Source organism: Sciurus vulgaris (genome assembly GCF_902686455.1).
Source record: "Sciurus vulgaris genome assembly, chromosome: 8".
Lineage (NCBI taxonomy): Eukaryota > Metazoa > Chordata > Mammalia > Rodentia > Sciuridae > Sciurus > Sciurus vulgaris.
Genome location: NC_136468.1, coordinates 2531604 through 2766313, shown reverse-complemented (window position 1 = coordinate 2766313; position 234710 = coordinate 2531604). Strand labels below are relative to the sequence as shown.

The window sequence follows — 234710 nt, the reverse complement described above, 5'->3', positions numbered from 1 at the left end:
TGCCAGCCTGCTCCTGACTCCCTCAGGCCTTTCTTCCTTTCTCCTCTCAAGACCTTCCATGCCCAAGCAGCCCCTGTCTCCTTCCCTCGTCCCCTTCCCTTCCCACCTTGTGGCTCCACCCCACCAGCATGAACAGTGCGGGGCCAGTGTGGCATTTGCCATCTTAAGAATCAGCAGTCCCCAAACATGGAGAAGCATGGTCGTCAGGTGCCTCTGGTTAGGGGATCACCATGTGCCCTGCCCTGCCCTCTGGAGACCCCCGCCCAGGTGGAGGCCACTGTGGGTCACCTCACTGAGCATACCAGGTATCAGGGGATGCTGAAGGGCCAGGGGGGCTGAAGAGGAGTGGACAAGTTATTTGTGCAGCGAGCGTTCCCTTCCAGCTCGCCTGGTTCTTTTCTTCTGTGGGTGCCTAGGAGATAGGAGCTCTGTCTGTCCTTTAAGCCATGCTGGCCCACTAAAGGTGACATGGAGGCGGTGAGAGGGAGAGGAAAGGACAGAGAAAAGAGGGAGGAGGGGAACTGTTCCAACAGCATCTTGCACTTGCCCTGTCCCAACTTAGCTACTCTTCCTAGAAGCCTGTGTCTTTCAGAGGAAAATAAGTAGTACTGGGGACCAAGCTTGGTGCTGGCTATGCGCATGCCACCAGTGTACTGCTCGCTGTGACAGAACATGCACAATACACAAGTGCAGCCTGAGAGCTGCTTCCTAGGTCCGAAGATGCATGTGAATGAGTGGCAGCACACCTGGGGCCGTGCCCCTCAGGGTCCCTTCCAGCCTGCCCTTCCAGTATTGCGCAGCCCCTTCTCCAGCAGCAAGCCTCTGGCTCCCGAGGTCCTTGCAGTGCTTGTTTGCTTGGTTTCCCTATCTCCTGGATCATCTGGTCACCTTTTTGAGACCCTGCAGCCCATCACTGCGGCCCCACTGGGCCATGTTCTCAGAGATCAGAGAAAGGCACCTAAGAAGTGACAGCGTTCTGTCCTATGTATTGGTAGCTTGCTGTGCACTGGATCTGTGCTTTATGTGGACATTCACCTTGAATGCACTCCAGATCCCCTCTCTAGAGATGGGAAACCAAGCTGAGGGAGTTTAGTATTCCATTCACACATACAGTTTGTATGTTGAGTGACCTAACTTTAAGTCAGGGCAGCAATGGGCACAGCTACAAGATTGCATCCCAGTTACTTTTCTGCTAGATATGACCCGTGAGAAGCAAGCAGAAATTGGTGGGTGGGACTTCTGGAAAACTCTTTACATAGGAAGTTTGATTTCCTGGGTTCTTTTTGCCTTTGCTTTCTTCTTCTGCATTCCTCCCTGGAATATAGATTTGATGACTAGAACTCCTGCAGGCATTCTGGACCCTGAAGCAGTCTTGAGAGCAAAAACACAGACTTAGCCTTAATGACTTTGTGCAACATCCACGCCAACCCTTAACTGTTGACTTGTCTTTCTCTTAACATAAGAGAAAAATTGCTTTCTGCTAGGCTGAAGCCACTGTTGGTTTTGATGCATTACTCGTAGCTGAAGGGGTTCCTAACTGAAAAGGCAGAGAGGTGCTTATGTCCCCCCATTAGAGACCACTTAGTCTACAATGCAGAACAGCAACCCTAGAAGCCCAGCCCTGACCCCGCTGATGGGAAGGAAGGGCCCACTCAGCAGCTGGCAGCCATTGCAGCTGAGGGGAGGAAGCCCAAGGGCCATGCTGAGGAGCCACTGGGCAGCCAGGAGAGGCTGGGGGAGAGGCCATGGAGCCCCCAAGTGTGAGGGGCAGGGGGTGCTGACTGAGGGCCACCAACAACTTGGGCCTTCAGCTGGGTCCTGTGAACTCTGTGGGTCTTTCACAGCCCCCAGCTTTTTAAGTACCTGCAGAGCCCGCTGTGCACCTGCCACAACCAGAGACCTAGAGGCCGTCACCCTCAGCAGCCACCTGTCCTGGAGGCCCCACCTCTGCCTTGGTGCCTCCTCTGGGTCCGGAATGGATCCCCTTCTCTGCAGCACTGGCCACCCAGCTCACACTGTGACTACTCAGCAGATTGCCGTTCTGCATCGTGGACTAAGTGCTGCCAAACGGAGCTTCTCTAAAACCAGCCGAGGGATGCAGTGAAGTGGCGTCACCACAAAGTTGCTGTCCAGTAGGTGGTATTGGTGGGCACAAGCCTGGGCCAGGACACGCTCCAGCCGAGGAATGCTGTTATGTAACGCGGAATGGGGCAGAACTTTCTGAGTATTACCAAACCAACCAACCAACCCTAAAGCAGGAGGGTCGGGGGAGGGAGGGAGGGAGAGACGCCTGTAACCATCCTGTAAGGCAGAATCAAAGGTGGAGCCCAGAGGAGCTGCAGTACTGTGAAACTCTCCTGGGTGGCACCATGAGGTGCATACCTGTCCTCCCACGTTGGTCCAAACCACAGGATGTCTGCACTGAGAGTGAACCCTAGCACAAAGCGTGCGCTCTGGGTAATGAGCGCTGGCCAGTGTAGGCTTGTGGTCGGGCAGAGGGCCACTCTGGTGGGAGGTGTCGATGGTGGGGCAGTGCACACGGGGACCTCCTTACACAGGATGCCTTTGCAATTCTGCTCAATATTGCTGTGAACCTAAAAATAAGTATATTCAAAACAAAATCAAATAACCTTATTGAAAACAGTATGGATTTGGATTGAAAGGCCAGTGAGCTGGCGATGGTGTGTTGAGCCTGGTCTGGTGTCATGGGCTGTGAATGCCCTCCTGGAGGGCGACCCGAGGCGGCCACGCCACGGCCACCGGCACTCACACCCTAGCTGGAGAGCCACGCTCCCACTCTGGGGACCTCAGCCCCACACGCACACGGGTTGCTCGTCTGAGAACGGCCGTGGCCGAGGTGGCAGCCATGCTCCCTGGACCAGAGGCTCCTGTGGTTGTGTGGTGCCCAGCACTTGGATGGTAGTCAAAAGCAAAGGGGGTTCTTTATGCACTGCTATGAAATCATCTCCAAAGCAGGTTTTCAAGTTAAACAATGACTGCAGACTGTGCACAGGGCCCCACGCGGCTTTCCGGGTAACGGAGTGTCCAGTCTCCTCTGGGCCGAGCCCGATGGCTGGGGATTCCTGCATGAGGAGTGAGGGAAGTGCGCTTTGTCTCTGGACTCAGCAGGCTCTAAAGGGCCTCAGGACTTCCCTGTGAGAGGACTGTCCTGGCTCTCCATGGGCCTGACCTCCAGGGTGGTGGGGCTGGAGGCTGAGGTCACTCCTTAGCTCCTCATCCTTCCGACATACCCGTGTTCTGCACCCGCACACTCTGGACAGCGAGGCCCAGCAGGCCTCAGGCTGTGAGCACATGGAGGGGCCTGGAGGGGAAGCATCCTGATCCCACAGGCAGAGGGCACAGAAGCTCTGCCCTCGGGACCTCCCAGGCCTCGCCCCGGGTGTCTCTCCATCCGGTTGGTCCTGACCTGTCCTTTATTAAAAAGATACAACACTATACTTTCTGTGAGTTGCCTATTGAATTGTCAAAACTGAGGGGGTCATGGGAACCCCAAGATTTGAACCAAGCTGGTCAGAAGTGCAGGCGATGGCAGTTGGCATCTAAGGAACAGCCACGTGGAGACCCTGCCTTGGACCTGCGGAGAGTGAGGCTGTCGGGATGGAATCGCCGGCTCTGTGGGTTTCAAAACAGGAACGAATGCAGGGAGATGAGTTGTGCTATAGCCATCGTGGCCCTTTTGGAGTATAGTTCCTATTTACAGACAAGTGCATAAAAAAGACAGGTGCTTTCAACTCTGGGAGAAGCGAATGGCTGTCCGTGGAAGCCGAGGTCTGCCCAGGAAGCTGGCTCCCCCTGGAAGGCGGCACACGCAGTTTCTCCTGCTGCCAGGTGCTCCCTGGGGACCTGCGGGCCTCAAGCCTCAGGAGCGTTTACTTCACCACAGAAAGGAGCCCCTCCCAGGTTGGAGGAGCGCCGCGGGGACTCGGCGTTGGGAAAGCCGACTCCACTTGCTGTCCTTCGGGTTGCAGGCCTTTTCTTCTCTTCGCATCCTCACTTCTCCTCTGGGCTGTTCTGTTACACTAAACAGAAAGTACAAGAAAACTCTTGGCAGCTCAGCAGGCAATCCAAGAGCTCTGAAGGCTGAGTAGCTGCCACTGCAGCCACCCATTTGGTGAGGGGAAGGAACTGCCGGGCCCTCTGGAGGGACAGTCATGCTGGTTGACTGAGTCAAGCCCACAGTTCTCAGTGGCTGCACCTGCAGAGTCTTCTGAGTCCATCACCTGCGACGAGCTGAGTTCAGCTCTCCAGGAGGCTGGCTTTGTCACCAAGTCTCACCCCAGGTGAGCAGACCTTCAGCTCTTACTGCTGTCCCCTGAGAGTCCCATTCCTACGCAATACTGTGTGGAGTCCCTTCCAGTGTTGTTTCCTGCTTCAGCCCAATGGGCAAGCCCCAGCTGGGAAGCCACAGGATGGTCAGGGACCTCCACCCAAGAACAGGTCCTGTCCAACATCCACTGGGGCCTCTGTCCCTGCTGCTGCTTCCTCTGCCTGAGACAGCATGTCACAGCTCTGAGGGACGGAGGAGAGACCAGGTCCTCCAAGACTTGTGCACAGGTACACCGAGTCAACCTGTGGCATTGGCAGGTGGCTCCCTTCTTCTGCTTCATATTGGACCTTCTACCTGGGCATCAGAGAAGCCTCATGTGGGCCAGGGCTGCCTAGAGTTTGGTCAGCCTCTGCTCCTTCCATTGCAGTCAGTAATGACTTTAGGATCCAGCTCAGGAGCCAGGCAGGGAACCAAGCTTTGGGAGCAATGCTGGCTTGTTCTTTCTTAATTCTTCTCCAGCCACCAGTCAGACAAGCTGAGTCCCACCCTTGAGAGTCTTGCCCAGCATCTCCACCCACTGTCAGGGCAGCAGTAAGGATGGAGGGAGCATGGCAGCAGGCTGGTCTGGGCGGGGAAGTCTGCTCTGACGCTGCTGCTTGGGCTGGTGTGTCCACCTGCTTTCTGTCAGGGTGCCATGTTGGGGCATGGCCTGGACCCTCTGAGACTCAGTTTCCCTCATCTGTAAAATAGCAGGTAATGGTTAGTGTTAGGTGCCATCCTGACTCACAGGCACAGCTGATAAAACATTATTTCTGGGTGTATCTAAGGGTGTTTCTAGAAGAGACTAGTATTTGAATCATGAGACGAAGGAAGATTCCCACCCACCAGTGTGGACAGGCATTGTCCAATCAGCCAGCTGTAAGTCCAGATACAGTGATGAGGTGAGGAAGGGGAATTCGCTCTCTCTCTGGATGTCCTGGAACTGGGACACACTTTTCCTGCCCTTGGACACCGGACACCAGGTTCTCAGACCTTTGACACCAGCCCGTGCACCAGTGGTCCCGTTTCTCAGGCCTTCAACCTCAGACTGAGAAGGACGCCATCAGCTTCCCTGGTCCTTCACTTACGGGTGGCTTGCTGTGGGACTTCCCAGCCTCTATGATCACACCAGCCAATTCCCCTCGTGAATCCCCTCACTTCCATCCCTATATCTAAACCCTCTCTCTCCCAGTGGCTCTGCTCCCTGAGAACCCTGGCTGATGCACAGGGGTGGAATGCTCTCTCTGTAAGCCTGCTGTGACAGTGTGGTCACAGTCCCTTGCCCAGGGTCAGCATGCCACAAACGCTGCTGAGGATTTAACGGTGGTGGCGATGTGATCAGTCAATGGACATCGTGATATTCGATGTTCGTTTTAGCAGAATGAGCAAGACTTGCTGGGAGCTTGCCTGGGGGTCTCGGGTCTACATTTGACTCAATGGTGAAGGCAAGTTGAGGAAAGAGTGCTGGTATTTGGAAGAACAGCACATTTCAGAAAAGCGGTTTGAAGCAGGAGGAGGGCAGAGGTCGAGGCAGGGCAGGGCCAGAGGCATGCTTTGGAGCTGGAGCTTCCCTTCAGCCCTTCGGTGAGAGCAGAGGTGGCAGCTCTCCATGGGACCCCAGCCTGGGCAACTCTGCAGTTCTCCATGTGCCTTTGAGTTGAATTTGGTTTTTTATAGGATCAAATGAAGTGCTGGCTTTCAAAAGAACATGGTGTGGGAGTAAGTCCGGTAGCAGAAGAGCTCACTGAGCTAGAACAGATGTTTTATTTACTTCATGTATTTTCCCCTTCCCAAATCCTAGGAAGGCAGCCAGGCCTGGGTGTCTCCTGAGAGGGCGGGACGCAGCCTGGGAACAATAGCCTGTGGCCTGGTGTGTTTGGGGCAACCCCGGGGAACTGAAGTAGATTATTCGGTGGGGTTGGGAGTGCTGGGGAAGCTGTGAGCCTTTGGGGACACGGAGAGGGGGCAGCTGAAAGATGGAGTCCCAGGGCAGTGAGGGGTCTGCAGTCTGGGTTCCCACCCCTGGAGGGTTTGGTTGCCAGGCTGGTGTGGGAGGGACCCCTGCAAGCCGAGCAGGGATTGGCACTTCCAGGAGCACGTCCATGGTGAAAGTCTAACAGGCAGAACCAAGTGAGTGGGGTCCTCACACTCCCACGTTAGTGGGTGGAAACGCACTATCTCCACACCTCGGAGAGAGGCCTGGTCATGCTGGATCACACTGGCAGGCGTGCTCACTGCTGCCCTATGCACACAGCATAGGAGCCTCTGCAGCCCTGGATTAAAGACCCAGCTCCTCAGCTGCGTCACCACAGGTGAGTCACTAACCCTCGACGCCCCTCCATTTCTACCCATGGGGCTGGTAAGGATGCTCACAGTTCCATATCCAAAACCACTTCATAGAAGAGACATCCACGCACAGACATGGGCCCGGCCCTCCACCCCCAAACACACTGCCCCTGGGCCCTCTCCCAGGGTGGGGCCCTTCCTGCTCTGTTGTCCCGCCGTCATAGGAAATGGGCTCCATGACAGCTCTCCTTCACTCAGCCCAGGGTGTCCACTACGAAGAATGCCTGAAGCAAGTTCATCTGGACTCAAGCTGGAGGCCACAGTTGACCTGGTGACCCGCTGGGTCTGAGCTCCCAGGGCTTCAGAGTCACCGCACGTCCAGGAGCTCACGGGTCAGGTGATAAGGGGGGTCCCTCCTGAGACCACTCCACCCAGGGCCTGCCTATTTGTGCTCTGAAGAGGGGCTCAGGAAGTCCTTTGCACCCTCCATAACGGGCAGCATGGGGAGCCATGAGAGCAATGGTCGCCCAAGCATCTCCAGCAAACTTTGACTAAGGCCCTTCCACACACTGGGCTCGCTCCTTCTGCTCAAGGTCACCACCCGACAGCCTGGAGGGCTGGTCTATGGCCACCTGCACAGCTCAACATGCTGCTGCTGCCCTACAGGTGTGCACCTGTTTCTGGGAATTGGTCACATGGGAGGAGGGTGGAATTTCCAAGACAAAGACTCTGGTGCCTCTGCTCCTTCCTGCAGCCACAGGCAGCAAGGGTGGCAGGAAGCCAGGGTGGACTCCACTACCCTGTGTCCCTGGCTGCTGCCCTGGAAACCAGGGAGACGGGGAGGCTCTGGGCCTCTGAGATTCTGAGGCCAGACGGACCTCAGTGCTAGGTGGCTTCTCCCTCCAGAATCTTGTATTAACATAGCATCTCACACAGGTAGCATAGAAAGCTTACCCTCCAGGCAAGAAAGAATGAATCAAAAAAGAAAAAGCCAATAACCGTGCCCTCTGAGGTTGAAAGGAGCATCTCATTTACTGGTGATGTATTTTCCTTTTGTTGAATTGTTTTGTCTCTTTTACTTAGACTGGAAAGCCCCTGGGTGGGGGTCACATGACCTGCTGCCCTGAGCAAAACCAACAATAATCGCTAGCCTTAAATAAACACACAGAAGTGTGAGCTCTGTGTGTCTAGAGATCCACAAACACCTGGAATGTGGGGAGAAAAATGACCCCCTTTTCCCAGGGGACCTCAGGCAGAGGGGGTACCTACCTGGGTCAGCTAAGAAGGGAGGGGGCGTGTCCTTGGCACCCACCCCTATACAATTCCGGCAGGGACCCCAGGAACAGCAGAACCCTGGGCAGTTAGCGTAGCTGGGCATGAAAGAAAGAGCCTCCCCTCCTGGCTAAGAAGAGGCAGGCAGTGGGCCTCCCTGGCCGCAGCTCTGGGTGAAGGAAGAGGCAGCCTTCCCTGGGGTGCCCTTGCCCTGTGCTGCCTGCTCTTCAGTGTACTCCCCCAAGGAAAATGTGCCATGTTTTGTGGGAGCCTGTCTAGGCCTATACAGGAGGGGCAGGACCAAGGAGGACAGGGGAGGCCAGAGTGGAGGCTGGGAGCTACCGGGGGAGGCAGCCCTCAGTTAGCACCTGTGCCTGCGGGGTGGCCCTGGGAGGGGCTGCTGCCTGGGATGAAAAGCGGGTGAGGGGCTGGGGCACGGGGCCTGGCCAGGGACTGGAAGCCCCGTCCTGGGGAAACAGTTACATGTGTGCGCCGAGTGATTCCAGGGAAGTCTAACCAGGGCTGGCAAGCAGGTCTGGGCTGGGGGCTGGAAGCTCTTTCCAGCCCTGAGCCCCAGAAGGCACCTGCACCGTGGAAGACAGTGGTCCAAATGGCTGCACTTGGGAGAGTGGCCTCAGGAGAGGGACTCAGGTAGCCACTGCACCCAGCCAGGAGGATGACACTCAACCTGCGTCCCCAGCCTCAGATCTGCGGAGCTCACTGGCCAAGCCTAACCAACAACCGGAGGGACAAAGTCCAGGCGTACGGCCCATTCCGTCCACTCCCAGGACGTAGAGAGGGTGAAGCGTCCCATGTGACAGCCCCTCTGCCTCTTTGTGTCACCTCCTGAGCTCCTTGCTTAGCGTTCCCTTGATGCACCATGTCTCCAAGCACAAGCTGCCCGTCATCCCAAAGCCCACCTGCCCAGGGCCTCCTGGTTCCTGGGGACTTGAGTCAAGCATCGCCTCCCCGGGAGGCCCTCAGGGACCATTTCCCAGCTGCAGGAGGGCCTGAGCCTGGCTGGGCAACCCAGGGCACACCTGCTGCCTCCTGCAGAACCAGGGCCGTGCTGGGGTGCCTGGGGCCAGGCTTGTCACCTCTGCCCTGGTCATATGCAGTGTCCAGGCAGGGGTGTGGTGGACGCCTAGCAAGGAGGTGCTGAGACACCATTCCTGACGCACCCTGAGCGCTCCCAGCGAAGGGCTGTAGCTGCAGGAGGACCACATTCAGCTCCAGCGCTCACTCAGCCGTCACGCCCTGAGCCTTGGGAAACGGAACTTGGCATGGAAGGTCTTCTTTGGTGTCCTGTTAGCTGATCTCAATTCACCCCACGGCGTGGTTTGCCATATTCTGCAGGCTCCTGGACTGTGCTACTCTGACCTTGGGAACTGCAGTTCTGACAAAGCAAATTAACCGGTAAGCAGCTCGAGCTATCATTAAACTTCCCCAGCAGCAGGGCAGTGATCGGATCAGACCTCAATTCTGATCTCGGTTGTAATAGGAGGTTAGAGCCATCTGTGCCTCATTGCCTGAGGCACTGTGAGGCGTGTTTAACGGTGCTCACACCAGGGAAATAATGTTCCAATGGATCATAAACAATATTGTATTTGCATTTTGCATGTTTTCTCTGAATCCCTGAAAATAATCGAAGCCACGTGCATTTGGTTCCTCCTCCCCCAAAACCCAGCCGGTGTGTGCCATCAGGGGCACACTGGCAAGAACAGGGCTCCTGCTGCAGGGCAGTGTCCATCCTGCCCAGCTGGGGACTGTTCTCGAGGCTCCAGTGAAGTCAGAGTCAGAAGCCACCTGGCCACACCTGGGTGGGAACAGGGTGGAGGTTGTGGACCAGTCACATCTCTTCCTGCTGCAGGGCCCACCAGCCGGCTGCTCTAAGGTGGAGTCTGACTTCGCAGGGGAGTGTGGGTGCAGGGATGTGCGTGCATGCACAATCTCGTGTGTTCTTGTACAGTGCTTTGGGGGATGTCGTGTGCCCTTGGCCTGGCAGGAGCCACAAGGGATGGTCAACTGTGGGCATCTCCACTGCATGTGCTATGAAAGAGGCAGGTGCATTTCTACTTCCTGTGTCCTGCCAACAGGTGCACTGTCTGCCACTGAGATGTCAGAAGAGGCACACAGCCCTGCGGCTTCTCCTGTGCAGGGACAATTGGTTCACAGTCCTCGCCCCCCAACTCCCGCTGGGTTTACCATCTCCACACAGCACTTACTTAGTCCCCAGGTGTCCTGAGTTTGGTGGGTTGGTCTACTTACCAAGAATATTTACCTCCATGAAGAGGAACCTGTTCCCTTACCTGCAGTCTCTGCTGCCTGCTGCTGGTTCTGTGGCTGCAGAGTGGCTGATGACCTCTGTGAGCAGCCAGCTTTGGCTTCTCAAGGCCTGGTGGCCTGGACAGCAGCAGCACCTGGAGGTTTAAAACGCACGATCCCAGGCCCCAGCTGATGCGGATTCTGCAGACAGGTCCCCAGGGGGGTCAGTGTGCACATTTCAGTCCGGGAAGCACTGCTCCTGCCTGACCTGAGTTTGCCACACAAGGAGCAAATCCCCTCCCCTCTCTGGACTTGGGTTTCCATGGGAGGAGAGGGCTCTGGTCCAATGTTCTCTGAGCTGCATCTCCATTCCCTAATAGTCCATGAACATCGAACAGGGCAAGTAGAGCCTGCAAATGTTTGCTCCCCCATAAATGCAGGAATCCACCCAGGCTGTACATAGACATATTGCATAGCATTCTGTAATGTTATTATTAATAGAATTTTAGAAATGGTAACTATCTCAAAGATCTTGCATTCTACACACCTGATTTTTACATATGAAATAAGGAGCCAAGGAAGTCAATACAGTTTGTTAAAGGTCTGAAGTCCTGGACAGATAAACGGACAGTGAACAGGCCCAAGATGGAGACAGAACTCTGGCCTGGATTACATAGCTGCCAGCTGAAGACACCACCCCTTATCTTCAGTAATGAGCCCAGGAAACCCGCCCAGGAAGCCACAGTAACCATCTCAGGAAACCAGTCCTTCAGCCATGGTGACCAGCCTATACAACCAATCACTCATACCTCAACCAGCCCAGGAAACCAACCTCTTCTCTACTATAATCAGTCCATGAAATTAACACTTCCTTGGTAATAACCATCCTGGGAAAGCAGCCTGCTATCTGTAAGACAGACTCATGTCAAGTCAGACCACTGTCTCTGACAACCAGTTCTAGGATCCAGACTAACACCCTGGACTCTGGGTCCAAACAGTTAGGACTGGTTAATAACTGCCAGCATCCCTACTCTGTGTCCTGATTCCAAATGAGGTTCACCTACGGGAGTCAAATGCGCTACCTCTCCACCCATAACATGCCTGCCTCCAGCCTCCCTGGCACCCTCCACCAGGACACACGGGGCTGGCCTACTCCTCTGCCTGTCCAGGAGGCTCTGCCCAGTGCTGTGGTGGTGACTCCCTTGCTGTAGCAGGCCCTGCATGAGCAGTGTGTGCTTGTGGGTTACTTGGTCTTCTGTCATGTCCATGCAGCCAAGCAGGGTGTAGGTGCCAGGCCTCCAGGCCCAGTCATGCTGTCCAGAAGCAAAGCATGGGTGGTGTTTCCCAAGTGAGCTGTGGCCGCCGTTTGCAAGTTAGGCCGCCTATGGTAGGCGAGGTGGCCTCTGAGGCTGTAGGGACTCACTGAGCATTCGGGACAGTTCCTTCGTGGTGTGTGTCTTCAGCTCCAGGCCTCTTACAGCGGAAGCCCTTGAGGGGCTTTCTCTGGAGTGGCCCTCCCCGGCTGTGGGGATCCCTCACTCACCCACTTCGGCACTCGGGGACCCGCCTTGCTTGTGTGCACAGACGTCACTTCCCACTCTCTCTGACCTGACAGCTCCTGTCCCCTCCCCAGCCTGCACAGTCTGCGTGCTCGCCCTGTTCCCTAGCCGAGGCTCTGACATCTACAGGGAGTGTTTTTGTCTCAGGTGTCTCCAGATGTGAGCAGGTGTCTTTGATCCTCAGGCTTAATTGATCAGGGAGGCTGAACCTTGTTGGAATATTTTTTCAGTTACATGTGCAATGGTAGTTAAAAACACAATTCATTTTATTGGGTCAGATTTATTTAGAAAGCTGGCACATCTTTTAATAGTAAAGTTTCACTTAAACTTACAATGTATTCCATTGGAAAAAAAAAAAAAAGATTTAAAAAAATAGTACTATTGATCATCCTAAACCCAAGCTCCCCCTAAAAACAAATAGTTTAGTAAATAAGTTCAGAGAAAAAGGTACCAAGACCCAATGCCTAATAAGATAGTCATTTTGTAAGACACAAACTATTTGTGAGAGAGAAAGGAGAGTGCCCGCCACGGAAGGACTTGCCTTTCTATTGCTAACACTCCACAGATCTGAAATGGGAAGCAAAGCACACAACTCTCATTTTTATGCTGACCAATTACTGTGATGGGTTGACAGATTTGGCTTATGGAAATGTTACAGGCCAGGCTACATGGGCAATGACTACACAGACTCCATTTTACCTGAGACTCCATGTTATGTAGGAAATGCTTCTCATGGGAACGGCCCACCTCTGTACCCATCACCAGTTACTTAGTGTGACATGTTTAGCAATACAAAATGACGATTCTTACATGAATGATGAAAACTTATTCTCTGTTGATTCCTATTTCTCCTAGACAATGCACCATGTGAACGGTGATGTCAACAGTGATTGTGTGGATGCTAGTAGCCATTCTTCAGTTTGTACCCAGGTAAGGGTCGTTTTGACCCACCTCCCCCTCTGCTGATGATTTCGGATCTCAGGATGTTAGTTTGTAATTTTGAATCATAGCAACAGACACTTATGATTGATGTGATTTTTGGTGTAAGAACCCCTGCAACCCTATGGTCGGAGCTGTTCTCCCAAGAGCCATTTTTGGGGCATTGTGTGAGACAGTCAGCCGGCCAACTAATAAAGACTCTGGATTCGGACTTCTCAGTGGTGATCGGTCTGTTCTTAAGTTGAGCCCCATAACCTTACTGCCCTCCCATAAATGCTCTTTTCTAGCTTAATCCCCTCCCCTGGGGACAGCTGAGAATGCACATGCCTCTCTGCTTGGGGCAGGAACTCCCCACCCAAGATACAGAGCCCTGACTTTGCCCCCAGACACTTGCCTGGTGCTCCCTGGGGCTGTGGCACCCCCTTCTTCCCATATCCACGAGGAAGCTCATGAACACATGTTTGCAAAACACTTTGTAAGCTTAAAAAATAACAGTAGTCTCTGGAGCGGGGGATTGGATTCCACACAGAAGTCTTTCCAAACCCAGAAGCTTGGGTTTCTCTTCCAGCCCACAGGTGGCCCTGTCAGGCAATTTCAAATGGAGAGCTCTTCCAAAATAGAGAGCTCACTTTGCATCGGCAACAGTGGACAAATCCCTGGGTCTCTTCTACCTTCAAACCACTGGTCCCCACCCACTGAACCCACTGGTCCTGCCTCTGAACGAGAAGTCTCTTTACAACAAACTGCACCCCAGATGTCAGGTTGACATCTGGATGGGCCTAGAAAGGGAAGCAGAGTCACCCAGAGGCAGGAGGGACAGAGAGAAGGATGGTGACCAGCAGACTTGCCCTGTTCAGGGGGGTGTTGCTATAACCATCCCCAGGCCCTTTACTTGCCTGAATGTCAGCGTCCCCTGAAAACAGTGCAATCCCACCCTCATGGGGCTGGCATTAGGAGGTGGAGCCATTCAGAAGGTGATCAGTCACAAAGGTCGGCCCCATTCAAGGGACCCCAGAGAGTGACCTCCCTGCCAAGTGAAGGCACAGTGAGAGCTTGTCTGAGCCAGGACAGGCCCTCGCGAGAACTTGAGCATGCCTGCACCCTGCTCTCAGACTTCTAGCCTCCAGAACTGTGAGAAGTAAAGCTTTTAATGTGTATTGGCCACTGGTCTCTGATGGTTTCTTATGGACGCCCAGACAGAAAATGCTGGCTTTCCTCTTCACCCCTTTCACTCTGTCCCTGCCCCCGACTCTACCCTGGCCACCCACATAAACTGAGCCGAGCCCCTTGATTGCAGGAGGGCTGGAGACCCTTGGAGGGACCTGGGCCTGGACCTGAGAATTCAGGCTTCAGATCTTAAAGTCACAGTTTTCTGACAGAGCAATACCTGTGCCTGGAGCCCGGGCGCACCACGGAAGCTGGGCTTTCCCCGTGGAGTCCCACGGCCAGCACAGCAGCTTGGCCTGCAGCTACTTTGTGTTTCCACATACTCGGGCCAGAGGTTAAGGGTGGTCTGCTGCCTGATTGCCGGAGTAACTTTTTCATAGTTCTGCTCTTCTGTCCAAGTAAATCAATAAACTAACAGGGTGTTTAGGGAAACAACTGCATTTTGTATCTGAGGGAGCTTCAGCAGACCACAGAGATGCAAAGTGTTCTAGAATTCCTCGGCCATGTTTTGCATCTGGGAATACAGACATACTCACTGACTTCAGAGCCTGAGTTCTCCTTGTTTGTTCACAGGGCCAAGGACTTGTTTCCAGGAGGTGGGAATGCTCCTCTTGCTGAACACAGCAGGCGGGACTCTTGACTTGTTCATTGGTCAGACGTGATCCTGAGTTGCAAAGCTGGCCATTTCCTTGGTCTCTCAGGCCCATGCTTTAGAGGTACCTCCCTGCTGTAGTGTCAGGGTGTCCAGCGTTGGGCTCCTCCAGAGCCCCATGGTGAGCCCACAGAACCCGTCCTCAGATGCCCAGCAGTATCTTTGCTGGACGTCCTGGGTCTCTGTGTGCAGCCCAAGTCAGCTGGTGACCGGAGCCTTACCGGAAGGTCTCCTTGGGCACTGACGACATAATCATTACAACTCGAGGCTGCAAGGTGACTGCCAGGCTTATGCTGATTCTTTGGGCCCCAAAGCTCATTTCAGTTTTGTTTCATTTTCTTTTTTAACACCCATTTGATGCACCGAGAGCTCCTAATGAGAACAGCAGCCTTAAATTAAATACATGATTAAGTTGAGAACTTGGGTGTCCAGACTGGCTTGTCTTTCTGAATTGCAAATCATGGGCAGTTTGCAGACGAGCTGTAACTTGCGCAGCATTGTTCTAAGGTCTAAATGGGTTTGCTGTGCTCCCAGGGATCAGCCTCATGCTCTCCCAGCAGGAAATTCATTGTGAAAAAAAATTATTCTGACTAGAGGAAAAGAGAAATGTCATCTGCCAGCAAGTACCGACGGGTACGTGTCCAAGAGTCGTGTCTCACCTAGAAAGCAACACGCACTGCGAGCCTCCTTTGGCCCTGTGCTCTTCCCCATCAGCCCATGCAAAATTTGCACGCGAGAATCAGAGAGAGCACAGGATGAATGAGATTTTGCGTTTCTACCTAGTTTGAAGTTATTCGAGTCGCTGTGTTGGAAAATAAAAATGTTATGAAAAATGTGTCGACTTATATTAAATGAATTTAAGGAACTGATATTTAAAAGAAAAATGAAGCACATGTTCTCACACTGAAAAATTTCCCTTGTAATGCCATTGAGTTCTGATTTTACATTGTTCATCATGTAGATTTGGATTCTGAAAATCTTGTTTTTCTGAAATAGAGTATGTGTACACCAGCGCCGGCTTCCTGTTTTCTCTTTGAATAAATGGAACAAAGAAAAGTGCACAGCACTCAGTGCACGACTTCCTTAACGAGTGCAAGGCACCGACTGCTCTCCGAAGGGCTGCAACGATGCTGCCATCCAAGGACCCTCTCTGTCATTTAGACCTCTGGGTGTCCCTCAGTGTCCTCGTCATCATGGAGATTGTTGCAATGTTTGGAAACAAGGTCGGAGAACCGGGTCCCGGGTCTGGCTTGCTTGCCAGCTCAATGGTCAGGCCAGCTTCAGCTCATGTTTGTAAATACGAAGTAGGCCTTCATCCTCAGACACTCCAGACCACGTTCCCAAACGGGTCCCTTCTTAGGAGCCGAGCCCACGCAGTGCTGACGATCGCCAGCAGGTGGCACCACCAAGGCTTCGTAGCCAGGAGGGAAACCCGAGGGGAGCCCGAGCCGCAGCGGTGTCATCCCGCCACCTGAGAGCAAATTACCTTCTCTCCTTGTTTTTGTCTGAGCACATCTGACAACCTGTCTTCTATTAACATGTTTGCGTTCTCAGAGACAATTCTGCACACCCCACGCTACTTCAACCCGAGGTATCAATCATGGATTAAGGATAAGATCCTATATAAAGAATATTTATGACTTAATTGTCTCAAAAACTTGGCATGGTAATAGAAGAATGCAAAGGTCAAAAAAATCCACTTTGTCTTTTTTATTTTTCAAGAAATCAAGAGGCAACAACACAAAGATTGATAGAAATACATTTTCCTTGTCTTCCACACATACCAAGTGGTAAAGATGTCAAGCTGACAGGGCTGTGGGATGTTTTCTATCTAAAGGTGAACATGCCTTAGTATGCTCACTAATAGAGATGCTAACTTATGGGTAAAAGGAATAACCAGAGAAATCAAAAAACAGGTAATTACAAAGGAGAGTGAACACTGGAAAAAAATGTTTAACCTCAGTAGTGATCAAATACAAATAAAAGCCGATACTGAGATGTCATGACTCACCAATCAAATGATCACGGACACCAAATGTATTAATAGCAAGTATGGTGTGAAAGGAGACTAACTGATCCAACCTTTCCAGAGGAGATTCAAGTCAGAAGTTCAGGAGGATTAAAAATATTTATAGCCTTGGGCCAGTTTGAGTCCGCTTGGAATAAAAAAAAATCTGAAATCAAGAGAAACATGGACAAATTTTCCATCCCAGCAGTACGTGTAAAAGAAAGACTCCAGGGTACATCCTAAATATTGCAACAGAAGAATTGAGCTATAAAATATTCATGTGATTGCATGCATTTAGTCAATGAAACAATGTCTCCATATACATTTGGAGATAATACTTGGAAGCATATAAACAGATTGTCTCTAAGTAGTAGGACTAAGGGTATTTTCCATGCTACTCTTTTGCTACTTTCTAGTTTCATATAATAAGCGTGATTGTTTCAGTAATAAGAAAACCCTAAGGGACTTCATTGAAGAAATGTGTTTAGTAAGAATATGTGAGTAATACTAAAGATATTAAGTTGTTAAAAGGAAGATACAAATTTTACATACAGCATGAACTCAAGGACATAAACAATATACACAACAAAGTGTCATATGAAAAATGGAAAGAGGTTATCACTTTTGGCTGTACTGTGGTGTGGTGTGAATATGTCCCTTCCAAAATTCAGACGTTGAGGCTTAGCACCCAAGGTGATGGGATAGTTAGCAATAGTTGGGTCTTGAATGTTCTGCACCTCCTGGGTGGGATCAAGGTCCCTCAAACCTGACCTCTGGCTTCCTCCGGCCCTCTGCCTGCCCTCTGGAGCACGTGGCAACATGGCGCCATCTTGGAAGTGGATGCCAAGCCTGCTGGGCCTTGATCTTGACCTCCAGCCTCCAGAACTCTGACTGATGAGCTTCTGCTCTTTATGCATTACCTGGTCTATTGTATTCTGTCATAGCAGCACAAGGGGACCAAGACAAAGGGTCATTTTATTCTTTTCTCCATTTCAAGTTTCCGTAATGAGATAGTGTTTCTTTCAGTGTTAGAAAATAATGATTTTTAAGTGAAAAAATGAACTGTAACTCATAATTAACACCATAATAAAAATTAACTTGAAATGGGATGTGGGGACTGGAGTTGTGGCTCAGTGGTACAGCACTTGCCTGGCATGCATGAGGCCCTGGGTTCAATACTCACCACTACATATAAATAAATAAAATTAAACAAAAAGATCCATTGAGAATTAAATATATACATATTTTTAAAAAATGTTATATAACATTCTTTAAAAAAAGAAATGGGGATCCAAGATGGCGGACTAGAGGGTGACTGCATCTCCAGCTGCCCCAGAACTCAGGATTCAAGAAGGGGAGACATTGAGAGACTCGGACTAAGATAGAACCACGGGGGCGATCCAAGATGGCAGACTAGAGGGTGACTGCATCTCCAGTCGCCCCAGAACTCAGGATTCAAGAAGGGGAGGCATTGAGAGACTCGGACTAAGATAGAACCACGGGGTGAATCTCCCCCACGCAGCGAAGCTAAGCTGGGTGGCAGGCCCGGATTCGAGTGACTTAGTAGAGTGGGACAGGGCAGATAGCGTCTCCCGCAGGCAGCTCGGTGCAGTCTGGCGGTGGGCTCCGCCCACAGGGACAGATCCTCCAGCCTCTCGGAACAGGCCCCCCAGTGAGAGCCCTTCTGCACAGAAGAAGCGCGGCCAGCTCCGGCCCGCCCCAGCCAGCTCCAGCCCACCCCACTGACAGCTACAGCCCGCCCACAGGTTGCTTCAGTGACCAGCATAGGGCGCCAGGGACTTCCCCAAGCAGCCCAGCCCCCCTCCAGCAGGAAACGCCTCTCTAGGCTAGCTTCTTGGGGCAAATCACCCAGTGAGAGCCTGTCTACACAGAGCCAGCCACAAGTCCCCAAGCCAGTGGAGACCTCCAACCTACAACCAGCCTCTGGAACCAGGGCTGTGCGACAAGAGACCTCTCCAGGTCTCTCTCCCTGGAACCGGTAGTGGGCTAGGGGCAGCATTCTTCGGAAGCACTGCATTATCAAATTAATCCAAGACTTCTGGCTACTGAAGGCTGGTAGGTGATACACTGGAAATCTACAGGGTCACTATAAGCCAATAGAGGAAATCTACAATATCACAGAGTCCCATTGACATCTGACCAATATGAGAAAACAAGGGAAGAAAATGTCCCAAACAAACCTAGATACTATATCAATAAATCCCAATGACAGCACAGCAGAAGAAATGTCCGAAAGGGAGTTCAGAATGTACATAATTAAAACAATCAGGGAAGCAAACGAGGAGATGAAAGAACAAATGCAGGCATTAAATGAACGCACTAATCAACAGTTAAAAGAGCAAATAACAGAAGCAAAAGAGCATTTCAATAAAGAGTTAGAGATACTGAAAAAAAAACCAAACGGTAATCCTTGAAATGAAGGAAACAATAAACCAAGTTAAAAACGCCATAGAAAGCATAAACAATAGGATAGATCACCTGGAAGACAGAACTTCAGATATTGAAGACAAAATATTTAATCTTGAAAACAAGGTTGACCAAACAGAGAAAATGGTAAGAAATCATGAACAGAATCCACAAGAATTATGGGATATCATGAAGAGGCCAAATTTAAGAATAATTGGGATTGAGGAAGGCTTAGAGAAACAAACCAAAGGAATGAACAATCTATTCAATGAAATAATATCAGAAAATTTCCCAAATCTGAAGAATGAAATGGAAAACCAAGTACAAGAGGCTTATAGGACTCCAAATATGCAAAATTACAACAGACCTACACCAAGGCACATTATTATGAAAATACCTAACATTCAAAATAAAGACAGAATTTTAAAGGCCGCGAGAGAAAAGAATCAGATTACATTCAGGGGAAAACCAATAAGAATATCAGCAGATTTTTCAGTCCAGACCCTAAAAGCTAGAAGGGCCTGGAACAACATTTACCAAGCCCTGAAAGAAAATGGATGCCAACCAAGAATTTTATACCCAGCAAAACTTACTTTCAGATTTGACGATGAGATAAAATCCTTCCACGATAAAGAAAAGCTAAAGGAATTTACTAAAAGAAAGCCGGCATTACAGAACATTCTCAGCAAAATATTCCATGAGGAAGAGATGAAAAACAATGATGTAAATCAGCAACGGGAGGAACTAGCCTAAAGGAATAGCCAAATAAAGGAGAAACCAAATCATGTCAAAAAACAAAAATGAGTCCAATGACTGGGAATACAAATCATATCACAATAATAACTGTGAATGTTAATGGCCTGAACTCATCAATCAAAAGACATAGACTGGCAGATTGGATTAAAAAGAAAAATCCAACAATATGCTGCCTGCAAGAGACCCATCTCATAGAAAGAGATACCCATAGACTGAAGGTGAAGGATGGGAAAAAACATACCATGCACACGGACACAGCAAAAAAGCTGGAGTATCCATCCTCATTTCAGATAATGTGGACTTTAAGCCAAAACTAGTCAGAAGGGATAAAGAAGGACATTACATACTGCTTAAGGGAAGCATAAATCAGCAAGACATAACAATCATAAATATCTATGCCCCGAACATTGACTCATCCATGTACGTCAAACAAATCCTTCTCAAATCCAGAAATCAAATAGACCACAACACAATAATACTAGGCGATTTTAACATGCCTCTCTCACCGCTGGATAGATCATCCAAACAAAAATTGAATAAAGAAACCATAGATCTCAATAACACAATCAACAATTTAGACTTAACCGACTTATATAGAATATACCATCCAACAAAGAACGAATACACTTTCTTCTCAGCAGCACATGGATCCTTCTCTAAAATAGACCATGTCTTATGCCACAAAGCTACTGTTAGCAAATACAAGAAGATAGAGATACTACCTTGTACTCTATCAGATCATAATGGACTGAAATTAGAAATAAATGACAGAATAAAAAACAGAAACTTCTCCAATACTTGGAGATTAAATAATACACTATTATACGATGAATGGATAACAGAAGACATCAGGAGGGAAATTAAAAAATTCTTAGAAGTAAATGAGAACAAAGACACATCATATCAAAATCTCTGGGACACTATGAAAGCAGTACTGAGAGGAAGATTTATTTCATGGGGCGCATTCAACAAAAGAAGTAGAAATCAACAAATAAACGACTTAACACTGCAGCTCAAAGCCCTAGAAAAAGAAGAGCAGACCAACACCAAAAGTAGTAGAAGACAGGAAATAGTTAAAATCAGAGCTGAAATCAACGAAATTGAAACAAAAGAAACAATCGGAAAAATTAACAAAATAAATAGTTGGTTCTTTGAAAAAATAAACAAAATTGATAAACCCTTAGCCATGCTAACAAAGAGAAAAAGGGAGAAAGCTCAAATTACTAAAATTCGGAATAACACAAGGAAATATCACAACAGACACGAGTGAAATACAAAACATAATTAGAAGCTATTTTGAAAACCTATGCTCCAACAAAACAGAAAACCTCGAAGACATCAACAAGTTTCTAGAGACATATGAATTGCCTAAACTGAACGAGGAAGATATACACAACTTAAATAAATCAATTTCAAGCAATGAAATAGAAGAGGTCATCAAAAGCCTACCAACAAAGAAAAGTCCGGGACCAGATGGGTTCTCAGCCGAGTTCTACAAAACCTTTAAAGAAGAGCTCATTCCAATACTTCTCAAAGTAGTCCATAAAATAGAAGAGGAGGGAACCCTCCCAAACTCATTCTATGAAGCCAATATCACCCTGATACCTAAACCAGACAGAGATACATCGAGGAAAGAAAATTTCAGACCAATATCCTTAATGAACATCGACGCAAAAATTCTCAACAAAATTTTAGCAAATCGCATACAAAAATATATTAAAAAGATAGTGCATCACGATCAAGTGGGTTTTATCCCAGGGATGCAAGGTTGGTTCAACATCCGGAAATCAATAAATGTCATTCACCATATCAACAGACTAAAAGTTAAGAATCACATGATTATTTCAATAGATGCAGAAAAAGCATTCGATAAAATACAGTATCCCTTCATGCTCAAAACACTAGAAAAAATTGGGGTAGTGGGATCATTCCTTAACATTGTGAAGACCATCTATGCTAAGCCCATGGCCAATATCATTCTAAATGGTGAAAAACTGAAAGCATTCCCCCTAAAAACTGGAACAAGGCAGGGATGCCCTCTTTCACCACTTCTATTCAACATTGTTCTTGAGACTCTAGCCAGAGCAATTAGACAAACCAAAGAAATTAAAGGGATACGAATTGGAAAAGAAGAACTCAAACTATCCCTGTTCGCTGATGACATGATTATATATTTAGAGGAACCTGGAAATTCCACCAGAAAACTCTTAGAACTCATAAGTGAATTCAGTAAAGTAGCAGGTTACAAGATCAATGTTCATAAATCCAATGCATTTTTATACATAAGTGATGAATCTTCAGAAAGAGAAATTAGGAAAACTACCCCATTCACAATAGCATCAAAAAAAATAAAATACTTGGGAATCAATCTCACAAAAGAGGTGAAAGACCTCTACAATGAGAACTACAGAACACTAAAGAAAGAAATTAAAGAAAACCTTAGAAGATGGAAAGATCTCCCATGTTCATGGATAGGTAGAATTAATATTGTCAAAATAGCCATACTACCAAAAGTGCTATATAGATTCAATGCAATTCCAATTAAAATCCCAATGATGTACCTTACAGAAATAGAGCAAGCAATTATGAAATTCATCTGGAAGACTAAGAAACCCAGAATAGCTAAAGCAATCCTCAGTAGAAAGAGCGAAGCAGGTGGTATTGCAATACCAGATCTTCAACTCTATTACAAAGCAATAGTAACAAAAACGGCATGGTATTGGTACCAAAATAGACAGGTAGATCAATGGTACAGAATAGAGGACACGGACACAAACCCAAATAAATACAATTTTCTCATACTAGACAAAGGGGCTAAAAATATGCAATGGAGAAAAGATAGCCTCTTCAACAAATGGTGCTGGGAAAACTGGAAAACCATATGCAACAGAATGAAATTAAACCCTTATCTCTCACCCTGCACAAAACTCAACTCACAATGGATCAAGGACCTCGGAATCAGACCAGAGACCCTGCATCTTATAGAAGAAAAAGTAGGCCCAAACCTTCACCTTGTTGGCTTAGGATCAGACTTCCTTAACAGGACTCCCATAGCCCAAGAAATAAAAGCAAGAATCAACAACTGGGATAGATTCAAACTAAAAAGCTTTCTCTCAGCAAAGGAAACAATCAGTAATGTGAAGAGAGAGCCTACAGAGTGGGAGAATATCTTTGCCAATCATACTTCAGATAGAGCACTAATATCCCGAATCTATAAAGAACTCAAAAAACTCTACACCAAGAATACAAATAATCCAATCAACAAATGGGCTAAGGAAATGAACAGACACTTCACAGAAGAAGATGTACAAGCAATCAACAGATATATGAAAAAATGTTCAACATCTCTAGTAACAAGAGAAATGCAAATCAAAACTACACTAAGATTTCATCTCACCCCAATTAGAATGGCGATTATCAAGAACATAAGCAACAATAGGTGTTGGCGAGGATGTGGGGAAAAAGGTACACTCATACATTGCTGGTGGGGTTGCAAACTAGTGCAGCCACTCTGGAAAGCAGTATGGAGATTCCTCAGAAAGCTTGGAATGGACCCACCATTTGACCCAGCTATCCCACTCCTTGGCCTATACCCAAAGGACTTAAAATCAGCATACTACAGAGATACAGCCACATCAATGTTCATAGCTGCTCAATTCACTATAGCCAGATTGTGGAACCAACCCAGATGCCCTTCAGTTGATGAATGGATAAAGAAACTGTGGCATATATATACAATGGAATATTACTCCGCCATGAGGAATGACAAAATTATGGCATTCGCAGGCAAATGGATGAAATTGGAGGGTATCATGCTAAGTGAGATAAGCCAATCTCAAAAAACTAAAGGACGAATGATCTCGCTGATAAGCGGATGAGGACATACGGGGGTGGGGGGTAGGAGGGGTTAGTGTTAGGGTTAGGGTTAGGTTTAGGGTTAGGGATAAGGAGGGTGGTAAGAATGAGGAAGAAAGGAATGTATAGAGGGAAAAGAGGGGTGGGAGGGGAGGGGGGAAGGGGAAAAAAATAACAAAATGAATCAAACAACATTGCCCTATGTAAATTTATGATTTTTAATTAAAATTAAAAAAAAAAGAAATGTAGAAAAAAACTAGATACCTATCTTTCACCCTATACAGAAGTCAAATCAAAGCAGACCAAAGACCTAGGATTTAGACTACGAACTGCAAATTCTAGAAGAAAATGTAGGGTCAGCACTCCAGCATACTGACACAGGAACCAACTTCCTTAACAAGACTTCTAAAGCTCAAGAAATAAAACCAAGAATCAATTCGTGGCATGACATCAAATTTAAAAGCTTCTGCATAGCAAAGGAAACAATTAAGATCAAGAAGAGATCCTACAGAATTGGAGACAATCCTTGCCACCTGCTCCTAAGATAGGCACTAATGTGCAAAATATTTAAAGAACTCAAAAAACCTAACACCAAAAAATAATAATTACCCAGTTAATAAATGGAAAAGGAACTAATAATTGAGTTGTTTCTCAAAATAAGAAATACAAATGGCCAAGAAATACATGAAAAGATGTTCAACATCTCTATTAGGGAAATGCAAATCAAAACCACATTGAGATTTCATGTTACTCCAGTCAGAATAGCAATTATCAAGAATACAAAAAATAATAAGCACTGGCAAGGATGTGAAGAAAAAGGTACTCATACATTGTACTGATGTGCAGTGCCACCACTCTGGAAAACATGGAGGTTCCTCAGAAAACTAGCAATGGAACCAGCATATGACCCAGCTATCCCACTGCTCAGTACTTACAAAAGACCTAAAATCAGCATAATAGGTGAAGCAGCCACATCAACGTTTACAGCAGCACAATTCTCAATTGCCATGCTGTGGTGCCAACACAGGTACCCTTCAACAGACGAATGGATAAAGAAAAATGTGGCCCATATACGCAATGGAGTATTACTCAGTCACAAAAAAGAATGAGATTACATCATTTGCTGGGGTATGAATGGATGGGAGACTATGATGTTAAGTGAAAGAAGCCAGACTCAGAAAGTCAAAGGTCACTTATAGCTAGTATAAAATAAAGAAAAGAGAGAGAAAAGAAAAGGGATGGGGAAATTCCATCAAAACAGAAGAGAGATCAGTGGAGTTGAGGAAGGAGATTGAGGGGGAGGGAGGAGGGGTGAAATAAGGGAAAAGCAGTGGAATGCATTCTGCATGTACTACGGAGAATCCCACCTTCATGTGCATCCACAAGACACTAAGTTTTAAAAAGCTCTAAGCAAATAGCAGACAGACTAGTAGACTAGAAGGAAGGGAAGTACTGGTGACTGATAGAGCTCATTAAATTCCTTGTTTTTGTAATTATGCAAGATGAATTCTATTGTCGTGTATAACTGAAAAGAACCAACAAAACAGTAAACAAAATAAAATACATTTGTCTCCAAAAAAAAAAAAAAAAAAAAAGAAATGGGATGTGGACTTAAATGTAAAACCTAAAATCACTGTACTTCTAAAAGAAAATGTTTGCAACCTTGGGTGAGGTAAGATTACTTAGCATGCCAAAACACAACATAAAAAAAATAGATAAATTGGACTTTATCCAAATTAAAATTTTGTGCTCTTCAAAAGACCCTTAAGAATATGAGAAGACAAGTCACCAGTTGGGAGAAAATCATTGCAAAACACATGAAGACTTGTATCCATCACATAAAAAGAATTCTCAGAACTCGAGAGTGAGGGAGCAACCCAGGTAAACTGTGGGGGAAAGACTTGAAGAGTTCTGTCACCAAAGAAAACAGGCAAAGAAACACATGGAAAGACACATCACCAGGGAAATGCAAATTAGAAGCACAATGATGTACTGCTACACATCTGTATGAATAGCTAACTGAAAACCACCCAGACTGACAACCCAAGTGCTGACCAGGCCTGGGAGCAAAGTGCCTCCCACGTACTGCTGTTGCAGAGGAGGCACGGAACAGGCACCTGGAGACCAGCCTGGCAGTTTCTTACAGTATGAAGCTCAGCATCTACGTCTGGAGATCAGAATAAGTTTCTCAATCAGACAGTGGTATAGCATCGTCAAATTTCTTGATCTTGTGGGTGATACTAGGGCTGTAGAGATGTTAACGTTTAGGCGATCTGGACAGAGGGTATATGGAAATCATTTATACTATTTTTCAGCTCTTTCATGAGTTTAAAATGATTTTAAGATACCAAGTTTAAAACAATGAGTTATACGTGCTGTTAGATTTGGCTGAAGTAGGCACTTTTTTTTTTTTTTTTTTTTATTTTATTGTAAACAAATGGGATACATGTTGCCTCTCTCTTTGTACATGGCGCAAAGGCATACCATTTGTGTAATCATAAATCCACATCAATAATGTTGTTTGATTCATTCTGTTATTTTTTCCCCTTCCCCCCACCCCTCCCATCCCTCTTTACCCTCTATACAGTATGAAGTAGGCACTTTTTTACTTTTCTTTGAGCTAGTGATTTTGGTTAGGGCTGGTTGCCAAATTTATCAATGTCTGTGAGCCCACTGTCGATGTGGTCCTAAGGTGTCTCTTCTTGGTGTGTTTCTTGGGACTGAGCCACCTCTGTACCACTGGAATGGCTCCTCCTTGGTCATTTCACAACAGCAAATAACGAGAGAAAACTTTTGTGCTGTGTTAATCACCTTTTTGTCACTATGACAAATACCTGAGAAAAGCAACTTAAAAGAAGAAAGAAATGTTTTAGCTCACAGTTTCAGAGCTCCGTTTCTCTGGGCCTGAGGTAGGACAGAACGTCAAGGTGGAACGGCACAGTACAGGAAAGCAGCTCAGCTCACAGCAGCTGGGAAGCAGGGAGAGAGAGGGAACAGCGACAAGATATAGTCCCCAAAAGTGTGCCCCAAGGACCTGCTCCTTCAGTCAGCTGCCAGTTCTCTCAGCTCCCAAGAACGCCTTCTAATGATCCATCTGTCGGTGAGGCCAGAGCGGCCTACTCCTCCACAGCCCACCTCTCAGCACCGCTGCACTGGGACCAAGCCCTTAGACTTGAACCTTTGGGGGACATTCCAGACCCAAATCACAATAGGTTTTAACCCAGTAACTATAAATCTAGGCCTTATAATAATCAGAAATCAAAACTGCCACCTTCTATTCTTCAACAATGACCCCGTTTCCTAGGTCTCCTCCATTCCCAAATACCTGGTCTTCCTGCTCATAAAGTGTCCGATCCATCAGCCAGTCCATTGTTCTCACCTACCCTTGTGGTCTCAGTTCCCTCCACGTCCAGCTTAGAACTCACGGTCCATCACTTCGCTCATCAATACACGAAGAGATTTGGCCATTCCACCCATGCTGGTTCTGGCAGGCCTTGGGAGCAGGGGCCAGGCAGGCACAGTCCTGACCTCTTGGAGGTTGGGGGGTCAGAGAGAGCTCTCCTGGTCATTTTCAGGTCTGCTAACACTTTAGCTTACACATTCCCAGCCCCACGCTGGCCTCCTGATCAGACCTCTGCTGTGAGACTGAGAAGCAGAATTTACTTAGCAACAGGTGACTTGAGCACCGTTGTTGAGAGCCACATGGTCCCTTGTTGGTCACGACATAAACGGAGCAGACACCCTCAGGAGGTTTGGGAATGAGAGGCGCAGGGAAAGGAACAGCGTGGGGTTGTGAAGGCAGGGCTATATCAGAGGCCATGCTGGGGGGTGGGGGCCCTGGGCAGGCAGAGTGGCCAAGACAGGGAATTACTTGTGCAGAAATCCTGAAGCAGAGAGGATTTGGAGATTTCAAGGAACTGATGTCCGCTGAGCCTCTTTACTCGACACTGGGGCACCCCCCGGACCCCTACACTGGCAGGCCCTGAACCCAAGGCTTCATCTTCTGGGTACTGCGAGACGGCAGGAGATTCCACTGGAGACTTAGTGGCGATTAGGGTCTCCGCTACCTGTCCTACTCAGCTTCAAAATTCAGCGAATGCCTTAAGGAGGAAGTAGCCAAGGTTTGAGGTGGCCAAGTCTGTCCACCCAGGTGGCTGCCAGGCTCTGTTGCTCCCTACTGAGGGGCAGCCCCTCTGACCTGAAGCAGCGTGCTCTGCAGAGCTCTGGGCTGTCAGCCCTCAGATCTGACCTGTGGTACTTCTTCAGGTCTTGAAGGCTTTTAAGGAGATTTCACAATCAAATTGTATGCATTTATTGAACAGGTATTATAAGAAGTGTTTTTAAAAAGTAATATAGGGATATCATGTTTGAGGAAAAAATGCAAAGTTACTTATACAATACTGTTAAATATACTAGTCTGGCCTGGCATGGTGGTGCACATCTATAATCCCAGCAGCTCGGGAGGCAGGAGGATCGAGAGTTCAAAGCCAGCCTCAGCAAAAGCGAGGCACTAAACAACTCAGTGAGACCCTGTCTCTAAATAAAATACAAAATAGGGCTGGAGATGTGGCTCAGTTGGTCAAGTGCCCCTGAGTTAAATCCCTGGTACACCCCTCAGATATGTAAGTACTGGCCTATTTAAAAATCAATAGCACTACAACTTCTCCTAGAAAATGGCCTCTGAACCCACATCTTTCTCCTTGCTTTCCAGTCAAATATCAAAAAAGTCGAGTTGCTACTTCCCACCTGCCTCTCAGCACACTGTACCCTGGTCAGACTGGTCACCACAGCCCTGCAGGGAACAGTGGGGGTTGGAGGATCATCTCTCACCCCGGCTGGGGATGTGGGTGCCCATTCAGAGTTCTGAGAGTTCTGGGGACCACCCTCAGAACGAGCCAAAGCTCTCAGGGGACCAAATCTGAGAGGGCCAACCAAACACTGCATGTCCAGCCCAAACCTGGGGCCCAGCCCAAGGCTCAGAATGAGGACCAGCTCAGTCCATGTGGGTTGCTTCAACACAACACTACAGAATGGGCAGCCTAAACAATGGGAATGTCTTTCTCCCAGCTTGGAGGCTGGTGTTTGAGGCGAAGGTGCTGGCATGGGTGGGTTCCCCTGATGGCTCCTGCCCTTTCTAAATGGAAAGGGTGGAGAGAGATCATCCTCAGGTCAGATGAAGGCAACAGAACCCACTCAAGAGGGCTCCAGGCTGAAGACTTACTTCCTTATTGAAGACCCACCTCCTAATCCCAAACCAGGGTGGGTGTGACTGCAACATGGGTGGGGCCCAGCCTGGAACAGGGCTCCAGCCAGGAGCCCAGGTGGAAGCGCAAGCAGCCACTAATGTTGGCTCTGGTATGTAGACATCTGAACAATGTGCGCTTCGGCCACAGGTGAAGACTCGCCCCCTCGGGTCAACGGTCATGCAGAGGCAGCACGCCAAGGCCCTGGGGCCAACTCCAGTGCTTTCACTCAGTGACGCCCACAGCCCTCCTCCTGCACATCCTCCCGTCCAGTGGCCCTTGGCACCACCCCTCCTGCCTTTTTTCCTACTGCTCTGATCTTTCCTCCACCTCCCCCTAAACTTCTGTGTGCTAGAGGCTTCATTTGCAGCTGTCTGCTTTTCCCCCACTGGACTCTCCAAGGTGACCACACTCAATGTCACCATGTCAACCACCATGTGAACCTGACCTTGAGAAATCCATGTCTCTTGCCGCATGAGGTTCTGCTGAACACCACCAGGCAGCCATATGCAATTGCTTACCAGACGTATGGACACAGCCATTGGGCAGTTCATGGGCCTGGGCCTTTCTGCTGCCCTGCACCCTGCTCCTGATGCCCCCACTCTCACCTTTCCTCCCTGGCCCTGCCTTTCACTCACCAGCACTGCCTACCTGCCTACCTGTTCTTCCTCCGCAGGGCCACGGCCCGCGCCCTTCCCTACTTTGACCTGGATGACCACGTGGATTTGGATCATCCAGGGGTCTTTGTTTCCGTAGCCAATCTTGGTTATCTTTAGGCAGGCAGTGGGGGTTCCTGAAAGAAGACGGAAGCTGAGAACCAGCCGTGGGGGAGGCTAGACAACTCAGGTGGGAAAGGAAAAGCGGTCAGCTCAAGACGCCAAGCCCTCCAAGAGAGGAGCTTGCAGGTTGGCCTCCGGGCCAGAGTAGGTGTGCTGCCCTGATGCAGATTCTCGAGGCTGAGAGGATTGCCCAGGAAGGAAAGTGGGTGAACCAGCAACTGCTCACGCAGGTTTCTTCCAGTCCCTGGTCCCAGGATTTCCAATCTTCCTCCCACCTACCCCAGGGGCTTCCAGGGTGGGGTTTTTTGGTTTTTGTTGTTTTGAACTCTACTGGGGCTAGAATCCAGGGACGATTTACCACTGAGCTACATTCCAAGCCCTTTTTATTCTTTGAGACAGGGACACACTAGTTTGCCCAAGCTGGCCTTGATCTTGCTGGCCTCCTGCCTCAGCCTCTGAGTCCCAGGCTGTGTCACTGCGTCTTGCCCAGGGCGAGTTTATAGCTTTATACACAGCGCATACTCTTCTGATCTCACTGAATTCATCTTCTGTTCTTTGTTTCAGCCATTAGGAGCTTCTTGCACTTTTATAGTAAGCCCTTTCCTGCCTCGATGACCCCAGAGCCTTCACGGGTAGCAGCTGAAGTGTGTACCAATCTCCATGGGACACTAAAAGCAAACAAAAAACCCGCTAGAAATGCAAAGCACTGGTAAAGCTGTTACTAGAATTCCACTCAGGAAGAAGGCAACAGCTAGAGAGATGCTTCATGCCACCCTCCCCACCCCGAGGGCTGCCAGAGGAAGGTCCCCAGGCTGCCTTCTAAGGAAGGGCTGGGCCCCCGAGCGTCCATTGTTTGAGGTGAGGGATGCACAATGGGGACACTCAAAACGACGGGGCAGGCTGAGCAAAGCTCCTTCACAGCTCTAGCCTGTAGAATCCATCCTTCCGGTACAGAAATCATTTTTGAGTCTTAAAAAAACATTCCATAGTAGCTGAGCCCTGGTGAGATGCTCCTGCCTGCACTCGCCTGCGGTGCTAAACTTGCCCAGGACCTAGTGTCTCTGGGGCAGCTCCCGCAGCAGCTGCCTTAGCCCTGCTTTGCGCATTTCCTGCACACCGTCCCACTCTGCCATCTATCTGCCTGTCTGCCTGGGAATCAGAAGTTGCTGGACGGCAGACAAAAGCTCTTTTCTGACTTTCTGTTTTATACCGGGCCAGGTGCTTGGCATCCAAGCAAGTACATGCAGGTGCACAGTCTTCGTGTTTTTGATGAGCAAAATTTGGACCTCGATTTATTTTTATCAATTTCCCCAAAGAAAAACTTTAATGCCTTATTTTGGGGTTGATTTTGATTCAAAGGGATATTTCATAGACCGTCAGTCTAGAAAATAAAGTCAACCCAGTCCAAAAACTTCTTAGGGACTGAGGGGTAGCTCAGTGGTGGAGTGATTTCCTAGCATGCACAGCCCTGGGTTCAATTTCCAGTTATACACCCCGCCCCCCAAACACACAAAAACACACATTCTTAGGTAGTTCTAATTCAATAAAGCATCTCAAATTACCTCTAAAAAATCAGTGCCCAGGTGATAAATCGACAGCATGATGACTTGTCTCTATCCTATTTATTCAAATCAAAAAAACATCTTTTAAGAGTGTTACTTACTGTGGGCTGGGGATACAGCTCAGTGGGTAGAGTGCTTGCCTTGCATGCACAAGGCCCTGGGTTCAACCCCCAGCACCACAAAAAAGAAAAAAAAAAAAAAGAGTGCTACTTACTTTTCAAATGCTCAAAATTTCAGATGAATAAAGCTGAGGCCTTTTAATATTTGTATTAATGAATGACTACAACTAAAACTGCACATAGAAAATAAGACACTGTGGCAGGAAGGAGTTCACAGAGTTAGGCTGCTTCGCCTCGACGTGGATGCAGAGCAGAAGTCCGACTTCTTTCTTCATCATGTAAGTTTTAGAGATGAACACGACACACCGAGTAGAAAGCACACTGAATTCCCTGCCAGTCGCCGTGGGCCCCCCTTCACACGCCCTCGCCGGCCTCTCTGCCAGCGGCTCGTGTTCCTTGCTCTGGCTTTGTGGGAAACTTTGCTCACTGTGGATGAGGCACTTGCCATCTTCTGTTGTCCTTGCTGGAAACTCTGCTCCTGGGCTTTTCCCCTTTCGGTGTGCAAGGCTCCAGTTCACTACCTTCACTTGGTGAGCAGATCATGCCCTACCTCCTCCTTTTCCCATTCTTCTGCTTGGCAGCTAGAAACGGTTCGTTTTATGCTTTTGTTTGCCTTGGGTCTGGTTTCGTTTGCTCCTGGTGATGACACTGCATGACCTGCACGACCGTTCTGGCTCCCACCTCGCTATGCACGCTATGCATGGGCAAAAGCTCTCGGCGGGGCGCTGGACTCGCAGTGAAGTGGCTGTCCAGGGCCTGTTGCTGTGCTGCTTCATCAACTTGCCAAGTCACTCTTTAAAGCCTGCTCCAATGTGCTTTGTGCTGATGTAGGACAGATGAGGCGGGACACCGAGGAATTTTCGGGAAGCAGGTTATTTAAGCTGTAACGGTCCAGAGGGACTAATGCCTGAAAATCTCTGGACCGGGGCTCTGGAAATTCTTTTAGATTTATACTCAGTGGGGTGATCACGTGACAGTGGGTGGCACATAACAGTTATTCTTTGTACCACATTCTTAGTCTAGACAGAGGTTTCACAAGTTTTACCAAAAAAAAGCAGATAGTATCATTTGCATAGCAACAAGCTTGATTGCAAACCTAGCTTTTACAAGAAAGGGGACGTTACAGACCACATTAAGCTCTGTGCAGAATTCCTGTGAAACCCTGCTGGCACTCTTTGTAAAATCTTTCTGACAGGAAGCTTCGTTATGGTGGGAGGGGTCACTGGAGAAGCTTCAAGTGTAAGGGTCTTTTTGCGGCTACTTGGCTGCCACCACCCACCTCCCCGGCAGCGCTCACTCGGTATTGCCCAAACAGCTTCCTACCGACTGATTGACGGGTGTGCCTTGCGGTCTCTGTTTTGATCTGCATGCCTCTTACGCACGCACGCACGGGGAGGTTAGTAGCTTTTCCCACAGTCAGGAGCCACTTGAGGCTCCCTGCCTGTGAGTTGTCCCCTCGGCTGCCCTTCCACTTCATCAGTAAGAGGTGTGCACATGTGGGTCCTGATCCTTTCTCAGTTGTCTGTGCTGCAAATATTTTTTCCTGGCTTGTGGCTTATCCTTCCATATTTCAAATGATGTCTTTAAATACAGAACCATTTCAAATTTTAATGAGATCAAACTTAGCAGTCTCTACCTTTGTGCTGTTATTTTATATCTTGTTTTCTAAAAAATTCTTCCTCACCCACTGAACTGATAAAATTCTCCGTCTTCATACTCTTCCCCCCCTCTTCTCCCTGCTCTCCTCCTCCTCCTCTTCCTTCTCCTTCACTTGGTGGTACTGGAGATTGAACCCAGAGGCCATCTACCACTGAGTCACACCCCAGTCCTTTTTATTTTCTTTTGAGTCAGGGTCTCACTAAGCTGCCTTAGCCTCCCGAATAGCTGGGATTACAGGTGTGTGCCACTGTGCGTGGAGACAGCCCTACTTATTAGTCAAATGTTTACCGAAACTTTAATATTTCTTCCTTCTCAGTTCCCAAGTAGGTCAATGAGAGATTTATTAGTGGCTTTCACAGTTTTTAATTTTGGTGCCCTCACTAAGCATCATGGTCTAAATGTCCCCTGACTTGTCCCAGCAGGAAATCACTTTCTGGTGTGGTTTTAGTTAAAAGAAGATACAGTTGTCCCCCAACCCACCTTACTCTAGATATTGCTTTCTGTGGATTCAACCTCCGTCTGATTTTTTTTTTTTTTTTTTTTTGCAGTGCAGGGGATTGAACACAGAGCCTGCTAGGCAAGCACTCTGCCATTGAGCTTCAGCCTCAGGCCCATTCTTGTGAAATTATGAAATGAAAAAATCCCAGAAGTAAACAACTCATGTTCTACATTGCACACCATTCTGAGCAGCGTGATGAGATCTCTTGGCCGCGAGTCATCCCTGCCCAGCACATCCACACGGTGTGCACTACCTGTTCTGTCATTCAGTAGCTCTCAGCTCTCAAGTTCACTGCAGCAGCCCTGCAGGGCCTGTTTTAAGTACTCCTTACTTTACTTAATAACAGCCCCACAGGGCAAATGCAGTAACAGGATACTGCTACCATTAGTTATTGTTGTTAATTTCTGTGCCTAATTTATAAATTCAGCTTCATCATATATACAGAAAAAAACAGTTTACACAAGACTTTTGTATTATCCACAGTTTCAGGCCTCCACTGGGTGTCTTGGATGAGGGTGCTACTCCATCCAATATGATGATCTGATATGATCACTTTTTTAAAAATAATCTTTTTTTTTTTTTTTTTTTTTTTTTTTTTTAAGAAGATAAGGTAAGTACGGTGGTATTACACCTGTAATCCCAATGGCTTTGGAGTCTGAGGCAGGAGACTGTAAGTTCAAGGCCAGCCTCAGATATTTAGTGAGACCCTCTCTCAAAATAAAAATAAAAAGGGCTAGGGACTTGACTGAGTAGTTAAGGGTTCTCTGGGTTCAAGCCCTGGTACCAAAAATAAATAAATAAATGCATAAATGGAGTAAAAAGAGATGATAGCAAGATCCTTGAACTGCTCCTAGAGTTCATTACTGGGAAAACAAAAATGAATACTCCGTGGATCCACCTCTGCATTACTCTGAAACGCTTTTCCTCCCACTGCTACTATTGCTTGCTGCCGCTTCTCTGAGGCTGAGTTGAATGCTGCTACTGGCAGAGGTCGCTTACGCTGCTCTTGCCGCATCCAGCAGTTTGTGGAATGTCTTACAAATGGCAGGTGGCAAGCGAGCCACCAATAGCTGGCAATGCCTGTTAGACAGGAGTGTTCCTTCTTTGTTCAGTGGGCAGGTTTTTATCTACTGCTCAGGAGCCCACAGTCCACCTTGCTTTCACTTCCTGCTGCTGAGATCCTATTCTTTGGGTTGCACACTGTGTTAACCTCCCGTCCACTGAGCAGGTCCTCTGGGGAAGGATGTGGGCATGGCCGCTGGCACCTTTCCAGTCCCTGTCTGTGAGGATGCTTCCCAGCTGGGGTGCATAGGGTTCTGAGGAGGGCCCTTACTGGGGTCCAGGACCATCCCCTGCAGGCCCCGAAGAGCAGCAGGTGGGGAGGTGAAGGTGGCAATGGTAAGATTCCACTGGTGCTCAGCTGCCTGGATCAGGACCATTTTCCAACTGTCCTTGAGGCTGGGGATGCAGCACCCCAGCAGTTCCCACTGGCCACAGGTTGGGGTACAGAGTGGCAGAGAGTACAGGCTCCACAGAAGGGTACTTTACCTTCCCCAGATGGACAGTGATGACCGTCCACCACACAAGAGCAAGTCCTGGCTCAGATCCTTCTAGGTTGTATGGCCTTGGCCAAGTCCTTGATGCTCAGAGACCCATGTCCTCATACTCTGCAAGTTGTCTTCCAATTTCAAATCTTATTATTCCAGAAGGAATGGGACAAAGGGTTTCTCCTTTTCTTAAAATCTTTGCCAGTTCATCTCACACCAGTCAGAATGGCAGCCATCAATAATACAAACAATAGTAAATGCTGGAGAGGATGTGAAGAAAAAGGAGCACTTCACACTGTTGGTGGGACTATAAATCAGTACAATCACTAGGGAAATCAGTGTGGACATTCCTCAAAAGACTAGCATGGAACTGCCATTGACCCAGCCATGCTGCTCCTCAATGTTCACCCTGGAGAATGAGAGTCATCTTACTACAGTTAATATGTGCATATCCATGTTTAAAGCAGCACAGTTCAAAGTAGTCAAATTATGGAACCAAACTAGGTGCGTGCCCATCAACAGATGGATAAAGAAAATGTGGTACATACACAATGGAGTTTTATTCAGCCATAAAGAAAAATGAAATTATGTGATTTTCAGGAAAATGGATGGAACTAGAGACCATTAAGTGAAATAAACCAACTTCAGAAAGTCAAAGGTCATTTAGTTTCTCTCACATGCAGAAGTGAGAGAGGAAGAAAGGAAAAGAAAGGGGCAGCGACTCTCAGGAAAACGAAAGGAAGGTCAGTAGAGGAAAGGGCCGACCGGGCTGGACGTGCTGGCGGAATCACACCGCTGGGTTGTGTGCACGCGCGGACGTGTGACAGCACCTCCCCCATCCATTTGAACAGCTACAATGCATCAGTGAAAAGGGGGTTTGTGGGGAGGAGCCTTTGCCAGGACGGTGATGCTTCCTGAAGTTTTGGAAGCTACAGAAGTGTGTGTGGTCCTGCCTGCAGACCTGGGATGTCCCTATGTGCCATAGGAAACTGCCCTCTCCCTGTACAGGCAAGGGAGGGAATGAAGTTCTAGACTTGTGTTGCATCTTCTTGGAGGTGACTTTACACCATAAAAAGCACTCAGGAGACACACAGGGCTGTCATGGAGGCAGAGGTTTCATGAGATTTGTCATTAGCCAAAATGACCAATTACAGTTTGACTTTTTAATTGCAGGGATCAATGACCAGTTTCTCTATGCAACGCACAGTCAACTCTGAGGAATGAAAATCATGGTTATCAGCGTGCCAGCTTTTGAACGTGACTTGCTCGTTTACTTAGTTTGGATCGTTGGCTTCTTCCAGTAAGAACCGGTCTAGTAACTTGATCTTGCAGATTCACCAATGATCCCGCTACTCTGCTATCAGAAAACACAACAGTTGGCTGGTGCTAGCTGGGACCCACTGAGGGGAGGAACACTTTTATGCCTCTGCTGTCCAGCCCCAGGCCAGGCATGCCTCTGAGTCCTTAGCCCCAGAATGAGAACCAAGGCGGTAAGTGCACACAAGCCAATCCCATAAGCGGCACAGTGGGGACTAAGGCACCAGTTAGGATCAGGCCACGCCAAGAGTTCAGACTCAGAGAGGCAGAACCATGGAAGCAAGTGTGTGACCTGGACAAAGAGCCAAGGACCAGTTTAGTTCGGGAAGTTATTTAGCATTGCCACATTCAGAAATGATGTTTAATTTGCCTTTATATGATTCCCAATGTTCCTGTTAATATCACCCAGCAATCCACAGCTCTCCACAAAGTGGGGGGGAGACGATGGCACTGTGGAAGCACTCGGCTGCACTGGCGTGGTGGTGGCGCCTGGGCCAGTCCTTGTCCTCACTTCCTCTGTGTGGCGATCTCCCCTACTTTCCTTTTGTAAGCTGCAAGAGAACAGTGAGGCTGAGGAGACAGTGCTGTCTGCGATGCCACTGGCACTGTCTCTGATCAATGCTCTGCGCGTGCACAACCAGAACAGATCTTACCAGATCCCCACCAGGAATGTCGTGCCTCAGTCATCCCCGGCTTCTCCCCCACGTTTATCCTTCAGCTTCTGTCACATGGCAGGGGCTCTTTGATGAGCAACACTGACGGTGCACTAGAAATGAGAGCCAAAAATGTGGTTTCTCTAATCAACTTATGAGTTATTGTCTGAGGCTTAACGCTTAGATGTGCAATTGAAATTCCAGAGAAAAACGAGACCCAAGACTTTGATTTGCATGATACTGCACAGTTTGTTAAATTCAGCAGGTGGTTCAGAAGTGTGTCTGATGTATCTCTGTGGACTCTGGTTTCCACTACAAAATACTTTATGCAATTGGCATCTTCAGATCAAAAATCACCCAGTTCACTTGGAGTATTTTAGTATTATTTAAAATAAGACTTTAGCATGACTTCATTTTAGTGACTTTATAATGAAAATATTCCTAAAGATGGGAGAAGAAAATAGGCCAGGGAAAAGAGCACCATAAAAAGAGAGTTCACCATGACTGAAAGCAGCAACTGAGAAGCCACTGAGAGGACAAAAGGACAAGTGGGAAGGTCCTGCTGCGTAGTGACACGTGGCTCAGGGGTGTCACAGCAACAGGCACCCCATGTGCACTGGAACACGTTATGAAGACTGCTGTGGGGGTACAGGTCACAGGGGAAAGGGAGAGAGACACCAGGCCACTCAGGCCACCTGCCCTTCAGAAAACCGGGTTGCAAACGTGCAGTTCCCAAGACCCGGTTAGGTAATATGATTGATAACTGTAATTTCCTAGAACAACTCGCAGAACTCAAGAAAGGCTCATACTGGGGTTGGGGACGTAGATCAGTGGTAGGGCACTTGCCAAGCCTGCATGAGGCCCTGGGTTCTGCCTCCTGTTCTGCAAAAAGAAAAAAGAAAAAAAAAAGATTTTCTTCTAAATTGACTACATCCCATTCAAATACTATCTAATTTCTATGATTTTAAAATTTATTCGTGAGTTACTATGAAGCACATTTCTTAATTTTCCAACAAATGGGGATTTATATCCTTGTTTATTTTTGACTTATAATTTCCTTATACTATGATTAAAGAGTATGGCCTTCATGATACATATCCTTTGAAATACATCCCACTAGCTTTATAAAGTGATAAGGGTACTTTTTCATGTGTTCCATATGTGCTTGAAAAGAATGTGCACTCACTAATTATTAAGTGACATTTCGATACACATCCAATAAATCATCCTTGCTACTAGCTCTGTTCAAGTCTTTAACAACTTATTTTTTGATTTAACCATTAAGACAGGTGTTTTAGTCAGCTTTTACTCTGCTGTGACCAAAAGACTTGGCAAGAACAATACATACTGAGGAGAAAAAGTTTATTTTGTGCTCACGGTTTCAAAGGTCTCTGTCCACTGATGGCCAACTTGACTCTTTGGGGTTCAGGATGAGGCAAAAAAACATGGCAGAAGTGTATGATGGAGGAAAGCAATGGGGACATGGTAGCAGGAAGCAGAGAGAGCTCATTCAACAAGGACAAAATATATACCCCAAAACCATGCCCCCAAGGATCTACCTCACCCAGTTAAGTCCCTATCAGAGGATTAATGCATTGATTGGGTTAAAGCTCTCGTAACCCAATCACTTCACCTCTAAACCTTCTTGCATTGTCTCCTACATGAGTTTTTGGGGGATGCCTTTTATCTGAACCATAGCAGTAGGTGATCAGAAGTCTCCCACTATACTGAAGGACTTGTCAGTCTCACTATGTGATTCTAACAATTTTTACATAATATATTTAATAGCTATTTATTTAGGTTTAAAAGTGTGGGGATTAGTCTATCTCCTGCTGAATCAAACCTTCAGCACTTCAGAGTATTTCTTTACACCAGCTGTGTTTGGGTCGATATTTACTTTGTGTTTGATTCTGTGGGAAGCGACTTCCAGAAGTTGGCAGGCAGGCAAGTTATCTGTGCCCCATGCAGTTTCTATCATTTTAATGTTGACTTTCTATTTAATCCTATTTCTACCTTTTTTTCCCCTTTTATTTTCCTCTTTCTTCCCTCTCTTCCTTCCTTTTTGATGGTACTAGAGATTGGACCCAGAGGTGCTCTACCACTGAGCTACATCCCAGTCCTGTTCATATTTTATTTTGAGGCAGGGTCTTGCCAACTTGCTCAGATGGCTTTGAATTTGCCAACTTCCCAGTTAGCTGAGATTCAGGTGAGTGCCACCATGCGTGGCTATTTCCCTCTTTTCTTGTATTGTTTTCCTTTGGATTTTTTCCCCCATTCTTGCTTTTCTTGTTCATTTTTTCCCATGCTAGTGGGAATAGTCTGAAAAGTGTTTGTTGTAATGCTCTTTTGTCTTGCTGTTTAACCTGACTGTGCATATGTAACAAAATAAAAGCTGAAGTTCTTTCCTTAAACCTCTTTCCACGGAAAACATGAGGACCTTAGAATAGTTACATCTGATCACAACTTCCTACCTTTAATTCTATGTTCATCAGTGTTTCAGACGTAACGATCTCATGAATAAAACAAAAATGAAACCCACAAGTTAGCTCTTACAGACTTTTTACAGAAATACTTAGATTTGCCCTCACATTGACTATTTTCTTGCCGTTTGTCATCTCAGATCTTCCACTGGGATGTTGTTTTCTCCTTTTGAAGTACTTCCTCTAGAGTCTTTTACTGCAGCCTTGTGGTTGTGAACACTGTTTTTGTTCATCAGAGTGAATCTTTATTTTGTCTTGATTGAAAGATGGTGTTTGGGGTGCATAATCTCCAGTGGGCAGTTCCTTTCTTGATGCTTTGAAGATGTTATTTTTCTGCTCTGGCTTCTATTTTTGCTACTGAAAAGTCTTTCATTAGTCCAATTGTCAGAACTTGGTAGGCAATCAGACTGTTCTATTTAAAAAATCTTAAATCACTTAAAATTTATTGAAGGATAAAAAAAATTACATACAATTAAATGCTCACAGCCTAGCTGTAGACACTGAGTCTCCTCTGTACTTTTTACTGCTGTATCAAGACAGCACTGCCCCTGTTCCTTCAAGTGAGCCCGCCTCACCCACCCAAGGCAGACAGGAGTTTGCCTTCTGACCCTGGAGACTGACGGTACCATTTTAGAATTACCTATAAATAGACTCGTGCTGCTTGGACCCTTTTGTTTGGCTGCTTCTTGGTCTCAGCCCAAAATCTTTGAGATTTATCTGTTTTGTTTAGCAATACTTTATTGTGTATTACTAATGATATTCCACTGTGTAAGTATGTTACAATTTGCTTATTCATATATTATTGAATTTAGTTCGTTCCCACTTTCAGGACGTTATGAGTAAAGATGTCATGACCATTTAAGAAAAATCTTTTGTGTGGATATTGTGAGAACAAGGCTGCAGCTACTTCTCCCCGGATTCTGCCCCTTTCCCACACCCCATGCTGCAATATAGACTGTTAACTTTCTTGTCAGTCGTTGGACCAATCGGGCGTTCACTATTTAAGGGTAATTCCCTGCTATCTGCTCTCTTTTTCTCTCACCCTCACTCACTCTCTCACTCTTCCTTTCTCTTCCTCTCACCTCAAGGGCAGACACTGTTCGTCGGCTTATTAAAGTCTCTTGTGTGAGTTCCCGTGTCCGGAGTGGTTTCTGGGTGCTTTCAGATGTTTTCATTTCTCTTGGAAAAATTGATAGATGTGGAATTGCTGAGTCATATGATAAGCATATTTTTACTTTACAAAAATGCAAACTATTTTCCACAATGCCCGTATTATTTTAAATTCCCACCAACCCAATGCATGAATTATAGTTGCTCCAAACCCTAATTAAGTCTGTAGACATATTGGAATCTAGATGTGACTTTAATTTGCATTATCACAATGATTAATGGCGTTTTTTTCATGTGCTTATTGGCTATAGAAATATTCTTTGTACCCAGGAGCCTGAGCTTGGTGCCAAAGCAGCATTGTCTCCTTGGCTGTGGGGCCTGCCCCCTGCCCCATGCTCCTTTCCCACCAAAGAGTCCCCTGTAGGTCCTATGGTCCTCTTATGATAGGCAAAGCAAAGTGACAGCTGATGTTTATCCATTGAGCCACATGAAATTGCCAATAACTGAAGGTATCTGACTTGAGAAAAATGGCAATTTCATGTGGTTCACTCAACACTTTTTTTTTTTTCCCTCTTTTTCTGGCCATTTTTTTCTGAACAGAAAACTAAAGTATCTGTCCCCAGAGTGGAGGGTGAACCACTACTGAGAGAGAACCCCCACCACTCTGTCATGGTTCCTATAAAATACCATGATACTTGGCAGATGTATAAGAAAGCTGAGGCTTGCTTTTGGACAGCAGAGGAAGTAGATCCTTCCAAGGACATTCAGCACTGTGAAGCCCTGAAGTCAGAGGAATGCTATTTTATGTTGCATGTTCTGGCTTTCTTTACAAGAAGTGATGGCACAGTAAATGAAAATTTGGTGGAGTGATTTAACTAATTACAGAAGTGGGCTGTTTCTATGGCTTCCAAGTTGCCATGGAAAACATACATTCTGAAATGTATAGTCTCCATATTGACACTTACATTAAAGACTCCAAAGAAAGGGAATTTCTCTTCACTGCCATTGAAATGATGCCTTGTGTGAAGAAGAAATAGATTGGGCCTTGTTTGGATTGGGGACAAAAAGCCCATCTACAGAGAATGTAATGTAGCCTTTGCCGCTGTGGAAGGAATCTTCTCTTTCGCATCACTATTCTGGTTCAAGAAGCAAGAACTGATGCCTGGTCTCACATTTTTCAATGCACTTATTAGTAGCGATGAGGGTTTACACTGTGACTTTGCCTGCCTGATGTGCAAACACCTGCTACACAAACCGTCAGAGCAGAGAGTAAAAGAAATAATTATCAATGTTGTCAGGATAGAACAGGAGTTCCTCACCAAGGCCTGACCTGTGAAGCTCATTGGGATGAATTGTTCTTTGATGAAGCAACACATTGGATTCGTGGCAGACAAGCTTATACTGAAGCTGGGCTTTAAGACAGTTTTTGGAGTAGAAAATCCATTTGACTTAACGAAGACTATTTTACTGGAAGGGAAGACTCATTTCTTTGAGAGTACGCGGGTATCAGAGGAGGCAGTGATGTAGAATCCAACAGAGAATTCTTTTACCTTGGATGCTGACTTCTAAATGAATAGATGGGCTCTTAAATGGCTGATTCTTGTTTTTCTTCCTTCTCATCCCCACCCCAAACCAAATGAAATGAATCAACCTATACCATGTCCACAACTTTCATTAATGACATCTAAAAACCATGGAGCTACCTCAGAATCAATCCTGTCTATTAATAACACCAGTGATGTCACCTAGAAAGAAAAGGCATTTGAAACGAGCTACTTGGATTCATAGGGAAGTTCTTGTCCTTGCTGGCTTTTGCAAGCAGGCTGTCCAGCTTCAGCATAGCACTAGCAATGGCAACCCAGTTTCCAGGAGAGGCGACTCTCAAGTAAGCCTGACCCAGCAGGATTAACATCAGTTACAACCACCAGGCAGTTGGAAGATGTCAGTCTCACTGCTACAAGGCAGACTTTAACGTTAACTAGTTTGTAAATAAAACTGGCACTTCACACACAAATGAACATTGTACTGTCAAGGGAAAAGCCTGGTTTGGTTTCTACACCAAACACAAGCTGTTGTATTTACCACTGATGGGAGCCAATTCAAAATTCACAAAGCAATTTAACTTGTGTTGACTAAGCAAGTAATTTCTAAGTTTTGTTTTCTTTAATGAATTGAAATATTCTTTAATCAATTTTAGGTCATTCCTGTGCATTCCTAGACACTAATCATCAGCTGGTGCCAGTAGAAGACAGTTTGTGCATTTTATTCTGTACCCCAGGTAGGGTGTCATGGCATCTCCTGCTCAGCTGAAGTATCATGTCTTTCAGGGTAAGGATTTCTAACTTAAGTCACTGGGCACTGAGGCATGACTTGGGTTACTGCTAGTGACCCAGTAACATGTGAGGGGCAGTACCATTGTTTCTCAAATTATACTTTCCTCAATTTCTAGTTGGTGTGAAAAGACTTAAAAGGTCTTTGTAGATGGGAGTTAAGATAGTATTATGACTTTTCAGAGCATCTTTAGACAAAGTGATTTGCCTCTGCTAATAACTAGAACTGAAATTGGCTCTCCTAAAAGTTGTGTTTATTCTAACTTTTTAAGTAGGTACTGTTGAAACTTGATTATTTATACTTCTCTTAAATTAAAAAAATATTTTTCACTTTATGTCCATTTAGGTTTTGCCTATTTGTACTTGGGGAAAAAAATTACCGAGTATTATCTTGAAGTTAGTAATGGTAAGACATTGATTCTACCATTTGCCTAAATATTAGCATCACCTGGTGAATTTCTCAACCAGTAGAAAATTAGTGCTGATCTGATCTATTAATATGGGTTCTATTCAAATGTTAATTTCAGGTAGAGGTATAAACTAATAGTTAACAGAGACAGTTTAGACCCATCTACCTTTGGGGAAAAAAAGTCAAGATGTTACACAGAAGACGGCACATGACTGACATCCATCTTTGGCCCTGTTTGTAAAATGATTGGGTTGTGTACGTTGGCTGTTTGACTATTCATCAGTTTCCTTCCTTTATAGTGCAGACTTTTTTCAATGCCTATAAGATAGGACTTTTGTATCTTTTAAATTATTGTTGCCTAAAGTTAATAAATTCAGGTTATATGGTCCTTTAAAGAAGAAATCTTCTTTGTAAGGTGCTGTTCAAATCTTTTGCCCATTTAGAAAGTTGGGTTGCTTGTGTTCTTAGGATTTAGCTTCACCTCTCTTTGTGACTTGCATTCTGGTCAGACTGTTCTACATTCAAGCCCTTGGTCTGATATTTTCTCCTCTCCTTGGCTTACTTTCTCTTTTTCCTAATGGTGACTTTCTCTGAGCAGTTTTTAATTTTCAGGAAGCCTAACTTTTCAAATTTTTCTTTTGTACTTTATTTTCTATTCCATCAAAGAAAACTTTGTCACCCCAACTGTTTTCTTTTAGAATTCTATGGCATTAGTCTTCATGTGTAGATGAATAATGTATTCTAGCTGATTCTCGTGCATGGGTGTGGCAAAGGCTGAGGTTCATTTTTCCATATGGATGTATAGTTGCCCCAGATCCTTTATAGAACAGACTTCCTCTCTCCATTGAGTTACATTACTGTCCTTGAGAATGACACATAATGTGTCTGTCTACTCCTGAAACCTGCACCTTTTGGCATTGATTTAAATGTCTGCTTGTCTCTACCACATATCTTTACTGGAATAGTGTTCCCCCCAACTTTGACCTTTTAAAAATTTGTTTGGTTATTATGGGTCTTTGCTTTTCTACACATTTCAGAATCTGCTTGTTAATTTTTCTAGAAAAGTGTATCGTTCATTGGTTGACTGACAGTTAATTGCAGAAGGCTGGCATCTGAACCCCACTCAGCTTGGCACCATCTTTTCATCTCTTTTGGCCAGTCAGTAATAGTTTTTTAAAACTGTTTTTTTTTTTTTAATTGGTTCTTATTAGTTATACATAACATCAGGATTCATTTTGACATAATTATAAAAGCATGGAATATAATATGCTTTAATTCAATCCCCAGTACTCCCCCCCCCTTCCTGTCCCTTCCCTGTACTCTGCTAATCTTTCTACTTACTTTTTTAAGTCGGTGTCTTGCAGATGCACATGATGGTGAGATTCACTGTGGTGTATCCATGCATGTGCACAGGAAAGTCAGGCCATCCCATGTTCTTCCTCTTCCTAACAGTGATTTTCTTTGTCCATTCTCTTCCCCTTTATCTAGTCCACTGATAATTCTTCTATTTTGATGGAATCACCCCCCCTTTCCCCTTTCTCTCTCTTTCTTGTCCCCCACCTTATTTTGAACTAGCTCCCACATATCAGAGAAAAATTAGATCTTTGTTTTCTGAGTTTGGCTTATTTTACTTTGCATGATAGTTTCCAGTTTCATCCATGTATCAGAAAATGCCATAATTCCACTCTTCTTTACGGCTGAGTAACACTTCATTGTGTATTTATACCACATTGTTGAAGGGCACCTAGGCTGGTTCCACAGTGTGACTGGTAATAGAGTTTATACATAATACATATTGTATTATGTTTAGCCTTAATTATTTTGTGTTTTTAGATGCTATCATATATTACATTTAAAAATTCCTTTTCGACGATCCCTAGGAGTTCTCTGTGAAGGTGCACAATCATGCCATATGTGGACACAAACTACTTTTTTCCCCTTTCCAAATCTTTTGTTTCTTCTTCTGCCTTATACAGCATTGAATAAAAGTGGTGATATCCCTACCTTGTTTCCATTTTCAAGTGAACAGTCTGTTTCCCATTAAGCATGATATTTACTGCAGGTTTTAAGTAGGTTAAGGAAGTCCCCCCCCCCCCCATTTCTGGATTTCTTTTTTATAAAAAATCATGAATGTGTGTTGAATTTTGATGGTGTTTTACATCCATTGAGATGGTCGTGAGGTTTTTCTCATTTATTGTTATGAGGAATTACATTAATCAATGATTGAACATTAAGACAAACTTGCATTCCACTTATAATCTATTATGTTCCACTTATAATCTATTATGGCTTTTATGTGCTGCACTGTTTCATCTGCTGCATTTTATGAAAGCTTTTGGTATATGTGTTGGTGAGAGATGCTGATCTACACTTTTATTCTATATAAGTCTTTTTCTGGTTTTGGCATTAGGGGAATTCTAGTATTGTTTTTTGGGAAGGATTTTCTCTCCCTCTGCAATCTCAGAAAAGTCTCATTACTTCCCTAAATGTTTGACAGGATTGGCCACAGAAACCTTGGTGTGGCATTTGCTCTCTTCTTGACAATGTGCAGTCATCCTTATCTCTATTCCTCTGCACATTTTTTTTTTTTCTCTACTGCTTAAAGATTTTCTTTTTATCTCTCCCTTATAGGAATTTTAATATACTTTCCTGTCATTTCCCTTGTTTGGAGATTTTTTTAGCTTCTTTAAATTATAGGTCTAGTTTTGATCAGATTAGAAGAAAAATAGGTCATTATCTACTTAGATTTTTTTTGTCTCCTTTTTCCAGAGTTCCAAAGGTTGTTTTTTTGTTGTCTTAGAGGTCACAAATGTTCTGTTCAATTTTAAAAACTCTCCTTTTTGCTTTCATGGGGAAAGTTTCCATTGCAGGCTCCTTTTTACACATTGTCTAATATGCTTTTAACTTTTCTTTTTTTTCCCATGCAAAGAATACTTCCTAACCCACTTTCTATCAATGCTCATGAATAATCATCTTTTCTGATGATCATACCAAAGTTAACATTTCAACTTTTCATTCTGAAGTAATCCCAGACCTGCAGAAGAGCTGCAAAAATAATGGCAGACTTGTCTGCCCTCGGCTGAATCCCTCTTGATGTGCACGTCTTACGTAAGTGTGGCATAACTCCCTAAACTAAGAACGTACCAGGAGCTGTTGTAGTACTATAGACTAAATAAGATTTTACTGGGAATTCTCATGTTTCCACTAATGTCTTTTTCTGTTCCAAGATCCACTTCAGGACACTGTATTTTGTTATGTGCACTTTGTCTCTTCCAGTCTGTGGGCATTACTTTGACTTTCATGACCTTGACAATTTTTTAAAGAGTACTGGCCAGGGATTTTGTAGAATGTCTCTCAATTTGGATTCATCTCATGTTTTCTTGTGATTTTACTGAAATTATGGATTGTGGTATATCCAAGGGGAAATGCCCTACTCACCGCATCCTCTGGGGGCCATGGATAAGCGTGTCAATCTGAAGAGTTGACCAAGGTCCTGTCTGCCAGGCTTCTTCACTCTGGTGACTAATTTCCTCTTTTTATACCCTATTTATGATAAATGATACTGAGGCTAGCCCATTATGCAAGGCAAAGAGAATTAAGCTCTCTTGAATGGAGGATTATCTTGGAAAGTTCCAGTGCAGTCTTGTGCTTCTTCTGGTTGTCATTACTCTTCTTCACTTTGGAACTTAGCCTCAGTCTTTCCTTGACCTTCAGGACTTTGACACTTGGAGATTCTATCAATCACTGTGTAGAACATGCCTCAGTTTTCAGTGTGTGCTGATTTCTCCAGGCATAGATTTAGGATGGCATCTTTGACAGGATCATCACAGAAGCCATGCTATTCTTTCCTTATCGTGTTCTGCTGGGTGGCACACAATTTTGATTTATCCCATTACTGAATGTTTACTTTGATCAAATTAGGTGGGATTTCCTAATTTTTTCCACTAGAAATTTTTATTTTCCATTATGTAATTAGTAAGTCTTCCTCTGCTCCAGGGGAAGAAAGGTTTTAAGAATTTCAACGTATTCTTTTATTCATTTGTATTGATTTCTGGTTTCCCATTTCATTCAGTGTATTTTAATTTTTTACTACATTTTGTTGGATGCTCATTTACTCTCTGATCTTGCTAGTGGAAGTCCATAAAGTTTCACTTGTGTCCTGACATAACTTGGTCACTTAAGTTCCTTCCTAATTTTTGTAAGGAACAAGACATTCCAGGCTCATTTTGTACTTCCCATGCCTTTATCTTGAAACCCAGAAATGAGTTCCTGTTGGAGAACGGTATTTAGAAGCCAAGGTTAGGGGCTACGTATGCTCACTGCTCATGGGTCGTTACTCTCCAGGACCTCTTGGTGGAGAGATGCAGGAAACACACACACATACTCACAGTTCTCACCACCACTCACACTGGGTGCTCCCCAAGGCAACTCAAGTACAAGATGGTGGGGGGGGCTCCTTGGCTTGAACTCTCCAGATCCATGGGCACCAGCAGTTTTCATGATGTCTCCTGGAGTTCATCTTTTAGATCCCACACTCAGTTAAGAGTGACCTCACTTCAGAGAACCTAAAAGTATGACTTCCTTCCAGGTGCTTAAGTATCATTCAGTGTTCTCTGGTGGAAGCAATCACCAGTCAGTGGTCATTTCTACCATAAGCAACCATGTTTATATCACAGTTGATCTTCCACCTTCATTGGGTTTTTAGGGCAAGTTAGAAAACCCATTTGTTCAGAGTTGCTAAACTTCCATTCACAATAATTTGTAAAGCTCTTCAAATACTGAGTGTCCATGCCTAATTTTTTCCATTGGTTATTCGATCAAAAAAAGTTTAGACTTTTGTCCTAGAGAAGCTCAGTTTCAGATAGTTTTTGAGTGAAATGGATGTCTTTCTTCAGGTACACCATGGCTATAAACCATGACATTGTTTTATCAGTATGATTTTTTTGAAGCATTCTTTTTAAGATCACCCCTGAATTCATTCTGAAAAATATCTTCTATGTTCCATCTTCCACAGCTTAAAAAACAATGAACAGGAACAAGGAGTTCAAGCAACTTAAATACAAAAGTGTCAGTGTGCTTCTTTAGGGAGACCAGGTTAGTCAATGAGGTTGCTTGCAAGCCTTATTTAATTCATTTTTGGAGGGCAGTGATTTCATGAGATTGAATTACAATGAAGATTTTTAAGAATCATTTTGTTTCTATTTTTAATTGAATATAACATATCAGTTATTAATCCAGAAATGTTTATTTCCCCCCACATTTTTATGAAAAATTTCAACCACACAAAAGCTTTAAGAGCTTCACAGTAAGCATTCTTTCATCCACCCTCACGCCCTCCCCAACGTCTTATTACACTTGCTTGATCGACCAGCAGGATTTTACCCCGGTCCTCACGGCCGGGCCACCTGGGCGGCTCCTGGGTTCCGCACCTCTCCGCGCACCTGCACCGGGAGGCGGGCGGTCTCGGCACCCTTCGGGGCACACACCTGCCAGGTCATCCGTGCTCCAGACCTCGGCCCTGCGCACGCCTGTCCTGCAGCTGCGAGTCGCGAGGAGCCGGCCAGCCTGTCCCCGCAGGCCGGATTCCACCACGTCCACCCCGCCCCGGTCACCCCGGTGCCCTGTTCTGTTCTGGCCACCCTCGTCGCCCTGTCCAGTTCACCGCAGTGCCCTGTCCCGGCTGCCCTCGTCGCCCTGCCTGTCCCGACCCCCCTCGTCGCCCTGCCCTGTCCCGACCCCCCTCGTCGCCCTGCCCTGTCCCGACCCCCCTCGTCGCCCTGCCCTGTCCCGACCCCCCTCGTCGCCCTGCCCTGTCCCGACCCCCCTCGTCGCCCTGCCCTGTCCCGACCCCCCTCGTCGCCCTGCCCTGTCCCGACCCCCCTCGTCGCCCTGCCCTGTCCCGACCCCCCTCGTCGCCCTGCCCTGTCCCGACCCCCCTCGTCGCCCTGCCCTGTCCCGACCCGCCTCGTCGCCCTGCCCTGTCCGACCCCCCTCGTCGCCCTGCCCTGTCCCGACCCCCCTCGTCGCCCTGCCCTGTCCGACCCCCCTCGTCGCCCTGCCCTGTCCCGACCCCCCTCGTCGCCCTGCCTGTCCCGACCCCCCTCGTCGCTCTGCCTGTCCCGGCCGCCCTCGTCGCTCTGTCCCGGTCACCCCGGCGCCCTGCCCCAGCCGCCCCAGCTTCCCATCCCCGGCCAACACCCATCTTGGCCGCCGCCAGTCCCCTTCTCTCGGCGCCGTCCGCTAGGACCATTCCTCGGCTTCTCCGCGGCCCAGAAACGCCCGGCAGGGAAGCGCCCGCCCCGCACACACCTACCGTCAGCGCCCACAGGTGAGTGGACTGCAGGGACAGCCGCCGGGCGCGCAGCGGGAAGCGCGACTGCGCGTGCACGACTACTACGTTCCCGCCCGCGCCAACCCACGCCCACTTTCGACGGCAAGCCGGCGTAAAGCGCCGCCGTTCCAACTGCTGCAAAGTGCCTTACGACAGCAACGGGGTCGGCCTACGGCCAGCGGCCGCCCGCGCCCCCACTTTAAGCTCTGGCCCGCGGGGCCGTGCGGGGGCTGCCGCTGCGCGCCCGCGCTCCTCGCGCACCGCCGGGCACTGGGGCGACCCCGGGCTCCCGCGCCTTGGGCGCCCGCCCGCGCGCCTTCTCCCGGGCGGCCCGCCCTTCCTCCCGGCGTGCTCCGCGGCGCGGCCATGTTGCCGTAGTGTTGTTTTCCTCCTGCGGAGGCGACGGGCCGCTGCGCACCGCGACGCGCCGGCCTCCCGTGCTGCGCTCGCCCGGCGCGGGCCCGCGGCCGCTCCCCTGCCGCCCCGGCCCGCAGTAGCCCCGTCGGCCGGCCCGGGGCGCGGCCGGAGCGGGCCCTCGAGCGCTATGGCGGCCGCCCTGGGCGCGGGCGGCGGAGCCGGCGCCGCAGGTACGTGGGCCGGGCGCGGCCTTTGTGTGGCCCGGCCGCCCGGGGCCGCCGTCGCGCCGAGGGGAGGCCGGGGCGAGCGCCGGGCTCGCGCGGGCTGGGCGGCCCAACGAGGTCGGGGCCGCGCGGGACGGCGTTCCTGGGCCGGGGAGGTGCGGGGCGGGCGCAGCCCCGGGTCCGCTCGGGCCGTGCTGGCCGTGCAGGTCGCGCCGGCCGCCGGGCCTGAGCCCCGAGCCCCGAGCCCCGGCCCGCGCGCGCCGTGCTGGCCCGGCTGGCCTGCTGGCCTCCGGGTCCGCTCGGGCCGGGCTGGCGGGCTCGCGCGCCCGACCTGCGCGCGCACTGGGGCCCCGCCGAGCCAGCGTGTGTAGACCGGCGGGGAGCCGAGCCGAGCGGAGGGAGGCAGGGCGGCCGCCGGCAGTGCAGTCCACGTAGGCCTCTGCTCAGGGCCTCCGCGGGCCGGGGCCGCGGCGCGCGGCCGGATAGGATGGTGGTTTGCCGTCGAGGCATCCCTGGAGGTCAGCTAGTGTTTAAGGTGGTCCTCCGTGTCACCTGGGAGCCGGACCAAGACCCCTGGTTACGAAGGCCTGAGGTGTGCGTGCACCTACACTGGCGTGCAGTGGGTTTCCTGGAGGCCGCAGGACGCAGTGTGTGCTCGGGCGTCCGAGGGTCTTGCTTTCCTTTTATCTGTCAGTGTGATTCACGTAAACTAGAGCTGTTGAGGTTCTCCATAGTGGTGAGGCCAGGAAGTGTGACAGCTGCCGTTCTAGAGGCGTAGTGTCGCAGATTTCCCTTCCATTTTGTCACAGGTGCCAGGTTCCTCTTTGCTTTGAGAACTCGGGCCATATCCACTGCCGGCATTTGCGTTCTGGACCCTTGGCCCCTGCTGCCTCACCTACCGGCAGGCATCTCCCCGCCCCTGAAGCCTGTAGCGGGAGCTACTCCCTCTGCAGGCACTACCTTGAGCTCGCTTTGCAAGGGCTGACTTATGGTCCTGTGGGCTTCTGGCTCCTGAGGGAGGCTTTCCTGGAAGCCATTGTCTGCAGTGTGACCACCTTCTGCCTAGGTACCTCCTTCCTCTTCATTCAGTAGCACCTTTGTTTTCTTCGGAGATTTGACTCAGTTTATAAAATTTCTATGGTGATCGTTTCTAATCTTCCCCCAGTAGCCTGTAAGACCCCTTGAGCACATGAATGTCCATTTTACCATACATTCCAAGTTCCTTGCACACAGCTTGTGTTCAGCAGATATTTAACGAATAAGATATCAACAAAATAAAATGTTTTCTTTGTGAAACAAAAAATCTAGAATTGTATCCAAGTTAATTTCGTATCATTTGCCTGTATGACTAAATCATGTTAAATTAGAAATGTTTGTTTTGTCTATTAGTAACTCCTTTATATCTACAGATGGATTGACACCTCATTTAGACATATTACCTAACACACTGGTTTTATATTTCAAAGTAATGTGTTGACATTGTGACTTAGTATATGTACATGAAAGAAAAAAAATTGTGGACAATACTAGTGGATACTGTGTGCCATGCACTCTTTTCTTTTTCATTATATTAAAGTTCTGGTTATGACTGAAATTAATTTCACAATCCACAAAATGTTCAAGATTGTCAGTTTGAAAGTCACTGGCCTCCTGTATTGTAAGTGATTAATGTTACTGAATAAATGGATCTTAATTATCCAGAGTATAGCCAGAAACTAATGGAATCTGGGTAGTCAAAATAGATGTCACTACATGAAGGAATATAGGAATGTTTGCTTAGACATTTACTGGAAAGAGGTCATTCTTGACTTTAGATACAGTTCTGAGTTGTCATTGCAGCCCAGTAATGAGGGTAAGGATGGGGTTGCTGGCCTTGCTAGGAAAGAAAATATTGACTGTTAAGTATTGGAGACTGAAAAGCCATGGCATTTGGGGGACATTTACTTTATGAACAAATAGCTTAACAATTTCAAGATTTTCTAGTGCTTCATTGTATTGTAAAATAAAATAACAAAAAATGAGTATGTAAATCTTACCCCCCCCCCAGTGTTTTTGTAATGACTTAGAGTTCATAAATAAATTAGTTTAGGAGTGAGTGCATTATTTCACTTAAAATTTACAACAGCATTTTTGGGCTTTAGATATTTCAGTTTTTATAAGTCAGGCAAAAATGGAAATCAGTGTTTGTAAATTTTGTTTCCTAAGTAAATCTTACAAAGGAAAACTTTTATTAGAATTTTTCAGACCTACACAATAGTAGAAAGAATAATGAACCTATGAATCCACCACACAGCTTTAACATTTACCAACATATAGTAGATGTTCCTTCATTTACTATGGATTATGTTCTGATGAACTCATTCTAAGGTGAATATATCTTGTCGAAAATGCATTTACTACACTTAGCCAACCAAATGTTGCTACTTAGCCTAACTTATCTTAAATGTGCTCAGAACAATTAATTAACTTATAACTGGGCAGAGAGAGAGAATATGAATAAACTGCGTATTTCTAGCTTGGTAAAAGACCAGAGTTTAAAGTATGGTTGCAATCAATGCACAGTTGTGAGGTCAAAAAATTGTAAGTTGAACAATTATAAATTGAATAAACAACAGATTAGAGTGCAGATGATAATACAGTTGTCTTAACTTATAGTAGAGAGGAAGCTAGTCCAGTGAGGTGCTGAGATTCTCTGTATGTGACAAGGTGGGGAAGTAAGCAGCACAGTGCAAAAGGTTTTTCCTTGAAATTGTTGAAATGAGTTTTAGTGTGCTTCATCAGAGAAAATTTGCTGGCTAGAAAGTGTGAAGCATGTTTATCTCTGATGTTGCTGGATGAATGAGATTGTTCCACAGCGATAAGAGTGTGTGTGAGCTTAATTCTTCCTTCAAGAAAATTGTTCACAATGAATTTCTTAGCTTGAGGGAACTTGGAGAGTGGAGTAAAGAATAGCCTTACTTCCATTTCAGCCAGGACTCCTTTTAGCATTTCTTGTAGAGCAGGTCATTAGTGACAGACTTCTTCAGGTTTTGTTTATCTGGAAGTAGAATTTTTTGAAGGATAGTTGTCAGAGAATTCTTGGTTGGCCTTTTTATCCTTTAGTACTTTAAATATTTCTTTTTGCTACCTTCTGGCCTCCATGCTTTCTGATGAGATACTGACTTTGATCTTCCTGAGGAACCCTTGTATTTGACTGATAATCGCTTTTCTCTTTATGCTTTCAAGATCCTCCTTGGCTTTGGTTTTTCACGGTTTGATTGTGATGTATGGATGGATCTCTGACTTTATCCTGCTTGGAGTTTGTTGAGCTTCTCTGACGTGTAGGTTCATATCTTTCATTAATTTAGCTGTTACTTTGGCTGCCTTTCTCCATTCCGTCTTCTCCTTTGGGCGTTCCTGTGATGCATGTGTTGCTGGTCTTGGGGATGACACCATTTTTTTTCACTTTTTCTTTCAGCTCCTTAGACTGTATTAATTCAGTATTTCACATGTCTCCGTTTGGGGACTGAAAGTTGGACACTTTGAATAGAATAAGGTAATTTTCAAAATTTTAGAATATCCCCCATCCTCTGGGTTTGTTATTTCTTTTGTGGGTTTCATTTGTCTGTTTTTTAAATACCTTTTAAAGACTACTTTTGTGGAGACTGTGATCACTGAAGTCCCCCTTTGGTTATCAGTGCTTACTATTAGCAAGTGATCTGACAGATTTCCTTAAATGCCTGGAGCTACAAGAATCTTTTTTAGAAACACCCTCCTTCCCTATTCATGGATTGACTCTAGCTGCTGTGCTTCTTTGCTTCTCATCCAGGCCACCTATTCACCTTCTACCTACTCGGCGTCCAAACAGTAGCCAGAGGTGCAAATCTTGGGTCCTCTCAGGTGTCCTCTCAGGTGTGTTCCAAGCGTGTGCCCAACCCTCGGCGTGTCTTTGGGAGCCCTGCAAACCCCATAGTCCCTTGTGTTTTTCCTCCTTGCCCTCCTGCTTCCCAGGCTCTTTGGTTGGTTTGTTGTTTGCCATGTCCACCATCTTCTACCCCAGGTAACTCTAGGTAGTGTAATGTTTTTAAATGCTTTTGACAGACACTGTGGGGATGGGGGCTGCTTTAGCCGTGAGAGAGTTCAGAGGGGTCAAAACAAAGACTGGCCTCTTAGGGAACCGGCCAGGTCCTTACTGCCCCTTTAGCATTGGTAAACTGCCTGCACCCCCTGCTGCTGCCTGTCATCTGAGGATGGGGTGCTGGGCAGATGAGGAGACATGCCATAGCCATCCCTTCCTATAGCTTGGCAGCTACCTCCCTCACTAACCCCTACTGGTTTTTGCAAGTTTTCCATGAGATCCCAAATTTCCAAAAAAGTCAATTCTCGAATTTTTGCAGCTTATAATGTTCCTTCAGTGAATGAATGGATTTACCATCTTAGGTCATGTTACGCTCTGATAAGAAATTTATAGCGAATATACAGTTTTCAGAAACGAAAATATCCAGTGTTTATATTACAGTTTGGAAGGAACCCCTTAACACCCTTTTCAGTGTGTATGTAGTCGTATGCATACCGGTCCAGTGTGGCCTTCCATACTGGGACAAGAATTGTGTTACTCTGCAGTTTCATCTGTTCACTGGAGAGGGAGTCCTGGGGATTTTCCTGAGCCAGGGTTGAGGGCTGTGTGCACCCACTTGCTGTTGAACCTTTTTCTTGTGAGTGTTTCGTTTTTTTCACTGTGGTAGACAGTTCTGCAGGAGACATCTGTAGATATGTCTTGGTGTGTCTGTAAATACTTATGGAGGTTAGATTCCTCTGGAATTGAATTACTGTATAGTAGTTACACATTTAAGATTTTGATAGCTGCTTTCAAGTTGTACTAAAAAATGTTACCACTTTATCCTCCCATCAGCAATGAAAATACTTCTTTTTCCTTGCCTTTCCTTAGACTCTTTTTATTTGGTTAATTTAGATGGAAAAATAGCCTCAATGTTATGATCTCCTGTCTTCTGGTAAAACTATGCATCTTTTCATATATTATTTTTACTTATTTTTTCCTGTGAAATGCTGAATTACATGCACTTGGTCTGTTTTTTAAAACACTGGTCTGTAAGTGTCTTACCCATTTAAAAAAAGTATTCATGTATTGTGTTAGGGTTACTGGCTTTTTTTCTTGCCCTGTGACCTTGTTTTAAACTTTACTGTGTGGAAGTTTTAAGATTTTGTACCTTATAAAATGTATCAGTTGTTTTTGTCAATTTTTTTTAATAGTCTTCTCCATGCCAAGAATTCCTCTATGGTTTTAACATTTTATGTTCCAGTGCTTTTTCTATGTTTAGCTTTTTTTGTGTGTGTGTAGTGCTGGGGATTGAACTCAGGGCCTTGTGCATGGGAGGCAGGCACTCTACCAACTGAGCTATTTCCCCAACCCTTATGTTTAAATCTGTGTGGAGTTTTATTTTGGGGTGGTGTGAATTTGGGCCTTCCATTATCTAACATGATTTATTGTATTCTTTTCTTTTCTGCTTTCATAACAATAGCTTTCCATATATAGTTCTTTAGAAGTATTGTTTTCTCTTGTCTGTGTATGTGTATTGGCATGCTTTTTCAGAAATTTTTTTGTTAACTGGCATTTTTTTTTAAAAGGAACTTCAGAATCAGAATTCTCTAAAGGATTCTACTGGAAGAGTTTTGGGTTTGTGTCGTATCTATTAATGTAATTTGGGAAAGATGGATATTTTTACAGTTGGATTTTTCCATCTAGCAACTAGAATGTCTTGTTCAGGCTCGTTTTTGCCATTTAGTCCAGATGTTCACTGAGCACTTACTAGTGCCAGGCACTGACCTAAGGCATAGGATGGATACATTAGTAAACAAACCAGGAAAAGATTCCTGCCCTTATGAGACTTAAATTAGTAAAATTTACCTTGTGTTGATTTTCACATTTCTTGTTCATTTCATTTCTAATATTTCATGGTATAGTCTTGGTAGATGGTATGGTTTTTAAAGTACTGTTACATACTCATATTTGTAGAAAAGCTTTCCCCCCACTTTTTGGTAACCGAATCGTATATGACTATCTTGTTGGCATCTTGAGATTTTTTTGGCTTGTTTGTTTTTGTGCAGTACTGGAGATTGAACCCAGTGTGATCTACCACTGAGCCTCACCGCCAGTCCTTTTTATTTATTTAATTTTTTGAGACAGACTCCCACTAAGTTGCCCAGGCTGTCCTTGAACTCGTGATCCTCTTGCCTAAACCTTCAGAGTGTGGAATTACAGATGTGTGGCACCATACTTGGCTGGCATCTTATTTAATGTTTAATCTTTTGAAATTTCTGCAAGCTCTTGGTTCTAACATTTGTATCTCATTTCCTTTTGTTTTACTTATCCTGTAATCAGTTATTGACAAGCGCTTCACTGGCGTGTTGAAGTGATGGGTAATTACACACATCCTGATCTTGGGGTGTATTTTCTGAGAGTAGTAAATGTTCTGTACAGCTTTTATCATTGAGTATGGCTTTTGCTGTAGGTTTCTGGTAGTTATTGTTTCTTCAGCTAAGAGTCTCTTTTCTTCATTGCCATTTTAATCAAATGCTTTCTTTGCTTCTATTGAGGTGATAATGTGTTCTCCTTTCTTTAATCCTTTCATGTAATGTGTTGATAGATTTCTAATATTGAACCAGTCATGTATTCTTGGGCTCAAAATCTTGATCAGTATGTCTTGTTCTTTTTAACAGATTGTATTTCTTTTTAGGGTTTGTCTGCTTGTAAGGGAGAGTGGTTTATAGTTTTCTGCCTTTGCACTCCTGGGAGTACCTTGTGCCTTCCTGATCTGGGTACCTTTCTTCTTTGCACTTGTGAGTGTGCATGTGCTGTCCTGATTTGTGTATGTTTCTTCCTTTGCACTTGTGAGTGTACCTGTGCCCTACTTGTTTGTATGTGTTTGCCTTCCTGGAATGAATTGTGAAGTTTCTTGGGATAATGTGAAATTTGTTTTCTTTTTAAATGTTGGAAGAACTCATGTCTGCAAATTTATTTTGGTCTGGTTCTTTTTTAAGTTTTTCCAATTTCTTTATCATTGTCTATCTGTTTAGCTTTTTTAAATCCTAAGGTTGATTTTGCTAATTTAAACTTTCCTAGAAAAAATTTTCTTTATACTTTTGAATTAATAAATAGAGTTAGTGCTCTACCTTCCTGAGAACAGGTATGTCGAAGGTAAATTTTTTGAGACTTGTGTTGGAACAGATTTTTAGCTTTCTACACTGGATTAGTTACTTGGGTGGGTTCAGAATTCTAGATTTGAGATCATTTTTCTTACATTTTCAGTGGTATTGTTGCATTGTTCTTAGATTTCCTGTTCTGTTTTTGAGAAGACTGGACACAATCTTATTCCTCATAGTGTTCATGTGACCTTTTTTCTCTCCTTGGGAGTGTTTATAACTCCTCCTTTTCTTTGACATTTCTTCTCTTAAATTTCACCAAATTAGTAATTGACATATATCAGTTTAGAAGGTTCCATGTTTTGAAAAGATGGTCTAGGTTCTCGGCAAAAGAAATACTGTCAGTTCCTCTGGAGTCTAGGAACATCCTGCTAGCTGAGCTCATCACTGTCTTCCTCCTGACTGCCCAGGGTGATAGGAGCTTCTGTGACCTCCACAGTGGGAGGCAGAGTCCTGTTTTATATCTGGAAGATTTGGAAGTCACTGCGATTGATTTCCAAACCCAGGAAAAGGAAATGCAGTTGAAAGCCAGGCAAACAAATGACTGGTGTGCACTATACTTCAAAAACAAAATAAAAGTTTATTGTAGGGAGAACCTGCCCTAGGCCCTGTATAAAATGAGATTTTTTTTTTTTTTTTAAAACAATGACTACATAGTCTAAAGCAATATGATGTAGGAGTTTTCTGAAAAATTTTCTTGCTTACTCAGAAGTTAATTGCTATACTGGAGGGCTAATAGGTTCAGTTTGAAAGTTACGAACATTACCCGACTTTCTGGTTCTTGTTTAAATGACATTGATCTGGATGTCTTTATCTATAAAACAAGACATTTTGACTATTAGCTATTCAGAACAGAAGCATATTATACATGAGAGTGCTGTTGAGGACAAGTAGGGAATACAAAGTTTCACCACCTTTTCTTTAGAGGACCAGATAGTAAATATTTTAAACTTTGCAGGGTACATGGTGTTCATTATATAACTTTGTGTTTGTAGTTTGAAAATAGCCATGGACAATATGTGAATGAGGTGGTTGTATTCCATTAATGCCTATTTACATAAATGGGAGTGGCTAAATTTGGACAAAAACATGTCACAGGCCATACTTCACTTATGAACTGAAGGTTGCCAACCCTTAGACAATTGAGGTAATTGCTAGAAGCCTGTTGCAGGCTAGCATGCTCTGACATTTCTGATCCAAGTCTGAGTTTCTGGCAAAGAAGGTGAAATAATGAGAATTGTAAGTAAAAAGTTTTGTTCACTGTAGGTATAAAGTACTGCATGTAAGAAGATTGTAGAAGCTCCAGCAGATGTTTTAGTCTTGCTGATGAGGAAAATGGACTCCTGTGTTAAAGCAGACTGTTTAATACAAGCTTTATACTTAGAAGGAGAGATTCTTCAGATAAGGAGACATTGACCACTTTTGTTTTGCTGAGTTATTCCTTCCTTGACTTTCATGAATGTGTTCTTTTCAAATTGTGGACTAAAGCAGAGCACATTTTCTTCCCTTGGTTCTGCTTAGCATAGCTGGTATAAAGTGTTGTGAATGATCTAAACTGAAACTTTAACAAAGATTTGTCTGTAATTTAAAGAATAGAAGAGAAATGACTGGCAAGAATGTAGAGTAAAATCAGACTTACAGGCCTCTTGTCTTAGTTTGCTTCTTGGGATTTTGAGTCATTATTTCACTGAGTTATAATGTCTTAGGTCTGAGTCTAGCAGTATCAGAATTTCTTTTTTTTTTTCTTCTTTTTGTCCTGAGGATTGAACCCAGGGGTGCTTAACCACTGAGCCACATCCCCAGCCCTTTTTATTTTTTATTTTGAGAACAGGCTCTTGCCAAGTTGCTGAGGCTGGCTTTGAACTTGGAATCTTCCTGCCTCAGTCTCCCAAGCCACTGGGATTATAAGTGTGCACCATTGCTCCCTGCAGAATTTCTTTCCTTTTTATAGGCTAAGCAATATTCCATTGTGTATAGGTAACACTTTTTATTTAACCTCTTTCTCTGTTGCTAGACTCTAGAGTTGCTGCCACCTTTGACCCTCTTAAGTACTCTACTAATATAGAAAGATCTAACCACGTGCGACAGAACTCCTTGAAGGAACACTAGTATGATAAAAAGTAAATATTTGGTCTTTGTTCCTGGTTCCTGGTGCAGATTTCTAAACCCTTGGAATTTACTTTCCCTTTAGTGCTAAAGCTTGGACTGGAGCGGAGACCTAGCTGACTTTAGGTTTGAGGCTAGTTGTCAGAAAAACCGTGTTTAAATGGTTAGAACTTCCACTGTCCCAGCAGGGGCGAGGGGCTGGAGGATATCATTGGTGGTGGTTTAATCAGTCATGCCTTCGTGACTTGGTCCCCACGAAACTGCTAAACCAGGGTACTCTAGGGGACTTGTGAGTTGGTGGACACATTCTGAGATAGTGCTGTACCTCACCAGTATCTCACTCATTCATCTTTTCTTTTTGGGGGGTTGGGAAGTGCTGGGCTTTAAACCCAGGGATGCTCTATCACTGAGCTACGTTACCAGACCTTTTTATTTTTTATTTTAAGATGATATCACCAAGGTGGTGAGACTGGTCTTGAACACTTGGAATTCTCCTACCTCAGCCTCCCCAGTAGCCGGGATGATAGGCATGCACCCTGCATCTGGCTTCATCTTTTGTAGTATTAACACACCGTTTAACTTGCTGTCTGTATGCTTTAGATGATCATTCGGCAACATGAACAGTTCCCTTTAGTTCTTACAATCCATTGTTAGGGCAGACCCCACAGGTTAATGGCTCAGCTCCACCAGACTGCCCCCACTGAAGATGCCAGCCACTGAGGAGGTGTCTGAACTACCCATGCTTTTACCCGTCAAATTCCAGAAGCCAGGAAAATGCTGTGTAGTACTTTACAAAGATTGTCTCTGTTATGGTTTGGATGTGAGGTGTCCCCTAAAAGCTCACGTGAGATAGTGCAAGAAGGGTTAGAGGAGAAATGATTTTTGTAAGAGTCCTAACCCAATCAGTGAATTAATCCCCTGAGAGGGATTAATTGAATGGTAACTGAAGTGGTAGGGTGTGGCTGGAGGAGGTGGAAATTGGGGTGTTGCTTGGGTATGAGTTTGTAGCTGGCAAGTGGAGACTCATTCTGCTTCCCGATTACCATGATGTGAGCTGCTTTCCTCTGCTGTGCTCTGCACCATGATATTCTGCCTCACCTCCAGTGCTGAGAAATGGAACTGGCCTTCAATGGATTAAGACCTCTGAAACTGTGAACCCTCAAACTTTTCATTGTAAAATTGTTTTGGTCAGATCCTTTTAGTCACAGTAGTGAAAAAACTGATTAAAACAAATTGGTACTGAGAAGTGGGGTCATTGCTGTGACAAACCTGACCATTAGGTCAGGTTCAGAAACTTTTGAGGTTTCAGAAACTTTTTGGCTTTTTGGAATTGGTAGGAGGGATTTTGAGTTGTTTGCAAGCTAGAAATGCTTGAATGCTAGAAATGGTTGTTGTAAATGGAGCTTAATGGCTGATTTCGGTGGGAGCTCAGAAGACTAGAATGCCAATAAAGATTGTGGACAGTGAAGACAGGGCTCAAGAAGGTTTAGAGGAAAAAGAGGACACCATCAGTAATTGGATTAGCGACCATTTGTGTTGTTCTGAATGAGAAGTTGTCTGCATTTTGTCTGTGTCCTGAGATTTTGAGACTGATTTAAAAGCAATGGACTTCTTAACAGGTGGAAGCAATTTCTAGGCAGGGTAGCATGTAGGCGGTGGCATGGATCTTGCTGGTGGCTTTTAGCCAAATTTGTGATAATCAGAATTTTCAAATCAAGATTTGAAAAACGTAGACTTGAAAGATCAGAGTAAAATTAGAGCTAAGGAAGTTGCAGTTGTTAAAGATATTTCGAAAGCATTTAGAAATGCTAAAGACTGCCCAGAGACAGTAAGAAAGATGGCTTGAGGGTATCACAGGAGCTGGCAAGACCACACCCATTTCAGGCTCAAGGGAATAAAAATGAAAATTCTCTTGAGAAGAGACCTGTGGGGCACCCTTCTTATAGAAGGGGGGCTAGGATGTTTTTCAACATGCCCAGGCACCCAGAAATTCAGAGGCTACTGTAGCCAGGGTCCCTGGGGGCTTGGCTACTGGTTAAGATGGTGGTAGACCTTAGTGTCAACCACATGGTGCTGGTTCTGCAGGAATGCAGGATGCTGGAGTCATGGAGGCTTGTACCAAGATTTCAGAGAAAGGCCTTGGAGGCCAGGCAAGGTGAAGCAGGGTCAGAGTCCCTGCAGGCACATCCTGGGAAGGCAAAGTGTGGCGATGTGAGGAGGAAGCCAAAGCTGCAGTGAAGACCCCTGAGATTAAGAAATGCCGAACTGTGTACATCGTCCTGGGAAAGCTGCAGGAATCAAGCAGAGAGAAGCCAACAGAAAGGCCACTTGGGCTGCAACCAAGGATTCCATAGGGGCAGAACTGCCCAAGCCCTTTGGAGAGGACGTCATAATGCCATGGGTCCCAGATGCCAGATGTGGAGCTACAAGACTCATTTGCCAGCTGGATTTTGGTCTTCCTTTGGGCTCATCCCTTTTTTTTAATGCCCCTATTTTTGTGAATGGAAATGTTTACTCTGTACCTTTATATATTGGATACTTGTAAATTGCTTTTAATTTTAGAGGATCTCACAATGCAAGATATCCTTGAGCCTCAGAGAAGACTACAGACTTGAACCTTGAGCGATCTCAGAACTGTTGAGACCATGGGGCCTCTTGGGAATTTTGCATTGTGAGGTGGTTGTGAGCTTTTGGGGGCCAGGGGCAGAATGTTATGGTTTGGATGTGAAGTGTCCCCCAAAACTCACATGTGAGAAAATGCAAGGATGTTCAGAGGAGAAATGACTGGATTGTGACAGTCCTAAGCCAATCAGTGAATTAATCCCCTGAAAGGGATTAACTGAGTGGTAACTGAAGTGGTAGGTGTGGCTGGAGGAGGTGGGTGTTGGGGCATGGCTTTGGATATATATTTGTATCTGGCGAGTGGAGAGCTTTCTCTCTTCTTCCTGATCATTATGTAAGCCATTTCCCTCTGCCACATTCTTCCACCATGACGTCCTGCCTCACCTTGAACCCTGAGGAGTGGAGCCTGCTGTGTATAGATTGAGACCTCTGAAACAGCAAGCCCCTGAGTTGTTCTGGTTAGTCCTTTCATCACAGCAGTGAGAGAGATGACTAAAACTCTAGTACACAGCACGTCATGAGGTCATGTTTGTTTTGTTTTTTATCTGTCATTGTGTGATGTTGCAGAAGATAGTAGAGTAAAAATTATGAGATGTTGACCCTCCAGTGAAATAAATTTGAGGTAGCAGGAAGTGCCCATTTGGGATTCTGGAGTCATGTTGAATAGTTGTGGCATCCAAGGGGACACCTCGAGAACATAGGCTGTTAAATGCCTGTGAGTTTTCATGTTTCTCCGGGTGGCTACTCTCCCTAATGCCTAGACCTGGGGACAGCAACCCACAGTCCTGGTGCACCTGCTGGTCCCAGGATGGGCAGTAGGGATCTTGTCCTTCAAGGCTTGACACTGTTCTTCGGTTCATATTTTGGTGCCTGTTGGACTGGTGCAGGGCCCTTGCACTTCAACTTTCCTCCACTGAAGCACTTTATCCTGCAGCTTTGGTCACTTTTCCTCTTCTTACTGGATTAAAGCATTTAAGAAAATCTGTCAGATCACTGGGTGACTAGGGAGATAACAGAGGCTTACGTGGTAATATTCAAGAAGGAATGTAACAGTATTTGCAAAAATGCTTTAGAGAAGTCACTAAAGAAGAGACATTAAGCCTTCATTAAGTAATAGCAGCAGTCCCTTGAAAGGGGAGGATCTATTTTCCAGAATTACCACATGGCAGTAAAATATCCAACTTTAGATTAAAAATTACTAACAGAGAAGCAGAGAAAGTAAAGTATGGCCTCTTCATGGGAGGAGGTGGGAAGAGAGAAACCACCCACAAGCCAGTCCTGACATTGAACTTGGCAGAGAGAGGCTTTGAAATACCTGTTTTAATCATGCTCAATTGCTTTAGGAAACCATGGGCAAAACAGCTAAACAAAATTTGGATGACATGTATGAAGAAACAGGGAATATTACTAAAAGGAAATAAATTGAACTTACGGAACCAAAAACTATAATAGCTGAAGTCAGTTTCCTGGAGGGGTTCAGCAACAGGTTTGAGCAAGCAGAAGAAAGAATGGGCAAACTCAGAGGTCCATTGAGGTTATCCATTTGATAGGCAAGAAAGAAAAATGAAGAGTTTGAAGGATCTGCGGGCCACCATTAAGTGTGCTTAAATACACATGGGAGGCCCAGAAGACGGAGAGTGAGTGGCAGTGGAATGACTGAGGAAATAATGGCTGAAAACTTCCCAAATTCAGTGAAAGATGTGAGCCTACTGACTCACATATACCAAAAGATCTTAGCTTAAAACAGGATGGATTTATTTACAGTTCAGGACGTCAGAATCTGTTGACAGTGTTGACTCCTCTTGGAGGCTCTAGGGGAAATCCTTTGTCTCTTCCAGCTATTGGCGGCTCCTGGCTTTGCTTGACTGGTAGGAGCATTACTGTCCTTGGTCTTACATGACTTTTACCCCTGTGTGTCTGTCTCTGAATCTTCTTTTTACAAGGGTGTTAGTCACTGGATTTAATGACCTCCTCTGTCAGTGTGATCTTGTCTCAACCTGAGTACATCTGTACACCTCATTCTAAATAGGATAGGTTCCATTCATGAGGTCGGGTACAGTTCAACAAGTTACAGTGGTCTTGTTGAATGCCTTCTGTTTTTGTTTTTCTGTGAATGTGTTATCTCATGTTCTGAATGGTAGTAGGTAGTGTAGCTGGACCTAAAAGTCATTCTGTGATTGCTTGGATGTGTTAGTCACTGCCCCTGGCCACCGTGGTTCTGAGGAGAAGTAATTGCTGTGAATTGCGGTCCCTTGTAAGTGGTGAGTCTTTTTTCTCTTGCTGCTTTTAAGACTTTCCCCTTGCCTTCCTCCTTAAACATTTCGACTTGGTGTATGTGCGCATGTGTATGTTTGTGTTTCTGTTAATTCTGTTAATTCTGTTTTGAGTTTATTTAGTTCTCGGGATATGTTCCTCCTTTATAACAGATGTTGGCTGTTTCAGCCATATTTTTTTATCCTAATTCCTGCATGTTTCTGTCCTCTCCTGGTACTCCCTTTTCAAGAATATTGGGGTGTCTACTGATGGCCCACATTTTTCTGGAGCTATGTTCAGTTGACTTCATTTTTTTCTCTTTGTTCTGCCAGTTTGAATCTGCTTGTGTTGCTCTAGGGGAATTGGTTTGCTTCTTGTTACTAATTTCTGTGTCCTTACTCATGTTCTTTATTTGATATGGGTTTGTGCTACTTGCCTTTAGTGTGGTTTCAGTTTTGTTCTTCCAGCATGTTTGTAATGGCTACTTAAGTGTCTTTTTCTGTTAAATCTGACATCTGACCCTGACAGGCAGATTATGTAGCCTGGTTTTGTTTTCCTGATGGATTACAGGTTGTACTTTTTTGTTTCTTTGATGTGCTGTAATTTTCACTTGGAAACTGGACATTTTAGATGATATTTTGGAGCACCTCTGGGTGCTGGTCTCCCTGCTCTTCCCCCTGGGGGTGTTACTGTTGCTTGCTGTTTGCTGTCTTTGTGAATTGACTGGCTGGGCTGTCGTGGGACACATATCCCACCCCTCTGCAGTGTGAAGCTTCTGTTGTGGCCCCTCAGCTGCCCAGGCCTTTGGTGTAGTCTTTCTTATCCTTTCTTTCCTTGACCACATTGTCCATAACGCCCTGGGGTATGAATTGATTTGCAGAGGGAGCCACTTGAGGCTCCTTTGAGTGGATAGTATCCAGGGCCAGCATTTGAGTTTTTGTTCTTCCTCTTGTATCTTTCCCCATTTTCCTGCAGCAGAGAGCATCTGCCCTTGGTCCCTCTGCCTTTAGTCATTCTTGATACTCTCCTCCTATCTCCTTCCCAGCAAAACCCTCATTGGTTTTGAGAGCATCTTTGGCGTGAAGTCAGTTCTTTGGAAAGTTAGAACTATGTTCTAACCCACCCCTCTTATCTTGGAAACTTCTGAGCCACAGCTCTTGGACTGTGGTGGGCAGTGGTGTGCTGGTCTCTTGTGACACCTCACTGTAGGGGCTGAGTACCTGGAGTTGGGGAAGCAGTCTCAGGTCTCCTCGGCTTGACTGGTGTGGAGTGTCCATTAACCTGAGTGAGGTCAGGAGCCATCTGGACCCAGTAATGTCTGTCCCACAAGTGGGACCTGGGTGGAAGAAGGGAGTCCCTTTCTCACTCACCTGGAACTGAACCTCAGCAGCAGGTAGATGGGGTCAGGATGAGTAGTGGCAGAGGTTCTATCCTCTGCTGGGAGCTGGACAGAGAGCCATGGGGTCTTGGTATTGAGTCAGCCTTGCTGACCCAGGAGAGGAGGGGTTGGGTCCTGGTCCAAAGACCATGAATTCTTGTGGCTGTTGTAATCAGATTTGAGTAAATTTTTGGAATAAGTATCTTCTTGTGTGTTGTATAACCTTCAGATCATTTCCAGAGACTTTCAGTGGCGTTAGAGAAACAAACAAAACGGGTCAGGTTCACAGAGCGGGGCCCATGGAGCGCCTCACACAGGCCTGCTGGAGTTGCTGGTTGTCATTTGTGTCTCATTCTTGGATGCTTTTTAAAGTTCCTGTTCTGTTTGGTAGTGTTGGGTATGAGTCGATAGATTACTTTGTAGGAACTTTAGTTGTTAATATTTAGCCACAGCTGGAAAATGCCAAGGTATCGTGGGTGTTTGCATCACACAGCTGCCTTTGGTGGCCTCTGCTGCTGCTGCTTTGCAAACCTCCTTGCTCGTGTTTGTGTCTAGGATAAAAGCTGTTCCTTCAGTTGAGTCTCCTACTAATAAAAACCATATCAGGTGCCTCTAATTTGTCTGTCCCGGCGTTTTAAAATACATTGTCAAACTTAATCTTCCAGCAAATTCATGAGATTGATGATAGCTCCATTTTATAGAAAAAGAAATGGAGTTCCCTGCAGGGCTTTTTTCTTGTTTTCTTTTTTTGGTACTGGTTGAACCCAGGAGCACTTAATGAATAAGCCACATCTCCAGCCTTTTTTTGTATTTTATTTAGAAATAGGGCCTCACTGAGTTGCTTACCTCCTTGCTTTTGCTGAGGCTGGCTTTGAACTCCTGATCGTTCTGCCTCAGCCTCTCAAGCTGCTGGTATTATAGGCATGTGCCACTGTGCCACTGCTCTTGATTGCTCTTTCTGCGCTGTCCATGTCAGTGGCCGCTTGTCACACATAGCTACCAAGCTATTGAAATGTAGCTTGTCTATATTGAAAGGCAAGGTGTACAATATGTGCAGAATATGGAAACAATGTAAAATATCCTATTTTCTGTATTAGTGATACAATATTTTACTTTTATTTTTATTTTTTAAATTTTTTATTTTTTGTACTGGGGATTGAACCCAGGGAGAGCTTTATCACTGAGCTACGTCGCCAGCCCATTTTACTATTATTTTTCTTTGAAGTATTTTTGTAGTTGTCAATGAATCTTTATTTTATTTACTCATGTGTAGTGCTGAGAATTAAACCCAGTGCCTCACACATGTTAGGCAAGCTCTCTACCACTGAGCTACAGCCCCAACCCATGATACGGTATTTTAGATATTATGATATGTAATATCAATTAAATAAAATATACCATTGAATTTTTACCTGTTTCTTTTTACCTTTTGAGGCCAGCATTGGGTACTAAACCCAGGAATGCTTTCCCTTTGGGCTATCTTCCCATCAACCCCACCTTTTTTTTTTTTTTTTTTTTTTAAGATGGGGGTCTCACCTTGTTGCTGCAGCTGGCCTCCAACTTTTGATCCTCTTGCCTCAGCCTTCCTAGTAACTAGAATTACAGGCATGTACCACTGCACCAAGCTGTATATTTCAAAATGTGTCTACTCAAAAACTTAAAGTTGTACATGTGACTTGCGGTTTCTCCTGTTTAGCCCTTTTTTGTATTATCTCTATATTCCTTAGAGTCTTTGCTTTCCATGATTGATTTGGAAAAGTGTGTTACAAAAGTAATATGCAGTGATAAATATAAACTCAGAACCCATTGCTTTTAAATAAAGAAAACATTTTATTAAAGTTATGGGGTATTTTATTTGTTTTAGAAAACTGTTCTATTATTTATTTTTCATGCCTAGTAGTGTTTTTTGGGGGGATGGGGTGGGGGGCGGTGCTGGGAATTGAACCCAAAGCCTTTTGCATGCTAGGCAAGTACTCTTACCAACCTAACTACATCCTTCACCCCCCAGTAGTGTTTAATAAATTGTCTTTGGGTAGCTTTGTGTTCTTAAAATTTTAAATATTAAAAATGCCTGAGGCATTTATGAGAGTTGTATAAGGAATTTCTTCATCTTGAAAGTTGTTTTAGTGGTTGTTTGTACTGTGTCTGTCTTGACTTAGTGAAACTGACTTGGTTGAACTCTTACAGATGATGATTTTGACCAGTTTGATAAGCCTGGTGCAGAGCGATCCTGGAGGAGAAGAGCTGCAGATGAGGACTGGGACAGGTATGTGTACACCCATGCTTCACCAGGGAATTTCTGCAAACTTATGATCCTGCCACTGGTCTACGTAGAGATTTTACTGAAAACTTATGCCAGCTCCCTCATGCCCTGATTTCTTCAGGACTAGGTCACCTGAGGGGCTCTTCTTCCAGGCCTACGCTGTACGCAAGGCTGTGTAGTGTGAGCTTTCCTTCTCTGCCCATGTTTTGACACAGCAGTGGCTTTGACTTCGTGGATGCGAGGAACTTGACTGGAGTGGTTGTGTACCAGAGTTCCTTTTGTGCACACTAAGCAGGGTTTGTCAGACTTTAACCATTTTGCCCTTCTAATATATGTTGATTTTGATTTTAATTTGCTTTCCCTGATTACCAGTGAAGGTGAGAATATCTGTTTAGGAGTGCACACATAGTATCAAACGGTCACAGTAATGCCCGTGTCATCCTGTGTGGTGGTCACCTCTGGTGATGAGTTCCAGTAGAGGTTAGAGGGGTGTGTGCTGCAGGGAATACACTGTGGGGCTTAACCAGTGGTTAGTGTCGGGGTTGAGAATGATGATGATTGTTTACAACTTTCTCACCATTTTAAATGCTGGGGGTGAGAAAATTTAAAATTTACCTTGGAGTTTGAATAGAAAGTTTATCAGTAAAGGAAATAGAACTCAATAAAGAACAAAAATGTACTGCAATGAAAAATGTACCTGATTCCTGTTTGGAAACAGTAGTGCACCACAAATTTTACAGAATAATCTGCAAACTTTGTTACACTTATAGTCTACAAGGTTGATTGTTCTTCATCATCTCTGTGTTTGGGTTTTTCAGAGAAACAATAGAATATATAGAAAGAGGTTTATAATGAAGAGTTGGATCATGCAATTTTGGATTCAGGAAAGCTGGAGATATAGTTCCATTCTATCCTGAAGATCTGAGAATCAGGAGCAATTGTGCCAGAGCACCAGGGGAGTCAGTAGTGTGCGTTTTAGTCCTAGCCCAAAGACTGGAGAACTAGGAACCCTGAGGGCCAAGGGCAGAAGAGGAGGGATATTTCAGCTCAAGGATGGGAATTAACTGAAAGGTAGCTCTTTTAATGTAGTCTGCTGATTCAAATGCTACTCGTTTCTGAAAACAGCCTTACAGACATTCACAGATATGTCTTGCTAGCTCTCTGGGCAGCACTCAGACCCGTCAAATTGACTCGTAGACCTGACCTTACACAGTTTATAGAAAAGAGGACTTAGAACGAGATCTTTCCTATTAAAAAAATGGCTTTATCAGGAAGTATTGAAGCTAGTTTTGCTTAAGAATATGATAATAAACTGAATAAAATATAAAGTGGGTCTTTTTGTAAAGTTAACTCATTGTTTGGATTTCCTCTTTGTTTTTTTTTTTTTTTTTATTTTTGTTTGCTTTTTTGGGATGGAAGAAGAGAATAAGAATATTTGTCCTTTCTTTATTGATTTAAAGATCCTTTGCTTTCCTGTCCATTACTAACAGGTGATAAATATTGTACCACTTTGCTTCTGAATGCCTCTGTGATTTTTTTAGTGTGTATTTCTTCAGAATGGAGACTTGCACTTACATGACCATTGGGGAATTTTTAAAGTGAGGAAATTTAAGAAACATGATTTTTTTTGCGGGGGGGGGGGGGGGTCCTGGGGATTGAACTCAGGGGCACTCAGCCACTGAGCCACATTCCCAGCCCCTATTTTATATTTTATTTAGAGGCAGGGTCTCATTGAGTTGCTTAGTGCCTCACTTTTGCTGAGACTGGTTCTTTGAATTTGCAATCCTCCCACCTCAGCCTCTGGTGCTGCTGGGATTACAGGCATGCACCACTGTACCTGGCTCTATTTTTAATCTACAGTGAATGCCCAGATTTTGTCAGTTGTACCTATAATATCCTTTATAGCCCCCCACCCCCCAAAAATGTAATAGTTTTGGTTCAAGGTTCAGTTAAGGATCACACATTGCATTTTTTCTGCTTTCCTTCTTAATGTGGAAGAATTCTGTAGCTTTTGACTTATATGACTGACATTTCCGAAGCAGTGCAGGCCTTTTATTTTGTAGAGTAACCACCCCCCACCCCCTAGCTTGGGTTTCTTGTAGTCCTTGTGGCTTAATTCAGGTTATGCCTTCTGGTCAGGAAGGCCACGGAGGTGCTGCTGTGCTTCTCAGCACTTCTTCAGAGGCACATGATGCTGGGGTAAGGCAGTTTCTGCCTTTTGTCCTTAAGAAATTCTTCCCTCAAGTATGTCCTTGTATGCATCTATAAAGGTTAAATTTCTATATTTTTATTTAGATATAATCTGCCCGAAATTGATTAAATTAATTGATTTTTATCTTAGAATTTCAAGCATATGTGAAAACAGAATAGTGCAGTGAACCCACTGTACCATTATCCAGCTTCACTTATGATCAATTCGTAATGTCTACACATTTTGCAGCCCCCTCAATCATAGATAAAACTTTACCTGGAGATATTTCAGAATATATCTCTGTTAAAAATAGATTTACAAATGTAGCCATAAGAGTTGTCTAAAAATGAAACTTTTCCTTTTCTTTTCTTCTTTTTTTTTTTGGTACCAGGGATTGAACCCAGGTGCGCTCAGCCACTGAGCCACATCCCCAGCCCTTTTTATTTTTTATTTTGAGACCGTGTCTTGCTAAGTTGCTTAGGGCCTCCCTAAATTACTGAGACTGGCTTTGAACTTTCAATCTCCTCCCTCAGTTTCCCAAGCCACTGGGATTATAGGTGTGCACCACCACACCTGGCCTATGATACTTCTTATTACTGTCTTTTTAGTGTTACCATTTCCCTGATTGTCTCATTTTTGATGTGTGTATGTATGTATGCACAATTTAAATATATATGTATGCATATTCTATACTCAGTGCGGGTGCATGTCTGTAGTGTTTCATAGCTTGAACTGAATCTAAATAAGCTTATCTTGTAATTGATTAGTCTTCACGTATAGGTTCTCCTGTATTAGTAGTCTGCTGTTATACACTGAAATATTCAAGACAAGTGACTTATGAACAGAAAGGTTTATTTTGGTTTATACTTTGGGAGGTTGCAGTCCATGATAACTTTGAAAATTACCCAATGGTCATGTAAGTGCAAGTCTACATTCTGGAGAAAGACACACTATAATAGGGCTTTGCAACAGGGCTTTGGGCCTCTGAGAAGGCAGCATGTCATGACAGGAGGGTATGACTTTGCAAAACTGTTCATTTTCCGAAGCAGAAAAACAAAGCAAGAGACCATGTCTCACAGTCCACATGTAAGTCACACCCCAGTGACGTAAGGACCTCCCCCAGCACCACCTGGGGGCAAAGCCATTAACACGTAGACCTTTGGGGGACACTTGTTTAGCTCATAGTGCACGCCTATCTTATTTTAGTTCCCTGCAATTTTTGTGGAAGAAACAAAGACATGTTTTCCCGAATTTCTGCCTTTGCTGATTGCTTCCCACCTGGTGTTTTTGGGTGTTCCTTTACTCCTTGTATTTCATGTGCATTTAGAGTTAGGTCTTGAGGTTTGTGCTGTTCACACTCCAGGTTGGGGAGAAGTCCTGCATGAACCCCTCTTAAGTGTGTTGAGTGCCTTCATGAAGTACCCTAAGGGATGTTATTGGTTTCTTGATCTCTCTTTTATGCTTTTGTCGTCCTTTGGGCTTGGTCCTGTTGTCTGCGGTATTACTTTCTCATTCGTCATGAGAACAAGTCCTGTGTTCCCTTTTCTGTATACTGCTTTCATTTGTAACCGACAGGTTTGTGTCAAGTATCTCCTTTGAAAGTTTTTTTTTTTTTTTTTTTTTTTAATCTAAAGAGTATAGGTAGTTATTAAAAATTGGGTTCTTATTTTCAAATGTTTTTCTTGTCAGTAAATCACAAATACTATCTAGTTTTTTGTTTGTACAATTACTTAAAATTGCTCTTATTGCCATCTTAATTAATGTACCCTGGGAAATGGAATTACCTCCATTTTCAGTTGCTTAAAGTGATGATGTAGAGAAACACTTGTCTTCAAAGACGTGCTTACGTGTTTTTGGTCATCTGGAATCAAGTTCTCAAACTAGGAGTTGTAAATATTGTTGACATTATGTTTTTCCCTGCCCCTGGGGGAAAATTGTCACACTGAAGTTAGAAAAATTATGTCTGATAGATGATTAGTGGTTGAAAATTGTCGGAAGGAACTGTGTGTTTCTCTCTCAAAGCAATCTTGTATTTGTCTTTCAAGGGCTGTTAAGTTCTTGTCCTGCAGCTATCTCTGCTGTGTGATCTTAGGTATTATTTAATGTCTTTCCCTTGTTTTCATCTATAAGGTTATTAGACTTACTGTAGGTAACTTAAACTAAGGTCGTTTTCAGTGCATGAGTTGACTGATTTGTCAGGGTGTTTGTACTTCTAAAGGGTGTTATATGGAAACATGCATTTCTGTTTTAACTTCACCTATGCATTCCTAGAGATCCTAGTATTTTGTGAAACAGCCCATCAAAAAATAAACATGCTTTTTGAGCAAAATAGTGCTGATACTAATCAAAACCTATAGACTTTTATAGCTAGAACCCTTATGAAAAGCGAATATTGGTGCACTTGACCACAGACATTTGCACTTAGAATCATCAGTCAAATGGTGCCTTTTCCTTCACTGTTGGTCTTTAAAGACATTGGCTTCTAAGAGATTGGCTTCTCCAAAATTGAAAACATCATCCTGTGGTAGCCATTTTCGCCAATCAAAATTATTTTTTAAATTCAGTGAGAAACTTCTCCAGCTTTTTGCTTTACTAACTAACATTCCTGCTCACACGTCCAGGAAAACACTGATTCCCGTAGTTACTGTTACTTAATTTTATAACCTCATCATTGATTTTAAAGTTGTAAGCTCTTTTTTTCAGCTTTGCCAGGTGAGTATCAAATGGTTTCTTGTGGTCTTGGTTTTTTTGTCTTTCTTTTCCTATTTCATCATAAGTTTGTAGAGGAAGGAAAAAGCTATTATTTCTTACAGTTTCTTTTTTCTACCGATCATACAACAGTCCCAAAGAGATTAAGATCTCCTAATGAGGTGCAGAGCTAAGGGGAAAGTGTAGTGGGTCGCCTCTTGTGTCAAAGCCTCTCCGTACCTACAAGAATGTTCAGTATAGCAGACTTCTCATGAAAGTCCCTGAGCCCTAAAGCCCTTTCTCAGTGGTCAGCATTCTTTCCAGTCTAGTAGGAATAATGCTTTGACATTCCTTTCTTCTCCCAGTGAACTTGAAGATGACTTACTTGGAGAAGATTTGCTGTCTGGCAAAAAGGTAAGAAATACCTGAAAGAAAACACTAGTCATTTAATGGTACTTTAATTACAGGAATATATCACTTATGCATAGGATGTATTACTAGAATGTTGGGAATGTATAAAAATTGTGTAAATTGAATCATTATTTTTGTTTATTTTGGTGCTGGGGGTAGAACTAAGGGTTTTCTCTCATGCTGAGCATGCATGTACTCTAAAAGTCAAGCAGTAAACCCTCTGAAGCAAATGTTTTGGTTTCTACTCTGTTCAGGGTACTCTGGCAGGTATTGGATTTAGGACAGTGGGAGCATAAATCTTGCCCTTACCTTACAGGAATGTAACATTCTCAGGTTAATATTTTACATAATGGTTCTGGAACTAACTTTTTGGGATTATTTGCAGGTAAGTTTAAAGATAAATGTACTCAGATGTGACAAACATTCACATAAATAAAAATTCTCATGTAAATTTTTGTAATCCTTTTTGATTAAGTAAAAATTTCAAAGTAATTATCTTTAATATTTGTATATCTATGTACAATAAACTACCAATCTATTTTAAACATAAAACATTCATGAGAAGTGTGAAGCAAGAGATGAAAGTAAAATTTAAAAATTTTATTCCTTAGTATTTTAAAATACTTGCTAATCTCATTTGATAAGACTATCAAGATCGTTTTTTGTTGTTTTTGTTTTTTTTGGGTACGGGGATTGAACTCATGGGCACTCGTCCACTGAGCCACATCCCCAGCCCTATTTTGTATTTTATTTAGAGACAGGGTCTCACTGAGTTGCTTAGCCCCTCTCTTTTGCTGAGACTGACTTTGAACTTGTGATCTTCTTGCCTCAATCTCCCGAGCTGCTGGGATTATAGGCATGTGCCACCATGCCCAGCTCAACATAGTTTTTTATACTTAGTTTTAAAGAGTTTTAAACTTTTGATGGATTCTTACTCTCAAAGGTTGTTTATTAAAGTTTGTTACACTTTTAGATAAAGATTCATCAGTAATAGGTAGTGTAAGCCAGTGTTTTAAGGCATGTGGTAGACTGACATCTTTTGTCCCTGTTATCACTGATTGGGGTGCCCTTTTGATTTTGTTTGTAATAGTATGAAAATCTTGTACTAGAAGTGCCAGTTCTATTTTCTTGTAACTTAGTGTGATGTATTATTTGCATTTTCTTTAATACATGAATTTGACACAGGACTTTTTCCAAACCAGTTTTTCTGTGTTCTGCTATTTATTGATCCCCATTTCAGAACATAATGCCTTGGGGAATACTCAGACCTTATCTAAACCTTAGTAACTTAAAACAAAAACTTTTCATGGAGAATCTCAGACATACAAAAGAACAGAGAACAGTGTCATTTGCTCTCGTGTGTCTTTCAGCCAGCTTCAGCAATTTCCAGTTAAAAGTAGTTTTGTTTTGTCTTTATCCACACAACAGTGCCTACCTCCTAAATTATTTTGAAGTAAACCTCAGGTATTACGGTGATTGTTTAAGATGTAAATCTTAATGTGCTTTGGGGATGTTTTTCTTTGGAAATGTCCACAGAAGGGAGCTTCTGACCTAAGGACACACATATTTCATGGCTGTGTCAAGTTGCTTTCTGGAAGTATTTGATGAGTCTCTGTTCCAGCAGTAGTGGATGAGCATTTCCCTCACTTCACTTAAGAACAGTCTTTGTTGATGTGATAGATGAAATGATTTTGTTGGTTTAAGTGGTATTTGATTTCAAGGGAATCTTTATTAGCAAGTTTGCTGCTACAGGCTGCGGCTGGCGCCCGCTGGGCTGATGTCCTGGCTGCTCCACCTCTGCTTTCCCCCAAGTAGCTCCAAGAAGTTCACAGAGATTACCTGTGTCTTGAGAGGCTCACAGGGTCCTCGTGGCCAGAAGCATACACGGAGTGTGCCACACATCACGCGGTCAGAGAAGCGACCTCTAGGGTCGCGTTTTACATATGTGGTTCAAGTGCAAGTTCAGGATGAAGCAGGCTGGAATGACCAAGTTTAGAACTTTTAAAACTTGGTAAGATTGGAATGGAAGGGGGCTGCCCGTTTATATTCCTTCTTTAGCTTCTCTGTTACGTGGCCTCATCTAGTGCATGAACAAGTGTTCTGGTACACCAAGGGGATCTCTGTGATAGGTACCAGTGATGGAGAATGTTGGGGAACCATTTTTCTCCCTGTTTTTGAACTCATAGTGCGCTTGTTCTTGGGAGCCTCAGAACCATTCTTTTTCTTCCCTGCTTGCTTCTCTCCCCATTGAGAAACAACCTGTCTGGAAAGACTGGGAGGACGGATTTCACTAGCTTCCTTGGCCACTTTTTCTTCCGCTCTGGGATCTGTTTGTCCTACTTTCCTGTAGTGCATCCGGAGGAGAGCCTTCCTGGGCTGCTATCCACTTTGCCTGAGAAAACCTTCTGCTCCATCTTATGGGGATGCATTGACAACCAGCTTTGGCCTGTGGGATTTAGTTTAGCTCTGAGAATTCCAGCTTTTCCAGTGAAGAGGATATTTTGTTCTTGTCTCCCATGTCTGTTACTTAGTAGGTTCAAAATTGAGAGAGAAAGGCTAAATCCTTAGGAAGAGAGATTGTGGTCAGGGCCTATTACACATATTCCTATTGTTTGCTTATTTGGTAAATGATTGGTTCACTAATTAAGGACTGGGAGTATAGCTCAGTGGTTGTCTTCTTGCCTAACATGCACAAGGCCCTGGGTTGATCCTCAGCAAAAAACAAACAAAACAACAACAACAAAAAAAAAACTTAGAAACTCAGGAAAGTAGCCTCTTGAGTAAAATTTGGGTTTTTTGAGGATATCGTGAGATTTTATTTAGGACTTGAGCTGTTGACCTGTATTTGCCAGCACAGCCCTGGCTTGCATCTGTTAATGGCAGCTCCTTCACTGTCAGACTGGCCCAGCTAACAGAAACTTCACTGTGAGTCTGTAAGCAGTGTGTTTTGTGGTCACAGAGCTCTGTCCGTTCTCCCTTCTGCAAATAAGCTGACTACGTGGCCTGTATTATTTTTATCTTAATGTAATGTCAATAATAAGTGGGGTCTCTTGGAACTAGAATTAATAGGATTTGTTGTTTTTGGCTATCAGAAATACTGTAATAATGAATATACTATCAACTTTGAGAGACCTATTTGTATATGGTGTTAAGAAAGAAAAACATTGTTTCGTCTTCAGTTGCAAAATTAAGTCAATTTTTCTACTTTCCCTTTTTAAATAAAAATTTGTATGTTTGACTGTCTTCTAGAGGAGTAGTAGTAATCTATATATTCCTTTTACACATGAGTAATTTTAATAAGGAAGGAAAGTGAAGTTGTCCCCCGTACCACCAGTCTAAGATGTTGGAGCATGTTAGCCCAACAAAGCTTAGAACTCTTGATGAAGTCACTGCTTTGCTTGCTGATAGGATGCAGCACAGTGCTGTCAAGAACTGAGGAATGGAGGTACCAACATATATTTTCATATGTGATCTGTATTGGAAAAGCTGAAGTTAACTGTTTCAGTTTAGAGATCCAGTTATCTTAAAAACTGCTTATTTCTGAAGTTGCACTTTTTATATTGCTTAAAAAGTTTTTAGATTTTGGATACTGTGTTAAATTTATTCATATCTTTTTTTTTTTTTTTTTTTTTTACTGGGAATTGAACCCGGGGCACTTTATCACTGAGCCATATCCCCAGCCCTTTTAATTTAATTTTTTATTTTGAGACAGAATCTCACTAAGTTGTATAGGATTTTCTAAGTTGCTGAGGTTTACCTTGAACTTGTGGTCCTCCTCCCTCAACCTCTGGAACCCTTGGGATTATAGGCATGCACCATCAACCCCCTGCTGTTCATCTAGTTATATCTTAAGGCTACCATTCTTTTTTGTGTATGTATGATAAGGAAAAATTCTTTAAAATACCCCACCCAGGGACATTTTACCCTTTTTCTTTTGTGTTAAAATAAATTTGATCATTATACTTGCTACTTTTATACTTACTTACCTGTGGCATCTAAAATTTAGTCTGGAAGGAGTAGCCAGTATAACGTGTATGGGATCTCTGGATTGTCCGTAGTGATATCAAACTGAAGGAACCTTTTGGATGGCAATGTTTTAATAACATAAAGTTAGAAATAATCTATTCGAAATAATCCATTCAATGTAATTTTGCTCTTTTGTAACAAGTCTTTATGAAAGTGACACACATTAATTAGATTTCTTATTTTAATTAGAATCAATCGGATTTGTCAGATGAAGAGCTAAATGATGATCTTTTACAGAGTGATAATGAAGATGAAGAAAATTTCAGGTATTCAGTATTAACTCATTAAAATTTCTTTATTTAACTAAATTGATAGGAACTGTTTGTGATTTACAGTTATAATGAAGTATAATTGAGTAATGTGGTATTGTATCCAACATATGATTGCACTCTGAATGGGATGTTAGCGTATTCTGATGTGGAAGCCGTGTCAGGTTCTGTAAGCAGATCAGCTGCTTGAAACCAGGGCAGCGCCTGCATCTGGTGGCCAGATGCAGCTTGTCCATGGACGGCAGTGCAGATGCTTGCTGCGTTCTCGAAAAAGCGCTCCATGGAAGAGAGCACTGGCACACCTCAGTGCAGGGGTGGAGTGTGGGGACGGCTGTCTGTGTTTCATTTGAGACAGTCTGTGTAATACATACCCCTGTTTTCTGAATTACCATTTTGGAAAGAGAAATTTAATATACTCTGGTAGGTAGAAACAGTTTTCAGTTAAATGAGGAAACATTGGGAAAATATAAATGCATGTCTTGGTTGTAAATGTAATAAATAAAATATGTGTCATATAGATTTATAACAGTTTTCTAACCTAAAGTGATAATATGGGCAAAAATACAGCTCAGAATAATTTTCTACCAGGCAGCTAAATTTTCTAATTCTATCTTTGACATCATTATTATATTTAATTTTTTAATTAGACTGGCCTTGAAATACATCTTTTGAATCTTAGTCAAAGTGGTTTATAGTCTGTGTGGTTATATTCAGTGTTTTGTTACGACTGGACACTAATAGTGTGAACATAGCTTTATTTGCATAATCTTGCAAATTTGAAACATCTTATTTGGCATTTAGCTAGTATGATTTAGTGAATGCAATACGATTTTGCCTTTTAGAACCCAGATTTTACTCAGATATATCTAATTTAAAACAATTGAAGATACTTATGATTGGCCTAAATTTTATTTGAATGATGAAATGTATCTTCATATAGATTTTTTCGGTACTGGTAATTGACTCAAGGGTGTCTTTACCACTGAGCTAACTTCTCCAGTCTTTTTGCTATTTTGACATAGGGTCTCACTAAGTTGCTGAGGGTCTTGCTAAGTTGTCAAATTTGTGATCCTCCTGCCTCAGCCTTCTGAACTGCTGGGATTATAGGTGTGTGCCACTGTGCCTGGCTTACCATACAGACTTTTAATATTAAGAGTTTTTTTAAACAGTAGTTTGTAATTTATATTATAGACTTTAAAAAGAACCGATTTGTTCTTAAAATTCCAACTGTGGTTTTCTGCTTGCAGAATAGTACTCTTATTTTTAGTTTGCACTCAGCAAACAAATTCTGTACGTTTCATTTAATGAAATGGAAAGTGTTGGGTTCAGTTGCCAGTCAGACCTGCTTCCTCATCTGATTGAGTGGGTTCTTCTGGTCCGATACACTACAGATGCAGAGTGGAGGCCCTATCTGCATTATGAGTCCTGGCATGGCTCAGGGTGGCTCCCAGGGCTTTGTTTTCACTAGCTGGCGGAATAAAAGTGCGTTTGTCAGGGACTGGAATAATTTTTCACCAGCCATAATCTAAATCTTAGAAACAGCTCGTTATGTAATGGTTTAGTTTTGAGATCCACTCTCACGGAGTGTCTTTCTTTGTACTTTTTCAGTTCTCAGGGTGTCACGATGAATTCTGAATACGACATCTAGCATGGTTACCTCATTTGAAACTGTCTGACAACAGGAATGACCAGTCTGGAGAACAGGAGTCTGAGTATGAAGAGCAAGGAGAGGATGAGATAGCTTACCACAAATCCGACGGACCAGACGTATACACTCAGGAGTACCCAGAGGAAGGGCAATATGAAGGCCATGATGCAGAGTTGACAGAAGACCAGATAGAGTATGGGGAAGAGCCAGAGGAAGAGCAGCTGTACAGTGATGAAGTGTTGGACATTGAAATCAATGAACCTTTAGATGAATTTACAGTGAGTCTTTCCTCCTTTATATGGCCAAAGATAACAGGCTTCCTGCGCATGGGTTTTTAGACTGATTTGAAATCTGTTTACCTCCCTTGGGAGGGAGGGAAATTAGACCTTATTATCACTGTCTGCCAGTTTTCTTTATCTGAGGCTATGACAAAGTTTGTGTTGACAGCTTGTTTGGCCAGAGGTAATGCTCCTTTGTCATTCTGGAAGGGCTGCAAAGAAATGGTGACCTTGAGGCTTGCACCCCGAGGAAGGGAGCAGCTTTGTGTAGTGGAGATGCACTGTCAGGCTGATGGAAGTGCGTAATGCAAGGCTTTCGTCCAGGCCTTAGCACGATCTGATAAAGTCCTTCTAAGGTGAAAGATTATTGACCTGCTAAAGAACGTCTTCAGGTTGCTGATATTCCAGTGATCGATGTCCTGTTCATCCATCCTTTTGTAACTGAGAACTGTCCTAAACCTAATAAAGAGATTGGATGTATTTAGGAAATGTCACACATAATTGTTATCTATGATCAGGAAGCAAAGATTGTGCTGATTTTTATTTCAGAAAGATGGTTTTTGTAGTTGGCATTTTTTGTTTGTTTTTTTTAAGTTGAACCGTAAGGAAAAAAAAGGTACTATGTAAGATTGCTTATCTGTCATAATGATTCATCATCAAAAAAGGGTTTGTGTGTGTGTGTGTGTGCTTTTTGGTTTTTTGTTTTGTTTGTTTTGTTTTTAAATGAGCACCTACGACACTTGCAGGAGGGACATTTTCTCAGGGTTGTGTGGAGCCTCAGGGCTTCCAGAGCTCCAGGGTCCTACTGAGGCAGAGTGAGAAACGGGCTTAGCCCTGCCTTAGTTCCGAAGAGCTGGGCTGAGACTAGAGCTGCTCTCTTAGCTACTTAGGTCTTCACTCAGAATGTGCTTACATTTGGTGAAGACATTCAAGAATTGTTGGATGTTAGATATTTATGTGTACATAAATGGTTTTGAAAAGGATTAATTATGTAGAACCTTGGAATATTTAGTTTCTGCTGAAGGTGTCTCAGTAGTTACATTTCATCCTTTGTGAATGCTTGTTCCTCAGTAGCTAGTTATGAAACGGTGTTTGTGGTTTAGTAAGGAGTCAGGTAAAGGCATCTTGGGGACTTGCTTTGATAGTCCTGTGTTTTGCTAATAAATTCCTACCAGGTGAAAAGGTGCCTTTTAGTATGTTCACTCACTTTCTTAAAGCTTCGGAATGCTTTTTAAAAATCAGTCTTTCAAAAATGTGACTAGTTACTTCCCACGACAGTATTATTTCCACTGCTCGTCAGTAACAAATCGTTGGCTAATCGTCTCTGTGGGTCTCTTTCCCCTGTACATGCAGTCGTGCAACCTGTCTTTACTTAGTTCTTCACTGGGACACAGATGGTGCTATACCATGGAAAACATGGAATCTGCTCCTGCCTGTGACAGTGGGATTTAGAAGGACAAATTGCAGCGTGGAAAGTGCTCTGCAGAGCCTGTGAGCACTGCTGCATGGGAGTGCGTCTCACTTGGCCTTCTTGTGGAGTGGTGCAGAGAATTTCTAGTCAGGAATTTCCTGTTCTCTGTTCTACCATCTAAAGCCCCATTGGTGATAAAGATCACTTTAGTCATCCAAAATGTTGGAGTACAGGTCATTGAAAAGAATAGAGAGGGGATTTAAAAGTACTCATGGGACCTTCTCACATTAAAATGAACTAATTATTTTCAGAATTAAATAAAACCTGAAAGTAAGAATTCACTTGGAAATTCTGAACATGTCCTAATGTCTTCACGGAGTTGTTCTATGCTTGAAGGATGAGGGAAGGTAGTTGGATGTGGTTTCACGAGCAGTGTCCACCCACTAATGTACCTGGTATGGCAGCTGTGGTCACCTTTCATTTTTCAGTTATTATAGTCGTTGTGTCTGCAGTGGCCCTGTGGGTGGAAAGGGTGGAAAGGGACGCAGGATTGATGTGGAACGCTGGGCTCTGCTCAGCTCAGGGCCTCTCACTTTTTGTCTAGGCTGTCATGGGTGCACAGATGCTTTCATTATTAGACTGAGGCTTCATGTGCCTCACTGGTAAGCAGTTTATTAGCTGGTTTATTTACCTGGTTTCTTGTCTTACTTAGAATTTGACAGCCTGTACTTTGAGGCCAGAATTAAACCCCACAAGCTGCTTCTGTACATCACGTGGAGTGCTTTTTCTGTGTGACTGTGGGATCAAAAGACCACAGATTTATAGTCGGAAGAGACACTGTCACTTGCGCAGCAGGGGAGGTCCAGAGACACTGGAAGAGTGGGAGGCCCACCTCTGGCATTATTGTACTCCAGAGAGTAAGATTCTTACATCTGTGGAGTTTTGCAGGTGCTGTTTTTGAGAGTAAATTGTGATTTCATTTTAAAACTTACAGTAGTGAGTACTATTGGTTAATAGTGGACACAATATTAGAAATTATTGTATCATGATTTTAAGTGAAATCAGTGTCTTTAGGACCTATAATATTAACATAGATTGAGGTTCATAAACACTGTTTGAGATAAATAGTTGGAGGTTGACAGTTTAGGGTAAAGGGTAGCAGATTTGTGTTCCCAGTGAGAATCCAGTGGTGTAGACTGGTGCCCCATTATTATTTGCTGAAATTCTGATGAGCATCTCTGACCTTATTTGCTGCCAGTGAGTCAAGGATGGTAGTAGTTGTCTCAATGGAATGCTTGCAGTTTCTCCAGCAAAATAGAATGCACTGTGTTCGGATCATCTTGAGAGGCAGTTGTGGGACGTGAGGTGTTTGCGCACTTAGCGACCGCCGTCTTCTTTGGGGTGTAGACAAGATTGTCACACCATGTGGTGAGTTGTTGGGGTCTGTAGTTGCTTGTTCTTCCATGATTGCTTGCTTGTTACCACCGCACTGCTCATTTTTAACAAGCATGCAGCAACACTGGGAGGATACCCACACAGAGGGGAACCTGATCTGCTTTCTGTGGTAGTGCTTTTGTCTCCAGAAGGAGGGTCCTTATATTCCATACAAAACCTGGAGTCATCCTCCCTGCTCAGGGGAGGCCTGATGGAGAAGCATCTGTGTTGCATGGGATCACCCATACTGCAGTCATTGTTGCTGTGCAGCGGGGAGAGCTGGGCAGGACTTCAGCCTCCTGCTGCCAGACTTCCTGAGAGAGGGCGCGTGCGCACACACCGTCTTAGGTTCCTTTTCCCTTACGGTCGATGGAGAGAGGTACTTTATGGAGACAGAAGCCACACATTGGCCACCAACCTTAGTGATGGGGTTAGCTCCACGGGCTTGTTCGCATTAACATGGAGAGGAATGCTTTGTGCTTTGTGCTCAGGCAGGAACTGCTGTAGTAAAATCTGCCAAAATAACTAAGCATGGGTCATAGAGATGAAAAGTGCTTAAACAAACAAAAACACCCAAAAGCTGTGTGAGAAAAACTTGTTTTCTCTTCAATGGCCGTCAGGATGAAGAACACTTGCAGGCTTGTGGTGGGCAACAAGGGCTGCAAGAGCAGGAAGACTGTGTTGCTGAAGATGAATTAGATGAGATTACTGATTCCCAGGTTGCTTCTGAGACCCAAGAGGTATTTGTTCAACTTTTAAAAAGAGTCAAAAAGTTTGCTGGTATTCCTCCCCTTTCCCCGCCCCAGATTTAAAATGAGCGTCTTTTCCGCATTAGTGAAAAGTTGAGACACCTCTTCTGAACTAAGTATAGTAAAAACCCAAGCTTTCTAGACTCAGGGAAGTGAGTACTGCTGTGCTGTGGTTTTGGGGTACTATCTGCCCTTCAAGTGTTAAGAGTGTATTTATTTGTTTCTTTATTAGGTCCTGGGGATTGAACCCAGGGGCACTTAACCACTGAGCTACATCCCCAATCCTTTTTTGGGACAGGGTTTTTACTAAATTGCTGAGGCTGGCCTTGAACTTGGGATCCTTCTGCTTCAGCCTCCCGAGTTCCTGGGATTACAGGCATATCTACTATGCCTGACTTGTTAAAGTATTTTAAATGTTTTTTGGGCTTATCTCTCAAAAAATGTGATATATATGTTAGTGCTTTGAAAGCAGTGCTATAATTATTTTTAATTAGTTAATTTGGACCATTCAAAAAATTCTGCAAGATTCCCTGTCTTTAGTTGCTGATTTGGCTATTGAAGAAACAAGAACAAAGAAGCTTGATCCCTGCCCTGAAGGACTTGCAGCCTAACATAGCTAGTCAATCCCTGTGATTGCCAATCTCCGTGATGTAAAAGCTGGAAAAGTGACACCTTCCAGGAGAGGCTCAGACATGGTGCAGTGTGAGGAGCTTACTCACCTAGGGCACCCCTGGGGTGATGGCTGGGTCCCAAGGTAGTGTACAAGAGGTGGTCCTTTGAAGTAGGTGTGGGGGATGTCATCACCTGAACTGAGAGCCGGGCAGGGTCTTGGGTGACTGCCATTCTTGGTCCAGACCTGACCCCTGTGTCCAAATAAGTAGGCCACAGAATCATTCCTTAGACCTGTTGCTTTTCTTAAAAATTTTCCTTATTAGTGTTTTTTCTCAATTTTTCTTAATGTCCCCCCGACCCCTCCACCACTTTTTTTTTCTTCTTCTTCTTTCCCTCTCTCTCTTAAGAGACATGAAAACTGATATTTACTGATTTAGGTCATTTGTTTGCCTAGGGTGTTAGACCAGGGATTTTGATGCTCAGTTCGTAAAACATTTTGTTCGCCCATTCTTTTTCAAGATGTGTGATACTGGGGTGCCACAGGAGCATTTCCTGGACATGCCCTTTCTCCCACCCAAAGCTAAACTTGAGTTTTCTTTTCGTGCTTTGTCTGTCCCACTGTTTGAAATAATTTTTAAACTTAGAGAAAAGATACAAGGAGAGCAAGGGGCTGGGGGGATGTTACTCAGTGGTAGAGCACTCACCTCACATGCATGAGGCCTTGAGCTCCATTCCCAGCCCTCAGATGAGAAAAATAAATAAAAGCATAGTCCAAGGAACTCTTACCCAGAGTCACCAATTGTGCAATAGTGTATCTGTTCCAAGGGACCGAGACACAACTAAAGGAGATGTTACAGGCCCCGGGAGACCCAAGATGTGGGGAGTGTGGTTCTCACTGACCTAGTGTGCTGCTCACATCAACCAGTCACACCCGTAAAGGGTAATTTAATCAAAAGACATCTGAGAAAGAAATCTAGTCAGGATGTAAGAGATGAGTGCCATCCAAAGAATGGATAATGTGAGAAAGTAATGAGAAAAAGGAATGGCACGTGAACTCTATGAAAATATATTCAGTAACATGAAAATTAAAGCAAACTTGAGGATTTAAAATCTGTTTTATTATTTAATTTGGGCAAAAATAAAAGTAAAAATAAAAGTTATTGGTCAGGTCTCATTCAGTTGGGGGGAGCATATTGGAACATTTTCAGGAGACAGTTTCCACGGGTGCTTCAGGTTTCTGCACATTCTGAGAGCAAATTCCTGCCTACTGTCTGTTGCACAGCCTCTTCAGGGCTCTTTGTGTAGCTGGGGCCTTGAAGACATGGTGCCTTCCTCTGGAGCAGGCTTGCTGCCAGACTGCCATGACAAGTCCAGTTTCCTGTGTCCCAAGGCTGGAGGATATGGAGAACAACAACCCCAGGGAGGAAGGAGGATCGTTGGGTGCCCTGGGAACTTTGGCTGTTTGCCAGCAATAGTGAGCTCTGAACTTTTACCATTTCCTTTCTATTTCCCTGACTGCCCAACTGACACATTTACTATGATTAAGTGTCTATAATTAAGGCTCTAATGATTAAGTCATTCACTAAACCCTATAAAAATCAGACCTCTCTTGTAACCAGTTGGCATTTTCTCTCCTGAAAATGTGCCATTCTGCTGTTTAATAAAGAAATCCTTGCTGATCCACTGAGGTCTGTCCCTGTTTCTGTCATTTTGTTTTCAACAGCCCCTCCCAGAGTATACCCCTTCTGCCAGGGTCCCTGCCTTCTTCATGTGGCCCAGTGGGAACAGGGCTTCAGGAAGCTGGCCCAAAATGCTGCTTCTGGCAGTTGTGAATAATCAAATTGTCCCAATCTCTGACCAAGAGTCCTAGTCTTCTTAGAGCTTCCAGTGACAGGCTGACTTAGCTTGCAAGGAAGAAGGAAGCCAGACCCTTCATTGTCCCTAGCAGCCTTAAAACACTTGTCCTTTGACTCAACAGTTTCACTTCAGTGAGTTTAACCAAAGGAATTTAAAAAGATGGAATCAGAAATATGTGAACCAGGTATTTGTAGTGCTGAAAATACTTGGAACCAATGTAAACTTTTATAAAGTGTTAAATAAATTCTGGTAACCTTGCAGTAGAATACAGTATACCACCTGATTCCTTAGCTCTCACATTAAAGATGCTCATGATAAACAAAGGAAAGAACAAGGTAATATGATTTCTTTCCTTCATCGTCATGATGCATAGCCAAGTACATGTGTCTAAATCTTTTAAAGTCTGGATGAAGATGAAAGTAGCAATAGTGATTGCTTCTAGATGGTGGGATTGCTCTAGATTTTCTAACTTAAAAAAATTGGCTACATACAATAAAACATATAAGTAGACAATATTTTTTTTTTTTCTGAAATGTGAAGAAATAAATACAACCTTAATTTGGAAAGCAAAGAACTAGAGGCTGCTTGTATTGGACTCCTGTGTTTTCTTGTTGTATGGAGCTTCCCAGGGTTGCTTTCTGGAGGTATTTTTAGAAGGAAAAGTAAAATCTCATCCAAATTAAATGTTTTGACTGGTTTTGGTGGTACATGCCTGTAATCCCAGTGGCTTGGGAGACTGAGGCAGCTTCAGCAATTTAGTGAAGGCCTAAGCAATTTAATAAGACCCTGTCTCAAAATAAATATAAAAAGGGCTGGGGATGTGGATCAGTGGTTAAATACCCCTGCGTTCAATCTCCAGTACAAAAACTAACCCCCCCCCCAAACGCAAATGTTTTATGTTTTTATACCATCTGCTAGAACATATATTATTTGCTTTTTTTCTCTTTTAAACTGTATGCCCCATAATTTAATCTAAATTATTTTTGAAGTCGTTGACGCAGGTTTTCCTTTCCTCGGTTGTTGGCTTGAGCTTCCCTTGCTTGGTGGTGTGCTCTGGTGTTCACCAAGTGTTCTGTGCTGCGCTTTGCTCCTAGGACGTCTGGTTGTCCTTCCTGGAGCTGCAGGATGCTCTTTTCTCTCTAGCAGCAGGCATTTGGGGCTTGTTTCCTTAAATTAGAATCTCTGTGTGGGAGTCTGTTGTTTACGTTCCCAGGGCTTCTGTAGGCTTTGGTTTGGGGTTTGTCTTAGGGAGGAGTCCCATGTACTGCCTACAGATGTGTTTTGGTGTCTTCCTGGTTCTTACCTCAGACGTCTGCACCGTTATGTTATGGACACCCTCTCGTGTGGGTAGCAGTGTGTCCTTGCCCAGGTTGTACTCCAAGTGTGCCACCTGAATTCCACTCAGAACTAAAGTACTGAGCTGATTTTAATTGTGAAACCAGTCTCATGGGGCTCATTTTATTTGTTAACCAATATTCCTGCTTAGTTAATACAAAGAAATCACCATGCTTGAAACAAATCACAAAGATCCAGTTGTAAAGACTGTACTTTTATAACTTTGTGGCCTCACCAGTGCCAGTTAGCTATGGTCTTAACGTATTTTAAAGGATATGCTCGTTTAGGTTGTTCTGCCTGTACAGTGGAAGAATTGAGTTTAAAAAACTCCTTAACATCATTTAAACTGTGGCATAGATCTTTTAGCTGTCAGGTGCTCGTAAGCTTTGGGGTATGTGTACATCCAGGTTGCCATCTGGCGGTTGGTGTGGAGTGGTCCTGTCCCCAAGTCCTTACTGCTGCCTCTTCAGGGCTGACCCTCAGAGGCGGTCACTGTCATACATGCTTTTGTGCTGGGCTGCTTTGCTCAGCCTGTTCTGTGGCTCACTGAGACAGACCTGCAGAGCAGCAGTTCGTTCTGTTTCCAGATTTACCTTATTGTTCACCTTCCCGATGTTCTGTATTTGGGTTGTTTCCAGGGTTTTTCTTGTTATTGTTATGAATAAAGATACTGTTACTCATCTTTTTGTGAATTTCTTTTTCTTTTTTGGTATTGGGGTTGAACTCAGGGCACTTTACCACTGAGGTATATACCCTCTCTCCTACTCCAGTTTTAAATTTTTTTATTTTGAGACAGGTTGTTGCTAAGTTACTGAGGCTGGCTTTGAACTTGCCTTTCTCCTGCCTCAGCCTCTCAAGTTGCCAGGGTTCCGGGCATGTACCACCGCGCCTGCCTTATGGATGTTTTTGCATCTGTAGTAACTAGGGGTAACTTGGGGGTGTGATTCTGTGGTAGAGTGCTTGCCTGACTTAATGTGAGCTCTGGATTCAATTCCCAGCCCTGAACAAAGCCCCAAACACCAAATTGTTTAGTAACTAGTGGCATAATTGCTAAGACACAGGGTTGCAGTATGTTTATTTTTATGAGAAATTCCCAAATGATTGCCTGAAGTGATTGTACTACTTTATACTTGCCCCAGTAATGTAGGAGAGTTGCCATTGTTCACCACACTTGATGAGGCCAGTCTTCTCTTTTAATCCTTCTAGTGCTGTAGTCTTCTTGGTGTCTAGTTTTAGTCTCTATTTTTTTTCTTTTTTTTTTTTTTTTCCCCGAGTGGACTGTTTTGTCTTTTTGCGTTTATCGGTTTGGCTGTGTAGTGTATATTTTCTTCATAGAGATTAATGTCTATATAATCATATCCTACATAGATAATACATCTGTGTAGAGTATTTATGCTTTGTACTATTTTTTAGAGAAGGTTGATGATTTTCTATGCATTTTGGATATCTAGTCCATTGGTAGATAGGTGCTTTATGAATATTTTCTTTAAACCTGTAAATTGCATTTTCATTTTCTTAAATGTGCCTTTTTATGAATAGAAACTTTCAGCTGAAGAGATTAAGTGATTGTGTGAGCTAAGAAGTCTTCTGTGTGCCTCAAGGTCACACTGACCCTTCTGCTTTCTTCTAGAGCTTTCTAGTGTTGGCTCGCTGCGGCGAGACTATGTTGAGACATGGCCACTGTTGTAGGATGTCCCTTCCCTTGGATTGCTTCAGTGCTTGTGTTGAACAAATTGGATGTTTGCATTTCAGTCCCCTTCTGGAAGCTCTCTTTCTGTTGATTTATTTTTATATCCTTTTGCCAGTATATAGTCTTGCAGGGAACCAGGTAGTGTGAATTCACTCATTTTGTCCTTCCTTTCGAGATAAGTTTGGCTATCTTAGGTCCTTTGAATTTCCATATAAATTCTGGAAGGTATTTGTTACTACCTACTAAAAATCTGGTTGGAGTTTTGGAGATGGCATGGTATCTTTAAATCAAACTATGGAAACTAACATCTTAATAATCACATTGCCTGTAGGAAAGAGATTTAATTCTTTCTATACAGTCTGAATCTTTTTTATTTCAGTTATCTTATTGAGCTCCTGCGCAGGTCCTGACTGCAACACAAACATTGAGGATGAACGTTCTTGCCTTGTTATTTTCTTAGAGGGAAGGTGTTCAATATTTCATTAAGTATGCCGGCTGGAAGTTTCACGTCAGATTGAAAAAGTTCTTTTCTGTTTCTAGGCTGCTGAGATTTAAACAAAATCTGAAACAAATGTTTTGTTGATTATCTGTTGAAATAACGGCAGTCTGTATCCCTTATTTTGCCGTGAATTAAATTAACCTTAAGAAAACTATAATCCAAACTATTGCCATTTCACTAGTTTTTTCACTGATGTCTTCTTTCTGTTCTGGGATTCAGACCAGGGCCCTACGTTGTTGTTAGGTCTCCTGTGTGTCCTGTTCTGGAAGCTGCTTAGTTTTCCTGTTGTTTCGTGACCATGACACCTTAAGCAGGCCAGGTATCTTATGGAACGCTGGCCAGTCTGGTCTTCTCCCATGATAGACTGAAGTTGGGCTTCTGGAGTGTACCCCAGAACTAAAGGGCCCTTCTTCTTAGCCTTTGCCACTCAGGCAAGGAAGTGTTTATGAGGTTTCTTCTCTTTCCCGTATTATGTTCTTGGGAAGAAAACTCCGCTGCCTCTTCAGGGGGAGGAAATAAAGACTTATGCTCCACCTCCTGGAACATCTGTATGTATTTGAAATTCTACCGTAGCTAAGATTTGTTAAATAGACAAAATTTTGAATGTTTAATCAACCCTGTGTTTTTAAATAAGCCCCGCTTGATGATGATATACTAACTTTTTTGTATTTTGCTGGATTTATGTGTTTTATTTTTTGAAGAATTTTTGTGTCTAACATAAATGAAGAATATTGGTCAGTAATTTTTTTTTTCCTCTTAATTTTTGTACCATTTGGTTGTCTAGCCTTCTCAACTGTTAAATTTTCACTATTGGTAGAATCAGATACTTCGATTTGTATCTGGTAATACCATACTGAATCATTCAGTTATTCTATAAATAAGCATTAAAATCTCGGGACATTTTTGTAAACAGTGTTAAGTACTTTTATGATGATTTTCATATGATTCTTTATTAAGAATTAAAAGTAAAGCCAAGTGTGGTGATACATGCCTAATTTTAGCTATTCAGGAGGCTGAGGAGGTGGATCATTATGTTCAAGGCCAGCCCAGGCAAAGTAGTGAGACCATGTCTGTCTGTCTCTCTGTCTTTCTCTCTCCACCGCCCCCACATACCCCCCCCCCCAAAAAAAAGGTAGGAGATGTAACTAGGGTAGAGTGCCCCTGGGTTTCATCCTTAGTATTGCAAAGAAAGAAAGAAAGAAATGTAAGTAATCTTCAGGTTTTCAAATCAAACCTTTGGTGATATCTTTAATGAAATCAGAATGTAAACATATCTTCAAATGATTCTAAGATTACATATACTGTGTAGAAATATTTTTATGTTGTAACCCACTACTACCCTTCAAAGAAATTGTGCTTGTGAATGGAATGCTAGCCAGGGAGTATCTGTCAGAACTACATAATAGGTCAACATTTTGGCAGACAGGTTAGTTAATTTGCCCTGTTTTTTAGAATAAATGTTAGTAACCAGTGACTGAAGGACTCAGTCTGACAGAGTGGATGTTGTCAGGGAGCTGATGGTGAACTGTGGTGTCAGCCATGCTTGGATATCAGAGATGGTTCAGAGCTTACCTCTTGCTGTCATTGATAATTTCTCAAAATCTTGGTTCTTTTTTTCTGGAGTAGGGCCAATGACAACACTGAAGAACACCCAGACAGAGTGACAAATCTTTGTTTAATGGCCAGTCAAGTGGGGAAACTGGGAGTTTCTGCTCTCAAAGCCTATTCATCTCCCTAACCCCGTAAGCAAAAGGAATAAGATTATATAGATTTCTGGGGTGAGGAGGGACCAGTGGGCATGTGAATGTTTAGCATGTTTCTGATTTTGCCTGGCTTCGTCTTTGAGGACTTTGTTTTCCCCCACATAACTGACCATATTTGGCCAGTTCTGGGGGTTGCCATAGAAATTATAAACTGTTGTGGCAGCAGCAGGCAAGTGTTTTACTATGGGAATGCTTTAAAATGATGCTTCCGGGGCAAATAGCCATCGAAAGGGCATCTGAACCAGCATAGGCTGTTTTGGTTTTGCTGGATCTAGCATCCTGCTTGCAGACCCCTTGCTCATAGCTTGCTTTTCTGTAAGTTCAGTTTCTTACATCTCTGACTTAGATCAGGCATCCTCAGTACATGCACTGATCATGCAGAAAGAAGCAGGAGGCTCTAGAAGGGGCTCAGTGACAGTGCTTGCAGTGTGTGGTTAAGGGTTTCACTGGACCCAGTTCAAGACCAGAACCTTGAATTCTAGGGAATCTCCATCACTCTAGAAACCGCCGTGGGTTGGCCTTCGGTAGTTATGCCCACCTGCCACTCCTGACTACTGGACAAGAGTATAATTTTGTTTCTTGGAGAATGTCAAACAAATGAAATCATCGCAGTTTGTGACTTTCTGAGATTCTTTTGCAGTTCCATCCCAGTTGTGTCACGTTTGCTCCTTTTTTTTTTTTTTTTTCTCATTTACTTTTTTGATTTTCATGGTGTTATGATCATACATAATATTGGGATTCATTATGCCATGTTTATACATGCACATAACAGATCTCAAGTCTCTTTCCCCAGTATTTTCCCTCTCTTCCTTCCCCCATCCACATGTTCTACTCTACAGATCTTTCTTCTAGTATTTTATTACTTTAATTAGTACATTAACATTATGTGTATAAGCAGGATTCATTGTGATATATTTGTGTGGACATAGCATAATTTGGTTGATTTGTGCCCCAGTACTTAGAATTTGCTCCTTTTTATTGCTCAATTGCATTCCAGAGTTTGGATGTACCATTGTTCTTCCATCCACTCACTGAAAGACATGTGTTTCCATTTTGTTGGTCTGCACAGAGCTGTAAACATTTTCCAGGAGACTTTTAATTGAACACAAGTAATTGTTTCTCTAAGGTAAAAGTCTAGGAGTAGAACTCCTGGGTTGTAGACTGTATCTCCCCCTTCCTTTGGCTGACTGTAATATTTGTTTCAAGGAAACAAATTTCATCTTGTCTCCAATTTCTTAGGTGGAAATTGAATGCAGAATAAATGTAAATTTCAGTACTCTTGTGTTTTACTTTGGACTTGTTTGAGCTGTGGTTACAGTTCATAGTTAAATTTAAAATGACTGCTTTGGTGGTAATCTCTAGATCCCAGTATTGGCTTCCCCTGGGAGCTTGTGAGAAACTCAGACTCTCAGGCCCCACAATGGACCTGCCAGGTTAATGTCTGTCTTTAAGCAGGACTCCAGTAATTGGTACCCAAGTTCAAGCAGAGAAGCACTGCCAGGAGCTTTGGAGGTGGGCAGCTGCCACTCACTTTTTTCAGAGACTGATAGAGATAATGAATTCAAACCAACAAGAGTACTGAGGCCTGGTGCTTTTGAGTCCCCCAGTATAGTATAGTGCAGCCATTGGGCTGCAGGTGAAGCCACAATGTAGTTGTCCTTTTATTTTAAGGCATTTGAGTTCTTTAAGATGGTTTGCATTGTAGGATGTATCAGAGAGCTGTGTGCATTGATCTTTTTACACAGGCAAGGTTTAGAAAAGGAGGAATGCAAAACGCTGAGGTTGTGGGCTTGTTTTAATTTTTCTTATACATTTTCTAATAAAGTAGTTTGTTTCTATTAAGAGCAAAGAATGTTTTAAACTATGAGCGATGAAAGTGAGGAAGCAAATTCTATTTTCCTTATGTTGATAAAAGGTGCTGTAGCAAACCACACACTCTAGATCTCCCCTATCATCCTCTCAGAGGAGGTCACTTTGACTGCCCAGGAGAGCACTGGCTCCTGTTTTCTGTAACTCATGTGATACTCAGAAGGAAGAATTGTCTCTGGAGAAACTACTTTAGCTTGGGGTGAGGTCAGAGAGAATGGGGGCAGGTACTGATATAAAGCTGTGATAAAAGCTGGTTTTAGTATGAAGTGACTGAAGAAAACACCAGTTTTGCTCTTCACTGGCTGAAGCCGTCGGTAGTGAAAATTGCCTCCAGCCAGCCAGAGTGACACAGAAGAGTTCTGGAGGCACATTTGGACCACTTTCCTGGTAGTGGAGGTCAGAGTAGCTGGGTCAGGAAGTGGGGATTGTGGAACTCCAGATCTGGGAGTGTCAGGTGGGCTGTATATGCTGATAAACTCACACACTCCAGTGTTAGTTTAACTTGTATGGAATTTTTAAGTTTTAGTGTATTGAAATTATATTCAGTGCCGGTTATATTAACTAGCTGTGATCAGAAATGTAAGTGGCAGCCGTGTATAAGGATGTTGCATATTAACTGCAAGTGGAAGTTGAGCTCTTCACAATGTTAAGACAACTTTTAACATTTAGGGTGACTTATTCTTGGAGTCAGCTTAGTGTTTCACATGGCCTTATACTATGATATTTTATTATTTTTACATCTTAAATATAAATAGCTTAAGATATTTTAGCATGTTTTCATGTTAAAGTTAAATGAATATGATCTCTCTTTCCCTCCCTCTCTCCCTGCTTTCTGTGTCTACAATGTAGGGAGGTATGGAAACTTTGGAGCTCCAGAAGGACATAAAAGAAGAATCAGATGAAGAGGAAGATGATGATGAAGAATCTGGACGATTACGTTTCAAAACTGAAAGGAAAGAAGGAACAATTATTAGACTCTCAGATGTAACTAGAGAGAGAAGGAACATTCCAGAAACTTTGGGTAATTTCTTTTTCTTTTTTTTACATACCTCCCACACTTCTTCCTTCCCATTTCAGATTCTTCTTCTTCTTCTTTTTTTTTTTTTTCTTTGTGGTGCTGGGGATTGAACCCAGGACCTTGTGGATGCGAGGCGAGCACTCTACCAACTGAGATATAGCCCCATCCTTCTTCTGTCATTTTATTATGATTAATTACACAAGAAAAGGAGGTTGGCTGTGGTTGGTTGTGAATATCATGTGTGTATTTAAGATTGTTTATTTTAAATGACTTTCCTTTTGGCATTTGTGGCCTGGAGCTGCTATCCTACAAACTGTGCTGTTCCTGGCTATTCCTGGGGTAGCAGTGTGGGGATGTTTGACAGGGCCACTCTGCCCTTCCAGAGACTCCAACATTGCCTGAGCTACTTGTGGACCACACTGGTTTTATTTTGTACCTTCAACACTCTACTAGCCATTGTTTATTTTATTTTTTTTCTGTCTGAGAAAAAGATGGCTTGTTTATAGAAGTAATTCATTGAATGAGCAAAATGCTAGTCTGTAAATCTGCTGCAGACTGTTGCTGACTAACAGTAGTGACCCCACCCCACTTCTTATGGTCTGATCTCTCCCACCCAGCAGTTGCTCTCAAGTTTGTGTGAGCATCAGAACCAGCTTGAAAGGGACATAACTCTATGGTAGATGCAGTTGCTTACAGTCACCTTGAGAGCATTGTTTAGCTATAGGTTTTGGACCCACTCCTGGCTGTTACGATTGATTTGTTCAGGATGGTACCCTGGAAAAGTGCATTTCCAGTGTGTTCCCAAGTGTGGCTGCTTGGAGCCAATGATCAGAACCATTAGGGTGTGCTCCACCTTCTAGGAGGTATTAGGATACAGGACTTGGTCTTGCTGGAGATAAAAGTCAAGATCGAACCTTTGTAACTCCATCTATTACTTTTAAAAACCATTGTTTTTAGGCCGAATTGGGAGCATGTATCTCAAAGGGGTAGATAGACGTTCTCCAGGCAGACACTAGGCTCCCTGGTCGCACAGGCCACCTGTCACTACCACCCTTCTCTCCTGTCACTGTAGGAAGCAGGATTTGTGTGTGCTGTCTTACAGAGTGTCAGAGTCTCCCTCTCTCCACTCTGTTTTCCTCCTTCTCTACCTTTTGACCCAAGATTTATCTAGAATTTTCTCAAGTTATGATGTAAAGTTGCTGGTTGTTCTGAACTTGGTTTCTTAAAGACACCCTAAAATTTCTTAGAAACTTATGGTGTTTCTAGGAAATTGGATCTGAAGTTGGTGTTGATAAAAGAAGATAAAGCAGAGTTCTTAAAGCAGGAGGTTAGAAAAAAAACAACTTCAATGGGAGGAATTGACAGCATTGCAGAAGAAACTCACTGGAGTGAAGTCTTGGTCTTGGATGGGGATGAGAAGAACAAGGGCAAAGTCTCCACCTGGCTGAGCACTGAGCTCCCTGAGCAGCAGCATGGTGTCTTCTGGAACCAGGGAGGGTGCTGAACTTGGGAGGAGGTGGCAGGGCATCACTTTTCTGCTTCTTTGCTTGGGCCTCATTATCTGGGCTGTAATTTTCATTACCTGTGTCTCAAAGTCCCAAGTATGAAAGCAGAACAATGGAGCCCCCATAAGTCCTTATGAAGTCTGAGAATATTAAATCATTGATAGCCAACATTGCAAAGGGGGCACTTCTACCCTCTGTAACCAGCATGGCTGTTTGGCCACTGGATTTCGTGTGTCACCTGTGCCAACCTCCCATGGACCACATTGCCTCACTACTTGTGCCCACTTCCTTGTCCTTTCACCTCCACCGTAGCCCAGATAATGACCTTGTTCTGAAGTGCCCAGCTTGCCTGTGTTCTTAAGTGCTGTTTGTTTCGTTCCTTCCTGCATCTTTCTTTTCAGGACCTCCTTTCCAGAGTCATTTACACTTTCTTGTATTCAAAGAATTTGCGTCGAATCTTGTTTTTCTTGTCAAGGCATCTGGCAGGTTTGTACTCATGTTATCTTGAGACAAGAGTCTGGAAGGATTGATTCGTTGTGGGCAGGTTGCCCCCTTGGAATATGAGGGAAGAGAGAGTCTGGGGTCCTTAGAGGCAGAGTGGCTATAAATGTAAACAATTTGATTATTTGCCTTTCTTTTCAACATTAAAAAAGGACAAAATGCATTTGTGCAGAACATGGTTATTTGGCTAAATAACAGGGCAAAAAAAGGTAAAGCTCAACGGCACCTTTCTCTGCTCCATGTTTGAGTCCTAACTTTAGAGTTCAGAAACAGGTTTATCAGTAACTGCAGTTAGTATTATTCTCAATATAAAAAAGAATTTTCCTGTGAGCAACTCCCCTACACAGACTTAGTTTACAGAGGAGGAAAGACTCACTGAGACACGTAGAGGAGAGCAGGGTGTATGAGAAACGAGATTTGTATGACTCCTTACCTCTCAGTTTGTGTGTTCCTAATCATAGAAATATCAGTCTCAGGATTGGAATAGAAATAATGGCATTTATTCAGTTGTATAAATCTGGTTGCCTACTTTTTGTAATAAGATTAGAATATTTTGACATTAGAGTATATATGTTATCTCATGCATTTTTTGAAGCAGTAATATTAATGTTTCATAAGAAATAAAAACTTTCTTGTTTTTTTGGTTAATACTGTGGATTAATGTTGAAAATGTGCCATTCTTTAAAAAAAAAAAGTAAGTAATGCTTGTAGTCCCCCATTTGACCCTAAAACTTCACACGTGAAATAATGAGTTCTCTTCCAAATCTAGGAGAGAGTTTTGGTACTTTGTCTTTTGTTCATATTCAGATATGGGGTGTTATTCTTAATGGTAGAAAACACAAATTCAGATATAATGACAGTCTTGACCATTAAGAAATCTAAAGCACAACTGTTGACTGGTATTTTGAATTCAAATTGAATTAGAAGTAGAGTTTTGGGTTTTCTTCTAAGTTAAGATCTTAGTTGGTACACTTTTTTTGAGTCAGGATTGTGGAAATGAAACCTTATAGGAAAAGATTTGAATGCTTGTTTTCTCACTTTTCCCAAGGTTGGTGTGAGACTACATACCCAGAAGATACATCAAGTTGTTATATGCACCATAGGGTGTAAATGGTGATTCTCTTAAGGAAGGTGGTTGAGCAGCGTTGCCAGAACATGCATGTAGGGAAATGACATATTTTGAATGAAAATGTCAGTACTGTTCTCTATTAATGAGGTGTCATTGACAGTTTCTCACAGGTGAGACCTGGGAGCTCAGACCTGTGGGTTCTGTTATCCTGGGAAGTAGACCTCAGATGGTCTTTGAAAGCAATGCAAGTAAGCTGTAAATAAGCAAGAGGCCATGTTTGTTTTAGTAGGCCTTCTTCTATATTATCTGGAAGCACATGTCCAGATTGTGTGTTTGTTATACTAAGTCTCATTGGCACATGTAGTATGTTAAATTGTTTTTTATTGCTTTAGCTTAAAAAAACCCTGCTCCTAATACCTACATAGTGTTCTCTTCAACTAATATCCTTAGTTAATTTCATTTAAGGATCTGTGGGAAAACATTTTCATATAGTGAAAAACAGTTCAAGATTGTTAGTGCCAGCAGTCATGTACTGTTCTGTTTATCCTGTTTCCTGTATTTGCAAAGTTTTGAAAAATTTCTTGGTTCAGTTATCTTGTTTAAAAAAACAAAACAAAACAAAACTCAGAGGATCATTTGCTATTTTGTTTTGCCAAATTGTGTATTCCATAAGTATTTATTCACTTTACAACTGTTATACAATTATTTGCATGAAAACATGTTCTTAACATTTTAGAAGGGGACAATGTAGTATAAAACTTGGTTATTTTGCTCTGTATCTCTATGTTAGTATCTGGACACAGTGCAGAAAACAGTTAAAGGGAAATTAACATTTCAGTTGAAGTTACAAATGTAATTTCCATCCTGTCATATTTTGGTGACCTTTTGTGACAGCTTGTCTCAATTGGAGGAAAGCATTTTTACTTGCTGATTAAAGATGTCATTTGAAACCATTTTATTACTGAGGATAGTGAAATTAATCTTGACACTCAGAACCACTAGAAAAATAATTGCTGATTCACCACATAAAATGTGTGTGTGAACCAATCATGTAGTCAAGATTAGAATAAAAGTCTGTGCTAGTTAAAAGGAGATTAAATTTTCTTTCAAAAAGGGTTTAGATTCATTTGAAGGGGAGGAGGATACCAAAGAAACAAGCTTCAAAATGAAATGTGGCTCAGAGATTTTGGAATAGTTTGGAGACAGTGATAAGAGTCCAAGAGGTGAACTTCACTGACAGTTAAAATCTATCCTTCACTGGAGAAGAATGTCTAAGAGTCTTCAGTAGTGTTCAGCGACCTGCTGAGAAAATACACATTTCCTAGTATAAGATCTGTTATCACACCTTAGATATTATTTAAAATAAAGGGTTCCTATTAGATAAATTGGCTTTTTCCCTTTAGGACCTTGGAATACTATGCCATTGGAAGTTCCCTGGGGCCCCACCTCTGTGTCCTGTGCCCCCGATGTGGGGGTCAGGGAGGCAGAGTTAGGCACCTGCTTGATTCTCCCACCCCCACATTTGCATTGGTGAGCTTTCCTCTATGTGACTGCTCTCACAAGGCATCCTTGTCACACTGCATGGATGTAAGGTGTCTTCACAGGTGTTTTTTTTTTTTTTTTTTTTTTTTTTTTTATCAGTAGGGAGTAGTTGAAATGAAATAGTATTAAATAAGTTTTCCATTTTTTAGGAAAATTACTTTGAATAATTTGACTTTAAGTGTGCCTTCATTAATAGCTTTCTTTTAAAATCAGAATGATTAGGACTTTGTTCTTTTGAGTCTTTGTGCTCTTGTTCTGACTGGCTTCAGGGAGAAAGTCATGCCGCTGTGGGACTTGGGGGAGAGCCCTGCCAGCTACTGGCAGAAAAGGAGCCTGGCTGCAGAGTGCCCACAGCCCCCGGCCGCCGCCACTCTAGAGCTTCACTCCACACGTTATGGAGTCTCAAGTGAAGAGTCGTTCACATTTTAGGTGAACTTGAGTCTCATTGAAGGAGAGAGAGCCTTCGTCTGACAGACCTCACCGCCCACAGCGCCACACTGGCTCCTGCTGTTCCAGGAGTTGGGGTGGGCGGAGAACTTGCTGGGCTCCACGGTCCTGTCTTTCCTCTTTCCTCCCCTTGAGTTCAGTTTGGGTGTTTGAAGGTATCTAACACATGTGCATCTCTTCAAACAGAGCTTTCAGCAGAAGCCAAAGCTGCATTGCTTGAATTCGAAGAAAGAGAGCGGCAGCACAAGCAGGGCCGCTATGGCTCCCGGCGGGGAGGAAGGAGAGGCGGCTCCCTGATGTGCCGAGGAATGGGCGACCAGAGGAGAGAGGGCAGCGAGCGGGGCAGGATGAAGGACCACAGGCCCGCTCTGCTTCCTGCACAGCCTCCTGTCGTGGTAATCCTGAGCTTTTACGCCTGCAGCCTGACAGCTTGGGGACATTGCAACTGTGTTTCTGTGGTGGCGTGTTCTGGGCTCACCTCTTCTGGTCCGAAATTAAAGATAAGCAGTAGGACTCCTACCTGAAGTTTCTGCTTGGCACTCAGATGCAGTTTCATACATAGTTTTTGAAATTCAGTCCTCCAGTGTCTGAATACCAATAACCTGTGCCACAGTTACTTCCAGGGGAAGACCTGACAGCCTAATGTCCAGTGGCCAGGCCACCCTGCTCTTCTTCCCCTGGCGAGTTGTTCTCCAAACCTTGATGTTATTGCATACAGAGTTGAGGCGGGAGTCGATTATATTTTAGAACTATTGTTTCCTTTACACTGTTTACCACAGGTTTTTTCTTAAATAGCAGTTTCTCTTAGACTAATAACCATATCCTAGTCATAAAATGTATTCATAGTTTAAGAATGTGTCACATATTTTAATTTAAGTTGGATTTCTTCTGTTTTCTCCTACTATGACTTGGAAGCAGAGACAGGAGTTGTAGTGAGTGACTTCTGAATGATGGTGGCTTCTGGCTTTCTCCTTTAGAAGGCAGGGTTTGGAAGAAATGTACTTAGTGCAAAGCTGGGTAGGTGTCTCCCACATGTCCTGCTTATGCTTTTACTGCTGTTTTCTTCAGGGCAGAAACGTTGTTTTAGGAGTCATTCATTTGTGAAATGACAGAGCAGAAAGGGTGATTTTTTTTTTTTTTTTTTTTTTGGCCTTAGCATGAAGATCCAGTTTTGATATCCCAGCAGGGAGAAGCATGTGGCATGTTGGCACCTGCTATTGTGCACACAGTTGTTGAGTCTCAGTCACCTCTTATAGTACACAGTCTAACCTTTATTTTCTTTTTCCTTCCCTGCCCCCTGTGCACCACCCAAGACTATTTGCCGTATGTGGCACTACCATTTTTGTTATTGTGGCCTCTTGGGAGAGACTGTTGCACATGAGACCAGGTTTTGCAGAACTGTGTCTCTGTGATGCTGGGAAAGTCACAGAACTGCCTACTTCTTCCACTAAGAGGAGGAGTAGGACATGAGCTGCCTGCCTTCCTAGAGAAGTTACTGCTCTGAAAGAGTGCGTGTGAATACTCTTAACGGCTGTCCCAGAAATTCAGGGTGCCCTGTATCCTGACAGTGAGGTTGTGTTGTTGGGTTCTGATGGGACTGATTCAGGCTGCCCAGCCAAACACACAGCTGCCTGACTAGTCTGGCCAGTGCTGCAGCCTCCTCTCTGCTGTCCATGGTGCTTGGCCGTTGCCAGTTACCTTCACAGGTCAGGTCCATCTGCAATGAACTTGCTTCCCCAGGCCATCCTCTCCTCTTCTCTTCCACCTAGTGCTGTACTGGGCTTTGACTTTTCATCCCCACGTTCTGGAAGAACTCTTGGTTTGTGTCTGCCCACCTTCCCTTGGTCAATGCCTTGCCCTTGGCTTCCATTATTCTCGCTATGGGACTGTGCTCTCGGTGGGTGGTGGCCGATTGTGGGCACCTATCCTGGGGCCCACACTCTGGGTCTTGGGCATCACTGTTGCTGGTTTTGACTTGAGTTGCTCTTCTTTAGGTATATGAGGTTTTGTTTGTACCTGTTCTGTCCCTCCTCCACTGTGATGTTGTCATAGGTGGATTGTTTTGGTAAGAATGTGTAAAATCCACTCTTTACAGTTAGGAAGTGCCTGCCCCTCACATGTGTCACCTCTCATGTCTCACTCTCTTCTCCCTCGTGCCCCCCTTATCCTCTCTGTGGGAGTGTCTTCTCCACTTGGCCTCTTCCCAACTCTGGTCTCTCCATTGCCACCTGTCCCTGTCCCTGTCCACATGGACATTTTACAGGCCCTATACTTCTTGTTTCAAAGCACACAGGATTTTCCCTTGCGACTCCATTATGCTCTTAATCATGACCATGTTTGGTAGTCATTTTCATTTCCTCTACAGCGTACCTGGGGTATCCCTATGTCAGTTAACACACTCTGTGGGGCTGTGGTAGCGAGTAAGATGTGCATGTGTGTACAGAGGTGATGAATGAGAAGAGTGTCCTGGATCCTGGGAGCAAGAGAAAGTCAATTTAAGCTGGTTCTGGTCTTTGAAAAGCTGTCCCCTGAGGAAGGATAGCCAGCCCTGGTTTAATTATAAAATCCTACTCCCCATTCCTTTGCAGTGTCTCCTTGGTCTTCATCAGACCTTGGCCGTTGCTCTCACTTGCTTCTTGCCATGGTCTATTAATGGGTCTGTGTTTCCTTCTTAGCCTGCTTCATCCCACATGCTGCCATGAGTGGTTCTCTTCCTGTCAGAGACATCATGAGGGATTCCTCATCATGCGTGTTGTATATGCTGTAATAATGAATCTTTCAGTTGGAGTCCAGGAATCCTTCATGATCTGGTATCATCCCAGGGAAAATTGCTTGTTAAATTAGCTGCAGAAGCAGTGTTCTACTGCTAGTTAGCTGTGGGAACAGTTTGGTGGTTAAAAAAAAAACTTAGGGAATCAGATTGTCAGGATTCTGATTCCAGCTCTTTGTTTCTGAACACCTCCCGAGTATTGTAAAGAGGCTGATAGGAAAACTCACCTGGGATTGTTGGGAGCTAGGTCCAGTACTTCCTGTGTGGACAGCACAGTGGACATTTCAAATGTGGAGGGGCACAGAACACCACTGCAGCTGCTGTGAGGTTCTTCCTCTTTAATAGCCATTGGACTGAACAGCCAGGGATCTTTGGCCAGCTGGGGCTGTACTTTTCCTGTCCTCGCCCTCCTCCTTTCCCTTTTTACATGCTGTGCCACGCTGGTCTCCTTGTTTACTGAAGAGCTGGTCTTTCCTCCCTGGTCTTCTGTAAGGTGGTTCTGTTACTTACCTGCTTGGCCTTCCCTTCTCTTCCTTCATAGCCTGGTGTACTTGCCAGCTTCTCCATGAAGTGTCCCCCCCCACTCCTGGAGTGGCTCTCTTTGGCTCTGGCACTTTCTTCTGCCTGCTTTCTGTAACAGGGTTGTGTGCATGCTCGGCCTGCCTCCAGACTTCTGCAGGAGGAGCAGCGGGGTCGGCTGTGCACGAGGCTGAGCAGGGCTTCTGTCCTGATCCTGGTCACTTTTGCCCACGGTAGGCAGCACCATGAGCTGAATTTTTATTCAAAGTTCATGCTGGCTGTTTGGGGGCTACCATTTTCCCCCACTTGCCTTAGACAGATAGGCTGACTGAGACATCAGCCCTTTTGTGAGTAGCGGACCAGCTTATTTATCCCCTGATTTTTATACAGGTTGTTACTGTGAACTTGTCTTAACTGTTAGAAGCTAGTCAGTGTCAACTTGTAACACATCAGCATTCCTTTACTGTTCCTCTAAATGTCAATTTCTGTCCACCTTCTTTCCTATGGTTTTTAGACTCACTCTCCGAGACTAATCCCACCTCCACAGCCTCAGCCTCCACCTCCACCTCCGCCTCCTCAGCAGCAGCCAATCAGAAGTCTGTTCCAGCAGCAGCAGCTACAGCCTCTGCTTCCCCTGCAGCACCCACATCACCCCTCCCCACCTCAGGGAGTGCACATGCCCCCCCAGATAGAGACCCCGAGGATGATGCTGACGCCCCCTCCTGTGACGCCACAGCAACCCAAGAACATCCACATCAACCCGCACTTCAAGGGGACGGTGGTGACCCCTGTCCAAGGTGCGTGCTTTCTTCAGTGCGGTTGGTGTAGTGTGGGTCACTGTGAGTCTGAAGGCACTCACCAGCCACCTGGTCACTGTGGCAGAGCGGTTTCGTGGTCAAGATGGTTCTTTCCGTGGCTCCTTCCCCATTCCCTTAGACATGTTGGCATGATGACCAAGCTCATTTCTTCAGAGTGTAAATCTATTTATTCTATGATTGAGCAGAAAGTACTTGGCCATCCCTTGTCCTACAAGACTTTGGAAGGGCAGGGAGTGTGTGCCCCGTGGACCAGCACAGTGCCCGTGTCTCAGAAGCTGTGGGATGAAGGGACGGGGAGCATGTGCCTGTGAAGGGAGGAGTATCTCTCATTAAAGTGCTTTCTCTAGGTACCATCTATAGCTGCTTCTCCAAGTTTAATTTGTCAGAATGATTTTAGTTATAGCAGCATCTTATATTGGGTGATTCCATGTTAAATACAGCAGAAAGCTGGCAGTTGGTTAAGATACATATTTTTTTTCAACCTGAAATACATGAGTTAGTATTAGAACTGCAGAGTGGCGAAGGTGTAAAGAAACCCAGGATGTCTTTGAGGTGAGCAGGTGGTTTAAAAGGAGAATGAGTCAGTGTGTAGGATCTGCTCTCCTGGAGTGCAGGATGCAGGCGTAGCACCTTGAAGCTCTTCGTGAGAGTCAGAGCATGTAAGGTCTGCTCTGAACTCCTGGACATTTTCACCACGAACTCTGGAGCATATGCCACGTGTTACTTGTCTTTACCTTTGATCTTCAGAGGTACAGTGACATGGGGAGAGGTTAAACATGTCCTTGTGGGTACAGGTGGGGACACTAGAAGTAGTGCTTCATTCAGTAGAGAGCCGCTGAACTTAAGCATAAGTCCACAGTGCTCTCTGGGGAGGCTGAGCATCAAGTACACATACACCCCAAACCAGCATCTCAGAGCTTTATGCAGGCAAAAATACATTAAAAGTATTTAAAAATAGTCTATCTTGATGGCACCTATTTTCTCTTAGAGGTTGAAGAGTGTTCCATTATATTATAGTTTAGCCAGTTTTGATGGAAGTCTAACTTGTTTGCTAAAATTTCACTACTGCAGTTATTGTATGAATTAAAAACAGTGCATTAAATACATGGGATAATGGGTTTGACTGCACTTGAAATATTGCAAGTTCGAAGTTCTCTTCTCACAGTAGGGACTACAGGGCTCCAGTGAGGATGGTTCATAGACCCTGAATCTTCTGGGCCAAGAGCCTGCTCTGCCTCTGTCACATCTGTTCTCAGCCGCTCTCTTTTTTCTTTTTGGTCTCTGTCTTCTTTTTAATAAAAGAAAAAGTCTGTGCTGGGGAGATAGCTCAGTTGGTAGAGTGCTTGCTTCAGAAGTCCCCAGCACTACAAAAAACAAAAACAAAAACAAAAGTTTCAGTGCTGGGAGTGTTGCTCAGTGGTAGAGTGACTTGACTGCCTAGCACTAGTGAGGCACTGGGTTCAATCCTCAGCACCATATGAAAATAAATAAAATAAAGGTATTGTGTCCATCTACAACTTAAAAAAAATTCGAACAACAACAACAAAAAACGAAAAAGACTATTGCTTTATAGAAATTACCAGTTCATTAGAGGCCTCTGTAGATTTTGTTGCTTATAATCAGATTTCTTCCTGGAGATTCCATCTTTACTTCTTCTCATTTCTCCAGGTAAAAGAGGCTTGGTATTTTTACCACTTCATTATATTGAAATTATTTTTGAGAACTGACACTTAGATTCCAAGTTTATGTAAGTGGTACTGCGGTAGAGTTGTGGTAGAGCTGGGTGTTTTATATGTAGTACTTAATTTAAAAGCGTCCTTATGTTGGTTAACAGGTCTGTTAATCCCTCTTCACCTGCACTATAATCTTCTGCAGTCAGAGGCATTTTAGTTTTTTCTTTGTTTAGTCTCATGCTTCATATAGTACGACATAATCAAAAAAAATCAGCTCTATAGAATTGGGGGTCTGCAGCCTCTCTTATATAAAGTCTTACAGATTGACCCACTCTCCTTTTTCACTTCCCTTTGATTGGGGTACTCTCAAGATAAGAATGGACTTCTGCCATTTTTATGTTTTCTAAAGTAAGTTCCTCTGGATCACATTTTTGCATTTGATCAAGCAGTGACACATTCTGCAGACGTTACCAGTAATTTCGATTGATTCTTAAGGTGTCTTGTTTCTGTATTTCTTATTTACCAAAAACTTCTTCAGCTAGAAGTATGCTGTATCAGGCTTTATCTAATGTGTATTCGTTTGCCATAACATGCACCAGCCTGGGGGCTTAGCCAGTAGAAATTTACTCCCTTAGTCTGCAGGCTGAATGACCCAGGTGAAGGCATGGGTGGGCTGGTTCCTCAGAGGCCTCCCATGTCTTGCAGGTGGCCATCTTCTCCCTAGGTGTGTGCATGTTCATGACTAAATTTCCCCTTCCTATGAGGACAGTGATCAGGTTGGAGTAGAGCCCACCATGAAGATCTCATTTTGCCTAAGACTTCACTCCATGTATATGACCCTTGCGGTACTGGACCTCAGCATAGGAAGTTGAGGCGGGGTGAAAGGAATCCAGTTTATTTGGTGGTGCCTGATCATCTTAGGGCTTCTGGGAGCATCCAGTAGCACATTGAAATGAAACACAGTGTGTGTGAAGGTGGTGAGCCTTTCAAAACTAAAATCGGTATAGTACAAGAGATGCTTTAAAGAGCCTGACACATCTCAGCCTTGAGATCTGAAACTAAATCTCACTTCTTCCCTACCATAGGATGTTTTCCTTAAAAGTGATTTGAATCCTTGTTCTTCTGGTAGATTTATGAGAGTTCTGCCTGTTTGTAAACAAAAACAAAAGTCTTGGCAGGATAGATTATTTGATGGTTCTTTGTGAGAGTTTGACCATCTTCTCCAATTCTCAGGGTATGCTGTTTCCCTCTCCCTTCCTGCCCTATTTTGTTCCTCCCTTCATCTCTTCTCTGGGTTTCTTTTGGTGGGTCTAGATTTAAATGGATATATGATTGGGGTAGGAAATAAACTGAAATGTGATACACTAGATTACCTGGGGAGGGATATGGAAAACAAACTAGGTTTTGTATTTTAGAGGAGCACTCTCTTGTTGCAAAATGTTTTAGTTCTAAATAGTAATTCACTATTCAGATGAAACTTTGGCTTGTGCTGTTGTATGCTGACAGAAACCTTGTCTCCCTTCTTTTATGGAGTCATGAAAAGTACCAAGTTCTCAGTTTATGTGTAGACCTACTAGATTATGACGTGCAGTACACATAGCGTGTATTTCATATTTGTGTGCATAGAATGTCTTCCTTTTCCAGTGGGTCTGGATGCCAAGGCCATGGTTATAATGTGACCTATTTTCTTGCAGTGCCCTTGCTGCCCGTACCAAGCCAGCCGAGGCCTGCCGTGGGACCCCAGCGATTCCCAGTGAGTAGCAGCTGCTCCTTCTGCTCTGATGGGGAAGAGCATACATTCACTAACGATATTAATACCACACATGCAAGGATTGGTAAATATTGACCTGAGTCTCTGTAGTGGAAAATGTTTGTTAAAAGCTTAAAGTCAGTAGATTTTTGAAAGTGGAATTAATTTTGTTTAACTGTAAAATTGTTGAATTGGGATCATCAGTGGGATGCCTTTTGCCTTAAAGAATATGAATTCTGATTTGTTATTGCCCTTAAGTGGGAAGGAAAGGTCCTTGGCTTTATGAGAAAGCTTGGTGGGGACAAGGTGTGTATGAGGTAAGTTTGTCAAACTCTAGGAGATAAAAATGAAATCTCCTTGTTTTTTCAAAAGCAATGCCAAAGTATTGAGCCAGTTATCTTATATTTTTAACTGAAAATTTCCACTTTATATTTAAAACAAAGCATATTCATGTTCTCTTTTGCACATACAGATGCACACACTTGTCTGTACTTTCCATAATTTTGTCTGTAGTGAGCAAAACGCCTATTAACTGGTCATTTTCATTTAAATATATACATTTTACTTCATTTGAATTTTTGGTTTGATTGGTAGGTCATTCGTAATTTTATTAAACCAGTGAATATATGTTCTTTTTAAAAATTGTGAGGAAAAAAATGAACCAGATAATAAAAATTTCAAGTTATTTGTATATAAACCTGAGAGCTTTATTTAGGCTAAGCAGTCTAATTTTCAGGAAATGTCAATATAATGGCCTATTTGGCTTTGATGCATTTATGTATGGCATTTACAAACAAGTTTGAATGAAGAACCTGCATGTTTAATCAGATGATTATTCACAATATTTAATCAGTACTAGATTTAAGGTTCTGTGCAGTTGTTAGAAGCTGACTTGATTTGTAGTCATTATTTATGAATTTTGTGATTTCTGAAGCTGCTTCTTAACTGTTCTCATTCCTATATTTAGCTGTTTTTTTTTCTTTAGAGTACTTACAAGCTCTAAGGATTTGTTCTTTTCAAAAAATTATTTGAGTACCAATCTCTATTTAAAGCAGTTGTCTAAATAGCTAAGTTTTGTGGTTTTTTTTTTTTTTTTTTTTTTTTTTTTATCTTCTGTGGTACCAGGGATTGAATCCAGTGGTGCTTGACCACTGGGCCACTTCCCCAGCCCTTTTAAATGTTGGGATGTGGTCTCTAAGTTGCTTAGGGCATTGCTAAGTTGCTGAAGCTGGCTTTGAACTTGGGATCCTCCTGCCTCAGCCTCCCAAGCTGCTGGGATTACAGGTGTGCCCAGCATTAGCTAAGTTTTATTAATTGCATTACCCAACAATAATGTGTGATTTTAGTCCTTAGTTACACTTCTTCCAATGAAGTAGTTTATCTGCTAGCTATTGTAAAGCACCAACATTTTTAAGCATTATTTACCTTTTCTTAGGATTGTGAACATCTATGTTCACATGATTATTGGACTTGTTTTCATCTTTCATTTGCATTATAGGGATAAAATTTGATGTGAAAAAGCAATTATAGTTTTAAGAACTAGACATTGAAGCACTGTTTGTAATTGATATTTTTGTAAAAAGTTTGTTCAATATAACATTAGAAGTTATTTTACTATAAAATTAGAAGATACTTTAAGGGAACAAAACCTTAGAACAAGGATATTACAGGAGAAAAATAAAATTTTTGTGACTAATTGAACTTATTTTTAAGTTAAGAGTATTGCTCTGAGGATGGTAAATACTGTTGAACTATCTGTGATTGCAGAAATTCCTGCAAGGCATAAAGTCTTTGGTCTTGAGATGAGAAGTCTGTGGTGTTAGGAAATGTGTGGGCTGTGTGTAATCTGAGAAAATGTCTTCTGTAGCCCAGCACTCACCACTTTCTGATCCAGGACATGCCTGCCTTTTAAGCCCTACATGCGAGATCTCAGGCTGAAGTCCCAGTGCATTGTGCTATGAAAAATGCAGTGCTTTGCTTCTATAGTCATTTTCTTTTGGAGAAAACAACCAAATATGGAGCCTGTTCAATAAATACAATAGAGGTAGAGTGCTTTTTTGTTTTCTGGTTTTTGTGGTGCTGGGGGTTGAACCAAGGTCTTGTGCATGCTAGCTACCAGCTGAGCTATATTCCCAGCCCAAGGTGCACTGTTTTTTAAAAGTTTCTTTCCTATCACTTTCCTTAAACCAGATCTGTGTTGGGTAACCTTGTTTTCCCCCCTTTAAACTCAGTTACTGTGACTGAAAGCTTGATATGGTAGACATTTAACAAGGATCTACATTATGCCAAGTGCTCTGCATTGTGCTACTTCCTAAACTGTAAAATAAACCAAGCATAATTAAATGAAGCCTGATTTATATCTTAAACTAATTTTCATTTGCGTAAAATTATTGAAGTAGTGAAGACAGTATTGTGGTTTATTGACGCCCATTGGAGATTCTCCCTGCTGGCCATGTAGTCTGCAGGCTTTGTTCTAGTACTCCTCTGTAGTGGAGGTTCAGTTAGTATTCATTACACGGAGTTTGGCTTTACAAAATGACTACATGAACACATACACAAATAGGTAAAGCATTCAAGTTATGAAGCCTGATACTGAATTCATCATAGAGTCTATTGGACTCAGTATATTTCCTTGCTACATAAAACCGGGTCTGAATTCAGAAGTCTTTGTGCCAGCTTTTTAAAAAAGTTTTTTATATGTTGATTGACCTTTATTTTATTCATTTATTTATATGTGGTGCTGAAAATTGAACCCAGTGCCTCAGCGTGGTAGGTAAGTGCTCTATCGCTGAGCCACAACCCCAGCCTCTTCATGCTAGGTTTTAATGAAACTGTCAGCTGAACAAGAGAAGGTTCATTGTGATGTCGTCTTCCCAGCTTAGCCCCTTCAAACTAACCCACTGCTCTGAGGACAGGTGCTCTGCTACAGCGCTTACCAGAGCGCACACAGGGTTCCTTCTATCATGAGAGCTGTGAATTTGTACTTGTTTCCGAGGTTGTCTGTAGGTAAACTTCTTTACAGAGCCCCAGTCTTTGTATCTCAGTGGTTCAGACTTCTGGCCTTTACCCTAGAAGGTATGAACACAGTGTTCTTGGGTAAATGTGCACAGGCATTTAATATTGAGTCATTTATTAGAAGCCCTACATAGAGTAAGTAGTACAGAGAAGGGGTGTGTATTATAATCTATCTTTCTTACTTCATTTGTTGTTGTCTTCAGGGACACATAGTGAATTTTGCACAATAGAACTACATCCTGCACACTGACCTGAACAAGAATCCAGCTCTGTAACCACGTGAATAAAGAGAGCAAAGAGCAAACAGTAGGCAGAAGTAGCACTGGATTTCTCTTCTCTGGTACTGGGAATGGAAACCCAGGGGCCCTGTACCACTGAGCTACATCCTCAGCTCTTTTTACTTTTTATTTTGAGGTGGGATCTCACTGAGGTGCCATGCTGGCCTAGATCTTTTCATTCTCCTTTCATAGCCTCCAGAGTAGCTGGGATTGCAGACAAGGCTCCTGTGCCCAGCCTTAGATTTCCAAACCTTGAATGGTCTTATAGAGAGAATTTGGCACTTGTGCTGAGATGCTCCCTTTCCCCAGCAGTGGTAGACTTTACCTGCTTGAAAGTCAATTGTATGAAAACATTAGGCATACTTAATTTATGACTAATATGTGTACACATTTCCTAGGTGACAGTGCCTCCAGCTCTATCCCCAGCCCCACACTAAGAGGAACCCAGGGCCCTGCACATGCTAGGCAGGCTTTCTACCACTCAATTATACCTCTAACCCATGCCTCCAGTTTTTTGATTAACAGTTACAGAGAAGACTAGGCAAGCCAATATGAAACACTTTTTCATGCAATTATTTAACATTTTAAAATAATAACATTAAAATTCAAATCCTAGGCCAAAATAGGTATTCTAGGCTATGCTTGATGTAGTAAGATGAACAGTTTTATTTCTTCTTAATGAATATTATCAAATTGAATGAGCAATTTCGAAAAGTTTTGAATGTCAAAGTGATGTGTCATAAGAAAAAGACCCTTATTTTTTATCATCTTGCAAGACATTGCTTTAGCTGTTGGCACATTTGGAGGAATTCTGTGAAGCACTTTGTTCTGCTAAGAATTTTATGCATGTACTTAATTTTAGTTATGGCTAAACTCTTTCTTACCTGACTTATTTCCAGTGGCCATTTTATTTTTTCAAATCAGTTAAAAATCTCTTTTGCAAATATAAAGCATATCTCAATTGTTAACCATATCAGTTTTGATTCTCATTTGATTCGTATCAGAATTTTAATCTTCCCAGCATAGAGCATCTCAGTTACTGGCAGTGGAAGCACCATTATGCCACAGGGTTCACAGGCCTTCTTTTGTGGCTCCTCGCCCTGGCCAGTCTTTCCGTCTGGCTTCCCACCACCTACCAGGCTACTCTTTGCATTCCTGTCAGGACCTCTGAATGTAATTTCACATACCATTTGTTTTTGTTTTTATAGGGAAGAAGGGATGGGGTAGCTAGTCTACCTTGATCACAGTCAGGTTGTTTTCATTCCAAATGTTTTTTGTTTTACACATTAGTAGTCTAATTTGTTTTCTTTCCCAAGGGCTGTCCCTGATATTTTGTCACTAATATGAAGTTACACGTCCTTTCCTTCTCCGCGTTTTCCAGTCATGTGTTTGTCCTCAGAGAGATGTTGTTTTTGAAGTTTGTTCACTTAAAGTAACTCTAAAATGTCAATTGTTGGAATATTTTAAAGTGTTGCTTTGAGATTTCTCCAGTGCATTTATTTTTCTGTTTTAGTGCAATTGCTGTTTTTGTGGATAAATCACAAGTTATCCACATTTTAAAGGTTCTTGACCTCTAGGATATTTTAAAACCAAATCAGTCCTTTTAATTTTACATTTGAATGATAGATAAATATTTTTATTAGCCAGATAAATACCAAGTAGTTTGGTGTTCCTTAGTACTCTTAATCAAAACTAAAAATGAAAATTGTGTTTAAAAGGCTACTGTGCTTTTACAGTTAAATTTCTTAGTCATTGCATTATTACTTAGGTAATAGCAGATGAGATTGGCCTATGCCTTTGCTCTGTCAGTGCAGCATCACAGGGAGTTGGGCTGTACTGTGGTGTGTGGTATCAGGTGGTGGTGATTGACGCTTGCTGGATGTGCCTTAAACGCCATTTCATGCAAATCATGTCTGATGAGCTCTGCTGCATCAAATCACATTTTTTTTTTTCTGATGATAGGCCTTGCAGATGAGCATCCAGACTTTGTTCTATCCAGGAAAGAAAGTCTTTCTTTGAATGCTTGCTGTTTTTACAACATGCCTGCAGTGCCTTGTAATTATTAGCACTTAAGATGGGGGAGGAATGATGGGCATTTTCTCTTATCAAATCTATTGAGTAGTAGCAGAATGTGGTAGGAGATCCTTCCAGCTGTCAAATGTTGTCAGACTTGCAAGGAAAGAATGCAGTTTAAAATGCAGGTGACATAATACCCAACATCCTCCACTTGCTTGTGGGTTTCTGATTAATCATGATTACCATACATTATCATACCATCAAATTTAATCATATCAATAAATTCCCATCTGCAGCAGTAACAGGAGCAGCTAAACTCTGTGGTAACAGCTATTAAAGAAGGTGGTTGATCAAATTCAGTAACCCTTTACCTTGACTTGCTGCTGTCAGCCCACGTTGTTTGTGTAGGGTGGAGAAAGGACTGAATAAAGGCCACACTGGAGGCCAGAGAAAACCCATTGAAGTCTTACAGAACTGGTTTCTTGTGGAAAAACTGTTGGGACCATTGAGCTACTCCATAGAAAGGTATGTGGCAAACTATTTTGTTCACTTTTCAGTAAGTGAAACTATTAAGTTGATAGTAAAACCTCCATAAATCCTCTTCAGACATACAATGCCATGTAGATCGCCCATCAAAATTTTAAACATTTAGTCTGAATGTGGGACAGTAACATGAAGTTTGAAATCCTCCTCCCTGTGCCAAGCAGATCTCTCTGATCTGTTTTTCGTATTATATCCTCTAGAACACACCCCCTTTAAAATTTTGTTTTGTTTTAGCACTTGTTTTCCTGGGTTTGAAGACCCATAAATCTGATTAGGTGCATTATTTAGATAAACTTTGAAAGAAGTTCTTAAAAGTATCAAAAGGCATTCTTCCAGAAGATCAGAATTTTTTTCCCTTAGAATGCAATTCTTTTGGTGATCTGCTCTGTGAGTTCCAACCATTGCTTACAGTTTTGTGTGTGCCACTGTGAGGATAGAAGACAGACCTGGCACCCCAGAGTCCATGCTGCTCCTCCGCAGACCCTAGCAGTCCTCCAGTGCTTCCCTTCCTGCACTTCTGTGGTGGGAGTGGAGTCTTGCAGCATGTTGTGTGCAGCCTGGCTCCTCTTCTGCAGCATAAGCATCCGAGACCCATTTTTTCACACTACTTCAATAGTTGGCCCTTGTGTGTTGCTATGTAATATTCTAGTATATGAGTGTCCATTCACCAGAACATTGTCAGTGAGTGCCTAGGAGTGAGGCTGGGAGTCCTGTGGTGAAGTTAGTTCACAAAGGGGTATCTTAAACTGTCCTTTCTAACTGATAGTACTGCTTTGCTTTTTAAATGGATTCCTTGTTTTACATACGGAAGCAGGTTTCCAGGACTGTGTATCAGTGAAGATCTGTGATGCATGAGGTGATGATGGAGTGACCACTGTGTTTCAGATGTTGTGCAGGGCTTGTGTTCAGCAGCCTGGTGAAGCAGAGTGGTCATTATTTTACCCATTTCACAGATTGGGAAGCTGAGTCTTAGGAAAACTACTTCAGTTCGTGTAATTCCAGGGGAGAGAGTTGGAGCCAAGGTTCTTTTAACTTTTATGCTATAACCTCTCCCTAAATAATAAAATGCACTTCAGTGAGCTAAGTAAGAAAAGTGAAAAGCAAGAAACAGGATCAGACTGACACTCGTATGCCTTGTGGGAGATTTACTAAGTGAGCCTGTTGTGAGGAGCACCACGGGCCTTGTAGGAGTGTAGGGCTTCTCATTTTGTGAAGGAATGTAACTTCAGTAGCTTTGGCGGAAGTGATATTTTGTACTGCAGAAAAGCTTCTGACTTTGGTCAGTTCTCTGCTCCCGTGTTTCAGCCAGTAACGTTGTCTTAATGTATCTAAACCATGTGCCCCCACGTGAAATCTCGTACTTGGCGGTGATGTGATATGTGCTTCTCCAGAATATTTAGTGTGTGTCTCTAAAGATGAAAATATCTTCCAGGAAAATGAATGTTGATATTTAAACCAGGTACAACCCAAAAGAAAAAAATTATGGAGAACGCTGAGATAAGAGGATTAACATATTGTGATAGAGGGTTGTAATTTTACTTATGTCAAGGGTCACTAGTGGTCTTTATTCTTTGCATTTAACCCATTTAATCAGAATTAACTGAAAGATGTTCTTAAGTGTCGATTGACTTCTTATGTAGTTCTTTGCATTTTAAGTGAGATTAATAAATGAAAACATAGAGGAAGGCTGTAATTTATTGAAAGATTCATGAAGTTTCAATGATACTGTTAAGGTATTTAATTAGTCGTATTAAAATATATAGACTGACCCTTTTAGGGAAGCTGATAAGTCACATCATAGCTGTTGGAGCCTTTATATTCTTGGCTTGGTATGATTAACTTTGTGCTGAACAGTTTATGCAAAGTTTCTGTCTTTTTTTGTAACTGAAGTTATCAGTTCTTCCTGAATAGGATTAATATAGATAGCATCATGTAATTAACAAGAGTTGCAAAAAGGGGAAGTATGATCTGCATAAGAATTATATAGGGAGAGTGATAATTCTGTACCTTGGCATTTTAAAGGGTTATAAAGAAAAGCAAAACAGCAGTTATTTGAAAGGATTGAAGTATTTTCTTTCAAAAGGTAGAATGGCATTAGTATTAAAAGTTCTGTTAAATGAAGTAGTCACAACCAGCCGCAAAATACTTTGCACTTGCTAGAAAAAAATTATATAATTTATTGTTCTTTATACCCATGGAGTTCGAGAAGTCGCTAAAGGAGAGATCCCACCAGGGTCCCTCTTCTGTGGTGGACATTGGCTTCAGAACTGGGTTCTGTGGCATTACTTGAAGACTCGGCTGTCTCAGCAGAAGTGCTAAGAGAGAGGACCTCACAACCCCAGAGTCTGGAAGTACAGGGTCTCGTTCTGAGCTGTCATTCATTGATGGTGGACTTTGGACTGGTCAATTTTAACTCTAAACCCAAAGTGCTTCATCCCATAAAGGGAAAGGGACTTTATTGTTGTTTCTTGCAGCTATATTTATGTCAGGTTCAATATTGTACAAGGCTTTGGTGGGTCAGGATGTGAGTGAGTCTGATATAAAAGAAAACTCAGTTGACAGTGACTCAAAAGCCAAGTATTTTTTTTTTTGTCTGTTTGTTTTTTGTTTTTGTTTTTGCATAAAAATTAGAAAGTTCTGGACTGGGTTCCACAGCTCTAGGATGTTATGGGGACCCATTTTTTTTTTTTTTTTTTCCCAATCTATGCCATCTGAATGCACCTGTCTATATATCCAGCCAAGGCAGGGATGGACAGAATGTGTGTGCCAACTGAGGCACCCAGGGATTGAGTGAGATAGCACAGTCTGTGTCCTCCTGGGAGACCACCAGTGATGTTGGCTGGAGGTAATGATTCAAGCTGAGACTTAAGGTTGCAAAGCATAACCTGAGATGGGTGCTGGGATACCCGTGGTTACGTGAGGATGGAGCAAGGCTAAGGTGTGGTTATAGGCGAGAGACCCAGGACCACAAGTCCTAACATTTGTGAGATGGGGCCATCTAGCCTTCGGAATAGCTTCTCTCCCCCACTGTCAGGCAGTCCTCAGAAAGCAGCACCCGTCAGCCAGGATGGCCTTTGCAGCAGCTGGCGAGGCAGCTGTGGTACCTCAGGGGGACCTGAGAATGGCCCCAGAATGCCCATCCCAGGTGTATCCTTCGAAGCAGACTGACCTTGCAGCCTGTAACACTCAGGACTTGGCACCACAAGGTGTATTTCCCACTAAGGTGGCCAGGTTCCGTATGTAGGTATTGGTTCCCCGTCTCTGGATCTCAGCAGCCTCTGCATTCATAGGCAACAGGGAGGAAGATTGAGGATGTTCGTGGGAGGTTTTGTTGAATTGTGGTAGGTCTGGAACTGTACCTGTCACTTGTGCTCGTGTTCATTTTTCCAGAACTGGGTCTTGTGACTGCTTGACCTCAGAGCCTGTGTGTTCAGAAGACAAGGAGAGCACATGTGGGGAGCTCCAGCAGTGCCTCCCTGGGGGAGTAGGGGGTTCCTGTTGTATAAAGACAAGTGGCATTTCTGTTTTATTAGGATCCATGTTCCTGCAACACCAGGGTAATTATTTTCATTGTTTCTGTTAACTTTCATCCATAGACATAAAACCATTTTCTAGCAGTTGGGCAAATTCAGAAAATTATGTGTAGGTACCATGCTGGATGGTAAGGAGTTTTGCCAGCATGGAAAGAGCCGTACTTCCAGGTTTAGAAAGATGGGAGGCTAGGATACCTTCCTGTTAGAAATAGGCAGCTTGTTCATCTGTTAAATATTTATGACAGCCTGTGTGCCAGACATTGTTCTCCTGTGGCCTTAGCAGTCGAAAGGCAGAAAGAAGTGGAAGTGGACTGGAGAGATTGAGGAGACAAAACTTCTAAGACAGTGGCACCTTGTCTGAAGGCACTTTTATTTGAACTTGGAAGTGAGATTGCAGGAGTGGGTCTGTGCTGATTAGCCCTTCACTTTAAAACAGAAACGTGGAAGTTGTCAGAAGCCATGTCTTATTTGCAGTCTGGACTGACATCTACAAAAATGGTAGTGACGTGTGGTAGACTTTTTGTTACTTGCTGGTACTGTGGCTAAGTACTGTTCTGTCCATTACATAGGTACTGTTGTCATCCCTGTTTTACAGATGAGCAGATGAAGCCCGGACAGATCCAGCCTCATGGTCAAGGCTGTGGCTGGCAGGGGGCAAGTTGCGCTGAAGCATGGTGGGGAGAGCTGGGCTTCAGTCCTTAGTGCTGATCGGGTGCTGCCTGCAGGGTGGATCTGAGAGCGGGTTTGAGGGTTCTTAGGGGAGCATATGCGGGATCATCTGGGAGTTAAAGTTCTGCCTGAAGAGTCCTGATGAGCTTTCGAAGCTTGCATGTGCCACTGAAGAGAACTTGGGGCTTTGTATAGGTCACCAGCATTTGAGTTGGATGCCTGCGGATGTGCATTTAGATAGCATGTGGATACTCCGTAAAGGAAAGAAGGTCAGGAAGAGATGGAAATCACATTATTAAGATTTTGGGGGCAAGATTTGAGATCCCAATATATTTTCAGTTTAATATTAAAAAGTGTCTTTAGAAGTTATCAGTATTTAAAATAGTAGTCTAAGGAATTCGGTAGTGCTCTGAGACCCAGGAAGTGATGTACCTAGTTTTTAGGTAGCTTGGAATTTTTATCAAAACTATGTACCTCAGTCTCCCTGAGTTCATACTCCTCTCTGAGTAATTGCTTCCTTTGGAAATATGTTGAAGGAGGTAGGGAGAGAGGACTTTCCTTGATCTCAACCTGTGGCCGTCAGAAAGCAAAATGTAGCAGGCTTCCGCACTCATGGTGGCATGGGAGCCCGTCTGCTTTCCCGGTTACACTTTGCCTTATCTATAATGGGAAGACCTCTCTTTGGAGGACTTGAAATTAACTGAGGGAGGGAGGGGAAGGGTTTCTGGAGAGCCCTGTGCAGTCAGTGACGAGCTGTGGAGCAGGGACCTGTAGTTCTGCTCTGCAGAGTAGTCTTGTTACATCACCAGCTGCAGATCCAATAGGACACTGTCATGCTTTCCAGTTCTCTGTAAGCCCAGTAAGATGAGCAGGAACAAGTACCGGCTTCATATTAACTGGTGAGGGTGGAGAGGTGAGGACCTCTTTCCAAAAGTGAAGAAATCAGCGTGAAAAACTGGTACTCCCTGGCTTCCCTGGGAGCCCAGTGGCAAGTGGCCTTCGGACGCCCAGAGGAGCCCTGCCTTATGTTTGCTGCTGGTCTTAGTAGGTAAGCACTGTATGCCCTGTACTGAGTCACTGCTGAAGGAGGGAGTGTGGAAGAGAGCTGAGAGAGGAGAGAGCTTCCGAGTGGCCGGTTAATTAAGCTTTGCTTTAGCCTTTGTTGAAGTTGGTGAAGAATTGTAAATTGATAAAAGGTTTTCACATTTCAGTGTTGAGTGGGAAGAGCTCCAGGATAGCTATTAAGTGGAATAGCCTCTCCCCCTTTGACCGTTCCTGTCTTCCTTTCCCACACCTCCTTTGTTAAGGAGGTGACCAGTACAGCAGAGGAGCTAGGAGCCCTGAAGCCTGGCAACTGGTCGTCAGTACACCTTCAGCTTCCTAGTTCCCCTAGTTCCTAGGAACTCCTAGTTCCTGTGCTTTTTATGGAAATGTGACTAAATGCAGTAATAGAGTGAGCATTTACGTTTATTTTAACAGACAGGCTGCTGCTGAAAGTAAGAAACAAGTGATTCGTTACTCATGATAGAGAGTATTTGGAGGCAGAAGCTGATAGCTGTGTAGTGGGATGAGGATAGATGATACTCAGTTAGGAAACGATTAGGACACTAGGAAGAGGGGTTGGCCAGGGACAGGAGAAAAGAAACTGCTGGAAGACATTGTTGGGCCAGTTGAAATTAAGCATAAGCTTTTAGTGATTCCAGTCTACCAGAACTGCCCTTTTATCCCACAGCCTTGAGCAGCACAGCAGGGCAGAGAGCAGGATGCTTGGGTCCTCTGTGGTCCTTGTTGGGGTGGAGCTCTGAAACCTGGTTGGGGACAGGAAAAAGTGCAATTTCTATACCAAGGGTTACAGAAGCAGCCGTTTTCTCTAGTGGTTTTTGCAATTTTTTTTTTTTTTAAGTCAGAAACCCCCAGAAATGATTATTTTCCAAAGAAGTAGGTGGAATGTAGAAGTTTGTATATAATGTGATGGAGTTTCCAGAATTCCCACAATTCTGACCTGGGTGTAGACTATTGTTTTTATATCCAAGTCAGGGGAAAAGCTCATTTTCAAAAATCCCTGCATATGGTATTTTGGTAAGATTTCTGGTAGATGAGTTGAAGTCCCCTGTAACACTTTCATTCTGACTTGACTAAGATGAGCCATGGAGCTTTGACTTGTTTTTCTCCAGTATTGAGATCCCTGGTGTGATGAGTGAATATAATATGACTTAAAAATACTAAATTAATGAGTGGCCTTGACTTAGGAAAGTGATTTGACACTATATTTCCGTTTCCTGGCTGTGTGTTGGTGAGGTAACCGGTGAGGGAATTCACTGTCCTCAAATCGAAGCTTCTGGGCTCTGCCAGCGGACTCAGGGTGCAGGCCTCCTCTGGTCCTTACTTGGAAATAGGTGCTTGGAAACACTGGGTCCTGATTGACTCCTGTTGGCATTGCAGGGTGGTTCCTGGAGTTCTGTGGGAATCACTGTAGTTGTCTGGCACTGTGGGTTAAGGTATGCGATCTTGCTTCAGACCCACCCCCTGACTGTTCAGACATCAGGCCAGCCAAGTCATCTCTTGGTGAGCACCCCAAGGTGTAACTCTGGTGTACTTCTTGCAGGCTGGGGTTCCCTCTTCCTGGCTTTGTCCCATTAAGTCCCATACCTGGCATATGGCCAGCCATACCTTCACCAAGTCCAGGCTTACCAGTTTTACTGTTTTACTTGTTCAGTGATTCTAAGCATATTGACAGCTTCACTATTTCTGAGTTGGTTGGACTTAGGGGCTCCTCTGGTCTGATGTCTTTCAGACCTTCCCTGACTGGTGGTGGTTGTCCTGCAGATGGGACACTCCTCGTCAAGGATCCACCATGGTGCGTGGTAGAGTTGGTGTAATTCATCTTCTCCCTGTGTTATGCACTTGTCCACCCCCAGCCAAACTCACATCCTGGCCGTCCTGTTTGGTACTGTGGTGCAAACAAAGCTAACGTGTAAATAACCGCAGCTCCGTTGTTGGAAGAGAGCGGTTGTTTTATCATGACACTTTAAAGGTCGCAAATGGTTTTTTGTGTGCTTTCAGATAGGTGCTACTAGTTTTTCTGTTTTAAGCTAAAACTTCATAAAAACATGTTTTTCATTTAAATCCCTTTGCTTTTAAATTTGTGCAGTTCCTATAACAGATAGCTTCTGTCAGGCTGGGTGCTGTCTTTTCTAGCAGCTCTGTGGATTTCCCATTTATCAGCGGATATTGTTTTGATGAATTATATTTGTTTCTTTTATATTTATCTGTTTGAAGTCCCTCGCTTTTGCCCCCTTCCTGGAAAGAAATAGATTTGAGTATACATGCACACAATTTAAGGAAACAGCCTGTTTCACGGAAAAGAGTTTTTTTTTACTCAGGGCCCCAGTTGTTAGTTTGCTAGGATTAGAGGCAGTGCAGTCAGTAGACCTCTTCACAGACCAGAGGTCACTTCGTATCATGCCAAGAAACAACATTTAAACTTATTTTTGAAATAATGCAGAACCTTTAATCGCTAATTTGTTATCATCCAGAAAGTTCTGAAGATTATCTTAAAACATGTTTAGAAGTGCTTGTACAGATGAGTGTCTCTTATCTGAAATGATTAGAACCAGAACTGTTTTTGATTTCAGAGTTTTTCAAATATTGGAATACTTTTTGTGGACTTTGCCCAACAAGCATCCCCAGTGCAAAAATTTGAAATCTGAAACGGGTAACTTTGAGTGTTCATGGCTCAGAAAGTTTGAAAAATCAAAAGTTTCTGATTTTTGAATTAGGGAAGCTCAGAATAATGTTGAAATGCAGAAGTGAAGTTGGAATACTCATGCTATACTTTATAAATAGAACATTTAAGTTCCTGGTGAAGTGCAGTATTATTTTTAGTAGACATGAGCACATGCCTACCTTTGCTTTCACGTTAAAAGTGAAAATATTTTTTAAATGGGAGGTAAGAATTTATCCATAAAAGTAAGTAGCCAGGTCCATTAAAATTCTTCATGCAGATTTAATAAGTAACTGCATGATAACTATGTTGTTAGAAACAGTTTTTCTAGCATCTTATCTCAGTAAAAATATTAAAGAATGTTCAACTAAAGCATTGTTAGCAGTGAAGTCTAAAATTAGCATTACACATTTATTATGGTAGAAAGCCCTTTTAGTGTGTGTTGTATGATATGTATTCCCACTTCCTAGTCTCACGTTCTTTCTAAGATTTGCCGTTAGGTGTAGTACCTTAATTGATACCTTCATGTAGAGTAAGAAGTGATGCCCCCAGTTTAGACTTTGGCACAGTGAGGATTTCCTCCACACGTCACCTAAAATAGTAAAGAAAAGCTACAAGAATTTGAGCTTTGGGGCTTTCTGTTCCATATCTTTCAAGAAGTTCCTATCCAGGCACAGTGGCACATGTCTATAATCCCAGCGACTAGGGAGGTTGAGGCAAGAGAGTCTCAAGTTCACGGTTGGCCTCAGCAACCCTTACAACCCTTAGCAAGGCCCTAAACAACTTAGAGAGGCTCTGTCTCAAAATAAAAAGGGCTGGATATGTCACCCCTAGGTTCAGTCCCAAGTACTAAAAATAAATTAATAAGTTCCTAATATTTGTGGTTTCATAAATATGTAATCTTTTTGTTCTAACCCAATTTCTTGATCAAGTTTTAGGTAGCTGGCAGCCATCTGGGGCTTAGTGTGGCTGCCACATGTTCTTACAGTGCCTTGGGGAGAGAGACTAAGGGTCAGGCAGTCTAAGGGAGTGTGGAGTCTGAAAGAAAGAGTTAGACACGTAGATCACCGGAACCATTAATTGTGCCAGTAATACGTGGCAAATGAGGCATTTGAGTTTCAAGTTCATGAGAAGAAAGCATGGTTTTTAAAAGTTGAGAAATATTAAAATTGAGAGTTTAAAAATCTTAGTGAATACTTGAAAGGCCAATTGGAAATGAAGTACTTTTGCTTCGTCTGTTTCTGTGATAGCAAGTAGTAATTGAAAATGTTAATCTGTAAGAACAAGTTTAAATTTTTTATCCAGAGGAATCCAATTGCATAATATTTCTGTTGTTGTAATTTGATTTATAACATGCATATTTTTCTGTTATATTAGAGACTGTGGACTTTGGTTATGGCACAAATAGAATTTCTTTTTTTGAAGTAAAGCAGCTTCATAACTGTCACTTATGGTTGTGTTAAATAGATAGCAGAGAATAGCATCTTTGAGAAGATAAATGTCATGAATGTCCAAAGTAGACACTTAGTCTTTTGGATTAATGGGAAAGAAGGTCAATAATTGCATGAATTTCAATAAGCTTAAAAATAATATTCTGTAGTGCTGTAATAATATTAAAATCTTGAATTAATTTTTGATGCCTTTTTTTTTTTTTTTTTTTTTTTTTGTTACTGGTGATTAAACCCAGAAATGCTTTAGCACTGAACCATATCCCCAGCCCTTTTCATTTTTTTTTTTTATACTTTGAGACAGGGTCTTGCTAAGTTGTGGAGACTATGCTTGAACTTGCGATCCTCCTGTCTCAGCCTCCCAAGTAGCTGGAATTAATAGGCATGACCACTGCACCAGGCTTAATGGTGCATTTTAATTTTTGACTGTTGCATTATGGTACAGTCACTTATTTCATAACATCATTTATATGTGTGTGTGTATGTGTGTAGATATTTCTATATGCCTATAAACATACATACACACACCTGCATAGAGGTAGACTGACCCCTGGAGATAAATTAGTTGACGGTTCCGAGGTAGGCTTGGACTCTAAACAGTTCTGAAGATTACAGAATGTTTTCTGTCCTTCACAGTTTCCTTACCATTTCCTTCAGGGCCCTCCGGAGTTCCCACAGCATACGCCTGGACCTGTTCCCAGCAGTTTCAGCCAGCCGCCCCGCCTTCCTCTGCAGGAGCAGTGGAGAGCTCCACCGCCCCCGCAGGAGCGAGACCCGTTCTTCCTGGGAGGTACGGAGGGAGGGATGGCGCACGCACAGGGAGGAGGTGCAAGTTTCACTGAGGATGCATTTGAACAGTCACTGCTGAACCGACTTTAACCCCCAGCGGGAGATGGCTCAGAGGGGCAGGCTTTTGGGCTCTGCCGCTCTGCCTGCTGTTTCAGATGTGAAAATTTGACAGTGTTGGGTATCTAAAATGTGAGAGGCTCACACAAAGAAGGAAGTGTTCATAGAAAATGTCCTGCAAAGCAATCCAGAGATAAGAGACGACATCTAGAATTCTTTCTAAATGTTCATGCTCTGCCATCACTTGTCACATTTGTCCCACGGTAAGGCAGTTTCCTAAGCTGCTTTTCTGAGAAGTGCATGATCCATCTGACCTGAAGGTGGTACTTTGTTCAGTTTCAGGTGAACCGAGGTTCCCAAGTCATCTTTTCTTGGAGCAGCGAAGTCCCCCTCCACCACCACCTCCACCCACGCTTCTGAATAGCAGCCACCCTGTTCCTGCTCAAAGTCCCTTACCATTCACTCAGCCCGGACCAGCATTTAATCAACAAGGACAGCAGCCAGTGTTCCCAAGAGAGAGGCCCGTAAGACCAGCCCTGCAGCCCCCAGGTCCAGTGGGGATCCTGCACTTTAGCCAGCCAGGGTCAGCAGCCACCCGGCCTTTCATTCCTCCTAGACAGCCCTTCCTGCCCGGCCCAGGACAGCCGTTCCTGCCCACACACGCCCAGCCGAACCTTCAGGTATGCACGTGGGCCAGCCTTGGGGGAACCAGTCTGTGCTGCCTGACAGAGTGCTGTTTCAGATTTTCATTATGGCCTTTAAACAGAGAGGGTGTTAGTATTATATGTATCATTTACTAAACTCTCTAGATGATATTGCTTATCTCCTGAAATACTAGGAGAGATGGAAAATGTGGTTATTTGTGGGGAGTTGGAAATGTCACTGTTAGGAGTTTTTAAAAGATGTTCTTCAATAAAATTAGGACATGTTTTGATAATACATTTGCTCACCTTTATAAGATGTCTTGAAAGATTTACCAGTGTAAAGAAAGCACTTTATAAAATTACATTCCTGCACTAGATAGTGGAAAGACCCCTTGTGGGGAGGAAAACAGTGTTGGTGTTACTCAGTATTTGACAGACTAACGTGCCCTCTGCTGGTAGGTGTTTCCTGGGCTGGTGCGAGTATTTGTGGCATCTTTCTTAACCTGTGATTTCTTCTTGGATTTTGTGTTTATCATTAGAACATACAGTGACGGTATACCTGAGTCAACCATTTAGAAACAAAGGGTGTGTGTCCAAGCTAAGAGGAAAGTGATTGTTATTTAGGGTGTTGATGGAGGTTGAGGTGGTTTTTAAATTTTTCTCTTAATGAAAAAAACCATCAATTCATCTATATTACAGAAATATTAGAATGTAGATGAGTTTGAATAAAGGAAAGTAAATAATCCCGTTTCTCAGAAACAGTTGCCATGAACATTTCCTTTCGTTTTTTTCTGGCACTGAGTGTTGAACCCAAGGGGTATCTGCCACTGAGCCCCACCCTGGTCCTTTTTATTTTTGACTGTGAGATAGGGTTTCTCTAAGTTGCCCAGGCTAGCCTGGAAATTGTAACCACCCGAGTTGCTGGGACGACAGGGGTGTGCCCGTTACACCTGGCATCATAAACATTTCCATGTGTGCATATTTTTTTCAGTTTTTCTAGAGCAGTGTGTCCTCATCCCTGTGCTCTCCTTCCAGCTCACATTTCACATTAGTGAATTGCCTTTCACTACAGCACAGGGGTGTGGGGTGCACAAAGCTGCTTTTTGCCCGCTTCTGTTGGTTTCAGAACTGTAGTATCATACTTGAGGTTATGTGTTTGCTTGCATCCTTAGTTATTTTCTTCATATAAATTCCTGGAATTCTTCATAGAAAGTACTTAGGGCAAAAGTAAAGCTGTTGATTGATATTGCACTTAAAAGATAGACTTACCTTCACAACAAACCTGAAGTGGAGTCTTGGCACCATGTAAAGTTTGTTTCTCAAGATGGGATTTTTAAGAAGACGGTTACATTGGGGCATAGCTAGTGTCCCTGTTTTTGAACTGCTGTTTCTGCTTGTCTTGAACTGGAAGGGGCCGCTGCATCCTCCATTGCCGCCTCCTCATCAGCCGCAGCCACAGCAGCAGCAGCCCCAGCAGCAGCCCCAGCACCATCAGCACCAGCCCCAGCACCATCAGCACCAGCCCCAGCACCAGCCCCCGCTCCAGCCCCAGCTCCAGCCGCCGCACCAGCCACCTCCCCAGCACCAGCCACCTCCCCAGCATCAGCCGCAGCATCAGCCGCAGCAGCACCAGCACCACCACCACCTTCCTGCCCCTCCGCCTCCTCTGATGCCCATGTCTCAGCCGCAGTTCAGGCCCCACGTGCAGACTGCTCAGCCCCAGCCCAGCAGTAGCCGGATGCAGTGTCCCCCGCGCCAGGGGCTGCGGCACGTGAGTATTAGATGGTGTCTTCACTGTGGCTTCTTGGGGTAACTTTTGGCTTCAAGAACTCAAGGGGCATAATTGTTATTATGTTATTCTTTATTTCTGATTTAAATTAACAGGTATGTCATACATTTTTCTGAAAGTGAATCCATGTTGTAAAGACACTTAGGAAATTGTTTTCTTGACTCCAGAAATTAATGACTTATTCCTTTTGTACCTTAAAAAGTGTAAACTGATTTTTGTTCTGTTGTGCCAGACAGATGTGGGACACTTATAAAAAGTCAAATTGAGCAGCACATACATCACTTATGGTAACTTTGAAAAGATTGTTTTTAGATGTCCGTTCTTTTGAGAAAACAATAGGTGAATGATTGAAAATATTTTAAAATTTATTTTGAAAATGGCATGAGTTGTATTGCATAAGTTCTAAGTAAAATAATATGTATTTAACTGATAGGTAATAGAAGAAATGTGCTCACTAAAATACTTCTTAGAACTAGCTTATCATTTTTTCAAGAAAGGTACTGCATTTCAGATTATCAGTGGTGGAAAGAGCTGTCCTATGAATAGGACACTGGGACAAAAGTGTGCTACGTACTGTGTGAGTGCTCTGCCTGGCCAGTGGGGCCCAAACAAGCCATGTCATGGGAAACCCACAAGAAAGTGCCAAAAATCATAATGTGACCCTTTGTTTGATCAACAGTAATTGTCAAAGAGATCATGAAAGTTGCTTCTTTGTATTTTATGTAATGTTTGCCCAGTGTCCTATTTATAGGATGGCTTATTTATCTGTAAAGGATGTTTGCTGTATTGTCCCAGTATCCTGTTTGTAGAACTGTCTGCAATTCTATTCTCGCTGGTAACGAAGGACCTGTAAGGTATAGACTATGGCTATGACTTGCAGCCTATTTTAATATAACTGTATCATTGAAATATTTGCAGAATTGAAAACTTGGGACTTTGTGGATTTTAATATTGACTTCAGCATCTTTTATGTATCTGGATATTTCTGGTGGTGATAGATATTAATTAATAGGCATGTAACTTTAGAAAATATTTTTTGAACCTTCGTTATTCTACATTGACCAGTGACTTATTTTTTCATGCATAGATTGTCTTCTTAAGCTATGAACAGATAAGTTAATGAATTTAGGAAAAATGTTCTGACTGTCCTGCTGTCAGGAACTCCTCAGGTTGCTGAGAATACAGTAGTGATCAGAAGAGACAGACTCTGTCTTCAGGGAACTTTTTTCAGTTGTGGGAAGATTACCACACAGTGCTTTGTCAAGGGCCTCGACTGGATGAGTGGTTCCCTCCCTGTTCCACGTTACATTTAGGTGACTCAGTAGAAATTGTTTCCTGGAGGATTTCTTGAGGCAGGCAGAGTGCTTGTAAGAGTTGTGTTGAAGACATTATTAACCCACCATACTGAAGCTCCAAGCCACATCACCTGGTGTGATTTCTATACCGAGTAGGAGCCTGTCAGTCAGTGGGCACGTAGGCTACCTTTGATGGCGTGAGCCCTTGGCATTAGAGATTGCAGCTTCCTTCATGCGTGGGAGAAAGTAACTGCCTAGAAGAGAAGTCCCTTACCAATGAGGATGCTCTTTACTGTTTGCACTGCATAATGTTCCGTAATGTTTTTATGTTCCTTCTGCCATGTTTCCAGTCGTAATCAGAGTCTCTTTCTTCTTGTGATAGAATGCAGCATCTCAGAATGTAACCAAGCGGCCCATGCAGCAGATGCAGCCCACTGCTCCCAGAAACAGTAATTTGCGTGAGTTGCCCATTGCGCCCTCACACGTAATGGAGATGAGTGGCAGTCGCTGCTCCTCCACACCTGCAGCTCAAGTGAAGCCCATCAGCACATCCCCACCCACAAGGGCTGTGGTGGCTTCCAGAAGCTCACAGGCGAAGACAGAAGCAAAAGTCAAGCCAGCGAGCCCTGTGGCTCAAACAAAGGAAGAAGCAAAACCAGAAGCAGAGGTGAGACATTTTCCTTATCAAAAAATACTTGGTCTCAAAGAGGAAGCTGTATGGTCAGCTTGTACTTAGCTCACTCATTCAGTGTACTCGTAACAAAATCTGTCCACGTTTTTCCCTCAGCCTAGCCAAATCCTTCTTTTAAGCCTCCTAGCATGTTCATAAAAGATACTTTTATTCTCGCTGGTTTATAGTATTAGACGTGTTGTATTTATACAGTTACCACTGATTATATAGAATCAACTTTACTTTTACATGCCCAACTAGTTTGTAAATATTTTAGGCTATGTAGTACAAACTGTCATGATTACTCAACTCGGCCATTTCAGCATAAAGGCAGTTTAAAAACAGTTCTCCTGTGAGTGGATGTGCCCATATTCCAGAGAAACAGTCTTTGAAAACCAGGTCAGGATCAGGACTGTGGACTGCTGACCCCTGACATGCACTGTTAGGTTTCTGTAGCTTTTTTTCAGTTTCACACTCTAGACTCCTGGATAGAACTGGTTTATCTTCAAGATTTGAGGGGTTTGGTTTGTTTAGAATTATTACATGTGTTGTTGATAATTTTAAAACAGGTACAGAGAGTTATAAGTACGAATAATAAATGTAGGTCAATATTTTACATGATTTGCAATTTGAGGTCCTCACTTCCCATAAGCCTCTACTTTCTTCTCTGTTCAGCGAGGATAAAACAAGCCAGAGTATGTGCCTGGGACCTTATAAGAGACCAGAGCGTGGAAGTTATCTCAGTATTAGTCACATTTATATAGAATGTAATGAAAGAAGTAGCATGGTTGATTGGTTACCTTATAATATAATAATAATGGTGGCATAAACTGTTTTCCTTAGGTAAGAATTTAGGGAAGCTGTGCTTTCTTAAAATTTTATAAAAACCAGTTAGCACTGGTTTTACCTTTTAATTAATTTTATTTCTGTCAAATTTTCTTTAATAAATTCCTCTAGCAGTTGTAATATTAATAAACCAGAATTGTAAATGAAAAGTCAGAATATTGAGTTACCATTTAATAAACTCTTATTAAAGAAAGGTGACATTTGGTTTCATAATTAATATATAAAAAGATATTGTAGATTTACAAGCAGGATTAGAGTGGTTTATAAAGAATTCTTTCCAAAAAATTTGATAATGCATTTAGTTTACATAGCTGGCTCCTAGCTGGTATGTGTAAACTGATTTGGTTCAGAAAAATAAAGTCATACACATGCTTCTTGTACAGTAACAGTGTCTACATGACATGAGGAAGGGACCTTCTGGACAGACCACCCCCAGCCCTGCTGTGTGCTCCTTTGGTGCATGTTGGGTGAGGTAGACAGCTGAAGAGTTCTGTGGTTACTTCAAAAACATCATTTATGGAAGTGATTCAGAACTTGCAGGTCACCATGATATAATTTGTTATTTTAATTTTCCTTGTACCTCACCAGGATTATACATCTTCTTTTTACTTTTTAGAAGAAATATCTTCTTTGTTTTGCTTAACCAAATGTGGCTTATTGTTTTGCACTCCCAGTTAATAATGATACAGTGAAGGATGACTGTTGATGGAAAGACTCAAGGAGTGCTCTTTGTATTCCTGAATACAGCCTGTAACTCTTTCTTGATTGTATGGGAACACGCGCTAACAAGTAGTCATTCTCCCTGTTTCAAGATGGTACACTGGAGTCCTGTTGGTGTGTCCACAGCTCCCTCCCCCATGGCTGCCTGCACCCCTCTGCTGTTGTGCCTGGCTTCCAGGCTTCCTCAGTGTTCCTTCTTGCTCTGTGTGTCTACCTGGTAGCAGACCCTCACCAACCTTTGAATTTTCTGATTTAAATCTGTGCTAGATGTTGAGATGAGACGCCCCAGCTGTCAGGACTGCCTCTGAGGGAGCAAGCCCCGTGCAAGGGCTCTGGGCATCAGGCAGCTCCTCTGCACTCTTGTTTCACCTTCCTGACCCTTAAGGTTTATTCAGGGTGGACAAGCTTGTTAAGTAGGGGAGTCCCAGGTGGATTGAGTGCCGTGACTCTTTTATAAAGGATCTGTGGGGATGGGTGATTTTTATAGACTTATACAGTTAGGTTTTTTAAATGCTTAACTTTTTGAAAGCTTTCTTCATTGGATGCGTTTTATAAAAGCTACTCGACTTTTTCAAGTAATTTTTTGATAGACTTTCAGAATGCTTTCAGACTGGAATATTCAAGGGATTTCTTATATACCATTAATATTCCAATATTGCAATTGGCGACATTTTGATTCTGAGGAGGGTGCATGAGTTCAAGGTCAGAGAGATTGACTTGTGCTGTTCATTATAGCCAATTATTCTGTGACAAATGAGTTTGAGATCAGGCTGAAAATTCTGTACGAAAAATCAATAGTTCTAATCAGGCCCTTTCAGGTCATTTACACCCCACCTTTTGTTGGTTTGTCAGGGAAGAGCCAGATAAAAGCCGAGTGATGGCAGGCCTCGCTGCTGTTGCCATTCCCATTCGAAACATATTTTGATATCTTAAATGAATGGTTTAATTGGTTTCAAACTTGTAAATGAGTGGGAAGTCACATTATTTCATTTTTTAATATTCTGATAAGATTTTCCAAATTAGCTTTAGCTGTAATTTCCTCCCCCTCCCCAGAGGAGGGAGTTATACTTAGTCTTGAAGCAAATTTCGAATGCCTTCGTTCAGATACTAAATTGAAAGGTCTTCGGGAAGTGCATCTTCTTAGTTGGAACAGATTGGGATGGTTGCCTTGCTGTGTACAGGAAAGTAAACTGTGTGTATTTCCATTTTAGTTTCCTGATGAAGATGAAGAAACCAGGTTATATCGCTTAAAGATAGAGGAGCAGAAACGCCTGAGAGAAGAGATCCTGAAGCAGAAGGAGCTGCGCCGACAGCAGCAGGCTGGTGCCCGGAAGAAGGAGCTGTTGGAGAGGCTCGCGCAGCAGCAGCAGCAGCAGCAGCTCTATGCCCCTCCAGCCCCGGTGGAGCAAGAGGAGCAGGCGGCTGCACCCTCACCTACCAACGGTAACCCACTGCTACCCTTTCCATGCGCACAGGGCAGGCAGAATGTGAAAAACAGACTTCTTGTTAAAAACCAGGATGTCACCATTTCAAATGCTCAGCCCAAAACATCAACCTTTGTGCCATCTGGTGCTAACATGCAGTATCAAGGACAGCAGATGAAACCACTGAAACATGTGAGGCAGGCCAAAGCAGTCCCTCAGAGTCAGACGCAGCCTCTGCACAAGGTGGTCCAGGTCAAACCTGCGGATGTGGAGGACCCAACACCCCTACCACAGGCAGCCCGCCCAGCATCCCTCCAAGGCCGGCCCCAGGACATGAAGCCTGGCGTGAAGAGGACTGTCATGCATCGGGCCAACAGTGGAGGTGGTGGAGATGGGCCTCATGTCAGCTCCAAGGTCAGAGTGATTAAGTTATCAGGAGGGGTAAGTTGACGAGTTTTACATGTGCCTTCGAATCCATTTCTCCTAGAAGGTTCTGATTTTCACAGAGTTAAATCACGTAGACCAGCCTTTACCTCTGGAAGTTGGCTTAAGAATTGTTTAAATACTCCTTCCATCTGGGATCCGTTTGAATTGTTTAAATTGTCTCGAGACTTAATGAAGCGGTAGCATCCCACAGTTATACATTTCTTAATTTGTGATAGCAAATTGTTATAAATTTGTGATAAAAATTCAACAAATTTGAGCTATCAAGTTTGTTGTAAAAATAAAATTTCCTCTACACAGAGCAAATGCTTGGTTGTGTATAGCTTAAGCTTCAGTGAGCAGCGATGGGTGAAGAGGGCAGCCACCATGTGTGCTTGTCCACTTTGAAGCAGCATTGACACGAGACTCATACCTGTTTTTCCATTTTCAAGACGTATCCTCCGTACCTTTTTTTTTAGACAGGGTCTCGCCAAATTGCCGAGACTGGCCTCCAATTTGTGATCCTCCTGCATCAGCCCCACCGAAGTTGCTGAGATCAGAGGCTTGTACCACTGCGCCTGGCTTTCTTCATATGTTTTTTAAAGGAGTCACAGTTGTAAATTGGAATCATGTATGATCCTTACCACATGCTTTCAAAGTGGAACATGCCTCTGCTTCATTTTTTTCCCATTTATTTATTTATTCACAGTGCTGGGGATTACACTGGGCCTCATGGGTGCTAGGAAGCACTCTACCTACCACTGAGCCACATCCCCAGTTCTTTTTTTTTTTTTACTTTTGAACAGTGCCCATTTCAGATCACTTTTGGTAAGGCACAAGAATTGCAGTACTATGGTTTGGGTAATTTCAGTACTTTAAAATAATAAGCTACCAAAGATAGATTCCTGTTACAGAGGTTCCCTGGCAAACAGGTGACAAGTAGAGTTCTTGCTTCCTTATTCTGCAGCGTAGTCTTAGCATAGAAGGAAACTCACACCTTTGGCTATAATTACAGTGAATTCTCTAGCAAGTTCTGTGGCCATGTATAGGTTGTACTCTAGAGATTGATATGCATTGAAGAAGAAACAGGCAAGGTGGTAAACAAACTTTTAGAGTGAACCAACTAGTAATCATTGCGTTAAAGAGTGCAAAAAATGTACATTGGGAAGAAAAATCACCTCTAACGGATGCACTGAGGGGAGGGTGTGCCTTGGAATGTGAAGGAGCATGTATGTGTCTTGGCATCCCACTCCGGAATGGCCTGGGTTAGGAACAACTCACTTCACTAACTGACCAGTTAATTGAATTTCAGTGCTTTAATTTCTAGATTTGTCAAATAAAAACACAAGTTTTACCCATGTGCTATAAGAAAATTTTTATAGATTAATATGTTAGAAGTTTCGTAGAATATTCAATAAGGACCCAAGATTTTGCTTTGAGTCTGTTTTTTCCCATATCAACTTATCATGATTCAGAATGTTGACAATCAGATGATGTTACATCAAATTATTTTACTATCTCTGGATGTGAACCCAGGTACTTGCCAGTTTCCGCAGAGGCTGTGGCTTTTTAGATATGAGCCTTGCTTATGAGCCTGCTGTGTCCATCAGTCTCCTTTATTCTTGGGTTACAGACCTGAGTGGAGGCATGGCTGCTGCTGGGAGCAGTCCTTCCAGGCCAGCCAGTGCTCTGTCACAGTAACGGGTGGAAAGTTCTGCATGCACCCTCTGCCTAGTGGATGGTGGTGGAGGAGGGTCAAATTTCTACCTTCGAAGAACAGCTTTTAACAAGGTTTTAAATCCTTCCTTTCAAGAAATTTTATCTACTGATAAAATTTTTGCTTTTTCTGCAATATTTAAAAAAATTTGTTTTAACGTCAGACCTTATTCCAAAATCATGCTACCTAATTTTATGTAAGTGGTAAAACAAAAGAATTTTCTTTGAAACTAGCTATCCACCAGACCAGTACTTGGGGATCTATTCGTTTGCCTTTTCAGTTCTTAAATGGTTAGTAAACTAACACACACGTCCAAGTCTCAGGATTAGTTCTAGCAGCTCCTCCAGTATGCACGTTGGCAACTTCTGGCTAATCAGATGTGTCTCTTGCTTGGATCTCTCTGAACTAGGATGATCGCATATCCCTAATGGTGTTGGCCTTGGGTTGGTTTCTTTCTTTTGGGAGTTGGTGGGAACCACTCTTAACGTATTCATAATTGTGGTTAGTTGCAAATTGTGCGTATTTCAGGCTGTGCAAAAAGGAAGAGGCTAAGTACGGTCACGTTTGACACATGTGTGCCCTGCCAGCTCATGGCAGCTTTCTCTGCTGGTCTGTGTACCCCTTGTGTTCTGCTGTGGACCCATTCTTTTCCTTATGCTGTGTGTCTTGCGTATAAGGTTTCCTGGAGAGGTGCTTCAGAGTCAGTTTTATTTATTTTGTTTCCTAACCTGAATGATTTCCTTCATCTTTTTCTAACTGAAACTTATGTAACTACTATATTTAATGAAATGTCTCTCTGAGTTTGGTAGTCTCCTGCTTGTAGTCATCTTTGAGCTCAGATAGGAGACTGTGACGGATGCCATTCAGAAGCTTGTCCCCTGTGGGTGACCACAGTCTAAGCGTATCCACAGGATCGCTCACATGTGTTTGTGAAAGCAGAATTTCTTTGCCATTCTTCCTATATCGCTCAGTTGGAAATATCTTACAACTTAATTAGGCTTCTCTAGGTGTCCTTATGCCTGTGAGGCAATTGTGAATCAAAACAGAGTTCTCTTTTATTTTCCATCTCTCATTTTCAAAATCAAATCATCTGTCTTTGCATTTTTATTAAACTTGAGTTTTGAAAGGTGAAAGAACCTGAGTCTTAAGAAGTGCGCTTTTATGCCTGCCCTTTTGTTAATTACATTATCTTTAAGGTGATTTTCATTCATCCTGTCATAACATAATTTCCAATCTTTTTATGTTGGTCCTCTTTGTTAGACTTTCTGCACCGTGGACATTGGGAACATTTTCAGAAGGTTTTTATAGAAATGACTTGATGGTGGTGATGTCTGGCTGCTTAGTGCTCTTCAAGGGCTTGCCTCAGCATCATACTTGGTATTGGCCATTCTGGAATCTATTTTCATAGGGTGCAGAGCTTGGAACACTCCTTCTCTAGAACCATGAACTGACCTTTGAGCCTAAGTGTGTCATAGGCAGCCTGGCTTTGGGTGCAGAGAGACTTGTGTTTGGACGGTTGTCTTTCTTTGCTGCCTTTGAGACTGAACAGTCATTCTGTTTGTACGTCATTTCCGACTCAGATGGGGTTAATAAGCTTGCTGCGAGGAGTTGAAACTTGAAAGCTTCCAGCAGGTAGAAGACACTTGCATAATTGTTGTCTTTTTAGAATGCTTTTAAGACCCTTTGTAGAAATCAGGGGTTTCATGTTTGATAGGAGCAGTGGCTGCTTTTTATCTACTGTTGAGCATGTTCTCACAAAATCCTTATGAGGTAGAGGCTCATTCCTGTTTCATAGGTGAGAAAGCCTGGTCTCAGGGAGATCACATCACCAGCCCAGGGCCACACAGCTCAGTGGCAGGGCTAAGCATCTAGCCTCGGTTTAACTGTGGATCTCCAGCCCCTGACTTATTCAGAAGAGTTCCCTATTCTAGGTACTGCTTCTCTGTAGTGTCACTCAGTGTCATTTGAGGATGGTGTTCTGCTGTTTTTGGTAAATATATAGCATCTGGGCTCAAAAGATTGTTGATGGGGGCTTCTGGACCAAGGATGGTGATTGGTTCCATACTGCTTGCCCATGCCCTCTGATTGACAGTGACTGGAGCAGGATGTGTAGAAAAACTTGGTGATGGGCCAGCAGCCTCCACAAGGAAGGAGGTGTGCGTGTGAGTTACACCAGGTCAGGTTTCCTATTTGAAACTTGGAGTGGAAGATATTGCAGGACTTAGAAGATGAAAGAGATCTTTTGCTATGAAACTAATCCATTACTGTTTCTGTGAATTTTGGTTTTTTCCCTCTGCTGTCTGGATTTGATAGGTGAGATTACAAAAGGAACAAATTGGTGCTGCTTATGTTGGGTGTCAGCAAATACTGATTAGGAAATTTCATGTGCCTCCCTGAGTGTTATCTATGTAGAGCTATTTAAAGAACTGTATTTGGAATGATTCTCTTTTTACTACGTAGAATTATAGAAGAGTCTTTGCTCATTTCTCAGAAAACTGCTTAAAGTGCCGTATTTCACCAGGTAATCAGAACCACCACATTAATGTATATTTGCAGGTATTCCTTGCTTCCTAATCTTGTACCAAACACAGTTTAGTAATACGTGATTTTTTTTAAAGTATTACTGGCAGTTCTTAAAAATGCTTTATATAATGGTTGCACCCCACTTTTTTGCAGAAAATTTGGCATAAAAATCTGTGTTGATATGTGGTAAAATACAGTACTTAAGAAACTAATTGAAAAGCAGCCTCATTAGGTCATAATTTTGGTCATAACGGATACATAATCAGAAAAGCCATTCAAGTAATAACAGAGCAAATAGAAAAGAATCACCTGTTTACTTAGTGTGAACTTCCTGTGGTTGCCTTCAAGCCACTCTGGGGAGTAAACCCAGACACGAATCGGAACAAGCACGCATCTTGGGAAGGTCTAGCTGCTGTGGCCTTTAGTTTCTGGGAAGTAGCTGGTCTCAGCTGTGTCTCAGTTTTGACCTCTTGGCCTTCTTGGGCCTGCCCTTGCTTCTGTGGCCTGATGAACCCCAGCTTGCCAACAGCTGGGGTCAGATCTCCTTCCAGGGTTCCTGCAGAGAGCCATGGGAAGTGAGTAGCAGGTCAGTATCAATCACTCTGCTTAACTTTTAGTTTAAGGGGAAAAAATGGTTTATTCAGAGTAACTGTATGTAGTGTTCATTAAGAAAATAAGAGCAAGTAATTTATCAGCTGCTTTATTCTGATCACGGTAATGAAAATTTTAGGAATTTGGCTGCAAATTAAGCAAACAGTCCTTTGTTCTGTGGGCCACACAGAGAAGTGGGAGAAGCAGAGAATGCCCTAGCAGGAAATCCAGCTGTCTAGTTGTGATTCTCTTGCATTTTATTTTTAAAAGGCTGTCAAATGCTCATACTGAAGGTCCCAGTTTATCTGCAGGAGCTTGCTTTAGTGGGCTGGCCTGGACTTGCAGGCCTGTTCCCCTCTGGCCTTCTCAGGAGATGTCCTGGAGGGAGGTCCCCTGCCTGCCCGGTCTCTCCTGCGGGCTGTGTTGATGTTGTCACAGCTTCACTTGGAGAGAAGTTGGAAGGATGGCACAAGGAACTCCTGTGCCCCCTGTAGCTACCTCCTGCTTGTGTTTTGTTTTGTCCTTGTCTCTCTTTTGTCCTCTTACACACACACACACACACACACTTATTTTTTCCCCACAACTGTTTGCAAGTAGATTAGAGGCACGGTGTGTTACATCAGACCAGAGACATTCTCTTACAAAACCCTAGTTATATATTGCAAAAATCAGATCATTTGATACAGTACCATCACCAAAGCCACTAGGTCCTGCCTGGGGTTCAGGCCGGGGGTATGTGCTGCCTTTGTAGTCCCCTTTAATCCGGAGCAGTTTCCCAACCCTTCACTTTTTAAATTTTTTTTATTTATTTTTTTAAAATTTTTGCCCTTGATATTTTAAAGGGCAGAGGCCAGTTATTTTGTGCAGTGTCTTTTGGGTTTGTCTTGTGCTTCCTCCTGAGCAGTTTCAGGTTGTGCGCTTTTGGTAGGATGGCTGCAGAGAACTGTCAGGTCCTCCGTGCCTCCTGTTGAGAGGCCTGTCAGAATGGGTGAGTTTGAATGTGATCATCTGGGAGGTGGTGTTGGCCCAGTGTCCCCACTGTGGTCAGAGCTGCACGTTTGGTCACTGGCGAGTCGCTGATGGGAAGGTGCTGTTGGCTAGGTGGATGTACCACTTCTGGTCAGGATTTCACGCCAGCAGGCACTGAGGCCTCGCTGCTGCAGGCCTCCCGTGAATGTCGGCCCCCCGAGTCCTGTGGCAGTGGCTCACTCCTGCCCTCATTGGTGCCTTCACCGTGTCAGTGTGGGCTTCTGACCTCCTAGGTCACTCAGTTGGCCCTCACCACGACTTTGATGCTAGAGAAGTCCCAGATCAGCCAGTGAGAGTCCCTTCCTGCTGGCTTCTGTATCCGTGGTTCATTCCCCACCATTCTTTGACCTTGTGCTTCCTTCCTGTACAGGGGAGTTCCAGTCCCACTTGCCTTTCTGCCTGACTCTGGGGTCCTATCTCCAGGCAGCTTCAGGTCCTCAGAGTGGAACACCCAAGCCATGGGTGCTATGGTAGTCAGTTTTCTGTCACTGTGACAAGATATCTGAGATCATTAACTCGCAAGAAGGGGTTTCTTTTTGGTGCACAGTTTAGAGGTTTCAGTCTACGGTGGCGTGGCCTTGTTGACTTTGGGCTCTGTTGACATAGTACGTTGTGGCAGGAGCTTGTGGCAGAGGAGGCCTGTTCACTTCATGACATCCGGGAAGCAAAGAGAGAGGGCCCAGGCTCCCAGTATCCACTTCACGGTCACACACTCAGCGAGCTGACTTCCCCCAGCAGGCCCCACCTCCTAAAGGTTCCACTACCTCCCATGGCACCACAGTTGGGGACCAAGCCTTCAGCACTTGGCATTCGGGGGACATTTGAGATGAAAACCATGATAGGTGCATAGTGTTCTGCTGTTAGTGCTTTAGGCCCTCCATGTGGGGCTCTTCCTTCCTCCCTCGGTGAGTTACAAAGAGAGAAAGGAATCATAGAGGGACTCCTTGAATAGGCCAGGTTTTGTTGTCTGTTAAATTTCTTGAAATAGGTCATTGACAGAAAAAAGCAACGTACTTTTTGCCACTTTGCTCACTTGCTTTTCTTTTTCCTCCCTCCTTCCCTCCCTCCCTCCCTCTTACTTTCTTCTCTTTCTTTCCCTGGAATTGAACCTCGGGTACTTAACCACTAAGCCACTTCCCCAGCCCTTTTTTGAATTTTATTTAGAGACAGCATCTCGCCAAGCTGTGAAGTGCCTTGCTAAGTAGCTGAGGCTGGCTGTAACTCGAGATCTTCTTGCCTCAGCCTCCTGAATCACTGGGATTACAGGCTTCGGCTACCTCGCCCAGCTGGTTTCATTATTACTGTTTTAGCAATTGGATAGTCTCAGGAGAAACAAACACTACTCTTTATATATTTAAAACAGGTCCCTCATCTTCTGTGGGCCAAGGGCAGGCCAAGGCATCTGATTTTGGCAGTGACCAGAGTACAGGAGGACTGATGGGGGCAGGGTCTTCGAGGGGCATGTCCTTTGTGGCAGGGACAGGGAGACCTTGGGTGAGTGACGTACACTGAGACTGCCTGAGGTATTGTGGTGGTGTGGGCACGAGTGGTGGGCCTTCTGCCTTCCTCAGAACTCCAGGGGGTCAGGGCTCAGTTTTGGTCCCAGTATCGAGGAGGTATGTATGTGTCCTGGAGGACAGTGGGAGGCTAAGGCACTCTGTGCCTTTGTGCTGCTTGAGCTACATACAAAGTAAGACTCATTGTTGAGCTCTGCAGGAAACCAAGCCCTCATTGGGCTCTGGAGATGCAATTATAGGCAAAGGCAGGAGTGAGGTGGCATCTCGAGCAGCACATCAACAGCAGAAGTGACTCTCGAGTGCAGAGAAAGAGAACCGAGTGAAGGAGGGAGAGGAGGGCATCTGCAAAGGTCCTGTGGCAGTTCTTACCCAAAGGAATGCGATTAAGTTGGAGTGCAGAGAGCACAGAGTCTGGAGATGGGTTCTTTGGCTGTTTTGGGTCTTGATCCCTGTAGCAGTGGGAGCTATTGAAAGTTCTAGCAGAGAGATGATGGACCAATGTCCTACCCTGCTGTGTTGGCCTGATTGCCAACTGGTACAGAATCATTCATTTATCCCTTTTAAATCATCTGTTGAGTTTTGGGAACTACTTCTATAAGGGGCAGTCGCAATTCCTGGGCCCTTCTGGCTACCCTCCCTCCTGCTCTGTGGGTGTGCTGTCCCCTGCCTCTGGCCCTGAGGACTGCTGCTGTCACTGAGGGTACAGCTCCCGTGCCTGTGGGGCGGCTCCACTCCCCCAGCTCCGGGGTGCTGCTTCTGTTGGAGGCTTTGGTCTCTATTCCCTGTTTGTCTCCAGAATTCAGGACAGTGTCACAGATGTGTATATTTAAGAAGCTTAAATATTGAGCTGAAGGCATCTCGAAGTTCAGTCTGTTCTGTGAAGTGGTGGAGGCGTGGCACATTTCCCTCATGCTTCTGCGGGTGGGAGTGAGAGCCATTTCTGCAGACGTCTAGGGAATGCCAGGTGAAGCAAGTGAGCAGTGCTTGGGGAAGAAACCCAAACATGAGTTCTTAGTGTCAACTCTCTGGTCATCTTTCCATGCAGACGTTCATTATCCCCTCCCCAGACTCCTGTGATTGATTTACAGCGTAAAATTGTATTGTACTGCCTGTTGACTGCCTTTCAGATTATGATAAATGGTAGGCTGCTGCATGGACTGCTTGGAGCAACCTTGGGAGTGTCGCCCAGGAGCCCACACCCAGCTTTACATAGTCTGGCTCCAGAGTACTGCTGGCCGGTCTGCTTTTCTGGCAGAAGCTAATTTTGTAGGGAGGTCTGGTGGTTTCTGGGTGGTGGGCCAGGTGGAAGTGACTTGGAGCATGTTCCCATGTCTGCAGGTGCAAAGGACAGGACCACAGATAGAGTGCTGGGGAGACCAGATGAGAAGGGACACTGCCGTTGACAGAGGTGGGGGAAGGGGAGGCAGGTGGCATGTTCACACAAAGTAGGTTTCTAGGGGAAGTGGCACAGTTCTACCTTGCTGTTTTTTTAGTCCCTTTGGCTAAGGAGAGTTGAAGGTCTGGAACCTCACCCTAAGTGAGGGACATAGTTGGAAGAGCCAGACTTTATGGCCTGGCTGCCTGAGAAACCCAGAGTGTGCATCTCCGCCACCTCTGCAGACCTTTCCTTTACTAGCTGGTACTTTGTGCTTTTAGATGGGAGAAACCAGGGGTATCAGACCCCCTCATAGGTTCAGGGCTTTGGTTTATTCTTCTAAAGGCCAGGTGATTTTGCGCTTTAAAGATTTTCTCATGCCTAACAAATCTCAGGAAGATCAGTTGTTTTGAGAACAAGCACTGGAATAACTATGTTCTTAGAATAGAGTCTGAAACACACGCTAATAAGAGAATCCTTTTAAGAAGTCCAGCTGTTATGGCTTCTGTCTGTCCTGGTGTTTGTAAGCGTGTGGATTTGGTTTGTTTTCAGTCTGCATAGACCTTTTACCAGAAGGAGCAGAGGTAATGTTTAGATATCAGTTGTGTCTATGTTTGCCACTAGGTAAGGATAGTTTATTGCAGAGAATAAATGAACACTGCAGATGTGAAGTGTTCTCACCCTGTATCACATTGTGGGAATTTAATTAGGAAATTGACCCAAAACCTGGAAGAGAATGTTATTTTATTTCTTTACCTTCTCTCCTTTAATCCAGCAGTCTTAAAAAAAGAAAAAAAGAAAGAAAGAATAGGAAGCCTTAAATGTGTTTGTATTTAGAAACTTCATCTCGCTTGCATATCATTTACCATGCAGGTTCTGAACGCGTGTCACAGAGATTACAGGGATAGGCTCCGCATTGTTGCAGTTAATAGAAACCTGTGCGGGAGGGCTGCGGCTGTGATATCCACAGCATGGCGGGTGACAGTGAGTGTGGCCTTATCGGGAGGAGGATTCGTGCGGGGCTGCCCTGGGATGCCACACCACTGTCCTTCTCTGTGTCCTGACAATGTTATCTGTCCTCTCAGCACGGAGTATCAAGTGTCTGTCAGGAGTACGGAAATTAATTTAATGTCACCTGAAGACATGCAATTAATCTTTTAGAGGTTTTCATAAAACCTTTACAGAAAGAGTTGCCAGTTTGGCGGATTTGGATTTTGGGGTTTAGAAGAAGATAAGGAAAATTAATTTTTCATCAGGGTTAATACAAGCTAGCAGGGCCACAAAGGCTAAGAAAAATGGTTGGGGAATTTGTCAAGTGTTGTCACTCCAGAATAATGCTGCTTAACGTCTGATAGGTATAATCAAGGGTTGAGATTTCTATGGAGAGGGATTAATCAATTTGCTTGCTAGTGAATGCAAGTCAGTGATATCACTTCTTCATGGGGTTTAGGAATGAAAATAAGATTTGATCTGTCAAATTGCAAGAAGCCCTGACAGTATCAATAGGCATTTTTATCAATATATTTAAACCATTTTTTATAAATAAATTTGTCCTGCTTATGTTGGTGGTTACAGACTTCATTTTTTGTAATGATTAAGCTGATAAAAAGTATTCCCTAAGCTCACTTAATTCAGATAGTGCCTCTTAGATATTTTTAAAAATCACTAGTCTGAAGAGACATTTTAATTGTACTCATTTAAAAAAATGACTTCTGGGAAAAAAAACCAACCAAATGTTTCTGGTTTGGGCTAAGGTGGGCCCAAGGCCTTTTCCTGCTTCTGTTTTGGAGGAAGTGGAAGATAGCTAAAGTTGCACCCACACCCTGCCGCAGAAGGAGTTGAAAGCTTCTTAGAGAAACTCACCTTAGGACTGGAGCATAATCTGCCCCCTCATGACCACTGATTTGCATTCCTTGAGACACGAACTGCTGCATAGATGAATAATTGGAGTCAGTGGTTTGTTAACATTGGCTTAACTAAGTACTAATAAGTATAGGACCACTTTCAAGACTGCCACTATGTGCATAGGTTATAGAAGATTTGTCAGTAAATAGGCAGCTTCAGTTTGACTTGGTTCTCACTCAAGTTCTGCCTATGTCTGTGGGAGTGTGGGTCTGAAAATACGGTCTGGACGTGATCTAGTAACATATAATACAGATTGACCATTTCCTGGTGTTAGCCCAGAAATTCAGATTTATTTCCCCCAGAATTAGCTTTTCATTGGACTAAACTGAAAGAGAATATTTAGTCTCTTAATTGGACTTTTGTGTTTTTCAGTTTTTCTTGTAAGTTGAAATATCTTCTTATTTTAATATTCAAGCCTTGAATGCTTACCACCATCTTTAGAAAAATTCAAAGCACAGCATTATAGTAGTTTGAGTGAAATTATTTAATTGAATGATGTTTCATCCCTTTTTCCAAGTCTTCTGAAGATAGTTATAGAATAGGTTGGTGTACCTTCCCAGGAGGTGGTGTGCTTGCTCCAAGTGCACGGGGAGGGTTCTGCTGCTCAGCCTCAGGGAGCCCTGACAGACAGCAGTGTGGGAGGAGCCTGGGCACACCTCCATCCTCAACCCGCAGCTGATGTGGAATGGCGCACGGCCCTGAGGAGCGCCTGGGAACGTGGCAGGCACGAGAGCTTGTCTTGAACCAGGGCCTCCTCTCGCAGTACTGCCGTTTGCATGGAAAGCCAGCTGATGACTTGTGCCTGACGTCCAGGTCTGCGGCTTAAAGAGCTGTGCAGTTGTCTCTAGTTCTGTATATGCCAGAGATTTTCCAAGCTGAAAGTTTTCAATCTGAGGATATGGCCATATATCCTAAAAGCCAGCAACCTGCCCATTTTCACTGGGGGCAAGAAGTGACTCCTGGTAAGACAATCATATGTCAAGCAATCGCAATACACATTACAGAGTCACAGAATCTTGGGGGGACCACTCTCTTCAGTCCGCCACAACTGTACAAGAGCAGAAGGCCATAGGTCCATCATGCACATGGCACGTTGCACTAGTTAAGCCCACCTTTGTTCCTGGAGCAAGTCTTGCTTGTTCGTGGGGTGCGATGCTTGTCCTGAGCTGCTGGGTTGAGTTGCTCGTGCTCTGCAGAGGGTCTTCCTGTGCGTGTTTACAGGAGATGTGCTTGTGGTGGTCACGCCATGGCACTTGTGTTGAGTTCAGACCCATCTCCTCCTCTGTTTTCTGAGGGAGACAGGGTGAGCTTGGGGGCCTTTCCTCCTTAAATACTTTGTAGAATCCACTCGCGACGCTGGTTGGTCCTGTATCTGTCCTGGAAAGAGCAGTCATCAATTCATCACCATGACTTCTCAGAGGTTTCTTCTGTGGGAGCGGTTGGGTACCTCCATGTTTTGTGGAATTCATCTCTGTGCTGTGCTGACTGAGTTGATGCAGAGTTGTTCGTACTGTGTTTTGACTTCTGCAGGCTCTGTCATGCTGGTTCTGCCTTGCTTCTGATTTTTGGTCATTTGTCCTCTGTCCTTTTTTCTCGTCAGTATAGAGTATCAGTTTGTTAACCTAAAAGCAACTTGTGAGACCTGAGAGAGAAATGACTTTATTTTTCTGTTCACTGTGTCATTCTTTTATGCTGTGATTTTTATCATTTCCTTCCACTTGGTTCTTTTGTTTTTTCCTTTTTTGAGTGGGGACCAGTTTCTCGCGAGAGCTCAGATTGTAGATTTTAGATCTTTTTTTCCCCACCTCCTGTTTTGGTGCAACTGCTTTGGTTGCATCCACTATATTTTGCCATGTTGTTTTTTTGTTTTAATTCACTCTGGTTATTTCTTGACCTGGCTTCCTAGGGATTTACTGTGTGCCTATTGTCAGGTTTTAGCAGGAATGTGCTGGAAAATGAAAAATGCTGTTCATATATAAAGTACTTTTTAAATTGAGCAGTATGTCACTTAATAATCAGAACTGATTTTAACCGCAGGCCTCTTCAATGGATAAAGTAATGAAAGGGAGTTTAATGTCTTCAATTTCAAAAGTATTGCTAAGACCTAACCACTGTCCAGTGAGCAACCTCCATGCTGGCTCTACAAGGGCAGGTTTGGTTGGGTTTCAGGTTTGTTGGAAAGGGTCTTGCTGTGAGCCCTGGCTGCAGGCCCCCTGTGCCTGGGGGCCTATTGGGTGGACACTGAACCATGTGCTGCCTTGTTGGTTTCAGCAGGGAGGAGAAAGCGATGGATTTTTTCACCCAGAGGGCCAGCCCCAGCGGCTTCCTCAGCCTCCAGAAGTGAGACAGCAGCCTACCCGCAAGGTGACACTGACCAAGGGGGTCCCTCAGCAGCCCCAGCACCCGCCCATGGGACCCCACCTGCACCCTGCTGTTCCTCCAGGGATCAAAAGCATCCAAGGCATCCATCCGGCCAAGAAGGTATGCCTGCTCCACTCCCTGGCTGGAGTGGGAGGGCCCTGCTCCCTTCACATTAGATGTCCCACTGGTTAAAGAAAGTCCACAGTGGGTGGTTTCTCTGATGTGCAGTGTCTGACACCCAGTAGGACTCAGATCATTAGCAAATGGACCATCACCTCCTTAGCCTTGGCTTAGAAAAAACAGCACCTTTCACTGGAGCCTTTGCCTCACCTGATGTATTGATGGCACAGCTCCAGTAAATTGCCTGCAACCAAGAACTTGGCTGTCACCCACTCCTCTGAAGAATGTGCTGAGAGCATCTGTGCTGTGCACTACAGAAAGAGTTGGGCATGTGTGCATCTGCACACGGCATCAGCTCCACATGAGTGTGCTCTTCTTCCCCACCCACTCAACCACCAGGCATCCCAAATGTAGAACCAGGGTCATGTTTTTAGGTCATACGATCACCACTCAGTTCATAGGGTCAGAGTGACCCGAGGAAGTGACGGAGCTACGGGGCACTCTTCTGTCTGAGCTTAGTCTTTCTGTCCTATAGGAAGCCTGGGTGCCCAACAGAGCCCTTTGGGAGGCCACTTTGTCACAGCACATGTATGGTATTGACAGTGCACCCTCCTCAGCTTCTGGGAGATGCAGCCCTCTAGCTTCTGAGTGTGGCTGACTGCAGAGTGCCTCCTGGAGCAGCCGCCAGCACCACCTGTCCCCAGGAGTGTGTAGGACACCTGCTTTGGGTCTCTTCTAGAAGGCCAGGGTCTGCTAGGGCACAGTGTTCAAATTTTTTTTTTTTTTTTTTTGGTATGTGCTATCTTATGTCTCCTTTATGAGATAGGAGCCAACTTAGAAGACAGATGCACAAATTAAGTGATAAGCTATGTAATCTTTAAAGGTCATCCAGTCCACATTTCCTTTCAGATGCTGCCCTGCCTGTGTGATGAGAAAGACATGCCCTACCCGCTACGCTCCACTCTCTCCCGCCTTTCCTCTCCTCTAATGAGGACGGTGGTGCTTCTTGCCTCTTGCCTTGGGCATTGTGTGGTTGGTGGCAGCCCATGCCTGGTGTTAGGTCAGACACCTCGGCACGTCAGTGGACTCACAGTCTGCTGGTTCTCAACCAGTGTCATATGCAGCTTTGGGTGTGTTTCCCCTTGTGGTTTGGAGCTGTCCCCTGCACCTCTCCAAAGCTCATTTCACAGGAGTGCCTGCCACTTTCTCCATACGGCTGGGGCACCTGCTTGGCTTCCATATGGGATACGTTCGTGTCCTTGGGTACAGTTCTCATCTCCACCTGCCTTTCTCTCTTTTCCTATGCTGACTAAGAGGCCATTTTTGACCTTCTGTACCCAAGCTCTAGGCAGAATTGGGATGGGACTTTTGGAAAGCCTAGCACCGTTCATTCTGTTCTACTTCTGCACCCACAACTGTCCTGAGCTGGAAGTCAGGCACAGTCTCTAAGATTTCCTAATGAGGAGAAAATGCTGAAAATGTCAGCCATCTCCTCTCTTTAAAGGCTCCTCAAGCCGTGGTTCTGGGTCCTGGGTGACTTTTAAAAGTGGCGCTTCCTGGGCCTTGCCTTCAGCCAGTAGGTCATTGTGGGGGCCAGGCTCCCAGTCCCGTGTGAGGGTGTGTGTTTAAAAGCTCTGCAAGTGATTGCAGAACTCGCCTTCTGCGTCTGGGGGATGGCACATGTGTAGATCTTGGCCAGGTCGGGTCCCTGGTACTGCATCTTATGACTGGTGGATCCAACACAGTCACAGCAGGCCCCACTGAAGCGGTACAGGTGTAGGCTCTGGGGCAGTTGGGTAGTTGGTAGCTGCTCGGTTCTGAACTGCAGTGCTACACCTTGGAACAGTGCAGGAGTGCTCACAGACGTGCTATGTGGACAGTGCACAGAGAACCCTAGAGAGTCCTGCAGCACACAGTGTACTTTGGTGTTTCTAAGTTACTTGCTCCTTCTACATCTTGGTAGCTATGAAAATAGCACACACTTGCATGTCAGAATGTTTCCTTTGTTGTTGCCAGGCAATCATGCATGGACGAGGCCGAGGCGTGGCAGGTCCCCTGGGCCGGGGACGCCTGATGCCAAATAAGCAGAACCTGCGGGTGGTGGAATGCAAGCCGCAACCCTGTGTGGTGTCCGTGGAGGGGCTGTCCTCGTCTACCACTGATGTCCAGCTGAAGAGCCTGTTGATGTCGGTGGGGCCCATTCAGGTGGGTCGCCTACGGGTGGCATTGGCGCCAGAGCCTGTCATCTCCTAGGCAAATCCTGTCTCGATGCATGACCACGCCCATTGTACAGGTCGCATCATGTAAGATCGTACTTGAGAAGAAAGGTGAATACTGACTTCAGACTTGAAATGTTCAGATTCTTAGCTATAGATTTTAAGAAATAAAATTGCAGCTGGAAACAAACTCTCCTTGGAAATCCTTGAGTTGTGCTGAAGTCCACACATGTACACACCCTGCATGGTTTTTGTTATTTGTAGTAATTGTTCAGAGTGGTAGCCTTCTTAATTTCCTAAAACCGTCTCACACATTGACAGCTGTGGAGCTCAGTTTAACAAGCATGACAGTATTTTAGGCTGTATTTTCATCTCTTAATTTTAAAACTGGCTTCTTCTAATGCTTAAAAAATCTCTGCTGAACTGGCTACGAATGAAAAGCATGAACATGAAATGAACAGAATTCCATGTCTGTTGTAAACCAGGTTTTCCAAGGAAACCCCTATTTTCTGTAGTGTCTGGACCCTGCAGGTGCTGAGTGAAAAGAGCACCTGGCCTTCAGTCCTGTTCCTGGCCTCTGCTGCTGGTAGGGCCAGTCGCTGCCTTCTGCGCACATCCTGGACCCCACGCAGAGCTCTTACAAACGAGTATTGGAAGTGTTGGGACAGTTAGTAAATGTTAGGTTTCCGTGTAGCGCGAAGTGTTTTCTTTGATCTTATGCAGTCTCTTGCTTCCTGCGTGAATTTGGAAACACTCTCAAACTAGGGCTAGTACAGGTAATTAATTTATGATGTTTCAGATCTCCATCTGCTGTCGAGAGTTCTAAACACCAGGAATAGATAAAAGCCTTCCCAAACTGGGCCTGTTACATAGGCAGTTACAGCACCCCTCATGGTGGGCTTCCGAGAGAGAGCTGAGCTCTGTGTCTGTTTGCAGTTAGTACTGAGAAGCCACCCTTGCATTCCACTTCTAGAACAGGTTTCCTCGTGGTGCAGTCCAGAATACCTTTGTCAGGCGTCAGGGACATAGAGCTGGGTGATTTCTACACAGTTGATCATCATATGAGTTTAGATGCATTAAAGAACAGGTTTTGTTTTTGGGTTTTTTTGTTTGTTTTGTTTTTGGGGGCTTTTTTTTCCCCAGTTTTGGGGATGAACCTAAGGGTACTTTACCCCTAAGCCACCCCTAAGCTATAATTTTTAATTTAATTTTTAATTTTTTATTTTGAGACAGGTTCTTGCTAAGTTGCAATCCTCCTGCCTCAGACTCCTGAGTTGCTGGGATTACAGGGGTGTGCCACTACACCTGGCTAAGAAGTGGTTATTCTTATATCTCCAGGTGCCAAGACCCAAGTCTGAACAACAGGTGCAGTTTGCTGCTTATGGCATTGAGTGAGGTTCATAAGCTCCTCTGGGAAAAATGAGCAGGGAGCCATGAACCCACGTAACCTGTGTCTTACCTGTCTTACTTGAGAATTATAGCTCTTGAGTGATCTTTGTTATTCCACTTGCCTCTTTTTTTTTTTTTAACCAGTTCTAGAAAGAATTAGAAGTCATGGTATCAAAGTTTAACAGGTGCCCCATAGAATCCCAGCAAAACGTGCTGTGGTTGACTGGTGGCTTGCTCTAATTAGAGAGGAAGATCTGAAAACAAGGTGAAAGTTGCCTAGGCTCCCACACTTGTTATGACTTCCATCTAATGTGTGCCACCCTGTGAATCCCTGAGGACCCCTAGGTCAAGCGCTGGGGCAGGACCTTTCCTCTCACCCTGAAAGCCGAGTGCTCAGCCCCTCTCCATCTTAGGCCAGGAGGGTGGTTTTGAGAGGGCGTTTATAGATCGTTAAGTGGGACTCTTAGAAAATGCTGTTTCTTAATTTACAAAGAAACTGATCAAACAGACTTTTGCCAGCCCTTGATGATACTGAGAACAGGTGTGAGAGGCCTCACCACCTTGGTGATTTTAGGTGCGCTCTCTGAAGGTGGTGGCTGACGCTTCCACAGGCCTTCCTGGTTTGAGAAGGAAATGCATCTTCCTCTGGTGTGTTTTCAAAGATGTTTTTCTAATCCCAAAAGTTCTGGAATGAAATGTCTGTCTCTGCTTTGAGATGTGGCACCACCTGGTGTTCACTCATGTAATGACAAGCAGTGGTGTTGCCCAGTAGGGACCTTCCCTCTTCCTTTGGGCTGTTGGTCATAATGAATTCTGTGGCTGCACCTTAACTGTGCTTTATAAACCCGGGGGCCTGAGATTTCCTCCTCATGGCAATGACGTGGAGCCACTGCTGCTTTTAGACTAGCATTTTACTCCCTCGTGCTATTCTCAAGAGCCTTTCTAGAGCAAGGAAGGATAGCAGGAGTCTTAACATGACATAACAGCCAAAAGATAGGAGTGGGGTCAGGACCAGTATGTCTCAGCCTTCCAGCTGCAGGAAGGGGCGGTCAGCTTGAGAACCATGTGGTAGTCTTGAGAAACTAAGGAGGGAGGGGCAGGTTTCTGTCAGAGCCAGCTTCACCTGTTCATTAACCCTTAGGACCAGGAGGGGAGCTCATTGTAACTAATGATGTCCCTTTGCTAAAGCATATTTGTTTCCCTGTTTGTTGGGTTTTGCCTAAAATTGTGCTAGGAAGAAAAGTAAGTTTCTTATCATATGATAAATGAAACTCCATGGTGTGAAGACAAAAAGTAGCTTCCTCTCTAAAGCAGGAAGTTTGCATTCACTTGGTGTGTGAGGCTCAGTGGAGTCAGCAGGATGCAGCACTGCAGTGAGCCGCTGTGTGGTGACGGCTGTTGTGTTCGCCCACGTCAGCTCACCTTTCTTCAGCAGTCTGTCGGCTCACGCGGGGCCGCTGCATCAGCCCCTCAGAATCCTGTCGGTGAGAGCAGAAGCAGTGTGGGCTTTGTAGTGAGGCTTGGGTCTAGATCCCATCCTTGCCACCTCCTCCTGTGCAGCTTCTGCTTCGTCCTCGAGGGCCAGGTCTGCTCAGTCTACAACCGAGATAGCTCCCGGGCTCTCACTTCTTGGGGGTGCCATGGGAGTGGAGGAGGGCCAGCATGCAGCTGGCCCTCACAGAGCACCTGCTCCTCAAGTGTTTCCCCTGCCTGTGACCCAGCCTCCCATGTGGGAACCTCAGCCAGGGCTGTCTGCCGCTGTAGGCCATGGGGGCTCCTCACTCAGCAAGTTTCCTTCCCAGTGTGGTTGCTGCTCTTGAGATTGGTGAGGGCCCTCATGAGTCACCTGACAAGAAGGTGTGAGGAGGAAGGGCCTCTGTCCGTGGGTACCTGCACAGGTCCAGTAACTGAAAGACCGAACACCAGACGTTGAGGGTGGAAGCACTGCAGGCCTGTGCAAGCCCTGCTTTGGAGTGGATCGTCTGGATAGATTGCTGGAGAGTGAGCAGGACCCGTCCCCCTGTGTACGTGACTCAGTGTCCATCAGGCTCCAGTTCTGTATTGCAGCTCACGACGTGCAGGTGTTTGTGTTTCACAGTACTTTATGATGTTTACTGTTTGTTCCTTTCTTCCAGAGTTTACAGATGCTTCCCCAGCAGCGGAAAGCCATAGCGAAGTTCAAGGAGCCAGCCCATGCGCTAGCATTTCAGCAGAAGTTCCACAGGTAGCCTGCATGTTCTGCAGTTGCCTGGCCTGCGGGGAGGGGCGGCCTTTGCCTATGGTGTGGAGTGTGTGCTGCTTGTGGTGACAGTGTTGCCAGAAACCAAACTGAGGACAGACTGCACATCCTCTCCTGGGACTGCATGTCCTTCTGTCTTGTGGAGGGTGCCCTTGTTCATCTTAGGTCTTTTCTGTAAACTGTGTTTTTCAAAAGAGGTTCTGTTCATCGGGAGCCACTGTTCTTCTTTCCCCTTGGTGAGTTGATTCTGAAGTTCAGGCTGGGTGCTGACTACCTCTTTGCGTTTCTACAGGCACATGATAGATCTGTCCCACATCAACGTGGCCCTGGTCGTGGAGTGACTGCTCCTGGAGAGCTGCCCTCAACGCTGCACACACTGGAGTCTCTTCAGGGAGGCTGCCGGCCAGCGCAGGATCCCAGGGCCGAGGGCTCTCCGGTGTGCAGTCTGCTAACTGTTGTCCGGAGCACCAGCCAGCCCCAGGGTGACTCCCGAAGAGCTGAACTGAGGGGACATGGCGAGTGGAGTTTGGTGTTAGATAGCTTCAGATTCTGTTGTCCACAAGAACTCCGGTTCTCGTTTTCTTTTGTTTCCAAGTGCTTTCGATGCATGTAGACCTGGTTCTTTGTGATCCTGCTGTGTGATCACGCAGTGACTTAGATTCAGGAAAGAACCTCACCGCACGTCACAGACCCTAAGTTTCCTTCACAGCGAAGAACACTTGATAATGGTTGCACCTATCTTCAGTGCAGGCCAGGCAAGACGCTCTCAGCCACGCCTTCTGGCGGCACCTCCGGCCTCAGCCCCGGTGAGAGTAGGTTAAAATGTGGGTGCCTGTTGATTGGCACGTGCACATCATGGGGAGCAGGGCGTGAGTGGGTGGTTGGGAGTAGTGCTAATGAGAGTGACAATTCTGCTTCTTGTAAATATCTCGAAAGTGCAGCTGCATGTTCCTGGTTCCCAGGTGAGCTTCCACCTGTTCACACTTCCCCAGACGAGGTGCAGTGTTGGCCAGGTACCAGGTGCCCCATGGCCCAGAGTGGGGCAGGCCCTGCGACCTGCAGACTGCCCTCTGGCCCAGCTTCTGCCTGTGAGGTTGAGGCCCTGTTGCGGGGTGGTCAGGCCCACACGGTACTCCTCCTTTTGAATGCAGCCCCAGGTGGCACACCATCTCCCTGGCTAGGTGTCGTGTACTATCACTGCTTTGATTGCTTTTTGTTTTGTAGATCTTTTGAGCAGGGGTATCAAAGTCCTTCAGGGACCCGAGAGTCTCCCCTGCTTGCTGTTCTCCATGGTGTGTGGTGCGAGGGATGGCCATCTCACAGGCTGTGCCACTTGAGATAAAGGGTGTCTGTTGTCTCCTAGTTTTCTGATGATTCCTCAGGTGAGACTTGCTCTCCAAAGCAGCCTCTAGCAGAGTCCCTGCTGGGCACACTGAGAAGTGCCTTATTGTGCTTCTGCCCGTGAATGTCGCTATTGGGTATGCAGTCCGGATTGTTTGCACAGGTGACACCAGTGCACACTCAGACTTTCACCTCTGTTTTATACCTGTGATTTCATGTCACATTTATTAGTGGAGCTGAGGGAAATAGAAGCCTATTATCACTTACTGCCTCTGCTTAACCCAGCGAGGACCAGCCTGAGCCTTGAAGCTCTTTGGAGTTGCCTTGTAGGAGCTAAGGGGAAGGGGCACCAGATTTGTAGCAGCTGTTTCACACAGCTGAAGTTTTACATGACGTTTTCAAATTAAGTTTCCAGTGTTAAGACTGGAGAATGTTACCTCAGCCCCTGTGAGTCTTCCCATAGCATTAATTCTAAGGTGACATCTTGTGCCTAGGAGGAACACTGGGAAGTGTGGGTGGTTGTTTGGGTTCTAGGGAAGTGCAGCAGGCGGGTCATCCTACAGAACCCTGCGGCTGTGATGCCAACTCTGTCCAGAAGCCTTATGGCTTGGCAGGTGGACTGTCACCAGCCCCACCATGCCCACAGCAGGGTCTACACACGAGTTCCTTTGAGTGCCATCAGCTGGTCAGCACACTGTCACTGCCATTTAATGTTCAGTTAGACACAGGGAGTTCACATACATAGGAATGCAGTTTATCTGGCCCAGTCCACAGAGAACTGTGTTGGAGTGATGAGTTTGGTAGTCTGTAAGCTCCAGTGAAGAGAGATCCAGAGCACTTAGGACCTGCTGGGGCCTGGGAAGCCTTATTTCATCATCAAGGACTTATGATCCAATACCATGAGTTTAATAGATTTTTGTCACTTTCTCAAACAGTCTGAGTTCTCTGCTTTTAAAGCCCCATCTTCGTATTCTGCAGGGCAGGCATGGGAACACTGAAGTTAGGGTTGAGAGAACAAGCCCTCTTTGGGCACCACCGCTGCAGACAGGCCTCAGGGCCACCCCACGGTCTGCTTGTGGCTTTGTCTGAGTGTGACGCGCGTACCTGGGAGCATGTGCGTGTCCATAACTGTCTGCACACGAGAGCAGGCTTTCTCTTCCCACAGTGTCCTGAGAGACCGTCCGTCAGTCGGGCCTGCACACAGCCCCATTAGAACAGCCAGGCACAGGCCAGCCTCTCCACACACAGCGTCGAGAGCTCACTCTCAGTACCGGGCAGGCCAGTGCTGAAGGCTCAGTTTCCTTGAAGGAACCCACAGAAGAGGAAAGAAGCAGAATTAGAGAGTCGTGTCGTTCCATTTTCGGTGCACTCTGGCAGCAAAGTCAAACCGTGCGCCTGAACCCTCGTGGAAGATCTGCTGCAACCATTATCTTTGTTCTTTCTTTATCATGCATTTAAAATGAGATGCAAAAGCATTAGCATACTGTGTAAATATGGACCTTTTAAAATTAAAACGTTGTTGGAAGTGCTTTCCGCTCAGCAACATCTTAGCTATTTGTTAGTTCTTTTGTGTTGTCTTATCAGAGTTTAATGGAGACACTTCATTTTGTGATGTGTTTGTGTGTACATTCGATTTTTATAAAGATGGTAGTAAGTCAATACATCTACCCTCACCTGTGTATTATTTGTTCACAAGCTCAAGGAGCTGGAGGGCAGTGAATACCAGTCCATCCTGCGAGGTGAGCCAGTCGGGTGGAGTGGAGCCCAGCCGCTTCTCTCCTTGCGCGTTGTTCATTTTGTGTTGTAATGTAAGTTCACTTAGCTGCTTCCTGATCTTACCCTTGCATTGCCCTTGGCCTGGCCACATTTGTTAAATCCCTAAAATACTGGTATTCTTGAGGATGAATCTCGTCTTTCCAAAAGTCATTTTGAGGAGTCCCTGTCCTGGACAGGCAGCTTCCTGTGCAGGTCTGCGCCACACCCAGTGGAAGAGTGGATGGGTGGGGTGGGAGCACCTGCTTTAACTTGGGTGGGTCCCAATGTGATGTGCAAAGGTCCTGCACCAGCAGTTGAAGCTTGCTTTGTAGCACTCCTGTGTGGTGAGCCTAAATTCTGCACCTCAGGGCCTTTTTTCTGAACAGCATTCTGCCTAATGCTGCAGACAGAAGGCTTTGCTGCTTTAGGAGTCGGGCAGAGGAGTTAGGAGGGTCAGGGAGGAAGGAAGGGACACAGTGGGTGGCAGATGGACTCTGTGGAGGGGAGGAGCCGCCCTTGGTGTGGACTCCAGGGCCCCATGGGCGGCAGGCCTACCCGGCCATGGCTGGCTCTTCTTCAGGACGGGAGTCACAGACTAGGCCTAGGCCTTCTCCACGGATGGGTGTAAGAAGCTGTCACTTTTTTTTTTTTCTTTTGCCTTTTGTTTTGTGTGTCTTTGTTTTGCTTCTGTTTCCTTGTGGTGTGTCAGGAAGGTAAGCTCCGTGTGCTCACAGACCATCGGGCTGATGTCGGGTGAGGGTAGGGCTTAGTCCAGGGAGGCCGAGTGTTGTTCTGGATTGTCCTTGGTTCTTGGCAGCCTTCCTTTGTCCCCTCATTGGAGACAATGCCCTGTGGTCGAGAAGCACACCACAGCGCTGCCTCTGCAGGCCCAGCTGGGCAGCTCTGGCCTTGCTGCTTTGGTATGGCCCTTCTGGGGGGTCAGCTTTTATTTCTCTCCCTCCTGCTTGTAGGCCCAGTGCTGGCTTCACATGCTTACTTCTAGGCCCATTTGACCCCTTCAGTAAGCTGCAGCCTAACTCCCTGCTTTTATTCGGATTTGGGAGGGAGACGGGTGGGAGAGAATACAAAAGCTCCGTTAGCCCTTTAAGAAATTGTGTGTGAGGTATTGCACAGGGAGTTAGCCAGGGGAGGGGTGCAGGACAGAAAGGGACCAAGACCCCTTCTCGGGGAAGGAAGGAAGCCATGAGAAGCTTCGCTCAGCTATGGGAAAGCTTTAGATACTTTACTGTAGTTAACGAGCATATTGATTGATGTTTTCATCTATTTTAAAATTTGTGAATGAAGTGTTACTTTGACATTCTTAATATGAACTCTCCAAAGGCAATTAGCCTTGATTTAATATTAAATCCTAAGGATTTTATGTAAGGTTTTTTTGCAACCTGTTTAATTTTTTATCATTTAAAATACCTAATTTCTTAGGTACATGAGCCACGGTTTTGAGTACTAGAACCAGAACAAACCCATGATTCATATTGGATCCCAGGTATAGCTCCTCCTGGTGGTGTGCGACCTGGAGGGGTGGTCAGTTTGCACACTGCGACCTGCCTCTCCCAGAGATTGCTCTGCACAGCTCTCCCCAGCGTGCTCTGCATGGAGCTTTACGGGCCAGACGGGCGGTAGAACAGGCACCGGAAGTGAGAAATCTGCAGCGCCCATCCCTTCCCTCCCCTTCTAGCCAGCCAGAACATAGGAGGTCTTTGTGTGGGTGTTTTGCTTCTTGTCATTTGACTAATTTTAAAAGGTTTGTAGAAAAATGCAGTCCTTTAGAAAGACGCTCCGTCCCCCAGAGTGGACGCGCAGGTGGGCTCTGGTTGATGCGTTCTGTGTGTGACAGTTTGGTGTGCTCCAGAAAACAGACCTCGACCTTTCCTACATGATCCTGTCCTAAACTACCTTTCGTTTTAAGGGCACACATGGTGGAAGCTGGTTTTTAAAGGACCGTTTAAAGATTCTGCATTCTGCAGTGTTTCCTTGGAATATATAACATTCTCAGATAACGCGCACACAGCACATGCTGTCGCCGTGCGGTAGAGAGCGGGTAACCCCTTGTTTCTGTAACGCAGCTTTGCTTTTCACAGGCATGGGATCCAGAGCGCTTTTCCTCGTGAGGATTCTAATGCAGGCTTTAATCCCACTGTTTTTACTTTCAGGTGCGGCGGCAGCAGAGCACAGTCTGATTTCTTCCCTCTCTTGAGCTGGCCTCTGCCTGGTGGCCATGTCTGCTCTGCACTGTCTCTGACGGGCCTCCTACCCGGGCCCAGGCTCCCCTCCTCACTCGTCTGCCTCTTTCCTGACTGAGCCCATCCCCATCTCACGCCAGTCACTCCCTTCCCATCTGAGATCTGTCACTACTTCTGCCTCCCCGGCTCCTGGTGGCCACATGTCCTCCCTCCACCGCCCTCCTCCACCTCCGCTGGCTTCCACATTTGTGCCCAGGCCAGGTACATGCTCCTCTCTCCAGTGCACACATTCAGGACTCCGCTCTGGCAGGAGGGGACTGCTTCAAATGTGACTTTCTCTGAACCTTTGCTTTGACAGGCCTCTTCTTGTGATCTGTTCCTCCAGGTCTTTGATTGGAGAGAATAACGTTTGATTCTGTTGTTTTGCAGTTTGGCTCTGTAGGCGTGTGGCGACCGCAGGAGCAGCACCGCAGCGTGCACTGACCGTGTCACTAACCACCCCTTTGTCTCGCCCTCTACCTTGCAGGCCCCGGGCATGGGTCAGTGTTAGTGGTAGCGCGCCTCACGTTCACGTGGAAGCCATGGGCCATGTGGCCGTTGTTACTGCCCCTGTGACTGTGGCCCTCCTGACATAATGTGTGCGCCCCCTGCTGTGCAGGTGCAGCTCGCAGGTGGAGTGTGGAGCTGTGTGTGTTGGGAGCGCAGTGACGTTGCGACGCCAGGAGATGGCTGGCGTGCTTGCCCGGGTTCGATGCATTCCATGTCCTAACGCACTCCACCCACTTCTATGCAAGGGGACGTGGCCGTTTTACCCCATGTTCATTTTGCATTAACCACTGTGGGAACTTTTTCAGGAAATGTGTGAAGAATAGTAGTGACTTAGGTGAAAAGAAAATGTATTGTTGTATCATTTGTGTGATTTCATACTGAAAGATGTGTTTGAACTGTGTTGTAATTTGAAAGCCTTGTCAATAAAATCTTGCACTTTCCACTCTGGTTGTGTAGCCTCTGTTTTGTCTCGGGTTGTGCCCGGGTGCACTGCTGACTCCCCCATGAGAGGACCAGGTGGTGCGTGGTGTCTTGTCCCAGGGCCGCTCCAACCTCCCAGCCGCCCCTGCCCCAGTGAGCCGGCCCGAGAGAGCTCCAGGTCGCCCCTCGTCTTGTCTGCACTGTTCCACTGCCTGACTCCCAGGGGACTGGCCAGCATCAAGTGTGCTGTATTTTGTTGGGGAGGTAGTTAGAGCTGCTTTACAATTTTCAGAGCATTCACAAATAATTTTTACAATCTTTCAAAAGAAATTATGTTCTAACACTGTAACGAAGAAGACTGAAAATAGAGGCACCCAGTCACCCGTGGTGCCCTGTGCTGTCCGCCGTTCCAAGTCACCATTCCTAGTTACCCGAGGCGCCCTGTGCTGTCCGCCGTTCCTGCTTGTGTTGCCCGTAGGTCTTATTTGAACAGTTGTAGTCACAGTACCCACTTGCCACTTAATGTAACTTAAGTCTTTTACATGTTGCTGTAAATTGCTCATAACTTATGACCTATTTTTTAAATAAAGTGTTTTTAAAGTAAAACAGCTGTTTCCAGGAGACATTGCTCGGGGCAGCACTGGAGGAGCGGTTGAGCCCTGCGCCCTGCGCCCTGGGCCCTGCAGGCCAGGCTCACCTAGGCCCTAGCTGGTTTCTGCCCTGGGTTTCAGGTGGCACCTTGCCTGGCTTGTCTTGAAAGGGCCATGCTCTACTGCATTGTGCTCTTTCCCCGTCCCTTGAGGGCACGCCCCAGTGACCTCAGGACCTCCCACTAAGCCCTACCTCTTAGAGGTCTCATACCTTCCAATAATGCCATCTGGGGCCATATCTTTAACACATGGGCCTTAGGAGACTTTCCAAATCCAAACCAGAGCGTTCTGCCCCCCCTCCAAAGGCTCATGTCCGTCCCCCAGTGTTCCTGAAGTCCAGATGGCCCAGCATTATCCCAAAGTCTCCTCAGACTCGAGGCAAACTTGGCTGTGAATCCCTGTAAAATCAAAAAATATATTTCCACGAGTGGTGGGATAGGGAGAAGGTGGACATTCCTCTTCTGAAAGGAGGGGGTAAAAGAGGAGAGATCGGACCACAGCAGACTGAAAGCGAGCGTGGCGAACACTAAGCCCAGATCTCCACGTGTGGCCTCTGCACTCTGGCTGCACTGCTGGCTGGGCCGGGGGGGCTCCGGCTGACTCCCAACGGGAGCCCACGTTTCCTCCTCTCTGGGGCCTCCATTGCAGCTCCATCCTCGCAGCTGTGCGCTTTGTCCTGACCGGCTGCTTACAAGGACTCAGCCAGCAGGCACACTGCCGGGCCTCCCAGGCCTGCCTCTGAAAGCCAGGTGAACGCCTCCTGACCTCACAGTCCTGCGTGCCGCCTTCCGCAGATCCCAGGCATGGACTGCACGCATGCGGGTTCTCTGCTATGGGGGACTGGGTGGCCGTTAGTCTTGTTGCTGGAGCCCTAGGCCAGGGGCCCGACTGGGGAGTCCCAGCATGCCAGCTACAGCGCTCTCCAAAAGGAAACCAAATGACAAGTCAGCGTAGCCATCCAGGGAAGATAAGGAACCCGTGTCCTCAGCCCTCTTCTGGGACGCTGCCGTGAGCCAGCATTTTAAACAGGATGCGGGGAGCGCAAGTGGTCCAGCAGACTCGGACCGTGGCGGTTATCTGAGAAGTCGGGTGGGGCCTTTTCAGTGTAAGAAGGTCACTGCCGCCTGGGCGAGGGGTCTGGGCTCCTGTTACAAGGCATTTGTTGTTCCTAGAATCCAAGGTGGACTACCCAAGAAAGAGGCCAAGATAGAAGGGCAAGATGGCATACGTTCCTCTAAGATCAGGTGGCGACTGGAGACTTGTGGTGCCGCCCTGGTGGTCTGGGAACAGGACATTGCAAAAGCTGAGAGTGGACAGTCTGTAGTGTGTGATGTCCCTGCAAACCCTGAGAATACCTTACTTGTATCTTGGTGCCTTCCACCTCAAATGGGAGGATGACAGCTTTGCCCAAGGCCGAAGGTCCTGGTCTGCGATGTGACGGCAGAGGCGCAGTGTCCATCCTGCCTTTGGTCATCTATTGGACGTCTGCGGGCCCAAGGGAAGAGTCGGGCTTCTGTCACCAGAACGGCTCCTGGAGAGGGGGACCCACCTCAGCTCAAGACAAGTGCAATCTTTGGCTTAGTGACACAAAAGGATTTTAGCACATACCAGTCAGAGTTTTATTTAGGAGAGTGACTACACATTCAAGAGGGGGATGCAGGCCATCTCGAGAGACGTGTCTTCTGGGTAGACCCTTTTCATTTCCTCGGCCTGGGGTGGTCAGCTTTTGTAGCGGGACAGTGGTGCGTGGTTTCCAGGAACAACAAATGCCTTGTAACAGGAGCGCAGACCCCTCGCCCGGGCGGCAGTGACCTTCTTACACTGACGAGGCCCCACCCGACTTCCTCAGATAACTGCCACAGTCCGAGTCTGCTGGACACTTACGCTCCCTGCATCCTCTGTTTAAAAGTAGGGGTGGAGTCCGGCCCAGGCAGTTGTGTGCAGTTTCTCTCCCGGTTTCCCTGTACTTGGTGGCCTCACGTTACCTTTTGTGGGCAAGGACAGAGGCCAAGGATGTAACCCGGGTTGTTCGTGAGTGCTTATTTTGCATTTTGAAAGTTCACGGGTGTTCCTACATTCCAGTTCATGAATACTTCTCTTTTGAGACTTGGTATATCTTCTTTATATCCCCAAATTTCTGTCTCACTTTTAGCAAAAATGGGCTCTAACCCGTTGTTACAGTCCAGTTGCCAGTGAAGTCTTCATTTCCCTATTAGCACGACTTTCACGGTGGATCACATTCCTGTCAGCATTCTGGTTTTCCAAGACGCCACCAAATTTGTTCTTAAACTTCACTTGTAGCATTCTAGGCTTTGTCTAGTCTGTTCCTCCAGACTTCCAAATGCCTTGCAATTCTCAGGCTCCACATTGTGAGACTACTTCTTCGGACCAATTTTCTTGTGTTAGTCAGCTTTCTGGTACCACAAGTACCTGAGAAAATCGACTTATGCAGAGAGAAGGTTTCTTTTGACTCACAGCTTTGGAGGTCTAGTCCATAACTGAATATGCCTGATTGATTTGATCTGTGGTGAAGCAGCACATCATGGGGCGAGTGTGTACTGGTGTGAAACTGCTCCTCTCCTGGCCAGGAAGCAAAAAAGTGAGTAGGGGATTGTGGTTCCACAGTTCCCCTTGAGGGCACACCCCAGTGACCTAGGGCCCCCTACTAGGCCTTTTAAGTCAGCTTTTGCATGCTGTGACCAAAATCAGTGACGGGAACAACATAGAGGAGGAAACATTCGAGTTTCCTGGCTTCAGGTCTCAGTCCATAGACTGCCAGTTCCATTGTTCTGGGTCCATCATGGGAGAAGGACCCCAAGGAGGACAAGTGCTAAGTTAATGATAGGCTGGAGATGCGGAGAGAAAAAGGGGCATGGGCAATGCACTCTTGCAGATTACTGCCCCAGTGACCCACCTCCTCCAGACATGCCCCGCTACTCGTACTGACCAGTCAGTCCATCAAGTTCAAGTAGAACCAGCCTGGGATGGACTGGTGGTTGCAGCTCTGAACATTCCTGCATCAACACAGCTTTGGGGACACCTCATAACCAAGCCATAGCAAGGCCCCCCCTCTAGGCTCCACCCCCTCCCAGTAATGCTGCCCTGGGCATCAACATTTTAATACCTGGACTGTTGGGGTACCCTTAGGATACAAAAGAAAGCAAAATACATAGACACGAACAAGTTCAAATGTGACCAAAGTCTGCATTATGTACTGAGCTTATTCTGCCACATAATGGAGTGTAAACCCTTAATCACGAGGTTAAATATTCTCCACTATCATCTTACACCACTGAATAGTAAATAATCCGTCATATAGACCCACCATCATTCAACTCTTTAGTGAAGGACATGTAGGCTGCTACCCAAATTGCCCTTTTATAATACACTGTAGAAAGTGAGCTAGTAGCTATGTCATATGAAAATTCCTGATCGTTTCCTTGGTACAAGTAGAAAACTGTTAGTGGATCTAAACAATTCCACAGCTTTGCTAACATACTGACAAATTGTGAAAAAAAAAAAAAAAAGGATAAATTGATTTCCACTCCCATTTAATTCCCAGGATGCAAGAATATTAATTTCTTAATTCCATGCTGACACTAAATATTTTCACGTTAAAAAAATATTTTTCCCACCATTCATCTAACAGTGCTGTGAGCAAGCTCGGCCATTGACAGACAAACATCTTTGTGTCTTTCCACAGTGACAGAATTTACTGAACAACAAATTCACAAGCTATGTTACTTTCATTGACCACAATTTACCAAGTATTCATGGGTCATCTAATAGTCATAAGCTAGGCAATTCACAGATCCTTTTATCATAATTTCTAATATCTATAACACTCAAATCACACAACACACTTTAATATGTGTGTGTGTGTGTGTGTGTGTGTGTGTGTGTGTATAAAATCTCCTTTCTGAAATTTATATTTGGTTTCCAAGTGGAGACCACATCAAGCAGGGAGATGGAGCTGAGCTGAAGCCCTGGGACAGAAAGCTGGAGATTTGTCACCTGTCAGTCTTGTGGATGTGAAGCATTTACAAGATGGTCTGATAATATGCTCTAGGTGTGTTGCTGCAGCCAGTTGCGGGGACTTCTCCTTGGTGGGTCTCAGGTGAAGGAGTTGCTTCATTGGAGGTCTGTTGTCTTTGATAAACTCGTGGGCCTGGCTGTTCTGATGCCTCCATATGCTTCTGATTTAATGCGGTAAGTTCACAGGTAGATATTTTAAATTAATTTATCAGTTTGTACCTTAGGATTGGACTGGGCAGATGGAGGTAGTTTACTTGCACAAACAAGATATAGAGTCATTCTGCCTTGGCACTAGGACTCAAAATGGAGATACTTAAGGCAACAACTAATTTATAAAATAGAGTCACTCAGGGCAGGCGCAGCCTGAGAGCTGCTGTTCTACACCATGGAGTCACTAGGGCAGGCACAGCCTGACAGCTGCTATTCTACACCGTGGAGTCACTCAGGGCAGGCACAGCCTGAGAGCTGCTGTTCTATACCGTGGAGTCACTCAGGGCAGGCACAGCCTGAGAGCTGCTGTTCTACACACCATGGAGTCACTCAGGGCAGGCACAGCCTGAGAGCTGCTGTCCTGCACACCATGGAGTCACTCAGGGCGGGCGCAGCCTGCTTCAGGGAGAGCTGCAGGGCTGGTTCTGAACGCAGGGCCTGGCAGGTAGGACTTGAAAAGCTGGAGAAGAGGCAGGTACTACAGTGTGGGAAAGATTAAGCAGAGGTTGGACTTGCAGTGGGTAAAGGCAGAGTCTAGGGGAGGGTGGGTGTCAGGGCCTGGATCTGTCTTCCCCAGGTAGAAACAAAACCACAGAAACTGAGCGACAAAGCAGGACGCTTCCTTCCTGTCTCCTTCCCTTGGCTATGCAACCAAAAATGCCCTTTGCTTTCTTCACTTTCTTGACATTTGGTTTCCTCGTCTGTGAGGTGAGGAGACCCTGGCCAGCCCTGGGGGTGGGGAAAGGAGAAGCCCACGTCAGTCACCTGGCTTTGAATGAGATGCTAGGAAGCTGGAAGGAAGCCTTCCTGAGTGTGTGAGGTTTCCATGTGGCTGTGTGACCGGGACACTCAGTAGCAGTTCTTGGTAGTTGACTGTTGACCAACTGACCAGGACCAAGCCACAGGTGTGTTGTGGCTCCACACCTGTGTCCCCACCCCTCCCCAAAGCAAGAAGGAAATCATCTGCTGACCCCGCTCCTTTGCTCCTGAAGGTGTTCCAGGATCTCCCTGGCCACTGCTCCCGCCGCTCTTTCCCTCCTCACCCAACACAGCCAGTCTTCCCAGGGCAGCCCGCCGGCTTGGAGGATTCCACGTCCAGCATGGACTTCTGCACCTCAGGCCTTCTCCCTGCCTAGCCTGACTCTCATGTGCACACTCGAACACGCACACACGACACACAGGCAGACCAGGCCTTCATACCCAGGCACATTTACAGGCACCCACACACGCAGAGGTGGCAAGCAGTAGATGCACGCATGTGCACATGCATGAACTCTCACACACAGCCATCCCTTCGTCCCTTCACACTCTTGACCAGGAGGCCAGGTGGCCACAGTGAGTCTTCCTCTCTCTGTGGTGCGGGGAGGAAGTGGCTGGGGTCTGGCCCCTCCTGGGGGGGGTCTCCCTGGGGTGGAGGTCACAGGCCATGGCAGGCTCAGGGGAGCCACCTGGGGCAGCCTGGAATGGGGCTGCATGATCTCGGGCTGCTTGGGGAGACTGGCCAGCCAATGTGCAGCATGGTGGGGGGCTGGCGCCAGGTGAGCCTGCTCACCTGATGTGGAAGGTCCACCTGGAAGAGGCCACTGGGGCTACTCAGGACAGCAGAAGCTCCACCTCTCTGTCTGGCATACTTGCAGACAGGACTCATCTGCCTGACCTAGAAAGGGTCTCTTCCAACTGAACACCCTGTCTGAGGCCTGACTCCAGAGTGCTGCCTATAAATAGCTCAGCACAGCTCGGGGAGGGAGCTGCATCTGCTCAGGTGTGCAGAGACAGCTCAGGCACCTGCCAGGGCCTGCGGTCCCAGAGCCACTACCCACGCTCCCCGAGGGCGGGATCCTTTGAAACTACAGGAAAGGAAGAGTTGAGATGGGCCCAGCCTATAAGAAACGGGCATCCTATTGTCCAGACCCAAGGATGTAGCCAAGAACCCCCATCCACTGTCAGGGGCTCCAAAGGAGGGCACCTGGGCATCTCAGCCTGGGGTGGGAAGGCGTGGGGTCTCAGAAGAGGGGCTGGGGTGTGGGTAGGCCCCGGAGCCACAGTGTGTGACTCACCTTTCAAATTAAAGAGTGTTCACTGGTGTTTGGACATGGTGCTGTCACCCACTCTGTAGACTGCCACAGAGTGTGACCACCAGGAACCCAAAGACCCATGAGACTCACTTCAGGGCCACTTCCGCCCTGTTGCAGAGGCCTGCCTGGAGAAGAGCCGGAAGGCTCTACGAGGCTTGCCTGTGTTTGGAAGTCCCCCGTGGGTTGGCATGTGGCTTGATCCCGGCTCAGCCTCGCCAGGTCGCACATCCCTGCGTCTTCCCTGGGAGTGCTTCATGTGCTTTCGGGTCCCCAACGATGTGAGCACTGCCTGATGGCTTAAGAACTTCCTTTTTCCGGGGGTAAGTCCCCCTCTGGTCACTGGCAGCCCCGGGGCGCCCCTGCCAGCCCTCTTCCCCACCCTCCTGTACCCGGGTTGTTCTCAGCCAGCACAAACCCATCTTCCCTCAGCTCCCGCCCTTTCTTCCTCCTCCAGCCTCAGCCTCACTTCTCTCAGGGCCTTCCTGTTGGAGAAAGGAAGAGTCTACTGCCTGAAAGGCAGGAAGGAGCAGGGCTGTGCCCTGGTGAGGGCAGGTGCAGGGTAGGCCCTGGGGAAGAGCTGCAGGGCGGCCCCGCTGCCTTCTGCCCAGAGGGAACTCCAGGGAAGCACCTTTGCCTCCCCTCATTCCTTGTAGACATGCCCTGAATATGGAGCAGGGACAAACCTGTTCTCGCAGTCTGCTGGCAGGTCCTGAAACCAGTCTGTCACCTGAGTGGAAAGTGTCAGAGTCAATGGCAGCTGCTGGGCCACTTTGACTTTGGGGACGCTTCAGCTTCCTGTCCTGGTGGCTGGATGGAAGGTGCTTCTCACAGTGGCTCCTGTTGCGGCTGAACTGCATCAGTCAGCAAACCCCAGCAGAACACGTCCCTGGCCACTCGGTAAGCATTGGCTGCTAGGTTGTTTTGCCAGAGTGTCTCCACCAAGAAGGAGGAGAAGCTGGAAGGGAAGCTGGCCCTCATACCAACCCATGGCGGGAGCTCCCACCGTGGTCACTCATCTCTCCCGCACTCAGGGCTGCCCAGTGCAGGAGGGAGCCTTCACCCTCTGTCCTGCCTGCCTCTGCAAGAGCAGCAGGGGCTCCACGCTGGAGGTGGGGAGCTGGGCCTGGGTGGACAGGCTGCTGCTGGGCAGGTCTGGGTCTGAGTCTTGCCTGTGACTTCCTGTGCGTGTCTACCCTCTGTGTGACCTTGCACACGTGCCCCAGGTGTGTGTTTCCACCTGCATCAAGGAAAGGGCCAGAGTGCCAACAATCATGGCCTCGGGAGCCCTGTGGGCTGGCTGGTCAGGTTTCCCATGTGGCTGCCTGGAAAGGCCAGTCTTCTGGGTGTTGGTGAGCCTCCCCCAGCGGGAGGCTGACTGCTGTTTTGGGTCTTGGGGTCTCCTCCTTGTCCTCACAGCTGCACAGTGTCACGACTCTCCAAACTTCTTCCTCTGCTGAGGCTTACCTGAAGGGAGGTAACTTCTCTCTAGGGGCCCCCTCCACGCCAGCTGGAGCAGGGAGGGGGAAAGCTCCAACTCCAGCCAGCCCTGGACGGAAAGGAAGTCTCTGAAAGCACAGCTTGAGAAGACGCCTGGGCAGGCAGAATCCAGCATGGACAAGGGGCAGGTCCAGCCCAGGGTGGAACTGCATCCAGAGCAGCCCTGGAGGAAGCCTGACTGGCCTCGGTTCTGTTTCTTCTGTTCTTGTCCTTAGTGTGGCTCAGCTGGGGCTTGGTCCCAGGCCCTCCATGGACAGCTAATGTTGGTCATGCCTTCGGAACCCTCTTCATAGAGATCTGATTGCCTTGACGCACATGCAGAGTGGAAGATGGTCCCCTCCCCATAGCAGACCTCCTTGGTCCTCCTGGATCAGGGAAGGGTCAGCGAGGGCATGGGAACGGAGAGGACTTTCTGCAATATTTCTGAACCTGGAGAAATGACAACTCCCCTCCTGTGAGGGAAGGGGCCCGGAGACACTAAGGACTCCCCCGAGTCAGGGCTGGGCCACAGAGGAGACAGGCGAGACTCCGAGACCTCTCCACCCAGCCCCGGGCCCTCTGGCAGGATGCTGAGCCCTCCTCAGTCTCAGTCAGCCTGAGACCCTGGACTCTGCAGGCACTGCAGTGCCATTCTCTGGGATGCCCGCCATGTACAGCGCCTTCCAGCTCCAGGGTCCCCAGGGTGGGAGGCAGGAAACGCAAGAGTGGGCCTGGCCCACGGACCTCGAGCACTGACATCCAGAGTTCCTCGCTCCGCACCTGTGGGCTGCAGTGTTACCCACAGTCATCTCTCCTTCTTTTTTGACTACTGCGATCAAGAAAAAAATGTGTCCCTTTTGGCCATCAGTCCAGACCTGGTGGTCTGCTGGGGGTGCTGTGGTGGGTGAATAGGGGGATCACTGAAGAGAGGGAAGGAGCACAGGGCTCTCGTCTGTCCAACCTCTGGGTGGCTCTGGCACTCCTTTATGTGGACGTTTCTTGTCCTCTGCCCTCTTGGTAAACGGCTTTGGCACTTGCTCTGATCAGTGCCCTGGACCTTCAAGGCTGAGGCCACAGCCGCCATTCACCAGGCTTGACCACCAGAGGGCGCCCGGCCTCCATGCAGGAAAGAACTTGGTGCTATGGGTCCTTTCCCATCTGTGATTAGGAGACCAGCGGAACCCTGTGGAGAGGACATGGGGGCTACAGAGATGCAGGGGTCCCCTGCCCACACCTCACATGTCTGGTGAAAGAGTTGAAAGAAAGAGAGGGGAGGACCCATGTTTCTGGTGCCCACTCCTCTGCTGCCAGCCTTTGCACGGGGACAGAGGGACAGGCCCAGCTGCCCCAGAGGACTGTAGGAAGTCCCAGCTCCAAGAAGACCTCCTCGGGAGAAGCGGAAGTGGCCCGCAGCCTTCGGGAGCTGCCTTGGGGTGGCACGATTGGGGTTTTCCAGCAGCAGCCTCTGGCGCCCACTGGCTTCTGTGGTCTGTGGGAGGCACGAGGCTGCTGGAAGGCGCAGTGCAGCCTGCTCGTGTTCAGCTGGACAAGCTGGACGCAGCACAGACCTGGAGTGGACTCGTGGTGGCTGCTGCTTCTCCGGCTGGCAGAGACAGTGCTCCACAGCCCTGGAGGGGAGCCTCCCCAGGAAGGGCCCTATGTGGACATCTTTGGGTCCAGGACCGACGTACTGCTAGGGGCAGCTCGCAGGGAACGTGATCTTGCTTCCTCTCACTATCGCACAAGGACATCACAGCCGTGCAGAGGGGCTGGACATGAGCAGGGCCTGCGCCCGTGGGCTGCCCAGGCGATGGTTCTGAGAAGGCAGCTCACAAACTCTATGGTGCCCACCTCCCTGTGGAGCTAGAGATGGGCTGTCTGGGGGCAGCTCTCAGTGGGATGGAAGCCCTGGGCCAGCAGAGGGGATAGACCTGGGTCTGGTGTTGTGGATCCTCTTGGAAGCGCTGACTACTTGTGCCTTTGGGCTGCAGGATCTGAAGGAGGACGTTGGAGCTGTGTTCTAGTCAGCAGGAGGGTGAGGGTTACTGACTGAGTGAGTAGTGTCCAGGGCAAGGTGCCAGGCCCCCACCTTGCACCGTGCACCTAGGACTCCACCGGAAATCAAGTGCTGTTTGGGGACAGTTTCTTCTTTCATATCTGGTGCTCTATCTTTGTAATGTGTCCACAGCACTTGGATATCTCTGTTCTCTTATCTAAACCAGTTTCCCCTCTGGAAACAGCTGCTGCAACCAAGAGCACCTCCAGCTTTTGAGAGGCCATGGAAATGCCTCCTCCCTCCCAATGTCCTGCCCTGGAGAGAGGCCCCTGTGCTTGTATATGCAGGAAAATATGAATCACTAATATATCCCCCGCCCCCTAAATTTGAGAAAATAAAGCTTAACCAAAAAAGAAAAGAAAGTTGTCTTCAAACCCAGGCTCCCTCTTGGCTCACTTTGGGTGGTCTTTGCAGGGAAGAGGGGGATCCCGAGGGGCTGCCTCTGACCCAATCAGGCATGAGCTGCAGACATTTGAGTGGGCTCTTTGATTCACTGTCACACCACCAGGTGGGGTGGCGGCACAGCCTGCCTAGGGCTGTGTGCCTCCTGAGGTCCCCTCTGGCTCTTAGGAGCAGAATGAGTGCCTTGCCTTTTGGTGGATGCTGTGATGGTGGACAGGCCACTGCATTCCAGCCCCTGTCCCCCAGCCCTGAACCACGTTTGACTCTAACCCAAGAGCCTAGGAAGGGAGTTGGGAACATCTTCTGTCCTGAGTCAGATGGGGAACATCAGGGGCTTTGTAGGCCATGTGCTCTCTGCTGCCACCGCTCAGCAGGAAGGCTGCAGTGGACAAGTGACTCTGTGGGGGTGTCCCACTAAAACGGTACTGGGGGACACTGAGATTGGAGTTTCAGATAGTTTTCACGTGTCAGGAAATATTCTTCTTCTTTGGAGTCTTTGTTCCAATGGCTAAAAATGCATTTAAAAAAAAAACAGTCTCAGTTCATGGGCTGTGTGAAAATAAGCCTTAGACCGGATTTGTCCTGGGGCCACTGTTTGTCCACCACTTTGCTTGAATATAGATCCAGCACAGCACTGGAAAAACAAGGCCCATAGAGTGTTTTGTAATTTGTTCCTAAGAAGTCACATGTGAGCCATTTCCCTGGGTTTTCCTGTGTCCTTAGAGGGCTCTGGACACCATGCAGTGCCAGAGCCTGTGACTCCAGCAGGGTTCCCTGGCAGGTGCTGTGTTGCTGTCTTGACCTGTCTGCCCAGCGGTCCTCACAGGGAGTGATGCTGACCACAGCAGGTTCTGGCCAGGGGAGGCAACTGGTCAACCCGCAGGTTGCCTGTCTCCTGCTCTGCTGAACAAGGATGTTCCCATGGCCTGGTCCAACCGCCCTCTACAGGAGCTTTTCTTTCACATTTTCATGGAGGAAAATGAGAGATGTGCATGACCGTATGGGACAGGAATTCTGCCACATAACAAACATTGCAGAAAGTCTCTGTAATTTCTTTAATTACTCAAACAACAGAGCACAAAGATACCAGTTTCAAGTACATTCTGATGCACATTTTTGACAGGAATAGATATATATTAGTCACAAGGGGCTGGAAGCAACTGCCATGTGTACACTTTGCACAAATTCTCAGCACCATCCACCTGGAAGAAGAGATGTGGGTGCCCACCTGGTGGGAGTGGACTGTCCCTTCTCCATGGCCTGCATTTCCTAGCTTCCTGTCCTCACCTGTCTTATTAGAACACGGTGTTAAAAGATGGACAAGGGCATGAAGAGTGGGGACTCTGCCAGCCAGCCCTTCCAGGAGGGGCCCACCCAGGCCTGGGCATTCTGTCAGGGCGAAGCTCCCTCCAAGGCACCCTGGTTGCCTGAAGCCTGGCACCACAGGTGCCCTCCAGTACTCTTGGGCTTTGTCAGCGTCAGATGCCTCTCTCTGACCTCCCGGCTGCTCTGCCGGTTTGTTAGGTCACTCACACAGCCGGAAGGATTGGCCACTCATTGTTTCTGGTTTACCTTTGACCAACTTAGACATGAATGGTCAAAAGGACAGAAACTGCCAACTCCACCAGGGATTAGGAATGCCTGCTTTGAAACTGCTCACCACCTGAAAGACCAAAGAAAAGTGGTTTTTGGAGAAAACTGAGGCCAGCTCCTGCCTGGAGGGATGACTCTGTGGAAGCACACAGCCAACAGCCCCTCCCCCACTGCCATCCAGTGCACCCAGAGTCCCAGACAACCTCTGAGGCCAGACCCTCAGCTCAGAAGCCCCTCAGGGGCCAGTCTTTCTTTCTGCAGAAGCCCCCACAGACCTTGCCTCAGGAGCCAGACTCTGCCAGGTGAACCTGGGGAGGTCGGACCCTGACCCTAAACTGGGACTGCCCTCCAGATAGGCTTCATCCTCCAAGAGGCCCCAAGCCCAGCCTTCCTGGACACTCCGCTCAGAGCACAAAGCACAACAGTTACCTGTAATAAACCAAAGAACCAGGAGTAACCTGCCACCTGGTCCCAGGGACACAGTCTATGCCTGGCAACCACTCCACAGAGATACCTTGCGCTGGGAGATACCTGTGTGACTCAAGAGCCCTGGCAGCAATGACCCTGGAGCACACTGGGAGCAGAGAGGATGTGCACTCCACAGTGACTTGCCATGAGGACTCCAAGGATGGGACATCCAAGAGATGCACACCTGGCCTTCTCCCCTGGGGAAAGTCACAGCAAGGCTTCAAAAAGCAACTACAGACCTTGTCCCTGTGGATCAAAGACAGCAAGGCCCTGGAAAGACATGAAGCTGCCTGACAAGCACATGAGTAGGGTCCAGTAGCTCTCCCAGGGCCACTTCTGGGTCTGCAGATTGGGTTTTGCTAGTTAAGAGGTGGTGCATCCCCAACCTCCAGGAGTGCAGAGAGAACACTGCACAGTACCTACAAACAGAGCCAAGGTCTCCCCTCCTGGGAGCAGACTAGGCGGCTTGCTTGCCCACTCTGGTCACTATGCAGGCCAGTCTGTTCACAGTACAAGCAAGACTTCTGAATGATATCAGAAGCTTTGGGTTTCCCAAACCAAGAAGCTAAACAAGGAGGAAAAGGGTTGCATCAGGAATTCTTAGTTATCATACACTAGCCGGGCTGAGCGTGGCACGTTTTATTTCTATAAAACTATTACAAAATATTCAAAAATACATTTTAGTAAATTTACAGCAGTTATTTCTCAATTTATTAATGCAAAAACATCTTTTTTTTTCTCTGTACAAACTACAGGCTCCATCCTTGTGGGCTCATCACTATGTGCACTTTTTAAAAATATCATTTTCTAATAAATTCTTTGAAGTTAAAAATAACAGAGTTTTTCCAGTTTGTCAAAAAAAAGTGTGTGTGTTTGTGTGTGTGTGTGTGTGTGTGTATGACAGAGAGAGAGAGAGAGAGAGAGAGAGAGAGAGAGAGAGAGAGAGAGGGAGAGGGAGAGAGAGAGAGAGAGTCTTGGTATTCAAGAATGTGGCCAAAATGATGATTACAACAGCAAATATTAACCCTTGAAGACAGTACAGGTGATGGCTGTTACATTGGAAACTAGTTAAATTAAAATAATATATTTCATATTTTACACTATTTCAAAAAATGAAATGTCATTAAGTATTGATCTCTCAAAAATCTAATTTACAATTCTGTGTATAAAAATATACTTTGTGGACCCCCATGAAGCGTGTTTTAGTCTACACTTGCCGACAAGCAGGAGCGCAGCGGAGGAGCAGAGGGCAGAGGGCCGCCTCTGGCCCTCAGGCCCAGGGGCACGTAGAAAAATAGACTCAGCACGTTGCGTGGCCTCACAAAATAATCTCCCCACCCCCGCGAGTACAGTTCACATGACAGTAATAAATTATCCAAGACACAAACTAGTTAAGGCTCTTGAAGGTCCGGTTCATATTATTTAAAACATCTATTCATACCAAACAAATAAATAGCCAGGAGAGGAGAAAAAATAACCAAAATAAAACAATAACCGAAAACTTCAAAAAAATATATATCAACTAAACACAACAACGAACTCCCCGTGGTCTCTGTTTCCTTATAGTCTACTTTGGACTGTCCTACTTTATTATTATTATTAATTATTATCATAATTAAAAGTCTCAGTCCGTGCGCGTCTCCCGTGGGTCCTGCGCTTTCTCTCGCCCCGCCCGCCCCGCCCGGGTCCGCCCGCACTTCAGCTGGACTTGACCGCCATGCCCAGCGGGTGCAGGGCCTCGCCGTCCAACAGCCAGGTGCCGATTTGGTAGAGCAGCTGGGAGTACCAGTGGATGCCCGCGTCGGCCGGGGCGGGCGCCTCGGCCGCCCCCGGCGCGGGCTGCGGGGCGCAGCCTCCGCCCCCGCCGTCGCCCTCGCCGCCGCGGTCCGTGTGCGCGGGCGCCAGCGCGGCCAGCAGCGCGTGCGCCAGGCGGAAGGGCGCGAAGGCCCGGTGCGCCCAGCCGTGCTCCTCGATGACGGCGTAGCACGAGGCCAGCACCCGGTTGATGAGGATGGTGCCCTGAGCCGTCAGCGGCGCGTACGCGCCCGTGGCCTCCTCGCGCAGCGTCACGCTCTGCACCGCCGCGGGCAGCAGCCGGCGGTCCCCGTCGCGCTCGGCCACCACGTACACTCGCTGGCCTGGCCGCACGCGGCTGGCGAAGAGCGCCCGACGCCCCGGCGGCGGCCCCGGGCCCCACAGCGCCTCGGGGTCCCCGGCCGAGTCGTTGTGCGGCGCCACGAAGAGCAGGTGCGCGGCCGTGAGCAGCAGGCGCTCGCGCGGCTCCCGCGTCTCGATCACGTAGAAAACCTTCTTGGCGCCGTCGTCGCGGTCCAGGAAGGTGAGGAAGTCGCTGTAGAGCAGCCGGCCCTGGTCGTCCGCCGCCAGTACGCGGTCCCCGGGACGCAGGTCCTTCACCAGCTTAGTGCCACCCTGCTCCAGGTGCACCGTGGCTGAGCCGGGGAAGCAGCCGCCGGATTTGGCCGCCACCGAGTTCTCTGTGGGCGAGGAGAAGGGAGAGAAGAGGGCACAGGGCGTTGAGTACCAGGAGGGAGGCACGCGGGAGGGCGGTGCGCGCCAGTTGCGAGCCTAGGCCAGGGGTTTGGTTCCAGGGTGTCCAGGGCAGACCTCGCCCTCCCCCAGTGCCTCCGCCTCCGGGGCCGACTTCCGATGCGGGCGCATTCCTGAGCGACTCACGACTGGACCGGCGGTGGCAAAGGTTGGCTGGCGCTCAGGAAGGAGGCCCGCAGCACGCCCTGCCTTCCGCCTTCCTCCAGCCCCAGCTCAGCACACACCCAGCCTCGCTATGAACTCAGGATATTTGCTCTCCACTTGGATTCCTCGGGAAGCCTTCTTGAGCTCCCGCGGGTGCCGGGGCGCAGCCTCCTCGCCTCCCGCCCCCGCCCCCGCCCCCGCGGTTCCCAGTATGCTCTGCACCCAAGCTGCGCGGGAAGCCTGTCCCCACTGTCCCCACCTCCCCCGCCCTGCAGGGCCCTCGTGTTAGCCTGTTGGTGGGGGGAGTGGTGTGTGAAAAATAGCTGTAGTAGTTGTAGCAACTGGCCAAACATTCCAGAGAATTGCCCGAGGTGTGAAAATCCGAGGCTTGTGTGGATTTTCTAATTAAAATCCAATAAAGGGCCCAGCTTTGTCATTGTGATTCTGGAATAAATAGAAGACACTCTTGGAAAAGGGGACACTTCCATCTCTCCTCCTCCCCTTTCTCAGCTCACTCTCTCTCCAGCTCGTAGGCTGCCCCCTCCCTATTTGCTCAGGTGCAAACCCCCCCGTGTGCAATTCACACACGGGCTCTCCAGAAGCCCGGGCCTCACAGGCACTATTTGCACAGCCAGGCCTCTCTTGGAAGCACTCGAGATGTGTATTTGAATTTTAAATGGCCAGGCCTGCTTGGAGCGCTGGAAGCGCTGGGTTTCAAGGCCCCTTGACTACCCGCTTCCTCGGCCCTCTGTCGCTCTCTGAGGCTCACTGTCCCGAGGACAATAATTGAGGTTGGGGCGGAGCACGGGGGGCCAGGGAGGAGGGGCAGGGAGGTACCGATCTTCTTTGCATTCCAATCTCCGGGATCATGCTTTTTGCAAATAGAGATTGCGAGAAAGAATCTTCCTGCTGGAATTACAGAAGGTTTTTAATCTTCTCATCGGTTTCTCTGTCATGAAGAGCGGGGCTGGCCGTTGGAGGCCCTCTGTAGCCCCCCGGAATGCGACCCCAGGCGCTGGCGAGCCCAAGTCGTCGAGTCGCACGACCCCGCTTGACACGCACTGCGCAGCGCCCAGGCCAGCGTGCGCAGAATGCCAATGAGCGGCTCGGCGCCCCAGTTCTGCTCTCCCGGTGAGACCCTCGGGGGCTGGATTACCGCTGCTCATTTGGGAAGAGACCTCTAGGGACTTCCGCCAGGGGGACCCCACGGACAGTGATGGGCAAGAGACCTCGCGCTTCTAAACGCAGGAGCAAGATCCCCGAAAGACTGCGCCAGGGACCGAGGGTCTCTCGCCACTTCCATTTCTCATCCCCAGCAGAGAAAGGAACCCCAGCAAAATGCTTCTTGCCGTGGAACCCCGCTCAGGGGTGGGGGCGTCGCCAGGAGCTGTACACCGGTTCTTTTCCACCTGCGCTCCCACGCCTTCACCTTCTGTTGTTGCAAGAAGACACCGTTTTCTTACCTATGAAGTGACTTGAACGCTGTTTTTTTCTACTAACGTGCCATTAAAATGCAGTTTAGGAAGAAAGCGGGGAAGACTGAGGGGCACGAAGGCGGTTCCTCCGCAGTTCCCTGTGAATTGCCTGCTAAATGTGTCTGCCTGTCCCCGGAGACGGCGAGATCTGCAGATGCAGCCCCGAGTCGGGGAGTGCGTGTGTGGGCAATGCCTTGCTGCCGCGGCTGTTCCTCCCGGCAACAGCATGTGGCGTTGCAGGCCTAGGGAAGTCAGCCTCACCCTGGGGGCCAGGCGCTCCAGCTGCGGACCGGGAGGGGATGGCCTTTCCCGTTCCTGCCCTGGCTCAGGGCACCCCAGCTGGGCTCCTAATAAGAACGGATGCTTCCTTCGACTCCAGATGTTGGAAGTGGTAACTACTGGGTTTATTGCCTCCCACCAGGCCTCCCAGCAAAGGCTCAGCCAGAGAGTTAGGTTAGTTAAGAATACACAGGCGCCCAGCGGGGAGGAGCCAGCAGACCATTTATGCCCTGGACAGACCCTCCTGCGCTTAGCAGGAGTGGTGGTAGTTTTTTAAGCCCCACATGAGAGAGGAAAGACCTAGGAGAGACCTGGCCAAACTGCAGAGTCTCATGGAAATTGTGATACTCTCCACCCCCACTGCCACTCTTTCTTCCTCATTTCCACCACCTGAAGTAGGGACTCCAAAAGGTGGAGACTCCGGAAGCCACAGGCCTTCTGAGTCTGGGCTGGACACCCTGTGGCCATGGCCTTAGGGGTTGGCAGGGAGGGGGCTCATAGGGTGTGTGCTCCCAACAGGAGCCCAGTCAGAACCCACTGCTCCTCCCTCCCTGGCCCTGGCTCCCTTTTACTTTTCCCCTCCAATTTGAGGTGGGGCTGTTAGTGTCCTAAACTGCACTTCCCAGGCACACGTTAGTAAAAAAACAAGTCTCAGGTGTCACTTCATAGGTCAAGAAAATAGTGGCTTCTTGACCAACAGATGGCTTTGCAGGACAGACCTGGAGTGGGGGTAGAGTGTGGTGTGGGTCGGGGGACATGGAGAAAGGCTGGATGAGGGGGCTTACCTGCTTTCACGGAGCAGTGGATGTGTGCCTTGGACTCGTAGTAGACCCAGTCAAAGCCGGCCTCCACCGCCAGCCGGGCCAGCATGCCATATTTGCTCCGGTCACGGTCAGATGTGGTGATGTCCACAGCACGACCCTCATAGTGCAGCGACTCCTCCGAGTGGTGGCCATCCTCATCCCAGCCCTCGGTCACCCGCAGCTTCACTCCTGGCCACTGGTTCATCACAGAGATGGCTAAGGCATTCAACTTGTCCTTACACCTCTGTGGGGGGGACCCAACCAACAAACCTGTTAGCTCAGCAGCCCCACCACCCACGCCAGACCCTCCATCCGCCAGCCCTGCCCAGGCTCAGCGTGCAGGAATGTGGAGGGAAGTGGGGACAACACTAGGGTGGGCACTGGCTGGGGAGAAGGGCACTGGCTGGGGAGAAGCAAACAGCATTTGCAGGAGGAGCCAGTCCTCTTGGGGACAAGCTACAGATCTTCCTCCAATCCTGAAACTGCAAATGCAACTGGCATGGCCTGAGAAGTAAGCAGAGTTTCTCTGGAACAGGTGAGCTGTATGTTTCAGACACAAGCTCCAGAACCTTCAGGGGCATGGCCCGCAATGCCACACCCCCTCACCCCTGCTGCTCTCCACCTCTTAGACCCCCATTTTGCACACCTGGGCAAGGGTCCACCCTTGTCTCTGGGGTAAATCCCTGCTGAGGAGGGCACAGAGGCCAGTGCACCTGTGCAGAAAAGAGACTATCCTGTGCACTCCTAAGGAAAGGGAAGCCCAGCGCTACCTCCCTCTGGACCTTCCTGCCTACCCTGTGCCTATCCAAAGTGAGAATGAAGCCAAAGGCAAGAGAGTGACAGCCACGTCGGGATAGGAGCAGGCCCAGGTGCTCACAAGCAGGCGAGCTCTAATGTCCAGCACGGGTAGGGCCGCAGGACAAACATTCTCCGTCTGGACGGCCACATTCCTCCCTGTGGAACTCCTCTCTGCTAGGCTGTCTGGGTCTGATTGTGTTCTTGTTTTCTTTAACCTGTTCCCTTCCTCCTCTCTTGTTTTCTTGGCTGCAGTGCAGAATGGTGTCCGGCAAGTTTGAAGAGCAAACTTAAGGGGTGGGCAGGGCAGGCAGGAGAGGAGGTGGGGGAGGGGAACCAGAAAGGCCTGAGGCTTCTGGAGTCCTGCCTGCCATCTCCTTCTGCGCCCCTCCACCATGTGCAGGGCAAAGTGGAACTTGGGATTGTGGGGCTCCATTCATAATCTTGGGCCACATCCAGAAAAGGATGCAGTGAAAAACAATTGAGTCGTGTGTGTGTCTGTGGGTACTCACTGGATACCTGGACCTTCGTACCGCAGCAGGCTGGATTCTGGATTTGAAAAGGGGGAACTGATGTGCACCCTAGGAGAAGCAGGCCTGAGAGGAGGCAGGAGAAGCAACTGCAAGGTGACTTCTGCAGAGGGTAGGGCTGATCTCCACCCACCCTGCGGGAGGGGTGCTCTGCGTGGAAGCGGGTTCTGGGATGGAAAGAGGTCCCCTCTATCAAGGGCCCTAGTAACAGGGGAACTCTTTTACAAAGGGCGCAGAATCTCGCAAGGACTGCTGCCCGCGCTTTCAGGGGACTGACAAATTGCGCAACAGGAAAAGTCCTGTGTATCTGGCAGCAATAAAAAACCAGTAATATGGTTGTAGAGTTAAACATACAACAAACCCAGGCGGGGGTGGGGGGAGGACAGGGGACTGGGGGCGGCCCCGTAACAGGTCAGCTCTTGCAGGGTTCGGGGCCTGCCAGCAGCTTTCTTAAGTAGAAGGAAAAAAAAGAAAAAAGAAAAAAAAAAGTCGGAAGGGCAGAGTTTGAGTGAGGTCATCCTGAGGATTGAACGCGTTTTACACTAAAATCAATCAGTAAACCAGGGTCCGTTTAGAGCCGGGATCTGAAGCCCGGTGCGCGCAGGCGCACACCACGGTACGCACACGCACACTGCCACCCCCATTCCAGCCCCCACCCCACTACCGCTCCTTTCTCCAGGGAGTGGGGAGCTTCCCAACCAGAAGCCTGGGAGAGGGAGGGTAGTTCGGGCCCAGCACCCTGAGCTGCGCCACTTGGGCAGACACGGAGGACCCCAGGCAAGGAGCCGGGCGCCAAGCCAGGCCCGGGCGACTAGGGCAGGCTGAGGCCTAGGGTTGCCAGAGTTGGCACCCCGTGGCCCCCGCCCTCCCGAGCACCAGGCCCCGCGCGGGCTCAGCTGGCGACTGCAGGACGCTCCCCCGCCCCGGCTGGGAGGATTGTCTCCGGCAAAGCCAGGAAGCTCAGGCCGGTTATTAATTCATTGGGTCGTGTGCCGCGAATCAAGTCCGACTCTGTGCAGCCACCGTGAAGCCCAGCAGGGCCGCCGGGGTGGGCTTTGTGTCGGTGGAGGCCAAGTTGCTCCCCGAGCCCGAGCTCCTGCCCACCTCGCCGATTTGCAAAGCGGCGCCGGCACAGAAGCGCAGAGCTGGGACCGCCACAGCCAGCAGCCGGTGGGCTTCCCCCAGTGCGAGGGAAAGAGACCCCAGTTCTTAAACACATCCCTCCCCACTGGTCCCCACAGACCCCCGTGGTCGAAACAGAAAAAAACCCGCCCCAAACCCACACCTGAGCGCCTTTCCCCATGGGTCCCAAAGCACACAGGAAGTCTATTCAAAGCGGCGTCTCAGGTGGTCCCCCACTTCAGCCTGCAGAGCCTGCAGATCCGGCCCCTTGCCGCCTCCCTCCCCAGCTCCGGCCCGGCACCCTCGCCTGGCACCCAGGCCTGCGCAGGGAGAGTGTGTCTGTCTGCGCTTCCCTCTCCGAGTTAATATTAACCAGGAGCTCATGCGTTCCAGAACTGCTCTGAAAGTTCCACTGGGGACGATCTTGCCATGGTTGAGGGACTTGGGCGGCAGTCACATTAGAGAGACGGGCAGGGAGGGAGGCAAGACAGAGGACGAGGGCCCGTTGCCCCACCTGGGCCCCAATCAGGTGGTTATTTAAAATGAGGGGCCAGCGGGCGAGCAGGTTCCCTGAGGAGCACACACCTCCTCTGGGCCCGGGAGAGTCCCCTGCTTTGCTCCTTCACCCCACCTCCCTCTCTCTCCCACCCAGGCCTCGCTTAACTCTCAGAGTCTGAAGAGGCACCGTGGAGGGACGAGCCAAGTGGTACCTCGCAGCCTGTCGCAGCTCCAGCCACCGCGTTTTTAGGGAATCTTTGTGGGGATGGTGATGTGAGGCTGGCCTGGCTCTCCACCACCCCCGCCACCCCACTTGGCCTGCCTCCCCCCGCCCCCACCTTTTGTGTTGGGAAAAGGAATAGCCACTGCCCAAGGAAAAAAGTATTTGTTTTCGTTTTGTTCGTCTGAGGGAAGTTGACAGAAGGTCAGAAGTTCAAATGCTGCTAGTGCGCGCGACGGCAGAGTGGCCGGGCGTGGGGCCGGCGAGCCCTGGGTCTCCGGGTAGGGCGGGCCGGGAGGGAGAGGGACCTGCTGGGGGCTCCAGTTGGGGCGCGGTGGCCCGGGGGCCTAGAAGGCGGCGGGCGGGCAGCGGGGGGCGGCCCCGGGCTGGCCGCGAAGCCTGCGCTGCGCCCGGGCCCTTGGACCGGCCTCCCTCGCCGCTCCTCCCTCGGCACCCCGCCCCCGCCGCGGGGAGCTTACTGCGCTGGGAGCCGGGCTCTCAGCTCTGGCCCGGCCGCGCCCGGCGTGTGGGGTGGCAGGGGCTGGCGGCCGGAGCCCAGCCCCGCGCGCACTGAAACCGTAGCCGCGAGATCGATAACCCGGGAGTAAGTGGAGCCGAGATGCGTCTGCTCTGGTGCGCGGCTCCGCGCGCTCGCAGCTCTGCAGCAGGCGGCGAGGCCCAGGCCCCTGGGCAGGGACGCGGGCCAAGGACCCCGTCTCTGGCGGCCGCCTCACGCAGGCAAGGGCGACGCTGGCCCGCTCGACTGTGGGACCCGAGGTGTCCGCCCTGAGGCTTTCTTTTGCATTGCCTCCTTCCTTTCGGGTTTGGAGGACCCGGAGGCCGCCCCTCCTGCTCGGGGAGTGAGTGTGGCACGGGGACGGGTGCCCTGGGCTAGCAGGAGAACTCCCCAGCTAGCTGCACGCACCGGGCGGGCACCCCGCGGCCCGTGCAGTCAATGGTGGCTCGCCCTGCTCTTTGGCACCGGCGCGCGCGTCCATACTGACGGGCCAGACTTAAGGTGGTCGGCAGCAGATGAGGGAGAGCGAGGGGGTCTCCTCACGCGTTCCCACTCCTACCATTTGCCGGCTCTAACCCGAGACCCGGCCGCAGACTTCTCTTCAACCTCCTAACCCGGGAGCGGTGGTAGCAGCGCGGCTCTGAGGCAGCTGTTCTCCCCCTCCCGCTGCACCCTCCCCCTGCACTTGGCCCCACCAGCGCCTCTCCGTCAGCCACTGTGCGCACCTAGCCCTAAAGGTAGGACTTGAATATTTTAATAGGGCAATAAAAAGGATGTTGACCTATATTTGCGAGGAAACCCATTTCTAGCTTCAGTCATACGTGCATGGAGTTTCAGAAAGTCTAGAATTGGCTGGGAGATTGGCAGCCCAGAAGTCTCCAAGGAGGTGGGAATGGAGCGAGGAATTCATGTTTTGCTTTGCTTCTCCTCCCACCCCGCCCCCACCCCTCACTAATATTTATTCGCTCTTAATTCTTAAGCAAGCAGGTTGAAAACTCAAGTGATGCAATGCCAATAAGTTCTAAGTCCCTCCCCCAAGGCACCCCAACTCGGAGCATGAAAGAGCATCCTTACAGAAACATCAGTACATCTGGTGGGCACAACTGGGGAGGACAGAACCGCAGGGCGAGCTGAATGATACAGCGGGGGGACTGTCTGAGAGCCCTGGAGCCCTTGGCTTTTGTCAGATGCCCCTGGCTTTTCCAGTTAGGATTCTCTGTTAGTGGTGGTGGGGATGAAGGGTGGGGGGAGTCTTGAAAAAGAAAACCGCAGAGAAGGAAAACGTGTCAGCTCTGAGAGCTAATGCTCAAGGCTACCTTTGTACAGTGACCTGGAGGTCACTTAGGATTGTGGGTGCATTCCCACACCCTCCCTCCATTTCCACCCTGGACTTGGAAAAGGCACATGCCCCTCTGAAGTGAAGGTCTCCCCCAGTTACAAGCCAGAGTAGAGGAAGGGTAGGGGAGGCTGTCCCAGCAGACTAATCAAATCAGGGCCCCCATGGACCACATCCCTTACTGTCCTCACCCACCCACACCCTAAACTTCCCTGATGGACCCTTAGCCTCCATTCTCCTCTTGGAAGAGAAGCTGTGCTAGGTGGGCAGGTGGGTGGGGAAGGAGAGGGCCCAACAGCCTTCTGTCTATCCGCCCAAAGAGCAAGCAGAGTAACTGTGGACTGCTCGGTCACACGCAGCCCCTCACAAGGAGCACACTCCACGCCCCGCGCAGGGTTTCTACCTGAGTCATCAGCCGGTCCGCTCCGGTGTTTTCTTCATCCTTAAATATGATGTCGGGGTTATAATTGGGGGTGAGTTCTTTAAATCGCTCGGAGTTTCTCGAGATCTTCCCTTCATATCTGCCGCTGGCCCCCAGGGTCTTCTCGGCCACATTGGGGATAAACTGCTTGTAGGCTAAAGGGGTCAGCTTTTTGGGGTGGCGCCTCTTCCCAAATCCCCTACCGGGTCCACACGCCAGCCCCGAGCACACCAGCAGCGAGGAGACCAGGACCACCAGCAGACATCTCGCCAGCAGCAGCATCTCGTCCATGGAACCTGGTGACTTCCGAGCTGTCCCCGCGGGTCTGCGCGAGCGAGTGCGCGCGGGTGTGTGCGTGTGCGCTCTCTCTTGCGCTCTCCCTGCCTCGCTCGGCTCGCTCGCTCGCTCGCGCGCTGCTGGCTCTTTCTCTTTCTATATAACCTTGCCCGCCGCTGCTGCGGGGGACTCGCCGTGGATCCCCACCCAGACAGGGGCTGCAATGGCAGGCTGCCGGTCGCTGATAACGGAACACATCGGAGTTGGGTCTCGAGGCAGCAATCAAAAGACAAAAAGAGTCTGATTTTAAATGGTAGCAAGCCTGGAGAGCTTGTGAGACAGGCTGCCTTTCGCACTATATTATAGCTGGCAGGGGCGCATCTGATTGGCCAAAGCCGCAGAAGCTTGTCTTCTGATGTTAACCCTGAAGAAGACTACATTTTTTTTTCTCTTGCTGCTGTTGCTTTATTTTCACCTGAAGGCTTCGAGTTAAAAAAATAGGGATGGGGGTGGGGGGAGGTCTTTACTAAGATGGGGTGGGCGACAGGGAAGAGGCAGGTTTCTTAGGATGAGATCGATTACTGCCTGCTTTGTGCACATCTCTGTGCTTCCCCCTTTACTTTCTCTGGAATGGTAGGTGCTTCAGTTAAAACCAACATAAGTTTTTAAAGGACAGTCTAGACCCCCCCCCCACACCAAGCTTCAGTCATCAAACAGTCTCTCAAATGTTTGAGAGGAAAACCTGCCCAACTCTGCTCTGTTTTCCACAGATTTGATTTTGCAGGCTAGTTGCCCCTGGGAGGAGAAGACCCTGCACCTTCTCCTGAATATTTACCATCCTTGGACAAGGGTAATTATGAGTGGTCATGACTTTAGGCATTGCTGTTTGAAATGCTTTATGTGCCTTAGAAAAACTTGAAAATACTGCTTCTTTTTTGTGTTCCCATGAATGCGTTACATCGCTCAACCTCTGCAGAGGGGATGAGGCTCAGGAGCAGGTCCAGAGTGAGCCAAGGGGCCAGCAGGGTGGCCGACCCGGTGGGCACAGAGAAAGGAACTGGCTGGGCTGGTGCGTGGGTGGTGGGTGGAGGCCATTGTGCCTGGGCCAGCAGCAAGGGGGCAAGGCTGTGCACACGCACACACACCACCATGATCGATCTGAGCAAAGTGCAGGGCCAGGGATGAGTTGAATGTGGAATTCAGGCTCCTTGCCACAGTGAGTGGAGCTGGCCTTACAAGTCACTCGGCAAGCCAGTCCTCAAGGACAGAGGCCATCCAGGTGCCGGGGCAGCAGCTGAGGGGCAGGGCCTGGGGACTAGGTTCTGGTCAAAGAGCATCCTAGTGCCTAGAGATTCGCAGTCCTTGAATCTCTAATCCCTTTCACTTCTTTCAGGAAAAGAAAAAATACAAAAAATGCCCTAGTTTTAAAAAGTCTGAAATTCCTCCTTTTTATGGAACATGGCTTTCTCCTTTGATTCTTGCCCACCCCACCCACACAGAGTAGTCCTCCAGACCAGGGCAAGCAGGCGAGGTTCATCCCTGTGCAGTGGCATACTGGCCCCAAGGAGGAACCAGGTCCTCTGTTGCTTCCCTGTGGGGATACGTGATTTCCCTGGGTCCAGCATGAAGCCTGGCCCTCAAGCAGGGGGCCTTTGGGGCATCTCCCTTCAGTCAGACTGCCTTAGGTGGGAGAGGAGAGGTGTATCTTAGGCGGAGGCAGGGGGGGTATTGGACCCACTATCCTGCGCTCCCACCTCACCTCTCTCTCTTCTCTGTTCTGTAATTTGTGAAGAATCAAAATCCTCCAGAGAAGGCCAGCCCAGGGGCTGGAAGGAACAGCAGCCTGCAAGTTCATCCAGGCTGGCTGAGCAGGGAACTGGGGTCTCTACCAAGCAGGCGGTAGAGCTTGGTGAGCAGGGCGAGTGGCTGTCCTGCTGGGCGGGGTCTTGGTTGCAAGAAAGGACCCACAACCCTCTGGGAGGTGCACGTTGTGTCTCAGAGTGCTATGGGACTGGCGGTGGCCTGGATCGCCTGGTGTCTACCTGCTCCAGTTGCTTTCCTGCCCTGTTCTTTTCCACCCTCCCAGAGGACCTGCGGTCATCCTGTCGCCCCTGGGTTGCTGGGAGCAGCCATGCCTGTGCAGACAGCTCACCTCACCTTGCAGGCAGACCCTGGACTGCTCAGAGCTCTGCATGGGCACAGCTGGACTTGGGCACCCTAGTCACGGTCAGCTCCCTCTTGGCAGAGCGCGAGGTTTGGCTCTGTGCTGGGCTACCTGGGAGATATGTCAGGCCTCCTGGCTCCCACCCCGAGGGACCAGGGATGCTCCTTCCCTTGCTTCCCACCAACCTGGACATCTAGAGAACCTGTTGGAATTGCCTTGTGGGGCCTGGCTGGACCCTTAAGGATAAAATAGTGATGCACCCAGAAACTTGCCACTGACATTTTACTTCAGAGGCCTCCTCCCTGTCATGGGTGGGAGACACCTGGACGAAAGCACCACACTTTGTACTGTTGTCTGAGAAGCGAGGGCATCGGGCTGAGCCCCTGAGAAGCCGTGGGCCTCTGCTCGCCCTTGCGGTCCTTCCATGCCACGGCTTCCCACTTCCCAGACGGCACATGCCCGCTGCCTTCCACCTCCAGACACCAGATGGCTCCCTCTCTTTGCCTTTCCCCCTGCAGACAGTTGGGCCCCTCCCTGTGCCAGTCAGAGGTTCCGAGCCCCAGGCTTCTGCAAGGCAGGACCGGACACCCCCCGTGGCCCTCAGGACCCTTTTCCAATCTGTCTGGGCTCTGCTCTTCTTTCTGGGGATCATTTGCACCCCCCCTCTCACTCCCTCCATGCTTTCAACCACCCCTCCATGGCTCCAGCCTCTACCCAGCCTCCCTGCTGAGCGCAGGTGCAGCTCTGCCTTCTGCCCCAGCCCCCCAGGAGGCGCCGTCCTGGGGCCCCCCCGCCCGCCTTCCGGCCCCCGCCGCTAGGTGGCCTCCTCACTCTGCCTTCGGCTCCAGCTTGGCTGTTTGGGAAAACCCTGCGGCCCAGGTTGGCAGGACCAGGAAACAGGGCTATAGCCTCCATGGTCCAGCCTCACCCCCTAGCCCCCCAGGTTAGCATAGGACATGCAGCTCTATCTGTGGCCCCACCCCAGTCCCTGCCTGCGCGCGGGGCTCCCGGCTCTGCTATTTCACCCGGGCACTAAGCTCACATTTCCTCTTCCCCGCGTCCCTCCCCTTTGATTTCTCTTCCTTATGATAGTTCCGCACAATCTCTTTCCATCCAGTCATTCAGCTTCATTTTCTTTCTGAATTTTTCCAATTTTGGGAAAGTGAATTTCTGTTCCTCTCTCTTTGTAATTTTCAGCCACAGTCCCCTTTGAACTCTGGAGGGAAGCTGGCCCCTAGCACTGTTATAAGGGGGCTGCCCTTGCCCACCCTGGGTCGAGGGCTCAGTCCAGAGCCCAGGTACCCTGTGGCCGTGCCCCAGCTGGCCTGAGGTGGCAAGCTCTGCTCCTGTGGAACTTCCATGAAGTGGGCGCGGCAAGGCCTCGGTCTTCGTGCCTCACGCCCCTCAGGCTGCAGGGAGAGCAGAGCACCGGCAGGCAGCCGCCCTCCTGCACAGGCCTCAGGTGCTGTGCTGTGAGAGGCCGGCTGGCTGCTGACTCGTGGTGGCTGGACCTGGCCACGCGTGACTTGCAGCATGGTGCGGAGGGCCCTGGAGCCCCCCTGCAGCTCCACGACTCTGGGGAGAGCCCGAACCCTCCCGGTTTTGATCACTCTTGGAACTGAGGTGCAAGCGACCACTCACGCCTAGCCCAGCACTCCTGCTGCCAGCCCTGCGGGCCACGCTGCTGGAGCGCCGGCAGACCGTGGCTGGGCGTGCTCCGGGAGTGGGCCTCTCTGGTCACTTTCCTGCCGGTGCACAGGGAGCCCTGGCTTGGCAGTGCCACAGCCTCTGCCCAGGACTCCTGCCAGGGCCAGGCTTGCTCCACAGAGGCGGAGCCGGCATGCCAGCGTGGGCACGTGGGCTTTACCGGGAGGCACTGACATGCTGCTCCCAGGAGCCGGAAAGACCGCCGCCCGCTGGGGGCGAGGACAGTGGTGGCACTCTATCAAGTAGACGCTCTGGGGCAGGAAGGGTGCTTCCACGTGAATATGCAGCCTGAGGGACGCCACCCTATGGCGTTTGCTGACTGCCTCTCCGACCAGTGCCTGCTTCCCTGAGTCACGAAACCCGGCGTTTCTTCCAGGTCCAAACGACCCCTCAGCTATATGGACCCTTGCAGTCCCAAAGCACTTTCCTACCCTCCAGCTACCCTTGTGAGTTGGAGAGAGGAGCACAGCGTGGGTGGGTGGCCTCCTGATCAGGGAAAGGGACAGAGCTGGATCCAAGACCTCATTCTTCTGGTCCTGGTCTGCGTGCTGTGCCTTGGAACTCAACCATGAGCCTATCGTCCCTGCAATCTCTGAGCTACTTAAAATGCAGATGCCCCTGGGAAAGTTAATACATTAAACCTGTGCACAGTAGAATCACCTGGGGAGCTTTGGAAACGCCGGCAAGCCGCCGGGGCCTCACTCGCAACAGCCCAATCAGAATTGCTGCTTTGCTGACTTCCTTGGTGGGAATCCCCAAGCCTGGGGCACAGGGTCAGGTGGGTTGGGGCGCCCGAGCTCCAGCTGGATTCCCACCTCAGGATGCTGTCCTGTCCTACCAGGATGCCCCTGTGTCCTGGCCCCTTCCGCCTTAGCAGCCCCTGGAGTGGAGCTGCACACAAGCCTCACACAGCAGAGCAGAAGGCTGGAGTGTGTGGGTTTCCAGTTCTTTCTGGAGAGAAGGTGTGCTGGTGTGTGAGGGTGTTAGTGTGTGTGAGGGTGTGTAAGGCCAACAGACTCGGGTGCTTCAGAGGAGCAAGGTGTGGAAGAGGGGCGGGGAAGCTGCGTGGCTGCTGTCTAGAGTATGCCCCTGGGTGTGCTGAAGCAGGAGGGGCAGGAGGGGCAGGAGGGGCGGGAGGGGCAGGAGGGCCAGGAGGGGCAGGCAGAGCAGGAGGGGCAGGAGGGGCAGGCAGAGCAGGAGGGGCAGGAGGGGCAGGAGGGGCAGGCAGAGCAGGAGGGGCAGGAGGGGCAGGCAGAGCAGGAGGGGCAGGAGGGGCAGGAGGGGCAGGCAGAGCAGGAGGGGCAGGAGGGACAGGAGGGGCAGGCAGAGCAGGAGGGGCAGGAGGGGCAGGAGGGGCAGGCAGAGCAGGAGGGGCAGGCCCTGGCTCTGCACACTCCTCAGTGGCCCCGGCTTGGGGAATAAAGACTGAGAGCTTACTTTGCCCACTTGCTGCTTTAGCTAGGAGAGCCCCTTGCTGGCCACAGTAGTGGCCACCACCCTTGGCCAGGGGTGGAATTTTAAGTCATCTGGGCAAATTTGGTCCAAGCATTTTCTGAGAGAGAGAGAGAGAGAGAGAGAGAGAGAGAGAGAGAGAGAGAGAGAGAGAGAGAGAGAGAGAGAGAGGGAGAGGGAGGATGCAGAGATGACCTGCAGAAACACAAGGCCTGGTTCGTTAGAGGAATGGGAAGACCGTGGTGGTTCCTTGCCAGGACTGGCGTGGCTGACGCAGAGCGTCCCAGGCTGGCCTCCCTGCTGCAGACTCCCACGTCCCGCCTGCCCTCACTGCAGAGCTGACACACTCCACTAGGCAGCAGCTTCCTTGCCTTCTGGGATCCCCACCAGCCGGACGCAGATCATAGTCTTTCCAGAAAGTCCTGAGCTTCCGTGTAGGGTCAGTGATTCCCTGGAGATGCTCCCTGTGGTGCTGAGCAGAGGGAGGTCATGGCGGTGAGTGGCAGGAGACTGCAGGCTCCTGCCCAGCCCCACCGCTGAGTGTCGAGCTCTTGGGCAAATCCCTCCCTTCCACCTGAGTCTCCTCCCTGTGAAGGGACAGTCTGGTGACATGGGTGCCTCTGAGCTAGCTCCTCCGCCCTCAGCTCTGGAGCCCATGGTGCTAACCTCAGATGACCCCATGGAATCCAGGCAACAGTCCCACTTTAGAGGGGGACCTGAGGATGGGGTACCCTGCCTGCCCCATTGCTGGGGGCTCAGTGGACCCCACAGGGCTCTCCTGCCTTACTGTGTGTCCACCACACATAGCCCACTTCACTCTGGGGACCCACCTCCAGGCCAGGAGCAGCCAGGCAGCAGTGAGGCCACAGGGCAGAAGCTCAGGAGTCTTAGAGCTCTTCAGCCCTCTAAGGAATATTCCCATCTTTACTTTCTTGATAAAGATAGTGCACTCTTCCCTCATAACATGTGAAATTAAGAGCCAGAACCTCTGGCCGCCTTCGTGGCTGGTGCTGAGGCCTGCTGGGAAAGGCAGATGCACAGAGCACTGGATAGGTGGGTGGGGTGGGGCAGTGAGGGAAGGGGCTGGGGGGCCAAGAGGTGGGAGTTGGCACGGAAAGGGAACCGGAGGGCCTGAACACACACTTGGGCTTTACAGTGCTCAGGAGAGCTGCCAGAACCCCAGGGAGCCAACAGCTTCTTCCAAGGAGGCAACTGGATGTTCCTGTTGCCCAAAGGCTTGGGGAGCGCTTGACGAGAAAGCCAGCAGCTGCCTGAGACTTACTCCTTCTCTGAGGCTGGTCTCCGCAGAGAGGGCACGTGTAGCTTGGGAGGAGTTCCTGAGGCTGGGGCACAGCCGCTGTACAGTGGAGCTGGGGCACAGCCACTGTTCGGTGGAGGCTGTGCAGGCTTCTGGAGCTATGTTGTGGAGGCCTGGGGCTCAGGCCGGTGGGCTGAGGGGTGGTGGGTGCTGGCGGAGCCTATGCTGTGCTGGGAGGCTTCATGGGTCCTTCCCAGCGCTTTCCCGTGTGGTTGCCTGCCACAGTCACCAACCTGGCCTCCGGAGTCTGGTCCATCGCCCTGAGAGCTGCACTCGGTCTGAAGTCACGTCTCGCCCACAGCTTCAGTAATGACATTTACTGGTTTATGTTGAGATGGCTGTCTTTTGAGTGAGCTTGGATTACATTTCAGACCCTACCTGACCACGGAGTGCGCTCACTGCAGGGTGGTGGAGCCCGCTCCCTGCGCTCCACGGACCTCCGGGACCTCCGTCTCACGCTCAGCACCACCCTGGGTCAGGGCGGCCAGGCAGGTGGTGCGGCAGCCCCTGTGCTCCAGGAATGTCGGGGAGGTGGCAGACAACCCATGAGGAGGCCATGCTCACTCAGGCTCAGCAGGAAGCGGCCCACAGATCCTGCGGGGGAGAGGAGGAGTGCTCAAGGGTGGTTTCCTCGAGCCGGTCTGTCCTCCTGCTCCTCGAGCAACAGGGCCTGGTGTGGTTAGGAGTGCCCTAGTTTACACATGACTTTCTTGCCCCTTAGGGGCATGAACTTCATGAAGTTCATTAGAGGGGGCTCTCCATAGCCCCTTCCCACTTACAGACAAGAAAGCTGAGGCTCCACACTGAGACCTTGCTGTGCACTGTGGGGCCCTTGGGACAGAACAAACTCACAACGCTGGCTGGCGAACAGCAGTACCCATGGCGAGGAGGCATGGTCCAGCCACAGTGGGCCTCACAACCTCCAGCCTCCACTGGGCACCTGCAGAGGACAGGACAGAAAAGCCTGGAGAAGTCCTACCCTAGAGGGTCTGCTAGTCAGGCAGAGCAGGTGACCTTACCCAGGACTGCCTCACCACGAGTGGCTGGTGAGGCTCTGGGCCTGACCATGGGCTCTAGGCTCCGAGCTCCACAACCCCAAGTGTGGGGAAGGTGCCTGGCAAGGCAGTGATTCCAAGAGGTCCCTAGTGGCACAAGTAGTGGACACCATTCCTGGGCTCAAGACTAGATGTGCTTAATTAAGTTCATGGGTTTCTGTGATTCCATGACTGTATGACTCTCAGATTACAGTGGAAAGAAACTTACTTGGAGCAGCCTCCCTGCTGGCCTGTCAGGGAGACATCTCTGCCGGAGGGCTGGGCACCTCCGCAGCAGAAGTGCGGGGTGGCAGGAAGGCAGGGACTCGCAGCCAGCTTGCACCACCTGCCACAGGCCTGCTATTGCAGCTCCTCAGGGTTCACACAGGGCAGTGGCTCTCGATGATGCTTCCTGGGGACACAGCCAGGTGTCCTGTGCCACATTCCACCATGATGGAGAACAGGGGCGCCAGGGCACTGGTGGCCACTGTGGTTGTGTCAGATTGAATTTTATTGAAATCACTAGTATTTTCCAAGTAAATTGCAGAGTCTGTGGGACGTGCCATCCAAGCAGAGTTGAGTCCCACTGGGCTCTTCCCTCCCTGCTGCCCCCCTGGAGCCTTTCACATCGTTTCATCAGGGTGGACCTCCTGGATACCCACCGGTGGCTGTGCACCTTTTGACTTTGGAGTGTGTGTTGTCATGGACTGACTCTGCTGTGTGTGTGCTTGTTTTCTTGGGCAGCCATTGGAAGGCCAAGGTCATGCCACGTACTTTTCTCAGAGTTTTGGAGGCTAAAAGCTGCATTTTGCTATTGTTTGTTTGAAGGACAAAAGGAATGGCGGGGCTGAGACAGAGCTTGCCCTGAGTCTCAGGGGTCACCAGAAACATGGGACGTCTGTACAGGGCTTGGTGGTTTGCAGGGACCTTGCTGGGCTCGCAGCAGCCTGAGGAGGCACACAAGGCAGGGGCCCAGACACGTGGCAGGGAGATGAGCCCAGAGAGCTTGCTCCTTCCCAAAGGAAGACCCAGTAGAGCTGGGCTCAGACTGGGGCTCATGCCTCGCCAGGGCCTTGCTGTGCTTCAGGTCGAATCGCAGCCCCAAGTTCTGGGACCTTGATTCATAAGCTAGTGACTAAGTTAGGGAGGGAACAATTCAGACCCACTCTTGTCCCTCAAGTGTGGGTCCTCCTCTTCATTCCCGCGTGTAGGACGCTCTGCCTCAACAGCCCGGGAACCCACCCATCCAGTGTGCTTCATCTGTGCTGCTGCCCACGGGCCCCGTGATGGCTTTGGGCATCCTCAAAGTCTGTTGTCAACTGCCACATGACCTGCGGTTCTAGGACTTCTGCCACATCAGCCCCTGGCGGGCCTCTGGGTCGCCGGGGATTGTCACTGGGAGTTTGGTGCTGGTGCTCCGACTCGTAAGCCCTCCAGGTCTTCTGAGCTCCAGGAGAGCCCTCAGCATGTTGGTATCATTTCTCTTTGTTGGTCCCACAGCTTCTAACTCAGAAGATGCTCAATAAATATTTGCCAATCTACCGAAGTTTCTTATTAATCAGCCAGCTAAACTCGCGGTGTGCCGTGCACTTCCCTCACTGCTATTCACAAACTGATACAACAAAACATGGCAACTGGAATCTCAGATTCACTGGTACAAACAATTTAGGGCCAAAGGCAACAGGATGTAAAGCAATCCAACTGCTTCTAAACAGAGGAGGCCCAGCAGCTGGGGTCACTCAGTCTGACGGAAGGGAACAGCCAATTGAACTAATTTAAATGATCTTACTTCCTGTTGAGGCCTATTCCCAGGCCTCTTTAGACCAGCAAATGGGATAAGCCACAATCATCCTCATGTGGAAGTCTCAGTGCTCTTCCTGTAGTGAATGTGTCCCTTGGGAAGAGGCCATCCTTGAGAAAGTCACTTCCTTCCTTTTTGTTTGGCATGCAGACTCCCCTTGGCACAGAGGGATTTCTTTGCCAATCTGAGACCCTCTGAGACAGTTGCAGCACTGATACTGAGGTTCTCCAGAGGTCCCCATGGTGAGTGTGAGGTGGAACCGACCACGTGGCATTGTCTCCTGTGACGGGCAGGACGGTCAGGGCTGCTGAGCCACTAAGGGGCTTTGCCTGGAGTTTCCAAGCTCAGTCCTACTCTCCATCCCTGTTCTTCTGGCTTTGCTCCCTCCCTGCAGGAGCATCTCCTGAGTTCCCTGGAATTCAACTCTTCCCCCACAGGCTGGAGCCCAGAGTGCCCACATCAGGGCGCCGCCTGGAGCTCACTCCCAGTGTGCTTCGTGTTCCTGGTGAAGAACACTCCTGTCCTGGATCTCTCCTGTTCCTACCAGCACTTGTTCTGGCAGAGGGGAGACCCCTAGTAGGGGAACCCTTGAGAGGGCTTGCTGTCACTTGTTTCCACAGAGGAAGGGTTGGCGTAGGTCGGGTGGGGGAGGGCAGGGTGCCAGGAGAGACGGAAGGTATGAGAGAAGTCAGACGCAACACTTCTCCTCTGGCCTTTCAGTGTGGGGATGGCTTACCCCAAAGTACACAAACCAACAGACTGAATCCCAGCGCTGTTTGAGCAGGGCCCAGACAAAGCCTGCCCTCGGGAGCCTCCTCCTGGCTCCTCCCGCCATGGTAACGGCTGCATTCAGTGGGCCATGGTAGCAGGCCAAGTATGTGCAGGATTGTCCCAGAGTCTCTTGTTTCTTTCCATCGGCAGACGGTGTTTGAATGTCCTGTACATGTTCTCTTTCTTATCCTGACGTATTTATACCCTCGTTTTGTTTTGTTCTGTCTTGCTGGGTAGAGGAGGGATGTGGGTGGGAGGATGGAAGGGCTGGGAGACCCTTTGTATTAGATTGGTCAAGAATGCCGGTCTATGGTTCTTAGAATTCTACCACCAGAGGCTCTCCACGACCCATGCGTCCGTGGACTTGGAAGCAGTTTTAAAATTGCATGCCAACGTGATCACGTGGCATTTTGATCCAGCTGTTACTAAAGAAGTAGAGGCATAAAGACTTCAGATACCTTAGGCAACAGGTCGGTAAAGGAGGCAGTAAAACATGTAATTAGGCAAATCAAATAAGGCACAGCAATGACTTTCAAATATTTAGTCACATGTCATTTCCCATTGATTTACTGGGTGTTTGAATGAGGTCTGTATTTTATAATCCCCTTTTAAATGAAAGCAATGGCACAAGCCTGGTTCGCTTCTAAATATCACTCACCCACATCTCAGAGGGTTATGACAGAGATGGCATGATTTCATCTGCGGAAGGGGAAGAACAACTAGAGGGTCGCTCAAGGACAGCTCTGGAAAGCCCAGCGGTTGCACCGAAGTCCCACCAACCTCGAGTGTCTAGACCTGCAGCCAGAGGACGCCTCAGAGCTCAAGGGCCTCGGCTCCCACTTATGTTCGGGAGCTTGGTCCCTTTAACAATTACAGCCGTTTTGCCCAAATCTGCTGCAATGTGACGACTAATCCATCGGTCACCTTTCTTTGTAGAAATAATCAATTCTAATCAGTAATTGCTTCTGGGCAATAGTTCAACTCTGCTGTCATCTTCTGCTCGGCATCACCGCATCGCGGGAGTGGCTCACAGGGCGGCAACGCATTCACTATCACGGTCCTCAGGCCAGGAGGCACTGGGTCTTGTGCTTCGCCATCAGGTTCAGACATCGTGGTGGCTCCCCGCTGTACCCCCTGTCCCTGCCGTACGGAAGAGAGCGATGTGCTGGAGCCTGTCTTCTGAAAGTCCATCTCTGAGTCCTGGAATGAATTTCTTAGTTTTCAGAGACATTTGGTGCAGGGGGACAGACCCTGGTGTTATTGAAGTGAGTTTTGGGGACGATTTAATAAGATTTTAGAGGTGGCACAAGAGGAGCCTCTGGTGCGCCAGGTGGGCCTAAGTTCAGCAGGAGCCATGACTCCCAGCAGAAGGCCACCCAGATCTCTGTGGGTGGGTGACACATAGGCAGGGACGGAGCCAGGGCACACAGGAGTGGGTACGGTGACCACTGAAGGAGGACCCGGTGCCCCGGCTGCATCCAGGCCCTTCTCTGGCCGTGGCAGGTTTTAGGGAGGGTCTGGGCTGCCCCTGTGCAACAGCGCTTTCTGCCGTCCACGTGGACTTCACGACTTCTCGATTAGAGGTTCACCGCCTGTTGGCCTTCCTTACTCCGTCGCGTCCCTCAAGAAGCCTGACCAGGACGGGGGCACCACTCCCAACGGCCACCTTAGGCTCTGGGCTGGGCACGGAGCACTGCAGGGCGTGATGAACCCGAGCCATCAGAGCCGTGGAGCCGGTCCAAAGCAGGGCACAGGCGCAACCAGAAGGACGTTCAAAGTGGGGACGATTTTCCTTGCTGCCTCTCTTAAGGTAGAGAAGGAAACAAGAAAGACCTTTATTTATTTATTTTTTTAATAGAAAAAGATGCAACATTTTCTCCTGGTACAAAGGTTTCTAAGATATTTGTTATGAAGGAATAAAAATCCTATTAAAATATTTATAAACCTAAACCACCCCAGAAGCCACATGCACATTAGGCCTTTCAGCCTTCTATTCTGAAAGCCAGATAAATCATCATTCAGAGACTGAAGGTGAAACTCAGAGCAGGCGCAGAGCGGCGGGAGGCTGGGAGGCGGCTCGTCCCTGAGCGCAGTCCCCAGGCGTCCCAGGAAGTGTGGCAGCCCTGACTCATCAAAAAGAAAAAGAGGGTGCATGGTGTGGTCTCCGGGGCATCACGGCAGTCCTGACCCCAGGGGGACTGAGCGGCTGCTGTGGCCGGGGACTCCGGAGGGGAGCGAGGCTGGTCCAACGCAAGCCCAAGTCCACGGGGGCTGAAGAGGGACGGAGGTGGGCGGGGTGTGGGCCTCCTGCTGACGAGCACCCATGGGTTCGCCGCCCCATGACAGTAGCTCTCATGGGACCCACTGTGGCCCAGGGACCACAGGCAAGTGGAGTCGAGGGCAAGTGCACTAGTGCCCCCAGGCTGGGGACATGCTCACTGGTGTAACTGGCATTCCTTACCCAGGGCCATTGAGCCCTCCCACGGTTACTCAGCACTGGCCTGTCCTGAGGTCAGGCCAGGTACACCCTCTGGTACAAACGGAAGACCCAGCCTGTGCTTGAGAATGATCAAAGGCATGAGTGGCCAACCAAGAGGCTGGGCCCAGGACGAAGGGCTACCAGGCACCTGAGGAGAGACAGCTTCCCTGCCTGCTCCTGCACCTCAGGGTGCCAGAGCTCTCTCACCAGGCGCCGTGCACCACACACCTGCTGCAAGTTGGGAGCCCACGCCTGCCAGGATTCTCCAGTTGGGATTCCCGGTGGAGGGTTTCCTGTTTCTGTTTTTTCTGACCCGGAGTCCTGTGGCTGCTTACTGGAGTCAGTGGCCATCCTCCCTGTGTCCTCTCCCACTTCTTCACACCAGTTCTCTGTGCTCAGCATCAGAGAGGTGTCCCCACCTCCGATGGCAAAGGCCAGTCTCCCAGAGCTCAGGCATATGAACCCAGCTCAGCTTCCTCTCTGGAGGTTTGCCTGCCAGGGATGTGGGTCCACGGTCAGAGCCCCGCCCCAGCACAGACCTCTGGGTTCTTTCCTATGACTCTTTTAATCTCTAAAGGTAATAAAAATTATATATAAATGACACATGCAGAAATCAAACTTAGGAAATTACTCCTACATAGAATTATTTCACTACTTCTTACCTACAGAAAAGATGGGCAAAATCCCTGTGAGGGTGGACTTCTGAGCTATGGACAGTGGCTTGCTCCACACCATCCTTCATTGACGTTGGGAGTCACTTCCCAGATGCCCTCAAGCGGGTCTTGGGGTACCAACCTAGGCAACCATTCTTTAAATATGTGCCTGTGAGCCTCTGCCCCTGGACAGGCTCTGGGTACTCTCTTCTGAGGGAACTTCTGTAGTGGCCCAGGCGCTTCTGCCCAGGTCTAGTGCTCTGGGCCTATTACTTCCAGGACTCTGACTCAGGTGGGGCACCCTGTTTATCCGTGAGCAGCACACACGAGCAGCACACACCTGAGGCTAAGCTCTGATTGATAATGTGTGCAGACAAGGTGTGAGCTCTGATCTGCCAGCGGGCGTCACCCAGGGCCAAGACACCACCCTTTGCCTTGGGCAGCAGGGCAGAACCTCGGGGAACCTGCATGACTGGGATGATAAGATTGGCTGGGACCCTCCAGAGCAGAACTCACCCCACATGACTGGATGGGTGTGTGGCGGGCCTGCATGTCCATGGCAGGTCAGGGAAGCCCCTGGCTGTGGGCCAAGGTCCTGGCCTCAGGCAGGACTCCCTGTGTCTCTACTTGGTCTCAGCTTCCTCCCCCAAGAAGAGTTCTTGGACTGATTGTCCAGTCGGTGACTGTGGCATAGAGTCCGGGGACGTGGCCTTGGAGGCATCGTGGGCTTTGACCCATTAGAGGATGAGTCTCTGTCTTATACATTTCCGAAATCCTGTCCTCCTCCTGCGGGCATGCAAAAGGTATTTAATAAATGCTTATAAAATGTTTGAAGAATTTTTAGCATTGTTCCCAAAGCCTCACCCTTGAAGACCTGGGCGTGTTAGAGATACTGGGGCACCACAAGCAGTCAGACACGCTCAAAGCTGAGCACGCGGCATGAGTCTGCCCAGGTTTCCATCCCTAGCACAGCACCGCCTCTTGCTCTGGCAGGAGAGTTCCAGCTTACCATTCTGAGCGACTGACTAGTTTAAAATTGGGGTAGGCAAGGGGAAGGGCTCTAGTTCCCTCTGATCACCTCCTATGCTACGGGCACCACGATTGGAAGACTGAGGATAAAAGGGAGATGTGTTAGGGGCTCAAAATGCCACATGGCTTCGTAACTTAAAAATGGCTCCACCTAACCTCACACTAGAAATCTAGGTTTTAGATGATAGCAAACACATTTTTGTTACAGGTTAGGGAAGTCAAACGATAGGCAATCTTACAGGCTGAAGGCAGCCAGTCATTACCAGGCCTGTGTGGCGCCAGCAGATGGCCAAGACCCTGGCTGCGTTTGCCATGATGGGGGAACACTTTCTCTCCCTCACACTGGTGGCCTGGGCCTTGCCTTGCGGAGGACTGACTGAGTCACATGTATCCCTGGATGTTTGCTTTTTGCAGTGCTAGGGTTGAACCCAGGGCCTTGTACTTGCGAGGCAGGCCCTCTACCAGCTGAACTGTATCCCCAGCCTCCCCCAAATGTTTTAGTTTGCTTTTTCACTGCTGTGACTAAAAGACCTGGCCAGAGTAAATTTAAAGGAGGAAAAGTCTACTTGGGGGTCCCAGTTTCAGAGGTCTCAGCCCATAGACGGCCAGCTCCATCCTCGGGGCTGAAGGTGAGGCTGAGCATCATGACGGAACAGTGGCAGAGGGAAGCGACTCACATGGTGATCGGGGAGCAGAGAGAGACCCCACTCTCCAGATGCAAAATGCATACCCCATGCCACGCCCCAGTGCCCAGCTCCTCCAGCCTCACCACCTGCCTCCAGCCTCCAGTTCATCCCTCTCGGGATTAATTCACTGACTGGGTTAAGGCCTTCTTAGGCCGGACATTCCTCCTCTGTACCTTCTTGCATTGTCTCACACAAGAGCTTTTGGGGACACCTCACATTCAAGCCATAACACTGACAATGCCCATTTTAGCCACAAGAAACCCATTACACAGGTTTTTTTTTTTTTTTTTTAAGTTTTGTAGTTGTTGATGAACTTTTATTTATTTACATGCGGTGCTGAGAATCGAACCCAGTGCCTCATACGTGCTGGGCAAACGTTCTGCCACTGAGCCCCAGCCCAGCCCCACAGCCAGGGTTTTGCTTCTGTCTTTGGTAGCTAGTGACCCACGGGATGGTTTTGGATCTTGCATTTTGTGAGGTGCAGAGCAGGACTTACCACACATGTCCACCAGGGTGGTCCTTGGACATCAGGGGTCCCACCCCAGTGCCCCACACCTTTCCGGTAAAGCTGGGCGGAGGGTCAGAAGTGAGTTCTGTCTTGGTCTCCCCCATCTCTGGGACCTGGGGAGGCCGTTCCCAGGCTCCGTCTCGTCGGAGGTGAGAGGGAAAATGCGCCCTTGCTCTGGCAGCTTGCCTCTGCCTTGGGGCACGCGTGGTGGTGGTGTGAGAGAGGCCTGCAAGCACAGAGATGTGACGAAGGAGAGGATCCTACAGAACGAAGGCCACTCACAATCTCCCGACTGCATTCATGGCCAGCTTGCTGGTCAGGATGGGTGAGGTCCTGGTGCAGAGTCCGCATCTGCTCAGCCTCCCTTTCGCCGGGCGCGGTGCACTGGATCTGATTTCAAGGCTGCACTAAGTGCTTCAGACGCTGCGAGGTGAGACAGTGGATTGGGGTTCAGGCGTCTTAAAACAAAACTGTAGCACTGAGGGAGCCTAGAGATAAAAAAAAGGTGACTTTGGTTGTTTAATGGATTGTTATTTATAAAGGTTTGAAGTTTAATGAACTGAATTAGAAAAATGTAACTTAGTGGTCATAATTTCCTCCACGCTGAGCTTGTGACCCGTGAACTTCCCTGGACCCTCTGGCATCCCTTGCCAAGGGCTTGAGATGACAGAAATAAGTGAACATGTAAAAAAAGCATTAAGCGAACATCTTCCCCAAAATAACTTTGCTTCAATGACTTATTTTTTGTGGACATGTGTGCTTACTGCTGTGACTTGGTATCTATGAACTTATAAAGTCAAACTTTCAATGAGTACCCTGTTTTAATTCCTGGGATTTCACTAGTATATACTTTTGTCATGGTGATCTTACAAAATAGCTGTGTCTACAGAAAAAGGCTTTAAACCCAGTTCTTCTATGCAATTGTCACAAAACTGGGAGGATCTGGTCTCGAACCCCAATGTCACCGAGATGCTGACTGGCTCTCCTCTTCTCGTATGGTTAAAGATTTGGGGTCTGACGCAGGCATTGACGGGGCTGGCACACTGGAAACCAGCGCATGGTTATAGCGAAGTCATAGCGAGGGCCAGGAAAGTCACAGTGTGCCCAGGACTCCCCAAGGTCAACAATTCATCGCTCACATCTCCAGGGAGCAGTTATCCGGGCAAACGCACTCCACAAGTCATAATGTTGGCTTGGCATCCCCACACGTGTCAGAGCTCGGGAGTGCTCCTCGTCCTGGCCAGGTGGGCTTCAGGTGCCATCATCCTGCCAGTCTCTGAGGGCGGGGCCAGCTCAGGTGCGTGGGCGGTATCGGCCTTGCCCCGCAGGTCTGCTCTGCCCCAGCAGCAGGCTGGCGCTCTGATTGTATCCATCATGCTGTCAAAGAAGAAATCTTATCTTTCTCATGACTAAATACACAGGGTTGGGATTTCCACTTGGCAAACGGGGCTGTTTACCTGAAGCTGCTCTCCCTGAACTTGGGCAAAGTTCGTCTGGGGCTGTTTGCACACACAGAGGAAGCTGAGTCCCCACAAGGCCAGCCTGTGCTTGCAGGGTTTCCGCACGGCCACTTTGGCGAGGAGGATTGAAGGCCGCGTGGGGGGAGACCAGGACAGCTCTTTCCTCCAGGACTTATCCCACGCCTGCTCTCCATCTTGGTAGCGTCCACTGTCTGTTTCCCTTTTCTTCTGAAGCCAGAAGACCTTCTGGGATTTGTGACAGTCATCACTTGGTGTCACAGACTCCGAGGACTTCATGTGAGGTGCACCTGAGCTGCCTCAGGCAGGTCCCACTTGGGTCAGAGCCAGGTGACTTGCCAGGTTAACAGAACGTGTCTATGTGGAGGTGTATTTGCTCTTCTGGCTACAAGGTGCCCTCACGAGCCAGCTTTCTGCTGCTGTGACAAAATACCCAAGGCCATCAGCTTGAGAGGATGGGTTTATTTTGGCTCATAATTTCAGAGGTTTCCGTCTGGGGTCACTTGGCCACATTGTTTTGGGTCTGTGGCAGCCCAGTACATCATGGCAGAAGCACGTGGCTGAGGACGCTGCTCACTTTATGTTGTCCAGGAAACAGAAGGGGGTGGGGTCCCTATGTTCCCCAAGGACACGCCCACAGTGACGTCGCTTCCCCCACCAGGCCCCACAGGTGGGACCAAGCCTCTGGCACACTGCCTTTGGAGTTCATGTAAGATCCAGAACATGTAGTACCTTGAATGAGTCGGGTCCCCAGTGCATTAACACGCAGCTCTGTTAACTTGACCAGTCTTCAAAGCAAATGTGAAGTGCACACGTGTGCATGTCTGTGCATGTGCATGCAAACTCAGACTCCCCTTAGCCAGCCTTTCATCTGAGCCAGCACCCTGGGAAGCCAGCCCTCGCTGCACTCAGACCCTGGGTACCCACCATTGCCAAGATCTGCCATGAACAATCTGGTTCCAAAAGATGAAATTCGCCCTCACAGGATGCCCTCTGTTGTTTCTGAGGCTGTCTGAGAATGTGCTTCAGGCTGAGTGGAGGTGCTGCTGGATGCAGGGTCCAGCACACACTGGGTCATGTACACGGAAGTCCAGGTCTGAGCTTGTCCTCAGCCCTGGAGACGTGTCTCTCTAGCGTGGGTCCCTGCTACTCTCTGGTGTGGAGAGCTGGACTTCAGGTGTGGGCATCATGTCCTGGTCACCAGAGGCCTTGGCCTCTCTTGGACTGCTGCTCGGTTGAGTTTTCTGGCCTTTGTGATCTGCTACCCTTAAAGCCATCTTGTATTTCTCACGTCGGATATAGTGAGCCTGTCCCTGGATTCAATGACTTTGGATTTTTGCCTGTATGGCCTTGCTTTGTTTTGGACCAAGTCCTGGCTGTGAGGGCTCCATCCTGCTCCGCCTGCAAGGCCACAGGCCCCTGCTGTACTGAGGAGTGCAGGGAGCCAGTGCGTCCTGGGGCAGGTGCAGCTGAGGGCCACGTGCCTCACCAGGGTGTTGTGCTCTCTGGATGCGGATCTGGATGCCGCCAGCTCCGCGGGCGGTTTGTCATTGGATGGTGCTTCGTTTCCTGTAGGAGGCGCTAGACCGTGCTGGTTTCATGCTTCCCTGCTGCCTTGTCATTCAGCGGTGGTCCAGCTCCGTGTGGTGGAGGGGCCGGCCAGGGGCTGGGCAGGAGAGCATTCTGGGAGGCGTCTGTCGGCAGGGCCCCCTCGGGCATCTTCCCCGGCGCCCCTCCCAGGCGCTTGGCTTTTGAGGAAGATCCTTTCTCCTTGGAAGTGGAGGAGTGACTTCCAGCCACAGTTACCAATCTCAGCCGTCTCGGGAACACGAGGCCCCGACTAGCGTGTGACATGGCAGGCCAAAGTGACGTCTCAGCTCATTTCTATTTCATTCCTTTCCCACTTTGATACTAAATCATCTTCAATCAAATAGAGGGAATCCTTTCTCCCTTATCTTCAAGCACACAAACGTCTCCAAACGTCTCCAAACGTCTCCTTTCTCCACTGGGCAATGTGGCCTACCAGAAAACATGAGGTCCACCTAGGAGCTGTCTCCTTCCCATCAAGTACTGATGCAGCGTCTGCTCCGTAACTGCTTGGCTGTTGCGGGAGGGTGGATACAAAAAAGTGCACCACGATCTCCTCGTTGGAGCCACACCACACTCGCTCTCTAGCTGTCAGACAGCGTTTCAGACAGAGGTTCCACGAGTGGCCACGTGCAGTACCTACAGGGGTCACGGAGGTGTCTCAGGGTGTCTTCTCCTGGGAAGGCAATGTGCTTGAAGGATGGTCAGCGTTGAGAGGGAGGAGGGCAGGAAGGAAAAGACACCAGACAGGGGCGTAAGAGGGACAGCAAGCACCCTGGGTCAGGGCTCCTTCCATGCCAAACAAGCCAAGCAGACACCCAGACTGACCAGGGAGGACCCAGGATGCCAGGTCAGACCACCAGCTCCCATTATGGAGATGTGGACACCCGGAGGATGTGAGGGTGGTCCTGAGAGGTTCCCTGAGCCATCCTGAGGAGCCTGAGGGGCACCCCATCTTGCAGTCTCAGGTCTGAGGGCTGCACAGGCGGCTGGGCACAGCACGTGCAGAAGGGGCCTCAGGACCTCAGAGCAGGTGACCTCACACTCGTGGTTTTGCATGTAGGCTCCACTTCACACACACACAGGTATGAATCCCCATGACCTCCTGACCTCCAGGTCAGCCTCACCACCGGGCAAGTGGGCTCAGTCTGCCCCAGTATCGTGCATTGACTGAACGCCTGCGACCCATGGGGACGCAAGGGGCTGTGGTCCGAGCACCTGCCTCCCTCCTGCGAGGCCTGGGAGGGGTGCGGGAGGACAGTTCCTCTGAGGTGAGCCAGCTGCACGTGCTGCCAGTTTTCCAGGAAGGGGTACTGTCATGGAGGAGGTGGGTGAGCAGAAATGTTCCGATGAGGACAGCGCCCTCTCTGGGGCAGGTGTGCAGGAGGGTGTGTGTCCAGTGGCCTGCTGCCTGCCAGTCTGCAGGAATGGTTGGGCTCTAGCAGGACAATGGTGACGAGGCCACCCTGTCCATGCTGTCACTGCCCAGTTGTGAACACCTGCTCTGCATGTAACCCAGAACACCTGGGAGAAGTGGCCGAGCCTGTAGGAGGTGGGTCGGCCCTGCAGAGCTGCACAAGGAACTGCCGCCGGCTCCTGTGGGTCTGGCCTGTGTGGCCCACAGCCCTGGCAGGCCACCTGCCCTCTCCCTCTTCCCCTCCTTTTCTCCCCAGGGCCAGCATCCATCCATCCTCAGCCAGGAGGAGGGAGTCCTGCCCAGCCTTGACCCTGGGCTTTGGTGCCTGGGCTGTGGGAGAAACATTCCCGCAGGCCTGCCACACCTCCCTGGCCCGCAGTCTCCTTGCTACTTCCTTAAAAACTCTGGCAGGCGGGGCCTCTGGCTCTCTGCGGGCCACATGTGCCGTCAATGATTAACCTCGGGTCTCTGGGTGCTCCCTCCTCTCTCCCTCACCTGCTCTTGAACCCGAGCCAAAGGGCTTTGGGGAAGTAGAGGGGCCGGAAAGCACAGAGCTGCGTTAAATCCTTCCTTTTCTCTAACTCTGAACCTCTGGAGGAAGCTGCCTGTGTCTTCCCTAAGGAGACTCCATTCCTCAAGACTGACCCCTCTTCATGGGCACACACTCAGAACCTTGCAGGAGACCAGGCTGACCTTCATACATGTCCACGTGGAGAATGCTGCACATGGGCACGCAGTGGTCTGGCCTTCTCTGTGGACACTGAGTCCCTGCACCAGCGGCAGCTCTGCCCTGGTGAGCGGTCTCCCCACTTCCTGGCTTGGCGGCCTTATGGGCGGGAGCACCCACCCCTCCTCTCTGCTGCTCTCTGCTCACCCCCATGAGGTCACGCCTGGGCTCACGTGGGCGACCCAGCCATGGACAGATCGTCCTGGGAGTTTGTCAGTGGCTCTGGACAGTGGGGTCTCTGTGCTGCTGGAAGCCGAGGCCTCTCCCTGGCAGGTGGTGTCTGTGCCGGGCCAGCGTGCTGACCTCCAGTCCTTGAGGAAGCCCCCTCCCGGGTCGGGACAGCTCCTGCTCAGGTCTCTCCAGATCCACCTGCCTGTCTCCCGCTCCTGAGTGGCTGGGGTCATGGTGGCTTTCTGGCTTGTCCTCCCTCACCCTTAACCACCTGGGAATAAGTTTAGACTATTCAAAAGTTAGCAGCCCTGGGTGAGGGATGACCCAGCCCTGGGGGAGGGATGACCAGCCATGGGAGAGGGGTGACCCAGCCCTGGGAGAGGGGTGACCCAGCCCTGGGTGAGGGATGACCAGCCCTGGGTGAGGGGTGACCCAGCCCTGGGGGAGGGGTGACCCAGCCCTGGGTGAGGGATGACCAGCCCTGGGGGAGGGATGACCCAGCCCTGGGGGAGGGGTGACCCAGCCCTGGGGGAGGGGTGACCCAGCCCTGGAGAGGGGTGACTGACTGTGTGACCCGTCCTTCACTCTTGTAGCACCCTCATTTGTTCATCACTGGTCTGTAAGGTAATAGGGGCTCAAGGACCCCTGGCCTGCCCATGTCTCTCACGTGAGTTCCTGGAGAGCAAACCTGGGCTCTGTTATGGGCAGTCCACCAACCCTGGCCACAGGACTCACCAGGATGGAGGCCATCTGACTCATCAGTGGGCACATGTGGGAGCGGAGGCTCCTGCCTGCTGTGGGGCTTGTCTTACCTGCTCTGCTCTCTCCCTGCCACACGCTCTCTGTCCCGGGGGTGCATCCAGCCCCTGAACTGCAGCTCCCAGGGCAGCCACTGGCTAGTACACCTGACCTCTGAGTGTCTAGCTGGACCAGTCCACCTGAAGTGTGCGCAGAGCACTCACATCTGGCTGTGGTTGGGCAGAGTGACCGGGGACACAGCTAGGTCCACAGTGCAGTGTTGGCTGCCTCCTGTGCACACAGGGGCATGGACACCCGATGTGAAGACAGGGATGCAACATCCCCAACACAGGCAACTCGGCACACTGCAGAGCGCCATATCCTCCTCTGCCTGGCCTGCCTGGCCTGCCTGGCGGATCCTGAGCTGCTGCTTCCGCCGGTGAGGGACCCTGGGAGAAGATCACGCGTATCACTATCAGGGGAAGATCAAAAGGCCAAATTCGAAGCACGGTTTCTACCAAACATGTGTTGCTTTTGCATCATGGTCAAGACAAAAAATTTTAAGGTAAACCATCATAAGCTGGAGACCAATTGCATGTGTCTTGGGGAAAGACAGCGCAGGGTCAAGGCCTGGCCTGCACCGGCAGCTGGACTGGGAGCAATCTGAGCAGATGGGGAGGGCAGGGCTGCATCTGAGCAGAAGGGGCGGGGCCTCAGACATCTGGGGAAGGGGCGTGTGGTGGAGCAGGCAGCAGGACCCCAGAGACCCTCAGACCCCTCTTGGAGAGGAGAAGTGGGGTCCTGGGAGGGGCCTTGGCAGAGCAGTGGACGGCCTGACGCTTTTGCAGGATATCGTGGGCAGCTGGGAGAGCAGACTCCAGGGGCGTGGGGACACCAACTCCAACGAGGGTGACAGCAGAGGTTTGGTCCTACATATGCCCCAGAGATGGAGCCGGTGGGGTCTGGGACTCCTGAGCACAAGGCCCCCCGGGGAAGGAGACGCCCAGGGCGCTGGTGCGGCGCAGGGTCTGAAGCAGCGTGCTGCGTGCGTGGGAGGGGAAAAGCCAGGCTGGCAACGTGGGCGTCACGGAGATGCACTGCCTCTCGCCGCAAGGAGCTTGTGACAATTTAGTAGGAGTCATGCGATGAACACACTGGCGAGGGTTCCTTAAGGGCACATGGCCACCCAGAGCCCTGTCCTCGCTGGAGTGGGCCGGATGCAAGATCGGGGTGCTGCTCCGGTCTCTGGAGGCCGGGAAGGAAGGCAGTCCTTCCCTCCTCTCCTCCTCCCTCCTCACCCCCTCCTCCCCCTCCCTCCTTCCTCTTCCCTCTTCCTTCCCTGTTTCTCTGGCAGTGGTTTGTATCTGAAGTGTTCCCCCAAATGTGCTGCAGGCTTCGTACCCAGCTCATGGCACTGTTGGGAGGTGGTGGGGCCTGGTGGAACCTTCAGGCCCCTGGGGGTGTACCCCTGATGGGGGTGATGGGACCCGGGCCCCACTATGTGCTCCCGACATGACGTGCTGCCTTGCCTCAGGCCCAGGGCAATGGGTCAGCTGACCATGGACTAAACCTCCAAAACTGTGTGTCAAAAACCTTTTCTCTTTATAAGTTGATTAGCTCAACTATTTGTTATAGTGATGGAAAGCTGACTGATAAGCACATCTTCTTATTTTCACTTTATTGAGATATGGTTCATAATAAAATGTTTAAGTCAGTGATTTTTGCTATATGAAATACTTTAACTTGTAAAAGTTGTGACAAAAATACAAATTACATAAAATTTACCCTTTAAAATCATTTTGACCACACAAGTCATTGGCACTAATTACGTTCACAATGTTGTACAACTTTCACTACTATTTATTTCCAAAACATTTCCAACACGCCAAGTAGCAGCTCTGTACCTGGAAAACACTGATTTGCCTTTCCCTTCCTCCAGCCCTGGAGGCCTTGACCTGCTTTCTCACCCCTTTGTAAAAACATGGGGTTGTATGGCATTTGTCTTTTGTGCCTCGCTTATTCCACAGAGCACAATGTCTTCAAAGTCCACCCCTGGCCCTGCCCTTTGAAGGAGGAATAATATTCCACCATGTTGAATGGACACTGAGAGGCTGGATGGACACTGAGAGGCTTCTTCCCCGTGTTTTTTAATTGGTGCATTATCGTTGTACATGTTTGTTATGGTTGGATGTGAGGTGTCCCCCAAAAGCTCACGTCGGAGACAGTGCAAGAAGGTTCAGTGGAGAAATTCTTGGCTGAAGAGCGCCTTAACCCAGTCAGCGAACTAATCACCTGATGGGATGAACTGAGGGGTGACTGGGGCGATGGGTGTGGCTGGAGGAGGTGGGTGCGGGGGTGTGGCTCTGGGGCCCATATTTGCATCTGGTAAGGGAGTCTCTCTGCTTTCTGATCGACATGTGGGCTGCTTCCCTCTGCCACACTCTTCTGCCATGATGTTCTTCCTCACCTTAAGCCCCAAGAAGTGGGGTCAGCTGTCTATGGACGGAGATCTCTGAAACTATGAGCCCCCAAATAAACTTTTCCTCCTCTACAGTTGTTCTGGTTGGTGCTTTTAGTTGCTGGCGTGGAAAAGCTGACCAAAACAATAATGTAGCGTTTGTTGCACCTGCACACAAGATGACCACATCATTTGGCCAGCGTACCTCCCCAGGCGCTGGGGTTGTCTGCAGCTTCTGGCTAACAAGGACGATGCTTTAATGGGCATGGAAGAGGTTTAACGCCACAGGAAGCTCAGATGAGAAAACCTAGGACCAGCAGGGACTTGCACTCAGGAGGGGCTGCTGAGCAGGCAGGTGGCAGGCCCCCGGAGCAGCTTCTGCCGAGATGCAGGCAGCTCTGCCCTGGCTGGAGGCGAGGCCCTGGGGAGGAGCAGAGGCATGGGAGCCAGCCTGCTCCCTGCAGGTGTGCCCCTTCCACACCTGGGCCTGGGCAGGTGGCCCTCCTCCCCTGCCCTCTCCTCTGACCCTGGCCTCTCATCCTCTCCCCCTGAGGAGCTCCCCACCTGAATGATTCCTGAGCCCCTCGACTGTCCAGCCAGGCCGGGAAGCCCGAGGCATCTCCACCTGCACACGCTTCTCAGCGAGGCTGAGGAGATCCCGGCCACTCCAGGAGCCCCTCTGCGCTCTCGGTCCCCCGTGCCTGCAAACTCTTGCCCTGGTGAAAGGTTTGTGTCGTCCCGGGAAGGGACAAGCTGGCTCTTCCTCTTGTGGCCCCTCACGGCCCAGGTCTCTTTGAACACCCAAGCAGTGGCAGCAACCTCGTAGGGCATGAAGACCAAGGGCGGTCATGGACAAATGGGTAAGAAATGCTCCGCCTGGGCCACCCTGTCCCCCACTGAGGGCAGCTTGAACCTAGGAATGCTCCTCTTGGAGGGTTTGTCCTGCAGGGAGAAGGTGGGCAGGACCCACTGGTGTCCCCCTCACCTCAGGAACCTGCAGCCTTCGCCCTGGGGACTCTGCTGGTTGTCACTGCTGCTGAGCCCAACCGGGGGAGCCGCTCAGAGTCCACGGCACTGTGTACCACAGAGAGCGAACCCTGCTGCTGCTGCACCCCACCACCTGGAGCCCGGCCACTGCAGCACCCACTGAGCCCCTGCTCGGAGGCCTCGTGCCTGGGGTCATGCCTGCCTCAGGGCCGAGTCTCAGCAGTTCACGGCCATCCCAGGCTCTTACTCTGCTGTGCCCACGCCCAGGGCCCAGACTGCTGCAGACCCAGCGATCCCAGGAACTGGAGTCACCATTATACTGTGCTCTGCCCCTGTGGCCCTAGTCACTGCTGTTCCCTGCCATCCCTGTGACCTTGATGTCCCTGGGACATGAGTGGCTGCTGCTCCCACCTCCTGGGGTTGCACCATGTCAGTGTCACACTGCCCCAGAGGTCTCCTCGCTGCTATGTGGCCCTTACTCTTGGGACTTGAGTGGCAGCTGTGCTCCAGCATCCCTGGGGTTTCCACAATGGCCCCTGCATTGGGTTCTGAACGCCAGAGTGCTCCTTTGATCTTAGGGATGAGCTGGTGATGTGCCCAGCTGTGTGGGCACAAGCCGTTGCGTCCCAGCTCAGCGGGAAATCTGCACATACCATGCCTTCGCAGTTGCACCCATTCTGTAGGATCCAGGGGCCACAGTAGTTCTGCAAGCCCCTGAATCCAAGACCTCAGCTTGGAGCTGCTCTCAGCCCCTGCACCCCAGAACATGGCATCGTCATGGATACCTGCAGGCCACACAAGACTCAGAACCAAGAGTGAGTCCCCTTGGATATGTCCCATCCCCCTGCAAGTAAAAGGACAGCAGGAGAACCCCAGCAGCTTCTGCCACTAAAGACCCCCATGGTCCTTGCTGCCACCACCACTATTGGAACTCTGTAGCTATAGCCACTGAGGATCTCACATTCTTCACCAACACCGACCTCCATTGGTGGAGAAGAACAGAGACAAAACCACTGTATGGCCCAGAACCAGAGCGGCACACCCCACCCGATGGTAACTTGTATTCATCTGGAGGTGAAAGTCTTTTCTCACTGAAACTAATCTGTGAAGTTTGGAAGAGGTGGCTGCTCAGTCACATTCTCAGACATCAATGCAAGGCCACAGGAAACATGGGGAATCAAGGAAACATGACATTACAGGGCACACAGTAATTCTCTATTAACTGACCACAAAGCAATGGACGTGTGTGAATTGCCTGAATGTATGAACGCATGAAGCTCAGCAATATACAAGAGGACACAGCAGACAACTCAATGGAATCAGGAAAACAATATATGGGCAATATAAAAAATTCAACCAACATAAATTGTAAAAAAGAACTAAACAGAAATCATGGAGTTAATGAATAGAATGAATGAAATATAATGAAATAGAGAGTTTCGACCAAAGTCTCAATAAAGCAGGAAACAATCTATGAACATGAAGAAGATCTTTTGACATTATTCAGTCATAGGAGAAAAAAATGCAAGTGAAGAATGTCTGTGGGACTTATGGGATAACATTAAGCAAACCAATGCACCTGTAACAGGAATCTCAGGAGAAGGGCTACAGGAATCTCAGGAGAAGGGCTACAGGAATCTCAGGAGAAGGGCGAGGAAGCACAGAAAGTTTTTTAAAGAAACAATGACCAAAGAAGTCCCAGACCTTGGGGAGGGATATAAATATCCACATCCTTGAAGTTTAAAGTTTAAAAATAAGTCTCAAAGAGAGATTCACTGAGACACATTATAACCAAATAGTAAAATGAGAGACAAAGAGCTTCTTGAAAGCAGTGAAAGACAAGCAGCTTGTCACATACACGGGAACACTTACTAGACTATCAGCAGATTTCTATGCAGAAAGCTTGCTGTCCAGAGGAAATTGGGTGAGATATTCATGTTGAAAGGAAAAAACCAGACCAAACCAAACAAAAAACCCCAAAACCTGCCAACCAAGAATATTTTATCTGGCAGAGCTGTCCTTCAGAAAGTAAGGAAGAAGAAAACTTTTTCACACAAACAAAAGCTGAGAGAGTTCATCATCACTAGACCTAACTAACCTGAAGAGAATTAATCAGTGGAAACCAAAATATATGAGTGAATTACAAAAAACGTATGAACTTATGAAATTCACTGGTAAAGGTTACCATATAGCCAAATTCAGAGTACTCAAGAACTGCAATGGTGGCATATAAATCTTTTACTGTATGAGACAAAAGTGTAAAGGTTAAAAGACAAATATATTAAAAACAATATTTACTTAATGGATATTTCATGTAAAATATTTTACTGTGAAAACTGTGACCTCAAAAGGAAAATGTTGGGGGCAAATGAAAGTGTGGTTTCTATGTGATTGAAAATGAGCTGCCATTAAAATAGACTGGTATGATTATAAAATTTTCTCAATAGTCCTCACAAGAGTAGATACTCAGAAAATAAGGTGAAAGGAATCAGAGCATGCCACTGCAAATATTGTCAAGTCACAGAGATAGAAAGCATGAGAAGAACAAAGGATAAAGGAACCACAAGATGTCCAGAAAACGATTAGCAAAATAGCAGTAAGTTCCTACTTCTCAGTAATTACTTTCAGCAAAATGGATCAAAAACATTTTTTTTTTTTGCTCAAAAGATAGTGACTGAATGAATAAGAAACAAGATCTAATTATATGTTGCCTACAAGAAACTCACTTTATTATTTTTAAATTTATAATTATGAACACATTAATTATAGAAATTAATGGGTTTTACTGTGATGAAGAAACTCACTTTAAGAACACATGTGGGCTGAAAGAGAGGGAATTAAAATGGTATGTCATGCAGGGTTGGGCTTGTAGCTCAGTGGTAGAGCACTGGCCTAGCAAGTGTAGGGCACTGGGTTTGATCCTCAGCACCACATATAAATAAATAAATAAAAGAGGCATTCTGTCCTCTACAGCAAAAATAAATAAATAAATAAAATTTTAAAAAATGCCATGAAAACAGTAATCAAAAGAGAGTCTAAGGAGGTCATTATATAACAATAAAGGAGTAAGTTTATCAAGAAGATATGGCAATAGTAAATACTTATGTGCCCAATTTTGGCACATCTAAATATATAAAGTTGGTATCAACAAAACTAGAAGGAGAAATGAATAGCAATACAAAAATAAAAGAAGACTTTACTATTATACTACACTTTCAACAATGGATAAATCATCAAGATGGAAAATTGACTAGGAAACAGCTGATTTGAGCAGCACTACAGACCAAATGCATCTAATGAACATGTACAGAGAATGGCACCAGAATACACATTCTTCGCAAGTACACATCAAATATCCACCAGGAAAGATCATATGTTAGGCCATAAAACACACCTTGACAAATTTAGGATGATTAAAATCATATAAAGTATTTTTTTTTATCACAATGGTATGAAATTTATATAAAAAAACTGGAAAAAAACCTGAAAATCTCACAAATACATGGAAATTACACCACACTTCTAAGTAACCAATGGGTCAAAGAAGAAGCAAAAGGCAAATAAAAATGTCAGACAAATTAAAATGGAAATGCAACATACTGAAACTTAAGGGATGTAGCAAAAGCAGTTCTAAGAGGGAAACTTACAGAGATAAATGCCCATATTAAGACAAATGGGAGATCTCAGATAAATAACCTAACTTGACATCTGAAGGAACTATAAAAAGAAAAACTACCTGAAGTTAGCAGAAGAAAGAAATTAACAAACATGACAGCAGAAAAAAATGAAAGAAAAATTAGAGAAATAATAGAAATCATGAATAAAATTGAATTTAAAAAAATTGAAAAATTTTCAGCTAAACTAAGAGAAAAAGAGAGAAGGCTCAAATTCATAAATGACAGAGGAGACATTATAATTTACATCACAAAATGAAAAGTATCATAAAAGACTATTATGAACAATTATATGCCAATAAATAATGCTTAATTTATACAATAAGTTGTATAAATTGGAAGAAATGAGCAAATTTTTAGACCCATGCAACTTAAAAAGGCTAAGTCAGGAAGAAATAGAAAGTCTGAATAGATCAAACATGAGCAAGGAGACTGAATCAGTGTCTAGATTTCTGTTGCTGTGACAAAATACCTGATAAAATCAGCTTGAAGGAATATTTATTTTGGCTCACAGTTTCAGTTCATGGTAGCTTGGCATCATTACTGTGGGCCTGTGATGAGGCTCAACATCATGATGAGCAGAGATATCTACCTCAACCATGAGAAGGAAAGAGAGCCAGGAAGGGCTCAAGGGACAAGATATACCCTTTCAAGGCATACCATAATGCATGCCCTAATGCATGTCCAGTGCCCCAATATCTCTAAATAGGCCCCTCCTTCTACAGTTTCCATGACCTCTAAGTAGTCCATTGAGTTATGTATCCATCAGTGCTTCAATCCATTGATGAGATCAGAGATCTCATGATCCAATCATTGCCAAAAGTCCTATCTCTGAACATTGCTGAATTGGGGACAAAGCCTTCAACACATGAATTTTGGGGGACACTCCAGATCCAAACTATAACATTCCACCTATAGTTCCCAAAGGCTCATGCCCATTTCAAAATGCAAAACACACTGTGAGTTTCTTAAGTCTTAACTATTTCAGCATCAAAGGAAGATCCAAGTTCAAAACTCTTTTCTGGCAATTTTTAGTTGTGAGCACCTATAAACATAGGAAAGTAAGTTACATACTTCCAATCTACAATGGTGGAATAGACATAGGGTAAACATTTGCATTCCAAAAGGGAGAAATAGGGGAATACCAAGGAAGGAAGTATTGGATTAAAGCAAGACTGAATCTTAGCAGGACAAATATTAAATCCTGTAGCTCTGTGTCTGGCATCTGGGACATGTATTGGTATGAAGTGAGCTCCTAAAGTTTTGGGCAATTCTGCTCTGACAGCCTTGCCAGCTCCAGCCCACATGGTCCCTCTTTAGGGCTGGCTCTGTTTATTGCCCCTGGCTTTCCTTGGCAGATGTTCTATGTTCCAGGTATCTCCAATTTCCTGGAGTCTCCACTGCAGCTTTGGTTCTGTAACAATATACCTGAGAAAATCAACTTAAAGGAGGAAAAATTTATTTTGGCTCATGGTTTCAGAAGTTCAGTACATGGTTGCTTGACTCCATTGCTATGGGCCTATGGTGAGGCAGAATATCATAGTGCAGAGTACATGGAACTATGGAACAGAACTGAGAGCCAGAAATAAACCCATGCATATCTGGTCAATTGATTTTTAATGAGGGTGCCAAGAATGCACAAGAATGCACAAGAATAGTCTTTTCAATAAATGGTGATGGGAAAACTGAGCAGTCATATGCAAAAGAATGAAATCAGATCCTTACCTCACACCATACACAGAACGACTCAAAATGGATAAAAACTTAAACACAAGACCTGATACCATAAAAATTGTAGAGAAAACAGAGGGAAAATCTCCTTGACACTGGTTTGGAAGTGACTTTAGGAATATGACTCCAAAAGCAAGATCACAAAAACAAAAATCAACAATTAGGATTATATTGAATGAGTGAACATCTGCACAGAAAGAGGACTCACAAAACTCAGTAGCAGAACAACAACCCAATAAACATGGGCAAAGACCTGAATAGATGTTTTTCCAGATAAGACATACAAATAACCAATAAGTATATGAACAAGTAAGTGCTCAACCTCACAGAAATACAATATAAAATCACAATGAGATAACACCTCATACCTCTTAGATGGGCTGCCAGCAAAACCTCAAATCATAACTAGTGGCAGTAAGAAAAGGGAACCCTAGTACTTCGTTTGAAGTCTTGTAAATTGGTATATTCATTAGGGTAGCCACATGGAAAAATTCCTCAAAAAACTAAAGAAGAACTACTGTATGGTCCAGCAATCCCACTTCTGAATATAAAACAAAGGAATTGAAGTTGGTCAGTTGAAGCAATCTCGTGGCCATGTTCACTGCAGCATTATTCATGATAGCTAAGACACGGGGACACAAACTGCCTCTGGAAAGATGGATAAGGAGAATGTGGCATACAAGTGTGCACATGGTACATCATCTGCTATAAGGAAGAAGGAATTCCTGTCATTTATGACAACATAATTGAACCTAGAGGACACATTACATAAATACACAGGACGCAGAAAGACAGGTATTGCATGATGTCGCTTAATGTGGAAACATGAAGAGTGGAACTCAAAGAAGCAGAGAGTGGAAAGGAGGTTGCCAGGGGTTGAGGGCTGAGGAAATGAGGGGATTTTGATCAGAGTAAAAATTTCAGTCACAAGATGAGTAAGTTATGGAGACTTGATGGACAATATAGTTAAATTTATTCCTGTACATTTAGTTTTTAGCACTTTTGTAAATGGGATTATTTTTTGAATTTCTTTTTCAGATAGTTTCCTGGAAATATTACTGATTTTGGTATGTTGATTTTTGTATCCCACAAGTTTACTGAATTAACTTATTCATTTTAATAGCTTTTTGGTCAATCTAGGGTTGCCTATATATCAGAAGAGACAATTTCACTTCTTCCTTACCATTTTAGATGCTTTTTTTTTATTAATTTTTTTTCTTGTCTAGTTGCTCTGGCTAAGGTTTCTAGTACTACATTGAATAGAATTGATGAGAATGGACATCCTTGTCTTATTCTTGATTTTAGAGAAAAAGTTATTTTAACTTTTCCCCCGAGTATGATGTTAATTGTGGGTTGTCACGTATGTGTATATGTTACCACACACACACACACACACACACACACACACACACACAAAATAGTAACTAGATAAAGTGGTGGATACATAAATTGTGCCATCTTGCAATGCATGTGTTTATCCAAATGCCACACTATGCACCTTAAATGTACACCCTTTTTTGTCAATTACATCTCAGTAAAGCTAGATAAAAATAGAAACATTTCTAAATTTCTACTTCAAGTGAATTTCAAATGGACACATTAAGATCACTTAAACTCATGTATTAACCACAGTCCTACAAATGGCACCACTGAACCTTCTTGAAGGATATCTTTTTCCATTGATGCTGAGTCCTCATGACCCTCCCACACTCCCTTGCATGAGTGTCTCTATGACCCATGTGGTCCTTGTGCATCTCTGGAATGAGAAGGTACAAAAAGGCCCACCTCAGTCACGCCCATGCCCAGAGGTAACTGACTGTGGCCCTGGTCTTTGCGTCCCTTCCACAATGTAGCACACCCAGAACTGAAGTTGTGTGCGCCTTCCCCCCACAGCAACGACTGTGCTGAACATGCAGTTAGGACTTTCATTCTCACAGAGGCTGGACTGAGGAATCGAGGGGAAGGAATGGATCTTCTTGGGAGTCTCCAGCCCCAAGGGGAAGACTTACTTTCCTTGGAGAGGAAATTAAAACCCTGCCAAGGAAGAAGAGTCCTTTTTGGGTGATTTTAGACTTGGATCTTCTCCCAGAAGCACGTGGCTTTGCTGAGGAATAGCCTGGAAGATGTGGCACTGTGTGAACTCTGATGAGTCCAAACCTCAAGTCTTGCATGGCATCAGGATCCTTCACACACCGGCCAAGCCTCCCTTCCCAGGGTCTGCCAGGGCAGTCCCAAGCAGCTGCCACACTCGTCAGGTGACATCAAGTCCTTGGTCTTCCATCTTGCTGCTCCTGTTGTGGCCAGAACCCTGCTCATCCTTCAAGGCCATCCCTGCTTTCTGGCTCCCTCTGCCAGTCGCCCCTTGCCAGGCAGAGTGCCCTTGTTTGTGCTTCTAAGTTCTAACGTGCCCCTGGCTGGACCCCACTTTCCAAACCTCCAAGGTCTTCCTCACTCACCTTGCATTCCCAAAAGGAAGTCCCCGACCTGTGTGCTCGAGGCGCTGCACAGACACTGGGATTGCAGAGGCTCCCGATGCCATTTTTTGCCGCTGTGGATCCTTGAGGATCCATTTGTCGTGTTTGGTTTGGTCCAGTGTGTGATGCTCAGTGGGCCAGTCTTCTGGTCAGGGTCCACACACTCAGGGTAAAGATCCCCACGCAGAGTAGGAAGCGGGAGACGGGCTGGAGGAAGCCACCTAGTTCACACAGCTCCCACTACTTCATGACCAGGGGTGCCCCTCAGCCACTCACAGCCCTTACCTGATGGTGCACAGTAGGGTCTGGCACTTCTGCCCGATGGGCATCCGTGGGGTCTGGCTTGGCTGCTGCCTGATTGTGGACTTGAGGAAGCCCTGCAGCCCCTCAGACTCCACCCCACCTGCCAAGTGAGGTGAGAGGGTTCCTTTCCTGCTAGAAAGCTTGTGGCTGGCCTTGCTTAGATTTTGGCAAGTAATCTGTCATGTGGGCACTGAGAGTGATCTGGTTTTGAAAGCTTAGACCTGATGGTCTGTCGCCCCGGGCGCTGTCAACACGCCCATCATTTGGTGGATGATCACGCCCCACGGAGGCTGCGGCCTGCTCCTCACGGGTGGTCTGAGGTCCTGCAGCAGCCAGCAGCTTTCAGGGATGCCGACCCCGAGCCCCAGTGGCTGCTGCATCGGATGCACGTTGATCCTGTGGTGTGTTGTGTACAGCAGCATGAGGGAGGTCACAGAGGAGGTCACATGAGGGCCGCAACAGAGGAGAACTTTCTTTTCCACCTCTTGTCTACATGTTTTCCATTTTCGCTGTTCCTGTGGCTCCTGTTTGGCCAAAGCTGCGTGTGGATCGGAACGATCATTGCCATTTCAGTCTTCATGATGGAGAAGCTACCTTGCCCCTCCCTTGGCAGCGTCCGCTTGGGAAACAGCATAGAATGAATAGGGAGGGCGGGGGGCTGACAGGGTACGAGCTTCCCTTGTGCAACTGCTCCTGTGCACAAACGTGTACGAGTGTGTGCCCATGTGAGCATACGTGTGTGTGATACATAAGAGTGTGTGTGTGTGTGTGTGGTGTGCAAGCCTGCATGAGTGTGTGCTCATTTGAGTGTGCCCAAATGGGTGCCTGAGCATGTGTGAGTGAATGCACATGTCTGTGTGTGTGAGTGTGTGCATGCATTAGAGTGCCTGCGTGTTTGAGTAGGAGTACGTGCATGCATGAGTGTGTGTGACAATGTATGGGCGTATGCAGGGTGTGTAAGAATGTCTGTGAGTGTGTGCACCAGTGGGTGTCTCTACATACATACCTGTATCTATATCCATACCCAGATACTTATCCCAGTCAGCTTTCTCGCCACTGTGACTAAAGGACCCAACCAGAATTGTTATAGAGGTGGAAAAGTTTATTTGGGGGCTCATGGTTTCAGAGGTCCTAGTCCACAGAAGGCGGCTCCATTCCTTGGGGCTCAAGGTAAGACAGAACATCATGGCAAAAGAGTGTGGCAGAGGGAAGCCGCTCACATGACGATCAGAAAAGCGGTGAGAGACTCCACTTGGCAGATCAAATATATACACCAAAGCCTTGCTCCCAGCGAACCACTTCCTTTAGTCACACCCCGCCTGCCTCCAGTTAGCACTCAGGTAATCCCCATTGAGGGAATAATTCACAGAGTAGGTTGAGACTCTTAAAATTCAGTTATTTCTCCTCTGCACCTTCTTGTGTTGTCTCACAAGTGAGTTTTGGGGGACACTTCACATCCAAACTATAACATTCTGCCCCTGGCCCCCAACAGCTCACAACCACCTCACAACACAAAATACATCTAGTCCATTCCCAAGAGTACCATAGTCTCAACAGTTCCAAAGTCGCTCAAAGTTCAGCCCAAAGTCTTCTCTGAGGCTCAAGGCAATCTCGCATTGTGAGCTCCTGTAACATTAAAAGCAATTTACAAGTATCCAATATATAAAGGTGCACAGCAAACATTTCCATTCACAAAATTAGGCACAGAGAAATAAGGGCTATGACCAAAGCAAGAACGAAATCCAACTGGACAAACAGATCCTGAAGTTCTGTGTTCCACATCTGGAGCACATGACATGCTGTCCTCTCCAAAGGGCTTGTGTAGCTCTGCCCCTGTGGCCTTGTTGGTTGCAGCCCAAGTGGCCTTTCTATCGGTTTGTCTCTGCTCTAATCCTGGGACAATGTCCTGTGTTACTGGCATTTCTGAATCAAGAGAATTTCTTATCAAGAGTATTTTCACTTTTATTCCCTTGAGCTTGAGATGGGTGTGGTCTTGCCAGTTCCTGAGATGCCCTCAAGCCATCTTTCTTATTGACTCTGGGCAAAGTCTTTAGCATTTCTTCAGTGGCAGTAATGTCCAAGCCATAACACATATCCATACCACATCCATGCATGTCCATATCAGTATCTCTACCTAATTTCTATCTATATTATTCATATCTATGTTTATGTCCCTAGCCATATTCTTGTCCATGTCCATGTGGGTCTGTCTATCTAGTTATCCATTTATCTCCATCTTATCTATACTTGTGTCTATGTTCATCTCCATGTCCATATCCATACCAGTATCTCTACCTGTCTGGATCCTTATCATATCACTGTATCTATTTCCAGATCCAGATCCAGATCTGTATCAATACCCAGATCTGCATCTGTGTCTGTATCTGTGTCAGTGTGCATCTCTGTATCTATTATCTATCGATCTATCTATCATCAATCCATCCATCCATCCATCCATCCATCCATCCATCCACTATCCATCCATCTCCAACCTCTCCTCTGGAGCACCCAGCTGCAGGGTCACCTACCTCTCTGTCCCTTCCTGCCCCCCTACCCTGAAACTTTACCCCCTTTGCTGCCCTCTGGGATGACATCTTTGCCGCTTTCTCTACATGCGGGTCCCTTCTTCTGTCCTGCTCAGTCTGCTCAGGGGACCTGTTACTGGGGACTGGGTCCTGGGTTGCTATGGTTACGGGGTATCTCCTGCAGAGTGATGTGACTGAGAAATGCTGAGCCCCTGCAGAGGCTCTCCTCAGCCTTTCAGGTGTCTCCTTTCAGCAAGGACTGGGAAGGCGTCTGGCTCTAGGAAGCTCTGCTGCTCTGAAGGTTCTGTTTTTAGCCCGTGCATTGCTGTGTGAGGTCCACACGGTCTGCACTGGCAGGGGCAGAGGCGCTTGGCCACCCGACAGCCTGGGTACCCTGGGTAGCTGCAGTCTTCAGGGAGACCTGGATTTGGGCTTTCCTGGTCCAGTCGAGTGGGTGAACTTGGGAGGAGGAGCGAGCCTTTGGAATGACCTCATCCTTCCACCAGAGAGAAGCTGAGGTCTGCTCAGATCTGCCATCATCACTTTTCCTCTTTCCTGCAAAACAGCCCCTGCTGCTGGGAGAGCACTTGGCAGGCAGCCCCACGCGGCTTGCCAAGCAGTTTCATCATCGAGAGCACTTCTCAGCACCCCCTGAAGGGTAGCCAGGGAGCAGCCCCCTGCAAGCACCTCCCAAGGGTGACCCTGGTGGATACTGGGTGCCTCTGGAGGCGCCTTGTCCAGTTCTGGCACTGAGAGAGGCAGCAGTGTCAGAGATGAGGGCAGCTGGGGCCGCTCTCCAAATGCCCTGGAGAAGGAGTGACGAGCTGGCCCTTGTCCAGAATAGAAAGGACTGGGAGATCACCACCAGGCTCGCCTCTGCAGGCGGGCTGAGAGCACAGTCATGCCCGCTGAGCAGATATGTCCCCGCACAGAACGTGGGCAGCAGTGGGGAGGGGTGGGAACGGGAGAGGCCCGAGGCCAGCCAGGTGCGGCAGGGCAGCTCTGGTGCAGGACTGCACAGCGCATCCTCTGGCCAGGACGTGCAAGGCACATGCGAACCCAGACAGTGGCTTGCCCCGGAGCTGGGCCGCTGATGGTGGTTGCGTGTGGCTGCAGGCAGGAATCACGGCGGCGTTCACGCTCTGAGGAATCATTCCAAGTCTGCTGGTGCGTTCCTCCTGCAGGACAGCCCTGTGGAGCAGCCACTCTGCCAGCTCTCATGGCAGCCAGTGGAAGTGTGCTTCTGCACTCCTGGGCATGGTCCTGAGGCTCCTGGTGGACAGGTGCCGACGGCCTCCTTCCCAGGTCTGCCCGGTGTCAGAACTGGCTGTCACTGTGGTGGCGACATCATCACTGATGATCTTCCCCAAGGTGCCCGGGACGCTGTCCTTCCCGTCCCAGGTGAGGGTCGCGTTGCAAAATCCCTTCCTTATTCTGCTCCAACACAGGCATGGAGTTGCAGGGCTTCTGCCTGCACACTGATGCTCAGGGGCTCTTAAGGGACAGGTGATCAGTAAGTAACACACGTACTTATTGCACAGTGAACAGTTAAGACGTGGGACCAACCGGTAACCAGGCATTATTCTCACGTACTTCCAGTTGTGTCATCATCTGCACCTAGGACCTCTTTGGAAAAAGAAAACCGACCATGACCATCAAGAGGGTGCTGGACTCGCAGGCCCACATCTCCTCTTGTGAGGAGGACCTGGCACGTTCTCATCCTAAAGCGGAGAAAGCATACTCTGGGCGGCCGCGCCACCCCGGCAGCCTCGGCTCATTGCTCACACTTTATAAACGAGATGGCGTTCTTAACGAACGCGACATCCGCCTGGTCCCGCTATTGTCTCAGCCAGCATGAGCCTCACTCTTGATATATGTCCATCGATGACGATCCTGTCATTACTTCACAGTGGGCGGCATTCTAACGGTGATTTATAGGCCGCCTATTGCTGCACCATGAACTTCAGCTTACAAAGGACTCTTGGTCTTAGCTCATGACACAACCAGAGGTGCTGCCCATCTCCAGGTGACTGAGCCAAGCTGCAGACTGTGGAGCCGGCATTCTTCCTGCTCCCAAGGGTCAGTGCTGTCTTACCTGAAGGGGTCCCCTCAGGGGGCAGCCCCAGGGAGCCGCGGGACGGGAGGCCTCATGTCAGGGCCTTCCACATCCTCACACACAGAAGATGCAAAGGGGACACGGGGGCAAGCGGTGCCCAGACCCACGTGCCATTCCCGCTCAGATGCGGTTTTCTCATCTGTGAAATGGGATCTCTGCCGCCCCTGCGGAGAGGCTCACTGCAGGGTCCACAGAGGAAGGCATCTGGTCAGGGCCCACCTGGCAGGCGGTGCATGTGCCACAGGCCCCCAAGCCTTTGTGCAGTGGCTGCAGGCTGACGGTCCCCAGCTGCCTGGTCTCACAGCCTGGCCTGAGCCTCTGGCTTGGGCCTGTGCCCAGTGGTCTGCAGTGGCGGCTCCCAACCTCATGTTTACCTTTTATTGCTGCTTCCCCACTGAATTTTTGACAGCCTTCATTTTGCACCCTGGGCCTCGGAGAGGGCAGAACATGACGTCAAAGGCTTGCAGGTAAACGACCGGCTGTGTCCAGGTCCATCCATGCTTTCCTCTGGACCTGCCAGGGTCCCGGCTCTGTCAGCTTGGAGGGCTGCGCGTCTTGCACCTGACCTCGCAGAGCTCCTGCAGGCTGCCGGGTTCCCTCTGGTCCCTGCAGGGCTGAGTGTGCTCCAGAGCCCTGCCCGAGCCCAGGAAATCCAAGTGCAGGCCGTCTGGGCAGTCCGTGGAGTTCACAGCACAGCCGGCTCTAAGCACACCCTTGGCCGCAGCTACTCACCTGGGCAATTGAAACGAGTCCCTTTCCTTCCCAAGGTCAGCTCTGGTGCTGCTCATTCCCTGGCACTCTCTCGGCAGGGACGGGCTGCACAGTCCAGGACTCCACCCCTCATGTTCCTCTCAGTGAGGCTTGTGTTTGCCAGCAGAAGGGTGGATTGTCACCTCACACAGGTGCACTCAGGCACGTCTGCCCGTTCCCCTTGGCCGTTCCCGCGGAGCCTGCTGTAGGGGCCCTTCCTTCTGTTGCTGGACTCCAAGGCAGTTGCTGCCTGCTGCAAGCTCTCCCAGGAGAGGCCTTTTCCTCCCTAGGCCTTCCTCTGTGTCCCCTCAATTCCAGCCTGAGCCACCCCCCAGGAAGTCCGTCCAGCATGACCCATTCATTGAGCCTGTTATCTGCCAGGTTGCAGGCCATGACAGTTTGATAGCGTCTCCCAGACATGTTTGCCTAAATAAAAGCAGAATTGCTTTCTCTGACCTGTAGTGGCCCAGAGGCTCTGCTCTGGGAGAACATACTGAGCCTCAGGATCACTATGTGTCTTCCGTCTCTGGGTCCAAGTCTCATTTATAATTATTTCCTGGCCCTGGGGAAGATGACAAGAGAAGAAGCAAGAACAAGCAGTTTCTGTTCAGTCAGTGGTGCCAAGCCCACACAGCTGCCACCTTCACACCCCAATGGTGTTTGTCACATGTTTAGATGCAGCTGTAAAACTGTAAAGCAGGCTGAGGAATACCATGTCTGGTACATCAGTCTGTTTTCCATTACTGTGATAACTTACCCGAGGCTGGGTAACTCAGTGAAGAAAAGAGGTTTATTTGGCTGGTGTTGACCTTCAACAGAGTCCTTAGGCAGTGCAAGCCACCACACGGCCTGTGGCAGGCAGCCGTGTTGTGTGTGATCTGGGCTGTCTTCCTCATCTCCTAAAGCTATTGGGACTCAATCCTGGGGGATCCCTCAATGACTCCATGTGACCCTAATCAGCCCAGAGGCCCCGCCTCAGACCGCACCGTGGGATCATGCTCCACCCTCACCATGGGGATTAAATTCCAACACATGAATCTCGGAGGCCTCTCAGCCCACACCCCAGCCGTGGTCCTGGTCAGGTGCCCTGTAGGAGCTGGAGGGCCAGGGGCACAGTGGCACACACAGCTGCGGTCCTTGCCCTGGCTGGGCAGGAGCGGCTGCGAGGAGCTTCGGAGCCGCGTGCCTTGGTTCTGGAGGTACCGCCAGGCTGCCTGCCCTCGGCATTAGGCTGGGGCTCTTTGACGAGAGGGTCTGGCCTAATCTTCTGAGAGGCCAGGAGGCCGGGGCACTGAGCTCCTCCTGGCCTCGTGGGGAGGCAGACTGGCTGATGGCAGAGGCTCCATCTCCTGGGCTTGCGGGAAACCTTCCTCGCCATGGCAGGCGCTGGCACGGCTGCCCGCTTGCTGACAGTGCAGAGCCAGCAGGAGTCCCGAGCTGGGCCCAGCCCAGGCCCTGGCAGACTCCTTTGTCCTCTCGTGGGCCTCCCATCACTGTCCCACTGCGGCTGGGACCTGTCCTGGGCCCTGACCATGGTCCTGAAGGCCCCTGGCTTGGAACCAGTTCTTTGGGCCATTGACTTCTGCCTGGACCTTTCCAAGAATGTCAGCACCTCCAAGTAGCATGAGCTCACAGTCCCCAAAGGGCAGGACAAACCCTGTCTTGGTTCAAGTCCCTCTGAGAGCCGATCCCGTCACAGGATCTGGGGGAAGGTATTCACCTGGGAAGGAGGAGCCAGTCGGGGCAGCCTTGGGTTCTCGTAGCGTGGGCTCGACTCTGAGCGGCAGCGGGGTGGCTCCCAGAAGAGCTGTTGTAAGAAGGACGGCGGGACATCTTCCCCGCTACTTCCGCTCTAGGAAGAGGGGTGCTCCGGCTGTGAGCGCCCTCAGGTCCCGAGGGGAAGGAGATGGGCAGCAGGGTGGGAGAAGGGCCGCCCGGGCACGAAGGTGTCCAGCAGGGCCGGGAGGGGCAGAGGTGCCTGTGGCACAGGCCGCACACACTGCTGAGGGCCGCTGACGTCTGCTGACCCCTTGGGAAAGGCGGTCAGCTGGGCTGACTTTCCGCAGGGCACATCACAGAGGCCTGCTCTTCCTCCGGCGCCAGCGATCTAGTCGCGAAGCAGAACTGAATTCTCTGAAGGAGAGACGCTGACACCCACAACTTGCCGCCCTATGTTTGTGTCGCCCCAGACTCGGGTTCTGCTGAGAGCACGGTGAGGAAGGAGAGTAAGAGGAGAGCCCCCTCCTGGAGAGCGGAGCTAAGGGCACCACACGGGGACGCTTCTGCAGATTTCTGCAAGGCCTCAGCGGGAGAGGGCTTGCCTGCGTGGAATGGCGGGGGAGCTGCAGCCTCAGCCTCCAGTGGTGGTCGGTGGCACGGCTGACACCCAGGCACATGGACTGTGGCGAGGAGTCCACGAGGACACAGTCTCAGAGGCCGCACGTGCTGGAGGGTGAGAACAGAGACCAGCCACGGGTCTGTCTGGGGAGACTCAGGGCCCTTCCCCTACCTTACACATCCGTCCTGGCCCCAGGGATTGCAGGGTCTTTATTGGATGCTGTGGATGGCTTTCCACAGACTCCAGAGTAGTACCTTTCTCTCTGTAGCATTGTGGGCTCTGCTTTGTAGACGAGCTCCCCGTGGTCCAGTCAGTAAGTCCTGCCCAACCATCCCATTCAGGGGCAACACACCTGGAAAACAGAACCGCATCTGGGCGAAATGGCAGTGGCTTCCAGAAGTCCAGCTGTTCCAGTATGAATGACATGGAATCAGTAGACACACAAGAGTACCAGCTCACAAAAGAGGAAGATCTTGGTGATAAAACTGTTTCCCTAGAGGAAAGGAGGTCATTCAGGGATCAGAAAATAATTTCAGAACAAAAGATCCTGGAGTGCACTCCAAAACTTAAGAACAGATATTAGGAAACCATGAAAAAGAATATTCAGAAATAAGAACAAGAAGATTGTATAATAAATCAGAGGATTTGAGAGGTAAGTTGAGGACATTTTCAAAAAACAGAACAAAATAAAAAATATGAGAAAAATTAAAAAATACATATAGGATCAATTTAAAAAGTAAACAAACAAACAAAAAAAGCAAAATGAAACAAAAACCATGACTAAAAGTATTTCTTGACAGAAGAGGAGGGAGAAAATTAAAGAAATAATATATGAACATTTAAAGATGTGAAGAGAGACAAAAAATTTTAAGTCAACAAGTACTTGGTGAGTTTCCAGCATGATAAATGAAATAAGACCTACATATCTTGGTGAAATTTCAGAGTACTAAGGATAATGAGAAACACCTTGGAACATAGAAGGAAAACTCAGGCCACCTACAAGAGATGAAGATCAGACAAGCATCAGTGTTTTCATAGGCAACATCAGGATAAGTACGATACAGGTGTAAAGACAAAGTAAACAGAGTTTATCTCCTATGGATCTTTTCTGAGAATGTTACTTGAGGATGTATTCCAGAAAGTCAATGAAGAGAAACATGACAAGCACTAAGCTAGGAGTCCAATAAAGATACATTCTAGGTTGATGTCGTGGTACGTTTTTGGTTGATGTTGATGTTGGAAAGAAACAGCATCCAATCAGAAGGAGAAGTCTGAGAACTCTAAGAAGATCTTATGAATAACACATTGCAGGATGACATAGATTGAAAAAGAAGAAAGTAGTGGTGCAGGGAAGAAGAAACGTTCCTTCTCTAAGGTGGGAAGAAAGGTCTGTTGGTAGGAATATCTGCAAGTAAGGTAACCTGCCTCAAAGTGGCTGAAGCCATTCATGTATTCATTGTTTGCTTAGCAGAGACTCCAGAGCTGGGTCTTTTGTGAGTCGACCTAGAAGCTGACGATGTTCTACCAGGCCAGTGCCTCTGTTCTGCTGCAAGGGCAGCCAAGGACTTTTCACTTCCAGCCTGGCACCTTGTGGGTGAGGCAGCCATTTAGTTCCAGTCTTATTGTCTAGCCTGCATTCAGAGGCCAGAAGTAGGAACAAGGAGGGTGGGTGAGGATGGTCACCAAGGAAAAACTTTTCCAGAACTTTCCAGCAGCACTTTGTTTTCTCTTTCTTTTTTAAAAAATTTAAATTTTTTTTATTTTATTTGTTCTACTTAGTTGTACATGACGTTAGAGTATATTTGTACATTTTGATAGGTCATACACAAATGGAGTGCAATCTCTCATTTTTCTGATTGTAGATGCTGCAGGATCACATTGATTTTGTCTTTCTTGCCACAAGTGTGTCACATGCCCACCTCTCTGCATGACAGGCTGGGAAAGAGAGTATTGGGCGGAAGGAAACAGAATGGTTATGACTATTTCTACCAATCTCTCAGTCTGCTGCGACTTAAAAGAAATAGATGACAAGGTCCCACCTAAGACTCAGGCACAGCAGGCTTGGGGTGGCACCTGGGCATTTGTGGTTTTCAGAAACTTCATAGGTAATTTTAAGAACCAGATGTGAGATCCACTGGGCAGTCATGGTGTGTCTTCAGTGGGACATATTTTTGCTGCAACAAAAATCATAGTTCTTCCTAGCCAGAGCTGTCCCACTGGGCAGGACTGAAACTGCCCAGGAGAAGCACAGAACTGTGTAAGAAAGCCAGGCTGCAGAAAAGACGGAGCAAAGCTCCTGGCGGAGCACAGGAAGGGAGGATCTATTTGGTCCTGATGCTGGAGATGGCATCCCCTGAGGGGCAGACCTTAACACTGGACTTGGAGAGTAGACTTCCGACCCACTACCCGGCCCTGAGTGGGTCCTAAGAGTATACATGCACTCACTATTTAAAACATTTATCTTTCTTTCAGGATTGTTCAATCAGCTCTTCACTGCTTAGACCAACGTGCCTGACAAGCACACTTTAGAGGAGGAAATGTCTATCTGGGCTCATGGTTTCAGAGGTCAGTCCGCAGCTGGCCCACTGCACAGCTCTGAGCCCCAGGCAAGGGGGAAGCTCGGGTGGAAGGTGTGGTGGAGGAGGCTGCCAGGAAGCAGAGAGCACCTGAGTGCAAGGCCCAGGGACAAGAGCATCCCAAGGCCACGCCCCCGTCCTCCTTCCGCTGTCCCCTTGCCTACAGTCTCCTTCCATTCAGCCGTTGCGTTATGACTCCATCCACTAGAGCAGTCCACCGATTGGTGAAGGATCTCATAACCTCCTAACACTCCTGCTTCATCCCATGTACAGGCTTTTGGGGGATGCCCACCTCCAAACCCTAACAAAGTTAACCTAGGAATGAAGCCCAAGTGCTTGAGTCTGGCTCCAAGGCAGAGGCCGGTGCTATTCTCCCTGACAGTATAAGCTGAAACGCTGGTGGAGGCAAGTGGGGCGGTGGACAGAGAGCAGAGGCTCAGGGGAACGGGATGTGCGGCCTCTCTGATTGCAAGTGGAGAGCACGGCTTTCCTTCAGAGTCGGTGGGAGAAACAAGAATGTCCTCTGAGTTTGCCAAGGGTGCCGAACAGCACAGCTGCCGGCTGCTGGTTGGGAGAGCGGGAGGCCATGCTGGGGATGCTGCACCTGCAGCGTGCAATCAGCAGATCACTGCTCAACCCAGCACTACCATCCTGAGGTTGGAGCAGCCAGGACAGAGGGCGCGCTGCACACCGCACCACCGTCCGAGTCCCAGCCGCACAGGCAAGGCGATGAGACTCGTCTCTAGTCAGGTTCAGGCAGGTTGGGCCCCTGGACCTGAGTGGTCCTGGCTCCCAGGTCAGCTCATCAGCTCAGCCTGCCTCAGGATCCGTGCTGCACAGGCAGCGTGCGCCCACCCGCACCCTAGACGCGTTTAGCCCTCAGAATCTGTTCCTTGGTCCGCGGCACCAGGGGTCGCCCCCTCGTGGTGCTTCCTCGATCACCCCACGCTGAGCAGCGCTTTGAGTAGCACAGACTGGGTGCTGGGGCGCGCTCCCTGGGCGGCCGAACCCAGAGGACACGGGGCCGGCTCTGCCTGTGCCCGCTGCCTGCCGTGGACACACCTGTCTGACCTGGAGGGTACCTTCAGTTTGCTGTGAGACTCTTCTGTTTTCAAAGAGGACACTGATGCTGGCAGTGGCCAGGGGAACGATCCTCTGAAGGCTCCAGGGCCCAGGCTTAGCTGGGTGGGTGCCTCCTTGCCTCTCTTGCCTTCCTGGGGGGCTAGGTGCTCCTGCGGTTGGTGGGGCGCAGTCCCAGGCTCAGCCGCTTTGGTGCATGGCGTCCCTGGCTTATGCGTGCTGCAGGGAAGGGATCACGCTGGGGGAGGACGGACGCTGTGGCTCTGCCCCAGCCTTGCGCAGCTCACTATGCTTTTGGGAAATGGTTCGCTGTGGTGCACCCTGAGGGCCGCGGTATTTTCTGGACTATGTGAACCCAGGGCAGGCCGGCCTGTGGCTATGGTGACAATTCTCTGCAGGTCACCCTGGGTCAGGTTGCTCCTCGGGGCTCATGGGAGGGGTTGAGGGAAGGGGCCATCAACAGTCCCATATTAGGACACCCCTCAGTTCATCTTCTTTCCTTAAAAAAATTCAAGGATCCATAAAAACATTTTTAAAAATGACAGTGTACACCGTGGTGGCCTGGTCTCTCGGGGTCAGCGGCCTGCTCCTCAGACACGAGCACAGCGTTGGCTCTGGGTTCTGCTCCTCAGTAAGCACAGGAAGCCCTTTGCAGCCCAGCAGACCTGTCCTGACCCCCGCGGCTCCCTAGGGCCGTCCCAGCGGAGCTCCCCACGTGCCTGCCTTTGCTCCTGGGGGTTCGGTTGGGCTCCCGGCGTCCACGACCAGGAGAATTGCCTCTCACTTTCTCTCTCTGATCCTGGGCACAGGCCTTTACTATCTTCCAGAGCTGCAGCTATGGTGGTTGCAGCCTCTGGCAACCTGGGACATGGAGGGGGCAGGTGCAGAGAGGGAGCCCCAGCCCCTGTCCCGGGGAGCAGGTTGAGTATGCAGGTCTGCCAGCGCATCCTTTGGGAGGGATTGCAGCTGTTGTGATTCCCACGCTCTGGAACCCCGTGTCCCCGAGGTGTATTTCCCGAGCAGGAGAGGCTGCACCCTGGCGAGGCTTCCTGCTGGCTGCCACCTCTGCCGGCTGCTGGGAGCACCCATGGGCTCACGTGCTCTGCCTCCCTCCGCAGGGCCATGCACACCACAGGCCAGCATCCCTGTCACTCCGGCTTCGGTGTTTCTAGACGACCAGCCCAGGTCTCCTGTTGCCGACTTGCAAGCCCAGGTAGGAATCGAGCCCGTTGCAGCCTAGATCAGCGACTGAGCCCTGAGGAGAACCAGGCCGGATGGACTCTCCTCTCACTAGCAGTTGCATATATTTTATTTACAGCTTCACATTTCCTTAGTTCAGAGGATAATGTTATTTTTGTCCTGAAAAACTGAGCCTTCCTATTAATAACGAATGCAGACCTGTGGCCATATCCTGCCTCCGTTCCGCGCACAGATCGATGGCAGGATATGGCTTGTGTTGCATGTGTATTTTCTTCACTGACAACACATTCTGTCGAGGTGTGTTCACTGCTGTTCAGTTATGATCTGTCTGCGGGGTTTGAAAACATCTCAGTTTTCTCACCCGTTCTGTTTCCTCCAAGTAAAAATGAGTCACAGGAATTTCAGTCCAATTTGTAGAGGTGAAATTTTGGAGGTTAAAACGATGTTGAGGTCAGTTGCTCCCACAGCCTCACGGCAGAGAGGCCTGGAGAGTGGAGAGCTTCGTGCCCCGCTGCTGCGGCAGACTCAGAGCCAGAACGCAGGACCCTCTTCTCCATGTGGAATTTCCTTTCCGTTAATTCTTCCGTGGTGAAACACGGCGTCATGGTGTCTGCTGTCCTGTGGGATCTGTCCAGTGGCCCTGCTCCATTGGCCAGTGGTGCTGGCTGGTGTCTGGAGAGGGCACCGTCTGCGTGGATGTCCAGTGCCTGGCTGCATGGTTGGCTGGCAATCTCTCAGCTACCCTTTTTGTTCTTAGTTTTGGCGCCTTCTGTGTGCACAGGGCTGAATCCACTCCACTACAGCGCTGAACCAAGGAAAGCACATAGAACCACACTTGAAGAATCTAATCAGACACTGAAGAAAACAGCAGCTCCCCCAACGGTGTCCCCCCAAACCTGTCTTTGTTCAACTCCAGTAGGAAACAGTGCTGGGACAATCTGAAAATCCGCCTCAGCCAGGCTGCTCCCTGAGCACAGCAGTATTGATCCCGCTCAGCTCCTATTGATTTCATGCCCCTCTGAGGTGAATCCTGTTTTCTTCCCTATCTGCAGCCTTTTCTTCTTTTGTCTGCCACGGAGCAGCCAAGCCTTTCAGCTTCTGAGCTGGTCAGAACAACTTTATTTTCCGCTGGCATTGTGTTTGAGAAATGAGTAAGCTGACCAGGGTAGGACACGGGCAGGAGCGTTATATGGAGAGCATGATGTCACCCCAAACTCCTCCATGGTGGGGCATGGGTCAGTCGCAAAGGACGCAGAGAACTCCTTCCTCTCCAGCTGCCGGGGAATGTGCAGGCCCGGTCTGATGCCTGGGATCCCTTCTCCTCTTCCTCCCTAGATCTAAACACAAATGGCTGTGGCTTTTTATGTCAGAGGTGGGCAAAAGGGAAGGAACAACTCAAAGCCATATCCAAAGGCCAAAGCTGCTTTGGATTTGGTGGGGAGGAGGCAGTCCAAAAGAGGCTGTGAGACGCACTTCACTCCAAGGCAGGCCTTGATTCCTAGGAGGACTTTTGTGTGCTGTGCTGGCATCTCAGCCACGGATGGTGCAAGCAGGCAGCTAATGGTGGCAGATTTGGGGTGTCAGCTACTGGCAGCTCAGAGACCCCAGTCTTCTGATGGCAAGAGCTCTCCATGAGTTTTGGCCCTGGACCGCTGAGTCTGTGCTTTCTGTCTGTGTGGGCAGAGGAAATGAGTGTGAGACACTGAAACACGCATTTGCTAGGGTGGGAGGTGATGGGATTTGCACTGTCTCCATAATTCCAGAGCACTGCCTTAGGCTTTTAAGCAGGGACTTCTTGCAAAGGAAGATTTGCTTTTGTTTTCATGGTTGCTTCTTCAGCAAATATAGAGATAGAAATGGGGACAGAGGGGGAGAGAGAGAGAGAGAGAGAGAGAGCACGGGGGAGGCCAGCTGGCAGCAGTCAGGGTCCTCTGTGAGTGCCAGGGAGGACTGGCCTGGGGATCAGGACTCCGGTGAGTCAGCAGGTTGCCCCGGGCTGGCAGTGCCACCTGCAGCTGCAGTGCGGGGCGGCTTCTTGCCCCTCGGCTGTCTCGTTCGTAGGTCCCCTCCGCCTTCCCCATGCCTCCATCTGCTGAGGTGGGATCTGCTTAGATGCTGCGTTCCCCTTGGCCAGTGGGTTTAGCCTGGACCCTAAACTACTTGGAAATTAAGAATGACTCAACAGGACTGGAGCTGAGGCTCAGGGGTGGGGCGCTGGCCCGGCACACGTGAGGCACTGGGTTCGATCTCAGCACTGCATATAAATAAATAAAGAAAATAAAGGTCCATCAACAACTAAAATTTATAAAGAATGACTCAACAAAGTAAATTGCATCAACGAGGCAACCGAAATGGCTCTGATTCATTCATCTGCATCAATGGAAGGCGCGTACCCACTTTTACGACAACGGTGAAAGCAGTGTTCATGAAAATCGAGTGTTAAACTCACTCATTACCACATGGGAATAATGAAAACAGATATGCTAGGTGCAGAGGTTTAGAAAGGGAGAGCAACAAGCACAACCACGAAGCAACAGAAGCAGAGAAAGTAAGATGATACGTGCAGAAATTAATGCATAGAAAACCATGATGAATCCATAAATTGGTTTGGAAAAAAAATAGAGCTATCCTAACAGTCAAGGAGAAAACACAAATGTATAGTTAGAAAAGAACAGAAGATACGAGTGCAGGTATGAGGTCATTACATTGGACACATGGCAATGAATATGACTAGACTAGGTTTTGAGAAATTTGATTAGTCTTGGGGAAAATAAAGATTGGCAAACTACACTGTGCACACGTATTGAAACGCCACACCATGCTCCATAAATATGAACAAAGACTACATGGCAATTAAAATATCAGTTAAAAGAAAGAAAGAGATTGGCAAAACTGAATCTATAAGCTGTTCAAAGCATGGATAGATAGATGCCATTGGACTAAATTTCAACATTATCAAAGAATGATCTCCAAAACAAGGAAACACAGACATTTTAGTGGTCAGGTCTCTTAAACTCTCAGGGAACAGATAATATTCATGTCACATGAACATCCAAACATAAAGTGAAAATTCTCCCACATTCATTTTGCAAATTTAGTACGATTCTTTAATGAATCTTGACCAAAATAGTATGAAAAATTACAGGCCCATCTCACTTATGCATATGGGAATATTAAATTATAAATAGAATACTACCTAATCAAATCCATCAGAATATGAAATGATTATTTCACATTGATTTTTGTGAAGGATTTCTGTCAGAAATGAGATGCTGGCTTAATATAGGATACTGTTCATATAATTTATCACATCAGTAGGCATAAGTACAGGAAAAAATGTTCATTTTGATAAATTTCTGAGGGACTCCATTCATGATCAAAAGGAGGTTGGGAATAAAAGATTCTCCCTTGACTTGGTAAATATTCTGTCTTAAACTGAAATCTAATGTAAGACACAAAGCTAGAATAGTCAGATGATCCCTATTAAACTCAAGAATGAGATAAAAGAGCCCATTTCCCAACTTAACACTTATGTGCAAAGTTATAGGCAAGGTGTAGGACAAGAAAAGTGTCAAAAAATAACCCAGTCAATAAATGGGCCGAGGAACTGAATAGACACTTCACAGAAGAAGATATACAATTGATTGGCAAATATATGAAAAAATGTTCAACATCTTTAGCAAATAGAGAAATGCAAATCAAAACTACCCTAAGATTTCATCTCACTCCCGTCAGAATGGCAAGTATCAAGAATATAAGCAACAATAAATGTTGGTGAGGATGTGGGGAAAAGGTGCACTCATACATTGCTGGTGGGAATGCAAAATGGTGCAACCATTATGGAAAGCAGTATGGAGATTCCTCACAAAACTTGGAATGGAACCACCATTTGACTCAGCTATCCCACTCCTCAGTTTATACCCAAAGGACTTAAAATCAACATACTACAGTGACACAGCCACATCAATGTTTATAGCAGCTCATTTCACAATAGCTAAACCATAGAACCAACCTAGATGACCCTCAACATATATAATGTGGCATATATATATATATATATGATGAACTATTACTCAGTTTTAAAGAAGAATGAAATTCTGGCATTTGATGGTACATGGATGGAGTTAGAGACCACAATACCAAGTGAAATAAGCCAAATCCCCCAAAACCAAAGACCAAATGTTTCCTCTGATATGCAGAAGGTAATTCACAATAAGGTGTGGGGGGTGGGGGTGGGGAGGAATAGAGTTACTTTATATTCGGGGGGAGTGAAGGGAGGGGAAGGATTATAGGGGAAGGAAGGATAGTAGAGTGAAACAGACATTATTACCTCATGTACATGTATGACTGTATGACCTATGTGATCCTGCAATGTAATAATCAGAAAAATGAGAAATTATACTCTATTTATGTATGATCTATCAAAATGTTTAAATGCAGTCTACTGTCATGTAGAACTAATTAGAACAAATAAAATTTAAAAATTTTACAAAATGGCAAAAAGGCAAGATAAAAATTATTGTGACTTGTGGGTAGGTATTTTGGTTGCCCCCCTAAAAAAATTTGAGTAAATTGAAAATACTACTGGAATCATTAAAAGGATTTGTACTAAATTGTCTTGTCATAGCATAAAAATATTAACAAATAGGTATGCTATACATTGACAATCACTAGCTTGAAAACATAAAGACAGAAAAGATCACACTCATTATATTATATAAAATATCTGAATAAATCTAAGGAATGTGCAGAACGTATAGCAACCAGAAGTTTTCCACTTAACTAAATTGAAAGATATGCCATATTCCCAAATGAAAAGATTGAATATTATAAGGATATATTTTCCCATAATTAATTAAGAAACATAATGTATTTTCAACCAAAATCATGTCCAGACACTTTCTGGAACTCAACCCAGAGATCTTAAATTAGAGAAATAACAAATGGTGGAAAGAGATAAGATTTTCAAAAAAGAAAATTTGTGGATGCTGCATTCACTGTACCAGACTAAAGTTATGAAGAAATATTAACTCATGTCATGTGGCACATCATAACAGAAAAGGAAGCTGGAAAACATCTAATACTTTTTTTAATAATTCAGTATTTGACAGAAGGTACATTTCCCATTGGCAGGGAAATAATGGGTTACTCAGCAAATGGAGTTAGGACACTAGATTACTATTTGGAAAGGAAGATTTAAGAGTTCTCCCCATGGAACACCAAAATTAACTTCATGTTCATTAAATATTTCCATGTGAAAAAAATTCAAAAAACCGGAGTGCAACAGCAGAGCAATACTTTCCTGACCTTAGGGTGGAGAAGACTTTTTAAAGCATAGCAAAGAGAACCTATCGGGCAAAGATGGATGCACTCAACTATATCAAAATCAAATAATTGAACATTGAAGTAGTAGTTTAAATTAAAATTAAAATGAAATGGAATGAAAAAATTTGCATGTGACAGATAAAAAGTCAAAGTTCTTAAATATAAAAATACTCTTGAAAATTAGTAAGAAAATGTTGGATCTCCAAGAAGAAAAATGAGCAGTGTCAATAGATATTTACCAGCAGTAAGAAAAATGGGCAACAAAAATAAGTAAGATGTTCAACCCCGCAAGAGTCAAATGATTCATAGTAAAATAAAAAATACTTTTCAGTGATCAGATTGCAGAGTTAAGACCATCAGGCTAACAGCCAGCCGGGCTGGCAGACGTGGAGTGACACCCTGTCATACAGAGCTGTGAGTAAATTGGTGCAGGTTCTGGAAGTAAGGATTAAGATCCTTAATGCTTAAGCCACTTGACCAACAATGAGCTTGTCCTAGGAATTTATCTTAAAGAAGCAATAAAAAGCTACATACAATTCTTTTACTTCAATGCTGTGTACAATACCAAGACATCAGAGATAACACACACAGCTAAATAGGAGATCGTCCAGTGTTATGGTTAGATGGAAGGTGTCCCCCAGAAGCTGGTGTTGAGACAATCCAAGAAGGTTCAGAGGAGAAATGACTGGGTTATGAGAGCCTTAACCCAGTCAGTGACTTAATCCCCGACAGGATTAACTGAGTGGAAACGGAGGGTGGCTAGGGTGTGGCTGGAGGAGGTGGGCACTGGGGACGTGCCTTTGGGGTATGCATTTGTATCTGGCAGTGGGGTCTCTCTCTGCTCTCTGATCATCATGTGAGCTGCTTCCCTCTGCCGCACTCTTCTGCCATAATACATAGCCTCACCTGGAGCCCTGAGGGATGGAGCCAGCTATCTATGGACTGAGATTTTTGAAACTCTGAGTCCCCAAATAAAAATTTCCACTTCTACAATTGTTCTGCTCAGATCTTTCAGTCACAGCAGTGAGAAAGCTAACTAAAACATCGAGCAAAGTGCACCCTACACATGCAGTGGACACCATAGCCATGATTCTAAAGAATATCTAATGGATTGGAAAATTTGCATAATGTGACGATAGAAATTTTATCAATCCAGTGTTGTAAAATAAGTGTTTTGTATACAACAAGTACATAGAATAGTCATTGTTGAGCTCTGGATGGTGAGTCAGGAGGTTAGGAGCCCCCATTCTGCACCTCCCAGGTTCTACACAATGAGTGCCTATTGCCTTTAAAACCAGGGGGTTGGGGAGGAACATCACAAGGCTGAAAGAAGGATCTGCTAGCTGGAATGGAGAAAGCCAACTGTGTAAGAGAGCTTGAAACGAGTGGCCACGTAGGTCTATGTGACAGACACCCAGGCAGCAGAAGCCACCTCAGAGCTGTCCTCAATGCCATGGTTGTGAGTTCTTGGAGGGAGGACGCACCCTGGAATTTGGCACACTTTGCCTGTGGATTCAGGCAGACCGTGTGGGCAAGAGATTGAAAGCTGGCCTGCTTGGTAGAGAGGGGCTCTTCTGCATGGGAGTGCGGGGGGCTCCCCTTCCTGCCACTGTCTGCCCTTAGGTCTGGGGCTCAGTTCCTTGAGAGAAAGGGCTTCCCTGGGGAACATTTCTACAGTCTCAGGTGTTAGGAAGGCCAGTGTCCGCGTGTGATAATCAGCGCTGAAGTTGCAGATGGTGCAGGAAAGACCTGCAGGATCTTGGAGTTGGAGGAGCTGCGGGGTCATACACGTGCTCATCCTTCCAATGCAGGTGTTAGCTCTGTGAAGCCCTGGACTCACCATGCACCTCAGGTGACATCTCAGAGCACTGCTCTACTTTCAGCATCCAGGAATTCTGCCTCACAGTCCGAACACCTGCAGGTGGGTGTCTCACCCTCTGGCAGCATTACTCTTTATGGGGACGCCTGGCCAGTGGCTCCCACCTCCTGGCCTCAGCTCTACCTGCTGGAGCAGTCCTGTGGCTCCTGTTAGCAAGTATTTGAAGACTACCTGTCATTTTACCAGGATGTCTTTTGCAGGACAATGATTAATAATAATTTAGCAAAGTTCTTGAGTACTTACTTTAGAGAAAAACGTTGGAATTGTCCTATTTAGAGAAAGCGTCTGAATTGTGTTTCTTTTATAGATGAGAGCACAGAAATTTAGAGATTGATTGACTATCTAAAGTCACATAGCTAATAAACGGCAGATTTGGAATGGACTACAAAGCCTATACCCCTGACCACCTGCTACGATGAGTCACTTAGTGTGACCAGCTCTTTGGGTCTGTTCTGTGCTTTCTCTTTGGGGCCCATTCTAGTCTGCTTAGAGTTGGCCTTCAAGGTGTTCAGGTCTGGACCCTGTACGTGATTTCTTTTTCTTTTTTCAGTACTGGAACTTGAACCCAGAGGTACGTTACCATTGAGCTGCATCCTCAGATCTTTTTATTTTTTTCTTTTCAGATGGGTCAAGTTGCTGAGGCTGGCCTTGGACTTGACATCTTCCTGCCTATCTCTCTCAAGGTTAGGATTCTGTGTTTGCGTTGGATAAATTCCTTCTTGAAAAGATTCGCCCTGTGGTGCTGGTCTGGTGATCTGAAATGCTAGCTCTGTCTTCAGCCTCACGTCAGTCTTCATTTTGTGCATGGGCTTCCCTCTTTCACACTGGCAGGATTTTGAGGCATGAACTCCAAAGCTGCAGGCCGGTAGCTGCAGAGGTTTCCCAGCTGTGAACTGGGCCCAGTTTCAAGGCTCAGTTCCATCCCAGGTCCTCCGTTCTCCTGCATGGATCCTCAAGGAATGTTAGGACACAGGAGCTGCATCTGTGGATAACCTGGAGGTTCTACATGAAAAAATTCCCCACATTTGCATCACTGTGACTAAAACACCTGCCATGGAAAAGTTTATTTGGAGCTCATGATTTCAGAGGTCTGGTCCATGGTCAGCTGGCTCCACTGCTCTGGGCCTGAGATGAGGCAGAACATCATGCCTGAAGGGCAGAGGAAAGCTGCTCAGGTCATGGCAGCCAGGAAGCAGAGAGAGTGGGAGAAAGGGGCCAGGGACAGATAGAATCCAAGGCCACACCCCCAGCGACCTATCTCTTCCAGCCACGCCCCACCGGCCTAAGGTTTCCAGCCAGTAGCTCGTTCAGATCATTAATCCATCAAATGGATTAATCCAGTCTGTTCAACCTAAGGTGGGCTGGTTAGGTGGCAGCCCTCCCCATCCAGTCCTTTCACCTCTGAACATTCCTGCACCAACACAGGAGCTCTGGGGTCACCTCACATCCAAACCATGACAATGGGCTTGTTCAGTGATATTTCCCAGCCTCTCGTGATGGCAGGATGGAGAAGGGGCGTGAGGTAAGTCCCTGCCGGGGTGTGCGTGGCTGTGAAACCCGGACTGGGCGCTCCCCCTGGACGGAAGGTCTCCTTGGAGATGCTTGGGGCGTCTCCCTCACCACCCTGGGAATGTCCGTGGCTTTATCAATTTGCTTACCGTCCTGTTGGCACGCTCTGTCCTCCGCAGGCTTGCCACAGACATCGGATGGACTGGAAGGACAACCCCAGCCACTGAGGGGACAGCTTGGGTTACACTCTGCTCTTCAGGTGCTCGGTCACGTCCCCGGCAGTGCTGCAGACAGGGAGGGGGCTCCACAGGACCAGCCACTCTTCGTGGAGGTCGGCCCGCAAACTGACAAAGGTCTCATGTTGGGACAACTGCTGGTGTGACCTAGACACGATGATCGCGTTTTAAGCACTCAGGAAGACGATGGTGTCCGTTAGTCACTCTCTGCCTTGCTGACCTCTGGAAGCCCCGTCAGTCCCTTAGAGAGCAGGGCAGCTCGGAGCTCTGGGCTTTTCCAGAACCAGTGTACCGTAGCTCCATTTTCCCACTTGCCACGCGTCAAGCTCCGAGCCAGGAGGGGGGTCCCAGTCGGGTCCTGGCGGAGCAGGGGTGATGCCAGTGAGGCCCGCGAGTGAACCAGCTGACCAGGGGAAGACGAGGGAGGCCCTCACAGGCTCTCCTCTTGAGGTC

The 234710-nt window shown here is 47.2% G+C and overlaps 2 protein-coding genes, 1 long non-coding RNA gene and 1 pseudogene across 6 annotated transcripts; 3 read left to right on the top strand and 1 right to left on the bottom strand.

The window, feature by feature from the left end:
* The first annotated feature begins 41092 nt into the window (after positions 1–41092).
* Positions 41093–42050, top strand: LOC306667845 (ribonucleoside-diphosphate reductase subunit M2-like; annotated as a pseudogene). The gene has a single exon. The product of its transcript is annotated as a ribonucleoside-diphosphate reductase subunit M2-like (transcript).
* A 7684-nt stretch (positions 42051–49734) lies between these two features.
* RBM33 (RNA binding motif protein 33) lies at positions 49735–149635 on the top strand. The gene is given in 20 exon segments (XM_079151615.1): positions 49735–50138; positions 67879–67957; positions 73199–73247; positions 77460–77536; positions 79148–79169; positions 79171–79206; positions 79208–79465; positions 93534–93705; positions 98953–99161; positions 102570–102852; positions 106241–106299; positions 122180–122312; positions 122705–123048; positions 124424–124783; positions 126479–126763; positions 129544–130197; positions 143111–143317; positions 145334–145522; positions 149058–149146; positions 149454–149635. Coding segments are annotated over 20 exon segments (3597 nt in total). The 5' UTR covers positions 49735–50095; the 3' UTR covers positions 149503–149635.
* Positions 149636–169016: 19381 nt separating this feature from the next.
* SHH (sonic hedgehog signaling molecule) lies at positions 169017–179706 on the bottom strand. Of its 2 annotated transcripts, none has more exons than XM_079149258.1 (3): positions 179083–179706; positions 173644–173905; positions 169017–170887 (listed from the first exon to the last, which is right to left on the bottom strand). In XM_079149258.1, exons 1-3 carry the CDS (start codon positions 179389–179391, stop codon positions 170091–170093), a joined length of 1368 nt encoding a protein of 455 aa, XP_079005384.1. In that variant the 5' UTR covers positions 179392–179706; the 3' UTR covers positions 169017–170090. The 2 variants fall into 2 exon arrangements, with proteins under 2 accessions (XP_079005384.1, XP_079005383.1); XM_079149257.1 differs by lacking the exon at positions 179083–179706 and adding an exon at positions 174539–175397.
* A 19794-nt stretch (positions 179707–199500) lies between these two features.
* On the top strand, positions 199501–202112 carry LOC306667454. Of its 2 annotated transcripts, XR_013765552.1 has the most exons (4): positions 199501–200253; positions 200461–200519; positions 200952–201661; positions 201945–202112. It is a non-coding gene; the product is annotated as an uncharacterized lncRNA (long non-coding RNA). The 2 variants fall into 2 exon arrangements; XR_013765553.1 differs by having other exon boundaries at positions 200461–201661.
* Positions 202113–234710: the final 32598 nt, after the last annotated feature.

Coding starts and splice junctions, on each gene's coding strand:
- SHH (XM_079149257.1), bottom strand. CDS start 174,892: ATGGAGCCCCACAATCCCAAGTTCCACTTTGCCCTGCACATGGTGGAG. Junction 173,906..174,538: donor ACATTAGAGCTCGCCTGCTT/GTGAGCACCTGG, acceptor TCCCCCCCACAG/AGGTGTAAGGACAAGTTGAA. Junction 170,888..173,643: donor CCACTGCTCCGTGAAAGCAG/GTAAGCCCCCTC, acceptor CCTCGCCCACAG/AGAACTCGGTGGCGGCCAAA.